A 288,358-nucleotide genomic window follows, 5' to 3' on the forward strand; every position below is an offset into this window, starting at 1 on the left:
CGTCATCCACACTGATATGTCTGCCAGACATGCAGAGATGCGATTCGCCACCTGGTCATCAGAAGGGGGAAAGGAGAAGATTAATTGTGTGTCGTCTGCATAGCAATGATAGGAGAGACCATGTGAGGTTATGACAGAGCCAAGTGACCTGGTGTATAGCGAGAATAGGAGAGGGCCTAGAACAGAGCCCTGGGGGACACCAGTGGTGAGAGCGCGTGGTGAGGAGACAGATTCTCGCCACGCCACCTGGTAGGAGCGACCTGTCAGGTAGGACGCAATCCAAGCGTGGGCCGCGCCGGAGATGCCCAACTCGGAGAGGGTGGAGAGGAGGATCTGATGGTTCACAGTATCGAAGGCAGCCGATAGGTCTAGAAGGATGAGAGCAGAGGAGAGAGAGTTAGCTTTAGCGGTGCGGAGCGCCTCCGTGATACAGAGAAGAGCAGTCTCAGTTGAATGACTAGTCTTGAAACCTGACTGATTTGGATCAAGAAGGTCATTCTGAGAGAGATAGCGGGAGAGCTGGCCAAGGACGGCACGTTCAAGAGTTTTGGAGAGAAAAGAAAGAAGGGATACTGGTCTGTAGTTGTTGACATCGGAGGGATCGAGTGTAGGTTTTTTCAGAAGGGGTGCAACTCTCGCTCTCTTGAAGACGGAAGGGACGTAGCCAGGGGGGTGTGTCTTTCTCATGGCTACCCATGTATTTCCATGGAAATATAAAGTTTATTTGGAAAGTAATATATAGATATTTTTAAAAGCATTCATGATTTGTGTAAATGTAATATACTATTACTCTTGTTAAAAATATTAAATGGTATTACATTTGGTGAAGAGCACATTATGACCTGTTTAGGACTCGAAACTTGACTTGATACTTGATGGTCTTGACTTGAGAATTGACTCGGACTTGCCTGTCTTGACTTGGGTGCTAAGACTTGAGGTTTACTTGTGACTTATAAAACAATGACTTGGTCACACCTCTGGTAATCGCTGCCAAAGGTGCTTCAACAAATTACTGAGTAAAAGTTCTGAATACTTATGTAAATGTGACAGTTCCGTTTTTTTTTTTTTTTTTTTTTTGCAAAAATGTCTAAAAAGCTATTTTTGCTTTGTCATTAAGGGGTATTGTGTGTAGATTGATGAGGGGGGAAAACGATTAAATCTGTAATGTAACAAAATGTTATATATATATAAAACAATGATATATAAATTATATATAAAACAATGCTATATTCAAGACGTGCTAAAATTATTATATAGACTTCTTTCCACCGACAAAATGTTCAATATTTGGGGGCATAAAATCATCGAAGCTCTGCAGGTTTGCTTGTGAGGATACAGAATCAATAGACCATTTATTTTGGTATTGCCCTCAGGTAGACTGTTTCTGGTCTCAGGTTCAGGAATGACTGAACATGCATAGCATTGATCTAAAAATTGACCCTAGAAATAGTACTGTTAGGAGATCAGTCAATTACTAATATAAACTCAGCAATAAAATAAACGTCCTCTCACTGTCAACTGCGTTTATTTTCAGCAAACTTAACATGTGGAAATATTTGTATGAACATAAGATTCAACAACTGAGATATAAACTCAACAAGTTCCACAGACATGTGACTAACATAAATGGAATAATGTGTCCCTGAACAAAGGGGGGAGGTCAAAATCAAAAGTAACAGTCCGTATCTGGTATGGCCACTAGCTGCATTAAGTACTGCAGTGCATCGCCTCCTCATGGACTGCACCAGATTTGCAAATTCTTGCTGTGTGATGTTAACCCGGGATTGAGATCCGGGCTCTTCGCTGGCCATGGCAGAACACTGACATTCCTGTCTTGCAGGAAATTACGCACAGAACGAGCAGTATGGCTGGTGGCATTGTCATGCTGGAGGGTCATATCAGGATGAGCCTGCAGGAAAGGTACCACATGAGGGTGGAGGATGTCTTCCCTGTAAAGCATAGCGTTGAGATTGCCTGCAATGACACTTCGGTCTTGAATGGTTGAGGGACATCTATTGGGGAACTGTGGGTGGGGGTCTTGGAGGGTTCGGGTTCACGCTTTTAGGCCTGGTGGGAGATCTGTCAACGTGCCCTTGCAGGGCATTGACCATGGATGCTTCTGTGTGTCGCTCTGAATGGTAGTATGTTGGATGACTGGTATGATGTAGTTGTTGAACGGCTTCACTGCAAGTATATTGTTTTCTGATATTCAATTTAAAAAATATATACATTTAAAAAAATAAATGTGGAAGTAGTAAAGGGGTCTAAGCTGCCATTCTTTGTAACAACAGTTGGTAGAAGGTGAGGACCAAGATGCAGCGTTGTAAGTGTTCATCATTATTTTAATAAACTGAACACTAAATACAACAAGGAACAAAAGAAACAACCGAAACAGCTCCGTCAGGTGCAAAACACACTAAACAAAAAATAACTACCCACAACCCATAGTGGGAAAACAGGCTGCCTAAGTATGGTTCTCAATCAGAGACAACGATTGCCAGCTGCCTCTGATCGGGAACCATACCAGGCCGAACACATAGAAATAGAAAACATAGAACACAAAATATAGAATGCCCACCTCAACTCAAGTCCTGACCAAACTAAAATAGAGACATAAAAAAGGAACTAAGGTCAGGACGTGACATTCTTTGGAATAATATTCCAAAGACTTTTGAAATGTATAACCTCCATTACGTAGTTTCAAGATATACTGAATTTTTAAAAAATTAAAAATTGTACCACTTCTCAAAAATGTGTTGGAAGATTATAGTATGCCTACCATTGCTGCCTAACCTGCTGCATGCCCCCTTCCCCCTCCAAAAAGAGCACAATGGTAATACGCTTTTAAGCCTTATTGTGTTATCCTTGATTATTTTCATAAATTGTATGTGGAGGCATCACGGGCTGGAGAGTTCTTATGTATGTATTTTTAAAATGGTCTAATAAATTCAATCAATCAATCGGAACGTTGACTGAGAGCCAGGTCTAATCGCCCAATATCAGTGCCTGACATCACTAATGCTCTTGTGGCTGAATGGAAGCAAGTCCCCACAGCAATGTTCCAACATCCAGTGGAGGCTGTTATAGCAGCAAAGGGGGGAATCAACTCCATATTAAACGCCCATGATTTTGGAGTGAAATGTTCGATGAGCAGGGTTCCACACACTTCGGTCATGTAGTGCAGTGGTTCCCAAACTTTTTATAGTCCCGTACCCCTTCAAACATTCAACCTCCAGCTGCGTACCCCCCTCTAGCACCAGGGTCAGCGCACTCTCAAATGTTGTTTTTTGCCATCATTGTAAGCCTGCCACACACACACACTATACGATACATTTATTAAATTATAAGAATGGGTGTGAATTTGTCACAACCCGGCTTGTGTGAAGTGACAAAGAGCTCTTATAGGACCAGGGCACAGATAATAATCAATCATTTTGCTCTTTATTTAACTATCTTACATATAAAACCTTATTTGTTCTTCGAAAATTGTGAATAACTCACCACAGGTTAATGAGAAGGGTGTGCTTGAAAGGATGCACATAACCCTCAATGTTGGGTTGTATTGGAGAGAGTCTCAGTCTTAAATAATTTTCCACACACAGTCTGTGCCTGTATTTCGTTTTCATACTAGTGAGGGCCGAGAATCCAGTCTCACATAGGTACGTGGTTGCAAAGAGCATCAGTGTCTTAACAGCGTGATTTGCCAAGGCTGGATATTCTGAGCACAACCCAATCCAGAAATCTGGCAGTGGGATCTGATTAAATTCAATTTTCACAGAACCGCTTGTTGCAATTTCGACGAGGCTCTCTTGTTCAGATATCGGTAAGTGGACTGGAGGCAGGGCATGAAAGAGATAATGAATCCAGTTGTTTGTGTCATCCGTTTCGGGAAAATACCTGCGTAATTGTGCACCCAACTCACTCAGGTGCTTCTCTATATCACATTTGACATTGTCTGTAATTTTGAGTTAATTTGCACACAAATCATACAATGCTGGAAAGACCTGTGTGTTGTCCTTGTTAATGCAGACTCCAATTTCTTAATCATAGCCTCAATAGCCTCGGACATTAAATATAGTTGCAGAGAGTCCCTGTAATCCCAGATTCAGATCATTCAGGCAAGAAAAAACATCACCCAGATAGGCCAGTTGTGTGAGAAACCAGTCATCATGCAAGTGGTCAGACAAATTAACATTATAGTCAGTAAAGTTTGTCTCTCAATTTAAAAAAAAAATGTGTCAATACCTTGCCCCTTGATAACCAGTGCACTTCTGTATGTTGTAAAAGCGTTACATGGTCGCTGCCCATATCATTGTAAAGTGCAGAAATTACTGCTGAAATCATTGTATAGTGCAGAAAATACACGACAGTTCAGGGGCCTTGCTTTAACAAAGTTAACCATTTTCACTGTAGTGTCCAAACCGTCTTTCAAGCTGTCAGGCATTCTCTTGGCAGCAAGAGCCTCTCGGTGGATGCTGCAGTGTACCCAAGTGGCATCAGGAGCAACTGCTTTACCCCTCCGCTATGTCTTCCTGTCATGGCTTTTGTGCCATCAGTACAGATACCAACACATCTTGACCACCAACGCTCACTTGATAGTTCACAAAGCTGTCCAGTACTTTAAAAATATCCTCTTCTGTTGTCCTAGTTTCCAGTGGTTTGCAGAATAAGATGTCTTCCTTAATTGACCCCCCATAAACGTAGCGGACATGTGCCCGGCCCGCCACGTCTGTTGACTCATCCAGCTGTAACGCATAGTATTCACTGGCTTGTATGAGAAGCAGTAATTGTTTCAAAACATCTCCTGGAAGAATTAATCTCCACAATAGTATGAATCTCCACAATAGTATGGGGCTTGCCTGGCCTAATCAAATCAAATGTATTTGTCACATACACATGGTTAGCAGATGTTAATGCGAGTGTAGCGAAATGCTTGTGCTTCTAGTTCCGACAATGCAGTAATAACCAACCGGTCATCTAACTTAACAATTCCAAAACTACTACCTTATACACACAAGTGTAAAGGGATAAAGAATATGTACATAAAGATATATGAATGAGTGATGGTACAGAACGGCATAGGCAAGATAGATAGTATAGAGTAGATAGTAGATAGTATAGAGCAGTAGATAGTATAGAGTACAGTATATACATATGAGATGAGTAATGTAAGGTATGTAAAAGTGGCATAGTTTAATGTGGCTAGTGATACATGTGCTACATAAAGATGCAGTAGATGATATAGAGTACAGTATATACATATGAGATGAGTAATGTAGGGTATATAAACATTATATTAAGTAGCATTGTTTAAAGTGGCTAGTGATATATTTTACATCAATTCCCATTATTAAAGTGGCTGGAGTTGAGTCAGTGTGTTGGCAGCAGCCACTCAATGTTAGTGGTGGCTGTTTAACAGTCTGATGGCCTTGAGATAGAAGCTGTTTTTCAGTCTCTCGGTCCCTGCTTTAATGCACATGTACTGACCTCGCCTTCTGGATGATAGCGGGGTGAACAGGCAGTGGCTCGGTGGTTGTTGTCCTTGATGATCTTTATGGCCTTCCTGTGACATTGGGTGGTGTAGATGTCCTGGAGGGCAGGTAGTTTGCCCCCGGTGATGCGTTGTGCAGACCTTACTACCATCTGGAGAGCCTTACGGTTGTGGCTGGAGCAGTTGCCGTACCAGGCAGTGATACAGCCCGACAGGATGCTCTCGATTGTGCATCTGTAGAAGTTAGTGAGTGCTTTTGGTGACAAGCCAAATTTCTTCAGCCTCCTGAAGTTGAAGAGGCTCTGCTGCGCCTTCTTCACGGGGCTGTCTGTGTGAGTGGACCAATTCAGTTTGTCCGTGATGTGTACACCGAGGAACTTAGAACTTACTACCCTCTCCACTACTGTCCCATCGATGTGGATAGGGGGGGTGCTCCCTCTGCTGTTTCCTGAAGTCCACAATCATCTCCTCAGCCACGCAGTAGCTAGCCATATAAGACACTTCTAGTCCCTTCTTATTAATGGTATCTGTTGCTTTTATACATGTCTTACCATGCGAATGTTGTCTTAATTCTCGCTCAAAAAACTCTGTGGCTTATTTTTCAAATTGGCATGTTTTGTTTCTAAATGTCTGCGCAAGAGTGAAGGTTTCATCGAGTTGTGAGATAGTACTTTTGCACATATAACACACTGTGACTGAGGAAAGGCACTTGAAAGATTAGTGGAATCTGTGTGGGTTGCTGGACAGGTAGGATGACTGACAGTGAAGGTGAACAGGTGGTCACGTGTCAGGTGACAGAGGAATGTATGAGACTGAGGCAGGAATTCCTTTAACCATAAAGTGGTATATTTACTGAGTAGTCTGTGCTGCATCACAAAGGAAACAAATAACATGTATACAATCAAAATCATAATCAAAGAGCAAATCATATCAGTCATTATTAACACAAGTTAAGGAATTCAACAGTCCAGTTCATTAAGAAGTCAATAGTAATCATCCGAGTCATTTAGGCTCATAACTAATTATCACAAATCATGAAAGAATACAAACAGTGAATTGTTATACAATCTATAATCTCCATGATCAAAGTCAATCAGTTAGCAAACAATGACAATTCACATTACACAATATGTTTGAAGCGTGCGCTCCAAGCGGAGCTCCACGGTGATAACTATAAACAATAACTGAATGGCCCACTCTCCCAATCACCACAGATCATTCAGATGAAAGGTAAGAGTCGGTGGACTTACGTGGATTCATGGACGCACAGAACTTCTGGATCAGATGGAGTTAGGGAAGAGAAAGCAGCTAGATCAGGCGATGGCAATTTCCTCCTTTTATGGAGTTGAGATCTGTAGGACATTTCCACCTGACCTAATTAAAGCACCCCTGGCCCAGCTGAGTAAATGGCAATGAATTAAAGGAGTATTCCACCAACTCCATGGGCCTTTTCTACAGCCACCCCGGAAATTTGTTAATTTCCACATTCCTCAAAAAAGGCTCATTGCTCCCGGTCCTCTGTCATCTCAGGGAGAGGAATCAGTCGGGCAACTGGCCGGATATATGTCCGGTTCTTCACCTGGATTTCCACTGATCTAACACGACCATCGGTCCCAGGCATGGTCTTAGTTATACGGCCCACCGGCCAGGAGGCTCGAGGCAGCTGAGGGTCCACCATCATTACTACTTGGCCAGTTTCCAGGCTGGCCATTTCTCTCCGCCATTTCCCTCTGTGCTGTAGACTTGGTAGGTAATCCCGAATTAATCGGGCCCAAAAATGGTCAGCTAAGATTTGGCTGTGTCGCCACCGGCGTCTGCCTACGAGGTTGGTATCAGCATACATGGCTTGAGGAAGTGACGCATCTCGGCGTCCCATCAAGAGCATATTCGGTGTAACCGGATCGGGGTCAGCGATGTCTGCAGAGAGATATCCCAAGGGTTTGGAGTTCAGAATCCCTTCCACCTCTATCAGGACGGTCCTCAAGACAGTTTCAGCGACAGTTTGGTCCCCCAGGACGACTCGTAAAGCCGTTTTTACAGATTTGATCTCTCGCTCCCATGTTCCTCCAAAATGAGGAGCGCCTGGAGGGTTAAATTTGAATGAGATTTGTTGGTCCATCAGCTGATCCTGGAGGCTGGGTTCCATGGCTTGGAAGGCTTCCTCCAACCTGGCTTCTCCTGCCTTGAAGTTCGTACCTCTGTCAGCCAGGATCTCGTAGGGTTTCCCCCATCGGGAGATAAACCGCCGTAGGGCCATGAGGAAGGTTTCCGTATCCAAACTCTCCAGTAGGTCCAGATGGACACATCTGGTTGTCAAACACTTGAATAGAATGCCCCAGCGCTTTTCCACACGACGACCTAACTTGATCATCAAGGGGCCAAAGCAATCTACTCCTGTTGACCAGAAGGGTGGTTTAAGGAGGCGCAAGCGAGAAGGGGGTAAATCTGCCATTTTGGGCACCGTAGCTCCGGCCCGCCATCTCTGACATTTTACGCAGGCGTATTGGTGCTTACGAATGGCTCCTCGTCCTCCAATTATCCAGTACCCTCTCTGGCCCTGGGTGGAGAAGCCGCTCATCATAACTCTTGATGAGGAGCCTGGTAAGAGGGTGTCTGGAGTCAAGGATAATTGGGTGGATAGCATCTGGGTCCAAAACCTCTGCTTGGCGCAGCCTCCCTCCGACTCTGATCACTCCAAGGATTGGATCATATTCTGGGGCAAGAGAGAGAAGACGGCTGTCCTTAGCCACTTCCCTACCGGCTTTCAGAGCTTTTAACTCCTCAGGGAAGCTAACTGCTTGTGCTTGCTGGAGGAGTAGTGTCTCTGCCGCGAGGGAGGTAGGTATAGAAGCCACCCCATCTGAGGTCTGGTTTGTGGCGGTGATCAGATCCGGCAGCGTTTGGGATTGTGTTAGGTCAGGGAGAGCTGTTGTTGGTTCCGTAGAAATGCTGTAGCATTGGGCGGACTTCCTTAACTCATGAGCTTCAGTTGGTTGCGGAGGGGCCGCATGCCTGGGGGCTGTCGGCCACTCTTTCTCTGGTTGGGACAAGAATGGTGGTCCCAAGCTCCAGCGATGGGGTTTAGCCAATTCCTTAAGGGTTTTACCTCTAGTAACGTCATCAGCAGGATTGTTTAGGCTATCAACATACCTCCAGTCCTGGACTTCTGTTAGGTCTTGGATTTCCGCAATGCGAGTTCCGACAAAACGTATACCTGCAGGACTCAGACTTGAGCCAGGTCAATACAGTGGTCGAAACACTCCAGTAGATGACCCTTTGGATTGGCAAGGTGAGCTCGGCTCGCAAGGTAGAGGCCAACTGGGCTCCGGAAAGGGCAGCACTGAGTTCCAGCCTAGGCATTGACAACTGCTTCTTGGGTGCGACCCTGGACCTGGCCATGACAAAGGAGACATGGGTGTGGCCTGCCTTATCCTCCACTCTAAGATAGGAAACCGCCCCATAAGCTCGCTCCGAAGCGTCACAGAACACATGCAGTTCCAGGCATGATCCCGGTTGGTCAGCACAGGATGGTACATAACATCTTGGCATTTGGACATCAGAGAGCTCCGTTAACTCAGTTTCCCAACAGATCCATCGTTCCACTAGTTCAGCCGGGTGGATTGGTTCATCCCAGTCCCTCTTGGTCTGCCACAGGTCCTGGACCAAGACTTTGGCCCGTGTTGTGTATGGCAGGATATACCCAAGGGGATCGTATTGACTGACCAGGGTCCGATAGATGGTGCGCAGAGTGGGGGTTTCGGTACTCTGGGATGAGCGGTGCTTATACCCCAGGGTATCCGGTATGCAGCTCCACCTCAGTCCTAGAGTGGGCTCTTCTGGGTTAGCACCAGACTGCGTTAGCAATAGTTCACTGCTGCTCTGTTACTAGCCCACTGTCGGACCTCAAATCCCCCTTTGGACAGGAGATTCCGTACTTTATCAAGGAGTGATTTCGCTTCAGCCGTGGATGGGATGCTCTGTAAGCAGTTATCCACATAGAAGGCATTTTCCACTGAATCCAATACTTCTGGGTCACTGTCTGGATGCTCCCGTGCGTGTCTCTGCAGAGTGTATATGGCACAGCAAGGACTGCAGGTGGTGCCAAATGGGAGTACCTGCCATTCATAGATTGTGGGCTCTGCATCTCGTTCCATATCTCGCCATATGAACCGGAGCAGTGTGGTGTCGAAAGGCAGTAAACGAATCTGATGAAACATGGCTTTGATGTCTCCACTGATGGCTGTAGAGTGCTGCCGGAACCGGAGAAGGACACCGAGCAAGGAAGGACCTAAGGTTGGTCCGGGGAGTAGACAGTCATTCAGGCTTTGACCAGCTGCTTGGAATGAACAGTTGAAGACAAGTCTATACTTCCCACCATGTTGCTGGATAACATGGTGAGGGAGATACCAGGATTCACGGAGTGCGTTTCCCTCTTCATGAGCTGTCACTTCAGTGACGTAGCCTGCCTTCACAAGGTTATGAATCTCTCGGTTATGAACTTCTGCAAGCTCAGGATTCTTCACCAGGCGTCGCTCCGTTCCACGCAGTAGTGGGAGTACAGCCCGTGTCGTGGTTGCCAGAGGAGAATGGTTGGGCACCCGTAACAGTGGGGTTGCATACCTGCGAACGCCATCCATTTCAGTGGTGGTGGTGCTCTTCTCCAGGAGGTCTAATGCATAGGAGTCATTTTTCGAGCGAGTGACCTCCTGTAGCTTCCGGTTGGAGAAGGTGTCCATCTTCCAGAGCATCTCAACATTCCAAAGGAGGTCAGTGGCTGCATCTGGATTGCTTCGGGTGAAGAGGACTTGCTGTGACTGTACAGCTTGGGTGGAGAGAAGTAGATGGGATGGACCTTGCACAGCCCAACCCAAGGATGTATGGACAGCAATGGGTCCTCCTTCTGGTCCAGCTCGTATAGGCTCAGTCGGGGTGACGAGATGTGGGTGGTCTGACCCAATCAGGATAAGTGGCGCTACTCTGGCCAGGTTAGGAAGAGGCAATCCTCGTAGATGAGGATATTGTTTCTGTAGAACACTTACCGGGCAGGAGTGCTCTGCGAGATTCAAGCCATCTGCCGTGAAGGCATTGGTGATGTTATAGGCCACGTCCCGGTTTCCTGAAGGTGAAATGCTGAAGGTTACAGCAGAGCCTTTCATTTGGATAACATCATGTCGCACCGTTCTGAGATTAAGGGTCTCGGGGGTCCCCTCCAGGTTAAGCTGACAGGTGGCCGCCGTGAGAATGATCGTTCTTTCTGACCCATCATCTAGAATGGCGAATGTATCAATGCTTCTCCCTTCACTTTGCAGAGTGACCTTGACCACCTTCAACATGACCCTTGGAGACCGGTTCTGCTGGTCGAGATACAGCTCCTTTGCAGCTCCTACCATGAGCATACTCTGCTCCTTCTTTGCTTGGGGAAATAGATCATGCAACACGGTGAGATGGATTTCTTTACAGCGGTTGCAGGGTTTCCTCAATGTGCAGGTCTCCACCTTATGGCTACGGGCACACTTGTAGCATCGCTCGCCTGAAGTGATCCAGGCCTTCAATTGAGTTTGAGTGAGCTTTTTTACTCTGGGGCATGAGCCAAGAGCCCCTTACTATTGCAATATGGGCAGTAAGGTTGGAATTTGATGTTCTTGCTCTTGAGAGGGGTCTTCTTCCCGGGTTCCTCCCCGGCCTCATTATTTAAGTACATGGTAGTGGGATTTGGTCTTTTCTGTCCCTGCTGGCGTTCAAACTCCTTCCTTCCCCCTGTGGCTATGGCGGAGATTGTGGCCTGGTGAGCGATGCTCTTCGCCTTTGCCTTCACCTCCAACCATGTGGCCAGGTCTCTGAGAGCATAGGTGCTTCTCGAGCCCTCTTTCAGGATGCCCTTATTCAAACAATGTTCAATGAAACTGTCTCTGAGGTACACTGGAAGTTTGCTAAGAAGCCTGTCCACGTGGGAGCCACATTTCAGCTCGTTCCCGTCTTCTCCTTCAACAGATTGGAGCATCGAGGTCAGGGATTGGACAGCCAGGGAGAATTCTTGGAAGGCAGCATGGTCTCCCATTTTAATTGGAGACGTGTTCAGGATGTTGTTTAGTTCATTCTGGACTAGCTGACGTGGCTCACCATATCTCGCCTTCAGGGCCTGGAGAGCTGCAGTGTATGGTGTTGCGGAGTGCATAAAGGATTGGGCCAGCCTGTATGCACTGGGAAACCGCAAATGATCCATTAGTACTTGGTATTTGTAGCGTTCTGACAGATGACCGTGAATACCCAGTAGGCTCTCCAATGCCATTTCCAAAAGGACAAATTCACTCTCCTTTCCATTTTCAAAGTATGGCAGTTTGGGTCTGGGAATGCCATAGGCTGAGGCTACTAGAAGTTCCATAATGTTGGCTCCCTCTTCTGGTTGCATGAAGGATAAACCCGGGACTTCTGATGAGCCCACTGTGGCCTCATTGGGCCTGTCCCCTACTGTCCCAGACCCTCCATTTGTGGCAGCCGGAATTGGGCGAGAGCCCTCCGACCTGTTGTTTGAGGACTGGCCTGGCCCTGGACGAAAGGAACGATTTGCCTTGGTTGGTAATTGGCGGAAAGGCGAAGGAGTGATGCTTTGTCCAGATGGAGGAATGCTAACTTGTGTCACTGGCATAGAGGGCGTTGGCGGAGCGGCCCGTCTCCCGTGCTCCGTGTTGGCTGTTGACCCCGGAGCCTCCGAGGACTGTGTGCCATGCTGTACCAGAGGGGCAGATTGGGAAAGAAAGGCAGACAGTTCAGGTCCATGTGGAGGGGTGGTCAGGTCAACTCCCTGTTCGTTCCTCTCCAGGAAGGATGAGACCATCCGTGCCTCCTCTAATTCCCTTCTGGCTTGACGGTGCCGTCGCTGCTGTGCCAGGTCCTTGGCAATGAATTCCCTTTCCTGTAGAGCTCTATGGGCCTGCACATCCAATTGGTGACATCGTTCTTCAGCCTGTCGTTCCTCCTCAATCTGACGCTCAATTTCCTCCAAAGCTAATAGTTTCATCCTCTCTTGTAGGACAGCGGTCTGTGAATCGCTGAGGGCTAGTGAATGGCGGCTGCTATGGCCACTTCCAAATGGGTATCCACTGGTCGAACTCCCACTCCGTCTAGAGTGCTTCGACGATTTCCCATTAGTTAAGGGGTGAGCGGAGCCGGCCTCTGGAAGCTGGTCGACCTGTGCAGTGGAAATTACCTCCTCCATAGGTTCTTCACGTAGACCACTTTCCTGCTCCAAAGCAGTTTCCGATCCTTGGCTCAGAGGGGATGGTTGATGGCTGAAACGTATAGTTGATCCATCAACTCTTTGAGCTCTGGTGGGCTTGCCCTTTGATGTCGGAACCTCGACCACATAATCCTTAAGATAACCAGGTGCTTGCCTGGTTCTTCTGGTGCTGCTGGTGGTTGAGGATGAAGCCTTTGTTGCTTTAGGCTTAGCTCCTGGATATTTCCTTTGTTCCAAGACCTTTCCCTCAGCTGCTCTCTCCTCCTCGCTTCTTCCCTCCAGTGGAGACAATTCCTCCCTCTCCACCTCCATTTCCTTTTCACCTGTCTTTGGTTCAGTCATCATCCGGCTCAAAGGACCATTGAAAGATTAGTGGAATCTGTGTGGGTTGCTGGACAGGTAGGATGACTGACAGTGAAGGTGAACAGGTGGTCACGTGTCAGGTGACAGAGGAATGTATGAGACTGAGGCAGGAATTCCTTTAACCATAAAGTGGTATATTTACTGAGTAGTCTGTGCTGCATCACAAAGGAAACAAATAACATGTATACAATCAAAATCATAATCAAAGAGCAAATCATATCAGTCATTATTAACACAAGTTAAGGAATTCAACAGTCCAGTTCATTAAGAAGTCAATAGTAATCATCCGCGAGTCATTTAGGCTCATAACTAATTATCACAAATCATGAAAGAATACAAACAGTGAATTGTTATACAATCTATAATCTCCATGATCAAAGTCAATCAGTTAGCAAACAATGACAATTCACATTACACAATATGTTTGAAGCGTGCGCTCCAAGCCGCGCTCCGCGGTGATAACTATAAACAATAACTGAATGGCCCACTCTCCCAATCACCACAGATCATTCAGATGAAAGGTAAGAGTCGGTGGACTTACGTGGATTCATGGACGCACAGAACTTCTGGATCAGATGGAGTTAGGGAAGAGAAAGCAGCTAGATCAGGCGATGGCAATTTCCTCCTTTTATGGAGTTGAGATCTGTAGGACATTTCCACCTGACCTAATTAAAGCACCCCTGGCCCAGCTGAGTAAATGGCAATGAATTAAAGGAGTATTCCACCAACTCCATGGGCCTTTTCTACAGCACTACTCCCAATATAGGTGAACCCCAAATCAATGTAGTTCTCATCATATTTGCGCCTCTTCGATGGTCCAATGTCCCTGTCTGTTATTTGGTGCTTTCCCGGGTAAGGGGGCAGTAGCTCTTTGGCTGCATCAGATTCACAAATGTCAGGGTCAATGCTAGCTGGGCTAACAGCAAACCCTCTATTTCTGAAACTATCCGCCGCCATTGTCGCAACCCCTATTACCAGCCTGTTCAACATCTCTTTCATATCGTCTGAGATCCCCAAGGACTGGAAAGCTGCCGCAGTCATCCCCCTCTTCAAAGGGGGAGACACCCTGGACCCAAACTGTTACAGACCTATATCCATCCTGAAGAAACAGGGAGGTGGAGACCAGCTCCAGAACCAAGTGGAGAACATGTCTGTCAACGATTCTTAGACACCATCATCATTCCTATCCTTCCATCTTCATCGACCTTGCCAAGGCTTTCGACTCGGTCAATCACCATATTCTTATCGGCAGACTCAGTAGCCTCGTTTTTCAGATGACTGCCTTGCCTGGTTCACCAATTACTTTGCAGACAGAGTTCAGTGTGTCAAATCGGAGGGCATGCTGTCCGGTCCTCTAGAATTCTCTATGGGGTGCCACAGGGTTCAATCCTCGGGCCGACTCTTTTTTTCTGTATATATCAATTATGTTGCTCTTGCTGCGGGCGATTCCCTGATCCACCTCTACACAGACGACACCATTCTATATACTTCCGGCCCTTCCTTGGACACTGTGCTATCTAACCTCCAAACGAGCTTCAATGCCATACAACACTCCTTCCGTGGCCTCCAACTGCTCTTAAACGCTAGTAAAACCAAATGCATGCTTTTCAACCGTTCGCTGCCTGCACCCGCACGCCTGACCAGCATCACCACCCTGGATGGTTCCAACCTTGAATATGTGGACATCTATAAGTACCTAGGTGTCTGGCTAGACTGTAAACTCTCCTTCCAGACTCATATCAAACATCTCCAATCGAAAATCAAATCAAGAGTCGGCTTTCTATTCCGCAACAAAGCCTCCTTCACTCACGCCGCCAAACTTACCCTAGTAAAACTGACTATCCTACCGATCCTCGACTTCGGCGATGTCATCTACAAAATTGCTTCCAACACTCTACTCAGCAAACTGGATGCAGTTTATCACTGTGCCATCCGTTTTGTCACTAAAGCACCTTATACCACCCACCACTGTGACTTGTACGCTCTAGTCGGCTGGCCCTCGCTACATATTCGTCGCCAGACCCACTGGCTCCAGGTCATCTACAAGTCCATGCTAGGTAAAGCTCCGCCTTATCTCAGTTCACTGGTCACGATGGCAACACCCACCCGTAGCACGCGCTCCAGCAGGTGTATCTCACTGATCATCCCTAAAGCCAACACCTCATTTGGCCGCCTTTCGTTCCAGTTCTCTGCTGCCTGTGATCGGAACGAATTGCAAAAATCGCTGAAGTTGGAGACTTTTATCTCCCTCACCAACTTCAAACATCTGCTATCTGAGCAGCTAACCGATCGCTGCAGCTATACATAGTCTATCGGCAAATAGCCCACCCATTTTTACCTACCTCATCCCCATACTGTTTTTATTTATTTACTTTTCTGCTCTTTTGCACACCAATATCTCTACCTGTACATGACCATCTGATCATTTATCACTCCAGTGTTAATCTGCAAAATTGTAATTATTCGCCTACCTCATGCCTTTTGCACACAATGTATATAGACTCCACTTTTTTTTTCTTCCTATTGTGTTATTGACTTGTTAATTGTTTACTCCATGTGTAACTCTATGTTGTCTGCTCACACTGCTATGCTTTATCTTGGCCAGGTCGCAGTTGCAAATGAGAACTTGTTCTCAACTAGCCTACCTGGTTAAATAAAGGTGAAATAAAATAAAAAAAATTAAAAAAAAGGTGTAATACTGCTGGTAGTAGCAGTACTACCAGTAGAGCTGGTATGTGTCTCTATGGACGCGGGCCTTACTTTTTGCAACCATTTATCAATTTTAGAGAAAACGGAATGAGCAAGAGCTACGTTTGGCTACATACGGACCATTAGTGGAATTCCCACGAGAGAATAACAGTTAATGTGATTGGATGTTAATTATTTGACTAGAATACCTGTTTTTTTAAATATTTTTTGTTATTTCGCTGAACACTAGATGGTTTAATTTTATTTTTGGCAGTGAAACGAGGCTACTCTGGCGGGGGAGGGGAAACTCACCCAAATGTATAGCCCCGTTGGAAATTATAAATGGACTGTTTGAGAATTATTTTTTTAATGTTAATCACATTTTTATTTGGCGTACCCCTGACAGCATTGCAGCAGCATACCACACTGCATACCACTGCTGGCTTGCTTCAGAAGCTAAGCAGGACTGGGAATACCTAGGATAGGATAAAGTAATCCTTCTCACCCCCCCCCCCTTAAAAGATTTAGATGCACTATTGTAAAGTGGCTGTTCCACTGGATGTCATAAGGTGAATGCACCAATTTGTAAGTCGCTCTGGATAAGAGCGTCTGCTAAATGACTTAAATGTAAATGTAAATGTCCTGGTCAGTCCCTGGATGGGCAGCCAGATGCTGCTGGAAGTGGTGTTGGAGGGCCAGTATGAGGCACTCTTTCCTCTGGTCTAAAAAATATCCCTATTCCCCAGGGCAGTGACACTGCCCTGTGTAGGGTGCCATCTTTTGGATGGGACGTTAAACAGGTGCCCTGACTCTCTGAGGTCATTAAAGATCCCATGGCACTTATCGTAAGAGTAGGGGTGTTAACCCCGGTGTCCTGGCTAAATTCCCAATCTGGCCCTCAAACCATCACGGGCACCTAATAATCCCCAGTTTATAATTGGCTCATTCATCCCCCCTCCTCCCCTGTAACTATTCCCCAGGTCGTTGCTGTAAATGAGAACGTGTTCTCAGTCAACTTACCTGGTAAAATAATGGATAATTAAATTAAAATAAAATTGTGCATATCCCTGGGGTAGGGGGTTTTGAGTGTTAGTGTTCTGTCCTCCCCCTCCCAGGCTGTTGGTCTGGAGTAGGATTAGTAAATAGTGGAATGGGGTTGTATTAATTTTTTTAGAGAGAGGGCTAACAGTTGGCAGGGTAATTTAGCCTTTTCCCCAATTTTATAGTACCGTATCAAAAACCATTGAATGTCGGTAGGCCGTGAATTGCCTCACACTCCCTCCAGTACAATAGGTGGCGGTGTAGGCACCTTAAATTCGATGCAATCCGGACAACACAATCCCAAAGAAGAAGAAGAAGAATTGTTTAAAGACAACCTGAGTGAACTACCTTCATTTCGTCCACCATCGTTGGCTCTGCATTGTAAGTGAATATGGCAATGCTCTTTGGTATGGGACATTATTGTCGCCTGGCAGGACGAGTTATGCGCGCACTATCCCGCAGACAAACGCGTGGTACGCTTCTTCCAGCGACAAGATGGTATAGCACCCAAACGACTGGCGATAGTGAGTATAAACTTGCACTGCGACTGCAAGGGCCCACTGAGCGACGGGCCCTTTGCTATGCATTAGTTTTAGCGCATAGCACATTTGAGGTCCGAGCAGGGGAGATTGAATAATAACAACACTGACCACGTTCTCACGACCACCTACTTGTAATTGCCTTGACATCCACACGTGTGTAGACGATCTTTTTTTTGCGTCAATTAACTTTTAGTTTTGAAATCTGACATTTTACCAAGTTTACAGAATTTACAACAGAACAGTTTTGAAAAGTTTGGTTACATTGTGTTTGGAAGGGCAAGTAAACTGCATTTCAGCTTTCTATAGTGTAGTTGAATACTGTAACTCAAATCGGTTTGATGGTACATCACTGGTTACTTGTCGGCCACATTCCTGATCCTCTGACGGTGGCCAACTTCAAACAATTATTTTTTTGATAGGTGGCTGCCAGTATAGGAGATGTGTCATGCCGATCATAATTACCCGACGTCCTGCCAGCTACGGTGACCCTGTGTTGATTAACAATGTTATTTCAAAGGTTTACAACGTAGATTTCAATTATCGACAGGATGTCACTCTGTTTTGGCTTGTTATGTTGTATAACGCTTTGGGTGAGTTAAATAAGTTTAATGAACAATTTATTAGCCTGTTATGCAAGATAAAGGGAATATTTATTTAATGTTTTTAAGATATCGCATGGCATTTGTCTCCACTTTCACCAAGCAATGGCCTATGTATTTGCTGTCTAGGGCAGGGTTTCCCAATGTCCTTGCACTTTGTTTTTTTCACTAGCACTACACAGCTATTTTCAAATAATCAAAGATTGATGATTAGTTGGTTATTTGAATCAGCTGTGTAGTGATAGGGCAAAAAAACAAATGTGCACATCTGGCAGTGGGGGCCCAGGACAGAGTTTGGGAAACCTTGCTCTACAGAACATTCAGCAGTTGTCAGTATCTATTAATCATTTCTGATGTTCTCTCTGTAGAGCTGCAGTTTAAGCTGGATGACAGGACAGCCCACAGCAGTCTGGACCTCTTTAAGAAGGACACAGGCGTCATCTACCGCATCTTGGGCATAGACCCCAGCCATGTCCAACAAAACCCTGAGCGCTTCCGGGATTGGGCCGTGGTGTTCGGAGACGGGCAAATCACAGGTGGCCGCCACTACTGGGAGGTGACGGTTGAGAAGTCCTCAGAGTTCCGTTTGGGTGTGGCCTTAGTGGCAATGTCAAGGGATGACTGTGTAGGCACCAACAGCTCCTCCTGGGTGTTCGGCTACGTCCAGCGTAAGTGGTTTGCAATGACAACCAACCAGAGGGTGCCGGTGACTCTGGTGGGGAAGCCTGACCGCGTGGGCATCCTGTTGGACTACGAGGCCGGCTTGATAAGCCTGGTGGACATCCCAAAGGCCAAGGTGATCCACAGCATGAGGGCCATGTTCAAGGGGCCTCTCTGCCCAGCATTTGGCTTGTGGGATGGAGAGCTGCTTACACACTCAGGTCTGGGGGAGCCCGAAGGCTTGAAGTGAAGCCTCTCTACTGATGGCAATATGGTAGGGAGGTGGTTAGGGAGATAGGAATGGCAATGTACATTCTGACAACTTGGTTTTTGTAAACTGAACACTTACAGCAGGCAGCACTTAAATGTTTTTCTAATCTCCTATGAAAAGCAATATTCTCCATCAGGATTTGGAGAGCAGGGAGTTTGTCCAGTGTATCATTTCACTGCCGTACAGACTCGGGCAAACTCATCACAATAAGCTATTTTTTTGTTACCTCTTGTGTAATATTTTGAAATATTCTGAAATAAATGGCAACAATATGAAGCTGTCTTGTGTGTAACGAGATCATTAGGTACTGGGAATGTTACTGTTGCTTGAAGTCCTGACATTCTCCATTCTCTTGTCAAACTTGAATTAAACCATGCCTTTTTTAGCCTTTTGATATGCTGAACTTGTATGCCAAAATAAAAAGTTGCACATTTTCACTCATTTATTTACAGCAGAGCATAACATGGAAATCAAGCTCACATTGACAGTTTAACCTGAGGAAGCAGTCTGTAAAACAGCAGCACTTAATCACAGTAAGAAAATCCTGGCTGTGTATCTTAGTTTTGATGTTATACAACCAGTCTGTTCTGTAGTAAATAGACAACATTCATGTGCATATAACAGGAAATGCTGATGAGATACTATCATACATGAATATTCATTAGTCTGAATCACTCATCACATTTAGACATGTTTCTATGTTAAGTATTCACAAGGAGAGAAGACCAGAATTAAAATGGTTATATCCCATCCTCACAATACATGGCTTATTCATATCTTAACCTGCTTATGAAACTGTTCTACTTCCTATTGAGGTAGATTAATATATACATTTCCACTTAATATATTTATAGCCTGGTAATGTTATGCAGTGTAAAAATCCCTTAAAATATTAATGCTTCATACATGATTGAAAACATTGTATAAATCATACACTGGTAATTTTGAGTAAGGACAAAGTGTGTGTACATATAAATCAATAGCTGCCAAGTTCATCTGAGTGGTATACTACAAAGTAAGTGCAATGCCTTAGCCAACTAACTTGCCAAAATATTCTGAAATAAAAAATGTTTAAAGATGAGCGTGAAATGCGCATGGTCTGACTGACTCGACAATCAAAAACATACCTAAGTTTAGCTTTCTTAATGAACCAGAAAAACAATAGTTATTTCTGGTTGTTAATCAAAGTTAGCTGGCTAATGCATTGATCCTGCTTTTTAGTATACCCCTCTGACTAGCAACTGATCACTTGTTGGTGTCATATCAGCTTTATACAGTGCTACAGTGATTCTGTCCACTCCTGACTCCTAAAGCTTTTATGTGCAACAACCTGGACAAAGAAAGTGTGCATGGGACCTTTATACATAGTGACGTGTGACCATATCAACTATACTCACTCAATTAGCTACAACTCTTCATGACTCTTGGCACAAAAGGGCTGCATTTTATTACGAAACGTTGTCACCTATCTACCTGAGAAGAGGTAAGTTCACCTGCTTTCTGCCATATTGCTTTAACCAACCCAGTCTTATCAGATCTGTTATGGGGAGTGCTAGTGAACAAGGATATTGGGGAAGGGCACAACTATCTGGAATGAAACTGCCAGTGCCTCTTGTATTAAAATACAATATGGTTAGACATCTCTCCTGTCTAGCTCAAACCACAACCTTCACTGTCTAATTTTCTCTGGTCTTCGGTTTTTGACTGGGACCCATTACTGCATAGGTACATCTGCTGGTACTCCGTTAAGACCGACACCACCCCGTCCCGACCAAACTGCCTGGCGTCATCCAGGGGTGTGTTTCCCCACCTGATAGAGAGCGCGATATAAGCAGTAATGAAAACACTGAAATACTGCTGCAGAGGCAAAGGAAACAAGGGATGGTGTGCTAAGTAATGCTCTGACTGAGTCTCAGAACAAATCAGGTCATAATGGCCCTCGACTAGTCTGGTGTAGTTGGGTGATTTTAAAGGCCTGGACACTTTTAAAACCACCAGTCTCCATTATGCATGCCTGAAGGACCTTTACAATGGAACATCTCTCAAAGATGTGTGAATTATTAAAAGTGACATGCAGATGATGGGGTGGTGTCCCTACCTGTCCTTTATATGGGGGTTCACTTTACACATCTCTGTTAGGAAGATCACCGCTTCCACATGACCTGAACAAACAGGAAGGAAGAATTCAATCTCAATATACAGCAACCAACTATGCATTCACATATCTATAGTTATCCCAGCGAAGCCATCCACTCCAATTAAACCAAAGCAGACACACTTGAATTACAACTCTGAACAATAAGGTGAAGTACATGCTATGTGAGAGAACAGTTTTATCCCTGAAAAATATGTAGGTGCACCTTCGGCTGATGCCACGTGGAGACCTGTACGAGAATCATAGTCTTTCTCTTCCATGTCCACAGCCGAGAGAGCAAACCTAAAGGAGAGGACATGAGCGAGAGAAGGAAGAAAAAAAAGAGCATAGCGAAAGGTTAATTGGAATGACAGATGGTGTAATTATGAAGTTAACTGAAATTGATTTGATACCAGGGGTGGTCTGTTCCATGCTGCACATAAATTAATTATTGAAGCCATATTCTTCTTGCCTATCTGGCGCCAGTGCTTTCTTATGAAAAGGCAAAATGCATTTCTGGTAAACCAGAAAGACCAACTATAATAGTTTATATAACTATCCCAAGATTCTGGCTTTACCTCCTCAGGGCAGAGACATCACCACTGTAAGCTGCAAACATCAGGTTAACCACTGACTTGTTCTGAAGGGTCAGAAGAAAACATCACAATTATGGGTTATCAACATAGAAGGATATTGAAGCACAGCGATGTTTCAGAAATTGTGGCGGAAGCATAAACACTAAACATGAATGTTCCCAAGAGGTATATTTGAGAAACATTTAGTATACTTAGGGCCCGATTCTGAATTAGGAAATTATGCCTTTATTATGCACTTCTCAGTAGTTGGTATTCAGACTTACCGTATTAAGGTGTGTAATGGGCATTGCAGGCGTGGCTCCCTTGCACGCTCTGAATAAATGTAATTCAACCGCTGAAAACCCTTCCACTTGCTGGCCAACAGATTTTCTATTAAATACGGTTTTCAGTACATTTATCTTAAGCCATCCATTTCAATACGATGTACCCACAATTAGAATTTGTCGAGAGACTAGAATACATCAAGAGAACGGGTTCAGAAAATAAGGATCAATGACATAATACCATCTATGCATCTTGGTCTTAGTTTCAGCACCAACTGGTAGATCAAAAATACTCAGACCTTGTAGATTATTTAGGCAAATTTCAGGGTTAGGAAAGTATGTATGAAACTTAAAATAAAAACAGGTTTGGAGAGCCTGAAAGCTGTTATACTCAAGTTCAATCCATGAAATCTTGTAAAATGAAAAAACCAAGTTAACAATGGGAGCTGAACAAGTCCTATAAATAAATCTAAGCCAAGGTTCAGGCCTACAGAAGCCAAGGTTCAGGCCTACAGTAGCCAAGGTTCAGGCCTACAGAAGCCAAGGTTCAGGCCTACAGAAGCCAAGGTTCAGGCCTACAGAAGCCAAGGTTCAGCCCTACAGAAGCCAAGGTTCAGCCCTACAGAAGCCAAGGTTCAGCCATACAGAAGCCAAGGTTCAGCCCTACAGGAGCCAAGGTTCAGCCCTACAGAAGCCAAAGTGCAGGCCTACAGAAGCCAAGGTTCAGCCCTACAGAAGCCAAGGTTCAGCCCTGCAGAAGCCCATCGTTTGAGTGTCCAAATTATTTAATAGAAATTCCGGCTGCAACATTGATAATCAATTAAAAAGGGATTTAATATTCCCTGCTATTTTGTTTTAATTATCATTTTGGAGGGTGAGGGTTACATGCTTGTTTTTTTTACGCTTGGGGAGGGCCAAGTAAAAATATATTTTCCTCAGGGGGAGGTATAACTTTCACTCCCCTAGCTCTTATCCGTGTATAAATGACAGTGCATGGACAATGCTGTTATTTCTATCAGAAAAAAAGAAAGAAGATGCTTTTTCCACTTGGAACCAGCAGGTTCGCTCAACCTTACTCATGGTTTCCTCGCACGTAAAGGTGGTGGAATTACGAGGGAATTAAGTCAAGGTCAGAATATGGCTTATCTGTAGACACACCTTTGCCACACCTTCATTTCTTAGCTCTCCAACCCAAACTAATAGTGGTTGACTTCAAGGTCAGAATATGCATTGAAAGAAAGGTGCATAAAAAGGGAATTAACGTTCAATTTTCACACTCTTAATGCAGGACCTTAGTGCCTGTTCTATCCCTTACCCTATCATCAAGTGAGAGTCTGCGAGGGTCCAGCTTCCTTGCAAAGTGTCTCAGGTTGTCATAATTGTGGAAGTTGAAGAGAGATACCAGCTCCTGATCAATCAGCAGACAGAATGGGAAAATGAGACAGATTTATCTATTATTCAATGTTCTATTCTTTTTTAATCTTCCAAATTTACAATGTATAATACAGAAAAAAAGATATACACTCAGGTATGACATTGACATTACTTTTGATATATCAAAAAACAAGGTAATCAACAAGAATAAATATCTACTGCTGGGTATGGTAAAAACTTATGTCATAGGGGATTGAAATTCTTCTTGTCTGCATACCTGACAGAAGTGAATGCCTCGGACACTATTTCCGACACGGTCTAAGGGAGGAGACCAACACATTATTCCCATGATATTAGGGACCACCAGCAGCACGGCACCCGACACGCCAGATTTAGCAGGCAAGCCCACCTGGGAAAAAAGAAGGGACAAAAAGCAAGAATGAAGTTAAGTGTGACACTTACCTTGTCTCATCTATTTTAACTGCATTGATCTGACAACACAGGATAGGTGAGAGCAACATGGCACCTCTGAGATAAAGGGGAACGTTCTATTTTACCACATACAGTATGATAAACAAAGATATTAGATAAATGATGATGAGATGGGGATGTCTCACTTTCTCTTCCGTCGCTGTGATAAGGCCACCTCAGGTCATTGACCTCTGTCTGTTTCTCAGTGACTCACATGGAAGGCGAACTGGCCAGAGAAGTCGTACATTCCGCAGGAGTGCATGAGGCTTAGGGTGTTCCGCACAGCCTCCGCACTTAGCACCTGCTCGCCTGTGATTGGACAGATGCCCCCGTTGGCCAGTGTGGCGGCCATGACACAGCCTGATTCACAGGTCACCTCAATGGAGCACAGCTGAGAGGAAAACAGAACAGTTGAGACCTCTGGTTTATTGTACAGTCAGGTTTGAGAAGTAACTGATGACATGTAATCTGTTATTATAACATAAAAAAACAGTAAATGTAATCTGTTACCAGCAAAATGATTGTAATCAGATTACAGATACTTTTGAAAAACTAGATGATTACTTACATCAGAAAGAATGTTTGTAAAAAAATACATTATTACACCTTTTTGTTTTCTCAATGACATTCAATTCAGCATTGAATGTCATGGGAAAGGGTTACGTTTATTCCACCTGAGTGAGTCTGACCATAAGTCAGAGACCACTATAATGATGCACCAAATGCATTTGATGGATCCTTTAAGTATTTTTCTAATGCCTCTTAAGGGGAAAGTAATCCAATAGTAACTGAAAGTAATCAGAATATGTTACAGAGTTTGGACAATCCATAAATTATGTTTCTGATTCCAATTTTGGACAGGTAGCTAGTAACTGTAATGGAATACATTTAGAAAGTAACCTTCCCAACCCTGTGTACAGGGTAGTACTTTACTCACATACAGAGTGTTTCCACCAGAGACAGCAACTATAAATACAACAGCAAATCTCTTTAAACATGAGTCTCACCTGGAAGTAGAAATCAAGGGCTGCAATCATATCTGCATTCTCAGGAAAGCACTACCAGGCAAAATGAGAGAGAGGCCACAGTTTCAGGACAGGTAGTATAACTTATAGTTTTAGAGTTTAGAAATTGGTTTAACTATTGGGAAGACTCTGTGAAGCTCAAACACTCACTTTTTTCTCCTTCAGGAAGTAACCAATAGCAAAATTCCTATCCCCGGTCTCCTTCTCTGATTGAAAACTTTGAAGGCAAATACATAGTGGGCTTCAAAATTACTGGCACCCCTGACTGGCAATGCACAAACAATACTTAAAAAAATATAAACAATATAATTATAGAGATAAACTCAAAATATGAGTTTCTCAATGTGAGAAATACCGTACTTTATTCATGTTTCAATGGAACCCACCAATATCCTTTATTGATGTAAAAAATGTTTTTAAATCCATGTCCTCCAAATCAAGGTTTCACAATTAATGGCACCCTGAAATAATATTGTAAATAACATCTACCAAAAGTAAATCAGGAATTAAATTCCACTTATTTAAGTTGATCTAAGCCTTAAGGAACTATACTGAGTCATTACATCACTTCCTGTTTCACAAGGGTATAAAAATGAGGTAACACACATGCAATATCCCTTTGTCATCCAACATCATGAAGAAAACAAAAGAACTGATATGGACAGTTAAAAAGCTCACGGGTAGAGGACGCAAATACATTTTGCCCTCCAGGATAGGGAGGAGGATGGTGAGAGAAGCAACAAAATCGCCAACAATCACTGTGAAAGAATTGCAGGCCTTGGTGGCATCTCAGGGTCACCAGGTTTCAAAAAGCACCGTCAGACACCACCTCCACATCCACAGGCTCTTTGGAAGGGTTGCCAGAAGAAAGACCTTAATGACCCCAAGACACAGACGCAAGCGTTTGGAGTTTGCCAAACGTAATTTAAATTATGACTAAAAGACGGTGCTCTGGTCAGATGAGACCAAAATTAAATGTTTTGGTCAGATACAGCATCGGCATGTTTGGCGTCGAGATGCATGCAAGGAGAGGCACCTCATACCCATGGTGATATATGGTGGTGGGTCAGTGATGTTTTGGGGCTGTTTTAATTCCAGAGGTCCAGAGGCACTGGTTAAGATTGATGGCATAATGAATTCCACCAAGTATCAGGCAATTTTGGCTGACAATCTGGTGGCCTCTGCCAGACGGCTGGGCCTTGGCCGTATGTGGACTTTCCAACAAGACAATGACCCAAAACATACCTCAAGATCCACACAGCAATGGTTCTGTGACAACAAAATCAATGATCTGCCATGGCCATCTCAGTCGCCGGACCTCAATCCAATCGTACAGCTGTGGGATGAGTGGAAGAGGGCAGTTGATAAGCGCAAACCCAAGAATGTGAAGGATCTTGAAAGGATCTACATAGAGGAATGGTCCAAAATCCCTCCAAATGTGTTCCTTAACCTTGTCAAACATTACAGGAAAAGCCCATGCTGTTATCCTTGCCAGAGGTGGTTGCACTAAGTACTAAATGAGGAGTGCCAATAATTATGAATCCTTGATTTTGGTGAAATGTATTTTGTATTAAATTATTGTATGATTTTGGTTGGTTCCATTGATGTTGGTTATTTGAGTTTCTCTCTATAATTATATTGTTTATATTTTTTAAAGTATTGTTTGTGCATTTCCAGTCAGGGATGCCTGTAATTTTGGAGCAAACTGAATTAAAAGCTGTTTATCACACCACAAATTACACTTACTGTATGGTCTGAAATCTTTAATAATTTTATTTTCATACTATAATGTTCAATTTGACACTCACGTAGCGTTGCTGAAGCCCACATACTCTGTGCCTGCCATCTTCTTCAAGTATTCCATTACCTACGATAAAAGATGTCAGTTTTTCCATTACATTTTACTAATAAGAAGTAATTGTAGACATGTCAGAAGTCTGAAACTCAAAGGATACTCACATAATCAAACCTCTCTGCCTTATTTGAGTTAGGCTGTAAAGAAGAAGAAGGAAATCCCTTTATTACAGTGTTCTTGTGCTGAAGTAATTTTGTATTGACACTATGCAGAGAGCTGTTCTGTCCCTAGGTGGCAGTGTTTGTGTATTTTGGCACCAATGGTACAGTGTACTGGTGAGTCAGACAGATTCTGGGTGGGTGTGCAGGGTAGGATTAGTTGCGGTATCCGTCTGTCCGTCCGTCCGTCTGTCTGTCTGTCTGTCTGTTGTGATGTGTATAACATGGGCTAGAAGCTCGGGGCAGATTATTGCCCTGCTTAAGTTTCAGGGTCCAGTGAAAGATCACCAGCAAGTCGCTAAGTCACCAAAACGGGCAGGGACTGGTACTTCCCCGTTGAGTGGTCCTCAAGGAATAGATTTCTTCAAATGTGGTGCGACCCTGGGCTTATTGGTCAGTGATACTCTGATGAAGTGCTCCTGAGTGATGACACATCTTTCCACTCATAACTTCAGAGAGTTCTGCGCTCTCTGAAAGAGAGTGAACTTTGCGCAATATTTATGAATGAATTGCATAAACTCCAAATAAAACGTGCTAGGAATGCTACACTTAATTGGAGGTGTACAAGTCCTTCCCTCAACTTGCCCAGTGCAGTATGGGCTATAGACTATTAGCCAATGAAATGACTCATCCATCTCGATCTGTTCTCTCTTCCTGTACTTAAAGTTGTCAAAGACATACATTATAATACTTATGATTGTCAGACATAAACACACACCCACCCACACAATCACACATACAGTCTCTCACCCACAGACAAACACGCCTTTTCTTCCCAGCTGTCTCATTGGCCTGTCTAACACATACACACATCCTGTCAGTCCCACCCTCACCCACTAATGTATGTGACCTGAATGGCCTAAGAGGCAGCTGGTGAAGACAGGCAGCTAGGCAGGGAGAGGAAACCACAGCAGAATAGAGGTCCATGTCTTTATAGAGGACTGCATTCTTTCCCCACTGCTGTATCTGTTAGAATGAGGGCAATGCTGACTGATAGGGAGGGTTGGCGAGTCAGCTGGAGATAGTTTACTGACCTCTGTCCACACTGTATTGGGCCATAGGGTGAATTGGTCAATGATTGAGGGTGGTCTGACTGTGACACTTGGCTGTACTAGTTACGACAGATTTCCTAATTTCGTGTATATTTGATATTATTTGGTGTACAACAGCTTGCACTCATTGGCAATGCTTAATCTGGGTGCATGTAATGTACTCCTGATACTATTTAAGTTAGCTAGCAAAGATTTTATCTATCCTCTCATTCTAAAACCTCATGAAAGGTTATGGGAGATTATAACATCACCCAGGAATCCCATTACCTTGAGCATAGAACTGATGACGATAGCCCCCGCGTTCACCATAGGGTTGTGTGGTTTATCTGTCCAAAGAGAGAGAGGACAATGTTATCACTGTAGTGCACTCCACCACCATATAACCTAAAGATATGGCCGCTTTACAAAGTGAACACGTATGTGCGTGCCAGAGGTGAACATGTGTAAAGACACCTAGTCAGCCGTAGCCAGCTTAGAGGGAACCTGCAGATAAGCTGTCTTGACTGGTTAATGATCAGATGTCCTGTTCTTGCTTGTTCCTGCTCTATCGACTGTATCTCACCAGTCAAGACCTACAGCATATTGTAATCATTGATCAAGTCGATTAGTAATTTCCCTGTTTCTCAATCACCTCCCACTGGGCAAAGACTAGTTGAATCAATGTGGTATCCACGTCATTGCAGCCAAAAATAATAATTGTGATGATGCTGAATCAATGTGGGAAAAGTTTTTTTTTGTTGATTTCATGTTGAATTCACGTTAGTTGACAGAAAACTAATTTCAATCAAAACTAGACGTTGAACTGACATCTGTGCCCAGTGGGCTGTAGTTGCAGAGAGGTTGGTTGTCTTCTCTTTACACAATTGTTCACTGAAATGTGTAATTGTTTGCTTCCAGTGTAATGAACTATTCACTACCCTACGATTGAGTTAGCTTAGATCAGGAGATAGGGTCAGAGATATCATTGAGTGTTCAATGTAAGACAGTTTTTTCCTCAGTACTCAGATGCATTCAAGTGTGGGGCATCTATACAGAAGTCAACACAGAGACATGTAGTAGGTATGTGAGCCCAGCCATAGGCAGAGAGGGATAGGGTTAGGGTTAATCTCTCTCACCCTCATCATTCAGTGACAGCTGGTTGAACTTGAGTCCGCTAGGCTCTTTGCCCACGTAACGGTGCACATGCTCAGTGCCGATCTCGTGCACAGCGATGGCGTACTCCAGTGGCTTCACACATGATTGAAGACAGAATGGAACCTTGGTGTCACCTGCAGAATGTCTGCATCACACCAGCAGGGGAGAGATCATGGGACAGTGAGGGCTGAGGTGACAACAGACACAGTGGAGAATTCTGCATAAACAAGGTGGGCAGAGACTGACAGGGTAAGATGAGGGGATGACATGTGGACTGCGTGTTCAAAGCTCTTAATTTCAGTAACATGGGTTATGTGTCATGATGGAGGGCAGTGGTGATATACTGTAAAAAGAGACTATGTACATAGATAAGATGATGCTGTAATCTTACCTCTGCCCATCCACTGTGCATAGAGACACTCCCCACAGATTAGGGCTGAATTTAGCCAGTTGAGGAATGTAATCTGCTACCTAAGGAAAGACACACAAAGGAATGGATTGGATGAGTGTAATGTGTGCCAAAGGCAGGTACAGTGCATTCGAAAAGTATTCAGACCCCTTCACTTTTTCCACATTTTGTTACGTTACAGCCTTATTCAAGAATGAATTAAATTAATAGTTTTACTCATCAATCTACACACAATACCCCATAATGACAAAGCGAAAACAGGTTTTTAGATATTTTTGCAAATGTATTGAAAATAAAAACAGAAATACCTTATTCACATAAGTATTCAGACTTCCACCAATCCGGACTTTATGGTAGAGTGGGCAGGCGAAAGCCACTCCTCATGCAAAGGCACATGACAGCCCGCTTGGAGTTTGCCAAAAGGCCCCTCAAGGACTCTCAGACCATGAGAAACAAGATTCTCTGGTCTGTTGAATCCAAGATTGAACTATTTGGCCTGAATGCCAAGTGGCACATCTGGAGGAAACCAGGCACCGCTCATCACTTGGCCAATACCACCGCTATGGTGAAGCATGGTGGTGGCAGCATCATGCTGTGGGGGTGTTTTTCAGTGGCAGGGACTGGGATCAGGATCAAGGGAAAGATGAACGGAGCAAAGTACAGAGAGATCCTTGATGAGAACCAGCTCCAGAGCGCTCAGGACCTGAGACTGAGGCAAAGGTTCACCTTCCAACAGGACAGCGACCCTAAGCACACAGCCAAGACAATGCAGGAGTGGCTCTGGACAAGTCTCTGAATGTCCTTGAGTGGCCCAGCCACTCATACCCAAGAAGACTCAATGCTGTAATCACTGCCAACGGTGCTTCAACAGGATCTGAATATTTATGTAAATGTAATATTTCCATTTTCCAAAAAAACAAAACTGTTTTTTGCTTTGTCATTATGGGGTATTGTGTGTAGATTGATGATGATTTTAATGGGTTTTTTATTTATTTTTAGAATAAAGCTGTCATGTAACAAAATGTGGAAAGAGTGAAGGGTCTGAATACTTTCCGAATGCACTGTATGTATAGTACATGTGTATGTACATGTATGTACAAATGTAGTGTGTGCATGGCTTCATTCAGTACGCGCGTGTGAGTGAGATTATTTTAGCATATCCTCATGTGGATGTGTAGGTGTGTAAGTGTACAGTATGTGAGAATGCTTTTAGCGTGTGAATTCCAATGTACATAGTGCAGGCATCCTAACAGGACTCACGTGTCCCCCCTCCTGCCTTTGGCTACTGTAGTACAGATGGTCCATGTTGGATGCAAACACCTCAAAATCTGGGATGATGAACTTCCTCCTGAACGCCTGTGTCAGCAACAGGATGTTAGCACCCACACACCTGAAACACATCACAAATACAGAAATATCACATGTATACTTTGTTTATTACATAGGTAATGTCTCAGTGTGGCTCAGTTGGTAGAGTGTGGCACTTGGAACAATAGAGTTGTTGGTTCCATTCCTGTTGAGGCCAACCGTGGGAAGATGTTTTGCATTGGGGGTGCTGGACAAAGAGGGGATTGGGGGTTGCTGAGGAGAATTTTTGTCCGCTCACACAGGAGTAATAAAGGCCTAGTTCACACAGGATTAATATAATTGCGTATAATTGTATTTTTATTATAATTTAATTTCTTTATTATATATATATTATATATTATTTCCATTTATCATGGGGTGCACCCCTACTTCCCGTTGCTGTGTCTAGCGATAACCACTGCTGAGTCCGCAACAACCAGCTGTTCTGGTTTTTAGGGGAAATGGAAAGAGAGCCTGTGATGCGACTTCCACTTTTGGACGTTAACAAGGTGACTCTCCATCTTAACTCCTCCTCCACATTTACTGGGTTGTTTGAACAGCGCAGAAGAAAACCTCCCCCAACAGTTTATTTTCTTCTTGTCAAAACCAGTATGTAGGGGATCTAGTTTCAGGTGTTTCTTTTACGCCTGCGACTTTAGATTAGCCTAGCGGTTTGAGTGTTGAGCCAGTAACTGAAAGGTCTCTAGTTCGTAATCCCTGAGCCGACAAATTGAAAAACCTGTCTAAGTGCCATTGAGAAAGTCACTTAACTCTTACAACCCTACTCTCCGAAGGTGTCTCAGGGAGTGTTATGGATATGTAAAAAACATGGTTTTCCAATTCACACGTGTTTTAATATACACTTGTGCAAATATAAGCACCCACCAAATTATTATAAATTACCATACAAAAAAGATTGTTAGTTTAGATTATTTACAGTATATAGTATTACTACTGTATTAATACACACAGTGACCTTTAGCCCCGATACACGGCTGCTGACTCATATGCGGCGTCTAGGAGTCAGCCATGTATCAGGGCTAAGTGACCTATAACAATGGAACAGACACACTACTGATTCTATGATGAAATCCTTAATGACATCAACAACATAAAACTGGACCTCAACTGGGACAAAATGAAATGCTGTCAAGAGACAGCCTTTCATACTGTAGATACGCACCTGTACCATTATATATTAACAAAGCACTAAGTTTAGTAAGCACTGAGGTGATCTCAGCTGGGTTGAGCTGAAAGATCCGCCCCCCGTTGCTTGTTAATACACAACTTGTTTAGAGTTTGGGGCACTGGGGAGGCTAATATAGGGATTGCAGAATTTATACATTCACCAGAAATGGGAGATTTTTATTTCTATTGGTCTTTTTCCAGTGACCACCTCAGAATGTTCCTCATAATGGGAAAACAATATCTAATCACAACACAATATTGTTATTCTCTTCTCCATGACTTTATTTGTGTATTTGGGCCTAGTTTCTAAATAATACCAAGTACAACACCAAGTCTCAATCCAAGTTGAGCAAAAGGACAGTAGATATGCAGTGTTCAATCACTGAAACATAGTTATTAAATGTAAGAAGTCCACCACACAGGACTCAGTGACCCACTACAGTAGCATGCCAGAGTCCAAATCATCACTGCATTCATTAAGTTAGGTTTGCCAGTTAGGAATGAATACTGTTTGGACAGCAGTCTAGACTCCCTCGGAGCTTGCTGATAAACTGAGCTCCTAATACAACTGGCACCGTCTGCAGTTCACCCACTATGATGGACTTTCATTAGCTCCCGTCCAGACTTAAGCCCTGCACAGATGTCATACTCCAGAGCTCTCTCTCTCTCTCTGCATGTCACAGAGTGTGAGTGTGTGTGTGTGTGTGTGCGTGCGTGTGTGTGCGTGCGTGTGTATGTGTGTGTGTGTGCCATAAATCGACAGATGCTGTCACTCTGTCTTTCTCTTACATTAACCCCAACCCAAACACTACAATACAACCACAATCAAACATCCTTGATGCTTAATCTTTCCCAACAAATATCCACCTGTCCACTGTAGAGGCATGCAGAGCGGACACAAATACACTCAGAGATAGTGAAAAACAAAGTCTTGGAAGTTTCTAGTAAACACTGGGGGCAAAGATAGTTCCTTCGCACAGTGAAATACCATAGAAATGTCACTTTCATAACATTGCCATGTAAAAATGGGATTGTGTGTGGTGTTTTGCCAATCAGCCAGAAGAATGAGAATATGGTATGTGTGATAGAGTAAGTCATAATACATTATGTTAACTGTCTGAATTAAAGAATCATAGTGTTTGTCAATATTCTCTCTATACCATCCTACTAACGTTACAGGATGTATATGGTAAGATGAAAGTGAAAATGGAGCATAGCTCACTTCCTGAAGAGTTTCTGGTCCACCATGACTGTTCCGGCAGATTCCCGCATGGCCAGGCGCAAATGACGCATACAGTCCCTCAGCCTGGGATCAGATGTCCACAAACCTGTGCTCTTCAACGCCTGAAGGAAGGAGAGAGGAACATTTAGAAAACAAGAGTGAGAGATTTATTTGAGAGAAAATGAAAAAGAAGGGAGAGGAAGGGAAGAGGGAAAATGGGCATGGAGTCATGGAGAGCTGATCCAGAACTGGGATAGCATCTCTAGGGAAGGGTGATAGATATTTGAGATCTAAGAAAGTTGGTCCCGATGTTGGTCCTAATAGAGTACTAAGGGCTGTCAAATGATTAAAGCACTTAAATCGAGTTAATCGCAGGATTGAGCTGTAATTTAAGATTTTTTTAATAAGCATAACAAGAACGTTTTGATTTTGTCCAAAGTAATGGTTAGCAAAAAAACAAGTAATTTGATCAAATACACTTTCTTTAACCTTAATGTGAACTTGTTTTGAAATTGCATTGTTGTTTTTAGCACTATAGATTACGTACAGTATTTTGGATGTTTTCAGTGTATTTTGAATTGTATTTTATTGAATTTTAGTATTTTGAACCAAAAAAATGATGCGCTAAAATTACAAAAACTTAACTCAGGTTAACAGATTGATTGAAAGAGTTCTTATTTTATTCATGTTTTGGTACATAACGATAAGGATATGTATAGGTTATTAATAATAATTGAATTGATCACTTTGGGTGACATTTCTTTAGCTATAGAAGGACTGAAAATATACAGGACTACAATAATTGTTTAAGTGTGTCATATTCAATACCTGAATTGGAACAAATTATGATTTTATCTGACTACAGGCACAAACCCTGTTTTGCCATTATGTGAGCAGCAACAAGGGTTCTAGCAGTCCTGTAAACAGCCCTGAAGGAGGAAGGTACATATCTAGTGTTTGAAATCCCTCCCCTAAGCCAACTTCAAGTCATGCCGACAGCTATGTGCAACGTGTGTCTATTTCTGGGGTATCATGTACATTGACAGCAGACTTGCCTCATAGGAGGGTTCAGACAGTTATTTTCAAGCCTGTGTGTCTGAGCAATGCTTTAATGAGCAACACACATTGCTTGGACTGTTGTGTTCAGTTATTTTATGTCCTTGGTCACATAGGATAGTGGCTTTCATGAAAGCCTGAAGTGATATTCAGACATACTGTATTGGACAGCAGCATTCAAAGCTATGTTTGCTGGGGGCAGTACTGGGTGTTTTTCCATTCCTGACAGAAACAAAGATGACAGAATTTTAGAGCTTTTGAGAAATTGAGTTATCAGATGAGAGAAGTACTTCAATAACACTAGTTAAGTAACGGGGCGGCAGGGTAGCCTAGTGGTTAAACCCCCGAGCTGACAAGGTACAAATCTGTCGTTCTGCCCCTGAACAGGCAGTTAACCCACTGTTCCTAGGCCATCATTGAAAATAAGAATTTGTTCTTAACTGACTTGCCTGGTTAAATAAAGGTAAAAAAAAAATAAAATTGCTCTATGAGAACTAAATATAACCTCACCACACAAAGAAAGGATCCTGTTTCCTGGTAGGTCTGGGAAAGGTGTAAGCCCTAATTAGCCTAATCTATTGTGACAGTATTCTGTAGCCACAGCTACTGTTCAGTCAGTCCTTCCAATGTGTTTTAGTCAAACTCCTTTGTGTCACTGTACCCTGTCATGCCAAACACATACAGCACAACATGACAATAAATGACAGATCTCCCTCCTCAAAACTGAGATCAATCAAAGGTCAAAGCAGATGGCATCCGTGTAGTCACTAGCCACTTCTCATATGTATATGTATATACTGTACACTATATCATCTACTGCATCTTGCCATCTTTATGTAATACATGTATCACTAGCCACTTTAAACAATGCCACATAATATAATGTTTACATACCCTACATTACTCATCTCATATGTATATGTATATACTGTACACTATATCATCTACTGCATCTTGCCATCTTTATGTAATACACATGTATTACATAAAGATGGCAAGATGCAGTAGATGATATAGAGTACAGTATGTATCACTAGCCACTTTAAACTATGCTACTTTATGTTTATATACCCTACATTACTCATCTCATACGTATATACTGTACTCTATACCATCTACTGCATCTTGCCTATGCCGTTCTGTACCATCACTCATTCATATATCTTTATGTACATAATCTTTATCCCTTTACACTTGTGTGTATAAGGTAGTAGTTGTGGAATTGTTAGGGTAGATTACTCGTTGGTTATTACTGCATTGTCGGAACTAGAAGCACAAGCATTTCGCTACACTCACATTAACATCTGCTAACCATGTGTATGTGACAAATACAATTTGATTCGATTTTTAGTAGCACCTGTACAGTTCTTTAAAAGGTACAAATTATGTAAGAATATCAAGCATTGCATCATTCTGAAATAAAACTGGGCATACACGCTGTACTCTGAATGCTCTGGTTGAGGTACAACTTTGTGTTGTTCAACTGCTTGAGAACGCAGTGCCCAGATACAGTAGTTATTTTTCATATCATATGCTCCCTTACCTCTGACTAACCACTAGAAATGCCAGTGCATCTACCCAACCCCAGTCTAACCTCAGTGGTGGAGCGATTGGCAGACCTGGGGGTTTGAACCCTCGTTTCCAGGGGCAAGGTGTAGTCCACTGGACAAAACTCCATCACCCCAATTATGGTGAATTATGGTGTAAAAGCACGGGGAGTGGTCGTGGACACTGGACACAGAGTTTCTTCACACATCATAAAATGCTATGTTCAGCGTGTGTGGGCCTATGGACAAATGTGCTTGTATGATATTTTCATCAACTGAGCTGAAACTTCTGTACGTGTTCTAAATGATGGTGTAAAAGCACGGAGAGGGAACAAAAAGTCTCTTCACGCATCGTAAAATGACTGGAGGTCATGTGCTTCTATGACATTCTCACCAACTGAGCTACAACTTCTGTGATGTTCTTCTCGACTCATGTACCCAACATTCCAGAGGCGACTGTTGCTTGGGAATGGCTGGTGGTCATTGGTGAGGTAAATACGTTTGTTAACACCTAGTTTGAACTTGGTTTCATTGGTGAGGTGATGTCAGAGCAGTTCAACCACCGCCTTTCTAACCAGGTTATACTTGAGTTATCATTGATTAAGACGCCAATCTTTTGGGGTTTAAGAGGATTCACGTCTAGCCTCAACGACGAGGCCACACCTGTCTATTAGTCATAAAGTTACACATGGCGTTTCCTCAACACTTTTAAACCTGAGCCTGAACTGGGCTGGTGACATGGTGTGATGGTGTGATGGATTCCTGCCTGGCTCGTCTTACACTCTCTGGGGTTCGATCGGTATGCATTTAGCTCAAGTGAAAACAGCAAGCCCAAAGGTCTCTTCAGGAACTAGAATGTGTTGTTGTACAGGCAGTACTGTATCAACTTTAAAAGGATGTTGAGGAATGTCAAGGCAACTGTCAATACAATCAGAAAAAAAGGCCATTCCAGATTTATTTTAAATAGGTTAAATAACCTGTACTGTATATGCAGTTGAAGTAAGATGTTTACATACACCTTAGCCAAATACCTTTAAACTCAGTTTTTCACAATTACTGACATTTAATCAGAGTATAGAAATCCCTGTTTTAGGTCAGTTAGGATCACCACTTTATTTTAAGTATGTGAAATGTCAGAATAATAGTAGAGAGAATGATTTATTTAAGCTTTTATTTCTTTCATCACATTCCCAGTGGGTCAGAAGTTTACATACATCAATTAGTATTTGGTAAGTAAGTTGAGTGAATTTGGGCCCATTCCTCCTGACAGAGCTGGTGTAACTGAGTCAGGTTTGCAGGCCTCCTTGCTCGCACACGATTTTTCAGTTCTGCCCACACATTTTCTATGGGATTGAGGTCAGGGCTTTGTGATTGCCGCTCCAATACCTTCACTTTGTTGTCCTTAATCCATTTTGCCACAACGTTGGAAGTATGCTTGGGGTCTTTGTCCATTTGGAAGACCCATTTGCAACCAAGCTTTAACTTCCTGACTGATGACTTGAGATGTTGCTTCAATATATCCACATAATTTTCCTTCCTCATGATGCCAACTATTTTGTGAAGTGCACCAGTCCCTTCTGCAGCAAAGAACCCCCACAACATGATGCTGCCAGCCCTGTGCTTCACGGTTGGGATGGTGTTCTTCCGCTTGCAAGCCTCCCCCTTTTTCCTCCAAACATAACGATGATCATTATGGCCAAACAGTTCTATTTTTGTTTCATGAGACCAGAGGACATTTCTCCAAAAAGAACGATCTTTGGCCCCATGTGCAGTTGTAAACCGTAGACTGGCTTTTATGGAGGTTTTGGAGCAGTTGCTTCTTCCTTGATGAGTTATGTCGATATGGGATTCATTTTACTGTGGATATAGATACTTTTGTACCCGTTTCCTCCAGCATCTTCACACGGTCCTTTGCTGTTGTTCTGGGATGGATTTGCACTTTTCGCACCAAAACATGTTCATCTCTAGGAGACCAAACGTGTCTCCTTCCTGAGCGGTATGACAGCTGCGTGGTCCCATGACGTTTATACTTGCGTACTATTGTTTGTACAGATGAACGTGGTACCTTCAGGTATTTGGAAATTGCTCCCAAGGATGAACCAGACTTGTGGAGGTCTACAATTTTTTTTCTGGGGTCTTGGCTGATGTCTTTTGATTTTCATATGATGTCAAGCAAAGAGGCACTGAGTTTGAAGGTAGGCCTTGCAATACATCCACAGGTACACCTCCAATTGACTCAAATTATGTCAATTAGCCTATCAGAACATTCTAAAGCCAGGACATCATTTTCTGGAATTTTCCAAGCTGTTTAAAGGCAGTCAACTTAGTGTATGTAAACGTCTGACCCACTGGAATTGTGATACAGTGAATTATAAGTTAAATAATCTGTCTGTGTCGTGCACAAAGTAGATGTCCTAACCAACTTGCCAAAACTATAGTTTTTTAACAAGAAATTTGTGGAGTGGTTGAAAAACGAGTTAATGACTCCAAGTGTATGTAAACTTCCGACTTCAACTGTAGGTTAGGTTCTACATAGTGTTACACAGTGAGAGAGGATGTGATGAGATGGAGACTCACAGAGACGAACTGAGAGACTGAGATCATCTCTTTACCCTCTGTGATGGTGTAGAAAAGAAGGTCCATCCCAGAGATCAAGCTGTTCCTGTGAAGCCCAGACAACACAGTGCACCATGTCACAACACTAGTGTAGGTCTTACAGGGAGGGACATTGTTGAAGATCACCACTGCATACACGTTTTACACTGTGTTTTGATTGTGTTGACTCATCCGTAGAACTTTCCTTAAGACATGCTGTACATGTGCAAAGGGGCACTTAATCATTGACAGCTGTGTATAAACAAATGTTCTGTTTTTCTTTTCACCCCAGCACCAAAAGGAGAGTGAAGTAGGGTATGTAGGGTAGTGTAGTGTAGGCCTAGTGTAGTGTAGCGTGCTGAAGTGTAGGCCTCGTATAGTGTCGGCCTAGTGTAGTGTAGCGTGCTGTAGTGTAGTGTCAGCCTAGTGTAGTGTAGCAGGCTGTAGTGTAGTGTAGCGTGCTGTAGTGTAGTGTAGTGTCGGCCGAGTGTAGTGTAGCAGGCTGTAGTGTAGTGTAGTGTCGGCCGAGTGTAGTGTAGCGTGCTGTAGTGTAGTGTTGTGTCGGCCTAGTGTAGTGTAGAAGGCTGTAGTGTAGTGTAGTGTCGGCCTAGTGTAGTGTAGCGTGCTGTAGTGCCGGCCTAGTGTAGTGTAGCGTGCTGTAGTGTAGTGTAGTGTAGTGTCGGCCTAGTGTGGTGTAGCAGGCTGTAGTGTAGTGTAGTGTCGGCCTAGTGTAGTGTAGAGTGCTGTAGTGTAAGTGTAGTGTCGGCCTAGTGTAGTTTAGAGTGCTGTAGTGTAGTGTAGTGTCGGCCTAGTGTAGTGTAGCGTGCTGTAGTGTAGTGTAGTGTCGGCCTAGTGTAGTGTAGAGTGCTGTAGTGTAGTGTAGTGTCGGCCTAGTGTAGTTTAGAGTGCTGTAGTGTAGTGTAGTGTCGGCCTAGTGTAGTGTAGCGTGCTGTAGTGTAGTGTAGTGTCGGCCTAGTGTAGTGTAGAGTGCTGTAGTGTAGTGTAGTGTCGGCCTAGTGTAGTTTAGCCTATAGTAATGCAGTTCATGTTAATATCAGCTTTCAAACCAATTCCACTGACTACTCAGCTCCAAGTTCTTAAATGGTGTCGTAGACTACCATTCTTCCACGACAAATTCCATAATTCTGTTTTTTGTTGAGGGTGGTGGAAAATGCTGTCTCAGGCGCCACTCCAGAATCTCCCATAAGTGTTCATTTGAGTTGAGATCTGGTGACTGAGATGGCCATGGCATATGGTTTAAATCATTTTCATGCTCCTCAAACCATTTAGTGACCACTCTGCCCTGTGGATAGGGGAATTTTCATTATATGTGGGCATAGCCATGGTAGCCAAAATAATGGCCTGCCCAGCCTTTTTATACATAACCCTAAGGACTATGGGATGTTAATTGCTTATTTAACTCAGGAACCACATATTTGTGTAAGCACTAGCTTTCAATACTTTGTATCCCTCATTTACTCAAGTATTTCCATTATTTTGGCAGTTACCTGTATATACTGTACATATTCCCTTATTGGTAGATAATGTGACTGAGTAAGTATGTACCTGCACTCTGTTTGGTCCAAATCATTGACAGCTTGATGATGTTGCTGCCTGTTGTGGTGCAGTGCTGCGCTCGTGCAGAACAGCTGAAAGGGTTGCTGGCTCCTGGAAAATACATTGCTGTCACTCCCAACTAGTGCGGAGTTGACAGCATGTTTGAGCAGTTGTAAAACTCCCGCATTAGTAATCCGCAGACGTTTCAGACAATGCATTATTAAAGGGTGGATCGCAGCCAAAAGAAATATAGCGCTGGGTTAGGTTAACAAAGTTCAAATAGAATAAAAACTGTATAGACATCAGATCTATGTCCAGTGCGTCGTTCTTCGGAGGCTTTATATCATTTGTTATGCATGCTAGCACAAGGACATGATACTGTCGCGTGGGGGGTGGCGTAGTGACTGGCAGAAGTTGGTTGACAGATGAAAGAGGCCAGTGACCAATGACAGCTGAGACCAGACCGGGAAGAGAGTGAGACATTTACTATCTTTTTTTTATTTATTTATTTATTTATTTATTTTTTTTTATTCTTTTTTTTAATTATTCTTTTTTTTTTTTATTAACAACAAATCAATACATAAAGCACATGAGGGAACACAAGCATACATAGATTACAAACAATGGACAATCGAGCTAGGGGGTACAATATCACATTACAATTACACAAGGACCTTAAGGGACATGCATATACTTACAATTCTAACAGCTTTTTTGTTAGTAGAGCATTTAACCGTCTTAAAATACAGTTCAATTTATTTTTGTAGAATACGAAAATGTGGTTTTCTGTTTGTAAATTTACATTTGTGTATATGAAATTTGGCCAAAAGAATAATGAAATTAATTACATAAAAATGATTCCGCTTATTTCTATTGTATGTAAAGAATCCAAACAGTACATCTCTCCACAATAGTGTAAAATCTTCATAAATGTGTTCAATTATAAACCTACTGATGTCTTGCCACAGTTTTCGTACATGCATACAATGCCAAAAAAGATGCACAACTGTTTCTGGGTGGTCATTACAAAAGGAGCAATTTGAGTTGATGTTTTCCTTAAACTTCTTCATATAGTGGTTGGCAGGATAATATTTATGAATAATTTTAAAGGAAACTTCCTTAATTTTGTTAACAAGTAGGTATGTTTGTGGCAACATCCAAACTTTTTTCCAACAGGAGACATTTACTATCCATGGCACAGGTATGATTTCAATGACGTGATTGAGTGGTACATTACAAATCTAATTTTAGGCTACTTTTCTGAGATGCATCTATGGAAACAAAACCTTTAAAAGTCTTGCCGTGTAGGATGTAATATTATGTAATCTTGTTTGTTGTTCACAACTGTTGAACAAGGTAATATCTGTGAACCTGTAAATAAATGTGAATATATAAATAATACTATTATCCAAAATTATTTGAATTTAACTGCTTACAATTTGATAGCCACATTGGCTTTAGGGAAATGAAGGCTACCAATAAGGCGCAGAGATGGCATTGGGAATTTTCTAGTAACTTGTATCTTGTGTAGCGACACCATATGGTAATGTATCACACCACATGTGGGCCTACTATTAGCTTGTAGCCTACTATGCCATAGTATAGGCCCTATGGATCTATAATCTGTGTAGTGATGACATTAGTGGACATTTTTACTTTCTATGTTTGCATATCGTATTATTACATTCATATGACCATGATTATACTCCCCATTACACAAAGCACAAATAGGTTTGCTACTACAGTTGTAAGTAACAATGTGTACTTCACTGTAATAGCGGTCTGAGCAGGACTGATTTTTGGTACCGTGCCCGCCGCTCCCACAAAATGTCATACAGTAACCTGCCGCATTCCTGATTTTTTGCCGGTATCCCACATGCTCCTGCCAGATCTCATCCAGCTCCTTTCCCAGTCCCGCAACGTTAAAATTACACATTTTCAAAACCACCATTTTATGCATTATAATATGCAATGAATGCATGGTTTCGTAAGATATTTGCTGGTTGGAATAAAGTAATTGTATTAAAATAAACTGTGTAAAACAACTCATTTGAAGCAGACAAAAAGCCCCTGCAAGACATAATATATATTTTTTTAATTGCAACGAGTTCACATTGTAAACTTTCCGATTCCAAAATCAACTGTCAGTAATATAAAGGAAAAGCAACAAGTATGCTATTGATAGGCTGACTAGTGACCAATCATAATAGCCATTATTTCATTACCTTTAGTGAATGATTAACAACATACTTTCCAATGAGAACTGCAAGCTGACAATTTGCTTTTATAATTGCTTTTATAATTCATCACAAGTGACCACATGAACTCAATCACATCAGATAATTGTTTTTGCCACCAGTACTGTTTGAAGCAGGCCCACGAGCCGACTCTGTAACGTGAGCCCCATTAGAGGAGGGGAGAGACACAAGCAGACATAATTACAGAGAGTGCTTCATGTGATATACAGTACCAGTCAAAAGTTTGGACACACCTACTCATTCAAGGGTTTTTCTTTATTTTGTACTATTTTCTACATTGTATTATAGTAGTGAAGACATCAAAACAATGAAATAACACATATGGAATCATGTAGTAACCAAAAAAGTGTTAAACAAATCAAAATATATTTGAGATTCTACATTAGCTTGTAGCCTACTATGCCCTATGAACCTATCATCTGTGTAGTGATGAAGGCCTGATTCACACAGTTTCCTCTGAACAGTTGATGTTGAGATGTGTCTGTTACTTGAACTCTGTGAAGCGTTTATTTGGGCTGCGACTTGAGGCTGGTAACTCTAATGAACTTATCCTCTGCATCAGAGGTAACTCTGGGTCTTCCTTTCCTGTGGCGGTCCTCACGAGAGCCAGTTTCATCATAGCTCTTGATGTTTTTTTGCGATTGCACTTGAAGGAACTTTTAAAGTTCTTGAAATTTTCCAGATTGACTGACCTTAATTTCTTAAAGTAATGATGGACTGTCGTTTGTCTTTGCTTATTGGAGCTGATCTTGCCATAATTTGGACTTGGTATTTTACCAAATAGGGCTATCTTCTGTATACCACTCCTACCTTGTCACAACACAACTGATTGGGTCAAATGAATTATGAAGGAAAGAAATTCCACAAATTAACAAGGCACACCTGTTAATTGAAATGCATTCCAGTTGACTAACTCATGAAGCTGGTTGAGAGAATGCCAAGAGTGTGCAAAGCTGTCATCAAGGTAAAGGGTGGCTACTTCGAAGAATCTCAAATATAGAATATATTTTGATTTGTTTAACAATTTTTTGGTTACTACATGATTCCATGTGTCATTTCATGTCTTCACTATTACTACAATGTAGAAAATTGTCCAAATAAAGGAATGAGTAGGCGTGTCCAAAGTTGTGACTGGTACTGTATAAGTGATTTTCTAACAACACATGGCAATAAGACCAGTATGAAATCATTTGCGAGACTAAAATAATATTTGAATACCGAATTTGTGGTTCTGGTCGCCCGCTGCCCGCTGCAGCATGAACCATTCCGTCCGCACCGCACACTTCTCTGTTGGGGTCCTGCGGTAATGCAGGGCTCTTCACTGAAACTACCGCTGTAGCTACCATGTAAATATGGGTTTCGGTACACGTGATGAAGTGGGACCAAATTATCAAATGATTCCATTATATTTCCTGTTCAATTAAATCTAGGCCTACATCAACCTTGTAGTCCCCAGTTTGTCAAATTTGTGTTTGTTTACTATTCTTGTGGACACACAACAGGATGTGGACACACAACAGGACTGAGTGGTCCTTCTGTAGCTCAGTTGGTAGAGCATGGCGCTTGTAACGCCAGGGTAGTGGGTTCGATTCCCGGGACCACCCATACGTAGAATGTATGCACACATGACTGTAAGTCGCTTTGGATAAAAGCGTCTGCTAAATGGCATATATTATTATTATTATTATAGTCAGTCAGTTCTACCAGACTTCCACTAGAGGGAGTTTCTTGACCAAGACATCTTCACACCAGAGCTGTGCACTGACATCCAAGTATTCCAGAGTTTCTCCTCAGCAGAAGTTAGAGTTCCTCCAGTTGAACGCAGTGCAATTCACTGGGTAAGCCATTACAGGCTACTACAGCAAACATAAGATAATAGGAACCTACACAGGTGCATTTATACACTTTTTCTCTAAACATTTAGTGTCCACCTTATTGGATATCTATGTCTATTGCAATATGAAAACCCTAGTTAAGGAAAGGATCATCATAAATTGGTGGATTACATTTACCAAGATTCTAACAAGAGGAGCTCACTTCCAGGCAATTTGCATCATTTTAGGAGACATGATTGTTGTCATGCAGACAGTCAAGGCCCCCAATGGTCCCTAGACTCTCCACCAACCGTCCTCGTAGTTGAAAAGTTTCTGCATACATCCATATTATATTACATGGGTTTTAAACTGTATAGGCTGTACAGTTCTACACCTGCATTGCTTGCTGTTTGGGGTTTTAGGCTGGGTTTCTGTACAGCACTTTGAGATATCAGCTGATGTACGAAGGGCTATATAAATAAATTTGATTTGATTACTGCATTAACCATTCAGACTCTGCCACTCTCCTCCCAGTGGTTAGAATGCTATGGTATCCACTTCCAGTCCAGATTGACTCTAAGAGTCTTTAACCTTTATTGAAGACTCATCTCTTCAGTAGGTCCTATGATTAAGTGTAGTCTGGCCCAGGAGTGTGAAGGTGAACGGAAAGGCACTGGAGCAACGAACCGCCCTTGCTGTCTCTGCCTGGCCGGTTCCCCTCTCTCCACTGTGATTCTCTGCCTCTAACCCTATTACAAGGGCTGAGTCACTGGCTTACTGGTTCTCTTCCATGCCGTCCCTAGGAGGGGTGCGTCACTTGAGTGGGTTGAGGCTAGAGGTCGACCGATTATAATTTTCCAATGCTGCTACCGATTATTGGAGGACCAAAAAAAAAGGCAGATACCGATTAAATCGGCCGATTTTTTACACTGTGTGTATATATACACACATACACACATATTTTTGTAATAATGACAATTGCAACAATACTGAATGAACACTTTTATTTTAACTTAATATAATACATATTATGGGCTTTTGGATGGGTGTTCTTAAGGTGATTCCACAGGATTCTGGTATTTTTTGAATTAGCCGTTGCTGACCATATGCTTACATCTTTATCACAAATAAGACACCTTGCTTTCCCTGGTGCCAATTCCATGTAATAGTCCCACACTGGTGCTCTGCTTTTCACTGCCATCTGTAAAACACACACACACACACACACACAGCTCTGAAGTGACAATGATACTGAAGAGTATGCTTAGGAGACAAATAATCTCAACTGTTTGAATAAAAATAGAGTTTAAGTTACCTGTGATGAATGTTGAAAACAAAAACTGTCATTTCTATATGCAGAAAATCTATTTTAATAATGGACATGATAAGACTTGACTACCAAAGTGTGAGTCATAATCAAACTTGATATCGGCCATTCCGATTAATCTGTCGACCTCTAGTTGAGTCACTGACGTGATCTTCCTGTCCGGGTTGGCGCCGCCCCCTTGGGTTGTGCCGTGGCGGAGATCTTCGCAGGCTATACTCGACCTTGTCTCAGGATGGTAAGTTGGTGGTTGAAGATATCACTCTAGTGGTGTGGGGGCTGTGCTTTGGCAAAGCGGGTGGGGTTATATCCTGCCTGTTTGGCCCTGTCCGGGGTTATCGTCGGACGGGGCCACAGTGTCTCCCGACTCCTCCTGTCTCAGCCTCCAGTATTTATGCTGCAGTAGTTTATGTGTCAGGGGGCTAGGGTCAGTCTGTTATATCTTGAATATTTATCCTGTGTCAATTTAAGTTCTCTCTCTCTCTCTCTCTCTCTCTCTCTCTCCCCCCAGTCCACCTGGCCGTGCTGCCGCTCCAGTTTCAACTATTCTGCCTGCGTCTATGGAACCCTGACCTGTTCACTGGACGTGCTACCTGTCACAGACATGCTGTTTTCAACTCTCTAGAGACAGCAGGAGTGGTAGAGATACTCTGAATGATCGACTATGATCTGTTATAATCTCCACCCGGCACAGCCAGAAGAGGATTGGACACCCCTCAGAGCCTGGTTCCTCTAAGTTTCTTCCTCGGTTCTGGCCTTTCTAGGGAGTTTTTCCTAGCCACCGTGCTTCTACACCTACATTGCTCTCTGTTTGGGGTTTTAGACTGGGTTTCTGTACAGCACTTTGTGACATCAGCTGATGTAAGAAGGACTTTATAAATACATTTGATTTGATTATGGGTCAAAAAGTATTCAGGTGAGATATAGTAGTTAAAAGATTCACCTCAAACGTCACCATGTTTTTTCTTTATCAGAACGTGTTATACACAACATGCAGTGGGCCTAAGGCTACAGTGGCCAGCGAAACAGGGTCCTTGATTGAGATGACGAGGAAACAATGTGAAGACCCATACTCATGATATCCTGGATTTAGGAGAAACTGCTATAGATTTCTGTTGGGTCCAAAGCTTGTCTGGGATTCATTTAGCAGTTCAGGGTGTCTCAAATTGTGATATCTACTTGGCTAATAGCATTGGACGATTTCACACAAGCACATTTCAGAGACACGACCCTAAAACACAACTACTTCATGAAGTGCTAAAGAAGAGATCAAAGAGGAGTGTTTTGCCCACAGTCAGTCATACTTCTCCAATTACACTGTCATTCTCTGAGGAAGAGGGCATTGGACAAGAGAGGTATGCTCTTCTTGCTTTGCACTGCAGAAGGTTGGAATGATGTTGAAAAAAAGCCAGTGAAGGAAAAAAAGTGTCTGTGACACCTTTATTTTATGCTTTTCCTTTCTGAAGGGAATTGTTCCTTTCCAATCTCAACATATCCCCTGCTTTCAACTTTAGAGTACTTGTAAGGCGTTCATTTGATATTGATCATAGCGAGAGCAAAATTAGAATTGTGGATTGTGAGTGGTGAAACAAAACTCTAATTAGGGAATGTTAAATACTTGTAGAGATTTAATGAATCGTTTAATTCGTAGATCAAATTAAAGAACACGGCCCATTAATCCATCTACCACCCAGCTTAAATGGAATAACCACTCTTTGCCAAATTGACTCTTTCCCACATAGCGAAACACACACACAGACGTACAGGCCTAGCAGTGCACACACACACACACTTACATTTTAGTCCTCTAGCAGATGCTCTTATCCAGAGCTACTTACACACGCACACACAAGCCTAGCAGACACCAACAGGATGGCAACTATGTAAATACTGAAGCTTTGTTGTGCCATGCCAGACCATGATGACTGAAAACTAAATGCCTCATCATAAAACATTCATGCAATATATTCCCAGTAGTGGAACTCAAACTGATACAAATACATGCCAAACCAGCACAGAGTGCTCTTCTAAATGGTGACACGGCCATGGAAGGCAGGAGCTAGAGTAGTCAGTCAGTTCTACAAGACTTCCACTAGAGGGAGTTTCTTGACCAAGACATCTTCACACCAGAGCTGTGCACTGACATCCAAGTATTCCAGAGTTTCTCCTCAGCAGAAGTTAGAGTTCCTCCAGTTGAACGCAGTGCAATTGTACAGCATTGACAAAATATATAGTTTATGCATCTGTATTTGATTATATCGGATCAACTTTCTGGTCCCATGGTCTCTGGTAATCTTATTTGGGCAACCTATCCAACTTTCAAAATGTTACTTCCTGTACCATTTATGAAATTATCATAGAAAAGGATACCATAATTAAGATATTTTATAGACAGGGAATGTACTTGCATACAGGCCCTGTCCAGACATCCCTCCCATGCGCTCTGTGTATTCAGTAAACCACAGCCACCCCTCCACCGCGGTCACTGTGCCGTAACCTAGACACCCTCTAGACCCCTGGAGCCTCTGTGCAGCTTGTACAGTCCTGAAAGATCATCCCCCCTCCCTCTCCTTCCGTCACCACCTCCCCTTCCCATACCTCCCCAACCCCACCCCCTCCATCCTCCTACCTTCCCCACCCATCCTCACCAGGCAGCTATCCCCACTAGCCTGCATCGCAGCATTCCGTGGGCCCTACACACAGAGGCCTATTGTGTGCTCAGGGAGATGGAGGCAGCGTACAGTTAGAGAAACAGAGAAATAGAATGTCTAGAATGGACGGGCTTTTCTATCACAGGTTTAGTTCTATGGATGGACCTAGGCTACCAGTGTGGTGGCACAGTTGAATTGACCCGTTGTTGTAATCTAAAGGTATAGTATAGTTGACCTACATTGAGAAATGCAGCGGTGTGCATCAGTAAAACTGAACATTCCAAGTAAGTCCACAAAATGGTCGTCTAGTAGGCAAGCAGTTCAATGATACTTTCAGTGCAGATTGCAGTTCTACATATTCCAGTTCTATGTTAGGTACTTCTGATTCCCCATCACCAGGATCACCTTTAAGATGCAGTGGACAGAAGCAGGAATTCCATATTCCCTTCGATCCCCTCTTCTCTTTCATTCCCAATCTCTCATTTTCTCCTACGTTGTTTCTCTTGGAAATCTGCCACAGTCAACTGAGTTACCACCTTTGTAGTCTTTATCAACCTCCTGCTATGGTAATTGTAATCTGAGGATGTGGGTTGGAATCTGAGAGGAAGAAAAATCTATAAATAGCGTTGATGGGATATTAAGTGATTGAGGGATCCCGGAGTAGGTGGACCGCCACATACAGTTGAAGTCGGAAGTTTACATTCACTTAGGTTAGTGTCATTAAAACTGGTTTTCAACCACTCCACAAATTTGTTGTTAACAAATTATTGATTTGGCAAGTCAGTTAGGATGTCTACTTTGTGCATGACACAAATAATTGTTTACAGACAGATTATTTCACTTATAAGTCACTATCACAATTCCAATGGGTCAGAAGTTAACATACACTAAGTTGACTGTGCCTTTAAACAGCTTGGAAAATTCCAGAAAATGATGTCATGGCTTTATAAGCTTCTGATAGGCTAATTGACATCATTTGAGTCAATTGGAGGTGTACTTGTAGATGTATTTCAAGGCCTACCTTCAAACTCAGTGCCTCTTTGCTTGACATCATGGGACAATCAAAAGAAATCAGCCAAGACCTCAGAAAAACAATTGTCGACCTCTACAATTCTGGTTCATCCTTGGGAGCAATTTCTAAACGCCTGAAGGTACCACGTTCATCTGTACAAACAATAGAAGCAAGTATAAACACCATTAAACTACGTAGCTGTCATACCGCTCAGGATGGAGACGCGTTCTGTCTCCTAGAGATGAACATACTTTGGTGCGAAAAGTACAAATCAATCCCAGAACAACAGCAAAAGACCTTGTGAAGATGCTGGAGGAAACAGGTACAAAAGTATCTATATCCACAGTAAAACAAGTCCTATAGCGACATAATCTGAAAGGCCGCTCAGCAAGGAAGAAGCCACTGCTCCAAAACCGCCAAAATAAAACCAGACTACGGTTTGCAACTAGACATGGGAACAAAGATTGTACTTTTTGGAGAAATTTCCTTTGGTCTGATGAAACAAAAATAGAACCGTTTGGCCATAATGACCCTCATTATGTTTGGTGGAAAAAGGGTGAGGCTTGCAAGCTGAAGACCACCATCCCAACTGTGAAGCACAGGGGTGGCAGCATCATGTTGTGGGGGTGCTTTGCTGCAGGAGGGACTGGTGCACTTCACAAAATAATAGCATCATGAGGCAGGAATATTATGTGGATATATTGAAGCAACATCAAGTCATCAGTTAAGTTAAAGCTTGGTCGCAAATGGGTCTTCCAAATGGACAAAGACCCCAAGCATATTTCCAAAGTTGTGGCAAAATTGTTTAAGGACAACAAAGTGAAGGTATTGGAGTGGCAGAACTGAAAAGTGTGTGCGAGCAAGGAGGCCTACAAACTTGTGTAACGATCTTCTTCATCTGAGGAACAGGAAAGATCTGACCAAAACGCAGCGTGGTAAGTGTCCATTTTAATTTAATAAACTGAACACCAAATACAAAATAACCAAGTGAAACAACGGAAATCGAAACAGTCCTGAAAGGTGACACAACCCACAAACACCAGGTGGGAACATGCTACCTAAGTATGGTTCTTAATCAGAGACAACGAAAGACAGCTGCCTCTGATTGGGAACCATACTAGGCCAAACACATAGAAAAACAACAGAATGCCCACACCAACTCACGCCCGACCAAACCAAAAAGAGACATAAAAAGGAAGTAAGGTCAGGGCGTGACAACCTGATTCAGTTACACCAGCTTTGTTAGGTGGAATGGGCCAAAATTCACCCAACTTATTGTGGGAAGCTTGTGGAAGACTACCCGAAACCTGTAACCCAAGTTAAAGATTTTAAAGGCAATGCTACCAAATACTAATTGAGTGTATGTAAACTTCTGAGCAACTGGGAATGTGATGAAATAAATCAAATCTGGCATAAATAATTCTCTCTACTGTTATTCTGACATTTCACATTCTTAAAATAAAGTGGTGATCCTAACTGACCTAAGATAGGGAATTTTTACTAGGATTAAATGTCAGGACTTGTGAAAAACCGAGTTAAAATGTATTTGGCTAAGGTGCATGTAAACGTCCAACTTCAACTGTATGTATGATTGAAAACAGCTGCATATATCATAAAACCCTGCTATGAAGTAAGAAATGATCACTACCTACCTCATCAGTTTTCCTAACAATTTACTATAATTCATTTACAATTACTAGAGTAATTAATGAATTACAACAAAGGTATAAGAGCAATTGTAATGTATTTTTGTACACTGAGATATATTGCAAGTTAAGTGGAATAAATTGATTTCCGATCAGCTCTCCGTTCCCTATTCCTAACCTTAACCAATACTCACTAAACAATAAAGCTGTCCCTGGATCAGTTGTTACAGTAAGAGCAGAAAGTGACCAAGGTGAGATGGGTAGAGGGTTCAGTCTCTTTCTTCCCTGTATGATTAATGAGGGCTATCTCTAATAGGTCATGACCCTGGAAGGATTGTGCCTTTCCACTCAACAAAGACCCGCATTCAGGCTTTCTCACCTGGCCCGCCCTATCTGCCACAGAGAGGTACACGAAAAAGATCATACATAGACATTTTATCCCCATCCACCACTGCAGGGCTTCACAATGAAGACAGTCTGACATGTGTTGTCTTGTCTCTATCAGGAATGTTAAGGTTCTGGAGAAGAAGCAAACATTGCCATGGCCCATTCTGTTTGCTTGGAGGGGGCTGTTGGGCATCTGACCACATTGTTGCTGATATTGTAGTGCTAACCTGCTACAATCTCCACATATTAGTGGACATTACTGTTATCAAGGGCAATGTGGTCTCAGGGAAATTCTTATTATTACTCCATTTAGTATGATGTATTACATTACGTTAGGTTACATGATGAATGGAATTGCGGTTGTACAATATCATATGAATTATAGGACATATAGTCATACATCTTACCCGGTCGTACAATAGCATATGAATTGGATGATGTAATTTAGCCGGCATATTGGAGAACGTATAGTACTACACGTCCTTATCTGAGAACAGGTTGCTTGTTGCACTGTAACAACAAAGGAGAATTACGGGGAGAATTTATGTTGGCGGTTAGGGGAATTTAGGACAAGGTTAGGATAATTTACATAAAAGGTTAGGAGAACTAAAATAGCAAAGGTTAGGGGAATTTATGCAGGTTGTATTTTGTTGTCATGAATATTGCCCTGGAGGAAAAACTGAGCCATTTCTGCCAGCTGAAAAGTACAATTGTACAATTTCATGAAAACATAAATTTGCTTTTTGGCTTTAATTTAAGGTTAGGGATAGGCATTATGGTTAGTAGTGTGGGTAAGTTTAGGGTTCAAATCTGATTTTATGACTTTGTGGCTGTGCCAGCTATTGACCACTCTGCAGAGCTGCCTCCAGAACAAGATTCATGATAAACAATGCTAATCTGCGGAATTTACGCAGCAGGTTAAGGGATTTGGATTAAGTTTAGAATAAGGTTTAGGGGAAGGGTTAGCTACAATGCTACAGTTGCCCCAACACAACTCAAACATAGCAATCCAGAGGTCGCATATGGTCATGGATTAATAACCTCCCTACTTTTGTTTCTGTCTAAAGCAGCTAGACCGTTAGTAGCTATCATACAACTTGGGGGTGTTCAGAAATATGTAAAGTATGTTTCGTATGTTTCGTCTGAGGCCAGGCTGTGAAGGGATACTTTTTTTGGTTTACAATAGACAGTATTTATGGTACTTGGTGAGTAGTGTTGGGGAGTAGTGAACTACATGTAATTCAACTAGAAATGTGAGTACATTTTGCAGTAGCTTGGTGGTTGTTGAAATACATTAAAATCTACATACTACTTTTTTTTTGCTCAATTAAAATGGGTGAAGTAGGCAATCATTTCCTTTTCTCTGCATCAGACCTGCCTAATTATCCCTTGAAACATTTGTTTTTTTTGTGTTTAATAGGCTACATTACACATTCTGTTTTACATAAAACCCCAAAGTGATATATTCTTGCAATTTATAGTCTATGACATTTCAAATGTACGTATAATAATTTTTCACAAAGTAGTTTGGATGTAGTGAACTATTTTTTCAAAGTAACTTTAGTTAAGTAAACCATTTTTCATTGGGTAGCTTTAGTGTATCTTACCTTCTTCCAATGTGAAGTAATTGGTAGCTTGGTAAACTGTATTTTCAGAGTAGATTCCCCAACACTGTTGATGAGTAGCACATTACAGTTGGTTTGTATATTTTGTTCACCATTTCATTTTATTCAAGCCAACAATATCACTGGATATTCACAACATTTACTGGAAATGCCGGCAACACGCCTACAGTTTCCAGCCCTTAATATCCATTGCAAACAGTGGTGGCAGACATCTTCTTCTAACTGGTTCTCACAGCCTCATGTTAACTGGTCTTTGCCCAAAGAGGCCTCTTGTCGAAACTCTGACTGACCCTTAGTACACAGTCATTGACTGGAGTGCTCTTCACACCCAGAGGTTGCTTCAGGTCCTGCAATAATTGGATACCCATAAAGCCATAATCCAAGAATCTTTCTAGAATCTGACAGGTTAGATGTAGTTAATCCTCAGAGACACACTGGCCGGTTCTCATGCCCTCAGCGCTCCCTAGTAGTTCACATGGTCCACTTATTCTACACTCAACTCCTATTGTTAGCAAAGCAGATATGCCTCATATATACACACACAACCATTCAAACGTTTGGGGTCACTTAGAAATGTCCTTGTTTTTTTAAAAAGCTCATTTTTTGTCCATTAAAATAGCATCAAATGTATCAAAAATACAGTGTAGACATTGTTAATGTTGTAAATGACCATTGTAGCTGGAAACAGGATCTTTTTTAATGGAATATCTACGTAGGCGTACAGAGGCCCATTATCAGCAACAATCACTGTGTTTCAATGGCACGTTGTTAATCCAAGTTTATCATTTTAAAAGGCTAATTGATCATCAGAAAACTATTTTGCAATTATGTTAACACAGTTAAACCGTTCTGATTAAAGAAGCAATAAAATTCATTCTTTAGACTAGTTGAGTATCTGGAGCATCAGCATTTGTGGGTTCGATTACAGGCTCAAAATGGCCAGAATTGTATTTCTTCTGAAACTCGTCTCCTCTTCTGAGAAATGAAGGCTATTCCATGCGAGAAATTGCCAAGAAACTGAAGATCTCATACAATGCTGTGTACCATTTCAGATTCTTCAAAGTAGCCACCCTTTGCCTTGACAGCTTTGCACACTCTTGGCATTCTCTCAACCAGCTTCATGAGGTAGTGTGCCTTGTCAAAAGTAAATTTGTGGAATTTCTTTCCTTAATGCGCTTGACCCATGTTATGGCAAGAACAGCTCAAATAACAAAGCGAAACGACAGTCCATTGCTGGAAAGCTGTCATCAAGGCAAAGGGTAGCTACTTTGAGGAACCTAAAATATATTTGGATTTGTTTAACACTTTGATTATTACATGATTCCACATGTGTTACTTCATAGTTTTGATGTCTTCACTATTAATTCTACAGTGTAGAAAATAGTAAAAATGTCACGTGGTGCGGAGCAGGTGAACCCAAGAGCAGACTCAGACGAGGAGACTGGGATGAGGTAACCAAGGTATTTCTTGAAACACAGGGGGAACATGGGGTGCAGGCCAGGGGAAGCTCGGGCGGGTTGCAGGAAGCCAGGTGCGGAGGCTGAGGCTGGTTGGTATTGGGTAAGCAGGTCCAGAGAGGAATCCAAGGACGCTGTGGAGTGGGGGGGTGCATGGGACTGTGGAATGGGGGGGTGCATGGGACTGGAGACAGGGGCCAAAGACAGAGTGGGCAGAACTGCAGCGGAGAGGAAAACAGCGTCAGGCAAGGGAAAACAGGCATTTCACAAAAACAGGAGATAAGCAGGAACAAAGGGCTAAAAACACAGACTGACTGAGAAGAGGCTACAATCTGGCAGCGTGGAAGTGGCTTGGTTGAGTATTTGTAGAGGTCTTGATTATGGAACAGGTTGCAGCTGGTGGGGATCAGCGCTGCCTCCAGCACACCTGTCTCAACCCACACAAACACAGAAAGGAAGGGGGAGTGGCAGCAGGTTAGGGAGAGACAGGATGAGATGTAGAGGGTGTGGCAGGAGCAGATGTAACAGTACCCCCCTAAGGGCACCAAGACAAGGCTTATCTGAGTGTGAGGTATAGCATGCACGTAAGAGGGAGGTGTCAAGAATATTACAGCGGGAACCCAGGAGTGCTCCTCAGGCCCATATCCCTCCCAGTCCACCAGGTACTGCCAGCCGTGGCCCCAACGGCGAATGTCCAGAAGCTGCCGGACGGTGTAGGCAGGATGGTCATTGATGAGCCGAGGGGGTGGAGGAGCTGCGGCAGGAGGAGACAGGGGACTGGAACTGACAGGTTTGATCAGGGATACGTGGAAGGAAGGGTGGGAGTTTCAGGCCACAGCAGAGGGGTTATTAATGATACTAACAATTTCAAATGGACCAATCAATCGGGGGGAAAGTTTCTTAGAAGCCACCTTCACTGGCAGGTCCTTCGATGAGAGCCATACCTTTTGCCCTGGAGTAGAGACTGGATCCTGGCAGAGGCACGTAGAAGGGCAGCCTGGGCCTTCTTCCAGGTGCGAAGACAAAGGCGCATATGGTCATGGACTGAGGGTACCGCCACCTCGACCTCTCGGGCGGGGAATAAGGGGGGGGGGGTTGATAACCAGAGCACACTCGAAGGGTGACATACCTGACAAGGCGTTGTTGAGGGTGTTGTGGGCATATTCAACCCAGGGTAGCTGAGCATTCCAGGAGGAAGGGTTAGCAGAAGTCACGCAGCGTAGGGCAGTCTCCATCTCCTGGTTGGCCTGGCCGTTGGTCAGGGGGTGATATCCAAATGAAAGACTGACATTGATACCCAGTGCTGAACAGAAGGATCTCCATACCTGGGATGTGAACTGGGGTGCCCTGTCAGAAACGATGTCAGTAGGAATGTCATGTAGACGAAACACATGGGACACCAGCAGGTCAGCAGTCTCCCTGGAGGACGGAAGCTTGGAGGGGACTGAAGTGAGCTTTGGAAAATCTGTCAATTATGGTGAGGATGACAGTTACTGTTGGATAAGGGAAGGCCAGTGACGAAGTCCAGAGCTATGTGTGACCAGGGGCGACTGGGTATGGGAAGAGGGCGAAGCAGGCCGGACATGGGTTTAGTGGAGGTCTTATTCCAGGCACAGGCCGAGCAGGCTGAGACACTCCTGGACGCATCTCTCCATGGTGGGCCACCAAAAGCGCTGACGGAGGAAGGCGAGGGTCTGGTTCATACCCGGGTGACAGGCGACGTGTGTAGAATGGGCCCACTGAAGAACATCAGAGCGGGGTCAGGCTGGCTCTACTGAGCCTGGCGAATGCAGGACTCGATCTCCCAGGAGATGGCGGAACCAATGCAGGTAGATGGCACAATGGCTTCTGGCACGGAACCAGTGTTGTCGATAGTGAACTGGCGGGAGAGCGCGTCAGGCTTGGTATTCCTAGAACCAGGGAGATAAGTGAGTATGAAGTTAAATCTTCCGAAGAACAATGCCCACCTGGCTTGCCGAGAATGCAGACGCTTGGTGGTCTGGATGTAGGACAGGTTTTTGTGGTCCGTCCACACTATGAAGGGGAGAATAGAACCCTCCAGCCAGTGACGCCATTTCTCAAGAGCTAGCTTCACTGCCAGGAGTTCCTGGTTACCCATGTCAAAATTTCTCGGCAGGTGAGAGATTACAGGAAAAGAATGCACATGGATGGAGCTTCTGATCAGAGGGGGAAAGTTGGGACAGAACAGCATCTACCCCGGTGTCGGAGGCATCCACATCCACGCTGAACTGGAGTTCTGGCTCTGGCTGAGTAAGGACAGGAGTGGAAGTGAAGCGACGCTTGAGTTCCACGAATGCTGCCTCTGCCTCAGGGGTCCAGTGGAATGAGGAGGTGGTGAGGGGTGCTGCCGGACGGCTGTAGTTGCGGATGAATCATCTGTAAAAATGTGCAAACCCCAGGAAACGCTGTAGCTGCTTCAGGTTTGAGGGCGCAGGCCAGCCTGTGACTGCCCTGACCTTGGAAGGATCCATGCCTAACCATCCCTGTGCAATAATGTAACCCAGGAAAGATACCGAGGAAGCATGGAACTCACATTTTTCAGTTTTAACAAAAAGCTTATTCTCCAACAGCCGTTGGAGAACGTGTTCCTGGTGAGCCTCAGCGTCCTTAAAAAAAAGAAATCTGAACGTCATCCACATAGACAAAAACCGAAGCGTCCAATCACATCCCTCAGTACATCATTGACTAGGCTCTGGAAAACAGCAGGGGTGTTAGTGAGACCAAAAGGCATGACCAAATATTAAAAGTGTCCAAGTGGTGTGTTGAACGCCTTTGTGGGAGTTATACTCAACAGTATATCCCCCGCAACTACCGAGCCACCTCCCTTAGCTGGCCGCAGGGAACAAGTGGAGACGAAGTGACCAACCTGGCCACAGTATAGGCAGCTCCTAGTGCTGATTCGCTGCTGCCTCTTCTCAGGTGAGAGACGGGCCGAGTTGCATGGGTTCATGTTCTGGAAGAGACTTAAGGAAGGGAGGCAGTCGGAGGAGGAGGACCAAGCAAAGAAGCAGATGTAGTGATGGGGCATGCAACCCTACCTGCCCTCTCCCTCCGACGCTCACGGAGACGGTAGTCAATGTGGTGGCGAGGGAGATGAGCTCCTCCAGTCCATCCGGCTCATCCCTTGACACCAACTCATCAAATCCAAGGACACTGTGGAGTGGGGGGGTCCAGGACAGAGTAGCAGGACCGAGACGTGGGACTGGAGACGGGCCTAAGTCAGAGCGGGCAGGACTGTAGCGGAGAGGAAAACCGTGCCAGGCAAGGGAAATCAGGCATAACACGAAAACAGGATCTAAGCAGGAACAAATGGCTAAAAATTGCAGACTGACTGAGCAGAGGTTATGATCTGGCAGCATGGAAGTGGCAGGGCTGAGTATTTGTAGAGGTCTTGATTATGGAACTGATGCAGCTGCTGGGGATCTGCTCTGCCTCCAGCACACCTGTCTCCGCCCACACAATCACACACACACACGCAGAGAGGAAGAGGGAGAGAGCACTGGAGGAGTGGCGGCCGTTTAGGGAGAGACAGGATGAGAAGTAGAGGGTGTTGCAGGAGCAGATGTAACAAAAAATAAAGGAAAAAACCCTTGAATGAGTAGGTGTGTCCAAGCTTTTGACTGGTACTGTATATCTTTTTATCTTTTTTTTTTACAGATTAGGTTAGTTTCAGGGCCAGTGAGAGAATGAACACCATGTTTAGTAAAAAAAGCTGTGGAACAAAGAATGAGGTAGTGAGAGCGAGAGAGAGTTCTCTGTTCAAATGTTGACATTTTAGGCCTACAACATTTGCCATGCACAATCAATGCTGAGTGTGAGGGCCTGTATAAGCAGACAGCTCAGCAGTTTAATTCACTTTCAGGTGTGATTGACATGATTGACAGTCGGCTAGGCAAACCAAGTGAGGAGATCTGATTTGAAGCTTCCCCTTGGGAGAATCCATGGACTTTCAAGCACTATTTCAGAGATGTGTGGGATTTAACCAGGTAACTTCAGTACAGGAGCTGATCTGTAAACCCCTGTTTCTCACCTGTCTGAGTCCTAGGGTGTTGACATAAATTGCAACTGTATGTGACATAATCAGAGCTGCACTACCATTACCACATCAACAGTAAGTTATTCAGATCACATATTATGTTATTGAGTTACAAATGTGTATTAATACACCCATAAGAGAGTTGGCTATTTTGCATGCCAATACAATGAAACCAATGAATGAGTGTAGGCCTACTCTTATTCAGTGAAGGCCTCAATGCACCTCGCCACCTGCAAATGGTAAAATCATAATTCTGTTGTTGATGACTTTCTTAATAGGTCTAGGCCTACCTCAAATATTCTAATCTCCATATTGTGAAGTTGTCTATCTATATGAGTTTGGCAGGTGAGTGGCCATACACTATTGTAATGGGGGGGTTGAAAGAGAACAAAAAAGTGTGATTTATAGGTAGCCTAACTCATCTCCACATGTCACGAGAGGAAAGGGAGAGAGAGGTCCCTTCCGAGAATAGACGCTGAAGGAGTGGAGGGGAGGGAGATGTGGGTCGAGTTTCAGCTCCACTGGGGGTCGGGGGTCGGACTTGTATTTTGGAATATACGAAGATTTGTAGAAGGCACAGTGGACATAACCACGGTTCTTGCTCTGCCGCGGTGGGTGTAAAGTGCCGGCTGGGGCCCCGCGTTGGATTCCACTTCGATTTTGGAAGGTTGACTGCATGGTTCCCTTGTAGTCTCTGGGAACACACATTACACCACTGAAAGAGAGCTGCTTCTGCTCTGTCCCATCTTTTTCCTCACCCAAGGTCCTGCATGTCTAATATTTAGACATGTTCAGCTTTGTGGATTCACGGACTGTTCTGCTACTTGTAGCATCCCAAGTTGTTTTACTATCCATTGTCAGATGTCAGGAAGAGGATGACCGTAAGTTGCATCTTTCTGTTGAATTTTCTTTTGGATTCTTCTTATGATAACATTTGATCAACTAATCTTTTTATTTCTGTATGACTGTGGCACTACCTTGGTATTTAAAGTGTGCAGTTTCTGCGCAATTCTCGCCTGCAAAATGAATAGGCTGAGTGTTGAATGTAAAACTGCTGCGAACATGATATGATATACAAGATATATCAACATTGGCATTGATGGAAGGGCACATACTCAGAAAAGTATCAGTCAGTCATTGGAGGAATTGCACAATTATGAATTACAATTCTTGCAGATACAATTCAGAGATTAAATGTGATTTATATGGACTGTTATATTATCCATGATGTCAAATTAAGAAATTACCATTTAAATAATGGTATTGAATTGAACAGTATATCCTAATACTGGTTTGATATTGACATAGTTCATTGCAACATGTTAATTACATTGTAAGTGTTTGCAGATATACAGGGCCTATGCATTGAAATAGTTTTTTTGGGGGGGGAACATAGGTGAGGCTATCAAGGCACATCTGTGTGGGATGGAGGACCAGGTGAACAAGTGTGTGTTTGTTTCACTACTGGATATTCACTGTGGATTCCGTCGCTACACAAGCACTCTCTCTAGTGCCAGTATTTAACAGCACTAATCTATTTGCATCAGACAGACACAGTGGCTCTCTTGAGATGCTTTGGCAGTTCCGTAGCTTTTTTGGCAATTTAGAGAACTTTTACTGTTGTTCAGTGGCATTTTTACCCTCCTGAGAAAACAACATTATCAGCTCTGATTTCAAATGAATAGTTATATTGTTTTAGGTGACTCTTTGTTAGAATTGAGCGAATGAAATAGCTTGAGTTTCTGGGTGGTGGCTGAAATACTGTAGATTAAATAGTTCATCATTTAAAGAGACCGGGTCAGACACATCTTGACCCCAGACGAGCAGGCTCAAAGGGTATCAGGAAGTGAATGGCAGTTGGTCACTTAATGAGGGAGGAGTAGATGCTTTATGAACAAACTTTGGAACAGGATACTCTCTGTATGTCGCTAGAGAGATGGGCTATGCTACATCACGCAACGTGTAATATATCATGTGCTGCTTTATAATCAACATATTCATGGACCTGTGCTACATAGGCTTTAATTTTTCATCCATTTATTACCCGGAATAAGAGAATGTAGGGGCCACATGCTCAGTGTAGTGGTAGTTTAAGCCTTTAGTAATGAATTAGGAATCTTGTGTCCATATATATCTCACCACAACTCAAAGAAAAGTTGTGGAACAACACGTCACCAACCAACCCCACCTTATGTGGGGAAAGCTTAAATGGACTACTCATGTTGTATAGTTTGGTAGCAGGTATGTGATAAGAACCACTTTTACACTAATGCAAGAAAAACAAATAGTTCTATTTCGTTATATTTAGCAGGCCAAACCTGAGACCCTATGCATGAAAGCTCCCCATTCTTAATTCTCCAATGTGTCTGAACTGGTGCTTGACACAGCTATGCGATCCAGATGGAGAATTTATGAAGGATTCCCTGTTTACTTAGGGCAGCAGCTTGTCATTGGGCACAGTCTCCCAATGTGAGGGACTCATTCATGCAGGTCCATTCGTCACCAGAGAGTGCAGCAGGCCTACAGGTTAAATATACTCACTCCACTGGGAGAAATACCTACTACTGCTTTTAAATGGCACTGCTAAATGTACTATTTGTTGGTTGCATTGAAGCTCCTTTCTGCATATGATTACTGTAATCTGAATGGATGTTTCTGGTGCTTTGGCTTCCTTCTAAATGAATAAATCTTGCAGTTTGCGTGCAGGATAAATAAACCTGGGTGAGGCTTCCTGTGCTGTGCTGTTTTATGAAAATAAACCACAGGCTGGTAGTTAGAGCTTGTGAGACTGAGGCCCCCAGGTAAAATCAATGTCCCGAATCAGCACCCACCCAGACCAATGCCTTGACAGATCCTGTCTGATCATGCTGCTAATCCATGTTGAAGAGTTTTGAGATGAGTCTATTAGGTCTAATACCTGGATATGATGGATATATTGATGTCATATGTTTTTGATGAATTATGCTGATATGGTTCTGTCTTTAATGTGGTTGATAACTCTCCCCAAGCTGTGTGTGCAGTCATGTGAGTGAGAGTTTTGTGAGGCTGTGTGTTGTGATGCTGTGTGCTGTGCATGGGGTGTAAATGAGGCCCCATGCTAAGCTTGTCTCTCTCCCTCCCCCTCTTCCTCCCAACTGCCACCACTCACCTCCGCCCCTATCTCTCTGTGACCTCCACCCCTCTCCTCCACCATCACATGCATGCAATGCCCATCCTGCTTGCCCTCTAACCTATCCTGACATTTTTTTTACCCATGCCATCCCCTCATGCTCCCTCCCCTCACCTATCTACTATGATCACTGTCGTGCCCTCTTTGCCAAACCACCACCCTCCACCCCATCTCTGCCCCATGCCCTCTGTATCACCCCCCGGTGGTGGCCACAGAGAAGGCAGGCTCCTGCATCCAGGATGACCATCGTTATAATGATAAGGATGTGTGGAAGCCGGAGCCGTGTCCTATCTGTGTGTGTGACAGCGGCTCAGTGTTGTGTGATGAGATCATCTGCGAGGAGATAAGAGTGTGCCAACTCCATCATCCAACCTGGAGATCATCATCCAACCCCATCTGCCCTGCGGACGCCAGCACCCCACTGGTTGTCATTTATTTATTCACACATTCATGAATAAATTACTGCGCCCTTAACATGCCAATATTTTTGAATGGGGAAGTAAATTGCAGTTAAAATGTTAACTGGGGTTAACATGTCCCCAGTAGCTTATTGTACTGTACATGACTTTGGTGTGCAGGTGTGAGTCAGGACAGAGTTTGTGGCTCATAAATTGATACTAAAGGTAGTTAGCTGTGATGTTCCCTATTCAAAAGTGTTACCTTTTTCCCTGCTTGTTTTGGGTTGGAGACTAAACCTGCAACGTCGTCTGGATATCCCTCTCTATGGAGTTTAATCCCTTAGTCGTGGAATCTGCTTTCCACCAGAAACAACAAGGGTCAATAATGAAAATGAGACACTTCTAAGTTCGCTTTCATTTTAGTGTCAGGTGGCTAAGAAGCCTCAGAACCTATGGGAGGCTGTTATCCTGAGCTGCCAATCACGTCTCATTTTGTCCAATGGAAGCTCCGTTCCCACCACATCAAAGCGATCCTATTGGATGAAGTAAGACAATGATTGACAACACATGATAGTCCCACCAACTTTGGGGTTCTGAAGTATAATTTATTCCATCACTAGTGTGTATACATACCATTTTGACTGCTTTGCCCTTTTTCTGAAGACACATTTTCTATAGCATCATCTTTTTATACACCTGTCACATATTACTCCTGTTATGTATGGATATGATCCTATTTCCAGTGACACACATGGGAGGGTCATTACTGGACTTCACTTTACCAGACTTGACCCAACCTCCTCCCAGGCTCAACACACAATATATAACATTAGCAAAGAGAAGAGATGCAAAGATAGTAAAATTGTCACGGTTCTCTTGACTTGAAGGAGAGTCAGACCAAAATGCGGCGTGGCTATTGAGATCCATGTTTAATGAAACAAAGTAAACACGAATCAAATACAAAAACAATAAATGTAACACGAAAACCAAAACAGCCTAATACTGGTGCAAAGTAACACAGAGACCGGAACAATCACCCACAAACACACAGTGAAACCCAGGCTACCTAAGTATGATTCTCAATCAGAGACAACTAATGACACCTGCCTCTGATTGAGAACCATACTAGGCCGAAACATAGAAATACCCCAAAACATAGAAAAACAAACAAACTGCCCACCCAATTCACGCCCTGACCATACTAAATAATGACAAAACAAAGGAAATAAAGGTCAGAACGTGACAAAAATATTATAATACTCAATATTATCCTATCAAGATTCTAAGATATGTTCACTTTCAACATAGAAAATACATATTTGCTCATCTAAACCAAAGCTGCTTTCACACCTCAGTCATTTTCTGTGTGTTATGTCTTTCTTTTCTGAAACAATAATTTTCCTGGATTTTGAAAGACTTAGAATTGTCTTTAAAAACTCAATTGTAATGACTAAGTACTTGAGGATATTTATCATCAATCTATCATAATAACCATGTTGTGTGCCATTTCATAACAGGATGCTTTCCTCCCTAAGGCCATTTATGCTTTGAACTCCATAGGATGTGTCAATGTTCTCAGTTGTAGGCTCCAAAATACGCTATAGAGACAAATATTTTTGGTATCCACTACACACTGAGGATTTGACCCAAACACCTGTCCCATCCCCTGGCTTTGCTTGCTTCTGCACCATCTCCCTCAACATGGAACTGCAGCTTACCCTCCAACACACTCTGGATGGTTCTCCAGAGTCTAGGGTTTGGACTACTGTCTTTGGTTTCCATTGGTTTCCACAGGTGTGGCTTTTAATCAGGGATTTTCAACCCCTGGAGGTTTGGCCTCTATACACAGCAATCCGGCAGTCTCAGGTTCACCCTTTTTATGTTGTTTTCTCTCTCTTCCTCATCCCACCCATCTGCAACATCAGACGTGGCTATTGGTGCTAAGGTGAGACCATGGGCAACGATGATATGATAGCTATACTGAAAGCTGTTCTGGACAAATCACAATTGAAGGATATTTTCTGTTGTTGGATCAGCAATGTGTTATTTTAGACAATGTATCAAATTTCACACTGTATCATATTAAGTGATCATCGAAACACTGCATCCACACACTAAACAACACTTAGACTTACATGATGTGAGTATGTCTTAATACAGAGTTTAAATTATGACCACTGACTTTCTTGTTAATGTACTCTATTAGGGCCAGAAGGGGGAACCCGGCGAGATTGCAGATGTAAGTATGCACCCTAAGCTTTACCGTTTAGTCTAATTATTTAGCTGCTATTCTTGACACAGGGGATCTCTTCATTTGTATTATCTCACGCTCTGATTTCTTCTAAGTATCGTTCATTCATACGATAGCTTATTGGGCTGCACGATAGCTCATGCTTACTCAGAAAGACATCAGGAGGTTATTTTGTCCATCAAATCTAAGTGAAGGCACTGAGGGTTCTGTTTAAGTACCCATGCATGCCATCGCCAAGCATTCGCGAACAACTGCATATAAAGATTTTCAAGACTATGTGACAATGTTACAATAGCCTCACTTAAAACTCACATACATACAGTAAAGCTATCCAAGTCAGTATCTGGGTTGACTCTCCTCAGCATCTTGGATGAACTGTGGATGGACAGGCAACATTCCATTGACTGTTACGGATGACCGATTTGCATATTGTTCTTCTTCTTTTGGGGAATAATATGATTCCAAGAAAGCCAAAGCCTCCAGTTGATAAGTGATTAGCTACCATGCCTACATTCCTCGGAAATAACGGATCCAAACCAATCACCATACATCCATTTAGTAATGTTTTTATTCACTGGTATGCAAGGATTCTTAGAAAACGAACCCTGACAAGCAGAAGATGTTTTCAGCTAAACTAACTTGTCTGTCAGCAGACTTCCTGGTGAAGTCTATTTCGTGCTGTTTGTCCATGGCCACAGTGTCCTGGAATGTTCTTTCCCAGCAGCTTAGCTATTCAAATCAGTGCAGCCCAACACCGTATCAAAGAGATCAAGCCTTTCACAAGACTACTTTTATCTGAGCAAGCTATCCTTTATGTTCCATTGTCCAGGTTGTAGGAGCAAATGGACCAGCAGGCCCTATGGTAAACATACTCTCATATATTTATTTGCTCATTTGTTTTATGAATTATAATGACGATTGTTTAAATATATTCCATGAAAAATGATTTGTGTTGTATTTTGCCTTGCAGAATATCTTTCATGAGTTGTAAATTTGCATCTTGCCCCAGCACAATATTCTTGATGAAGTACTATTGGTCCTCCTAATTTGTTTGTTTGCGCAGGGCCCCTCAGGCGAGCAGGGACCTCGTGGATCAGCCGGAGCTAAGGGTGATAAGGTAAGACACAGAATCCCTGTAACTTTTAGGAATCCGTCTGTGGTGTGGACTGAAATCAATGCTAACCATTCAACATCGGTAATTGCTGTGAGAGATCACTGCATAGTTTATTATGTATGAGACTTTGAATTTAGCTCCACGATAGTAAGATATATATGCTGCATTATTTTGGAAAACCTCCCCAATATGGAGAAGATTTTCCTCTATAATGACTAAAATAATACAATAAGATTCAAACAACATAGTGGCATGTATCCCTAAAGCACCTCAATATGTTCTCTGCAATTATTCACCATTGGCCAGGCCAGTAATGCAGCAAATTGAAAGGTTAATTGATGCATTACAGTTGATTGGTTGATTGATTGACTGATTTGTTGATTGATTCCAAACAGAATAACATTCAGTCATAATACTGAACATGTTTAGGTATTGAACCCGTTGTTGAATGCGTTTGTCCCTCTGTCATTTTCCCTAGGGAAATGTTGGCCCCAGAGGCAGAGATGGCGAGCCTGGCACCCCAGGGAACCCCGGACCCCCTGGCCCACCCGGACCTAATGGACCTGCAGGCCTTGGCGGGGTAAGTGGCATGAGACATATGACAGGACAGTAGATCAGTGGGGCAGGACGTCACTACCACAAAACTCTGTGTCTTTGTCTGTGTGGTGCAGAGAAGCACTCTGCACCACACAGACTGTCAGGTGTGTGTGTGTGTGTGTGTGTGTGTGTGTGTGTGTGTGTGTGTGTGTGTGTGTGTGTGTGTGTGTGTGAAACAGACTAAGCTATAAGCCTATGTGTTGCTCTATGTGTTAGTAAAATAAGGATCGAGAAACAAAGATGGATGACACATTGCTAAGCTACTGTACCACAGTCAATCTCACCGTTATTATACCTCCTGACAACTACTAAGTAAATGTGCCACCATATTTTTTTGTTGCGCCAGAGCAGTGGCGAGGCAGAAATACAGCCTGTGAAAGCTTTGGTAGACACCAGGGGGCAGTGAATCTACTGTAGACCCTGTCAATTCAGTAACAATGTCCCCTTACCTTTCTGCAGAACTTTGCTGCTCAGATGGCAGGTGGATTCGACGAGAAAGCTGGAGGTGCACAGATGGGAGTGATGCAAGGACCTATGGTAAGGGGACAGGAGACGTTACTGTAAATTAACTTAACAGAATCCAGAGGGGTTAAAAATACTTCAAAATGAATGAATGAAACACCTAAAATCATAGTTTTAAGCTAAATAGATAGGTAGGTATATGGTGAATGTAGGGTGGTAGTAGCATGCTGTATTACAGACTTGAAGCCACACTGCCACCTGGTGGTGAATATGAACCACTGTATGCTATCTGTCAATCCATTGACATGTACTGTATTTATTTTCCTTCTTTGTTCTCAAACCACCATACAACCACAGGCTGAGAACTAACTAATTGTGCAACATCATAAGACACATAGACCATGCTATTTGGCTACAATGGCTTGCCTGACAATTCAAAGTGTTTTGACTAATTATCAAATATCCCAACAGTTTTGAGCTATAAATGGTTCTAAATATGATGTATTTCCTCTCCGTCTGTAGGGCCCTATGGGTCCCCGTGGTCCCCCTGGCCCTTCTGGAGCCCCTGTAAGTATACACACCTTCATTACTGCGGGCCGGACACCTCTCTAAGCCTTAGTAATAACCACAACAGAAGGAGAATGTTGTGTAATTGCTACTGTAATTTAATAGCTAATAGCTACTGACATTGTGTTAGATGTGTTAGTGCTGTAGAATAGTACTTGACCCTTTAGCCTTCAGTATTGGATGGTTAAGATATTATTTTATGGCTTATCTGTATCTTAATATGCGGTATGGATCCGTATTGTGGACACCCTAAGCCAATAGCAATATGCAGACTATCAGGATGTCTTTGACTAAATGTTCCTTCTAATCAATTCCAGGGCCCACAAGGTTTCCAAGGTAACCCCGGAGAGACTGGAGAGCCAGGCCCAGCTGTGAGTATCCAAAACTATCCCAGGGTGCACCGCAAATCTCGGTGTCACGATAACAACATAGAATTAGAATGCACAGCCCTTGGCAGCAACACCGGCACATTCTAGTATTAGCTATCTAGGGAGTAGTTTTCCATTTTACACTATTTGATTGCATACTTACCACATGAAACAGAGAAATTAGGGTTTATAGTCAGTGTCTAATAAACCCACTCAGACGGGCAATATAATTAATACATTCTCATCCTCAGCACTGATAGTTGTTTTATGCATTTTGTTTCTATAAAAATACCTTATGCAACCCAGTTTGACCTATAATCCCTGACCTGTAGAAGTGGATGGAATGTCTGCCTATGTGAGGATCACATGGACCTCCATCCCCCACAGAGTTCAAGTGAAGTCACCAACATCCTTACCCTTCATTAAAATCAAACCACTAGCAACAGGAAAATGCCACCGTCCTCTACATGCTGTGATAGTCAGATAAACCTAGACAGGGTTTCCTTTTTAACAGAACTGCCTGCTACATAACAGATTCATTAGAGTTGGCAATGAGACTTCGAAGACAAGGTTGAAGGCACTAAAGTTATTATGTAAATGTGGAATGGCGTTGTTTCATTTGAGTTAACTATGGGAAGGTAGCTTCTTATACTAGTTTGTTCTTAGTCACAACAATTAAGCGTATAACCTCCAGCCTAAACAATAACAACCACCTCTCTCTCCCTATAACAGGGCCCACTGGGACCACACGGACCACCCGGACCTTCTGGCAAACCAGGAAGTGATGTAAGTATTGTCATCTTCATCAACAAAACCAGATCCATGGCTCAGGTCTGAGTTCTGCTGTCAAAGCCATGCTCAAGTAGAGCACAAGCACACACCATGTTATTTTCACACTGAGGACAACGAGGACAAAAGGCTTCACTATCACATATAGAGCTCTAAATATGCTGCATTACTTCAATTGTGTTATGTACATAGAGCGCATTAACAAAGTTCTTACCATCTGTCCAAATTATCATTCACCTATTGACTTGCCATACTCCAGTAGCCTGAGTGGAAGTCTGTTTCTGCTCTCTTGCCAACTTCTTATGATATTGTCATACTTGACAATGAGAATGGAGTCGGCAAAAGGACAAACAGATCTGGGACCAGGCCATACTCCAGTGCCCCATCATTGTTCCATCATGAAGAGTGGATCTTGTTTTCCCCCCACTGTTTAAAACCACAAGCATGATTCTCTTTGACACAGTATCACGAAGCAGTCCACAAAGCACCACACTCGCCTACCATTGTCCCTCATTGAATATCTATAATTTAAATAATCCCCCCCGAGCTGAATTCATCTGCTTGAAATATAAAATGTGAAAAGTTCTCTTGGACATATATTATTCAGTTGATACACACTCCTGATAATCATACCTATAATCATAATCAGTCATTACTCCCTCTCTTTATTTCTAGGGTGAGGCTGGCAAACCTGGAAAGGCTGGTGAGCGTGGACCTGCAGGACCTCAGGTAAACAGAGAGACATAGTCCCAAAAAGTATACAAAACCATGTCCAAAACATTAGAGCACATTGCCATGGATCATCGCTCTCTAGTTTAATTCATCAATTGCCTTTGTTACATCTTAATATTTCCTGATTAATTAAATTCAATTAAACATTCAATATCTTAAGACAGGAGTTCCTTTAACAGATGAATCCCACACAGAATCCTTTATTATATAATGTATCTCTTTATTTCAGGGAGCTCGTGGATTCCCCGGAACTCCTGGTCTTCCTGGAATCAAAGGACACAGGGTGGGGTGTTTCATCATGCTCCACTTATAATCACAACTCCATCAGAAAGGATGTTATGATGTTACATGTTCAACATGATTAACAATAGATGAGCTAATTAGTGTTAATTGATCAGTCCAATGAGACGGATGTAGATTAAGTGTCTCTCTATGTCTGTCTGCCTGTCTGTGTGTAGGGTCACCCTGGTCTGGATGGAGCTAAGGGAGAAGGCGGTGCTGCTGGAGCTAAGGTAAGACTGCCAACGAGATCTTCAACTCATCAAATCTTTCCATTTCTATTCCTGTGTCTGCCTATCTGACTGACTGTCTGATTAGCAGTCTGATTGGCTGACAGACTGACTGTGTCGTCTCTATAGGGTGAGGGTGGTGCTCCCGGAGAGAACGGCGCGTCTGGACCAATGGTAAGAGAGCAGTACACCTGTGCATTACCAGAATAATATGAGTAAAAAGCCCTTATCACCTACTATTTTGCTTAACGTGACCAAGTTAAGTGTTCATCTTGTGTCTCTGTCTCCTGTAGGGACCACGTGGTCTGTCTGGCGAGAGAGGCCGTCCCGGACCTTCTGGCTCTGCTGTGAGTTAACACAGACATGTGCCTTTAACTCTCTCTGATATAAATGCACTCTTGAATAATACATGAACTCAACAATTCAGGTAATTGCACACCAAATGATCCAAAGCCCGGAATAATATGCCTAATATTTTTGAGGATTCATGTCCCCAATCCCAATCAATCCTAACCAGACCCAGTGATATTCTGTACACTAGCCTACCAGACAATCCTAACCAGACCCAGTGATATTCTGTACACTAGCCTACCAGACAATCCTAACCAGACCCAGTGATATTCTGTACACTAGCCTACCAGACAATCCTAACCAGACCCAGTGATATTCTGTACACTAGCCTACCAGACAATCCTCACCAGACCCAGTGATATTCTGTACACTAGCCTACCAGACAATCTTAACCAGACCCAGTGATATTCTGTACACTAGCCTACCAGACAATCCTAACCAGACCCAGTGATATTCTGTACACTAGCCTACCAGACAATCCTAACCAGACCCAGTGATATTCTGTACACTAGCCTACCAGACAATCCTAACCAGACCCAGTGATATTCTGTACAACTTGCCTACCAGACAATCCTAACCAGACCCAGTGATATTCTGTACACTAGCCTACCAGACAATCCTAACCAGACCCAGTGATATTCTGTACACTAGCCTACCAGACAATCCTAACCAGACACAGTGATATTCTGTACACTAGCCTACCAGACAATCTTAACCAGACCCAGTGATATTCTGTACACTAGCCTACCAGACAATCCTAACCAGACCCAGTGATATTCTGTACACTAGCCTACCAGACAATCCTAACCAGACCCAGTGATATTCTGTACACTAGCCTACCAGACAATCCTAACCAGACCCAGTGATATTCTGTACACTAGCCTACCAGACAATCCTAACCAGACCCAGTGATATTCTGTACACTAGCCTACCAGACAATCCTAACCAGACCCAGTGATATTCTGTACACTAGCCTACCAGACAATCCTAACCAGACCCAGTGATATTCTGTACAACTTGCCTACCAGACAATCCTAACCAGACCCAGTGATATTCTGTACACTAGCCTACCAGACAATCCTAACCAGACCCAGTGATATTCTGTACACTAGCCTACCAGACAATCCTAACCAGACACAGTGATATTCTGTACACTAGCCTACCAGACAATCTTAACCAGACCCAGTGATATTCTGTACACTAGCCTACCAGACAATCCTAACCAGACCCAGTGATATTCTGTACACTAGCCTACCAGACAATCCTAACCAGACCCAGTGATATTCTGTACACTAGCCTACCAGACAATCCTAACCAGACCCAGTGATATTCTGTACACTAGCCTACCAGACAATCCTAACCAGACCCAGTGATATTCTGTACACTAGCCTACCAGACAATCCCAGCCCAGTGTTTAGGACTTTCTCTTTGGTTAATGTGGACACCTGATGAAGACCTACTCAATATGTGCTTTGTAGCAAATCAATTAGTCAAAATTACAATTATGTTTAGGTAAACCTGCTCAATGGTGTAAATGTGTCCATCGATAAACACCCAGAGTACTGTACCATCATAATGTCTCCCATGTCTGCTCTCTCCTCAGGGTGCCCGAGGTAATGATGGCTTGCCTGGCCCTGCTGGTCCTCCCGTACGTATTGCACTCTTCGTGTTGCTTCCTCACTGTCTCAAAGACATATAGCTTTCATTATTATTGTACAAAAGTGGTTTCAAACCAGGGGGACTAGGGCCCCTGGGGGTAGTTGACCTATCCACAGGTTGAGAAGACTCATGAGAACGTAGGCCTACTGGTAAAATGCATGAGGAGGTACTTCAGGGGTACTCTGGGCAAAGCTAAATTCAGTTGGTGGTACAGTAGCCTAAAAAGGTTGGGAACCACTGCTGTACAAGATACCATCAATGCAATGCAGAAATCAATTATGCACTTCATGTATTACAACACAATCACAATTGTACACATTTTCAAAAACGTTTGAATAGATTTAGAATTGCTTGACTGTTTCTTCAATGTTGTATTTTTGTGCAATAATAGCAAAATCAGGAATTAGTATGTTAGTTAACTGACCTCTGATCCCTACAGGGGCCTGTTGGGCCTGCTGGAGCACCCGGTTTCCCTGGATCCCCAGGAGCCAAGGTTTGTACTAATTGCCATTATGTTTGTATCATGCATCATGTCAGTCATAACCTTATTGAACCCAATGGAAGCCTATTGATGTGACAAACGATGTGTCTGATGAATTCCCAATCATCATGTGAAACACTTAATTTCACTACAACATTAGTGAACAGCTCTAATAAGATGATCAATAATGATAAGCTGCAATGAGATGAGATTCTCAGAGTCACTCTACCTCAAGGACACATTGAACAGTCACTGTAGATCTGTCGATCACATCTCTTGGAGACAATGAGCTCCAATCACCATACCGTTTGACTTCATCACTGAGTACAGTTTGAATAACAGAGCAGTCCTAATGGTCCTCTGAATCTCCTCCATCCTACAGGGAGAAGCTGGCCCCACTGGTGCACGTGGAACTGAGGGCGCACAGGGACCCCGTGGAGAGGCTGGTACACCCGGATCTCCTGGACCCGCTGGTGCCTCTGTACGTAACATCCAGGCAATCTTTGATAGAGTCTGAAGTGCATTATCTCACACTGATCATCTCTCATCAATTAACTGATGCATTATTTTCATCTCTTCACCTTGTCTCTGCTCCTCTGCTCCTTTAGGGCAACCCTGGTACTGATGGTATCCCTGGAGCTAAAGGATCTGCTGTAAGCATATTCTTACACTATATGGGTTTAGAATGTACCCTCTACACTCTTTATATACTCAGCATGAAATAAACACTACTCTTAGTTCATTATCAGTTTGCTGCTCAGTCAGTAATATTCAATTACTTTATCTCTCTCTTTCTGTAGGGCGCTTCTGGAATTGCTGGTGCACCTGGTTTCCCCGGACCCCGTGGCCCCCCCGGACCTCAGGGAGCAACAGGACCTCTTGGACCCAAGGGACAGTCTGTAAGTCCCCTATATTCACCCCAAAACCTGGACACACCAATTATATATTGGTGGTGCTGTAGGTTGGTTTACATTGGTTAGTATTGGAGGGTGTACAGGGAGGTGGGGTCATGACAGATAATGTGCTGTGAATAACATTGCTCCTATTTCAGATGTTTTTGACTTTGCACCTGTTTATGTTGTAGGGAGACCCCGGTATTCCTGGCTTCAAAGGAGAGGCTGGTCCCAAGGGAGAGCTTGTGAGTTCTGTTTTGATGTAACACATATCATTCATATCAAATCTGCACTTTTTCATTCTACTGAGATGGACCTGGAAGTATGTTTGAAATGAATCTGCTATCTTCTTGGTCATCCCCTGTAGGGCCCTATAGGTCCCCATGGCGCCCCTGGCCCCGCTGGCGAGGAGGGCAAGAGAGGAGCAAGAGGAGAGCCCGGTGCTGCTGGACCACTTGGACCTCCTGGCGAGAGAGTAAGGATTTGAACCATCACAGATCTCACCACAGATTTTTTTCTTCTGAGTCATTGGGTCATATCAGTTCTTCCCATATCCTATTCCTCATCAATTAAATATTCCCTCTTCTCTCTGTCCTTGTTTCTAGGGAGCTCCCGGTAACCGTGGTTTCCCAGGTCAGGATGGTCTTGCAGGTTCTAAGGTTGGTCTTGACACTTTTACAGTTCTCAATGCCCCATCTCAACTGATATCCAGGAATGGACAGAAGTAGTTGCAAAATCACAAGTCTACTTAATGAGTCCCTAACTGTAAGATGTTGTAGACGGCTGAGTAGTTTCAAAACAACCAAACCTGTAATATTGTACTGCTGGTATCCTGTTGTAGCAGCTGTGATTAATACAATGGCCAGTCACAGTTTATAAACAATGTCGTTTAAGCTTGAGTGATAAATGCATAAAACACTAATACCTCTCTTTCTCTCCACTCTTCCTTAACAGGGAGCCCCTGGTGACCGTGGTGTTCCCGGCGTGGGTGGGCCTAAGGGAGGCACTGGTGACCCCGGCCGCACAGGAGAGCCTGGTCTTCCTGGAGCCAGAGTGAGTAGTAGTACCCCAGGTCCCCACCACCTCACCATCACAACCAGCCAGAACAAGAGCTGTGGCTCAGCCTGTCAGCCTTCATGTATTGGGTTGACACTCTCTCATTGTGTGTGATGCTCACAGGGTCTCACTGGTCGCCCTGGAGATGCTGGTCCTCAAGGCAAAGTTGGTCCTGGTGTAAGTATGCCTCTTTTCCCGTCTAGACCACATACTGTATTCCACTCAAACATTTTGCCATACAATTAACCAAGATTTGGTGCAGTAATACAGTTTTCCTTTCTAAACCCGTGAGATGTATAAGATGTACAAGATCTCAATGGAGGGGTCACCCGAGTGGCACAGTGGTCTAAGGCACTCTATCGCAGTGGTAGAGGCGTCACTACAGACCCGGATTCGATCCCGGGCTGTATCACAACCGTCTGTGATTGGGAGTCCCATAGGCGGCAGACAATTGGCCCAGCATCGACCGGGTTAGGGGAGGGTTTGGCTGGGTGGGCTTTACTTGGCTCATCGCGCTCTACTAACTCCTTGTGGCGGGCCAGGTGCCTGCAGGCTGACCTCGATCGTCAGGTGAATGGTAGTTCCTCCAACAGATTGGTGCTGCCGGCTTTCAGGTTAAGCGGGCGGTGTTAAGAAGCGTGGTTAGGAGGGTCATGTTTCGGAGGATGCATCACTCGACCTTCGCCTCCTGAGCCGGTTGGGGAGGTGCACCGATGAGACAAAATCGAAATTGGGGAGAAAAAGGTGGTAAAATACAAAACAAACGAGATCTCGAGTGATGTTGACTTGCTCCTCTCTTCTCGGTGTGTGGTACTGTAGGGTGCTGCTGGTGAGGATGGTCGCCCCGGCCCACCTGGTCCTCTGGGAGCCCGTGGCCAGCCTGGTGTGATGGGATTCCCCGGACCAAAGGGAGCCAATGTAAGTGTCACAGGGGTTTCTAATAATGTTTTGATACCCAGAGGGAAGAAATTGCCTGTAGATTTGCCTCCAGCACCAGATACACACAGTATCTGACAGTATAGGCAAATAACTATGTAAACGTCCCCATTAATTCCCCTTGCACTTGATGTCCATGCTTCTTCTCTGTGACTGACCAGTGTATTTTTCTTTCAACAGGGTGAGCCTGGCAAGGCAGGAGAGAAGGGTCTTGTGGGTCGTCAAGGTCTGATCGTAAGTAGATGAACCTTTTAGATGACCTTCCTGTATCCCTTGGTCTTAGCGAAGTTGAGTTAACATTGGTGCAATTTTGGTGTTTAACCGCCACAAAGTTTCAAGAAGTAAAACAGTGGAGGATCTGACACTGATCCTTTCCTTTGCTGTGGTGGTTCATGAAGAACTGATACATTTTCTCTCTCTGAACAGGGTCTGGCTGGTAAAGATGGTGAGACTGGTGCTGCTGGACCTCTTGGCCCTCCTGTAAGTGTTCAACCACTGACAGACATACAACAAAGCAATATAAAGTATTTTAGACAGTTCTTAAGGAGACATCTATTTTATACGTGACAACTGCACCCCATAGTGATATAATCAATGTATTTGGTGCACTCATAACACTCATAACATGTAGCCATAGTATATGTAATAGCTAGCATCTCTCTTTGAGCATGAGAATGCAATGGCATTCCCAAACTTACACACAGCTCCACAGGGTGCTAATGCTGTGTCAATCACTTGATCACCTTTTTTGATCATCTGAGGTGCTTCCATCCTAGGGACCTGCTGGAGAGAGAGGAGAGCAAGGAGCTGCTGGACCTTCAGGCTTCCAGGTGAGTTCACCTTACTTTTCTGGATTGGCTAGAATATAAATGATTCCATTCAGAATAACTTGATGTCCATTTTTTTATGATGTCATAGGAAGTCACTGACTGTCTTGTGTTGTTGTGCAGGGTCTGCCCGGACCTGCTGGCCCCCCAGGAGAGGGAGGCAAGCCTGGTGATGCGGTGAGTGTCCACACTGCCACAGCAACACACCAGGCCTGTCCAGGTCCCTGATTGATTGAACACATTAGGAACATCTAACCATGTTACTCATGTCACATTTGTTATCACACACCTCAGCACTTTATCCTGATCAAGTTATACTAGCAAACACAAGCACATGCTGTATTCTAAAACATATTATTTATCTACTGTAAAAATATGCAGCTACAATGTCTCTCTCCTCTCTCTGTAGGGTGTTCCTGGAGAGGCTGGTGCTGCTGGTGCTACTGGACCTAGAGTGAGTTTTCATTTCTACAATAAGTCTGATATAGATATTTTTCTATATTTTCTCTCACTGCCATAATCATCTACATAGCCACCGCCATCTACTTGTCAAACCTTTACATCTGTAGTCCTTCCTGTTTCTGCCTCTCACTTCCTGTCTCTCTGTTCCCTTATAGGGCGAGCGTGGTTTCCCTGGTGAGAGAGGCGGTGCTGGACCTCAGGGTCTGCAGGGACCTCGTGGACTTCCTGGAACTCCCGGAAGTGATGGACCGAAGGTTAAGAGCCACTCCCTTCGGCCAACCTCATCTTCAATAAGAGTTTCTGCTTTTATTGGGCACTTGGAGAACCTCTGAGTCCCTATAGTCTGGCAATCACAAAGCCACTACTGAAGAGAGAAACATCAGAAAGTGTGATCAGCCAACTTCCAAATCCATGTTCCCCCTCTCTGACAGGGAGCCATTGGGCCATCTGGTGGTGCTGGAGCTCAGGGACCCCCAGGTCTGCAGGGTATGCCAGGAGAGAGGGGAGCTGGTGGAATCTCCGGCGCCAAGGGTGACAGAGTGAGTAACAACCCTAAAAAATATACTCTAATCATAGTCGTAGAAAACTAGACAGTGGATTGCAAGGTTATATCATGATGCCTGCTAGATACATACTAAGATGCCATGGTTTTCTGTGTCTTACAGGGTGACAATGGAGAGAAAGGACCTGAGGGCGCTTCTGGAAAAGATGGTTCTAGAGTGAGTACTCAGCAGAAACAGAGAACATAGCCACACTCTCCTGTGCCAACTCTGTCAGCATATTAAAATACAATGATCCAATGACCCCAAGTGAGGTCGATAATAACTCCATCTCTCTCCTCTCCATCTGTCTTCTCTCCTCCCCCTCAGGGTTTGACTGGTCCCATTGGTCCTCCTGGCCCAGCTGGTCCCAATGGCATAAAGGTGAGAATTACCATAAGAATTACAAAATTCACCTGTTATTAGGTGTATGGTCTAATGTTTATTCGACAGATGTACTGTATGTGTACAGTATGGGTTTGTCATTCCTCTCTCCTTCCCTCTCAGGGTGAGGGTGGACCTTCTGGCCCAACTGGTGCTGCTGGTGCCCGTGGTGCTCCTGTAAGTTGTATCTCTCTGCCTCCAGTTTCATATTGTCTGTTTTTAGATTTGTATTAAATCAATCATGTTTGTCAAAATGCCCAGGTTTGAAATGTACAAAGTGCAAACTACCTTCACTACAGTACAGAGAGCAGGAAGAAACTAGAGAACCAGACCCTGCCATGAAACAATGTAGAGCTCTACAGATCCAAATATTTAGTTAGTCACCAGACATTTTGATCTGAAGATACTGTTCATATTGATTCAAAGACCACTCACTATCCAAGTTTCCCAGCATATACAGTTATGAATAGTAAAATAATTTCCAAGTACACCATCTTGATTCCCTCAGAATGAATTTCATCCCAAAATGGTTAACTTCTTGAGTATACTGTAGCTTCCTTCACATTAAATCCCTGCACCTGCAACTTGATGGACAGGGACACATACATGTACAGAATGTCTTCCTCTGTGGCACCTGTTTTGAGCCCTTCTCTCTTCTTGTAGGGTGACCGTGGTGAGGGTGGTCCCCCCGGGCCTGCTGGCTTCGCTGGGCCACCTGTGAGTAGAAACACATTAAGTACATCAGTTTCAATGCAAACATTAATCTAATCCATATAAAACACTGGATCTTTATTGACCTGCATCTTCCATCCTCCAGGGTGCAGATGGTCAGCCTGGAGCCAAGGGAGAGTTAGGCGAGGCTGGACAGAAGGGAGATGGTGGTGCCCATGGACCTCAAGGACCCTCTGGGGCCCCTGGACCTGTGGTAGGTACCCCTCAAAATTAACTTTGAGATATAAAATAGCTGTAATGTCCCAGAGACAGATGTCTTATTTCCCAAGACATTACCATTCTATAATCTATAAGAAATGAAGAGTATTTGAGAACACAATTGATGCACTTCTTGTTTCTTTGTTCTTGTTTCTTTGTCGAATTGTGTTTCTGGTTACTTTTTATTCCAGGGTCCCACTGGTGTTTCTGGACCTAAAGGAGCTCGTGGTGCCCAGGGGGCTTCTGTAAGTCAACAGTTCCAATGATAAGAGATTATTACCCAATAGTAAGTGACAATATAAAATGCTATGTTCTGTAATTGCTTTTACTGAAATATTGTGTTGTCCCTCTCTCATGTTGGTAGGGTGCTACTGGTTTCCCTGGTGCTGCTGGAAGAGTTGGTTCTCCCGGGCCTAACGTGAGTATCACATCATCACAAGTATCCATAGACAATAGAAAGTCACCTTTTCATTGAGATTACCTGTGTATATCTGTGTGATTGAAATATGCTGCATCTCTCTGTTTCCCTCTCTCAGGGTAACCCTGGTGCTGCTGGCCCCGCTGGTCCTGCTGGTAAAGACGGTCCTAAGGGAGTTCGTGGTGACTCTGGAACCCCAGGAAGACAGGGAGATGCTGGGCTGCGTGGAGCTGCTGGAGCCCCTGGCGAGAAGGGAGATGCTGGCGGGGATGGTCTCCCTGTGAGTCTTCCCCCTCCACTCTTATATGATATCTCATGGAGGAAACACCACCCAGCCTTTTACCCCTTGTAGGCTTAGTAACACCAACTCAGCCACCTTGATTGTATATCACTTAACTTCAATGTGCTAGAGCTGGAGTTATGAAGTCAATGAGCTAGAGCTGGAGTTATGAAGTCAATGAGCTCGAGCTGGAGTTATGAAGTCAATGAGCTAGAGCTGGAGTTATGAAGTCAATGAGCTAGAGCTGGAGTTATGAAGTCAATGAGCTAGAGCTGGAGTTATGAAGTCAATGAGCTAGAGCTGGAGTTATGAAGTCAATGAGCTAGAGCTGGAGTTATGAAGTCAATGAGCTAAAGCTGGAGTTATGAAGTCAATGAGCTAAAGCTGGAGTTATGAAGTCAATGAGCTAGAGCTGGAGTTATGAAGTCAATGAGCTAAAGCTGGAGTTATGAAGTCAATGAGCTAGAGCTGGAGTTATGAAGTCAATGAGCTAAAGCTGGAGTTATGAAGTCAATGAGCTAGAGCTGGAGTTGTGAAGTCAATGAGCTAGAGCTGGAGTTATGAAGTCAATGAGCTAGAGCTGGAGTTGTGAAGTCAATGAGCTGGAGTTATGAAGTCAATGAGCTAGAGCTGGAGTTAAGAAGTCAATGAGCTAGAGCTGGAGTTGTGAAGTCAATGAGCTAGAGCTGGAGTTGTGAAGTCAATGAGCTAGAGCTGGAGTTGTGAAGTCAATGAACTGGAGTTATGAAGTCAATGAGCTAGAGCTGGAGTTATGAAGTCAATGAGCTAGAGCTGGAGTTATGAAGTCAATGAGCTAGAGCTGGAGTTGTGAAGTCAATGAGCTAGAGCTGGAGTTGTGAAGTCAATGAGCTAGAGCTGGAGTTGTGAAGTCAATGAGCTAGAGCTGGAGTTGTGAAGTCAATGAGCTGGAGTTATGAAGTCAATGAGCTAGAGCTGGAGTTGTGAAGTCAATGAGCTAGAGCTGGAGTTGGGAAGTCAATGAGCTAGAGCTGGAGTTGTGAAGGCAATGAGCTAGAGCTGGAGTTGTGAAGTCAATGAGATAGAAATGGAGTTGGGAAGTCAATGAGCTAGAGCTGGAGTTGTGAAGTCAATGAGCTGGAGTTGTGAAGTCAATGAGCTGGAGTTGTGAAGTCAATGAGCTGGAGTTGTGAAGTCAATGAGCTAGAACTGGAGTTGTGAAGGCAATGAGCTAGAGCTGGAGTTGTGAAGTCAATGAGCTAGAGATGGAGTTGTGAAGGCAATGAGCTCGAGCTGGAGTTGGGAAGTCAATGAGCTAGAGCTGGATTTGGGAAGTCAATGAGCTTGAACTGGAGTTGGGAAGTCAATGAGATAGAAATGGAGTTGGGAAGTCAATGAGCTAGAGCTGGAGTTGTGAAGTCAATGAGCTGGAGTTGTGAAGTCAATGAGCTATAGCTGGAGTTGTGAAGTCAATGAGCTGGAGTTGTGAAGTCAATGAGCTGGAGTTGTGAAGTCAATGAGCTGGAGTTGTGAAGTCAATGAGCTAGAGCTGGAGTTGTGAAGGCAATGAGCTAGAGCTGGAGTTGTGAAGGCAATGAGCTAGAGCTGGAGTTGTGAAGGCAATGAGCTAGAGCTGGAGTTGTGAAGGCAATGAGCTAGAGCTGGAGTTGTGAAGTCAATGAGCTAGAGATGGAGTTGTGAAGGCAATGAGCTAGAGCTGGAGTTGGGAAGTCAATGAGCTAGAGCTGGATTTGGGAAGTCAATGAGCTAGAACTGGAGTTGGGAAGTCAATGAGATAGAACTGGAGTTGGGAAGTCAATGGCCTAGAACTGGAGTTGGGAAGTCAATGAGCTAGAGCTGGAGTTGTGAAGTCAATGAGCTAGAGCTGGAGTTGTGAAGTCAATGAGCTAGAGATGGAGTTGTGAGGTCAATGAGCTAGAGCTGGAGTTGTGAAGTCAATGAGCTGAAGTTGTGAAGGCAATGAGCTAGAGCTGGAAAGTCAATGAGCTAGAGCTGGAGTTGTGAAGTCAATGAGCTAGAGCTGGAGTTGGGAAGTCAATGAGCTGAAGTTGTGAAGGCAATGAGCTAGAGCTGGAAAGTCAATGAGCTAGAGCTGGATTTGGGAAGTCAATGAGCTAGAACTGGAGTTGGGAAGTCAATGAGCTAGAACTGGAGTTGGGAAGTCAATGAGATAGAGCTGGAGTTGTGAAGTCAATGAGCTAGAGCTGGAGTTGTGAAGTCAATGAGCTAGAACTGGAGTTGTGAAGTCAATGAGCTAGAGCTGGAGTTGTGAAGTCAATGAGCTAGAGCTGGAGTTGTGAAGTCAATGAGCTAGAGCTGGAGTTATGAAGTCAATGAGCTAGAGCTGGAGTTGTGAAGGCAATGAGCTAGAGCTGGAAAGTCAATGATCTAGAGCTGGATTTGGGAAGTCAATGAGCTAGAACTGGAGTTGGGAAGTCAATGAGCTAGAGCTGGATTTGGGAAGTCAATGAGCTAGAGCTGGATTTGGGAAGTCAATGAGCTAGAACTGGATTTGGGAAGTCAATGAGCTAGAACTGGAGTTGGGAAGTCAATGAGCTAGAGTTATGAAGTCAATGAGCTGGAGTTGTGAAGTCAATGAGCTAGAGCTGGAGTTGTGAAGGCAATGAGCTAGAGCTGGAGTTGTGAAGGCAATGAGCTAGAGCTGGAGTTGTGAAGGCAATGAGCTAGAGCTGGAGTTGGGAAGGCAATGAGCTAGAGCTGGAGTTGGGAAGGCAATGAGCTAGAGCTGGAGTTGTGAAGTCAATGAGCTAGAGCTGGAGTTGTGAAGTCAATGAGCTAGAACTGGAGTTGTGAAGACAATGAGCTAGACCTGGAGTTGTGAAGTCAATGAGCTGGAACTGAATTTGTGAAGTCAATGAGCTGGAACTGGAGTTGTGAAGTCAATGAGCTAGAACTGGATTTGTGAAGTCATTGAGCTAGACCTGGAGTTGTGAAGTCAATGTATTAAACTGACCTATTGTCTTTATCTCTAGGGTCCCGATGGTCCTTCAGGTCCCCAGGGTCTGGCTGGGTCACGTGGTATTGTTGGTCTGCCTGGGCAGCGTGGAGAGAGGGGCTTCCCTGGCCTTCCTGGTCCTTCTGTGAGTATCTCACCCCTGATAGTACTACCACACTTGCAGTAGGTTATGAACTTGAAAGACAGGTCATTGTTATGGAACCATTGCTCTTACTGGTCCAGTTGTATGTTAAGCTCTCTTTAAATCCAGGTTCATATACAGTGGGACAAAAAAGTATTTAGTCAGCAACCAATTGTGCAACTTCTCCCACTTAAAAAGATGAGAGAGGCCTGTAATTTTCATCATAGGTACACTTCAACTATGACAGACAGAATGAGAAAAAGAAAATCCAGAAAATCACATTGTAGGATTTTTTAATGAATTTATTTGCAAATGATGGTGGAAAATAAATATTTGGTCACCTACAAACAAGCAAGATTTCTGTCTCTCACAGACCTTTAACAACTTCTTTAAGAGGCTCCTCTGTCCTCCACTCGTTACCTGTATTAATGGCACCTGTTTGAACTTGTTATCAGTATAAAAGACACCTGTCCACAACCTCAAACAGTCACACTCCAAACTCCACTATGGCCAAGACCAAAGAGCTGTCAAAGGACACCAGAAACAAAATTGTAGACCTGTACCAGGCTGGGAAGACTGAATCTGCAATAGGTAAGCAGCTTGGTTTGAAGAAATCAACTGTGGGAGCAATTATAAGAAATGGAAGACATACAAGACCACTGATAATCTCCCTCGATCTGGGGCTCCACGCAAGGTCTCACCCCGTGGGGTCAAAATGATCACAAGAACGGTGAGCAGAAATCCCAGAACCACATGGGGGGACCTAGTGAATGACCTGCAGAGAGCTGGGACCAAAGTAACAAAGCCTACCATCACTATGCCACCAGGGACTCAAATCCTGCAGTGCCAGACATGTCCCCCTGCTTAAGCCAGTACATGTCCAGGCCCGTCTGTAGTTTGCTAGAGAGCATTTGGATGATCCAGAAGAAGATTGGGAGAATGTCAGATGAAACCAAAATATAACTTTTTGGTAAAATCTCAACTCGTCGTGTTTGGAGGACAAAGAATGCTGAGTTTCATCCAAAGAACACCATACCTACTGTGAAGCATGGGGGTGGAAACATCATGCTTTGGGGCTGTTTTTCTGCAAAGGGACCAGGACGACTGATCTGTGTAAAGGAAAGAATGAATGGGGCCATGTATCGTGAGATTTTGAGTGAAAACCTCCTTCCATCAGCAAGGGCATTGAAGATGAAACGTGGCTGGGTCTTTCAGCATGACAATGATCCCAAACACACCGCCCGGGCAACGTAGGAGTGGCTTCGTAAGAAGCATTTCAAGGTCCTGGAGTGGCCTAGCCAGTCTCCAGATCTCAACCCCATAGAAAATCTTTGGAGGGAGTTGAAAGTCCGTGTTGACCAGCAACCGCCCCAAAACATCACTGCTCTAGAGGAGATCTGCATGGAGGAATGGGCCAAAATACCAGCAACAGTGTGTGAAAACCTTGTGAAGATTTACAGAAAACATTTGACCTCTGTCATTGCCAACAAAGGGTATATAACAAAGTATTGAGAAACTTTTGTTATTGACCAAATACTTATTTTCCACCATAATTTGCAAATAAATTCATTAAAAATCCTACAATGTGATTTTCTGGAATTGTTCTCCTCACTTTGTCTGTCATAGTTGAAATGTACCTATGATGAAAATTACAGGCCTATCTCATCTTTTTAAGTGGGAGAACTTGCACAATTGGTGGCTGACTAAATACTTTTTGCCCCACTGTCACTCCCACTAGTCCTGTACCATTGAGTGGTAACTAAGCAACATATCTACTAGAATATCATATCTGGGATGTCTGGAGTGATCGACTGTTATACCATGGAGTCCTGATATCCACATACGTTCAATATGACAGATCTACATCCAGAATTCTTTCTCCTTAAAACTGTCACAAAGAAGTCAATCACTCAGTGACTAATTGGCTGTAACGGAGATGCATTCAGAACTTTCATTTCCATCATACCTACAACAGACTTTCTATTGGGGTTTTGCTGCTTTTCTTTTGCTGCCTTTTCCCACATAGGGGCTTTTAGCCAGTTGCTCAAGTCCTACTTTGCATGCAAATCAATAGCTAAGTCCATTAACCCATTGACTAGTCAAATGTTACATCCTTGTGGTTATAGTGATGACGTCTGACACTTATTCGCTGATGTTCTGTGTGTCCCAGGGAGAGCCCGGTAAGCAGGGAGCTCCTGGTGCTGGTGGTGACCGTGGACCCCCTGGGCCTGTGGGGCCTCCTGGACTGTCTGGACCTTCTGGCGAGCCCGGAAGAGAGGTCAGAACTAAACCATGACAACACAGGCCACAACAACAATATAAACCACAACAATAACAAATGTAGGCCACTGTAGCTGCATGCAGCAATTACCGGGATAAAGGCCATAGCTGCACTATAGTGCCACCAGCTGGCCAATATAATTACACCTCTGGGTTGAGCTACTGCAAGAACCATAGGAACGACAACAGCAACATATACATCAATAATCACCAGAACAACAACAGCGACTTTCCAAAACAAGAACACCCCTCCCTCCACACACATACAATAACCATAAAGCAAAAATGTAAATAATCACCACAACTGTAACAATAACAACCAAAACAAACAATGACACAACAGAAAACAGAAAACACAACCATAGTCAATCGCAAACAACAACCACAGCCATCTGTATTTCCACAGCACCATTAACCCATGGACCCCAAACGTGTTGCTTTGGCAGCTACTTCAGGACTGGAAGCCAATACATTTCATGTATTGATTAAATCTCTGTCTCTACCTCACAGGGCAACACTGGATCTGATGGGCCCCCTGGTAGAGATGGATCCACCGGAGTCAAGGTGAGACACTCCAAATCAAATGCTATTTTATTCTAGCAAATGTTATTTGTCACATGCACCGACTACAACTGCTGTTTTCGGTGCATGTGACAAATAACACGCTGTGTAGTAGACCTTGGAGTGAAATCCAGCAAAGTGCGAACATTCCCAGAACATTAGCTAAGATTCCCATTAAGTTCTTGTTAGAGTTTATCTAACATTAGGATGGTAATCACAAAAACATTCAAATAATGTTCTTGATAACAAAATGTTTTTTTGTTTTTTTAATGTTTTATATGAAATATTATAACATTCACAAAAATGTTGTGCATAACATCTGTAACAACAACCACAGAACATTCTCCAAACGTTCTTATTAGGTTTCCAGGTAATGTAACAACACAATGTACCAGTGAAGAATGAAGTATGTTCTGGGAACGTTCTTGCAACATCAGGCAAATGTTTTATACAAACATCGTATAATCATCAGCACAACTGGACCGTTTTTGTGTTATGAGAATATTCGCCACATCCTAACAAATGTTTCAGGCACATTCACAGAACCAATTTGGGTTTGCTGAGATGCTTACTGACCTGCATTATGCACCAATCAAACCAATCAGTCCAATTGATGGATAAGATATCAAATGTTCTTGAAATGTCCTTATATCCTATGATCTTCTCTCCACCTGTAGGGTGAGCGTGGTAACACTGGTCCTGCAGGTGCACCTGGCGCCCCCGGCGCTCCCGGTGCCCCCGGCCCTGTTGGCCCCCTGGGCAAGCAGGGAGACAGAGGAGAGGGAGTGAGTAACCCTACAAAACTACACACAATATGAATGAGAGAAATGTTGGTGTTTTGTAATTGATGGTACTTGTTGTTAGCCTGTCTAATGGAAGAACCTCACTCTTGTTTTTAGGGTGCTCAAGGACCTGCCGGACCCGCTGGACCAGCTGGCGCTAGAGGAATGGCTGTGAGTGTCAATGTTCCTCATTGTGAAACACACACACCACTCTCTAATAAACTATACCTACTGTAGCTGTACCTGCATTGGCACACTGAGTTGATTGACACCCTCTGCCTCTCCACATCAGGGACCCCAAGGACCCCGTGGAGACAAGGGAGAGGCTGGCGAGACAGGAGAGAGGGGACAGAAGGGACACCGTGGCTTCACCGGTCTGCAGGGTCTTCCTGGACCTCCAGTAAGTCACCCAAATCCTCTGGCCACGCTGCACCAGTTATTATACCTCTCTATCTGCATAGAAGTAGAATGCCTAACTTTCAATGTGGAATAAGTTCTGTTCCCTGACTTCCTGTCGTCATTATCTTAACAGGGCTCCGCTGGAGACCAGGGAGCTGCTGGACCTGCCGGACCTAGTGGTGCTAAGGTGAGTTCAGACGAAAGAGAAGAAGAGGTGGAGAAAAGAACAGAACACTTCTCTAATCCCTCCATACTCTGATGAGACAAATATAGACTACTCATATACAGTAGTTATCCCATGCTATGATAATGAGAGGCACAGGCTAGTCATAATCCACCAACACCAATTATAATCTAGTTATAATCCTCCAACACCATGATAAAGTGGAGGACGGAAATAGCCACTGTTTTTAATTAGCCTATTCTATGATAACAAGGAAGGCTAATGATTTTATGATTACAACATGCTATGGAAGAATGGAAGACAGACGGGAGAGGTTACTACTTTTAAAATAATCCATTAAAACAAATTGCATGATAAACAGAGGGAAAGGGCTGGCCACTACAACGTGAATCATTTTTTACCCAAAGTGAGAAATGCTAAATTTGTAATGTCCAATAAGCAGGTTGTTCTTGAATTAAAGCGAGAGTACTCTCACACATAATCAACAACAATTGGACAATAACATTATATCAGGTAAAAGTTTAAAACAATGTGAAACCAAACACTAAAGGGGGGTTTACATGTATTCATGCTATGCTAGCATCCATATGTATGAGCCATGACTGACCCACCCTATCCATCTCCTCAGGGACCCCCTGGCCCAGTCGGCCCCGCTGGTAAGGATGGATCTAACGGTCAGCCTGGACCCCTCGGACCCCCTGGACCTCGTGGTCGTTCTGGAGAAACTGGCCCTGCTGTGAGTAACGCTTGTCAACATTAGACTTACCTGAATATACTATATATACTGTACATGTAGCAGCAAAAGTCTTAAAGTCTTCATATTTGATCTCCTCTCCTCCTTCAGGGTCCACCTGGTAACCCCGGACCCCCTGGTCCTCCTGGTCCTCCCGGCCCTGGCATCGACATGTCTGCCTTTGCTGGCCTGTCTCAGCCTGAGAAGTCTCCGGATCCCCTGAGGTACATGAGAGCTGACGAGGCGTCCAGCTCCCTGAGGCAGCACGACGTGGAGGTGGACTCCACACTCAAGTCCCTCAACAACCAGATTGAGAACCTGCGCAGCCCTGATGGTAGCCAGAAGAACCCTGCCCGCACCTGCAGAGACCTCAAACTGTGCCACCCAGAGTGGAAGAGCGGTGAGTGGGGGAACGGGCAGAGGAGAGGGAAAAGAGAGTGAATGGAAAGAAAAGAAAAGAGAGAAATGGATTTATGGAATTTTGTTTTTTATTCATCAAGGAAGATTCGCCCAAAATATACAGTGTAGAAAGGAAAGAACACGTGTATAACGTGATCAGTCCAAACAGTGCTAGGGGTTGAACCATTTTTCCTCTGCTCCTCTCGTTCTTCAGGTGACTACTGGGTGGATCCTAACATTGGTAGCACAGCTGATGCCATCAAGGTCTTCTGCAACATGGAGACTGGCGAGACCTGTGTGTACCCCAGCATAGCCAACGTGCCTCAAAAGAACTGGTGGACAAGCAAGAGCAACGACCGCAAACATGTCTGGTTCGGAGAGACCATGAATGGAGGATTCCACGTGAGTCTCTTCTCGCTATCAATAATAATGTCACTGGGTGAAACATAGCTACTCCTTTAGTAGAACTTCATTTCAAGGGTTATCCTGATCATCAGTCAAACTCTTCCTCAGTGTTTCCTTTTATAAATTAAACCTATATTTCAGCCTCACAGATAATTGATAGACATCACAAAATCCTACCATCCATAAACCTATGACCTCCTCCATGACCTCCATTTTTGCAACTGCACTCGTCCTTACCATGTCACACTTAACCCTCCCTCTCCCTGTATAGTTCAGCTACGCTGAGGACGGTACCAACGCTGCCAGTATCCAGCTGACCTTCCTGAGGCTGCTGTCCACGGAAGCGTCTCAGAGCCTCACCTACCACTGCAAGAACAGCGTGGCCTATATGGACGCATCCACTGGCAACCTGAAGAAGTCTCTGCTGCTCCAGGGCTCCAACGACGTGGAGATCAGAGCTGAGGGAAACAGCCGCTTCACCTACAGCGTTATGGAGGATGGCTGCAAGGTGAGAGGGATAGGCACTGTCAAGTTAGGTCAGGGAAAGGATGGACATAGTTAAGTAGGACCATGGGGGAAGGCACAGTGCAGTCACAGTAAAAAAAAAGAGAAAAAAAAGCAATATTTCTGTTATTGTAATCTATGGGAATATCTAGAGGGTTAGTGTGCTTCAACATGTCTCTGTTGTCATCCCACAGAAACACACAGGCCAGTGGGGAAAGACTGTCTTCGAGTACAAAACACAGAAGACCTCCCGTCTGCCCATCGTGGACATTGCTCCCATGGACATTGGAGGAGCGGACCAGGAGTTCGGTGTGGATGTGGGAACAGTCTGCTTCTTGTAAAGTGAAATAAACACAACGGCAAAAAACTCAAATATGAAAGAAATAACTCAACTATGAAACAATACACACTCTACAAAAAAGAAGACTGACTTTTTAAAAAAAGGACACTTTTTCTCTGGCAAAGTGCTCTCCTTCAAGTTGTACTCCATGGATGTTAGCGCTGAAGGGCACCGGCATTCCAGCATTCCCTGTCAACCCACTTCCTGAGATCCAGTCATGTTTCCCATGGCCCACAGTTGACGGGAATGAGCCAGGAGGAAGAGGGACCAAGCCAAGAGACGAGTGATGAAGAAACAGAAACATGACTCGATGTCACTTATTTATTGTCTAAACCTTACATGGGCAGAGGTTAGGTACAGTAGGACTGGGGAGCTTCACCATAAGAGCAACACAAGCCCATCCTACCACAGAAGACCTAGAACCTCCCACTTCTACTCCACCTCCCTCCCCCGTCTCCTCCCCAACCTAGCTACAAATATGCCATTTTGAATCAATGTGGACCAAAACATATTTTCAGTTATTATAGTCCAAGTCCTCCAAATGTTTTTTACCATCAAGACGAGGAGAGAAACTTTTACTGTGCATTATAAATATTTGGTTCTGTGTTGTAAAAGTGTGTGTTTATAAAACAGCCAGATGGTTTTATATATATTTCCACATTGTGTGTGTACATGTGTCTAGATATATGCACACAAACACTTTTTGGAAAATGAGGATTCATTTGGGATGTATTTTTCCATGGTCTTTTACCCCTTCACTGTCCATTAGATCAAAATATCTTACTTAGTTCACAAACAACTTACATTTTCTAATAAAATTGGGGAAAGTTGTAGTCATCCTGATTGTTTAAAGCTACCTCACGCTGAAAAACACAGTGAAAACATTCACCTTAAATCTTGAGCTGACCAACATGTGCTTTTGGGTGGAACTGGGGCTGAACGGCCATCTTTGCTTTGGGGTGCTCCATCTTCAGAAGGTGCTATGAGTTCTAGAATTCAGTCTCTGCCATCCCCCCCCCAATTCCCACTAGCCTCACACCACACACACACACCCCACCCTGGAGGACAGGTGCAGCCAGGCAAAGCAGAGAACCAAGGGACTTTGGGTAGTACCCTATGGAGTCCATGCCCCACAAATAGAATCACGGGACTCCAAGGAGAGCCGCCCAAACAACCAGGGTGGGTTGTCTCTGTGTGTGTGAGGGTGTGTATATTTGTTTTGTTATTATTACATTTTATTATGATCATGATCATTTTTTTGTTTTGTTTATTTTGTTACACTTTTAATTGATGTAAATTGGAAATAAAAAGAAAATACCAAGTAACAATTAAGTTGACTTTTAACTGAGTTTCTTTTAAATAAGTACAGAAAAGGCATGAGGGTTGGATAGCTTTTTCTGTTAACTGAACCCAAGGCCTGTGTACTGTTTTTGTTGTTGAGAGGTCAGTTACCCTTTTTAAGGGTTTGAGTGCATGGCATGTGTGTAAGTATGCATGTGTGAGTGTGTTTTCCTATGAGAGAATGTCATAACACAGGAATGAAAGTACTGTATTCATTCACCGGTTTCAGGGTGGTGTCAGGCATGGTTGGCTTCTTTTTGTTAGAAGGCATAAATACAGTAGAGCAAATGATGTGCTGAATGGAATTGAAGTATTTTGTACATTAACAGTAATGTTTTAAAGATGCTTCAAGACATGGCCACGTAGGTGTTTGTCAGCGTTTGGTGATCCGCTTGTCTGTTTCCCTTCCTCTCCACCTCTCCATATCTTTCTTCTGAGCAATAAAAATTAGCCTGAAAAGACTAAACAGTGATATTCTTCTTTAAAGGGAAATTATTGTTGTTATTACAAACCTACATTGACATTATCACAAATGTCACATTTTAGTTTACTTAAATCTTTTAGAGTTATTCGTGACCGAAAGTGAAGGGCAAATCAGGAAGGTAAAACGTCAAACTATCATATTAACGCCAGATTGTATACTTATTCTATACTTGACAATACAGTATACTCCTTTACCTAGAACATGGAGATGATTTAAGAAACATCATTAAAGACACACTGAAGCCTCTTGATCAACTCATTCACCGCTTTTGCAAGAACAAAGTGGCGATGGCTTGACCTGAACCTCATCCCACCAACCCCCGTCTTGGACTAGGCATAAAAAGACACAACCATTTGCATAACACTTTGTACACGTTTATTTAACAAGTGTTCCAAAAATGATAAATTGTACTTACAAACATGACTTGAAATATAGTTTCTGTGTTAGTTTGCGCGTGTGTGTGTGTGGTTAGGATGAGTTCTGTGTATAGTGTCTGGTTGGCGTAGTCTGCTGGCCTGCCCTGGGAGAGGGGCTGCCTCCAAGGCCGGGCTGGGGATTCCCAGCACTCATAAAGCAAAAAGGCACATGAGTAATCTTTCCATTAGACCAACACTGTGGAGAGACAACATCACTAGTGTCACTGAGATGAGTTTAGCGCCACGTAGCTAGACCTCGTGCTCTATTCACTGCAGCACATCAATAGCCATGTCAAATGGAATGATCAGTGTGTAGACCATGTACAATCTCTAGTTGAAGTCTCATTGCCCATCTTTCCCATTCAAATGACATTAATGCATAAACTACTTTTGAGTAAAACAAAAAACAAACAAATAACTTTAAAATTGAAAGTAAACTATAGCGTTAAGATCAGTTTAAGCAGCACTGTGGGGAAACATCTAAATGTAAAGAACAGCGTTTGTAGAAACTGACCACAGTGAGCTGGGTTGAATTGCATCAGTCTGGGCTCTGTCCCGGCCTCCCCCTGAACAAAACCACTGACACACACAGACAGACAGTTATTACCACTGACACATAGACAGACAGTTATTACCACTGACACATAGACAGACAGTTATTACCACTGACACATAGACAGACAGTTATTACCACTGACACATAGACAGACAGTTATTACCACTGACACACACAGACAGTTATTACCACTGACACACACAGACAGACAGTTATTACCACTGACACATAGACAGACAGTTATTACCACTGACACATAGACAGACAGTTATTACCCCTGACACATAGACAGACAGTTATTACCACTGACACACAGACAGACAGTTATTACCACTGACACATAGACAGACAGTTATTACCACTGACACATAGACAGACAGTTATTACCACTGACACATAGACAGACAGTTATTACCACTGACACACAGACAGACAGTTATTACCACTGACACATAGACAGACAGTTATTACCACTGACACATAGACAGACAGTTATTACCACTGACACATAGACAGACAGTTATTACCACTGACACATAGACAGACAGTTATTACCACTGACACACACAGACAGTTATTACCACTGACACACACAGACAGACAGTTATTACCACTGACACATAGACAGACAGTTATTACCACTGACACATAGACAGACAGTTATTACCACTGACACACACAGACAGTTATTACCACTGACACATAGACAAGACAGTTATTACCACTGACACAGACAGACAGTTATTACCACTGACACACACAGACAGACAGTTATTACCACTGACACACACAGACAGACAGTTATTACCACTGACATACAGAGATACACAACACTGAGACACCCTCCTGGATATGTAACATACTAGAGAACCTACCATGGCAGAAGCTTAAAAGCGGGGTTGATTTGAGTCTTGAACACTGCGATCATGGCAGCGCGGCCTGCTTCAGCATCTCCTGATGGAACAGGTAAGAGGAAGGAGGAGAGAAGATGACAAAACATACTTTCCAACTTGGAGAAAGAGGAGAGGAGGGAAGGAGCCTGACCTTTGAGAAGCACGGCTCGTCTCTCTCCTGTCGGGTCCCACGCTAGCGACTGGATCTCTCCTCCGACCCTGAAAAACATGCATACACAATAGGCTAATCTGTAAGGTTAATCAATAACTAGTTTAGTGAATGACTAGTTAACCCAGGTCTTTCCTTACGCCATATCTCCACCTGGTGTATTTAAGGTTGTCTCAGACAGGTCGGCCACCACTGTTGCAGCCTTCGGCCCCCCTGACATCCCTAAGGGCATCCCTAGTGGAGAAAGAGGAGGACTTACATCAAAACAAACAACGCAAGCACAAAGCACACAGTGTAAAACAACTGTAAGAGGTTGGTGTGCTTCATATCATACATGGTCTTGTGTTTGTGTGTGTACCTGGGGTGTCAGTAAAAGTTAGGGCATAGATGACAGTCTCTCCTTGCACACTGAAGAGCAGCCGACTCCCATCAGGACTACAACTGCCAGACTAGACAGTTACAGAGAGACAGTGAGCCAAACACACAAACATTCACACAGACCAGGTGTCTCACCTGACAGCGTCCCTTCAGACAAGGCCACCGCTCGCAAATCCACATCCTGGTTTCCCAAACCATGCAGCAACACACATAAGACATACACTACTGTTGAAAAGTTTGGGTTCACATAGAAATGTCCTTGTTTTTGAAAGAAAAGCACATATTCTGTCCATTAATATAACATCAAATTAATCAGAAATACAGTGTAGAAATTGTTAATGTTGTAAATGACTATTGTAGCTGGAAACGGATGATTTTGAAGGGAATATCTACATAGGTCCATTATCAGCAACCATCACTCGTGTTCCTTTGGAAGACCCGTTTTATTGCTTCTTTAATCAGTACAACAGTTTTCAGCTGTACTAACATACGTGCCAAAGGGTTTTCTAATGATCAATTAGCCTTTTAAAATTATAAACTTGGATTAGCTAACACAACGTGCCATTGGAACACAGGAGTAGGTTGGTTGCTGATAATGGGCCTTAACGACATAAAGCTCTCCTGCACTACTGTCTCTGACCTGAAGAAGTAGGAGGGTGTAGCTGCCAGCACGCGACTGCCATCAGGGGACCAGGATAGGTACGTGACTCCTCCCCCTCCCACACGGTAGAGGCACACAGCTCTCAACAGCTACATCCCACACCTGACAGAGATAGAAACAGAGACAGAGAGAAAGAGAGTCACAAGGATGTTCCAGCATCACAGTTGAGTAGCAGTAGAGTAGAGGTTGAGACTGCTGGTTCCTACCAGCATGGCAGTGTCCCTGGGAGAGGCCGACACCAGGAGAGATCCGTTAGGTGACCATGCCATGGAAGTGACAGGGGAATGGCCTGGGTGGGACAGGACCTGGGCACAGCCAGGTCTGTGAGAAGGAAGAAGAGATAGAAAGAGATTGAATGAGAAATAGGGAGGACGGAGAAAAAGAAAGTTGAAGAGTATAATAATGAGCATGTATACCTGGTAGAGAACGAGATGGGGTCCACGTGCCAGACCAGCAGGCAGTTGTGACAGGCCACAGCCAGGGTAGACGCACACAGAGGCTTCCACTGCAGGGCTGCCACACTGTGCTGCAGACGGTGCATTAGGGTGGTAATAGCACTGGTGGTATTAGCACTGAGGGAGAAAGAGACAGAGTGTTTGAGAGAGAGACGGAGAAAGAGACAGAACAAGTTTAACACCGCACTAGGTTGGTCTGACGGAATATGATTTTGAGGACATAGGTTTTATCTGAATCCAGGAAACCGGCCCATACGGAGATTCTCAATTGGTTTTACTCGGCTCCTCACGTAAGAGGAAACAATTCCGCTTATATGAAATGACTCTCCTTCTCCACTTGCGCGTCATCATGTAAATCACATTTAGGAATCCCAAAATAAATATGTTTAGTAAAAATGTAATTAGATAGTTGTGCTAGACATTTTATAGATAAAAGTTAAGTAAAGGTAAGTTTTGTTTTCAAATATGTGCATTCTTTTCTCCTCAGAGAACACAACAGCTGTTTCAAAAGTGGTGTGACTGGTTTCAAAACTCTTCCGCGAGAGCCGACCGTAGGATACTCTTGTGAACCCTCTGCCGAAGGTGTAATCGAGGTGGTGAGCATATTCCTCTGTTCATCTACTAACGAATTGGCATTCTCCTCAACCACTTAACAATTTTCAGGCCCCGGAGAAGAGGACGGAGGAGTTGAGAAACTCCCAGAGTTTAATAGTCAACGACACAGCCACGGAAATCTCCTCCTATGCACTCTGGACGTGCGTTGGTTGTACCCAACTCCCTAACGACCGTCAGGTCATTAATGGCCTGGTACTGAGGGCTCTATTATCTCTCTGACATCAATGCAGATGCAATTGAAAATCACATCAAACACTTACCATAAAAACCGTATCATGCTTTTAAAACGTAGTTCACTGTAATCGATCAATTTGATGAAAGTTCAACAAAAGATTGAAACTGAGTGGAAAACATGGTCGTTGTGGATGTTGTTTCAAAGTCAAACATGGATATGGACAGCGCTTTCTAAGGTGATGATTCATTCAAAACACCCATATGCATACATATAGGCCTATATATGAGCCCAAACCTAAAGAAAAAAAGTTAGTGTACACTCAGTGTACAAAACATTAGGAACACCTGCTCTTTCCATGACAGACTGACCAGGTGAAAGCTATGATACCTTATTGACGTCACCTGTTAAATACACTTCAATCAGTGCAGATGAAGGGGAGGAGACCAGTTAAAGGATTTTTAAGCCTCGAGACAATTGAGACATGGATTGTGTATGTGTGCCATTCAGAGAGTGAATGGGCAAGACAAACGGGATATGGTAGTAGGTGCCAAGCGCACCGGTTTGAGTGTGTCAAGAACTGCATGCTGCTGGGTTTTTCACGCTCAACAGTTTGCAGTGTGTATCAAGAACGGTCCAAAGGACATCCAGCCAACTTGACACAACTGTGGGAAGCATTGCAGTCAACATGGGCCAGCATTCCTGTGGAACACTTTCGACAATTGAGGCTGTTTGGAGGGCTAAAGGGGGTGCAACTCAATGTTAGGAAGGTGTTGGTAATGTTTTGTACACTAAGTGTACAATACATAGCCTAATAGCCTACTGCATAGGCCTACACGTAGCAGAAAAACATATATTAAAAAAATAATAAACATGTAAGATGTCTTTGGAACATAATTGATCAAGCCTATAGTCCAAAAATTAAAACAATTCTAGTAATCACCAGTGAATGTGGACTGTATTATTACGCATACTCTATTCATGAGTCAGAGAAAACGTACAGGCCTAGGCAAAATGCTATTGGTTCATTGATTGTGCAAGGCGGCATAAAGCATTTGCCTACAATTAGAGTGAATTTGTAATTGATGCATCCAAACAGACGATCTACCTGCGAGAAATTTTAATGGACGGCAACTTTAAGCCAAGTATGATCGGTAATACATTTAAAATGATGGGCTTAAAATGGACTGACCAAGTAATATAATAATAATATATGCCATTTAGCAGACGCTTTTATCCAAAGCGACTTACAGTCATGTGTGCATACATTCTACGTATGGGTGGTCCCGGGAATCGAACCCACTACCCTGGCGTTACAAGCGCCATGCTCTACCAACTGAGCTACAGAAGGACCATTATCAGATGTTTACAGACAAAGGGACAGATACACTTGAGAATCTATCAATAAAGTACAACCTCCAGAACTCTGTTATACAATTATTTACAAGCAAGAAGCCATCTTACTAAAGCAGTGGGACCTAATAAAACACTTAGTGATATACATTTAATTAATTACACTGAACAAAAATAAAAACACGTCTTTACATTGTGTTGGTCCCATATTTCATGAGCTGAAAAATACTGACATTTTCCGTACGCACAAAAAGCTTATTTCTCTCAAATGTTGTGAACTAATGTGTTTACATCTGTTAGTGAGCATTTCTCCTTTGCCAAGATAATCCAATCACCTGACAGGTGTGGCATATCAAGAAGCTGATTAAAAGGCATGATCACTACACAGGTGCACTTTGTGCTTGGAACAATAAAAGGCCACTCTAAAATGTGCAGTTTTGTCACCCAACACAATGCCACAGATGTCTCAAGTTGAGGGAGCGTGCAATTGGCATGCTGACTGCAGGAATGTCCACAAGAGCTATTGCCAGAGAATTGAATGTTAATTTCTTTACCATAAGCCACCTCCAACATCGTTTTACAGAATGTGTCAGTACGTTCAACCAGCCTCACAACTGCGGACCACGCATATGGGCAAGTAGTTTGCAGATGTCAACGTTGTGAACAGAGTGCCCCATAGTGGCGGTGGGGTTATGGTATGGGAAGGCATAAGCTACGGTCAACAAACACAATTGCATTTTATCGATGGCAATTTGAATGCAGAGATACCAGGACGAGATCTTGAGGCCCATTGTCGTGCCATTCATCTGCCGCCATCACCTCATGTTTCAGCATGATAATGCATAGCCCATGTCGCAAGGACCTGTAGACAATTTCTGGAAGCTGAAAATGTCCCAGTTCTTCCACGGCCTGCATACTCACCAGACATGTCACTGATTGAGCATGTTTGGGAGGCTCTGGATCGACGTGTACGAGTGTGTTCCAGTTCCCAAAAATATCCAGCAACTTCGCACAGCCATTAAAGAGTGGGACAACATTTCACAAGCCACAATAAACAGTCTGATCAACTCTATGCTATAATGTAGCATAGCCTAAATCACAGGTAGTTATTTTCTATTGGCTCGCGCGCATAGGCAACTTGAAAAGCCCACAACGGTTGTGAAATATGAACACGAGACTCACATCCTTTTGAAAATATAGATTGCTATTATGTTCTATGTGCATCATGCTGAAGACAGTCCCAATTTAACACTATATGCCTGCTCCCCTGCTCCCTAGTAGGTGTAGAATCTACACCCAGGCATAGCTCATAGAAGAGCAACAAGTATGCTTTTTTGGCCTGGCGTAGAGCCCATTTTACGTCGGACGTCCCACTTACGACCAACTGGTGCAACTGGCCCCAGAACACCATATATACCATAAAGCAGTGGTCACCAACCTTTTCTGAATCAAGATCACTTTCAAAGTCAAAAAAAAGATCTACCGTTCAGATTTTCTTTTTTACATGATAAAAAAAAAAAAAAAAACATGAACCTAGATAAAAATGTGATTTGTGCAGTAGGCCTAAAACATTATTGTCTAATAGGCCTGCCAATACTGTCCTTCTCAGACCATATTATATTTCAAAAGGCGAGCTTTGATAACAAAATAGATCAGTTGGGGCAGCACTTGCAAGGCACAACTGAGCATAATTTGAAATAATTTGTTTTCTTATTTTACTGACTGCACCTGATAGTCATGAGTGTGTAGACTGCTGGACTGCACCTGATAGTCATGGTGATTTCAAGACAACTGGGAACTGAAAAAAACGTGGTCAAATCATGACATCAGCGATCTTCTGGTCGAAAAATGTGAGCTCTAGAAAGATACCCAAGTTTGCGACTTGGAATACAGAGTTATTTGACCCTTCAAAACAATTTTTCCCAGTCGGATCTCATTTTGTTTTAAAGTTCCCAGTTGTCTTGGAACACACTGAAGTTGGAAATTTCAGAGTTCCCAGTTGTTTTGAACACAACATTAGTCTCAGCGGAGGGAGGGAGAGAGCAGCAGAGGGTCCGCCTCTCACGGTCCCTGCTCTCTCCTCCGGTGAGACTGACCAGAGAGGGGACTTCAGGAAACAGCAGAGGGAACACCCCCCTATCCACATCGATGGAAAAGTAGTGGAGAGGGTAGTAAGTTTTAAGTTCCTCGGCGTACACTCAGGAGGCTGAAGAAATTCGGCTTATCACCAAAAGCACTCACTAACTTCTACAGATGCACAATCGAGAGCATCCTGTCGGGCTGTATCACCGCCTGGTACGGCAACTGCTCCGCCCACAACCGTAAGGCTCTCCAGAGGGTAGTGAGGTCTGCACAACGCATCACCGGGGGCAAACTACCTGCCCTCCAGGACACCTACACCACCCGATGTCACAGGAAGGCCATAAAGATCATCAAGGACAGCAAACACCCGAGCCACTGCCTGTTCACCCCGCTATCATCCAGAAGGCGAGGTCAGTACAGGTGCATCAAAGCTGGGACCGAGAGACTGAAAAACAGCTTCTATCTCAAGGCCATCAGACTAACATTGAGTGGCTGCTGCCAACACACTGACTCAACTCCAGCCACTTTAATAATGGGAATTGATGGGAAATGTAAAATATATCACTAGCCACTTTAAACAATGCTACCTAATATAATGTTCCCTACATTATTAATCTTATATGTATACGTATATACTGTACTCTATAGCATCTACTGCATCCTTATGTAATACATGTATCACTAGCCACTTTGTTTACATACTCATCTCATATGTATATACTGCACTCAATACCATCTACTGTATCTTGACCTATGCCGCTCTGTACCATCACTCATTCATATATCTATATGTACATATTCTTTATCCCCTTACACTTGTGTCTATAAGGTAGTAGTTTTGGAATTGTTAGCTAGATTACTTGTTGGTTATTACTGCATTGTCGGAACTAGAAGCACAAGCATTTCGCTACACTCGCACTAACATCTGCTAACCATGTGTATGTGACAAATAACATTTGATTTGATTTGACTTGATGGCGATACTCTACTTGCACCACATCTGCCTCATGCACATATTCATGTTGTTCCTATGAACAGAGAATGTTAAATATTCCTCATTATTAAAATAGACACGACGACCTGCAAATAATAATATAAACGCAGGGCTATTGATTCACTTCTCTACTCATTCAGTATAGTGTGGATTTTGGTATTTTATTAGGATCCCCATTAGCTGTTGCAAAAGCAGCAGCTACTCTTCCTGGGGTCCACACAAAACATAATACAGAATGACATAATACAGAACATCAATAGACAAGAACAGCTCAAGGACAGAACTACATACATTTTTAAAAGGCACACGTAGCCTACATATCAATGCATACACACAAACTATAAAATAATAAAACAGTGTAGACAGTGCTGAATATAAACAGACAAACTCACTCAAAAAACAGCAGCTCTTTGCTGTATTCTTTGACGCTCTCTCTCTCTCTGGTCAAGGTTTTATGAATCTCAGGTAGGCTAGTATAACATTTTGCTGTGGCCGGGGTTGTGGAAACTGTAGGCGAGGTGATTTGAGCGATCCAAGACAAATACAATTTAAAAAGGAGCGCAAGCAAGTGATCAACTCGGAATGCCTTGAAGATTGACCCGACCAGTCGATCGTAATCAACCGTTAATAAATAACTCATATTTGACAAGGACATAAGAGAGGGTATATTTAAGGATCTAATTGGGGACAAACTAAAAAGGTGGTCTTACCAGTTGAGCACCTGGGAAAACTCAGCGGTCATGTCCTCGCTGCTTAACTGACAAAGGGCAGACAACAGTCAAAACACCCTGGTAAGTTTAGTATTGTCTGATTGTTACTGATGGAAAATGTGCCATGTGAATTGACTATGAGACTGGGCCACTTACTGTGAGATGAAGAAACAGAGAGCCGTAGAAGGAGGAGACCCACCGTAGCAAAGCCAGGACACAGCTAGAGCTAACCTCTCGCCACTTGGGCACTGGGAACACACACACATTAAAGAGTTACACACTCTTGCATGATAGAACACTTTCTTATCTGAAGCGCAGTCTGCATGTAATATTTTCAAGACCGTAAAATAATGAAGATAACATGGCACTCACCCTCTGCACTGGAGTTGGCTATTTCATTTAGGAGTCCAGAGAGGCCTGCATCAATTCTAGCAGACAGACACAGAGGTAGGAATTAGTGAACAGGGCCTTAGAATTGACTGTGTGCGTCTCTGTCTGTGTATATGTGTCACACACACCAAGCCCCTGCACTCCTTGTGTACAGTGTCTCACAGTGGTCCCGAAAGGCTGCCTTGCTGCTGCTCTCTTGGCGGCTGCGAGGTTTCAGTGACTCTCCCGGGAAGTACAGATTCAGAGGATGTGAATCCTACAGCAAATGGAAATACATTAGACATATATATATATATATATATATATATACATATATATATATACACACACACACACACACACACACACACACACACACACACACACACACACACACACACACACACACACACATATATATATACACATATATACACACACACACACACACACACACACACACACACACACACACACACACACACACACACACACACACACACACACACACAGTATAAACATCGAAACATTACAGTGACAAACAGTTTTTGGTGACTAGTACAAGGATTGGCATTGATATGATAACCCACCCACCCCAAACCAGACTGCTGGATCTGTGTTGGACTCGTCGTATTGAGAAGTCTCTCCATAGCCGGGCAGCGGAGGGGGGCACAGAGCCAAGGAACACATCATAACCACATTACTCCTGAAAAAGACATCACATTTAATAGCTCAACATTCAGCCATCACATGCAGATGCTAGCTTAATTAGCTAGCTAGTCACTAACGTTAGCTATCTCGCAAGCTTGGCTGGCTAGATTGGATTGACACTTAAGACTTGCTAGCTACTTACCAGGCTTGCTAGACCGACACTTACTAAATACAACTACACAGTTATCCATGTAGTGGTACATTGTCCATGTACTGTTGTTACCTTTATTTGTCCTGTAAAATGTAGCTAGGTTTACAGCAGCTTCAAACAGATCGGCCAGTTAACAAATCCCGCCGTGCTGGATTCATAAACTACGGAGGCCTGTAAGAAGGCATACAAAACGGCGAATTTCCACAACGCGGACATACTTTTCCCAGAGGTGAATACTCTGCTGTCATCTATCGGATAAATAGTGGCATTACATCCTACTTCTGTTCGCAGTTCACATTGGTGCTGTTTCATCCATTTGTGACATGGATGAAATAAGCAAACTGTAAAAACGTGCTGGTTGTTTGCAATTCAAATGCCGTTTTGATGAGTGAATGCATGGTGTGTAGACCTTGGTGGACAAATTATTAGCTATACCACATTTGAACCGTTAATTGTGTGTGTAATTTAGAGATTTCCGAAGACAGAACTAAGTAGTCAGTGGAACAGACATGACACGAAGACAGTTGATTAAACTTTGCTGAAAAGATGGAAACCATTGTACAGTTTTGTGGGGGCGATATCCACGCCCCCTTGTGGGTTTGCAACTCCGTGACGTCAATTCAGCACTAGGAAGGAGACAGCTCCCTCCCTCCCCCAACCCCTGCGCGCCTCACGTTCCATGGGTCCCCGGTTATTGATAACACAATTTGCCCGCTGGGATTCGTTCTGATAACGTGAACTCGTGGGAAGGGTCTTTCATGCAATACAACGACAGACAGCCCGGAGAGAAAAAAAAAACGACGATTGCTCTTTATTACATGTAGGAAGCTGAACCCACCCCTTACTTGAGAACGCGACAGCAACCAGACAGAAAGGTAATGGAATGTCATTCAATTAATTATATTATATAAAATATTATGATGAGATATTCAGGTGCGTTGCCTCATGCAATGTACTCTGTTCACATGAGCATAGGCTACCACCAGGTCAATCTGGCAAGAAATGCATACTCGTCGATTAATACGAACAATCATATTTCTGCATCAGCATCATAGTCTGTTACGAAATATTTTATGTTGGTGCCAAAATTCAGTAAATCTACAGACGCTGCGGCAGTTAGACTTGGCATGGACTTGTACGGTTCGGGCATTAATTGACGTACGTCGACTGTGATGCTAGTGAGAGTCATCATCACATCCGTGGTTATTTAAAGATTGATCTTCCTGCGCTTGTGTGAGAAAGAGCTCCTTCACACAGGCCCAGTGTTTTTCCCATTTCACGCTCTCTATTCGCTCGAGAGTCGCGGTTCCCATACTGGGCTACCTTGTAATATGAATTGGGTACATGTGGCAATTCTCTCTCCCTCCCTCTTACACACACACACACACACACACGCACGCACGCACGCACGCACGCACGCACGCACACACACACACACACACACACACACACACACCTCAGTGGTTAGGGTTGCAAGTTTGTCATATTCTGCAGAACTAAAATGTCAGGACTGAAACACATACAGTATTGTATATGTATAGTTTGCAACATTAAAGTGTCAAGCCAAGTATGTATCAGGACCATAAGTGTCATTCAATCCATACAGTACCAGGAGAGGCATAGTACTCATCCTTATTGATTCCAGCAGTGCACCATCCATATCCATCACTGTGTAAAACAAGATATAGGCTATCCTGACCTATGGTGACCCTCCTACAGGAATCACCCTGGGGATAAAGGTCAGGTCTATTTTGTAGTCAGTGCTATGTCCTTGGTTCATTCATAAAACTATTCCCCATTGACTAGCCTTGTAATTACCAGACTGATTACCACTGTCGCGAACATTCATGTAAGCGTGCAAGATCAGGCGGCTTGAGATGCTACTGTTTGACTGCCTCAATCCCATTCATAAATATTAAGATGTGGTCTGCTGAATAATTGAGGCTTTTGTCTTTATTGAGGAGAAACTGGATGTAATGGTTGACTTTCTCTCACAGGAGTTTTTTTAAAGAAAGAGTAAGATTTATTTTTTTCTCTCCCTCTCCTGCAAAGTAAGGCCCATCTGTCTGATGGTTCATCTGTTACAGACAGTCATTCTGCATAGTACTTGATTACAATAATCTATAATTTACTTCAACTATGTACCATACTGACAAGGCCAATCACACATCATACACTGTTTTAAAATGAGAAGTCTAGATACAGGTCTATTTCATCAATGGACAGCTTTGAAACAGCCAAATGAATTACACTGATTTATAGTGACTCATTGCATTTTTCCTCTCCTATTCATCTTTGTGTCACTCCATCCAGGCCTCCCCTTCTCCCTCTCTACTCCCATACATCCTTGGTTACTGTGTTGTGGGACCCCCTGATGAGTGGGACCTGCCTCCATGAGCCCCACGCCCCCTCCCCCTCCCTCTCAGGCTTCAGCACCCCCATCTCAGAACCTACCTTCCGCAGGCTGGATGCAGACCCCCCCGCCTGCACCCCAGAGACCGACCTGACCCCCACCCAGTGTGTCCTCCGCAACGTGCTGTGCATCAACACAGGTGGGGCACCAGTTGTGTCAGGCGGAGGTGAGGGGTGCCCCCACACCTGTGGCAACAGCCCGACCCCCAGCGACGGGCCCCTGGCCCACTTTGACAACAGCGTGCTGAAGTTGCACGAGCATGAAGCCTGCCAGTGTGGGGGCGGGGAGGAGGCAGGGCTTAGCTCAGAGGCTGGGGCCGTCCACAGCCAATCAGACAACATCCGGCTGCAGCAAGGAAGTGGAGGGTTCCTGGAGGGGCTGTTTGGCTGCCTGAAACCCGTCTGGACCATGATCGGGAAAGCCTACTCCACCGAACACAAGCATAACCAGGAAGGTGCGTGGAGTGAGTATAACAGCCAATTCTATGTCACTTCACTATTTGCACAAGGTCTCCTGTGTTTAACAAATACATTTGTATACTTTTAGGATACTGAATACCTAACCAATACATGAGAGACACTTCAGAATATTTCACTCTTCGTAGGATATGTACGACACTGAATCTTTTGTCACTTGAAATGTTAGATAGTCGAGATGTTGAGGTAAATCCGCACACCATGGTGATGCATTATATACTGTATAAAGGTTCAACTTGACTTAATTTCATTATGGAGGCACATCACTAAAATGGCTTCCATTTTCCTCACTGTTTATCACTCGCTCCTGCCACCATGCCCCACTTTCTCTTTACACGCCCCCTACAATGCTGCTGACGTTACCTGTGCACTAGACTTATTCACAGTTAGCTACAGATGACACCAGCAGCTGCCTCCACAGCAGCAGGTCCCTGGAGACCACAACTCTTCTCATGAAGAATTCTCCTGCTTGTCTCTCTTATCCCGCCTACTGGCTTCTTTTTCCTCACAGTGACCAAATTCTCAGTCATTCATCTATCTAATGTACTCTCATGACAGATGATGGAGGGAGGAGAGATTAGATTTGGGGAGATGTGCAGCTGTTTGCCTCTACATCTCTCCCCAACTGCCATCGTACTGTACACTGAGCATATTGATCAAATCGTAGCTATGATGATACCATGGGTAAAACACCTACTAATTTGCCGATGTAAAGTACTTTTTTTCCCAGTTAAGCTTCCTATAAACAGATGATGAGGTTTATATGATACAGACCAGTAAGCTGGTCTGCTTACTGGCCTGGAGTCCTCTCCATCTGCCGCTCATGGCCTGTGACGGACTTTTTCCTTGTGTTGATATTGTGTTTTTAGAATCCTGGGAAGTTCCGTTTGAGGAGATCTCAGACCTGCAGTGGGTGGGCAGTGGGGCCCAGGGTGCCGTCTTCTTGGGGAAGTTCCATGGAGAGGACGTGGCTGTCAAGAAAGTCCGGGACATCAAGGAGACGGAGATCAAGCACCTACGCAAACTCAAGCACCCCAACATAATCACCTTCAAGTGAGGAAAACTCCCTGACCCAGACCTCAAGAAAGCAGTAGAGATTTTTATGAACATATCAACTGTTCGTCCGAGCTATTGTAGCCTTGACCAGCAGTAACTAGCACTCCATCAAGAACTTCATCATCAGACACGGACTTTTTCAAATGTTCTCTTCTTTATACTTGTCTCACTGCCTCCTCCCTCCCTCTCCCCATTCCTCCTACCTCCTCTCTCACTCCCCCAGGGGTATCTGCACCCAGGCTCCCTGCTATTGTATCCTGATGGAGTACTGTGCGCAGGGCCAGCTGTACGAGGTGCTAAGGGCGGGCAGGAACATCACCCCCTCCCTACTCATCGACTGGGCCATGGGCATTGCCGGGGGCATGAACTACTTACACCTCCACAAGATCATCCACAGAGACCTCAAGTCTCCCAAGTGAGTCACTGTGCCGGGTATTATCAAAACCATCTGCCTATAGACCAGAAGGCCCCAAAGTAAATCAATTAGCTCTTTCATTAAAAAATGTATTTTCTGGCTTAAGAACATCTAAAAAACATAGTTTTTTGCTCTATCCATGGCAGTATGCTGATTACACATGATGACTTGGTGAAGATCTCTGACTTTGGCACCTCCAAGGAGCTCATTGATAAGAGCATGAAGATGTCTTTTGCTGGTACCGTGGCCTGGATGGCCCCAGAGGTCATTCGGAATGAACCCATATCAGAGAAGGTGGACATCTGGTAAGTGAAGGAATTCAATTTATTGACCATAGAAAAGAGGACCAATGCAATTCCATCTCTGATCAGTGATCACTAATATAAAGAGTGTTGTGAACTGCAGGTCGTTTGGGGTGGTGTTGTGGGAAATGCTGACCGGGGAGGTTCCCTATAAGGATGTGGACTCCTCCGCCATCATCTGGGGGGTGGGCAACAACAGCCTGAACCTCCCTATCCCCAAGAGCTGCCCCGATGGCTTCAAAATCCTCCTGAGGCAGTGCTGGTGAGTGGAGATGGTGGGAGGGAGGGAAGGAGGGAGAGAAAGAGAGGGATGGTGGAAAAGAGGAGAGAGGAGAGAGGAGGTAGTGGAAATAGATAGAGGGAAATTATTTCCTTTGAAATCTTTCCTAGGTAGACTTGGCCCATGTAGATCCATAATGATTATATAGGAGATATACCAAACTTGTCTCTCACTCCTCGGTTTTGCAGGAACTGTAAACCCAGAAATAGACCCTCTTTCCGTCAGATCCTCCTCCATCTGGATATAGCCTCAGCTGATGTCCTCTCCACCCCACAGGAGACATACTTCAAGTCTCAGGTAGCCCACTGGACACTATGCCACACACACACAACATAATGAATGTATACACAAACAAACACATTTACAGAAACGCACACACACACAACATAATGAATGTATACACAAACAAACACACACACATACACAAACACACACACACACACACACACGCACACACACACACACACACACACACACACACACACACACACACACACACACACACACACACATACAGAGTGCCTAAGTCTGTGTGTGTGTTGAGCAGGCTGAGTGGCGGGAGGAGGTGAAGCAGCACTTTGAGAAGATTAAGTCTGATGGGACCTGTCTGCACCGACTGGACGAGGAACTGATCAACCGACGCAGAGAGGAGCTCAGGTCTGTACCACAACACTCTGACAGACAGAGTTACTCTTCTCTTTTACCTGCTGGAAGTGATGCAATGCCAGTATTGTATAAGAGAAAGCCACCAGTGCCTTGTTATGAGCTGTGTAACTACAGTACAGCAGTCCAGGGTCATGTTGACAGGCAGTTTCACTAACATCAAATGGCTCCAGTTCCTTTACTCTTCCTTTATCTACCTTTGGAGATATAAAAAAGAAAGAAAGAGATGGAGGGAAAAAATCAAATAAATAGGCTCAGGGCGCATTTCTGTTACACAGCATTTGGATTCTTTCATGCGTAAACATGATGTCACTTCTTGTACACTGTTTTCTATTCAGGCACGCTCTGGACATCCGTGAGCACTATGAGAGGAAACTGGAGAGGGCCAACAACCTCTACATGGAGCTCAATGCTGTCATGCTGCAGCTGGAGCTCAAAGAGAAAGAGCTACAGAAGTAGGTGGATCCATCAGGCAAAGCACTTTAATGCATGTGGAGTTGTTCAGCAAATTCTCAGATCATTTATAAAGAAAATTCTAATTTAGCACATCAATCATATCAGCTAGGATGGTATATAGACATAATGAACAGGCAGTGTTTGATAATAAGTATTTGGTAATTAGGGTTATAGAAGATACAAGTCATAGAAATAGAATATGTAGAACAGAGTAGTTACTGGATTTCGCATACAATCAAATTTAATCGTGTTGATGTGTACCTAGGAGAGAGCAGTCTTTAGATAAGAAGTTTCCAGGACTGTTCAAGCACCACAGCTCCAGACAGACTAGCTCCTCCAACTCCATGGACAAACTCATCAAGAAGAGAAACGTCTCACAGAAACTGCCCTCTGGAAAGAGGTGAGCGTTAATTCCGAGAGCCAAAAGCATAGGAGGCAAGGGTAGTTCTAATGTGAACACAATGCAGAATTAACTTACTCATGTAACCCAATTGAAAGCACTTTCAAAAAAATGTATAATCAGATTATATCACAATGTATCTGACCATTGTTTTCTATTATATCCTGTTATCACAGGCCAGACATCCTCAAGTCAGAGGTGATCATTCCCAAGATGGATTCCTCCGTGATGCAGGTCACCATCCCCTCCTGCACCAACAGGGGCTCCACGTCTCCTAGCCGCTCACGGAGGATCAAGACCCGCCACCGCAAGCCTGGCAAGGGCAGCAGTGGGGACCTAGCTGGCCTGAAGGCCACTCAAACCTCCCCTGGCGGGGACAACCCTGCCCAGGCCAACAGCTTCAGCACGGAACCCTCTAAGCAGCTCCTGGACCCCAGCGCAGTCTTGCGGGCCCTGGGCCACGAGCAGCAGCAGAGGCAGCTGTCCTCCTCCAGCCCAGACCTCATATGCATCACGCTGGCAGCTGAGGGCCAGGGGAAAGGAGAGACCACCATGGGGGGGCTGGAGAAGGGTGGCACCATGAGTGCCTCCGCGGGCCTTGGGGGGTGCGAGCAGGGAGCGGCAGGTCTGGATGACCTCACAGAGACGCCCCCGCATAGCAACACTCCCAGTGAGGACGCAGCATCATTCCCCTTCTCTAGCAGCCCAGACTCGCCATGTGGGAGGGGGGTGGCCGCCGGGAGGGGGTCTGTGCTGGGTGCCCCACGCCTGCCCCACGATGGGGACTATAAGGAGGAGGGAGTGAGTGGTGTGAGGTTACCCCGGGTGGCGTCAGGGCACCTCACCCCCTCAGCTATCCTGTACAGGGCAGCCATCACACGCAAACAGGTACAGTCCCAATGAAAAGCTAGTCATGTTCAGTATGTACTCTCTCCTTTCATCTCTGTGAATGTGTTTAGCTAACTCCCTCTGTTCTATGGGCTGTGTCCACAGAGGCGTGGCGTGTCTTCGGAGGAGGAGGAGGGGGAGGTTGACAGCGAAGTGGAGTTGCCACGGAGACGGTGAGAATGTTGCTGTACTCCAGTACCCCAAAAACTGCCCGTAATTTACCTTTGTCTCATCATTGATCTGTGATATGATTTTAGGAATCACAGGGTTTGACACCATTATGAAAATGACATTTGTAATTCCAATCAGAGATGTTTTGTGTTGCTAGTATAAGTGAATCTGCAAGTGACATGCAGTATGATGACTATTAATTATGGAATTAATCAAAACTGAAACAAAAGTGGATTCTTCCTTTCTTTTATCTCCCTCTTCTCTCTTGTTCGTTCTCCCCAGACGTCCGACCAGCATCAACCAGTGCCAGTCGGGGTCCACCTTCAGTTCAGAGAACCTCTCTGTGTCAGACGGCGAGGAAGGTCACACCACCGACCACTCCCACAGTGGCACCCCGGACGTGGTCAGCACCAACACGGACGACCGTCTGTACGACCGCAGCGATGACCTCCTGTCGCAGGGGTCAGAGTTCCCGGCAGACAAAACGGACCTGGCGCAGGGCTCTGACGGGCTGTCTGAGAGGAAAAGTGCTCTGGGCCAGGTCAAAGCCCTGCTAGATGTTGCACAGAATCCTAATGAGGTAACACAATCTGATACTGGCACTTGTGTAGCGCACATCCCCGCAGCCCCTGCAAGATGTCAGATGTTGGACTCTGATGGGGGAGGGGGTCCACGAGCTTTGACCTAGCTTTAAAAATCCCTATTTTTTTATAGTTAAATGTTTTTTATTCAGTTCCATTATTTGAGCTTAAAATGTACATTTACGGGAATTTTATAAGGGAAAAGTTTTTGTTTTTGAAATACTTTCAGTACTATAAATGTCCATGTCAGTTCTATGCTTGGAAATGCCGTTGTCTGGAGCAAAGCATCCCAATATTTTTGCAATAATGGATCTTAGCTGAAAAATTATCTTATGTAGTTTCTTGCAATAGCCCTCTGTGACTTTAAAGAATATTTTTCTCAAAACTGTAATTCTTCAAGATATTTCTTCAAGTGCATACCACTTGAAGAAATAGTCAGAAAAACACAAAATTATTCAGATTTTTGTCTATTGTCAACTCAACTCCATTAGAATACTGAAAGATCTGACAGAAAGGTTATGTTTTTATTTGGGATTTTCAAATTAATAATTTTCCATTCCATATTTTACAAATGTTTGTACTGATTTTTTGAGGCAAAAAATATGTCTGTTTTGAGTATCTGTTGTCAAATCCGTCAGTTGCTTGTCACCCCGTCTCTGATGGCTAACCCCCTTAAAATATATATTTTTGTCAATATTCTGAATTATGTTTTTTATTACTAGCTAGGTTTACATCTAATTGGTGACAGATTTTCATGCGAATACTCCAGAATCCGCAAAAATAAAATATGCGCATTTTCCCACCAGTTGTATGTTTCCACTAAATGGACTTGTTGAGAAAAAAATCAGTGCGTGATGACGAAGTGCATACAAAATGTACTTTTTCGTGATAGTCTCAAAAACTTTTGCGTTAAATAGCAAATGTGCCTCCATCGGTCTTGGCGCCTGCGCTCTAGCCAACAGCTTGCAGATACAGTGCGGGCAGGCAGTGCGGGTTGTCTAGTCTACACGATGAGATTCTTATGGATAAGAGCAATAATATTTGTATTTGTTAAACGGTAGTCAAGCATCGACCATCATATCACCAGAATAAGACCCTCGATATTTATTGGAAAGCAGCATCAAGCTCATAACCGTGTACTTTCCACACTGTGTAGTTCATCGTAATTTATTTCATATGTAGCCTATAAACTGCATGGTTTTCTGAGTCGTAGTGGGAGAACCACACACCATATCATCACGTGACTCCAAATTTACTTCGAAATGATGGTTATTTTATCCATATTTGCGCATAACGGCGTTTCCATCAACGTTTCCAACATAATACATTTTACCCATTTACCCACACAGAAAGATTTGAAAACAATTGAAGTATTTGCTGTGCAAGACCAAAGGGATAATGTTTGTTTTAGAAATGTTGTTTTATGTTTTAAATCTAGAAATGCATGCATGCTTTTTATGGTGTCTGAGTTAATTGTTAATTTTTATGGTGTCCAGTTATTTGCATTTCTTCTTTTTTTTAAGAAAAGGAGGTTGTTCTTTTACCTGGTGGGATATCACTTTGGTCTATCAAAATATATATTAAACATTTTGTAAATATTAAGACAAATATTTGTGGGAAAAAAATAATCCCTGTGCTCTAAAACAGCTAAATATTCTGTCAGCCTTATAGCAAAATGTGTAAAATAGCATGAGATTAGCTATAAAACTGCCATTTTTTTCTCTTTGCCCCATGGCAAAAATAGTATTTACTCAGACATCGCGGGGGCCCTGCGACCTTTTCCACATTTTGTGCTAGCCTGAATTTAAAATGTATTAAATTGCGATTTTGTGTCACTGGCCTACAAACAACACCGCATAATGTCAAGTGGAATTGTGTTTTTTGAAATTTGTACTAATTAAGTAGCATGTTCGAACATGAGTAAATAGAGCCGAATATATTTATGAAATTCACCTTGTCTGAGAGAGATTTACATGGTTATCAAAATGTCAAGCCACACGAAACAAAGCCCTTAATTTAATCGTTTCTAAAATCCCCTATGGGAAAAATGAATGGTGGGAAAACGATTGGAACCATTTCGCTGTTTGACCGCTAGGTTTTATGGGTATTATGACACCTCCACTGTGGGGCTGCATAGCAGCTGTTCGTCTGCTATTGCACAAGTCGGCTTGATTGGTTGCGGTCTCTCCCTCGCTGCTTCTCATGTCACTCGCTCACACAGTACGTCCCCTACCCCGCTTGCTAGAGCGGCACCGCTCTCTCCCTCTCATGCTTTACCAGCTCTGGTTCATCAAACATGATTTTCTGCTGCTTCCCTCACTCGGCTCGGCCCTGGTTTGGATCCGACCATGTCTATACGGAACGGGTCTAGTTGTCCTCGGGTCCGTTTGGAACGGGTCTCTGTACTTAAATTGTTTTATTTATGCATATGGGGTCCAGGTGGGAAAGCCCCAGGTCCATTTTGGAATGGGTCCAACTTCACAGCTGTATTTAATTCAGGCTGTAACACTACAAAATGTGAAATAAGTCAAGGAGTATGAATACTTTCTGAAGGCACTGTACTTGTACCTATAATTTATCTATTCATTACCACCAGTTTCTAATCTACAACTTCTAGTGTGAAGTTTTTTTTATTATACCACAATCTCTTCTTCGATAGTGATTAACGGTTCCCATAACTCTGAGGTTTCAGTTGATTCTGTAATCTACCTCTAGCATAATGTTTCTCTCTCCATCTTTACCCCTCAGAGTCAGGCCCTGTGCGACGACTCAGACTGCGACAGCGCTGAGCTTGACCAGTCAGGAAGTGGGGAGCCCAGTCGTCCACCCAGTGCTGGGGCCTATGCACCTCCATCAGGGTCCCATTTTGGGCACCAACGAGGGTCTCCACAGGGGCCCCAGACAGGGCCTCTATAGAGCCAACACACTGGACACTATAGAACTACAGCTACCTTACAGTAAACAACCATCACAAGAGCCTACATACGCCAGTCTCTAAAGCAGGACTTGACTGAATGTGATGAGGGGTCACATCCACTTAGCCTGAGCTATGACAAGTTATCTACCAGTGTCTTATAAAGCAATATGGGTTTGTTAGTTAGCAAGCCTTCATAAGACAATGCAGGTGATTTGTTATAAACTGATAGCAGTTATGATAGTTTGTAATATCTGACTTGTTTAGATTTTATTTTATAGACTTTAGATAAGTGTTAATACAAGTACCTATAGCCACTGCTCCAGTTCAGGAAAAAAATATAGTCAGAAATACAAACTGTCCCCTTTGGTAACTTGCCATCTGGTACTTTACCATCACTGCTCTTGGAGGAGCCTAATTTCACATTCACTTTTTTCTCTCATGCAAATGAATAATAATGTAGATATCACATGACAAATCTAAATGTATTTTACGTGTAAGACAAGAACTGATGTAAGAAAAAGCCGTATGCAGCCCAACGAACAAATGCATGACTACACATGCTTATATTTTAAGTTTTGGATGTATCCATTTTATATTTTGTGAGAAGGTTTACACTTTTTTATCCTGTATTATTTCCATATATTTTTATTATTATTGATGTCGGCACTTAAATAGTTATGTCAAAGGGGAATGAAAATCTCACCGAAATGTTCCCTTTCATGTATAGGTCCCTCATTTGGTAATGTTAAAGTCATACTTTGATCTTAACTCTGAGTTTTGAATACACATCCCTTTAAGATCACACAGGAATTAGCCAGAACAGAGAATACTCTGGTAGAAGTAGTGGAATAGTAAGCATCCTTTGAATTTCAAGAGGTTTACACATGAACTGTAAAATAGGAATGATATCAAAATCCAAACATTACGAGGAACAATAAAATAAACTGTTGGTAAATCGTCAAGGTGTGACAGGTGTGTTATATTTGGGAATATGTAGCTTTGAAGACCCTATGACTAGGTTATACCCCTGTATGACAAAGTCAAATCCAATAAAAATACAACCAAAACGCGCAACAACTACATTGTACCATTTCTATTCATTGAGTTCAGGCAGTTTATTTTTACATTAGTAGTAGGAAAGTTACTCATGTTTACCCCAGGAAATGTTGAAATAAATAGACTGCTTACAGCCAGAGGTAGTTTAAGCGTTTCACATATTTTTATTTCTGTATTTAAGTTCAACAATTCAGTTGCACCCAAATCTACAATAGTTTGAAAACGTGCACAAAAACATGTTTCTTCATCCTGCAAAGAATAATACAAAATAAAAATCTGACCCAGGCAAAGGAGGAAACTAGTGTTAGTTATATAATCTCCCTTCTAGTTATTTTAAATTAATACCTCAAGTCTGATCATATAAAGACACAAGTCTTTTTTGGGGAGTTTTGCCCCTAGCCCCCAGCAGTTAAAAAAAATATTTTCTCTATTTAAAACAAATATTCCAATGTTATTATCATTATTATTTTAGTAATTTCTGAGAAAATAAATCCATCCCTCCAGCCCATTGTCTCTGGGTTACCATGCCCCACCCACCCAACCCTATCAGAATCCAGTACACAACACTCAAATGTCCAGATAAAAAAGAAAAAAAAAAGAAAAAGAGGATGGAAACAGGAATGACAAAATAATTATACAGTAAATAAGAGGTGACACAGAATTCAGTTAAATTCTCCTCATAGTCCCACTTTAGAGACGTTTCAATTATTTTCTGACATTGTCTTTCATTACATTTTTTTTTTTTTTAAAGAGTACATCATTTACACCCCACGTATACCCATTGCCCACAATGCCTCGTTCTGGAAGTTCAGCTTTAAAGAATGTCAAATATCAGTGAATTCTAACACGAGGACTGGCGTGTATTAAATAAAAAATAAATACAGATAAAAATTAATCAAATGCAGGGGGGGAAAAACAGTCCATCTAGTATGTTATTTTTGGGTATTCTTTTTAAAAACATTTTGTAAGAAAAATCTGACAAAATATTAAGCTTTTTCAGATTTCTCCCATTTCAAAACAGAAATTACCAAAGACAAAATATCTTTCAAAATAACTATTTGCAAAGGGAATTTAAAAACATAAATAAATAAAATACATTGATGTAATTACAACTGAGTATGTAGGTGTTTAACCAAAGGAAAAAAGAAAACAGTAAGTTGAAAATACTTGGTTTTTGCATTAACTTCAGTGAGGGACTCTGTAAAAAAGCAGGGTGGGGGTTACGTCAGGTGCTGTTGAAGATCCTCCGTGTCAGTTGGCTGCCAGTCCAGTAGCTTCAGAGGACAGCCTACAGCAACACAACAAACGAGGTGAATCAAATAAAAAAAAACTAACATTTGTATACAAGCTGCTTTGATTTCCCAGTCATACTAGTCTAGTCCTCTTATTTTGAACCATGACATATCAGTAGTTCCAGTGTGTTGTCCCTTACCTGGCATTGATCAGGTACTCAGCCAGGCTAATGCCGGCAGGGGAGCCGGTGATGGTAACCTGCCTGTCAGTGGAGCCCTCCACTTGGTTGGCGATCTTGATCTGAGCCCCAGACATCTGACGGATCTCATTGATCTTAGCCCCCTGACGGCCAATGATGCAGCCAATCAACTGAGGCAAGGAAGGGAAGAGGGAGAGCGAGTCAGAGAATGCAAGACATTTCAACCACTTCAAGAGATGCAGTGCATTCGGAAAGTATTCAGACCCCTTGACGTTTTCCACATTTTGTTTTGTTAAAACCTTAATCTATTTTCTCATTGATCCACACACACACCAGGTTTTTAGAAATTCTTGCAAATGTATTTTTTTTTTAAATGAAACACGGAAATGTCACATGTACATAAGTATTCAGACCCTTTACTCAGTAATTTGTTGAAGCACCTTTGGCAGCAATTACCGTCTCAAGTCTTCTTGGGTATGACGCTTCAAGCTTGGCACACCTGTATTTTGAGAGTTTATCCCATTCTCTGCAGATCCTCTCAAGCTCTGTCAGGCTGGATGGGGAGCGTCACTGCACACCCATTTCTGTCCTCTCCAGAGATGTTAGATCGGGTTCAAGTCCGGGCCACTTAACGACATTCAGAGACTTGTCCCAAAGCCACTCCTGTGTTGTCTTGGCTGTGTGCTCAGGGTCATTGTCGTTGTCTGAGGTCCTGAGCAGGTTTTCATCAAGGCTCTCTGTACTTTGCGTCATTCATATTTGCTTCAATCCTGACTAGTCTCCCAGTCCATGCCGGTGAAAAATATCCCCACAGCATGATGCTGCCACCACCGTGCTTCACCATAGGGATGGTGCCAGGTTTCCTCCAGATGTGACGCTTGGCAGTCAGGCCAAAGAGTTCAATCTTGGTTTCATCAGACCAGATAATCTTGTTTCTCATGATCAGTTCTTAGGTGCCTTTTGGCAAACCCCAAGCAGGCTGTGATGTGCCTTTTACTAAAGTGTGGCTTCCGTCTGGCCACTCAAACATAAAAGGCCTGATTGGTGGAGTGCTGCAGAGATTGGGCTCTTCTGGAAGGTTCTCCCATCTCCACAGAGAAACTCTGGAGCTCTGTCAGAGTGACCATCGGGTTCTTGGTGGTTCCAAACTTCTTCCATTTAAGAATGATGAGGCCATTGTGTTCTTGGGGACATTCAATGCTGCAGACATTTTTTGGTACCTTTTCCCCGGACCTGTGCTTCGACACAATCCTGTCTCGGAGCTCTACGGACAATTCCTTAGACCTCATGGCTTAATCTTTGCTCTCACATACACTGTCAACTGTAGGACATTATATAGACAGGTGTGTGCCTTTCCAAATCATATCCAATCAATTTAATTTACCACAGGTGGACTCCAATCAAGTCGTAGAAACATCAAGGATGATCAATGGAAACAGGATGCACCGGAGCTCAATTTCAAGTCTCATAGCAAAGGGTCCAAATAGTTATGTAAATAAGTAATGTTTTTTCTTTTTAATGAATTTGCCAACATTTCTAAAAACCTGGTCCTCTCCATCATTATGGGGTATTGTGTGGAGATTGAGGGGGGAAAATGATTTAATCAATTTTAGAATAAGGCTGTAACAAAATATGGAAAAAGTCAAAGGGGTCTGACTACTTCCTGAACACACTGTAAATGGAAGTTCGATTTAAATACGTTTCTGCTAAGAACACAGATCAGACAAGTATATTAGACAAATAGACTAACCAAATGGCTGAATTATTTACATTAAACTTCAGCTGAAGTAACGAGAAAAGGTGAGAGAATTCAAGGGTGGATGGGGACACTTACATCATTTGGAATGGTCAGCTCATGGGAACTAGTTTGTGCAGAAGAATCCATCCCAGCTAAAGAGAGAAAAACACTCAGTACCTACAAAGCAAACTTTGAACACAATGCAACGTATAAACAAATAACATGTCAATCAAATGCTTCCTGTCTCCATCCTTCCTCTGTGACCTACCTTGGAAACCCTGGTTGTTGGGAGCGATGGGGAAAGGGCTCTGCTGCATGGCCAGCTGGTGGAGTTTGGTAAGCTTTGGAGACAGACATACATAAGTCAGGAGACAGAGGGCGATGATCAACACACACACACACACACACACAAAAGATTGTAGAAAATAGTAAAAATAAAAATGTGTGTGTACATTGTAGAATAATAGTGAATACATCAAAACTATGAAATAACATATGGAATCATGTAGTAACCAAGTGTTAAATCAAAATATATTCAGTTAAGAACAAATTCTTATTTTCAATGACGGCTTAGGAACAGTGGGTTAACTGCATGTTCAGGGGCAGAACGACAGATTTGTACCTTTTCAAATCCCAGAGCTGACCTTGTAACCTTGAAGTTACGAGTCCAATGCTCTAACCACGAGGCTACCCTGCCGCCCCTTTGCACACTCTTGGCATTTCCTCAGCCAGATTCATAAGGTGGTCACCTGGAATGCATTTCAATTAACAGCTGTGCCTTGTTAAAACCTAATTTGTGGAATTTCATTCGTTCTTTTTTTTTGAGCCAATCAGTTGTTATGATAAGGTAGGGGTGGTATACAGAAGATGGTCTTTTATCAAGTAGGGCTAAGTCCATATTATGGCAAGAACAGCTCAAAATAAGCAAAGAGAAACGACAGTCCATCATTACATTAAGACATGAAGGCCAGTCACTGGAACATTTCAGGAACGTTGAAAGTTTCTTCAAGTGCAGTCGCAAAAACCATCAAGCGCTATGATGAAACTGGCCCTCATGAGGACTGCCAGAGGAAAGGAAGACCCAGTGACCTCTGCTGCAGAGGAAGTTCATTTGAGTTATCTACACCTCAGATTGTAGCCCAAATAAATCTCTCAGTTCAATTAACAGACATCTCAAAATTTAACTACCTTAAATTTTGCTGGACCCCAGGAAGAGTAACTGCTGCCTTAGTTAATGGGGATCCATAATAAATACATCAACTGTTCAGAGGAGACTGCGTGAACCAGGACATGGTCGAATTACTGCAAAGAAACCACTACTAAAAGGACACCAATAACAATAAGAGACTTGCTTGGGTCAAGAAACGCAAGCAATTGACATTAGACCGGTGGAAATCTGTCCTTTGGTCGGAGTCCAAATTTGAGATTATTGGTTCCAACTTCCGTGTCTTTGTGAACGGATGATCTCTGCATGTGTGGTTCCCACCATGAAGCATGGGGGTGGTGTGATTGTGCTTTGCTGGTGACACCGTCTGTGATTTATTTAGAATTCAAGGCACACTTAACCAGCATAGCTACCTCAGCATTCTGCAACGATATGCCATCACATCTGGTTTGCGCTTTCATTTGTTTTTCAACAGGACAATGACCCAACACACCTCCAGGCTGTGTGAGGGCTATTTGACCAAGGAGAGTGACGGCGTGCTGCATCTGATGACCTGGCCTCCACAATCACCCGACCTCAACCCAAATGAGATGGTTTGGGATGAGTTGGACCGCAGAGTGAAGGGAAAGCAGCCAATAAGTGCTCAGCATATGTGGGAACTCCTTCAAGACTGTTGGAAAAGCATTCCAGGTAAAGCTGTTTGAGAGAATGCCAAGCGTGTGCAAAGCTTTCATCAATGCAAAGGGTGGCTACTTCGAAGAATCGAAAATATATTTAGATTTGCTTAACACTGTTTTTGGTTACTACATGGTTCCAGCTGTTATTTAATCATTTTGATGTCTTCACTCTACATTCTACATTGTAGAAAATAGTATAAATAAAGAAAACCGTTGAATGAGTAGGCATTTCCAAACGTGACTGGTACAAACACGTTCATTAGATACACAACCCAGTTCACGAAAATGTAGCGTATCCTACAGACAGTGAATGAATCACAACTCTTTTCACACACGACAGTGTCTAGGGTTTACCGAGAATGGTGTGACAAACATCCTGTCCGCATCAGTCCCCCGAGCGAAAACAACTTGTTGATGAGACAGGTTGAAGGAGAATGGCAAGAACTCTGCAAGCTAACAGGCGGCTCACAAACGACAAATAACGGCACAGTACAAGTGGTGTGCAGAACGGCATCTCGGAATGGATAACTACTCTATCCATGTCACGGACGGGCTGTTGCAGCAGACGATCACACCGGGTTCCACTCCTATCAGTTAAAAACAAGAAGAAACGGCTCCAGTGGGCACGCAACCACCAACAACGGACACTGAGGAGTGGAAAAACTTTGCCTAGATTATGAAAATGAGTTCAGTTTACTTAAGTGGCCTGCGCAGTCCCACAGACCTCAATCCAATGGAGCATCTTGGAACATACAAAATCCCTGTGGAACGTGTCTGACACCTTTTGGAATGCCCCAAAGAATTCAGGCTGTTCTGAGGGCAAAGGGGGGTCCAACCCGGTACTAGATGTGTGTGCCTAATAGACTGGTCGGTGAGTGAGTACAGACGCACAGGGATGCACACAGTGCAGTCGGAAAGTATTCAGACTCCACATTTTCTTACGTTACAGCCTTATTCTTAAAAACCATAATGACAAAGTGAAAACAGGTTTAGAAATATTTGCAAAATTACACATTTTAAAACAGTCTTTGCTATGCGACTCGAAATTGTGCTCAGGTGCATCCTGTTTCCATTGATCATTCTTGAGATGTTGTTTCTACAACTTCAATTACCACAGGTGGACTCCAAATTGATTTGACACGATTTGAAAAGACACACCTGTCTATATAAGGTCCCACAGTTGACAGTGCACGTCAGAGCAAAAAACAAGCCATAAGGTCAAAGGAATTGTCCGTAGAGTTCCGAGACAGGATTGTGTCGAGGCACAGATCTGGGGAAAGGTACCAAGATAAGTCTGCAGCATTTGTGCCCAAGAACACGGCGGACTCCATTTTTAAAATGGAATACGTTTGGAACTGCCAAAACTCTTCCTAAAGCGGGCCGCCCGGCAAAACTGAGAAATCGGTGGTCACTGACAGAGCTCCAGAGTTCCTCCGTGGAGATGGGCGAACCTTCCAGAAGGACAACCATCCCCGCAGCACTCCACCAAAGCAGTCCTTTATGGTAGAGTGGCCAGACGGAAGCCACTCCTCAGTAAAAGGCACATGACAGCACGCTTGTAGTTTGCCAAAAGGAGTCTCTGATCATGAGAAACAAGATTCTCTGGTCTGATGAAACCAAGGTTGAACTGAATGCCAAGTGTCACATCTGGAGGAAACTTGGCACCATCCCTATGGTGAAGCATGGTGGTGGCAGCATCATGCTGTGGGGATGTTTTTCCAGCAGCAGAGACTGGGAGATCAGTCAAGATCGAGGGAAAGATGAACAGAGCAAAGTACAGAGCGATCCTTGATGAAAATCTGCTCCAGACTGCTCAGGACATCAGACTGGGGAAAAAGTTCCCCTTCCAACAGGACAAACAACCCAACCCTAGCTAAGACAACGCAGGAGTGGCTTCGGGATAAGTCTCAATGTCCTCGAGTGGCCCAGCCAGAGCCCAGACTTGAACGCGACCTAACATCTATGAAGAGACCTGAAAATAGTTGTGCAGTGATGCTCCCCATCCAACCTGAGAGCTTTAGATGATCTGCAGAGAAGGGGAGAAACTCCCCAAATACAGGTGTGCCAAGCGTGTGTAGCATCATACCCAAGAAGACTCAAGGCAGTAATCACTGCCAAAAGGTGCTTCAACGAAGTACTGAGTAAAGGGTCTGAATACTTATGTAAATGTAATATTTCATTTATTTTATTTCATACATGGCGTAGTGTGTAGATTGATGAGGGGAAATAACTATTTAATCCATTTTGGAATAAGGCTGTAACATAAAGTGTGGAAAAGGTGAAGGGGTCTGAATATTTTCTGAATGCACTGTATATAGCCAACATATTGACGCGGAACGAGGGAGAGCTTGGTTTGTTTTGGAAGGTTTGTTGGTTTTGAAAGTGTATTGAGTTTCTTAGTAGCTAGCTAACTTTTGAATTTGGATCCTGCGAAGCAGTTGGCATCAGTTACTGGGACTGCGCTCTGTCCAATGATCCTGCCGATCAAAGCCGTGTCTGAGGAGCTATTTGGCGTAGCAGCTAGCCCAGCTGCCTATCAAGCTAGCGGGGGTTTTCTAAGCGCTTGAACATAGCCTGCGACATGGTTAACCATTGTAGCTGGGACTGCAGATTCTCCCAGGTTTGTGGCCATCTAGATCCCTGCTGTTTGTTGTCGTTTTCAATCTTCCCTGCGACCTGCCCGGTCTAGCACTACTAGAAATAACAGCATAACCTACATTGCTAGCTAGTATGACAAAGACCAAAGCCGGCAGGAGTACTGTTGAGGACAGTGGTGTCTATCACAGGTGAAGGATCTTAAAAAATATATATAAAAACACAAAATAAATTAAATAGGAGTTCTACAAGCATTTGTTACAACAAGAAATAGCTTCAAATGTTTTGTCCAAATACTGGTGGAGTCAACTAATACAACATAATAGATGACCTGACCAGAGGTCCAGGACCCGAAGAACAGTTTGCAGTTCCTCCGGGGTCAGCTCGATGAGTTGAAACAGGAGAACGGCAAGATGACAGCAATCTGTAGGTCACTGAGACAGGACATGAGTTCTGTGTGTGAAACCATGATAACAATAATGGAGAAATCAGATTGAGAGACAACCAAGGCAGAACATAGTTGTGGACAGAATTGCAGAACCTTTACATGAGACCTGGACGGAATCTGAGGACAAAGTGAGGGAAATTATCTTGGAGAAATTGAAGATGGACCACAGGAAGATTGAGGTGAAGCTGGAAAACCCACCACCTACCCAGATGACAGGACCAGGATAGTGGTCAAGTTCCTAAGGTTCAAGGACAAGGTAGCGGTTCTCGAAAGAGCCAAGAACTCAAGGAACGTACATCTTCCTCAACAAGGACTATCCTGAAGCTGTATGCCAGAAGAGGAAAGAACTGATCCCAACCATGAAAGCTGCCAGAGCACGTGGGGACATTGGTTACATCCACTATGACAGGCTCATTATCTACCCTCCCAAAAGCCTGGAAGGCATGAGAGCCAAGCGTATGGGTATGTAGCATCAACCCCACAGCACACACACCAATTGATTAATGGACTGCTGAATGTGTATTGTTTATCTTTCTTTGTTTGCTATTTTCCATATTATGTCTCTCTGATAAGCTACCCAGGGAAGGGCTGAAAATAGCACATATTGATATATATATATAGCCTCAGAAATGAGGTTCATGAAATCAATAACTTGCTAAAGTCAGATAAGAGCCATATATTAGCCATTACTGACTTACTTAGATAATTCATTTGATGATACAGCAGTAGCAATACAAGGATATAACATCTATAGAAGAGACAGGAATGCTTATGGGAGAGATGGCTCTGAATATATCCAGCAACACATCTCTGTAATGCTTAGAGAAGATCTTATCTTGTGTTATTGAAGTTGTGGTTGCAGGTTCACTTGGCACATCTAAAGCCTTTTCTTTGGGGGTGTTTCTATAGGCCACCAAGTGCTGACAGTCAGTATCTAAATAATATATATGAAATGGTTGATAGTGTATGTGATGTAAACAGAGTTCTACTTTCTTGGGGACCTGAATATTGACTGGTTTTCATCAAGCTGTCAAACCAGAGCCTGTAATCTGGCTCATGTTATTAAATCAACCTACCAGGGTGTTTAAACACTACAGGAACAAGCTCATCCACATGTATCGATCACATTTTTTGCTAATACTGCGCTATTCGTACCCATTGGATGCAGAGATCACAATATAGTGGCTATATCCAGGAAAGCCAAAGTTCCAACAGCTGGGCCTAAAATAGAGTATAAGAGATCTTACAAAAGATTTTGCTGTGACTCATGTGGATGTTATATTTGTTGGTCTGGTGTGATTAATAAGGAGCATCCATACACTGCACTTGATGAATTTCTGAAATTGCTTCTTTCAATTATTGATAAACATGCACCTGTTAAGAAACGGACCGTTCGAACTGTTAAGGCGCCATGGAATGATGAGGAATTTAAAAACTGTATGGTTGAAAGAGATGGGGCAAAAGGAGTGGCTAATAAGTCTGGCTGCACATCTGACTGGCAAACTTAAATCAAATTGAGAAATCACATGACTAAACCCCCCCCCCCCCAAAAAAAAGTATTATGGATCCAATATCAATGATATAAAGGACGGAAAAAAACTTGAGTACTTCAAAATTAAATTATGTGCAGAAACATCTTTCATAGAATCAGATGGCTTATTCAACACAAAACCATTTGATGTTTACCAATTATTTGAATAATTTAATTGGCAAAGTGGGCAAACTTATGCAGGAAATGCCAACAATGAACAGTGAGCCATCGTACGTACTCATGCATAAAAAAAAGAAGAAAAACATTGCAAGTTTGAATTTTATCAAGTTAATGTGGGAGAGGTGATTTTTGTGTGTTATCAATCAATAACGACAATAATCGATCAATCCTGGCATGGACAACTCCGGTGGAAAGCTACGGATGATGTTAGCGGACTCTATAGCCACTCCCATCTGTCATATTTTTAATCTGAGCCTAGAGGAATGTCTTTGTCCTCAGGCCTGGAGGGAAGCCAAAGTAATTCTGCTACCCAAGATTGGTAAAGGGCCTTCACTGGTTCTAACAGCAGACCTATCAGCATGCTGCCAGCTCTTGGATTTTTTTTGTTGTTGACCAAATACAATGATATTTCTCTAAACAAATTAACAAACGTTTAGTATGCTTATAGAGAAGGGCACTTAAGATGTACTGCACTGACACAAATGACTGATGATTGGTTGAAAGAAACTGATACTAAGATTGTTGGAGCTGTACTGTTAGATTTCAGTGCAGCTTTGATATTATTGACCATAATCTGTTGAGAAAACTTGTGTTATGGCTTTTTAACCTCTGCGCTAAATCCACAATATGGCAATCTAATAGATCTCAAAGGGTTTTCTTTAATGGAAGCTTCTCTAATGTCAAACACGTAAAGTGTGGCGTACTGCAGGGCAGCTCTTTAGGCCCTCTACTCTTTTATATTTTTGGCTAAGAGGAGGAGAGACTGACTGCATCACTTATGTTTATAAGAAACTATATAAAAAGAGACTGCTGACATCATTTCCTGTCACAACTTGTGGACTTGTTTACGTGCTGCTGTGCATTTTGTTGCTAGTGTTACTTTGCTACCTGCCAACTTTACTTTTTATATCTCCCCCCTCAACTTTTTCTTTTTACCTGGATGCTTTATCTTGGCATGGTTCTACAGGACCTCCACCAGCCGAAGCTAAGTACAGATAGTAGTATAAATCCCCTCGCACAGTCCCCGCAGCCGGGCAATTTTCTCATGGCTTCTGGAAGGAAATGCTGTAGGAATGATCAATCAGTTCTCGCCATTAAGCAACGTTCTCTGGTCTCTCCTCCACCCATTACAGGGTCTGAGACACCGAAGCCTTCCACCATTAGCTCTGACAAATTGAAAACCCTAGTCACTGGGGGACACCATTACCCGCAGTATTAGACTTCAAAATAATTATCCAGCGATCATACACTGCTTATCAGGGGTCAGGGCTACCGACATTAAGGCTAATCTGAAGATGGTGCTGGCTAAAGGCTAAAACTGCCGAGTGTAGAGAGTATAGGAATATTGTTATCCACATTGGCACCAACGAAGTTAGGATGAAACAGTCTAAAGGTCACCACGGCAACATAGCCTCAGTGTGTAAATCAGCTAGAAAGATGTCGACATCGAGTAATGGTCTCTGGCCCCCTCCCAGTTTGTGGGGAGTGATGAGCTCTCCAGCAGTCTCAACTCAATTGCTGGTTGAAAACAGTTCTGCCCCTCTCAAAAGATCCAATCATCTACAAATTCTCCCTCTTTCTGGAACTCAGGACCAAGCCTGGCCTGCTGAGGAGTGACAGACTCCATCCTAGCTGGATGTGTGCTCTCATCTTATCTATGAACCTAGACAGGGCTCTAACTTCACAATGAGATAGCCAGCCTGCCAGCTTAGTGGAGTCTACCACTAGCACAGTCAGTGTAGTCAGCTCAGCTATCCCCATTGAGACCGTGTCAGTGCCTCGATCTTGGTTGGGCAAAACTAAACATGGCTGTGTTCGTTTTAGCAATCTCACTGGGATAAAGACCTCAATTCCTGTCTTTATTGAAATAAATTTTGATATCTCACATCTCAAAATAGGGGTACTTAATGTTAGATCCCTCACTTCCAAGGCAGTTATAGTCAATTAACTAATCATAATCTTGATGTGATTGGCCTGACTGAAACATGGCTTAAGCCTGATGAATTTACTGTGTTAAATGAGGCCTCTTCTCCTGGTTACAATAGTGACCATATCTCCCACCTATCCGCAAAGGCAGAGGTGTTGCTAACATTTACGATTCCAAATTTCAATTAACACATAAAAAAAGGGGGAAAAAAACATCTGAGCTTCTAGTCATGAAATCTATGCAGCCTACTCAATCACTTTTTATAGCTACTGTTTTACAGGCCTCCTGGGCCGTATACAGCGTTCCTCATCGGACCTTGTAGTCATGGCAGATAATATTCAAATTTTTGGTGACTTTAATATTCACATGGAAAAGTCCACAGACCCACTCCAAAAGGCTTTCGGAGCCATCATCGACTAAGTGAGTTTTGTCCAACATGTCTCCGGACCTACTTCATGCCAGTCATACTGTGGACCTAGTTTTGTCCCGTGGAATAAATGTTGTGGATCTAAATGTTTTTCCTCATAATCCTAAACTAGCGGACCACCAATTTATTACGTTTGCAATCACAACAAATAATCTGCTCAGACGCCAACCAAGGATCATCAAAAGCCGTGCTATAAAATCTTAGACAACTCAAAGATTCCTAGATGCCCTTCCAGACTCCCTCTACCTACCCAAGGACATCAGAGTACAACAATCGGTTAACCATCTGAGGAACTTAATTTAACCTTCCATAATACTCTAGATGCAGTCGCACCTATAAAACATTTGTCATAAGAAACTAGCTCCCTGGTATACAGAAAATACCCGAGCCCTGAAGCATGCTTCAAGAAAATTGGAACGGAAATGGCGCTACACCAAACTAAGTCTTCTGATTAGATTGGAAAGACAGTACCGTGCAGTATTGAAGAGCCCTCACTGCTGCTCGATCATTATTTTTCCAACTTAATTTAGGAGAATAAGAACAATCATACATTTATTTTTGATACTGTTGCAAAGCTCACTAAAAAGCGGCATTCCCCAAGAGAGGATTGCTTTCACTTCAGCAGTGATAAATTCATAAAGTTCTTTGACGAAAAGATCATGCTCATTAGAAAGCAAATTACGGACTCCTCTTTAAATCTGCATATTTTTCCAAAGCTCAGTTGTCCGGAGTCTGCAAAACACTGCCAGGACCTAGGCTCAAGGGAGACACTCAAGTTTCTTAATAGAGTAGTATATCTCTTGACACATTGATGAAAATAGTCATGGCCTCTAAACCGTCAAGCTGCATACTGGACCCTACTCCAACTAAACTAACTAAAGAGCTGCTTCCTGTTCTTGGCCCTCATATGTTGAACATAAAATGGCTCCCTATCCACCGGATGTGTACCAAACTCACTAAAAAGTGGCAGTAATAAAGCCTCTCTTGAAAAAGCCAAACCTTGAACCAGAAAATATATATTTTTAAAAACTTAGACAAAAAAAGAAAATGTTCAAAAATGTAAATTTATATCAAATCTCCCATTGCGCAATTTTTTAAATTTTTAAAGCTGTTGTGCAGCAACTCACTGCCTTCCTGAAGACTAACAATGTATACAAAATGCTTCAGTCTGGTTTTAGACCCCATCATAGCACTGAGACTGTACTTGCTTTTGATACTATCGAGCACCACATTCTTTTGGAGAGATTGGAAACCCAAATTGGTCTACACGGACAAGTTCTGGCATGGTTTGGATTTGATCTGTCGGAAAGATCAGTTTGTCTCTGGATAGTTTGTCCTCTGACAAATCAACTATAACATTTCGGTGTTCCTCAAGGTTTCTGTTTTAGGACCTCTTGTTTTCACTATATATATATATATATATATATATATATATATATTACCTCTTGGTGATGCCATTCGGAAACAATGTTAACTTTCACTGCTATGAGGACGATACACAGGTGTACATTTCGATGAAACATGGTGAAGTCCCAAAATTGCCCTCCCTGGAAGCCTGTGTTTCAGACATATGGAAGTGGATGGCGAAAAATGTTTTACTTTTAAACTCGGACAAAACAGAGATGCTAGTTCTAGGTCCCAAGAAACTAAAGAGATCTTTTGTTGGATCTGACAATCTTGATGGTTGTACAGTCGTCTCAAATAAAACTGTAGAGGACCTTGGCGTGTCGGAACCCTGATCTCGCTTTTGACGAACATATCAATAACAGCTTTTTTCCATCTACGTAACACTGCAAAAATCAGAAACTTTTCCCCAAAAATTATGCAGAAAAATGAATCCATGCTTTTGTCACTTCTAGATTATACTACTGCAATGCTCTACTTTCCAGCTACCCGGATAAAGCACTAAATAAACTTGACTAGAAGCAAATTAGCGCTGATTTCAAGGTTTTACTGCTAACCTACAAAGCATTACATGGGCTTGCTCCTGTCCATGTTTCCGATTTGGTCTTGCCGTACATACCTACCCCTAAGCTACGGTCACAAGATGCAGGCCTCCTTATTGTCCCTAGAATTTCTAAGCAAACAGCTGGAGGCAGGGCTTTCTCCTGTAGAGCTCTTTATTGAAGACTCAACTCTTCAGGGTCCTATGATTGAGTGTAGTCTGAGCCAGGGGTATGAAAGTGAACAGAAAGACACTGGAGCAACGAACCACCCTTGCCGTCTCTGCCTGGCCAGTTCCCCTCTCTCCACTGGGATTCTCTGCCTATAACCCTATTAGGGGGCTGAGTCACTGACTTTCTGGTGTTCACCCATGCCGTGCTTGATCCACACAGCAGACATTGTGGGCTAGTTTAGGAACGTGTCGCGCAACATTTTACGTGGCGTCATTACATCATGTATCTTCGTTATATAGGTATGCACGTCAGCTTTGACATCGTTTTGCACATCGGTCGTTAAACTAGACATCGGCAGATACCGATATTGGCTGATTACGATATGTTCACCGATATATCGATATATCTAGTTTCTGTATAGCACTTTGTCATCTGCTGATGTAAAAAAGGGCTTTAAATAAGTTGAATTGATTGACTAAATCCCAAATTGATTGCATAGTCAACATACAAAAAGCTCTGACATACGGTACACACTTATCCCTGGTGGCATGTCTGGTGGGGCATTTTCACAGTCCCCAAATCCATAACAAATTCAAGAAAGTATACAGTATTATATAGATCCATTATTGCATGGAACTCTGTTCTATTTCATAATGTTAAAATGAACAGCAAACCTGGATTTAAAAAAACAAACATAATGCAACACCTCTCCCCTATTTGACCTCGATCGTTTGTTTGTATGTATTGATATGTAGGCTACGAGTGCCTTTTTTAAAATTGATGCTGTTCTGTCCTTGAGCTGTTCTTGTCCATTAATGTTATGTATTATGACATGTTTTGTGTGGACACCAGGAAGAGTAGCTGATGCTTTTGCAACAGCTAATGAGGATCCTAATAAAATACCTACAAAATAAATGTCAAAAATGTATCGGTGTCGACAGAATTTATTGGCGAAGATTTAACACTACGAAATATCTGCAGAAAACATTGGCTATGAAATTATCGTCTGATACTGGAACGAATTTAGGCCATTGTCAGCCGATACCATAGTCTGAAATATCATGCATCCTACATATCAGAGAATGTGGGCCTCTTTAATTTAATTCGCTCTCCAATTGTGAGCCAATTATCGAAGGTAGAGTCATGCGTCCTCTGAAACTTGACCCGCCAAACCGCGCTCCTTAACACCCACCCGCTTAACCTGGAAACCAGCTGTACCAATGTGTCAGAGGAAACATCTTTCAACTACGATCGGAAGTCAGCTTGCAGGCGCCCGGCCGCCTCAAGGAGTCGCTAGAACGCGACGAACCAATTAAAGCCCCCCTGGTCAAACCCTCCCCTAACCCCGGCGACGCTGGGCCAATTGTGCACCGCCCTATTGAACTCCTGGTCACGGCCAGTGAACGAACCCGGTTCTGTAGTGAGACCTCAAGCACTGCCTTAAACCACTGCGCCACTCAGGAGGCCGGAATGCGGGGCTTCTGAGCAATTACTCTACAGTACTATGTGCTGTCAATTTTTTATAATTACCATACATGCAGCAACTCAACACAATGGATTGATTGACAGTAGAAGACTAGCATAGGATCACAATCAAGACAATGAGTCAAAGCCTAAATTCAGAATTCCTATCAAACATAATTGGTGTGCAGAGAAACTAAACAATACACACGGCAAAAGTCATTGAAACAACCAACTGTGTTTAGAACTACAATTAGGCCTTAGCATTGCATCATTGCAGTGCATGAATTGAAACACAAAATGGAACTTGGGTGCTCAGGGGGGAGGGACAAAAAGTACAGCATGTAATAGAGGGTGGATGCCATGGCTACCCAGGAGGGTTGACTGTATGTGTAGATATATGGGCTCACTTACAGAATGACCTTCACTTACGTCAGGCTGTGGAATGGCGTGCTGTCCTTGGACAGCGTATGCCTGCAATGAGAGAATAGCACTTAGGAGGTCGCAAGGGAAACAGAAACAAAGTGCATGCACATGCATACACACAAAGTGAATGTGCAGACAAAACACGCAAATATATAGGCTGTAGTACACTGGGGACCTATGACCTTGGATGTCTGGAATGAGAAAAATGTTATGGGGTAATTCATACATCATAAGTAGTCACTCCCCCATGGATTTATTTTCTTAAAAATGCTTTATTGTAATTGGTCATTTATCTGCATAAAGTATTCCATAATGTTAAAGTGAAGAGAAATCTTTAACAATAAAAATGTAATAACTAAAATAGTAATTTAGGCATTTCCAAATATAGTGAACTAAAATATCAGCGAAACATGAAGTGTTGGTCCAATGTTTCATAAGAATGAAAGATCCCAGAAACTTTCCATTCACACAAAAATACTTCTTGCAAATGGTGCTCACAAATTTTACACCCTTGTTAGTGAGCATTTCTCCATTGCCAAGACTATCCATCAACCTGACAGGTGTGGCAAATCAAGAAGCTGATTAAACAGCATAATTACACAGGTGCACCTTGTGCTAGGTTCAATAAAAGGCCACTAAAATGTATAGTTGTCATAACACAAAGCCACAGATGTCTCAAGTTCTGAGGGACAATGCAATTGGCATGCTAACTGCATGAATGTCCACCAGAGCTGCTGCCAATGGAACTTGGCAACTACTGCCTCCGTCGATTTAGAGAATTTGGCAGCACGTCCAACCAGCCTCATAACCGCAGACCAAGTTTATGCCGTCTTGTGGGTGAGCGGTTTGCTGATGTCAACGCTGTGAACAGAGTGCCCCATGGTGGCAGTGGGGTTATGGTATGGGCAGGCATAAGCTACGGACAATCAACAATTGTATTATATTGATGGCACACAGATACCGTGCCTAGATCCTGAGGCGCATTGTCATGACATTCATCCGCAACCATCACCTCATGTTTCAACATTATAATGCACGGCCCCATGTCGTAAGTATCAACTTTATGCGAAGGAGATTTGTTGAGCTGCATAAGGCAAATGGTCACAAGATACTGACTGGTTTCTGATCCACCCTACCTTTTTATTAAGACATATGTGACTAACAGATGCATATCTGTATTCCCAGTCATGAGAAATCCATAGATTAGGGCCGAATTCATTCATTTCAATTGACTGATTTCCTTAAATGAACTGTAACACAGTAAAAAAATACAATTGTTGCATTTATATTTTTGTTCAGTATAGTTTAAGAGTAAACATTTGACTTAACAAATCACGTAAGTTACATGGACTCACCCTGTATGAAATATTCCATATGGAAAGTATTCAGACCCCTTGACCTTTTCCACATTGTTACGTTACAGCTTTATTTTTAAATGGATTAAATAATATTTTTCCCCCTCAGCAATCTACATACAATAACCCATAATGAAAAAGCAAAAACAGGGTTTTAGAATTTACATATATATTTTTTTATACCTTACATACATTAGTATATAGACCCTTTGCTATAAGACTCGAAATTGAGCTCAGGTGCATCCGGTTTCCATTAATCATTCTTGAGATGTTTCGACAACTATTGGTGTCCACCCGTGGTAAATTAAATGTATTGGACATGTCTATATAAGGTTCCACAGTTGACAGTGCATGTCAGAGCAAAAACCAAGTCGAATGAACTGTCCATGGAGCTCCGGGACAGGATTGTGTCAAGGCACAGATTTGGTGAAGGGCACCAAAACATTTCTGCAGTATTGATGGTCCTCAAGAACAGTGGAACCCATCATTCTTAAAGGGAAGAAGTTTGGAACCACCAATACTCTTCCTAGAGCTGGCCACCTGGCAAAAATTAGAAATCAGGGGAGAAGGGCATTGGGTCAGGGAGGTGACCAAGAACCCGATGGTCACTCTGACAGAGCTCCACTGTGGAGACAGGGGAACCTTCCAGAAAGAGAAACATCTCTGCAGCACTCCACCAATCAGGCCTTAATGGTAGAGTGGCCAGACGGAAGCCACTCCTCAGTAAAAGGCACATGACAGCCCGCTTGGAGTGTGGCATATCAAGAAGCTGATTAAACAGCATGAACATTACACATCAATTAGGCTTAAGTGCCTTGCTCAATAGCACACATTTTTGTTGGCGACCTTTCAGTTACTGGCCCAACACTAACCGCTAGCCTACCTTCCACCCAAATCCAACACGTCACTGCAGTGTTGTGGGTATGCTTGACATCAGCAAAGGCTGGGGAGTTTCAGGATAAAAAGAACCGGGAAGGGGCTAAGCACAGCCAAAATCCAAGAGGAAAACATGCTTCAGTCTGCTTTACACCAGACACTGGGAAAATAACTCCCCTGTCAGCAGGACAATAACCTATAACACAAGGTCAAATCTACACTAGAGTTGCTTATCAAGAAATCAGCAAATGTTCTTGAGTGGCCAAGTTATAGTTCTGACTTAAAATCTACTTGAAAATATATGACTAGACTTGAAAATTCCTGTCCAGCCATGATCCCCAACAATGACAGCTTTTGAAAAGAATAACAGGCAAATATTGCTAAATCCAGGTGTGCAAAGTATTTACTCAAGAAGAGTCAGCTGTAATCGCTGCTAAAGGTGTTTCTAACATGCATTGTTGACTCGGGGGCAAATACTTATCCAAATCATGGTTTATTAGGGTCTTATTTTTCATTCATCAAAAAATATATATACATTTTTCTTCAATTTGACAGAGTATTTTGTGTAGATCGTTGACAAAACATGACAACGAAATCTATTTTAATCCCACTTTGTAACAAAATGTGAATGAATCCAAAAGGGGGTGAATACTTATGACAGGCACTGTATACACACACAAAGAACACATTACACACAAAACAATGATATGGTCATGCGGGTAATGCATATGCACCCTCCAGCTGGCATTCAACCCATCTGTCAGCTCAACTACGCTACAATTACTGGATGGGATTTCTAACATAGAAACGCTGGCCAATCGGCAATGGTGCTGACATCTGCACAGTGCAGAATTATACTACTTAAATGTCGTAACACAGACCTAAAGATGCAGTGGTATTCAACTTCCCTAAAACCAATGACAATGCTATCATTAATTAACAAACAACTGACATGAATTACAGACTAATTAGTTGATTAATTAGGTTGGTTTATTTACCTGACCACCTGCAAAGATAACGGGAGAGCCTGAGGGTTTGGGCCTGTAAGGGATGGTTACACCCTTAGGCGGAGACTGAGGAGAGAGAGAAACAAATACTATTAGGAACTGGAAACTATACATACACAGTAGTTATTTTGCAGGCACTGTAAATGTAGAAAAACAATGGTTATCAAATCAGGAAGCTAAGTAACATTCCTGACAATCCAAGACAAATAAGGGGTAGTGCGCCATTGTTCCCATACTACTACCTCAAGCATGACGACACAGATCTGCTTGACACACTCGATGATGGGCTGGGGGGTCCCTGCAATGGTGATGGCCCGCTCCGTGGAGTTAGGTAGCATGTCTCCTGCCACCTGCACCTGAGCTCCTGTCGACTACAGAGATACAGTTCTCTTTAAAATATCTTCAGACAATTATACTACTACTACTACTAATAATAATAATAATAATAATAATGCTAGTTCTTTGAATAAACATATTATTAAAATTTCATGTGGTGACCCAGTGCCAAAGATTAATTATTCTTAGGCGAAAATAAAGCTGGTGTCAGTAAAGGTTGGATCATACCATTCAACGACAGGTGTTTGTCAAGAATCTTCCATTCATAACTTGACTGGCCAAATGGTCAAAAAAGGTTTTTGGATGAATTTCCTACGGGTTCATTCAAATTCCATTGCCAATACTTATCTTTAGAATATATCTCATGAAACCCCCAGCTGTAATGATGACTGCCTCATGTGTGGCTGTACTGTACTTACCTCTCTGATTTCCTTGATCTTGCAGCCGCCCTTGCCGATGAGCGAGCCACACTGGCTGGCAGGCACAACGATGCGCAGGGTAACTGGCGGTTTACTGGTGGCCGTGCTGTTAGTCATTGAGCTGCTGATGTCCTGTGGGGAATACAACAGGAGACACTGGTCAGGATGACGTCAGTTCAAAGACCTAGAATCTAGGTCGTATAGATGTTTTAGGATCTTCACTATGAAAAATCAGAAATTGCTACTAGTATTTTTACTCCAAAATTGGGTGGTTATGGGTGCATAAAAACTATTTTCTTTACAATTTCATTTTAATACAGTTCCAGTCAGATTGAAACATTTTTTTATTTAACTAGGCAAGCTAGTTAAGAAAAAAATTCTTATTTACAATGACGGCCTACCCTGGGCCAACCCGGACGATGCTGGGCCAATTGTGCGCAGCCCTATAGGACTCCCAAACACTACCGGATGTGATACAGCCTGGATTCAAACCAGGGACTGTAGTGACACCTCTTGCACTGAGATGCAGTTCCTTGGACTGCTGCGCCACTCGGGAGTTATACATGGCCTGTTTGAAATCTGTAGTTAGGATTCATTCGAACCTCCTCCAGCTTCTCGATGATCATGGAGAAGGCTTTAAAGATGGCAGTGGTGGGGCCTGCCAGGGTGATGATCCTCTCTGGGCAGTTCCCTTCTGAGATGTTGATACGAGCACCACTCTACACAAGACAAACAGTCGCTTGTTTCTTTATTACAATGCTAAAATATTAAACCAAAATATTAAGACTCCATATATTTCATTTAGGAATTCAGTCATTAATTAAAGCTCTGTCAGTGCCAGCCTGATTTTGGTTCTAAAATTGCAATCTGTCAACCCTGAAGCATGAGCCAGAATCAGACATGGAAAATGTATAGAATTGTCTACTTCTCTCAAACTCCTTTCAACACTTCTATACAGCCTCAATGCAATGACAGACGACTCACCTCCTCTCTCATCTTCTTCACAGACTCTCCTTTCTGCAGAAAAATGACAGGAACCACAATATTTACATACACTACTACACTACTATTGCTCCCGATTGAATCGGGTTGCACAAAAACAGTCAAATTTACTGGGACGGTGGGCAGGACGGTTGGTGATTATGACGGGGTGAATGAGAAAATATCTAAAAGAATGCATTACTAAACTGACTTTCCAAACTTGGGTCGGTTGTAGACCCAATTCCTCTCTGCTTACCTCGTCAAAATAAAAGTCCCCCGCAAGTTATTACTTTTTTGTCCACATATGGTGCATGTGAAGTGAATATATATGGCGCATAGGAAGTGAGTCTACAACAGAACCACGTTTGGAAAGTGTTTTTAATAATACATCACTTTCAATATTTTGTCTGAAATCCCCCCTCTCATAATGACCAACTGTCCTGCCCACCGGCACAGTAAGTTGTCCTGCCCACCGGCACAGTAAGTAGAAATGGATTTTGTTTAACTTCTAGCTTCACCATGGAGTGTTTTTGTGCAACCCATACAATGGGGAGCAACACTAGTGTATGTAAATATACCTACGCTGCTAAACGCAGCTAGATGTTTACACAACAGTCACAGACATGATTGAACAGCGCAAAGCCGAACACAGTGAGAAACATCAGGAAAAAGACACTCACCTTGCCAATAATGCTTCCAACCTCCTGCAGACAAGAAAAGCAATATCACTAATCCATCCGTATTTCATATTCACTTAATAGCTTTACTCAAGATTGAAAGAAACCTGTCTGTATTAGTTTTACCCATTATATCCAAGTTATCCAATGTAGTGTGCAAGGTTTATGCTAGTCTCTGGTGCCTCACTAAAGACAGTGGCAAGAGATTAGGTTTATGCTGACTATTCACAGTAATGAATGAGTTTTGTGAATGGAACAACCATGGTGTAATGGTCATAACTCTATCACCCATCTCCTGTTCATACCCACCTTTCCGTGCATAAGTAGCCTAATAGTAAGGGTGACATTGAGCCCTCCTTCAACCACACTGGTGTCCATAGCTGTTGTAGTGTCTGTAGTCTAGACTGGCCAAGAAGTCGAGTCTCTGGTCAAAAGTATCAGGTCTGCAAGACAAGAGGGACCAGAGAGATAAACGGCCAGGTTTTAAGTTACAGAGGGCAACCAACAACCAGAACTAGTTACTGTTCTATATAGAGTGTTAAGCTGAAAAAGAGTATAACTAGCTGCTGAATGTGTTGACCAGATGAGATGGATATAGTACCAGTCTGATGATGCCATCTCGTAAGTGAATCACGTCGATTAACTTGATTCCTTAACTACACCAAAGATTCACTGACTCCGTTCACATTGCAGTGTACCGGTTCAGATAATAATAGTAGCTAGCTAACGTAAAACAACTCTGGAAGAAACAGCCATGTGTAGCGACGCTAACTAGACTTAGTTGCTAACATTAGCTAACAGTTACCTAGCTAACTACCTTTATTTACACCTTGTAAAATACAAAACACTTGAAAACAAAGTTACTGTAGTAGCTAGCTAGTAGTAACGTTTGCTAGCTAGCATTTTTTATGGATATAAACCAGAATGCTTGCTATAGTGGAAATAAAATGTCAAAGCTTCAAGTGCCTACTTGAAATGACAACGAGTTAGCTAGCTAGCAGTATGGCTAGCAGTGACATTGGCTAGCTAGCTAAACTAGTTAAGAGTTGAAATACCTAAATTAATCAATTAATAAGAAACTATCCATACCTTGGGTACAGTAGTGTGGATACATCAATATTGTGCAAGCTGCATGTTCTCGATAGGTTGTTTTTAAACCATTAACTAACTAGTTAAAAAAGGAAGATATCAAACGTTAACTGGCTAACTAACGTTAATCAAATCAGAATGAGCACAATGTTAGCAAACTAGCATGTGTAACGATAATCCGCAATTTTGAATGTTGCGGCCTAGGTCCTGAGACTCGTTCAGGCGCCGTTAACCCTGTCCTTCATTCCAAAGAAAATGCAGTAGTTAGGGCAGCCTTACCTGAACCGTACTGTGAGATGTGTTCAGGGGGAGGGTAGGGTATTAAGGGAAGAGGTTCGGGAGGGAATTTTAAAAGGATTCGGGGAAAAGGGAAGAGACGCTGCTGCTCGATCGGGTTCCACTCTTCTGCTCAACACAAAAGACAACAAAAGGAAAATGGTTCAACTTTCAACTTTAACCCGATCCTCCCCAACGAGTTAACCCAACCCATTAAAAACACTGGATGTCGTCACCATTTTATCCCCATTTACAAACCACACATATTGATGATGGTAAATACATCTATTTTTATTTGAGAAAAATATAAAAACCGTTTATTTTGGCGGTGCTTACCCTAAGGCGGCCATATGAACAATAAGACAAACGCATGTAGCTAGCTAAGCAATCTGTTGTATTTTTCTTGAATAACGTGGTATTTGTTATTCCTTTTCTGTACATTGACAGTATAATGGTCTTGTATCTGTGTTAAACGATAGCAGGGAGTATAATAGAGGCAAAGCCACTGATGTGAGAGTAATTTGACCAGATGGCCATGCAGTGTGAGCTCATTCCTGGGAAAATAGCAGAGTATGTCTGGGCAAAAGCTATTATTCAGAATGGTGATGGAGAAATCCACTTAGGCCTACAATAATTCTAGGTTTCACTTGTAAAATCGAATTTCCTCCCCAAAACTGAAAGGAGTCTATGATGTAACAAAGTATATGACGTAATGAATTATTATTATTATATTGGTGTGTTTCAAAGTTCTCTGTTCTGAAAGAATGAGACTTTGCCTCGGCTTCATCAAAAATGTTTATTTTTTGGTACTTAATGTGTATTTATTTAAAGAGCCCATTAGATAAATAGGCGATTATATCATATCTATTTTTCTTTCAAAAGTATATCTATTTGTATTTATATTTTCAGATAAATAGTTATTTATCATAGGGGAAAATGGAGGAGAAACCAACTATGAGTGATATCGATTTGGACAAGATCCTTTCTACACCTCAAGAAGTACCACATTCCGTTGAGGTGGTACTGAGGAAATTGGAAATTGCTGAAATGGGTCGAGCTAAACGAGTGAGTCACATTCCAAAAATGGTTCCACTTGTAACTCCCATGCCCATATGAAATTATTGCTGTGAAGAATTGTCATAAAAATATGTATTTAAGAAGAGCATGTGAGCCCAGTGAGCATATTTGGTTCATTGGAAGTTGTGGGAACATATGTTTTTGGTTTTACATTGGTTGTTGGAACGAAGCCATAAGTTTCCTGACCGATAAAACTGAAGAACAGAACAGAAGTCAAAATTTCACCTGTGCTGGGAAAGCTTATTTTTAGGTTGCAGGGAGATTCTGAGAACATTTCACTCTGACTCCTTGACATTTTTCCTGGGAGGTTTTATTAATGCTCTGAGAACAGAAATTACAGTGGGGCAAAAAAGTATTTAGTCAGCCACCAATTGTGCAAGTTCTCCCACTTAAAAAGATGAGAGGCCTGTAAATTTCATCATAGGTACACTTCAACTATGACAGACAAAATGAGATTTTTTTTCCAGAAAATCACATTGTAGGATTTTTTATGTATTTATTTGCAAATTATGGTGGAAAATAAGTATTTGGTCAATAACAAAAGTGTATCTCAATACTTTGTTATATACCCTTTGTTGGCAATGACAGAGGTCAAACGTTTTCTGTAAGTCTTCACAAGGTTTTCACACACTGTTGCTGGTATTTTGGCCCATTCCTCCATGCAGATCTCCTCTAGAGCAGTGATGTTTTGGGGCTGTTGCTGGGCAACACGGACTTTCAACTCCCTCCAAAGATTTTCTATGGGGTTGAGATCTGGAGACTGGCTAGGCCACTCCAGGACCTTGAAATGCTTCTTACGAAGCCACTCCTTCGTTGACCAGGTGGTGTGTTTGGGATCATTGTCATGCTGAAAGACCCAGCCACGTTTCATCTTCAATGCCCTTGCTGATTGAAGGAGGTTTTCACTCAAAATCTCACGATACATGGCCCCATTCATTCTTTCCTTTACACAGATCATTCGGCCTGGTCCCTTTGCAGAAAAACAGCCCCAAAGCATGATGTTTCCACCTCCATGCTTCACAGTAGGTATGGTGTTCTTTGGATGCAACTCAGTATTCTTTGTCCTCCAAACACGACGAGTTGAGTTTTTACCAAAAAGTTATATTTTGGTTTCATCTGACCATATGACATTCTCCCAATCTTCTTCTGGATCATCCAATTGCTCTCTAGCAAACTTCAGACGGGCCTGGACATGTACTGGCTTAAGCAGGGGGACACGTCTGGCACTGCAGGATTTGAGTCCCTGGCGGCGTAGTGTGTTATTGATGGTAGGCTTTGTTACTTTCGTCCCAGCTCTCTGCAGGTCATTCACTAGGTCCCCCGGTGTGGTTCTGGGATTTTTGCTCACCGTTCTTGTGATCATTTTGACCCCACGTGGTGAGATCTTGCGTGGAGCCCTAGATCGAGGGAGATTATCAGTGGTCTTGTATGTCTTCCATTTCCTAATAGTTGCTCCCACAGTTGATTTCTTCAAACCAAGTGGCTTACCTATTGCAGATTCAGTCTTCTTGGCCTGGTGCAGGTCTACAATTTTGTTTCTGGTGTCCTTTGACAGCTCTTTGGTCTTGGCCATAGTGGAGTTTGGAGTGTGACTGTTTGAGGTTGTGGACAGGTGTCTTTTATACTGATAACAAGTTCAAACAGGTGCCATTAATACAGGTAACGAGTGGAGGACAGATGAGCCTCTTAAAGAAGTTACAGGTCTGTGAGAGCCAGAAATCTTGCTTGTTTGTAGGTGACCAAATACTTATTTTCCACCATAATTTGCAAATAAATTCATTAAAAATCCTATAATGTGATTTTCTGGATTTGTTTTTCATTTTGTCTGTCATAGTTGAAGTGTACCTATGATGAAAATTACAGACCTCTCTCGTCTTTTTAAGTGGGAGAACTTGGTGGCTGACTAAATACTTTTTTGCCCCACTGTATGTTATTTGGAGGTTTTTGAATAACTTTGTTAAAACTTCCTGAATGTGTCATTAACAATTTTAATAACTCTGTTAGCTTATTTTGGCATAACTTTTTGTTAAACTCCAAGCACATACGTAAAGTATGTTTTTTTGTTGTCAAATTCCTTAAATGTGCTGAGAATGTTCCAAAGCCAAGCAACTATCCTGCAACATTCCCAGGAAGTTGTGTGAAGGTTGTATGCAAAATAACCGTAGGACAACCACGATCTCACCAAGCTCTAAGAAACACATGTGCTAGCTGGAATGAGATATGAGCATAGTTACCAATATCCCCTCACTACCTGTAGGTCATATGGCAGAGAAGCACTTTTTCATGATGCCACGTGTTCTACTTCTTCATTTAATCACTTCATAGTAGTGTGGCATCCCTGTTTTTACGGCACAGGTGGTAGTGCACTCGCCCCACTGTAACCTCAGAGTCAGGTTCAAGTCTCTCTACTGCTGTTCCCCTTCCATCGTTACACAATATTATTTGTAGTAGTATTCCATGTAGGCCTATCCAGTATCTTCTAGCCTCATACAAACCATCCTGATGCGAGATCAGGACAATTGCCTGTGTGTGTGAAGAAACACACACACAGGCACAGACACACGCTTACACATGCAGATGATAAGACACGCACTATACACACACATGGATTTTGTATTGTAGATATGTGGTAGTAGAGTAGTGGCCTGAGGGAACACACTTAATGTGTTGTGAAAAGTGTTAATGTAATGTTGTGTAATATTTTAAATGGTATATAACTGCCTTAATGTTGCTGGACCTCAGGAAGAGTAGCTGCAGCCAAGGCTGCTAGGAATCCTTAACAAATACAAATACCTACAGGACATGGCAGGGAGACTGCACGTGATCCTGAACAGTGTAAACAAGGCGCTGTGCCGCATGCGCTTGGCCTCGGCTGTAGAGGAGGAGGATGATGACCTGATAACACAATCACAGCATCTGGAGGAGAAGCGCAGGCGTGGCCAGCAGCTCGTCACTATCCAAGCATTCCTACAGTCCAGCCAGGACAAGGAAAATGAGCTCAGCGTGGTCCTCCAGTGGCTCAGAAACATGAGTGAGTGGCACAGTGCCATTAGCTGTTCAAAGTGCTTTAGAATTGGACCAAAGTGCTTCAGTAATTAATGCTCATACCATGGTTGTGATATCTGTTCTGTACAATCTATTTTTATACACTGCTTGCTCTTCAGGGGTTTAAGTCAGGATACTGTAAATAACATTGTGACATTTGTTAGGGCTTTATTAATACCATTTTATTAATTGGTTGATTGCTGTAGACCAGGAGCTGGTGGAGGTGGAGGAGGATGAGGACTTCCGGGAGGTGGATGGTATCACTGAGGAATGGGTTGAGGAGATGCAAGACAAGATCCAGAGTTTCATGTCGGACATCCAAGCTTGCATTGTACGTCTTCACGAGCTTTGTGGATTCCTCTTTGAACTCGACACCAGGAAAACCAAAAAGAAAGAAGCAGAACATAAGAAGGGAGGTGTGTGGCACTGGTGGCTGGAGTCAAAAGTCGATGCCAGGACGATACTGAAGATCCAGGAGCTGCAGCCGCCCACAGTGGACCGCATGATGGCGGAGCCCAGCCTGGCCACCAAGTCTTCCACAGATCTGTCCTTCATGCTGGGTGACATCTCCAAGTCCATGTCCTGCAACAAGGCCATGAGCATGGCCTTTAAGTTCATTCAGACGGGGCTCCACAACCTAAACGAGGCTCTGCAGGAGCGCACATGCGAGGCCCACAAAGCCCAAGCCCAACTGGATGAGATGAAGGCTAATGACTGCCGTGCTAACCTGGCCCGTGCCAAAGCAGAGCTGGAAGGGGGCAAGACAAGGATCACCAAACTGGAGGGAGATAACTATAACCTTGAGGAGGAGATCGCAGCGCACAAGTTCCAGATCCACAAGCTGGAGGGAATGGTCAGGTCAGGTCAACAGGGTTCTGTGATTAAAGTGATTGAGCCGGTGATGGAATTCCCCATGACTCAGAGCCAAACCCAGCCAGAGAGCACCTCAGTCCCATTCAATCCGAAATATCCCAGACGGCCCCCTCTGCCTAAGAAGGAGCAGAAGCCAAAGATAGCGCCATCAGTGGTGGAATCACAGCTACCCAAGAGCCCACCCAAGACTGAGGCTGGGACGGAGCCAGAGTCCATTGAGGAGTATGTCGAAGAGGAGATACCTCCCACACCTTCCCCTGTGTCTGAAGAGGAGATCAAGCCCGAGACATCACCTGATGAATTGGACCTCTTTGAGGCCATGGAGAAGAACAGCACCAGCCTCTTGGATGGCTTCCAGTCATCTGTGTTCAACATAATTGAAAAGTCCCTCAGTGTTAAGGGTATAGGCCTAGAGGCAGACAAGGCCAACGACGCCATCAAACTCTACATCATCCTTCAGAAAACCATCCGAAACTCATTCAACAACATCACCTCCAAACTCCATGGGAAATTTACAGACAGCATCCTGGGCATGCCGTTTGAGGAGGACAAAGTGGCTTGGGAGGGGTTCTGGGACGACACCACCAAGTCACCAGGGGACATGCTCAAAGAGATCAACTCTGTGTTCGTCAGCCATGACCAGAACATTGAGAGTTTGGGCGCCAATGTGCACATGCTCATGAAAGAAGAAGACAAGAACGCCAAGTCTGCTTCCAAGAAAGGACCCCACCAAGAATGCCGTCACTCTGTGTCTGAGGTCCTGATCCAGTTGAAGAACATCAACAACATGAGCAAGCAGCAGACCTGTAAGATGCGCCTGGCCCTGGAGAACCTCATAGACATGAACAACAAGTTGGATAATGAGCCCAAGACTGAGGAGGAACAGCGATTCACCAGCCATTTCTCCATCTCGTCCTCTGACAGCTTTGTAGAGGAAGAGGAAATCAGAGTGGAGAAGAAACGCCACCACCACATCGAGAAAACTGTCAAAGTACCGGTAGTGAAGCGAATCAAGAGGAGACATACTCCACATCAGACAACGAGGCAAGTACTGAAACCCAGACTTATAGAGACAGCCAACCAGGGGGACATGGAGCGGTATAAGATGGAGATTGAGGAGGAGGGGAGGAAGATAGAGAAAACGGTGATGGTGGGGGCGACCTACCAGGTGAACGTGGTGTCTCAGAGGACCAACCTGAATCTCCTGAGGCAGGCGGCGATCAGCGGGGAGATCTCCACTGAGCTGTACAGCATGGCCAAGGACCTCATCACACACATTCTGGGCATGGATGAGATGAGACTGGCCTGCCTGCTCCGCAAGTTCATGGCCTACAGATCAGTGCAGCAAGTCCGGTATGATAAGAATTTATGCTCATACTCTTTTTTGGTAGAATTGTTTTGTTTATATGATTCACGGGACCATTTTTTGGAATACAATTGATTTTTTAACCTCTATTTTTTCTTGTCAGTTACAATCTGAATATGCAGTTGGTTGCTGCTCGGGAGCTAAAGGATGGACAGTCGGTAAAAGAAATATACTCCTTCCTGACGAAACTGGATGTGTACCAGAAACGGACGTTGCGTCGGTGGAGTGCTAAACAAGCTGCTATTGAACACAGCCGCAAGACCTGCCTTGCTCGCATGCTATATCTTTTCAGTGAGGTGAGGAAGAATAGTAGACACAAGCCTTAATTTGGTTGCTACATTCGCTTTCATCCTACAGACATATGGCTTTTCATGGGGCTTTTATCGTTGGTTATCTTTAATAATGTTGTAGTCATTTAAAATGTTAAAGCTGTTCAATGGAACAGTTGAAACCCAATGGGTTCAGAGCCTTTCCTCAAACACATACATTTTAGAATGGTAATTTCCATGGAAAGCAAACTCTGTTGATCTATATCCGTTCTATGTGAAGCGATCCTGCTTCTGGCAGTAGGCGGTACAGTTTTCCTACTTTTGATTTCTCCGTCTGGTACTTGTTGGGTATTTCAACAGAAAATATACAAGAGTAATGGCTGTTCAGAAGGTATTTCACAGCGTATTGTTTGGACTATACAACCATACTTCATATTATACTTTGAAATGTAGGTTAGATTAGTAAACGATGGTACAAAAGACTTACCGCACAGCACCTTTAAAATAAATCAACCACAATTCCTACAATTTCCTCAGATAAGACAAGACTACAACGTGCACCTGCTCACCCCGTTCCCGTGCTCCAGCCACTCCCGTCAACATCTGGCCATCAAGTCCCACAAGCTGACGTGGTCCCTGAACCCTGGTTGCCAGCGCCACCACCTGCCCACTCCAGCCCAGACCCCCCACCTGGTGATGCCCGCCTCAGAGGCCGGACCCCTGAGCGGAGTCAGGTATGGGCAAGGCCATTAAGGTTAAGGGCATCATTACATGTTCCACAAAAAAATGTGATATAGCTGATCAAGTGTATTTGTGGTCTATGCTATGTGGGAAAAACAAAACAAGCTCTGAAAACAAGGATAGCAGAACACAGGAGTAATATCAGGACTCGTCAGAACATTAGCTCTGAGACACATTGGCATCGAACATGTTAAGACTCCTAGGAGGGGAGGAGATACTGATAATCTATTACTGAGAAAAGAAGTGTATTGGATTTACCGTTTGCGTACAATCTCCTAGATGTCTGAACCAAGAGTTTGATATCAGACCATTTGTTACCTGAATATGTCACTTTACTTTGATTTGTCTTGCCTTCCAGGTTACCCACTTGGTCATTTTGTAAACATATATTATGTTCTGGAACCATTACATGTATCCATCTCATTGTTATTTAATTATTAGAGATATACAAATGTGTTTTGCACCCACCGTGCGTCACATGGTCATGTGAGGTGAAATGTGTATGTTTGGGGATGTGAACACTCAGTGTGTTTGACCTGACGAAGATCCGTTTTGGATGGAAAAGTTGTCAATAAAGCGGTGAATTGGGAGCTTTAACAGTGTGCGGTCCTTCTTGTTCTATATAGGTACAGGGACCCCCACTGTCAACCCCCAGTATTGTGAACTCATTAAATGGCCTTTATGTTGCTGCATTAAATTATTATGACGATAATGCAGTCATGTAACCATACTGCAATGTTCAGCCTCAGCTCTCCCTCCCCTTCCTAATTGGTACAGATACAGTAACTCAGTGCTTTGTCTCTCTCAGGGAGCTGTTGAGGGGTCAGCTCCCCACACTGTGGCATTGTAATCTGACCATGAACAACATGCAGCTGGCCAGGAAGATGGCCTCTCCCCCCTGCAACCTCTCCTCCATCCCCCTGCTGATGCAGATGGACGTCAACCATAGACGAGCCACTGCACTGCGCTCTGCACAGGACAGGTAAGGCCTCACACACTGCATCAACTGGTATCAATGGATAGGAGCTTAGAGAGCAGCAATGTTTGGACAATTCAAGGCAAGATCTTAGTATTTTAGGATTATGTCCTTCCCCTGGTGAAAGGTATAGACTGCTTGTGATATTGGGTTTCAGTTCTAAATTCTCATTGGTTTGTGATGCGTGAACTGCCGTGGTCTAAAGTAATTAAGTAAAAATACTTTAAAGTACTACGTACTTAAAGTAGTTTTTCGGGGTATCTGTACTTTACTCTATTTTTGACAACTTTTACTTCACTACATTCCTAAAGAAAATAATGTACTTTTTACTCCATACATTTTCCCTAACACCCAAAAGTACTCGTTGCATTTTGAATGCTTAGCAGCACAGGAAATGGTCTAATTCCCCCACTTATCAAGAGAACATACCTGGTCTTCCTACTGCCTCTGATCTGGCAGACTCAGTAAACACACATGCTTTGTTTGTAAATGATGTCTGAGTGTTGGAGTGTGCCACTGGCTATCTGTACATTAAAATAACAAGAAAATGGTGCTGTTTGCTTAATATAAGGAAAATCGAAAAATATTTATACTTTTACTTTTGATACTTAAGTATATTTAAAACCCAATACTTTTAGACTTTTACTCAAGTAGTATTTTTCTGGAGGAATTTCACTTTTATTTGAGTCATTTTTCTATTAAGGTATTTTTACTTTTCCTCAAGTATGACAATTGGGTACTTTTTTCCATCACTGGTGAACGGGATAATGGGATAAGCCACTGCACTTATTGAGTCCCAGAGAGGCAAATCGACCTCTGGGTTTTAATACAGGGATATTGGATGTTAAGAGAGCAGGGCACAGGAAACTGACTTCTGTCATCTGTGTGTAGTGTACCCAGCACAAATGTCTAAAGACAAGCTAAACTAAAGTCTGAGTTATTGAGTGTGTTATCATCTCTTCTCTGTCTCAGGATGAGTGGGGGATAGCTGCATGCTTTCTAGAGGAGATGTGTTGATGCATAGGGAGATGATCTACTGAAGGGATCCAGTCTGTCACTAATCTCAAACGCCAGCCAATAAAGAATACGTTCACTCCAGCCCCATGCTCCATGCCTCATTTACTCCCACACTGTAGTTTTCAGTGGCGTCACAGGACAGCTGAACAAGCACGTGTGCAAAAGGTACAGTTGTTGAGCTGTCGGGAAGAGGCATCCAGTGAATCCAGTCGTGACACTATTAGAAGTGTATCCGGCTTTCCAGAGCAGTTCTGAGAATTAACTTTTTTCTGTTTGCGCACCAGCAGGTGAAGACCGCTTGTAGAGCAGTTGTTGCAGCAGTAGCACAGTGACTACAAATAATAATTCACTCACAGTCGCACACAATATCCACCATATACCTTTGCACAACAAAAGGTGTATGTACACTCACACTATATATTTACATTTAAGTCATTTAGCAAGACACTATTATCCAGAGCAACTTACAGTTAGTGCATTCATCTCAAGATAGCTAGGTGGGTCAACCATATATCACAGGCATAGAAAGTACACTTTTCCTCAATAACATAACTATCAGTAGAGTCAGACTCTGTTGTCCTAGCTTCATGGGGAAGCTGGTTCCACCATTGCGGTGCCAGGACAGAGAAAAGCTTGGGCTGGGCTGAGTGGGAGCTGGCCTCCCGTAGGGGTGGGAGGGCCAAGAGACCTGAGGTGGCAGAACAAAGTGCTTGGGTTGGGGTGTAGGGTTTGAGCACAGCCTGAAGGTAGGGAGGGGTAGTTCCTCTTGCTGCTCCGTAGGTAAGCACCATGGTCTTGCAGTGGATGCAAGCTTCGAATGGAAGCCAGAGGAGTGTGCGGTGGAGTGGGGTGACATGAGCGAACTTGGGAAGGTTGAAAACCAGGTGGGCTGCAGCATTCTGGATAAGTTGCAGGGGTTTAAGTGTCACACATAGAGACCCCTGCCAACAGTGAGTTGCAGTAGTCCAGACAGGAGAGGACAAGTGCCTGGATTAGGACCTGCGCCGCTTCCTGTGTGAGGTAGGGTCATGTGTGGAGTACAGAGGAGTCTCTTAAAGAAGAAGTTACAGGTCTGTGAGAGCCAGAAATCTTGTTTGTTTGTAGGTGGCCAAATATTTATTTTCCACCATAATTTGCAAATAAATTCATTGAAAATCCTGCAATGGGTGTCACGTTCTTTCAAAATCAAACCCAGAAGCAGACCAGGACAAGGAGAGTAGGAAGATGGTGAGCATTTATTTACAAGTGAATGTGAATGGGTAGATATATCCAGGTGGCGTAGCGGGCAGCGGTGGTGAGTTGATGGGAGTAAATAGGTGGATCCAATGGGGTAGCGGAATCCTCCGACGACCAGGCGGGAATGGGGTAAATGATCCGGGTGAGTAACTGAAGACAGAACAAACGGAGGTAAGTTTAAGGCAAGCAATACGTAAAAAACAACTAAACAAATTCTATCCAACTTGAGGCTGATACTATGGCACAACATACTGTTCATGGCTAACGATCCGGCAGGGAATGGATGTCAGGTCCGGGCTTATGAAGAGGAGAGATGATGATCAGGACCAGGTGTGCAGATAGCTGATGGGATACAGGTGCGGGTAATCAGAACTCTCAACTGGCTACATTGCCCGGCAACCAAACAGGGTGCGTTCCAGGACGCCGGAAAAACACTCCAGGATAGAACACAGGCAAAAAACAGACTCAGGAAACGGGATTCGTGACAATGGGATTTTATGGATTTTTTTTCTCATTTTGTTTGTCATAGCTGAAGTGTACCTATGATGAAAATTACAGGCCTCTCTCATCTTTTTAAGTTGGGGAACTTGCACAATTGGTGGCTGACTAAATACTTTTTTGCCCCACTGTATGTGTGAGTGAGACCAGTTTACTCAATAGGCTAAGTGAATGAGTGGCGGATGTTGTCAACCTTTTTTTCAAAGTGGTTGACAAAGTCGTTCATAGAGAGGGAGGAGGGAGGGGGGCGGGGTGGAGGATTAGGAATGGAGGAGAAGGTATAAAAGAGTTTCATAGGGTTAGAGGCAGCTTGAAATGTATAGTGGTAGAAAGTGGCTTTAGCAGCAGATACAGAGGAAGAGAAGGTAGAGAGTAGGGAGTGAAAGGATGATAGGTCCTCCGGATGTTTAGTTTTCCTTCATTTTTGCTCAGCTGCCCACTTCAATTCAGCTTATAAAGGCTTCATAAAGCCTTCATAATACCTTCATAAGCACTAAATGTGTTACAAAGCATCTATAACCATATGCCATGCTTTATAAAGGGTTGATAAATGTGGCATAACTGTGTGACATAATCACCAATGTCAAATGTGACCTGAGCCACTATGTCGAATATGATTTAAACGTGTGCTTTATAAAGGGCGGCATATTGTGCTGAAGGAAGGATACACTCTAACGTGATGTCATGTTAGTAACATTACACCTAGTCTCATTCCAAGATACTTCTGCCCAAATGCGTGGTATTTCTGGTGGACCAATGCATAAAACTTGGCCTTCATTAGTTAGGGCTAGGCTTCAAATACAGTTTTAAGAAGATCAGTTTTAGAAATGGGCAGGGTTTAGCAATAATTATGACTTTTTGACTGTTACGTAGTGACGATGACAAACATTCTACTCAGTAAGAATCCTATAGAATTCTATGGCACACCCACTAAGGCCGACTTTTAATGGTTGATATCCCAGGCTTATACTGTATGTTATGTGTGTGCAATAGCATGGAGACAATGTTACACGAAAAAATACTTATCTTGATGAAAGCCCCCAACCTAAAGAAATTGAAAAGGTATTTCATCTGGAACTAAGTTACATGTTCCTCAGTACACAAACACACACGCAACAAAAACTATCCAGACCGCGTGGTACTGGGCCCAGTCAGGTCTTTGACACATTCACCAACTCCCCCGCTGAAAGATCAGCCACAAAATGTTGGCACCATTGTAACAGGTTGTAATCAAGCCCTGGTCTCCAGCATGGGAACAGAAGAGAAATAGCTGGTGCAGTAGTCTCAGCTTGGACTACTCCAAATCATCTTGGTTCTGGCACACAGACACTAACACAAATGCAAGCTTTGCAGGTCCATTTAATCATTTAAATACCTATCACACCCTACAGTAAACTGTGGATCATGAGAAAACCTTCATAAATCATCAGAACTTTAATAACCTATTTATTGAAACTTTATGTAGTGTCCTGTAATACTTACTCTGAAGTGAGACACATTCAGTCATTCATAACACATCCATAAAGACTGTACTGCATGACACTGTGCTTAATTTAAAGTCAGACCCCTTTGGTCATATATAACCTATACATAAATGCCTTGTATCATCATATGACGCTGTACTTACTATAAGGCCAGACACCTTTGGTCATTCATAGCACATACATAAAGGATTATGTAAACACTAATATATTAACACTTAGGGAATTATCACTAACAGCTAAAACAAGTCAACATTAAAGACATGTTTAAACCATACAACAACCCTTTTATCTGTACATTTTTTTAAACAAATACATGCCGTTTCAAAAAGTCCAGCAATGAAATTGGTTCTTGCCTCTCTTCCTGCTGCAGGTACTGAATGTTGGTTCCACCCTTAAAAGTAACATCAAAGAAAGTTAGCAGATTGTTAGGAAATGCCTTTGTTACACCATCTGGATAAGGGCATTTCTGTACTGCACCAGAAACTCTAAATGGAAAGATGGAAAACTCCATTCAATTCATAATATTATATTCCTCTTTCATTTACAAATCTCATGATGTGACTATGAGACATGGTTGTATCTAGGGGATATGTATTTAGCTGAACCTGCTAGCTAGCAACATTTCATCTTCACACAATTGCTTTGAAGTCACCAAAATTATTTGAAATAATGATTGAGGTAACTACATTGTGTAATCTAACTCAACACTTACAGTTGAAGTCGGACGTTTACATACACTTAGTTTGGAGTCATTAAAACTTGTTTTTCAACCACTGCACAAATTTCTTGTTAACAAACTATAGTTTTGGCAAGTCGGTTTGTGAATGACACGTCATTTTTCCAACAAATGTTTACAGACAGATTATTTCACTTGTGATTCACTGTATCACAATTCCAGTGGGTCAGAGGTTTACATACACTAAGTTGACTGTGCCTTTAAACAGCTTGGAAAATTCCAGAAAATGATGGCATGGCTTTAGAAGCTTCTGATAGTCTATTGAAGGTGTACCTGTGGATGTATTTCAAGGCCTACCTTCAAACTCAGTGCCTCTTTGCTTGACATCATGGGAAAATCAAAAGAAATCAGCCAAGACCTCACAAAAACAATTGTAGGCCTCCACAAGTCTGGTTCATCCTTGGGAGCAATTTCCAAATGCCTGAAGGTACCATGGTCATCTGTACAAACAATAGTATGCAAGTATAAACACCATGGGACCACGCAGCCGTCATACCGCTCAGGAAGGAGACACATTCTGTCTCCTTGAGATTAACCTACTTTGGTGCGAAAAGTGCAAATCAATCCCAGAACAACAGCAAAGGACTTTGTGAAGATGCTGGATGAAACAGGTACAAAAGTATCTATATCCATAGTAAAACGAGTCCTATAATCGACATAACCTGAAAGGCCGCTCAGCAAGGAAGAAGCCACTGCTCCAAAACCATAATAAAAGCCAGACAGTTTGCAACTGCACATGGGGACAAAGATTGTACTTTTTGGAGAAATGTCCTCTGGTCTGATGAAACAAAAATAGAACTGTTTGGCCATAATGACCATCGTTATGTTTGTAGGAAAAATGGAAACCATCCCAACCGTGAAGCACGGGGTTGAAACATCATGTTGTGGGGGTGCTTTGCTGCAGGAGGGACTAGTGCACCTCACAAAATAGATGGTGTCATGAGAAGGAAAATTATGTGGATATATTGAAGCAACATCTCAAGACATAGAACATTTGTGGGGAGAACTGAAAAAGCATGTGCGAGCAAGGAGATCTACAAATCTGACTCAGTTACACCAAAGGAATGGGCCAAAATTCACCCAAATTATTGTGGAAGGCTACCCGAAACATTTGACCCAAGTTAAACAATTTAAAGGCAATGCTACCAAATACTAATTGAGGGTTTGTAAACTTCTGACCCACTGGGAATGTGATGAAAGAAATAAAAGCTGAAATAAATCATTCTCTCTACTATTATTCTGACATTTCACAATCTTAAAATAGAGTGGTGATCCTAACTGACCTAAGACAGGGGATTTTTAGTAGGATTAAATGTCAGGAATTGTGAAAAACTGAGTTTAAATGTATTTGGCTAAGGTGTATGTAAACATCCGACTTGAACTGTACCTACTACAAACTAATTTAAATTACAATAAATAAAGCTTAACTTACTTGTTTCGCTGCCCAGTGGCAGCACAAGTGGGGCCTTTGATTGGCGAACTCATCACATGATCAGTATCTCGTCAGAAACACACAAAAATGTACTTCTGGGTCACGGAATGACAGACATGTTCTAAATAGAAGACCTCCACACAATAGTAGAAAAGTGTCAATAACCGTGATATGAATATGAAAAAAGAATTGTCTACACATGAATGATTCCTATTTGTTCATATTTAAGTGACATTTGCACTATACTTGGGTTTTAAAACATGTTCCAAGGTCAAATAAATGCCCCCTATGCGAATCACTGTATATGGAATACAGATTGGGTTAAATCAAGAACTATTCTGGGATCAGCAGTAACTATTGTAGGGAATACTGAGTAGGGTCTGTAGAATGTAAATATTGTGTCATTGCATGGGTCTCTGAATAATAGGGAGTGTTGCTGTTGCTGGCCTTTTACTCCACCCATTCCATTGGTTGCCGAATCACATCACTTGCGCTTACCACACTACAGAAAATACGCTAACCAAACAACAGTGCAGCTCACTGAATTAATGGGAAACTACACTCAAAAATCAAACAGAAGGAAGCATTTTTTGCTGTACTATAAAGTGTGTCATCCTTCAGCACAGCATTTTGGGGGAAGTTGAGGTCAGGTCCAATATTAGTTATGCACCCAAGAGGGAAATAGGTTGGGCCATCCTAGAAGTGTTTTAGTGAAATATAATATTATATATACAATTTTGCAGACACTTTTATCTAACGCGACTTACAGTCATGCGTGAATACATTTTTACGTATGGGTGGTCCAGGGAATTAAACCCAATATCCTGGCCTTGCAATGCTCTACCAACATACATGACAGGGTTCTAAATGCTTTGTGAAGCCTCAATTTAATATGATTTATAAGGCCTTTATTAAGGGGAGCTTATGCCACCCTTTATAAAGCACAGGTTTATGTCATATTTGACATAGTGGGTTATGAAACATTTGACATTGGTGGTTATGTCACACAAGTATGCCACATTTATGAACCCTTTATAAAGCATGATATAAGATTATAGATGCTTTGAAACACATTTATGTAGTGTTTATGAAGGCTTTATAAGCTGAACGTCATTTAAAGAGGGACCGTATTTTTAAGCTTTGAGACAATTGAGACATTGATTGTGTATGAGTGCCATTCAGAGGGTGAATGGGCAAGACAAAAGATTTAAATGCCTTTGAACTGGGTATGGTAGTAGGTGCCAGGTGCACCGGCAAGAACTGCAGCGCGTGTATCAAGTGTGTATCAAGAATGGTCCACCAACCAAAGGACATCCAGCCAACTTGACACAACTGAGTCAATATGGGCCAACATCCCCGTGGAACACTTTTGACACCTTATAGAGTCCATGCCCTGACGAATTGAGGCTGTTCTGAGGGCAAAAGGTGCACCTAAATATTAGGAAGGTGTCTTTAATGTTTTGTACACTCAGTGTATATTCCCAGCATATACAATGCATTCGGAAAGTATTCAGACCCCTTGACTTATTCCACATTTTGTTACGTTACAGCCTTATTCTAAAATGTATTAAATAAATATAAATCCCAATCTACACACTTACCCTATAATGACAAAGCGAAATATGTTACAAATAAAAAACAGAAATACTTTATTTACTCAGGAGCTCAGACTGGAGTGAAGTTTCACCTTCCTACAGGACAACGACCCTAAGCACACAGCCAAGACAACACAGGAGTGGCTTCGGGATAAGTCTCTGAATGTCCGTGTGTGGCCCAGCCAGAGCCCAGACTTGAACCAGATCAAACATCTCTGGAGAGACCTGAAAATAGCTGTGCAATGACACTCCCCATCCAACCTGACAGAGCTTGAGAGGATCTGCAGAGAAGAATGGGAGAAACTCCCCAAATACAGGTGTGCCAAGCTTGTAGCGTCATACCCAAGAAGACTTGAGGCTGTAATCACTGTGTCTGTCTGTCTTTACTTTCATTAAATGAAGACTTTTCGTTTTTATCAAAGATTCTCTGTAATTAGTATTACTCGATTAAACAGATTCATCATGTAACTGTAATTAACTAGGAAGTCAGGGCACAGAAATGCATAAACAAACAAACAAGGTAAATATGGTTACAAGAAATGATAGGGCTAAACCGGCATCGCGGCTTTGTGGACAAAAGGGGGAGTCAGTTGAGAAGTCACTACAGAGTGATAATTATAACAATTGAAATGCTAATCCTTTGCACATGATCGCTCACTCATTCGGGAACAAATGCAATCAATCAATATATTTACGCTCAGTGTGTCGTCTTGATCGCTGTTGAAAAGTTTGTTTCTGTTGGAGAGTTTCGTCCTCTCTCTCTCTCTCTCTCTCTCTCTCTCTGTGTGTCTTGGTGAGAGGGGATTGTTCAGAGTGACATGAATTGTTTTTTTTATAGAATGGATGTTTCGGTGGTTGTCGTTCTTCGCGTTCAATGATACGGAATTCCTAGCTGCAGACTAGTAATTAATATCAACGGGGTACTCAGGCCGGTATGGTCGTAAGCGAGAAGCTTAAATCTCTTTGTGCACTCTATAAAGTCAAAGTGAGTCTGATTAACAGCTGTTGCATGTTCACCATTTAGATAAGCATATTTGTGTCACTCAAAAAGTGGAAGAAATTGCATATACTGTAGCCATAATTTGTAGCACAGATTGTTGGATGAAATACAAACTAACCTTGCTTACTTATTTCAAAGCGAGGGCACATATTTCAGCCTTGTGGGAAAAAACGGACAAAGAGTTGAAATTCCACAAGGCAGTTACAGCACCTGGTATTCCCAGGCGGTCTCCCATCCAAGTACTAACCAGGCCCAACCCTGCTTAGCTTTCGAGATCAGATGAGATCAGGCGTACTCAGGCCGGTATGGTCGTAGTCTTATTCTGTCGGTATCGATAGTCTAAGAGTTTAACCATGTGGTATGGTTAAAAGACTCCGCAATGGTCAACAACCTTTGTCTCCTCCTAATGGAGAAAAACATGGTCTGGTGATAATTTCTCAATGTTGGGTTTTATTCGGAATTGCAGAAAAGGGCTGTCCCAGGACGCCTGACCCTAACTGGGCTCAGGGGCGGTCCTCTGATTTAGTTAAACTCAAAAGGGAATTGCAGTTTCCTTCATTAAACAGTCCAAAATCACATCACACAATTTCACAAACAGTATCATACTCACTCATTCATCTTATACAACAATTAGATGTAAACCTCATACAGTATCTGAGACTATTATATAAACAGCATTACGCAACAACAACAAAACAATTCCTTTATTTAACTAGGCAAGTCAGTTAAGAACAAATTCTTATTTTCAATGACGGCCTGGGAACAGTGAGTTAACTGCCTGTTCAGAATGACGGGTTTGTTCCTTGTCAGCTCGGGGATATGAACTTGCAACCTTTCAGTTACTAGTCCAACGCTCTAACTACTAGGCTACCCTGCCGCCCCAGGTAAATATGGCAATGTGGCCACACCGTCTCCCATGAGCTTCCCCAAAATGTAACAAATGGACCAGTTCATAGCTGGATTCTTCCCCGAGCTTTTATACCTTGTCCGGAACATGAAATTTGTTTGGACCTCAAATTCTGTGAGGTGGAAGAAATTCCTTTGCTCTCTATGAAAATTCCCTCTGTCTCTTACACTGTGTGGCCATGAGGCAGGGTCTTCTCAGGAATGTACGACCTCTCTCTGACCACAGCAGCCTAGTTGAAGGAGGCAAGGAGAGGGGGATGGGCTTGCTGTACCCAAAGAGGGCAACGTCATGACAACTGCCAAAGGTGCTTTAACAAAGTAATGAGTAAAGGGTCTGAATACTTATGTAAATGTGATATTTAATTGATTTAATTTTTATACATTTGCTACATTTTCTAATATTGTGTGTAGATTGATGAGGAAGAAAAACAGTTTAATCCATTTTAGAGTAAGGCTGTAACATAACAAAATATGGAAAAAGTCAAGGGGTCTGAATACTTTCCTAATGCACTGTATTGTGCACTCACTCAGTAACCATTCGGACAGTCTTCACTCACACAATACACAATCCAAAAGTTTTCACAACACAATGATTCTTTGGACATGATTTTCATCTATGAACTTATTTCTGTAAGGGTTTATTTCTGCCAACTACAACATAATGATTCACATATTTTAATGAGTATATACAAAAATATGCATGTCGCACAATGAATCACACAATGAGCATATAGGCCTACAGAAATATATAAATACATACAGTACACATTATGGTTCCCTAACAAAGTAATATTATGTGTCATTTTTTCATTTTACTACATAATGATATGCTTACAAGTTTAACAATATTATCACATATTTTAGATATGCTAAAGTCAGACAGTCGAATATCTGGTACAATTTCTCAAACTTGTTACATCCAATAAATGACCTCAAATGGGAATCTAAATAATCTTTGGGGGCAGGTCTGGTTTGAAATAATTCAGTCTTTAATTTATCCAAGTGGAGGGGATAATGAGGTTTTCAAACTGTTACTTTATCTCATCACTTTCTTCAGTAATTAGCAATTATGCAGCCAAAAGGATTTGAAAGATATAAGTGGCCCTGGCCCCACAACACACTGTTATCAATCAGAGATCCTGAGGTGCTGTAGGTGTCAGTCATTAGTAGGCCAAATTCTAGGTCATAGTGTCTGTTAGATAGACCTGAAGTAAACACTGTACAGTCCGGCTAGTTAGTGAACCAACTCTACTGTACAGTACTTGTCAAAAGACCTTGGTCTCCCAATCACAGCTCCAGCAGCTGCTGGTTTTCTCTGTCCCGATTGGTTGATCAGGATTCTGACTGAGAAAACACAGCAGAGCACAGGACCATGTAAAGTTCACATTGGTAAGCTGCCATTACTATCATGCCACTGTTACAATCAAATAAAATGCTTTCAAACCCCATACTGGTGGCAGCTCGGTTGGGAGCAGTTTAAAAACACGTCCAGGAGGTGTTTTGTGGTATATTGAATAATGTTGTTTTTTATAGGGGTTGGGAAAAGTTGGCAGGATGTTGTGCCCCATAACAGAATACACAGAGCAGGTAGAAGGGGTACCATTTTAAAATAGAGATGTGACTATCTCATCAATAACATCATACCTTACTTCATGATGTTAAGGAGGAGGAATCTTTGTACAAACAAATCAGTTGACAGGACATAACAGCTCCCTTCATTGCCTTTACAATCCACTAATATAACAACATGTTGGAATAATGATTTAAGTTGATAAGTTGTATCAGTAGATCTAGAGGTAGTAAATACACAGATACTGTACTTCTATATATGTACACACATGACTGCATGTTATGATCATGTGAAATCAGCTGTCATTATTATTAAGGCTGGGTTAGACTCTAAAGGGCATAGGGCATGGCTGAGTTCCACATGCCTCAGTACTGACTGGACAATGACATCATACAGCTAATACAACAGCATCATAAACTCTACATGACATCTGTCAATACCACTGTGGTGATTCATGACAGTTTAAAGCAAATTGAGTAACACTGTCATGAAACATGCACAGATTTAGTTGGCTACTCAGCTAGCTGGGCAACATGCAGAGTGAGATCCTTTGTTGTAGGCTGGCATAACGTCTTATAGGAGAGGCGCCAGGGCATGGTTATGACGGTGCTATAGGTCAGCATTATGATGCCACTGTCGAGTAAAGTGGAACTGTACATACACAGAAACAGTGCTGGTCAATACCTCTACAGGAGTATACATTACGATGTGTTCTAATCACAGGAGTGTGAGGGTGGTCGCCATTGGGAGCATGGGGCTGAGCTTGGGACTACAGGGGAGAATCCGTGGCCAGGTATGGGTACAGGGGGAGGGAAGCTAGACGGCTGCATGCAAATATATGGGAGCGGTCCTGAATACAGTATTTGGTCATCTGTGGAAAGAAAAGGAAATAGGTCGTTAGGAGATGGATTTCAAACAAGGAGTAGGAATTCATCCTTCAACATGTATATTGAATTCATCATTTGTTGTGAATGTAAACAATGTGTCTGATGAGAGAGTTAATGTGTGTGTGCGCCTGTGTGCGTGCGCGTTAGTTACCATGGCATTAACTTGCAGCAGTCTCCTGCTGAATGATGTACAGTCTGCCTGGGTCCTCCACCTCACTGCCACAGTGCCCATCACTCCTGCAGACACACACTACACAGTTCAGTACTGTAGAGTGGGAGAAGTAGCACTGGTAGTAGTAGTAGTAATAATAGAGTAACAGAGGTAGAAGTGGGAGTAATATTAGTCTCTTTGTAATGCTTTTACAATATACAATTGAGACGCTGATATGCTTACCTGTTGTCATTGATGTCTACGGTGTTTCCTGTTCATGAATATAACAGGGAATAGTTAGGATTAGTGTGTATATACTGTACAGTGCCTTCGGAAAGTATTCAGACCCCTTGACGTTTTCCACATTTTGTTACGGTACAGCCTTATTTTAAAATGTATTAAATAAAAAAATCCTCAGCAATCTACCCACAATACCCCATAATGACAAAGGGAAAACAGTTTTTTTGAAATTCTAGCAAATGTATTGAATATCAATATCAGCAACAATTTTACATAAGTATTCTGACCCTTTGCTATGAGACTCCAAATTGAGCTTTGGTGCATCCTGTTTCCATTGATCATCCTTAATACGTTTCTACAACTTGGAGTCCACCTGTGGTAAATTGAATTGATTGGACATGATTTGGAAAGATACATGCCTGTCTATATAAATTCCCACAGTTGATAGTGCATGTCAGAGCAAAAACCAAGCCATGAGGTCAAAGGAATTGTCCGTAGAGCTCAGATACAGGATTGTGTCGTGACACAGACCTGGGGAAGGGTACCAAAACATGTCTGCAGCATTGAAGGTACCCAAGAACACTGTATACTCCATCATTATTAAATGGAAGAAGTTAATAACCACCAAGACTCTTCCTAGAGCTGGCCCCCCAGCCAAACTGAGCAATCGGGGGAGAAGGGCCTTGGTCAGGGAGGTTACCAAGAACCCGATGGTCACTCTGACAGAGCTCCAGAGTTCCTCTGTGGAGATTGGAGAACCTTCCAGAAGGATAACCATCTCTGCAGCACTCCACCAATCATGGTAGATTGGCCAGACGGAAAATGCTCCTCAGTAGTAGAGTTTTCCAAAAGACAAGCATAAAGGTTGCAGCATCATACTGTGGGGATGTTTTTCAGCGGCAGGGACTGGGGGACTAGTTAGGATTGAGGGAAAGATTAATAGATTAAAGTACAGAGCGACCCTCGATGAAAACCTGCTCCAGAGCGCTCAGGACCTCAGACTGGGGCGAAGGTTCACCTTCCTACAGGACAACGACCCTAAGCACACAGCCAAGACAACACAGGAGTGGCTTCGGGATAAGTCTCTGAATATCCTTGTGTAGCCCAGCCAGAGCCCAGACTTGAACCCAATTGAGCATCTCTGGAGAGACCTGAAAATAGCTGTGCAGCGAACGTTCCCCATCCAACCTGAGAGAGCTTGTGACGATCTGCAGAGAAGAATGGGAGAAACTCCCCAAGTACAGGTGTGCCAAGCTTGTAGCGTCATACCCAATAAGAATTTAGGCTGTAATCGCTGCCAAAGGTGCTTCAACAAAGTACTGAATAAAGGGTCTGAATACTTATGTAAATGTATATTTTTTATACATTTGCTAAAATTTTCAAAACCTGTTTTTGCTTTGTCATTATGGGATATTCTATGTAGATTCATGAGGGTATAAGGCTGTAAAGTAGCAAAACATGGAAAAAGTCAAGGAGTCTGAATACTTTTTGAATAAACTGTATATACTGTACCAGTCAAAAGTTTGGACACCGACACATTCAAGGGATTTTCTTTATTTTTTACTATTTTCTACATTGTAGAATAATAGCGAAGATATCAAAACTATGAAATAACACATATGGAATCATGTAGTAACCAAAAAAAGTGTGAAACAAAGTACTTCAAAGTTGCCACCCTTTGCCTTAATGAAAGTTTTGCACACTCTTGGCATTCTCTCAACCAGCTTCACCTGGAATGCTTTTCCAACAGTCTTGATGGAGTTCCCACATATGCTGAGCACTTGTTTGCTGCTTTTCCTTCATTCTGCGGTCCAACTCATCCCAAACCATCTCAATTGCTAAAGATGGTTAGGAATTGCGGCAGCAGGTAGCCTAGTGGTTAGAGCATTGGACCAGTAAACGAAAGGTTGCTAGAACGAATCCCGTAGCTGACAAGGTAAAAAGGCAGTTAACCCACGGTTCCTAGGCCATCATTGTAAATAAGGATTTTTTCTTAACTGACTTGCCTAGTTAAATAAAGGTAAAATAAAATATAAAAAATTGTGTCGAGGTTGGGTGATTGTGGAGGCCAGGTCATCTGATGCAGCACTCCATCACTCCCTTTCTTTGTCAAATATCCCTTACACAGACTGGAAGTGTGTTGGGTCATTGTTCTGTTGAAAAACAAATGATAGTCCCACTAAGCGCAAATCAGATAGTATGGTGTATCGCTGTGGTAGCCATGCTGGTTAAGTGTGCCTTGAATTCTAAATAGATCACTGACAGTGTCACCAGAAAAGCACCCCCACACCATCACACCTCCTCATCCATGCTTCACGGTGGGAACCACACATGCAGTGATCATCCATTCACCTACTCAGCGTCTCAAATAGACACGTCGGTTGGACTCAGATTTGGACTCATCAGGCCAAAGGACAGATTTCCACCGTTCTAATGTCCATTGCTCGTGTATCTTGGCCCAAGCATGTCTCTTCTTATTATTGGTGTCCTCTAGTAGTGGTTTCTTTGTAGCAATTGGACCATGAAGGCCTGATTCACGTCTCCTCTGAACAAATAGATTTGTCACATGCGCCGAATACAACAGTGAAATGCTTACTTACAAGCCCTTAACCAAAAATGCAGTTTTAAGAAAAAGAAGTGTTAAGTAAAAAAAAAAATAGATAAGTAGAAAATAAAAGTAACAAATAATTAAACAGCAGCAGTAAAATAACAATAGCGAGGCTTTGTACAGGGGGTACCGGAACAGAGTCAATGTGCGGGGGCACTGGTTAGTCGAGGTAGTTGAGGTAATATGTACATGTAGGTAGAGTTAAAGTGACTATACATAGATAATAAACAGAGACTAGCAGCAGCGTAAAAGATGGGTCTGGTAGACCTTAGCTGTTCAGGAGTCTTATGGCTTGGGGGTAGAAGCTGTTAAGAAGCCGTTTGGACCTAGATTTGCTACTCCGGTACCGCTTGCCGTGCGGTAGCAGAGAGAACAGTCTATGACTAGGGTGGCTGGAGTCTTTGACAATTTTTAGGGCCTTCCTCTGACACTGCCTAGTATAGAGGTCCTGGATGGTAGGAAGCTTGGCCCCAGTGATGTACTGGGCCGTACGCACTACCCTCTGTAGTGCCTTGCGGTCGGAGGCCGAGCAGTTGCCATACCAGGCAATGATGCAACCAGTCAGGATGCTCTCGATGGTGCAGCTATAGAAACCTTGGAGGATCTGAGGACCAATGTCAAATCTTTTCAGTCTCCTGGTGGGGAATAGGCTTTGTTGTGCCCTCTTCACGACTGTCTTAGTGTGTTTGGACCATGATAGTTTGTTGGGTATGTGGACACCAAGGAACTTGAAGCCCACAACCTGCTCCACTACAGCCCCATCGATGAGAATGGGCGCGTGCTCGGTCATCCTTTTCCTGTAGTCCACAATCATCTCCGTTGTCTTCATCACGTTGAGGGAGAGGTTGTTGTCCTGGCACAACAAGACCAGGTCTCTGACCTCCTCCCAATAGGCTGTCTCATCGTTGTCAGTGATCAGGCCTACCTACCACTGTTGTGTCATCGGCAAACTTGATGATTAAACAGCAGTGTTGGAGTCGTGCCTGGCTATGCAGTCATGAGTGTTCAGGGAGTAAAGGACACACCCCTGAGGGGCCCCCGTGTTTAGGATCAGCGTGGCGGATGTGTTTAGTCCCAGGGTCCTTAGCTTAGTGATGAGCTTTGAGGGCACTATGGTGTTGAATGCTGAGCTGTAGTCAATGAATAGCATTCTCACATAGGTGTTCCTTTGGTGGGAAAGGGCAGTGTTGAGGTGGGAAGGGGCAGTGTCCAGGTGGGAAATGGCAGTGTTGAGGGCAATAGACATTGCCTCATCTGTGGATCTGTTGGGTCGGTATGCAAATTGGATTGGGTCTAGGGTTTTTGGGATAATGGTGTTGATGTGAGCCATGACCAGCCTTTCAAAGCACTTCATGGCTACAGACGTGAGTGCTACAGGTCGGAAGTCATTTAGGTGGGTTACCTTAGTGTTCTTGGGCACATGCTTTAAAACATGTTGGTATTACAGACTCAGTCAGGGACAGATTGAAAATGTAAGTGAAGACTCTTGCCAGTTGGTCAGCGCATGCTCGAAGTACACATCCTGGTAATCCATCTGGCCCTGCGGCCTTGTGAATGTTGACCTGTTTAAAGGTCTTACTCACATCGGCTACGGAGAACGTGATCACACAGTCCTCCGGAACAGCTGATGCTCTCATGCATGTTTCAGTGTTACTTGCCTCAAAGCGAGCATAGATGTAATTTAGCTCATCAGTTGATGTTGAGATGCGTCTGCAATCTCTGAGGCTGATAACTCTTATGAACTTATCCTCTGCAGCAGAGGTCACTGGGTCTTCCTTTCCTGTGGCGGTCCTCATGAGAGCCAGTTTTATCATAGCGCTTGGTGGTTTGTGTGACTGCACTTGAAACTTTCAAAGTTCTTAGCATTTTCCTGATTGACTGACCTTCATTTAAAATATATATTTTTTTGACCTTTATTTAACCAGGCAAGTCAGTTAAGAACAAATTCTTATTTTCAATGACGGCCTAGGAACAGCGGGTTAACTGCCTGTTCAGGGGCAGAACGACCTTGTCAGCTCGGGGGTTTGATCTTGCAACCTTCCGGTTACTAGTCCAACGCTCTAACCACTAGGCTACCCTGCCGCCCCATGTCTTCATGTCTTAAAGTAATAATGGACTGTCATTTCTCTTTGCTTATTTGAGCTGTTCTTGCCATAATATGGACTTAGTCGTTTAACAAATAGGGCTATCTTCTGATTATCACCCCTACCTTGTCACAACACAACTGATTTGCTCAAACACATGGGTTATTGTAGAGTTTTAATGTCTTCACTATTATTCTATAATGTAGAAAATAGTAAAAAATAAAGAAAAACTTTAAAAGGTGTGTCTAAACTTTTTACTATATTTTTTCTGACATTCAATGACTTAATTACAAGCTTTAACCACGGTAAAATGTAATATACAGTAAAAACCAGAACTGTTGGTGTGGGTGATGGGTGAACTGTATGGCTCTGGTACTCACCGTTATCCCTGTCTATGTTGAGTGGGTAAGACTCGAGCATGTCTGTGGGGTTGACTGCTCTGTTGCCCATGTCTGTGGGGTTGACTGCTCTGTTGCCCAGTCCTGTGGACACTCTGCTTAACATAGACAATAGAAAACAGTCACTCCTGAGTCTAATAACACACCAATACAAGTAAACTATAAATTTACTTAAAGGATTGATCTATATAAATATGAGTGTGTGAGATGGGACTCACATGTTTGTCTGGACGGAGCTGAGCTGAGAGTTAGGTACGGTGGTCTGTTCTGTGATGCCACTCTGGAACAGGGCATTACAGTAGGTGTTGGCCGGCTCACTGACATGTGTGTAGAACGGGTTGGTAGAAGAGCACACTGGCAGCTGCTTCGGGCGCACTGGTTTGGCTGCAGGGTAACACAGAGGCCAATCAATCAGTATTACAATACAGAGGTAAATTATGTTTTTTTTAAAAACAGATATATATACCACCTGTTACTTAAAATAGCTATATTTGACCCATGTCTAAGCGCCTATTTTATTTTCAAAATGTTCTGTGTCATTCCGATCATGTACTCTATTTATCAGTGACTGTCTATGAAGCTCTCCATCCATAAACAGAGGACACGTCAGCAGTCAGTAGAACTGTATTTGGGGTGGGTGCGCTACCGATCTGTGCTGCATGGGGGCGTCTCAGAGTGTTCTTGGTTCTCATGGCGTCTTTGATGCGGTCCACTTCCTGCTGGTAGCGACGCCTGTCGATCATGGCTCCCTCCTTGGCGTCCCTCAGTGCCGTCTCCAGGGCCTTAACTCTCTCAGCAGTAGACCGAAGACGTTTCTCCAACTTTGGAAGCTCACAGCGCAGATCTGCATTGTCACGAACCAGCTACAGAGAAATGCAGAAAGAAAGAGAGAGAGAGAGAAGAGAGGAAGTGAGAAGAAATAAGAGTGACACAAGGGAAGATAGAATTGTTGCCTGAATAGTTATTGATCAGGGATGGATAAGGTAAGAGAGGGGTGGGATGAGACTGGGTAATAAGGGGAAAAGGTAATTGTATTAACAACAGGGAAGGAGAGGAGACTGGATACTTTTCTTCAAATATTTTTGTGTCCTCTGAATATCTTGTATTACATAAGTATTTTGAATTTAAATGTTTCTTCTCTCATATCCCTTAGCATAAAGTCAGGATATCATTCAAAGGTAAATATTAGAGGTTGACCGATTAATCTATGGCCAATTAATTTGGGCCGATTTCAAGTTTTCATAACAATCGGTAATCGGCAGTTTTGGACACCGATTATGGCCGATTACATTGCACTCCACGAGGAGACTGCATGGCAGGCTGACTACCTGTTACGTGAGTGCAGCAAGAAGCCACTGTAAGTTGCTAGCTGGCATTAAACTTATCTGATAAAAAACAATCAATCTTAACATAATCACTAGTTAACTACAGGTGGTTGATGATATTACTAGTTTATCTAGCTTGTCCTGTGTTGCATATAATCGATGCGGTGCCTGTTAATTTCTCATCAAATCACAGCCTACTTCGCCAAACGGGTGATGATTTAACAAGCGCATTCGCGTAAAAAGCACTGTCATTGCACCAATGGTACCTAACCATAAACATCAATGCCTTTCTTTAAAATCAATACACAAGTATATCTTTTTAAACCTGCATATTTAGTTAATATTGCCTGCTAACATGAATTTATTTTAACTAGGGAAATTGTGTCACTTCTCTTGCGTTCCGTGCAAGCCGAGTCAGAATATATGCAGTAGTTTGGGCCACCTGGCTCGTTGCGAACTATGTGAAGACTATTTCTTCCTAATAAAGACCGTAATTAATTTGCCAGAATTGTACATAATTATGACATAACATTGAAGGTTGTGCAATGTAAAAGTAATATTTAGACTTAGGGATGTCACCTGTTAGATAAAATACAGAACGGTTCTGTATTTCACTGAAAGAATAAACATTTTGTTTTCAAAATGATCGTTTTTGGATTTGACCGTATTAATGACCTAAGGCTCGTATTTCTGTGTGTTATTATGTTATAATTAAGTCTATGATTTGATATTTGATGGAGCAGTCTGACTGAGCCGTGGTAGGCAGCAGCAGGTTCGTAAGCATTCATTCAAACAGCACTTCCGTGCATTTGCCAGAAGCTCTTCGCTGTGCTTCAAGCATTGAGCTGTTTATGACTTCAAGCCTATCAACTCCTGAGATTAGGCTGGTGTAACCGATGTGAAATGACTAGCTAGTTAGCAGGGTGACGTCACTCGCTCTGAGACCTTGAAGTAGTTGTTCCCCTTGCTCTGCAAGGGCCGCGGCTTTTGTGGAGCGATGGGTAACGATGCTTCGAGGATGGCTGTGGTCGATGTGTCCCTGGGGCGAGGAGAGGGACGGAAGCTATACTGTTACACTAACAATACTATAGTGTCTATAAGAACATCCAATAGTCAAAGGTATATGAAATACAAATGGTATAGAGAGAAATAGTCCTATAATTCATATAATAACTACAGCCTAAAACTTCTTACCTGGGAATATTGAAGACCCATGTTAAAAGGAACCACCAGCTTTCATATGTTCTCATGTTCTGAGCAAGGAACTTAAACGTTAGCTTTTTTACATGCCACATATTGAACTTTTACTTTCTTCTCCAACACTTTGTTTTTGCATTATTTAAACCAAATTGAATATGCTTCATTATTTATTTGAGGCTAAATTGATTTTATTGATGTATTATATTAAGTTAAAATAAAAGTCTTCATTCAGTATTGTTGTAATTGTCATTATTGCAAATCAAATAAAATAAAATGTAATTGTCCGATGAATCGGTATGGGCTTTTTTTGGTCCTCCAATAATCGGTATCGGCGTTGAAAAATCATAATCGGTCGACCTCTAGTAAATATACTGTGAAACCTTTCCTCTTCTTTTGGTTCATGCCAGACTAAAACAGCTAAAAACCAGTCAGATAACACGTGACAACATCTTTGTGAGTATTGCATCACACGAGCACTCACATTCACATACAACTCACTCTTTTTCTCTTTCAAACATCTCTCAGATTCATCAAAAATATTGCATGCAAAGAAAGAGTGTTAAGGAAGCATCGAGCCGTTTGTGTCCCTTTAGAAGCCTAATGGATAGTGCCCAAAGCAGAGGGAAGTTTTAGGTTGAAAATATAAAGACGAAAAAGGGATGAATGGAGGCGAAGGAGAAGTGAGGGCCTGTACCTGTCCGTAACACTCCATCATCTGCAGGGTGTGCTCTCAATGCACACAACAATAATAACAACAACAACAACAGAAACCCATGAAACAAACACATAAAGACACACACATACACACAAACACACATCCATGCCCACACACACAAAACAGCACAAGGACAAGAGGTGAAAAAAGAGTGAGTGGAACAAAGCCAAGAGGAGCCAACCCACTGTGCACAAACTGAATCAACGTTGTTTCCTCATCATTTCAACTAAATTACATTGAACCAATGTGGAACAGGCGTTGAATTCACATCTGGGCCCAGTGGGAAGGGTAGAGAGTTGACTGTACAGGGGGGAAAGGGACGATGCTAGGTTGTGAGGTGCTCACACTTAGAGCTGGAGAGAGGTTTCTAGTTAGGTTTTACTTTATCAAAACAAGTAAGACAACACAACTATCCTGTGAGGCTCTCACCTGTTTGTGAACCTTTGTAAGCTGGTCCAGGTTATTCTCAAGAAAGGAAATCTTCTGTTTCTGGGTGCAAGACCCCCCACTATCATCAGGTTCCATTTCGGTACTCTGTGTAAGAATGAAGGGAGGAACAGAGAGAGAGAGGAAAGGGTCGTTTCGTACCCTTCATAGTTATTAATAGGGTTATATTCTGTCTTTCTTTCTCCATCTCTCACTCACTTTTTTAACCCGCGACGTGAGGTCTTGAACGAACAGCTTGCGCAGGTTGTGGAGGGTCTGGAGCTCCCGGGCCTGAAAAACAAAGATGTAGAAGAAAATAAGTCAAAATAAGGAAAAAGAGGGAGAAGGTGCAGAAAATAAGAGCTAAAGCAGAGAGAGAAGAAAGAGGGAGATGAGACAAGAAAAGGGATATAGGGGGAATGAGGGAGAGAAAGAGGAAGAAAGGAGGGTAAGAGAGAGAGGGCCACTCACGACAGTCTCCTCCAGCCCTTTGAGATCCTGCTTGGTCTGCTCATGGCGCTCATGTAGAAATCTGACATCAGCAACATCATAATCAGAACACATTTCTTAACTTTGTTCAACTGTGAAGTGAGTTCACATTGTGTCAGTGTGTGTGCGTGTGCGTGTGTGTGTGTGTTCAGACTTACGACAGCTCCTCCAGCCGCTCGCTCTTGCTGCTGTCCACGCTCTTCAGACGGTCAAAGTCGGCAAGCACCTGAGCCAACTCAATCTGCAGCTTCTGGTTATGACTGAGAGAGAGAAAGACCGATAATAATATAATGTTTAATAAAAGAGAGAGAAAAAGTTGAATGTTGAAGGTTTTTAAAAGTGAAGTGAATGTTTTCATCATTGTTTTGTTTTATCTCATCAATGACACATAAATAAAGAGGCTTCCAGTAGTTCTGATGACACTGACTCAGTGAGGTCATCGATGATCCTCTGCTTCTCGTTGATCTCATCCCGGAGACGGGCCATCTGCATGTGGTGCAGACCACGGTGAGACTCCTCCCCCTGCTGCCGAGGAACCTTCTGAACCACCGAACAATGAGGAAAATCACACTGCCGGTTTCATTTTATTTCAGTCATTACTGGGTGACATGATTAGCATGATTGGAATCCTTGTTTACCTTGACGTTACCCTCCTCGGTCTCACCCTTCTCTCCATCCTTCTCTTCAAGCAGAGAGTTATCTGTAACATAGAAAGAGATCTATAAGATATGTTTTCCCACCTGGGTCCATGAGCCTGGCTGATGTGAGGGTTGATGATGTGTACAGGTGTGTTACCTGAGTCCTGTAGCCTGGCTGATGTGAGGGTTGATGATGTGTACAGGTGTGTTACCTGAGTCCTGTAGCCTGGCTGATGTGAGGGTGGATGATGTGTACAGGTGTGTTACCTGGGTCCATGAGCCTGGCTGATGTGAGGGTGGATGATGTGTACAGGTGTGTTACCTGGGTCCATGAGCCTAGCTGATGTGAGGGTGGATGATGTGTACAGGTGTGTTACCTGGGTCCATGAGCCTGGCTGATGTGAGGGTGGATGATGTGTACAGGTGTGTTACCTGAGTCCTGTAGCCTGGCTGATGTGAGGGTGAAGGGTGTGTACAGGTGTGTTACCTGGGTCCATGAGCCTGGCTGAAGTGAGGGTGAAGGGTGTGTACAGGTGTGTTACCTGGGTCCATGAGCCTGGCTGATGTGAGGGTGGATGATGTGTACAGGTGTGTTACCTGGGTCCATGAGCCTGGCTGATGTGAGGGTGGATGATGTGTACAGGTGTGTTACCTGGGTCCATGAGCCTGGCTGATGTGAGGGTGGATGATGTGTACAGGTGTGTTACCTGAGTCCTGTAGCCTGGCTGATGTGAGGGTGAAGGGTGTGTACAGGTGTGTTACCTGGGTCCATGAGCCTGGCTGAAGTGAGGGTGAAGGGTGTGTACAGGTGTGTTACCTGGGTCCATGAGCCTGGCTGATGTGAGGGTGGATGGTGTGTACAGGTGTGTTAGCTGAGTCCTGTAGCCTGGCTGATGTGAGGGTGAAGGGTGTGTACAGGTGTGTTACCTGAGTCCTGTAGCCTGGCTGATGTGAGGGTGGATGATGTGTACAGGTGTGTTACCTGAGTCCATGAGCCTGGCTGATGTGAGGGTGAAGGGTGTGTACAGGTGTGTTACCTGGGTCCATGAGCCTGGCTGATGTGAGGGTGAAGGGTGTGTACAGGTGTGTTACCTGGGTCCATGAGCCTGGCTGATGTGAGGGTGAAGGGTGTGTACAGGTGTGTTACCTGGGTCCATGAGCCTGGCTGATGTGAGGGTGAAGGGTGTGTACAGGTGTGTTACCTGGGTCCATGAGCCTGGCTGATGTGAGGGTGGAGGGTGTGTACAGGTGTGTTACCTGGGTCCATGAGCCTGGCTGATGTGAGGGTGGATGATGTGTACAGGTGTGTTACCTGAGTCCTGGAGCCTGGCTGATGTGAGGGTGGAGGGTGTGTACAGGTGTGTTACCTGGGTCCATGAGCCTGGCTGATGTGAGGGTTGATGATGTGTACAGGTGTGTTACCTGAGTCCTGTAGCCTGGCTGATGTGAGGGTTGATGATGTGTACAGGTGTGTTACCTGGGTCCTGTAGCCTGGCTGAAGTGAGGGTGGAGGGTGTGTACAGGTGTGTTACCTGGGTCCTGTAGCCTGGCTGAAGTGAGGTGTGGAGGGTGTGTACAGGTGTGTTACCTGGGTCCTGTAGCCTGGCTGAAGTGAGGGTGGAGGGTGTGTACAGGTGTGTTAGCTGAGTCCTGTAGCCTAGCTGATGTGAGGGTGGAGGGTGTGTACAGGTGTGTTACCTGGGTCCTGTAGCCTGGCTGAAGTGAGGTGTGGAGGGTGTGTACAGGTGTGTTACCTGGGTCCTGTAGCCTGGCTGAAGTGAGGGTGGAGGGTGTATACAGGTGTGTTACCTGGGTCCTGTAGCCTGGCTGAAGTGAGGGTGGAGGGTGTGTACAGGTGTGTTACCTGGGTCCTGTAGCCTGGCTGAAGTGAGGGTGGAGGGTGTGTACAGGTGTGTTACCTGGGTCCTGTAGCCTGGCTGAAGTGAGGGTGGAGGGTGTGTACAGGTGTGTTACCTGGGTCCTGTAGCCTGGCTGAAGTGAGGGTGGAGGGTGTGTACAGGTGTGTTACCTGGGTCCTGTAGCCTGGCTGAAGTGAGGGTGGAGGGTGTGTACAGGTGTGTTACCTGGGTTCTGTAGCCTGTAGCCTGGCTGATGTGAGGGTGAAGGGTGTGTACAGGTGTGTTACCTGAGTCCTGTAGCCTGGCTGAAGTGAGGGTGGAGGGTGTGTACTGGTGTGTTACCTGGGTCCTGTAGCCTGGCTGAAGTGAGGGTGGAGGGTGTGTACAGGTGTGTTACCTGGGTCCTGTAGCCTGGCTGAAGTGAGGGTGGAGGGTGTGTACAGGTGTGTTACCTGGGTCCTGTAGCCTGGCTGAAGTGAGGGTGGAGGGTGTGTACAGGTGTGTTACCTGGGTCCATGAGCCTGGCTGATGTGAGGGTGGATGATGTGTACAGGTGTGTTAGCTGAGTCCTGAAGCCTGGCTGATGTGAGGGTGGAGGGTGTGTACAGGTGTGTTACCTGGGTCCATGAGCCTGGCTGATGTGAGGGTTGATGATGTGTACAGGTGTGTTACCTGGGTCCTGTAGCCTGGCTGAAGTGAGGGTGGAGGGTGTATACAGGTGTGTTACCTGGGTCCTGTAGCCTGGCTGAAGTGAGGGTGGAGGGTGTGTACAGGTGTGTTACCTGGGTCCTGTAGCCTGGCTGAAGTGAGGGTGGAGGGTGTGTACAGGTGTGTTACCTGGGTCCTGTAGCCTGGCTGAAGTGAGGGTGGAGGGTGTGTACAGGTGTGTTACCTGGGTTCTGTAGCCTGTAGCCTGGCTGATGTGAGGGTGAAGGTGTGTACAGGTGTGTTACCTGAGTCCTGTAGCCTGGCTGAAGTGAGGGTGGAGGGTGTGTACAGGTGTGTTACCTGGGTCCTGTAGCCTGGCTGAAGTGAGGGTGGAGGGTGTGTACAGGTGTGTTACCTGGGTCCTGTAGCCTGGCTGAAGTGAGGGTGGAGGGTGTGTACAGGTGTGTTACCTGGGTCCTGTAGCCTGGCTGAAGTGAGGGTGGAGGGTGTGTACAGGTGTGTTACCGATGGTTACCTTGAGCCTGGCTGATGTGAGGGTGGATGCTCTCCTCCAGCAGGTGTGTTAGCTGAGTCCTCAAAGCCTGGCTTCATGTGGAGGGTGCTGACAGGTGGCACCTGGGTACACTGAGCCCATCTATACAGTTTAGAAAATGTACAAAGTCTCTAAAGTTTGTCAATGACATTTACATTTACATTTGAGTCCTGTAGCCTAGCTGAAGTGAGGGTGGATGGTGTGTACAGGTGTGTTACCTGAGTCCTGTAGCCTGGCTGATGAGGGGTTGATGATGTGTACAGGTGTGTTACCTGAGTCCCTGTAGCCTAGCTGATGTGAGGGTGAAGAGGTGTGTACAGGTGTGTTAGCTGGGTCCTGTAGCCTGGCTGAAGTGAGGGTGGAGGTGTGTACAGGTGTGTTACCTGAGTCCTGTAGCCTGGCTGAAGTGAGGGTGGAGGGGTGTGTACAGGTGTGTTACCTGTCCTGTAGCCTGGCTGAAGTGAGGGTGGAGGGTGTATACAGGTGTGTTACCTGGGTCCTGTAGCCTGGCTCAAGTGAGGTGTGGAGGGTGTGTAGCAGGTGTGTTACCTGGGTCCTGTAGCCTGGCTGAAGTGAGGGTGGAGGGTGTGTACAGGTGTGTTACCTGGTTCTGAGCCTGGCTGTGAGGGTTACCTGGAGTCCAGTAGCCTGGCTGAAGTGAGGGTGGAGGTGTGTACAGGTGTGTTACCTGGGTCCTGTAGCCTGGCTGAAGTGAGGGTGGAGGGTGTGTACAGGTGTGTTACCTGGGTCCTGTAGCCTGGCTGTTGTGAGGGTGGAGGGTGTGTACAGGTGTGTTACCTGGGTCCCTGAGCCTGGCTGAAGTGAGGGTGGAGATGATGTGTACAGGTGTGTTACCTGCAGAGTCGATTGCCACCTGGCTGAGTGAGGGTAGGTGAGTTAAGGTGTGTTACCTGGTCCATGTGAGGTTATGAGCCTGGCTTGGTGTGAGGGTAAGATGAGGGCCTGTGTACAGGTGTGTTACCTGGGTCCTGTAGCCTGGCTGAAGTGAGGGTGGAGGGTGTGTACAGGTGTGTTACCTGGGTCGTGAGCCTGGCTGAAGTGAGGGTGGAGGGTGTACAGGTGTGTTACCTGGGCAGCCTGGCTGAAGGTGAGGTGGAGTGTGTACAGGTGTGTTACCTGGGTCCATAGCCTGGCTGAAGTGAGGGTGGAGGTGTGTACAGGTGTGTTACCTGGGTTCTGAGCCTGATAGCCTGGCTGAAGTGAGGGTGGAGGGTGTGTACAGGTGTGTTACCTGGGTCCTGTAGCCTGGCTGGAGTGAGGGTGGAGGTGTGTACAGGTGTGTTACCTGGGTCCTGTAGCCTGGCTGAAGTGAGGGTGGATGGTGTGTACAGGTGTGTTACCTGGGTCCTGAAATAGCCTGGCTGAAGTGAGGGTGGAGGGTGTGTACAGGTGTGTTACCTGGGTCCTGTAGCCTGTAGATTTCATCTGAAGCTGATGGGGTGGAGGGGTGTGTACAGGTGTGTTACCAGTCCAGCCTGGCTGATGTGAGGGTGGATGATGTACAGGTGTGTTAGCTGAGTCCTGAAGCCTGGCTGATGTGAGGGTGGAGGGTGTGTACAGGTGTGTTACCTGGGTCCTGAGCCTGGCTGAGTGAGGCTTGGATTTAGAATGTGTACAGGTGTTAGCTTACCTGTAGAAAATGTAGAGGGTGTGTACAGGCTGCCTGGTGAGGGCTGGGAGGGTTTCCTCCATTTGTGTACAGGTGTGTTACCTGGAGTCCATGAGCCTAGCTGATGTGAGGGTGGAGATGTGTACAGGTGTGTTACCTGGGTCCTGATAGCCTGGCTGATGTGAGGGGTGGAGGTGTGTACAGGTGTGTTACCTGAGTCCTGAGCCTGGCTGAAGTGAGGGTGGGAGGGTGTGTACAGGTGTGTTACCTGGGTCCTGTAGCCTGGCTGTGTGAGGGTGGAGGTGGTACAGGTGTGTTACCTGGGTCCTGTAGCCTGGCTGAGTTGTGAGGGTGGAGGCATCTGTACAGGTGTGTTACCTGGGTCCTGTAGCCTGGCTGATGTGAGGGTGAGAGGGTGAGGTCAAAGGTGTGTTACAGGTGTGTTACCTGGGTCCTGTAGCGTGGGAGGTTAAAGTGCCCAGAACTGAGGGTGGTGTCCTCCAGCTTATCCTCAAGCTCATTTAGCTCTGGCTGAATGTGATTCCGTAAAGAGGATGTTGCTTACATGCTGTTAACTGTGACCATGGAATTCAAACAGAGGCTGACAGATGAGGGACAGTGTGTCCCATCTATGGGACAGTGTTACCTGGAAAATGTACCAAAGTCTCTAAAGCTGTCAATGACATGGGGGAGAATGCAGTTCAGTAGTGTGTTATCTGGGTCCATGTAGCCTCAGGCCTGAAGTGAGGACTGGAGGGAGGCATAGGCTGTGATTACTCTGGTATGTTAGCCGCAGATTGTGTTCCTTGAGGCTGCAGAGACCTCGCTGAGGAGAACTGCCCACGTGGCTGGAGGCTGGGACCACCAGGTTAGGTGAGGAGCTCTGCATGAGGAGAGCGTTTGTATGGTCTGTCAGAGAGGCCCCTCCATCAGACACATAGTTGACAGGCTACCAGCTGCAGGTCACTCAGCTGGCGTGAATGACACGGACTACACTCTCACCATGGACTTCTATACAAGAATCTTATTGACTAAAATGTATGAAAGTACTGCTAAGCTGGCAGATCGCCCGCTTTGTCAATGACATGAGGGAAGAATGTTTTCATAGTGTATCTACTGTATGTATACACGGTATCAACATACCCTATGTATTTCTACACATATGCTGTGTATAGTCATTCTAGCAAGTTGTGATGTTGATACTGAGGTGCCCAGTAGAGCTGGAGGCTGACCTGTGAGATGAGGAGCTGGCAGGAGGAGAGCTCGCGGCCCGTCTCCTCCATCTTGCGATGACACTCCAGCTGCAGGTTCTCCAGCTGGCGACAGCGCTTCACCATGGACTTGACCTCCGACTTGATCTTACTGATGTAGAGACGGGCCACCGTGAACTCCTCCTCGATCGCCCCGCTGATCTCCACCGGCTACAGAGAGAGAGAGAGAGAGAGAGAGAGAGAGAGAGAGAGAGAGAGAGAGAGAGAGAGAGAGAGAGAGAGAGAGAGAGAGAGAGAGAGAGAGAGAGAGAGAGAGAGAGAGAGAGAGAGAGAGAGAGAGAGAGAGAGAGAGGTTCTCCTGGTTTTCGATGTGTTTCATACCATTTCATTCACTCCATTCTATCATTATTATGAGCTGTCCTTCCCTCACCAACCTCCTCTGCTACTAATCTACCTAATTGTTCTACCACTCAGCAGTTCCAGAGGAGAGCAGTATGAGATGTAATTAACTCACCAGCTTGATCTCCCCGTTGCCCACGATGGTGCTGAACTCACTTAGGTCCCTCATCAGGCCGTTGAGGACGTCAGCGATGCGCTTCCTCTGCTGACCACTCACTTCCTGCATGTGAGATAGCTCCGCCTCCAGCTCCATCAGACTGGCCTGCACAGCAGACAGGATGGAAGGAGCGAGGGAGGGATGAGTGGAATAAACGAGAGACATAGGCTACAGATTTACTTATGCAAAAATGTCAGCTAAGTAATGCCACCACGTTGGCAGACCTCTGGTAATTTCAAGTAGAGCAAAGAATCCATACAATACTTTATAGAAGTTCATATTAGACTTTCGGTACACTCTATGGCATGTATTTCTATGCCCTTTCTGTACACTCTATGGCATGTATTTCTATGCCCTGTGGACCCACCATCTTCTGGGCCAACTGGTCGGCCAGCAGCTGGTTCTGCAGGCCCTTCTCCTCCACCTCCTGGCTCTTCTGGTCATAGTTGATGGCCAGCTCCTCCAGGGCCTGCAACACCTCCTTCACCTCTGTCTTGGCACAGCTGCTCTCCACCTGCAGACGACCCAGCTCTGCCTGCACCTTGTCCCCATCCCCACGAGAAGATGCCAGCAGCTGGAGAGACCGAGAGAGTGATAACGATCACATAAACACAGCCTCACAAACATGATCATATGTAGGAACACAGTATACAGACAACACACAATATAAGTCATATTCACACACAGTACACATACAGTACACAACCACACACAAGGCACACACAGATGGCCTAGATTTAAAACTGGCGCAGAGTCATCCCTGCTGCTATGACAACTGATCTATTGAAAGTGATTTGTTGGCTAACTGAAAGGGTAGGAAATGGTTTATACAGTCAAATGTATCAGATTATCACATCTATTGGGTATTATATGTAGAGGATCCCAGGCTATTTGTTTGCTTGGTTATAATTCTACTACTTTCTGTATAGACCTAGTGCACATGCACTGACATTGAATCCCCATTAGATGTCACCTCTACCACTACTCCCCCTAGTGTCCATAACACAAAGCGCACTAAATACTACCTATATTACCAACATGTTTAGATTCAGGATAATCAAGATTTGAATCACAATACATTTGTGAAGAAGACCTTTGCGTGGCCAAGAGATGCCTGGACAGAGATACAGACAGAGAGGGGAACAGAGATACAGACAGAGAGGGGAACAGAGACACAGACAGAGGGGAACAGAGATACAGACAGTGAGGGAACAGAGATACAGACAGAGATACAGACAGAGATACAGACAGAGAGGGGAACAGAGATACAGACAGAGAGGGGAACAGAGATACAGACAGTGAGGGGAACAGAGATACAGACAGAGATACTGACAGAGATACAGACAGAGAGGGGAACAGAGATACAGACAGAGAGGGGAACAGAGACACAGACAGAGGGGAACAGAGATACAGACAGTGAGGGAACAGAGATACAGACAGAGATACTGACAGAGATACAGACAGAGAGGGGAACAGAGATACAGACAGTGAGGGGAACAGAGATACAGACAGAGAGGGGAACAGAGACACAGACAGAGGGGAACAGAGATACAGACAGTGAGGGAACAGAGATACAGACAGAGATACAGACAGAGAGGGGAACAGAGATACAGACAGAGAGGGGAACAGAGACACAGACAGAGGGGAACAGAGATACAGACAGTGAGGGAACAGAGATACAGACAGAGATACAGACAGAGAGGGGAACAGAGATACAGACAGAGAGGGGAACAGAGATACAGACAGAGAGGGGAACAGAGATACAGACAGTGAGGGGAACAGAGATACAGACAGAGAGGGGAACAGAGATACAGACAGTGAGGGGAACAGAGACACAGACAGAGAGGGGAACAGAGATACAGACAGAGATACAGACAGAGAGGGGAACAGAGATACAGACAGTGAGGGGAACAGAGATACAGACAGAGAGGGGAACAGAGACACAGACAGAGAGGGGAACAGAGATACAGACAGAGAGGGGAACAGAGATACAGACAGAGAGGGGAACAGAGATACAGACAGAGAGAGGAACAGTGTGTCCCCAAGAGAGTTCACCTCATCCTGATCCAGCATCTGCTCCTTCAGTTTCTCAACCAACTGACACTGCAGATTGATCTCATCATCCTGTGGAGACACGCACACACACTATGGTCACTCGGTTTACTGGTGGAAATGAATTGAGGACATTGTACTGTTTGTTTTAAAGGATACTGGTTTACTTAGTTTTTTTTGTATACAGTGTGTGCATGTGTAGATCTCCATACCCTCCAATGAGTGTGTGTGTGTGTGTGTGTGTGTGTGTGTGTGTGTGTGTGTGTGTGTGTGTGTGTGTGTGTGTGTGTGTGTGTGTGTGTGTGTGTGTGTGTGTGTGTGTGTGTGTGTGTGTGTGTGTGTGTTTGAACAGGCACTAACCTTGTCATCCAACTGCTTGTAGAGCTTGCGGATCTCCTCCTCGTATTTCTGACGCTCCTCCTCAGAGATACGCACCACGATGGAGGAGGTGTCGTTGTCCAGGATCAACACAGGGCTCCGCTCCTCCACCGACTCCAGACGCACCACGTCAGCAGTGGTCCTCTCCGTCTCAGGAACGTTCTCCCCTGGAGGAGCATGAAGAGTGGAGAGGATGGAGAAAGGAGATGATGGGTCAGCAGCCTATGTCAGCTCTTAAGAGAATGGACTTCCTATTCATCTGTCTAGAGAAGCTAAGACAAGCTTTTTCCTGGAACATAAGTGTGCTGACACGATGTGTCTTGTTCCCCATCCTTAGGTAAACAGAGTTATAGGCGTATCAAGAATATGCAAGGCAAGCATTTTGCAAGGCAAAGTATATTAAGACTGTTGTCACGACTTCCGCCGAAGTCAGTTCCTCTCCTTGTTTGGGTGGCGTTCGGCAGTCGACGTCGCCGGTCTTCTAGCCATCGCCGATCCACTTTTAATTTTCCATTTGTTTTGTCTTGTTTTCTTTTCCCGCACACCTGGTTTACATTCCCTCATTATTTGATGTGTATTTAACCCTCTGTTTCCCCCCTGTCTGTGTGTGGAATTGTTTGTTGTTACGTGTATGTGCACATCAGACTGGTTTGCGCCGGGTTATGTCAACCCGTATGTGTTTATTGTTCTTAGTGCCGGGTGTCTGTTCGCCGTAATAAAGGCCTCCGTTTGCTACCCAATTCTGCTCTCCTGCGCCTGACTTCCGTGCGGCCAGTTACGCATACCTTTACAACTGTAAATTAATCAACATTGTGAAAAATACTGTAATTAACAAGAAGCAAATGTAATAAACTAGGAATGTAATTATGACCTATAGAATGTTTCAATCCAGTAAACTCTTTTATCTCTCAGTAAGTCTAACCGTTCCTCCAGCGGTTGAGCTCAGCCTCCAGCCTCTGGGTGGTCTCCTTCATGGTCTTGTTCTTCTCCTTCTCCTTCTCGTACTTCCTCTTCCACTGATCGGCCGTCAGCTCCAGGTTGACGGACGCCGTGTTCCTGATGGTCTTAGCACTGCGAAGGTAGAGCGAATGGGGGTTAATGCCATGATGATGCAGTCACAGATTGGGATGGCAGTGTAGCCTAGTGGTTAGAGCGTTGGACTAGTAACCGAAAGGTTGCAAGTTCATATCCCCGAGCTGACAAGGTACAAATCTGATGTTCTGCCCCTGAACAGGCAGTTAACCCATTGTTCCTAGGCCGTCATTGAAAATAAGAATTTGTTCCTAACTGACTTGCCTAGTAAAATTAAAATAAATTATAGTGGGGATAATATAATACAGGTTTATACTGTATATTTATTCTGGACCAATAGATTATGAATACGGGTTTAGGAAATACTGATTCAAAATCCTTTGACTAGGGACATGATAACACATTGGCTGTTTGTGAGCAGAGTGTAGAACCTGCTAAATGATTACATTATCAGTGTAGGGAGAAGACAGAGTGTTTGTTACCGTTGTCCGAACATCAGGGTGGATTTGGTTTCGGCATCGTTGTAGCTGGAGGGGGAGCAGCAGATGAACATGGTGGTCCTACAGTTTCCCCCCAGAGAGTCCTGCAGGATACGGGTCATCTTGCTGTCACGGTACGGAACGTGAGTTTTCTGCCAGATAAAACAGAGGAAGAAGAGATACAGTGAGTAAGAGACGGGGAAGTAGGAGTACAAATGCAGCATTTAGTTAACCTTGCTGGCAGAGTAAGGCCAGGAGAAGGTTGGCATTGGTGTGTGTGGTGAGTTGGCATTGACTTCAGATGGGTTGGCACTGAGTTGTGAACCTTCATTAGCAGGTCCAGGGGTTGGGTTGGGTTGGGTTGGTGGCTTGGAGATGAATGTGCAGTAAGTTGATACGGATGGATGTGTGGAGGTGCTGGGATGAATGATAAGTAAGGTGGACGGCTGTGTACTGGACTCACCGTCCCTTCAGCCAGAGCAGATATCACGTTGCCCAGAGCGGACAGAGACTTATTGATGTTTTTGGCCTCATCAAGGACGGCGCCCGCAGCACCGGTTTTGCTGACCTGGGAGAGAGAGAGAGCCAGAGAGAAACAAAGAGAGAAACAGAGAGAGGGAGAGATGGAGAAACTCAATTACCGACTGTGACTTAATGACCCATGGAAAGGTCACTAAAAGGTCACTAAAATCTGTCCTTGTGGACATAGCTCCATACATGGAGAAATGCTGATGCCGATGCTGCTACAATGGAGTATACAGAGGAGAAATGCTGCTGCTGCTACAATGGAGTATACAGAGGAGAAATGCTGCTGCTGCTACAATGGAGTATACAGAGGAGAAATGCTGCTGCTGCTACAGTGCAGTATACAGAGGAGAAATGCTGCTGCCGATGCTGCTACAATGGAGTATACAGAGGAGAAATGCTGCTGCTGCTACAATGGAGTATACAGAGGAGAAATGCTGCTGCTGCTACAATGGAGTATACAGAGGAGAAATGCTGCTGCTGCTACAATGGAGTATACAGAGGAGAAATGCTGCTGCTGCTACATTGGAGTATACAGAGGAGAAATACTGCTGCTGCTACAATGGAGTATACAGAGGAGAAATGCTGCTGCTACAATGGAGTATACAGAGGAGAAATGCTGCTGCCGATGCTGCTACAATGGAGTATACAGAGGAGAAATGCTGCTGCTGCTACAATGGAGTATACAGAGGAGAAATGCTGCTGCTGCTACAATGGAGTATACAGAGGAGAAATGCTACTGCTGCTACAGTGGAGTATACAGAGGAGAAATGCTGCTGCTGCTACAATGGAGTATACAGAGGAGAAATGCTGCTGCTACAATGGAGTATACAGAGGAGAAATGCTGCTGCCGATGCTGCTACAATGGAGTATACAGAGGAGAAATGCTGCTGCTGCTACAATGGAGTATACAGAGGAGAAATGCTGCTGCTGCTACAATGGAGTATACAGAGGAGAAATGCTGCTGCTGCTACAATGGAGTATACAGAGGAGAAATGCTGCTGCCGATGCTGCTACAATGGAGTATACAGAGGAGAAATGCTGCTGCTACAATGGAGTATACAGAGGAGAAATGCTGCTGCTACAATGGAGTATACAGAGGAGAAATTCTGCTGCTGCTACAATGGAGTATACAGAGGAGAAATGCTGCTGCTACAATGGAGTATACAGAGGAGAAATGCTGCTGCTGCTACAATGGAGTATACAGAGGAGAAATGGCTTTAGCGGTCCATAGTCTCTCTCACCTTAACCCAGCCAGGTAAACCAGACAGGCAGACAGACAGGGCTTACCTTCTCACTACCAGCCAAGTCCACCAGATAGAGTTTCCCACACAGCTTCTGCTCTGTCTCCGTATGCTCTTGCTTGATGTTGATCAGGAAGATGCTGTGACTGCGAGAGCTGTGCTCATTCATGTCTATGGGGAGAGAGAACAACATGGAGTCGAATGAGCATCTTTGCACATTTATTTACGTGTGTTTTGTTTATTTTGATGGGCAGAATCAACGTTTTTCTGGATCAATAATGCAAGTTTCTCACTGATATACGATGCAAATGAGAGTACGCAATGTACTCTATAAAAACCATTTCAGGATAGGACCAGCATCGGAGTCATTCTCCTGATGCGACCTATAGTGCCCAGAATAAAGGTTCCTGTTAGTAAGCTGCTCCTATCTTATAGTACCAACTCATTATCAGCAGACCTGAGCCCATTACAGTGTTATGACTATGCTACAGTGAGTCAGCATTACATTAGCCAGCAGACACCCAGTTGGACCCTTGTAATTGAGAAGGTCCTCCATATACGTAGAGATAGTGCTTGTAAGTAGAATACAAGTGGGAAGAAGTGATACTATATAAGCCATAATGAGTCACATGACTGAACTGTCACCAGACACTTCACTAACCATGCAACTCTCCTGCTAGCAGAAAAACATGGCACTGGATTATCTTCTTAGATGGATAGTGGTGGAATGAAACATTCTGGAGGCTTACTGGTCACGGCAACATGGCGGTTGTTTTTCCCCTCGTCAATGACATCCATGACCTCATCAGGGCTGGACACAAAGCGCTCAGTGCAACCCTACATCACAGGGAGTGGGGAAGGGGGAGACAGGGATGGTAGAGGAGTGAGATAATAAAGGGTTAATAATGAATATGCATGCTCCTTTTTTATTGGAAAATCTAATGCACAGTTATAATCAGATGTTGGGGTAGTTAGGTATGGTTGGCCTTGGTAAACCCACCTTTACATATGGGATCTTGTTCTTATCCTCATGAACAGCCAGGTTAGTCTTGGTCACTACAAGATAAATAAATAACCTTTAGAGCAGACAGTCTTTGAAGAAGATTTGGCTCAGTAATGGCATTGGATGTGGACTTGGTATATAACATTTCGGTAAACTGTGTACAAACCATCCAGGAGATCACGAATTTTGTCCATATAGACTTCAAAATATGAAACCTTAGAAGAGGAAAGAGAAAAGATAAGATAATCACAATCAAAAGTCAAACATGCTGTGGCTTCATGTAAGAGCAATACTTATTGCCACTGAGTCATTGTGGTATCATCCTAAAGTTGGTTGAGGAGATGGAGATGAATCCAAACCTTGATGTGGAACTCCAGGTTCTCATCCATGCCAAAAATATGGTTGAAGATGTCCTCTGCAATCCTGGGGATGATGCCCATCTGATTGGGGTCATGCAGTTTTCCCTATAAAGACATACTGTGCAGTCAGTCTCTGGTGTTTAAAATCCTCGTATCATTACAAGCAGCGTTTTTCCAAAACGATTTACCAGAGGGGGTACAAATGCCCCCAAAGCAAGATCCGGGGTATTACATTTAGATTGAAACCAAACTGAAACCATATTTATGCTGATTTATGGAGTTATTTCATAATGCGAGATCATCACTTGTTAAGAAGATAAAAAGTATTTTAAAATACTGGATTATGTATATTAATTTTCCTCATCATTGTAATGACTCCCACTGTACCTCCATGGTGTGAGTCTTCCCAGAGGCAGTCTGTCCATATGCAAAAATAGTGCCATTGTATCCGCCCAGCACATCTATATAAACAGAGGGAAACCAAGATCATTTGAGGAAATTATACAAATGAAAGAATTTCTTCAGGCCTTCAAGTCTGAAAATAAGAAAAACACCAGCAACATTTAATATGAACACAGTTATGGGAAACAACGGCAGCAAGTAATACTGTGTGATGTCACCGACTGAGTCAGAACCACATGTCGATTTCTCTTTTCTCTCTCTACACCTCCACTGCATGTGGATGTTGTTCTGCCATTGTTGACAGTATCTGGTCCTTACCCTTGACAAAATGGCAGTATCTGGTCCTTACCCTTGACAAAATGGCAGTATCTGGTCCTTACCCTTGACAAAATGGCAGTATCTGGTCCTTACCCTTGACAAAATGGCAGTATCTGGTCCTTACCCTTGACAAAATGGCAGTATCTGGTCCTTACCCTTGACAAAATGGCAGTATCTGGTCCTTACCCTTGACAAAATGGCAGTATCTGGTCCTTACCCTTGACAAAATGGCAGTATCTGGTCCTTACCCTTGACAAAATGGCAGTATCTGGTCCTTACCCTTGACAAAATGGCAGTATCTGGTCCTTACCCTTGACAAAATGGCAGTATCTGGTCCTTACCCTTGACAATTTGCTTAGCACAGGCATTGTAGACCTGCTCCTGAGTGGTGTTGGTGGGGAAAACCCGGTCGAACACATAGGACCTCCCCTGGGAGACACAAAGACATTAGGTAATTTTGTAAACCAAAAATGGGAGCTGTAACTACACAGACCAGGATGAAGCAAGATATAGCCTAGACATAATGAGGGACATTTTCTTGTCTCCAATTATCTTTCCAATTAGCATCGTTATTTCATGTATACTGTATATACCAAACAAACAAACAATGGAAATGCAATCAAGTTTGTTCTTGGTTCCTTATTTATGGATAGTGATAGACAATATATGTTTGTCAATCACTGAATCAATTAAAGGGACAGATGAAAAAAGGTCAGAGACAATAAGTACCAAAACCGTAGAGAAATAATCCTGTTTCCAAAACGTCCTAGGATAGAGTTTGGAGGGCATAGTGTTTAATCTGCGTGCCTACCAAAAAGGTTTAGAATCATCTCACAACGATGTGATCTTGAATGCAACCCTGCTTGTCTCTTCACCACACGCAAGCCTTTGGGAAATGATGTCATATAGGTTATCATTGACTGAAGCAGATGACACATAACCAAGAGCTTGACTCAGACTGGATTTTAACACAGCAGGTCTTCAAATATGGAAATCATTCAGAATGCATGTAGGATCCTTCAAACTTGCATTGTAGGCCTATAATATATTGAATCTCAATCCTTTTAGAAAACAGAAGAGTATCTGATCACTAGCACTACAGACGCATCCCCATGACTAAATCATTGTCCACAGAGTCAGTCTGGCACAGAGGAGAGTGGATCCGTTCTAAACAGTAGAATGATATTGATCCTCTCCTCCATGTGCAATAAGAGAACAGGTTCTTGGCCCATTGTTAAGAATTATGACTGAAGAGGTCAGTCTAAGGTTTCCATGAACATCCTTAGCTAAGCTCTAAATGAATCCACCATCTCTTTCCACTCTGTCCTGGCCCTGATCGACCCATAAAGACTAGTAGGCCTGTCTGAAGAGGGACTGATTAAGTGGCACTGTGTTTTATGTACTGGCATTGATCTTGGGCCTACAGTATCTACATTCCTTGTACATACATCTAATGTACCATTGTCATTACCTACGAACCAACTCATTACAACACGAACAACAGCAGCCTGAATGTTTTATCCTGAACATCTCCCAGATAATCAAAGCAATAGCGTAACGAACCTGGGTTTATAAGCGCGGAAATCGACTCTGCCGCACGAGCATGATTTTGCGGTACAGTCGATAGCGCACCGGACCTCGAGCTAGAAGGTCGAGGGTTCGAGACCTGCTCCCTGCCTGTTTCATTACACTGGTGTTATAGACAGGCTAGGTTGATCACCCAAATAGGCGTGTAGTATCTTCAGCCCGTTTCATGTATGTTATTCATAGCCTAAGCAGGGAAAAGGTTCATGTAAGTTGGTGTCGATTTTATGGGGGCCGATGTAACTGCAGAAAATAAAACCAGGAAATGGGCCTACACTGAGCCGACTGCACTGAACAGAATCACATTTGCCTTTACAGGCTAGGCTACACAGTAATAACAATTGTAAATAATCAGGTAGGGCCTAATTTCAACCACAAATCATTGTTATTATTGGCAGTCCAAACGAAAACATAACAGGTTAATTATAACAGGTTAATTATTTATTAATGAGCATATGAGAAACAAAGCGCCTTACCCCAACGTTCACACTGTCATCTCCTTGAAATGTAGGGATAAATTGATCCCCACGCAGAATCTCCGATTGATTCAGGGGGCGAAAACGACACAAAACTTTGATATTACATTCTGAGGTTACATCGGCCATTGCGCAAATTCAATGGATGGGGTTGGAATAAACTAATCGAGAATCAGATTAAAGCAATTTGCAGCCCGTCGATCGTAAAATAATGAATGAACGATCTGCTAAAATGCAACCAGAAACGTCCTTAAACGTATGTCTTAAAGGTAGAACAATATTTCAACTCAGAGGTAACGCTTGACAGTTGACAACAGATAAACTACAATTTAGAGGCCAAAAGTGATGCTTCGATCATGTCGCAGCAAAAATAGGCCATGTAAATTCTAATTAAAATCGCAATGGGTTACATCCTTGTAAGAAAATAGAGATGTTTTTCTAAATTCCTCCTCTGGCTAAATCTTGAAAGATGGACGTAGTCACGGATGTTTTTCTCAGATGTGTCGTTGTCAGATAGATGGCGGCACAGTCGGTCAGGCTGGTTGAAGGTGAGACTGCTTTACTGTGTGGAGCGTAGGGCGTGGTCTGCCTCTTCCCTTTAAAGTGGTACCCGCCTCAGCATCCATATCAGCATCCAGGCACCGGATGTAGCCTATCAGCAGCATCACCACGTCATTTACGTAGGCCTATTCCGTTTTATGGAATCAACTGCTTGATTCAACTATATATAAATGAAATGTTTCATATGCAACCAAGACTTAAGTAAATTATGTTGCTTTTTCAATTGTGAACGTTTTGTCGTTTGGATTGTTTCTTCTCTCTGCTAGGAAGGCATTCTTCCCGGAATGTAAAGCTAACCCACATTCACGGTGGAAAGGAATTACGTTTATTGATCAAAAGCGGAGTTTGGGCTCGTGGTCCTTTCTACTGATGCAACACGTATAATTTTGCAAGTAAGAGGCTGGTTACTTGCTAGACAATTCAGTAGATTTAAGCTGCCAACATCAAACAAGGAGGCACATTTTCTGTAAATAGTTTAATATTAAATAAAAAAAAGACTCCCATATAAAAAGAAAGCTACAGTCAACAATTGAATATTCTTTTAACATAAGTATTGAAAGCAAGGGTAGAATGAGAAAATACTTAATTACAATTCCCCGAAAATTCACAATTCATTGTCTCTAACAATATAAAATAAAACACATTAAATGTACATATTTACAAATCTCCATGTGTAGAAATTGCATAATCTGCTTCTTTTCATTTAAATAAGATATGCCAGCATTACTGGGCTGTAATAGTGTATAGCACAGCGATCCGAAGGACAATGAGAGAAAGTACAACTACATCCCACCCAAAAATACATTGAGTTAAAAACCCACACATAGCTCACACTTTTTCATCAGCCATTCCCCTGTGAAAGGACCTAATTGAAATGTGCATCGTTTACTAAACACACCACAGAGAACATACAAAGGGCTGTATCACAAAGCACGACCACTTTATAGAGCAGGTTCTACAAGAAAGCTTATCTTGAATGTGGGTTGTTGGAAGTGTCGAGTCTTGCCAATTTCACATCTATCTTTATGAATTTGAAAATGTGACTTCAGATTTAGGCAGTACACTTAGCTGGCTAACTCATCTGCTTGGTGATACACAACCCCCCAGGTAATCTGATTCTAGATCTGTGGTCAGGGGCAACTTCTACCTTGAGCATCTTGAACACCCAAATGTGCACAATCCACACGCACACAGACATCATACAATCTCAAACAGAGCGCAAATGTAGGTCATTCAAGTAGATACTCTTATCCTGACTCACAGTAAACACACTGAGAAACAGTGCAGTTTTTTGTAGACATAATTCTAACACTTACATCATAACAGATCTCAATCAATCACAATGTCAAGCAACCACACAGACTTAAGAGAGGACCTAAGTGAAAGCATCCACATAACTATTTTTCATTTTTTCATCTAGATCACTCCCATTCAAAAGGTAAGAGGTTGGCATGACAATATATTAGTGCAGTGTAAAAACAGAGTGGGGGAGCTTGGACAATATAAAGCAGTGATAGGGGCGGGGTTGGGGTGAACCTGCTCCCGTCACTGTCTCTGGGACCTGGCTCCCCGCCGCCTCCTGCCCCGGACCGACCTCTCAGGCTTCAGCAGCACCACCTACAACACAGACACACATCACATCATCATTAGCAGTCTGGACGGCAGACACTAAGGGACAAACTGATATAATAGGTCCAATGAAGTTAAGGGTTGTGGGGTGGTCTAGTGTTTTACCCTGGGTTTAGGTTCCTCTAGGCCTGGAGAATCCAGTTCTCTGAAGTCCTCTAGCACATTCTGTAGCCTGATTTGGGTTTTTTAAACACACAATAATATCAGTATATTTACACTGGTATTACATTTCCTTGTTCTTTGGAAAAGTGGCAGTGTTATAAGTGCCATCGAGAAGATGGGCAGAATAGTAAATCGGTGCTCATCGTTATCAAATATTCAAGTACAGAATCAAAATGAGCTCACGTTTGTTTCCTTTTCCTGCCTCTTCTGGCTCCCCCCATTTGTGCAGTTTGGTTCTGAAAGGGAGAAGGGACACTGTAATCAATAAGGCACAAATTACATCAATCTTTCACTGCTTGTAATGCAATATTGTTTCTAAATGGCATTTTTAGCCATGCAGTGGTAAAACAAAATGACCTCAGTTGGGCTTGGAGGATGGATTTAGGGATCCTTTGTGTTTAAATCAGGACAATAAACTAAAGGAAACAGCAGCCAGACTCACCCTGCTCTGCTCAGTGTGCTGTAGACCCCCAGTCTCCTCCTTGGGGCAGCTGCTCCCGTCTCTGGGACTCTGGTACCCTCCTGCCTGGGGTCTGTCCCCCTGCCGATCTGACACAGCCTGGCTGTACGAGTCTGTCTTGGCTTCCTCCAGGTAGATGGGAAGCAGAGGAGGGTTAGTGTGACACTCTGGGAATTCCAACTTGTTCTGCGGGGGCGTGTTGGAGCCATCGTTGCTGGGTTTAGGGGTGCCCTGAGCCGGGGAGTGGGCTGCCTCCATATTGAGCCGGGACAGGTCAAGGTTCCTCAGGGTGCAGGCCTGCCGAGGGCTCAGGGAGAGGGGGGCACTGACCTGAGGGAGGAGAGCGGAGGGGGAACGGCGCTCCCCAGGGTAGGAGGGCGGTAAGGCACCGAAGGCATCCGTCCCAGACTGAACTGCTTCCTGCTCTTTAGCACTGACCTGGAGGAAGGAGGTGTAGATAGTGTCCATGAAGGAAGCGTAGGGGTCCAGGACGCTCACCACGGAGCCCTCTCCACGCTGGGACACGGGGGCCAGGGCAGGACAGGGGCTGGGCGCAGTCTCTGGGGTAAGCCGATTGGCTGGAATATCCTCCTGAAGGGAGGAGCTGTCTGTTTCCTGTAAGGAGATTGGCTTTTCTCCCTCTGAGGGTGGTGCCATGTTGAGCTGAAGAAGGAAGATACAGATATTTCAAAAATCACAGGACAAGGCTTGTGTCAGGAGTGGAAAACAATGGCCTGTGTGGTCCAGTGGTTACAGCCGTTGATCCTGGCACACATGTATGCCAGAGTCGGCTTTGGGTTCGAATCCGTCACACTGGCATTTTACCCCCCTTCCCTTGGCCTTTCAAACACTTTACTACTATCTCTTCAATAAATCAAACAATTGTACAAAAGGAGTGGGACTGCGCCACTCCTAAAAAAATAAGTGGAACACAACAAGTACCTGGATGTTGTTGAGGAGGTTCATGGCCCCATCAGGGCCCTGGAGCAGAGGCATGCCCAAGGCAGAGGCCTGTACAGGGGGCAGGAAGAGAGGGCCTGCACCTAGCCCCAGAAGACTGTGGAGGCTAGTCAGAGCAGACAGGTCTCCTACAAATACACATGGTTCATCATTAAAACAGATTGTGAATGGGATAAGGTGACATTCTAAGCAATATGTGGGTAATGTACAAGATATAGTTTTGTTGTAGCTGTTCCAAGTTTGTAAATAATTCACTATTCATAAAGTGAAATGTAATAGAAAACACTAACTATGATTCCGCATTTGTAATTGACAACAAAACCTTGATATTTATAGCAGTGTAAATGAATGTTGCTGTGACTAACCTAGAACCCCTGGGTTGAGGAGAGTAGGCAGTAACTGGTGGAGGACAGGGTTGTCCTTTCCCTGGACAGACAGGGGGATTAGAGTTTCCATCCCCCCATCATGGCCTGAAGCTGAGACCTGGATGGAGACAGGATCAAAACATCAAACTGACATCTAATAGAGATACAGTGTTAACTATTTGACAAGGGAAAACTACAGGGTAGAGGACCAGGCTAAGGGAGAGAACCTACCTGAGGTGGGGGTTGCTGAGTTAGGGGGAGATGAGGGGCAGGCGGGAGGCCAGTAGAGCCCAGGGCAGCAGTTAGCAGATCAGGGCTGAGGGAAAGGAAGGCCGGGGGAGGCAGGGGGGTGGAGAGCAGAAGCGACTGCAGGGCCTGGAGGTGCCCATCAGCTGGGGGAAGCAGGCCCTGGAGGGCCTCAAGGAGCCCAGGGCCGGGGAGGGATGACGGGTCCAGGAGTCCAGACCCTTTATCCAGAGACAAACCGTCCAACAGGGCTGGGATGTGCTGCCGGAAGGGGAGGTCCAGGCACAGCTGGCCAAGCCCAGACAGGGGCAACATGGCAGTCTGCTGCTGGCCTAGTAGCAGGGAGGCCATGAGGAGAGCCTGGAGGCCCAGTTTCTCCCCCATCCCCAGATCACACTCCTGGCCTGGGGTAGGGGCAGCAGAAGGGGGTAGCAGTGGGTTCAACAGACCCAGGAGATTCAGAGGCAGCTCTCCCTGACCTCCCATTAGACAGGGGAATAAGCTAAATGGAAAGTTGTGGTTCAGATGGGCAGTCTGGTGTTGTTTCTGCTGTTGCTCATGCTGTAACAGTAGTTGTTGTTCTGATTGTTGTAGTAGTTGTTGATCGGGCAGTTGATGGTGTTGCTGAGGTGTGTTGGAGATGGGGAGGTGACCCTGCTGACCGCCAATCCACAGGCCCAGGGGCAGAGAGCCCAGGATGGTGGGGTCCAGGAGGGAGGGCAGGCCGGCCGTGGCAGATAGAAGCTGGAGAAGCTGCTCCTGACTCATGAAGGGGAAGGCTTCAGCCAGGGGTAAGGAGCAAGTGGAGTCCCCCAGGGCCTGGGGGCTGCAGCCTCCTGGGGGTTTGGTCACTGTGGAGCCCTGAAGATCAACACTCTGAGGTTCTTGCACCCCTAGAAAGGATTGGAGAGAACCAGGATTAACGGCATGAGGAAGGTTCTTTTTCAAAACAGACAGTACTCAACAAATCTTAACACGTCTAATGAAAAATTGGTGTATTTTCCTAGGCCTCAGGTAGCCTAGCGGTTAGAGCGTTGGGCCAGTAACTGAAAGGTCGCTGGTTTGAATACCTGAGACAACAATGTAAAAAATCTGTTGATGTGCCTTTGAGCAAGGTACTTTTCTCCAGTAGAGCCGTACTACTATGGCTGACCCTGTAAAACAACACATTTCACTGCACCTATCCGGTCGGTGTAAGTGACAATACAACATTTTAAAGGTTCATCCTCACCTGTCGTGTTGTTGCCGGTGGTTCTGTCCAGGCACCCATCCCCAAGAGGTGTGGTGGAAGAGGCTGCCAGCAGTGCCAGCATGTGGTTACTGAGATCCAGGGGTCTGGGGGAGGTGGTGCTGCTGTAGCTGGTGACGCTGCTGCTATGGTTGGAGGTGGAGGTGCTGTTGAGACCAGGGCCTAGTGTTGACATGCTCTCCATCTCCATTGATTCACTGACGTCAGGAAAGGCCTGGCCAATGGGTGACTGGATGGTGGTGGCATCCATAGGTTGGTTTTGGGCCTGCCACAGCCTATTAGGGGTGTGTGGGGTGGGCGAGGGGCTACTGCAATATTGTGCTGACTGAGCGTTGGACAGGGCCATGGAAGGAGACCGTCTCTGTTTGGGACTAGTCCTCGTATGTGGTCGAGACGGAGACTGTGCATTACCTCGCCTGGACTTTGACTGAGAGGGAGAGAGGGGCTGTGATGGGCCTTGTGTGGTACTGTGATTAGTGGGGGACTGCACGGAGAATGGTCTGATGTTTAAATGGGAGGGCGAGGGAGACTGCCTGGGGCTCTGCCTCATGCCTCCTGTGCAGTGTCCAGAGCCGGGCTGGGCTCCAGTGGCTTGAGCGTTCTGCACACTGAGCAGGTGAAGCAGAGCAGAGAGAGGCTGGGTGGGGGGATCCGGTTGACCTGCCATGATTGTTGTGAAATCCAGGGCGCCGTCAGGCTGCTTCTGGGGCCCTGCGAGCGTGCCAGAGTGCCGGACTGAGAGCCTTAAGGCCTGGAGGTGGTTCTCTAACATGGCGGGGTAGGGCGAGGCCGAGGTAGAGGAGGGTTGAGAGTGCGAGGAGAGGTTGAGCACGTCGCCGGGGGTTCTGGGACCGGTCATCTGGGACTCCTTCAGCATGCTGAGCACTGTGGGCGAACGCCGCTGCCGCTTCCTGTGGGATGTCCGGTCCGTACGGGAGAGGTGAAGGGGACTGGAGGCTAGGGGCTGGGAGAGGGAAAGCAGGGGGGAGGCTGCAGTCAGGGGCCTAGCGATTGAGGGAAGGCTGTTGTGTAAAGTGCTGTTTGTTACCTTCAATTGCTTAGACTCCCCCGAGACCTCCAAAGAGAGGGCTGAGTTGAGGATGCTGCGCGAATTGGAGCTCTGGTTGTGAATCATCTGGCTGGCCAGCTGGGCCTTGGCTGCTGCCGAGAGGAGACTGCTGGCAGGAAAAGAAGCTGGGTGGGGTTGCTTCTGGTGGTTTAAGAACTTCCCAAGAGGCAAACCAGAAGGACCAGCACTGATCTCCATGCCTGAGGCAGAAGCAGGTGCCTTTGTGGGCATCCCAACCTTTTCAAGAGCTAGAGAGAGGATATGAGGATTGTTTTGGTTGCTCAGTGAGTTTGGGTGAAGGATGTGATTATTAGTGCTACTGTTGCCAGAGTTCTTAAACTGCTCTAAGATGTCCTCAAGCTTGTATTTTGAGAAATGGAGGATAGGGGACCCCCCTGGTATAGGAGAGTGTGAGGAGGAAGAGGATATCCTTCTGGCGGGGTAGCCACCAAGCACCACCCCTCCCACCCCCTGCTCAGAGTGAGCAGAAGAGGCGGAGGGGTGGCGTGAGCGCTGGCGGGGAGAGGGGCAGTTCATACTCACAGAGGGAGCGGGGGAACATGAGGGGGACAGGGGAGACCCAACGATGATACCATGTTGATGACTCTGACCTCCCCTGCCCAGTGTCCCAGGGGAGGAGGGAGGAGGGGGAGAGAGGGGCCCCATATGAGGAGATCTGAGGGCTTCTGGAGTCTGTGGTGCCCTCTGACCCTGACTGAGATTCTGAGGCGTTGGTGTGCATGGGGACCTCTGAGGTGCCCCATAGCTGGAGAATGGAGAGGTGTTGGGGGGGAGATTGAGAGGAGGTGGCAGTCTCCTCAAAATATCAGGCGTGTGATAAGAGTTAGTGCTATTGTGTGAGAGGGGTGAGGAGCCATTGTAAGAATACACAATTTGGGGAGAATTTTTAGGACTGCCACAAGAGTTGGGGTGGAGGTTATTGTTGGGCCTGGACTGGACTAGATGGTGTTTGGAGGTGTAAGTGCCACGTTCTTTTTCTTCCCTGTCCACTCTCATCCTCTTAGGATCTCTGTTCTCCATAATGCCACTGGTGACCTCTGCAACAACAACAAAAATCTACATTAGAGCTTGCACAATAATTGTATAATAGTGTAACCTGACAATTATGGGCAATAACCATGAACTCACATTTTCCTTCATAATTCTTAATACATTAGTAGGGGGTGAGATTCAACTTCCTTTTCAAGTAGATATAGGTTTACCCACTAGAAGTTTTTAATAATTTTTACATGAAGTGGGTAAAGTCGGTAGCCTAATCATTTTACGAGAAAAAAGGCATGGTCAGGAGTAGAATCAAATGTTATTTATATAGCCCTTCGTACATCAGCTGATATCTCAAAGTGCTGTACAGAAACCCAGCCTTTGGAAGCTTCGTTTCCAAAAGTTAAAAGTGGTCATAACCATTTGTTTTGAGACGGGTGTCACCAAAGCTGTGTTGTATCATAGGTATGTCGTAGCTCATTTTCAAAGATGCAGAATTATAATACATTACAAGCTCAAAACATTTTTCACAAAAAATGGCAATTACAACAATAACCATGGCAATTAATTGTTACTCAAAATACCATATTGTCACAGCCCTAACCAACATGATTAATGACATTTCTGAGAGCACTATTTGAAGAGCACAATGTAAAAATGCTTTGGTACCTACCCATCAATAGCCGTTTTATGATCCTGAAAGCACTTCATTTTTGTTACATCAGATCTATTCATTTTTTAGGCGCTGACACAGTGCCTTCATTAAGTACTCACACCCCTTGACATCTTCCACATTCTGTGTTACAGCCCAAATTTAAAATGTATTAAATTATATTTTTCAAAATGTTTAAATAAGCCAAAAAGTATTCAACCCCTTTGTTATGGCAAGCCTAAATAAGTTCAGGAGTAAACATTTGCTTAACATGTCACATAATAAACGCATGAACTTGGGGCAATAATAGAGTTTAACAGGATTTCTGAATAACTACCTCATCTCTGTACCCCACACATACAATTATATGTACGGTCCCTCAGTCGAGTTGTGAATTTCAAATACAGATTCAACCACAAAGACCCGGGAGGATTTGTAATAACTTCCAAAGGGCACCGATTGGTAAATGGGTGAAAATACAAACAAAGCAGACATTGAATATCCCTTTGAGCATGGTGGTTATTAATTACACTTGGATGCTGTATCAATACACCCAGTCACTACAAAGATACAGGTGTCCTTCCTAACTCACTTGCCGAAGATGAAGGAAACCGCTCAGGGATTTCACCATCAGGCCAATAGTGACTTTATGCAGTTAGAGTTTAATGGCAGTGATAGGAAAAAAACTGACTATGGAACAACAACATTGTAGCTGCTCCACAATACCAACCTAATTGACAGAATGAAAAGAAGGGAGCCTGTACAGAATGCAAATATTCCAGAGCATGCATCCTGTTTGCAATAAAAAATAAACGTAAGAGAGCTTAGCATAGGTCAAATCCTAGAGGAAAACCTGGTTCAGTCTGCTTTCCAACAGACAATGGGAGACAAATTGACCTTTCAGCAGGACAATAACCTAAAACACAAGGCCAAGTATACACTGGTGTTGCTTACCAAGACTACATTAAATGTTCCTAAGTGGCCCAGCTACAGTTTACTTAAAAATCAGCTTAAAAATCTACAGCAAGACTTGAAAATGGCTGTCGATCAACAATCATCTTGACAGAGGTTGAAGAAAAAAAGAAAAAACAATTGTGCAAATGTTGTACAATCCAGGTGTGCAAATCTCAGAGACTTACAGAGAAAGTGATTATCTATATTTATCTGTGTGACTTTCTGAAGGAACTATATTTATCTGTGTGACTTTCTGAAGGCACTGTATTTACCTGTGTGACGGGCAACATAGGGCAGTTGTGAAGCCTGCATACTGCGACAGAGCGCTGCCATGGCAACCACTTTCCTCCGATGGTTACAGAGCTTTGTCATGTCCTGCTCTGCCTTCCCCACCGGCTGGCTGTGCTGTTGAATTTTGACCCCTAGGCTAAAGTTAAACACCTGCAGAGACAAAGGAACATACATTCAGCAAACCCCAGTCAAAACCGGTTGTGAGACGATAAGTGAGATGTAGAGGGAGTCACCTTGTGGATGACCAGCGGACACTCGAGGCCACACTTGCATGTGCCATCGGTCAACAGATATGACTTAACCTCTTCCAGTGAGGACAGGACTGCGCCACTTGGACTGTAGGAATGGACAGGGATGCAGGAAATGAGTGACGAAATAAAGGGGAGGGGTAATCAAATATATTTTACAATTCCCTGCTCCAGACCAGCTTTTGGGAAATGAAAACATTATAATGGCTAATATATGTTTATAACACAAGTATAAAATGTATTATACCCGCCTGTGTTACTGAACTTGCTTACCTGACATACACCACAAGCCCGTCCTTCGCTCTCCTCTGCCAGCCAATGGGGACTTGTATTGCCACAGTGTGAACTCCATCCTTGTCTCCACTGCCACTCTCACTGCCTCCCATCATTTTGTAAAAGCTGCTTTGCAGCACCTTTGGGATAGAAGAAGCAGGAACAAATGTAGAATGAATACATGCTTTGATGAACAACTATTACGACCACTATACTGAGATTCTGAAACCAATGTTTTCCCACAAAAAAGACAACCAGAGTTCCAACTCGTAGAAACCAATATAAAGTCTCTAACATAAAGCATGCCTGATGATAGCCCATACATCAATGCTAACTACCTTTAGCACCTATTGTGGATAGTGTCTTCTGGCCAGGGGAGTTTTGTTAAGCTTGTGCTAAACGTTTACACACATCACTTACGGTACGGTTTTGAAAACATATCTTATCTTTCATATCTGTTAGGAAAAAAAGAAGGTTAAATTACTACACACCTTTATAGGGTTGGGGTTCCCACACGGCCATATTTCCATGTTACAGCGACTGTTTACGGAAAGCAGAGTCGACCAATTGTGCTAATTAGCTATCTGCGTCTCCGAACACCTGTGTAAACGGAAGAGGGACGCCACAAACTTGTCACTGAAAAATACTGCTGGCTGCAACTGTGTTAAAACCAGTTAAAACAGTGTACAGTAAGTATATATTTTGCATTTGTGAAATTATTTTGATGTGATATGAAAGTAGAGGGCATTATGTTTCTAGAAACGTACCGCAACTGAGAATCCATTCACATTGAGATGGAGTATTTAGCTGTTTTGGATGCCAGGGGCATTTCGCCTCTAAACAGAACATGTAAGGTCCTTGGACTTGGAGTAACGTTAGGCTCTTTTAGCCTGTTATTGGGCTAGCCTGGTGAGTGAGGAAGGATATCATGTTCTCAAGCCTACCTTGTCATCTTTGAAATGCCAAATATATTATTGGCTATGGTATCCACCGTGTGAAGGCCATTGTGTCAGGGGAGAAGCACACACACTCTGCCAACCACCCTCCAACACCTTGCAGAACTCTCCAAGAACTAACGTTAAGTCTTCTGGCCCTGCTTCAGAGGTCAACTCCTCCAAAACTCTGCAGCTGACACTAAGGCCACAGTTTGACTGCAAAGAAGATAGATAGACCTGACGTTAGATAGCCCTACAAAATAATACGTGAAAATTATGAACAAAAAGAATCTCTCGATTCTGAAACACAGCCACATAGCATTCGAGGAAGGGGATGCATATATTAGGATAGGCCTCGTAGTGGTACTTCAATTAAGTGACGTATTATCAAATAGCTACCTAGATAGTTAGCGAGCTAAATGAGACTGGTGGTGTGTGCAGCTGGATGTTGAAATTGAACGGGAAAACAGCATTTGTAACTTGATAATAGTTATCTAGCCCACATGCACACTATACTTTATAATATAGCCATTACAGAAACGGCACATAAAGTTAAATCACAGTCACAGCAATGATTGTCCTACATAGCTAGCTAGGCTACCTTTATCCAACTAACGTTAGTTAGCTAATGTTGCAGTCTAAAGTGTCGTAACAGCTTGACAGACACACCTTGCAAAATAGTAACATTTCAATAATGGGAACTTGGGAGGAATTTGTTTATATATTGTCATGCATGCTAGTTAGCTAACGAGCAATTCTGCGAAATGTATTCTACCATTCTGTTCTCAAACAAGGTCGCGAAGTTTTTGGAGTCTTCTCCAGTAAGCTCGCGGGAGAACCCCGGACAGAGTTAGCTAGCTGGCTTACTAACGCTAAATTGTTTTGGATGTTAACATTATCTAGACAGACAATGTGGTGATCAATCCTCCAGTGCAAATTATTTGCGCCATCAATCAACTATCCGTCTGTCAAGCTGCATCTGCCCGTCTCGTTAAAAACAAAGGACAATAATGCTTCATTTTACTGCGCCTATGATCTCGGGGCTAGGCTAACGTTAGATGGCTAGCTAGCGTTGACAGAAATTTACTTGATTCTGGAGTGTCCCAAGACCCAAGGATGTCTGATCGTGTCGCCAAATTATTCAGTCGTTATCTCCAGACACTGTTCGATCAAGCTGGTGTATGTTTAGCAAAAATGGAGCTCATCCGATGCACCTTTTAATCTCTATTTCACAGTTATTATTTTTTCTTGCAGATTCCGTGCAAAAAAAAATAATGGAGTTTTCTATGGAGCATGCGCACTGGGGCGGCGAGGGACTATTGTACCCACAATGCAACCGGACCTTTGTAGTGGTAGCCGACGCGACCCCCCAAATGAAGAATAAACTGGCCATGGTTCTCTGTTCTTCAACTGGGCTAGGGAAAAATAGGCTTTTGTAGAATGTCATGTTTTCTTCCATGGATTAGCTACCTCTACTACCATCAGTCTTTCACAATACAGTACTGTACTTTTTCTTAAGATATTATGTAGATCCTCTCCTTATATATAAACTACACGTTTTTCTTTGTTTAAAATGTTATTTAACCTGGCAGTACAATAAAGATAAACATAGCCTATTTCCATTCCATTCCTTTGTCAGTATTTTCCATAGAAATATAATTATTGTTGACATAACGATGTTGACAACAATGAGAGCAACTAAAACAATACTGATTATGCCTACAGTTTATACAGTAAGCCAACAGTTGGCTGTGTGTGTCTTGGCCTGTCCTCTCAGGCTGTGACAGGGGTCTGCGGGGTCATGGCTAGAAGGGAAACAGCTTGTGTCAAATTAACATCAAAAGTAATTTTTCCCCCATTTTAGTGAGACAAAGCTGGATCCCATCTAGCCATGACCGATCTACAGGGCCAAGGAATGGGTGTGAGTATCGGATTTCCCCTCGTCACCGGTACCCAGCTGTCTCACTCACTCAAACTGATGCCTGCCTTTACAGTCCCTCACTCACTCACCCCTCTGCTCTAACCACTAACCATTGGATAGCTTTTTGGAATTTACCTGCATAATCGTGAAAAGGGAAATATCAAGAGTTGGAATGGTTCGGAGTCCTCCGGTGTGACAGGTTGCTCATCACACATGAAAGCAAACTGGTGAAGAAAGGCTTTACCATACATCCACATACCAGATTTAATTTCTTCATTGACTGGACTAGCAACCAGTCGGAACAAGTAACTATATTGCATGCCCCTTTTTTTGTGTATGTGTGTGATCTGTTCAGCTTAGTCCCTTTCTAAATAGATATCATATATTTTTATCATTTAGATATATAGCAAATTCTTTAAGTTTCATTATTAAGAGGGGACTGAATTGTCAAATTCTCACTAAGACTGATTCTGGTTTTATATCATTGTCATTTTTCAGAATCTCTCAGCTCATGCCCAGTCTGGCAAGGCACCCAAATTTAGCCATGAGTGGACGTGTGTGTGTGTGTGTGTGTGTGTGTGTGTGTGTGTGTGCAGGCTTGTGTGAGTAAATCATCTCCCCCTCCCCCCATTACTACATGCGAGAGTAGAGGACATGATTGGGTCACGTGTCTCATTAAAATGGTCCCATTCAAATTGAGAGCCAGTGTTTCTGTTCCCCTAAACTGTATTCTGTCTTAGGTGGGTAGCACTGCAGGACGAGAGTGAGAGCTCACACACTACACCATGGCCCAATATGACCAGTGAGTCTGCTCTCCTGTTGCTGAACTGAATACATAGGATATTATTTTTTAATAGATTTACCTGGTTCTAAACAAAACAATGAGGGAAAGATTTAAGTATTAGATTATTCATTGCAATAGACATGTAAAAATGTAAAGCTCAGCCACCGTAACAATACTACTGCAATATCCGCCCTTAAATATATGTCAGATATCCTTGTTTGTTGATGTTGCTTAATGGTCTCTGTTTGTTTCTCTGAGTTAGACTTGAAGATAAACATTCTGTGGATATCCACGATAACCCCACAGCCCCTGACAATATTGTGAAAGAAGAAGACAATACTGTGAGTAGCATGACAATCTGCCACTGTTGGTAACACCATCCCTCAAACAGTTTAAAATAGCAGCCAACTAGGATGGTCAGAATACAGTAACCTCATTCGTAACATGTGAGGCTTTCTGCTCCCCTATTTATATTCTGCAGTAAGGTGACACTGTGGGCTAAATCCACAGAGCCTTTTTCATTTACCACTTACTCTCCAGAAGTAAAATAATGGTTTCAATTTACATTTTTCTACAGTGCAGTCAGGAAAGTATTCAGACCCCTTTACTTTCCCCACATTTTATTACATTACAGCCTTCTTCTAAATTTGATTAAATTGTTTTTTTTCCCCTCATCAAGCTACACACAATACCCCATAATGACAAAGCAAAAACTACTCTTTAGAAATGTATAAAAAATTAAACACTGAAAGCATCTTTGGCAGCGATTACAACCTCAAGTTTTCGTAGGTATGACGCTACAAGCTTGGCACATCTGTATTTGGGCTGTCATGAGCCTTTTACTGAGGAGTGGCCACTCTACTAATAAATGCCGGATTGGTGGAGTGATCGGGTTCTTGATCAGCTCCCTGACCAAGGCCCTTCTCCCTTGATTGCCTAGTTTGGCCGTGCGGCCGACTCTAGGAAGAGTCTTAGTGGTTTCAAACTTCTCCCATTTAAGAATGATGGAGGCCACTGTGTTATTGACAGTGGTGTAAAGTACTTAAGTAAAAATACTTTAAAGGTACTACTTAAGTAGATTTTTGGTGTATCTGTACTTTAACACATTCCTAAAGAAAATAACATACTTTTTACTCCATACGTTTTCCCTGACACCCAAAAGTACTCGTTACATTTTGAATGCTTAGCAGGAGAGGAAAATGGTCCAATTCACACACTTATCAAGAGAACATCCCTGGTCATCCCTACTGCCTCTGATCTGACGGACTCACTAAACACAGATGCTTTGCTTGTACATGATGGCTGAGTTTTGGAGTGTGCCCCTGGCTATCCATACATGTTTAAAACAAGAAAATTGTGCCGTCTGGTTTGCATAATATAAGGAATGTGAAAGGATATATACATTTACTTTTGATACTTAAGTACATCAAGTACATAGTTCTCTCACGTCACCCCGCTCCTCCGCTCTCTCCACTGGCTTCCAGTTGAAGCTCGCATCCGCTACAAGACCATGGTGCTTGCCTACGGAGCTGTGAGGGGAACGGCACCTCAGTACCTCCAGGCTCTGATCAGGCCCTACACCCAATCAAGGGCACTGCGTTCATCCACCTCTGGCCTGCTCGCCTCCCTACCACTGAGGAAGTACAGTTCCCGCTCAGCCCAGTCAAAACTGTTCGCTGCTCTGGCCCCCCAATGGTGGAATAAACTCCCTCACGACGCCAGGACAGCGGAGTCAATCACCACCTTCCGGAGACACCTGAAACCCCACCTCTCTAAGGAATATCTAGGATAGGATAAAGTAATCCTTCTCACCCCCCTTAAAAGATTTAGATGCACTATTGTAAAGTGGCTGTTCCACTGGATGTCATAAGGTGAATGCACCAATTTGTAAGTCGCTCTGGATAAGAGCGTCTGCTAAATGACTTAAATGTAAATGTAAATGTACATTTAAAACCAAATTCTTTTAGACTTTTACTCAAGTAGTATTTTACTGGGTGACTTTCACTTTTACTTGAGTAATATTCTATTAAGGTATCTTTACTTTTCCTTAGGTATGACAATTAGGTACTTTTAATGCTGCAGACATTTTTTGGTAACCTTCCCCAGATCTGTGCCTCGACACAATCCTGTCTCGGAGCTCTACGAACAATTACTTTGACCTCCTGGCTTGGTTTTTGCTCTGACATGCACTGTCAACTGTGGGACCTTATATAGACAGGTGTGCGCCCTTCCAAATCAAGTCCAATCAATTGAATTTATCACAGGTGGACTCAAGTCTTAGAAACATCTCAATGATGATCAATGGGAACAGTATGCACCTGAGCTCAATTTTGAGTCTCATATCAAAGGGTCTGAATACTTATGTAAATAAGGTAGTTCTGTTTATCTTTAGTATATTTGTTAACATTTCTAAAAACCTGTTCTCTGTCATTATTGGGTATTGTGTGTAAATTGATGAGGAAAAACTAATATAATACATTTTAGAACAAGGTTGTAACATAAAATGTGGGAAAAGGAAAGGGGTCTGAATAGTTTCCGAATGCACTGTATGATATAAATAACAATGATGATAGGAAATCATTGTTTTGATGAGACTGATTCTTTGGATTTCAATAAAAATGTTTTACCTCCAGCTGAATCAAATCAAATGACATATTAAGCAGATGTTATTGCGGGTGTAGTGAAATGCTTGTGTTCCTAGCTCCAGCAGTGCAGTAATATTGAACAATGTTTAGACAATATACAGATTTAAAAGTAAAACAATGCAAATAAGAAATATATAATATATATACCAATCCAATATATACCAATCCAATCAGCGGTCACTAAGCAGGGGAAAGGAAGGAAATCTGTAAAAGTATTGAGACATAAGCACCCTCTCTGCAGGTATACTTTATTTATGAGGAGGAGGTGGAAGTGGAGGAGAAGGAGCCCGAGCCTGAGCCCGTTGTTATATTGGTGAATGACAAACCACACAAGTTCAAGGACCACTACTGCAAGACGCCCAAGTTCTGTGACGTCTGTGCTCGTATGATAGTCCGTAAGTTATAACATTGGCCACAGTGGCTCTTGTATTTATTAATAGTATCTGTAAAGCTGAAGCTTAATAATACTGACTAGCTTCTTATAGTTGACTTCTCAACCTTTCAGTCAACAACAAGTTTGCTCTACGGTGCAAAAACTGCAAGACCAACATCCATCACTCATGCCAGTCCTATGTCGAGTATCAGAAGTGCTTTGGCAAAATTGTAAGACATTTTCAATTCATAATTTAGATAGTCATTATAATGTCAGAACATGATCAAGTTGCCATTGCATGCAGTTGCCAAAAACAACAATTATTCTACATATTCATTTTGCTGTCTCTCCTATAGCCCCCAGGTTTCAGACGGGCCTACAGCTCCCCTCTATACAGTAGTGACCAGACAGATGCAGGTAAGACACTAACCATCTCAACAAGTGTTCAACTTATTTTTTACTATGTGCTCTCTCTGCTGCTTCCCTTCTGTCTAGCCCACTCCAACCGTAACGACCCTGTGTTTGACACCCTGCGGGTTGGGGTCGTCATGGCAAACAAGGAGCGCAAGAAGGGGTCTGAGGACAAGAAGAATGTGAGTGTGGACCTCGTGTCCATATTAGCCAAAAAAGAAATGAATGACAATAAGTGGTGTAATTTACTGACAACCATTTGCATAGGGATCATAAATGGCATGTTAACCATATTTTTATCCCTCCAAGATGATGATGATGATGATGGAGGAAGAGGAATCCCAACAACCCAAAGAAGACGAACAGGCAGAAGGTATTGAAAAACGATGAGAATGTCCATATTGAAGCATGTGACAATTCAAGGTGTTGCCATCTATGGTTCCACTGCATCAACTATACAAAAATACACTTTATTTATTTAAAACAACGTATTTTATTTAAACATATTGTGCCATATGAAATGATATTGAAGCTCATCAAAGTGAATGATAAATAAACCGAAGCATAAGGGGTGGTTGGATGTCAAGCAGTTGCTAAACAATACACAGTACCGGTCAAAAGTTTAGACACACCTACTCATTCAAGGGTTTTTCTTTATTTTTTACTATTTTCTACATTGTCGAATAATAGTGAAGACATCACAACTATGAAATAACACATATGGAATCAGGTAGTAACCAAACAAATGTTAAACAAATCCAAACATATTTTAGATTTAAGATTCTTCAAAGTAGCCACCCGTTGCCTTGATGACAGCTTTGCACACACTTGGCATTCTCTCTACCAGCTTCATGATGTAGTCACCTGGAATGCATTTCAAATAACAGGTGTGCCTTGTTAATTTGTGGAATTTCCTTCCTTCTCAATGTGTTTTTGGCCAATCAGTTGTGTAACAGACACAGATGTGTAACAGACACATCTTAACATCAACTGTTCAGAGGAGATTGCGTGAATCAGGCCTTCATGGTCAAATTGCTGCAAAGAAACCACTACTAAAGGACACCAATAATAAGAAAAGATTTGCTTGGGCCAAGAAACACGAGCAATGGACATTAGACCAGTGGAAATTTGTCCTTTGGTCTGATGAGTCCAAATGTTAGATTTGTGGTTCCAACCACCGTGTCTTTGTGAGATGCAGAGATGGTGAACGGATGATCTCTGCATGTGTGGTTCCCACCGTGAAGCATGGAGGAGGAGGTGTGATGTGTGGGGGTGCTTTGCTGGTGACGCTGTCAGTGATTTATTACGATTTTAAGGCACACTGAACCAGCATGGCTACCATAGCATTCTGTAGCGATACACCATCCCATCTGGTTTGCACTTAGTGGGACTATCATTTGTTTTTCAACAGGACAATGACCCAAAACACCACCAGGCTGTGTAAGGGCTATTTGACCAAGGAGAGTGATTGAGTGTTGCATCAGATGACCTGGCCTCCACAATCACCTGACCTCAACCCAATTGAGGTGGTTTGGGAGGAGTTGGACCGCAGATTGAAGGTAGCAGCCAACAAGTGCTCAGCATATGTGGGAATTCCTTCAAGACTGATGGAAAAGCATTCCAGGTGAAGCTGGTTGAGAGAATGACAAGAGTATGGAAAGCTATCATCAAGGCAAAGGGTGGCTACTTTGAAGAATCTAAAATATTTTAAATTTTAAATTGTTTAACACTTTTTTGGTTACTACATTATTCCATGTGTTATTTCATAGTTGTGATGTCTTTACTATTATTCTACAATGTAGAAAATAGTACAAATAAAGAAAAACCCTGGAATGAGTAGGTGTCCAACATTTTGACTGGTACTGTATGTATGTCAACCTTTTCCCAGACTAACCAGAATGACATCCAGTACAGAACAAAAAAATGTATGTTACGCTGAATGTCAAGGAGCAACATAAAATTAATGTAATACTGACTATAAAGTTGTGGAGTTGACCATTGTTGTATTGAAACTCTACAAAGACCCTGTGTGATGTCCTTATAGGAAAGCCAGAGGGGGATAAGAAAGGAGACAAGGCTGACAAAGCAGATGACAAGGTAAGGGACTGTAAATGCCTGACATCATGTATACACTAACCATGTAAATATCAATAATAACACCCCGTCTGGTACATCAATACAATCAGTAGTTAAATAAACATTGGTGTATGTTTGCTACAGAAAAAGAAGGAGATGGGAAACATGGGAAATCAGTCACATTACTACCTGGCTCTGTATCGCTTCAAGGCTATTGAGAAAGACGACCTTGACTTCCAGTGGGTTTACCAATACATTTCCTTATATTGTATGAATTAGGTTTTATGTCCAACATTTCAGTCTTGTGGTAATATGAAACATTTGATACAATTTGATAAAAATATACAAACCTTTGTGTTTTTCAGTCCTGGTGATCGAATCACTATAATTGATGATGCAAATGAGGAATGGTGGAGGGTAAGTGTTCCTGAAAAATGTTCATGCAAGCTGACAATGATCAAAACTAGCAATGACTCTGCTAGTAGTCTCTATGCCACAGGGTTCAATTCTCGGGCCGACTCTTTTCTCTGTATTTATCAATGATGTCACTCTTGCTGCTGCTGGTGATTCTCTGATCCACCTCTACGCAGACGACACCATTCTGTATACATCTGGCCCTTCTTTGGACACTGTGTTAATTAACCTCAAAACGAGCTTCAATGCCATACAACACTCCTTCTGTGGCCTCCAACTGCTCTTAAATGCTAATAAAGCTAAGTGCATGCTCTTCAACCGATTGCTGCCCGCACCATCCAGCATCACTACTCTGGACGGTTCTGACTTAGAATATGTGGACAACTACAAATACCTAGGTGTCTGGTTAGACTGTAAACTCTCCTTCCACACTCACATCAAACATCTCCAATCCAAAATTAAATCTAGAATCGGCTTTCTATTTCGCAAAAAAGCCTCCTTCACTCATGCTGCCAAACATACCCTCGTAAAACCGACTGACTTCCTTGAAGTCATTTACAAAATAGCCTTCATTTACAAAATAGCCTCCAACACTCATCAAACTGGATGTAGTCTATCACAGTGCCATCCGTTTTGTCACCAAAGCCCCATATACTACCCACCACTGCGACCTGTATGCTCTCGTTGGCTGGCCCTCACTACATATTTGTTGCCAAACCCACTGGCTCCAGATCATCTATAAGACTTTGCTAGGTAAAGCCCCGCCGTATCTCAGCTCACTGGTCACCATAGCAACACCCACCCGAACACACGCTCCAGCAGGTATATTTCACTGGTCATCCACAAAGCCAACATTTACTTTGGCCGCCTTTCCTTCCAGTTCTCTGCTGCCAATGATTAGAACAAATTGCAAAAATCACTGAAGCTAGAGTCTTATATCTCCCTCTCTAACTTCAAGGATCAGCTGTCAGAGCAGCTTACCGATCACTGTACCTGGACACAGCCAATCTGTAAATAGCACACCGAACTACCTCATCCCCATATTGCTATTTATCCTCTGAATCTGAAATAGGTAAGCAGCTTGGTTTGAAGAAATCAACTGTGGGAGCAATTATTAGGATATGGAAGACATACAAGACCACTGATAATCTCCCTTGATCTGGGGCTCCACACAAGATCTCACCCCGTGGGGTCAAAATGATCACAAGAACGGTGAGCAAAAATCCCAGAACCACACGGGGGGACCTAGTGAATGACCTGCAGAGAGCTGGAACCAAAGTAAAAAAGCCTACCATCAGTAACACACTACGCCGCCAGGGACTCAAATCCTGCAGTGCCAGATGTGTCCCCCTGCTTAAGCCAGTACATGTCCAGGCCCGTCTGAAGTTTGCTATAGAACATTTGGATGATCCAGAAGAAGACTGGGAGGATGTCATATGGTCAGATAAAACCAAAATATAACTTTTTGGTAAAAACTCAACTCGTCGTGTTTGGAGGACAAAGAATGCTGAGTTGCATCCAAAGTACACCATATCTACTGTGAAGCATGGGGGTGGAAACATCATGCTTTGGGGCTGATCCGTGTAAAGGAAAGAATGAATGGGGCCATGTATCGTGAGATTTTGAGTGAAAACCTCCTTCAATCAGCAAGGGCATTGACGATGAAACGTGGCTGGGTCTTTCAGCATGACAATGATCCCAAACACACCGCCCGGGCAACGAAGGAGTGGCTTCGTAAGAAGCATTTCAAGGTCCTGGAGTGGCCTAGCCAGTCTCCAGATCTCAACCCCATAGAAAATCTTTGGGAGTTGAAAGTCTGTGTTGCCCAGCAACAGCCCCAAAACATCACTGCTCTAGAGGAGATCTGCATGGAGGAATGGGCCAAAATACTTGCAACAGTGTGTGAAAACCTTGTGAAGACTTACAGAAAACGTTTACCCTCTGTCATTGCCAAAAAAGGGTATATAACAAAGTATTGAGATAAACTTTTGTTATTGACAAAATACTTATTTTCCACCATAATTTGCAAATAAATTCATTAAAAATCCTACAATGTGATTTTCTGGATTTATTTTCCCTCATTTTGTCTGTCATAGTTGAAGTGTACCTATGATGAAAATTACAGGCCTCTCATCTTTTTAAGTGGGAGAACTTGCACAATTGGTGGCTGACTAAATACTTTTTTTGCCCCACTGTATTTATTGCCTTACCTCCCTACTTTTCTACATTTGCACACACTATACATAGATTTTTCTATTGTGTTATTGACTCTGTTTATGTGCAACTCTGTGTTTTTGCTTTTGTCGCACTGCTTTGCTTTATCTTGGCCAGATCACAGTTGTAAATGAGAACTTGTTCTCAACTGGCCTACCTGGTTAAATAAAGGTGTTCTCAACTGGCCTACCTGGTTAAATAAAGGTGTTCTCAACTGGCCTACCTGGTTAAATAAAGGTGTTCTCAACTGGCCTACCTGGTTAAATAAAGCTGTTCTCAACTGGCCTACCTGGTTAAATAAAGCTGTTCTCAACTGGCCTACCTGGTTAAATAAAGCTGTTCTCAACTGGCCTACCTGGTTAAATAAAGGTGTTCTCAACTGGCCTACCTGGTTAAATAAAGCTGTTCTCGACTGGCCTACCTGGTTAAATAAAGGTGTTCTCAACTGGCCTACCTGGTTAAATAAAGGTGTTGTCAACTGGCCTACCTGGTTAAATAAAGGTGTTCTCAACTGGCCTACCTGGTTAAATAAAGGTGTTCTCAACTGGCCTACCTGGTTAAATAAAGCTGTTCTCAACTGGCCTACCTGGTTAAATAAAGGTGAAATAAATAAATAAATAATAATAAATCGTGCCTCATGAGATCTACTTTCTATTTTATTGTCACCATTGTAAATAAGGGCAATTATTTATTCTCAGGGGAAGATTGGGGAGAAGACAGGTTACCTCCCCACCAATTACATCATTAGAATAAAAACGGGAGAGAGGGTGTTCAAGGTGACGCGCTCCGTCGTGGGAAACAGAGAGATGGGTCAGATAACACTGAAAAAAGACCAGGTAAGAAACGGGTGTCTCTGTATCAGACCTGAGTCAAATACTATCGCATACAGCAGTTGAAAGTAGTGTAACTGAGGTGTGCTTTATTTAGCTACTGCTGGTCACACTGAATCATGCCCAGCTCAAGTATTTGACCCAGGTCAGCTGTCTGTCTATGAAAATAATGTTTCTTAGTTTTTCTTTGCACAGGAAACTGATGTCAACTGATTTATGATCATGAGCAGTATGGATGAGTGTGTGCATATGGAAAGTGACTGTAATGACTGTTGCTACTGTGCGTGTGTGTCTGGTCGTGTGTGGTGGAAAAAGTATCCAATTGTCATACTTGAGTGAAAGTAAAGATACCTTAATAGATGATAACTCAAGTAAAAGTGAAAGTCACCCAGTAAAATACTATTTGAATAAAAGTATTTGGTTTCAAATATACGCAAGTATCAAAAGTAAACAAAGTAAAATGATTTAAAATTCCTTATATTAAGCAAACAAGACTGCACCATTTTCTTGTCATTTCTATTTACGGATAGCAAGGGGCACACTCCAACACTCAGACATAATTTACAAACAAAGAATGTGTGTTTAGTGAGTCCAGCAGATCAGAGGCAGTAGGGATGACCAGGCATGTTCTCTTGATAAGTATGTGAATTATACCATTTTCCTGTCACGCAAAGCATTCTAAAGTACTTTTGGGTGTCAGGGAAAATGTAAGGAGTAAAAAGTACATTATTTTCTTTAGGAATGTAGTGATGTAGAATAATAGTGAAGACATCAAAACTATGAAATAACACATATGGAATCATGTAGTAACCAAAAAAAGTGTTAAACATATCTAAATATATTTTTTATTTTAGATTCTGCAAAGTAGCCACGATCTGCCTTGATTGCTTTGATTGCTTTGCACACTCTTGGCATTCTCTCAACCAGCTTTATAAGGAATGCCTTTCCAACAGTCTTAAAGGAGTTCCCACATATGCTGAGCACTTGTTGGCTGCTTTTCCTTCACTCATCCCAAACCATCTCATTTGGGTTGAGTCGGGTGATTGTGGAGGCCAGGTCATCTGATGCAACACTCCATCACTCTCCTTGGTCAAATGGCCCATTCACAGCCTGGAGGTGTGTTTTGGGTCATTGTCCTGTTGAAAAACAAATGATAGTTGGACTAAGTGCAAACCAGATGGCATGGTGTATTCGCTGCAGAATTCTGCGATAGCCATGCTGGTTCAGTGTGCCTTGAATTCTAAATAAATCACTGACAGTGTCACCAGCAAAGCATCCCCACACCATCACACCTCCTCTTCCATGCTTCACAGTGGGCACCACACATGCGGAGATAATCTGTTCACCTACTCTGCGTCTCACAAAGACACGGCTATTGGAACCACAAATCTCAAATTTGGACTCATCAGACCAAAGGACAGATTTCCACTGGTCTAATGTCCATTCCTCATGTTTCTTGGCCCAAGCACGTCTCTTATTTTTATTAGTGTCCTTTAGTAGTGGTTTCTTTGCAGCAATTTTACCATGAAGGCCTGATTCACACAGGTTCCTCTGAACAGTTGATGTTGAGATGTGTCTGTTACTTGAACTCTGTGAAGCATTTATTTGGGCTGCAATCTGAGGTGTATTTAACTCTAATGAACTTATCCTCTGCAGCAGAGGTAACTTTGGGTATTCCTTTTCTGTGGCGGTCCTCATGAGAGCTAGTTTCATCATAGCGCTTGATGTTTTTTGTGACTGCACTTGAAGAAACCTTCAAAGTTCTTGAATTTTCCAGATTGACTGACCTTCATGTCTTAAAGTAATTATGGACAGTCATTTCTCTTTGCTTATTTGAGCTGTTGTTGCCATAATATGGGCTTGGTCTTTTACCAAATCTTCTGTATACTACCCCTACCTTGTCAGAACACAACTGATTGGCTCAAACGCAAAAAATAAAGAAAAACCCTTGAATGAGTAGGTGTCCAAACCTTTGGCCGGTACTTTAAATAGTAAAATATAGATACCCCAAAAACTTTAGTAGTACTTTAAAGTATTTTTTACTTAAGTACTTTGCCACAACACTGTCCTCCATTCTCTTTGTGTTGCAGATCGTGGTGAAGAAGGGAGAGGAGGTGAATGGCTACTTGAAGGTCAGCACAGGCCGCAAGCTGGGCTTCTTTCCCACTGACCTGCTCCAGGAGATCTGAGCCTGACCGGATCACAACCACAGGTCTAGAGTCACCAGGACTAGGACCATAACCACATAACACCAAACCCAAGACCTAAACACATGATCACAACATTTTCTAACACAACATTTACACTAACACTTGTATTTTCCACTTTTAGGGGCCTATAGAGCTGATCTGGTGAATGTGTAAGCTGTTTGAGCTCTGTAAATTGTGTTGAGTGTAACTTAATACTGCATCCTACCCACCCTAGTGAACTGGATCAGCTATCCATGCAATCCGAGCTGGACAGAGACGTGTGACGTAGGACCAGGAGTGTGTGGTGGACACCTAAAAAGTGAACATGTTTGTGCCATTTTAATGTGATCAAAACCGGACAACCTGAAATTACATCTTCAGAAACTTGAAGCAAAAAAAGTGTCTGTAACTACTGACTGTATCTATTAAAGTAACTAGGATTTTTACGTTGTTTTTGTTATGCAAACCTAATTGTCTTGGAGGCTAATGTATTGCTTACTCTTATTGTAGTAGTTCCTTTTTCATATATAGTCAGCTGAAATTCTAGTGCTTCGTTTTCCCCTTGATGCAAATGTTCAAGAGGGCTTGTTAAAGTGCATGTTGTAATTTTATTTTAGCTTGGGCCGGTCTTTTATCATCTTTAACATAAGTGTGCTGTGTATTCGTTGTATTTTTAGAGCAATAGACAATGTAAGCCTGACTGACAGAGACCCACAAACTTTTGCCAGACAAATGAAGTTGAAATCATTGATACAATATTGTAACATTACGCAACAGTCAAGGTCACATCAACAGACTGTTCACCTTGGCAGTCGGGTATTCAAACCAGCTAGCTTTCGGTTACTGGCCACGCTAACCGCTACCTGCCACCCTAAAAAAAATGGGACAATGGGGCTTTCTCTCAATGGTGTAGTAGCAGGTGTCTGTGGGTAAAATGCCATATACCCACTTATTTTCAGTGGCCATTGTGTATATACTCACTTCTTAATACTCACCCCAAAATGCGTATCAAAGTAGTGTAGTGGTGGTATATGCTGCATCTGATGGAACTGATCAGAACATTTAGCTTAAAATGTTGATAAACTATTATTTCACATTTTAAGCACAGCAATGTGCACATGGCAGTAGGCCTATGTGCGAATGTTCCAAAATGCAATTGCGGGAAATATCTGAGATGGAAATATCTATTAGAGATTTTGAAACAGGGAAGATCTAAAGATGCAACAACTATCATGGGTTGTTAATATGACTAGGATAAGGCCGTTGGCTGATAGACAATTAAAGAAAGTTGAAAGAAAACCAATAGAACAGGAGAACGCATATGAGGAAGTCTGTAAAATAATTGCCTCAACGTTTCTATGGTGGGATTTTGGCTATAGGCTACTTTGAAGCCAGTTAAAGACATGCCTCATAATATGAAGTAAAAGTTTGCACAATATATGTTGAACAAATCTAATAACATAGATTGATTATATTCCATCTAAATGGTCGTTATGCAAAAGTTTATAAAAAATCTAATTATACACTTCTATTTTTGCAATTTAAATGACATTTACACAGGGGTAAACCAGCAGGTGTGTAAAAGGGGCTATGCTAAAAGCCTGCATGCTGTATAATTTCAAACTTTTTTTTAGCTAATACAGAATAAAGAAATCACAAGATGATAAATTGGCTTTAATCAGAGTGCCAAAATATATATTTTTAAACAATTAGGACTCTGGTATAATGTGGGTGTAAGAACCAACGCTGGAGATGAGAAGCAGCTACGGAGAGTTGAACATTTAATTTAGCACAGACATGGAACGGGACAGGAACAGCGTCAGAACCGGGTAAGACAAAGACACCACAATTCATGCTGAAGCCGGGATTAGAGCTGGGGAACAGACAGAATTAGGGGAGGAAATAATTTACCTTCAATTTTGTATACTGTGCATTTCAATAACATAAAGAGAGTAGGTTACTTAAGACATAAACAATAGGATGGAGGTTGGCTGGTTGGATGGATGGCCCAAAGGTTATGTGTTCAAATCTCATCATTGACAAATGTAGCATTTTAGCTAATTAGCATTTTTGCAACTACTTACATTCTTAGCTACTTTGATACTACTTTGTATGTTAGCTAACCCTTCCCCTAACCCTTCCTCTAACCCGTTAACCTAACTCCTAACTGTAACTTTAACTCTTCAACTACTTACCTAGCCTGTTACCTAACCTTAACCCCTAAAGCTAACCCTAACCTTAAACGCTAACCGTAACTCCAAGCCTAACTAATGTTAGCCACCTAGCTACCCTAGCTAACATTAGCCACAACTAATTGGAATTTGTGTAATGTACACAAATATGCTATAAAAAAAAAGAAACATGTAAAAAGAAACACGTTGTGAAGAAAGTGTAATACACAAGAAAGTTATTGCTTGTGCCTGTCATGAATTTCCATTAAGTAATTTGTGTCTATTTCACAATAAGCTGTGAAAGTGTGTAGATTTGTCAAGTTTGTCAGTTTCACAGAAAAGTGTAGCCTACTTTGAAAAACCTCTTAAGGATCGGACCCTTTTTTTCAATTTTGCCGAAAATGACTTACCCAAATCTAACTGCCTGTAACTCAGGACTTGAAGCAATGATATGCATAGTTTTTGGAAATGTGAAATGGATGTAGGAGAATATAACACATTAGATGTGGCAAAAGATAATACAAACCAAAAACATGTGTTTTCATCATATTTGAAATGCAAGAGCAAGGCCATACATTAAAAGATAGGATCCTAGGCATAACTTCAATTTTGTCCACAAGATGGCAGCAGTGTGTGTGCAAAGTTTCAGACTAATCCAGTGAAGAATTTCCTCACTTCACAATATTTTGCATCAAGTCTGCCAGGAGTTTGCCCAAATGTATGGTAAATGTTTGGTAAATGTATGCATTTTTAAGTACATAACTATAGAGAACACACAAAATTGCTATGGTAATAAAAAAATGAAGTTTACACACTCTCAGGAATGTCATACATGATGGATCATTAGCTTCCCTACAGAAAATACACTAACCACATATCCACATATCTAGATGGCCGGGTGGGGTAGGTGTGGAGCCAGAGACAGCAGTGGGGTCAAACTGTAGAACCAAGTTCCTACATTTGAACATAAAAATGTATTTTTTAAAACAAACCTACACTACATTTTATCTCTGGGACCTTCAGGATGACAAATCAGAGCAAGATTACTGAATGTAAGTACATTATTTACCTTCAGAGGTGAATGTATCAAACCAGTTGCCGTGATAAAAGTTTTGTTGTTGTGTACTATACTCAAACAATAGCACTGTATTTTTCTTTTCTGTAATAGCTACTGTAAACTGGACTATACAGTTAGATTAAAAATAATATAAGCTTTCTGCCCATATAAGACATGTCTATGTCCCGGAAAGTTGGCTGTTATACACAACGTTTTCTAGTCACATTATCGCATATTGAGCAACAACCGTCCCGGTTTAGGAACACCGATCACGTAGAGGTTTAAAAAGAAAGTTGATTCCAGATTTGTTGAAATGCCACGAGCTTCCCGAATTCAATTCATTACATCACCCTCCCTGTCCCTGTTGGGCCTTGAAATGGGAGGTCAGGGGCCTCGAAATGAACATGCCTCTTGGTTACTTTGATGCCCTACTGATCACTGTGAAGGTCATGCACACAACTATGGCACAGGTAGTGGCATTTTACACCTACTAAGAGTTAGAAATCTAGTCTGGTAAAAGTAGCACATAGCAGGCCTATACGTAGAAATTGTAACAATACATCTTGTGGAAAATGTTGCATATAAAAAGGCCTACTTACTGGCCTGCTACACCAGACACAAAGTACTCTTAGCAGGTAGGCTACTCAACTGTTTTCTTACCCTGTTTTTATTATTTATTTTTTTACATGGGATCTAGCACCTACCATCGGGAGTCTATGTTAGGCTATACTGAACAAAAATATAAACGCAACATGCAACAATTTTAAAGATTACATATAAGGACATCAGTCAATTACAATAAATTCATTAGGCCCTAATCTATGGATTTTACATGACTGGGAAAACAGGTATTGTTGGTCACAGGTACCGTAAAAAAAAAAAAGGTAGAGCCGTGGATCAGAAAACCAGTCAGTATCTGGTGTGACCACCATTTGCCACAAGTAACACATCTCCTTTGCTTAGAGGTGATCATCGGGCTGTTGTTTGTGGCTTGTGGAATATTGTCCAACTCAAGTTTCAAGTTTTAATGTCACATGCAAATGTTCACATGTACAGTGAAATGCCTTGATTGCAAACTCAAAATCCAACAATGCAAGAATCAGGAACATTGTGATCCTAGAGAAAAAAACATGAGAAATAAGAAAAAATATGAACACAATAAGTAAGTAAGCATACTATATACAGAGTCAGTTCCAATACCTGATCTACAATGTGCAGGAATACTGGAGTGATGGAGGTAGATATGTTTAAGGATAAGGTGACTAGGCATCAGGATATAAGATAAACAGAGTAGCAGCAGCTTGTATGTGAATGGGTGTGCGTGTGTGTGTAGAGTCAATATAAATGTATGTGAATATTATGTGTGAGTGAGCAAAAGATGGAGTGAGCGTGTGAATGTGTAGGGCCCGGTGAGTGAGCAGATGGAGTGAGTGTGTGAATGTGTAGGGCCTGGTGAGTGAGCAGATGGAGTGAGTGTGTAGGGCCCGGTGAGTGAGCAGATGGAGTGAGTGTGTAGGGCCCGGTGAGTGAGCAGATGGAGTGAGTGTGTAGGGCCCGGTGAGTGAGCAGATGGAGTGAGTGTGTAGGGCCTGGTGAGTGAGCAGATGGAGTGAGTGTGTAGGGCCCGGTGAGTGAGCAGATGGAGTGAGTGTGTAGGGCCCGGTGAGTGAGCAGATGGAGTGAGTGTGTAGGGCCCGGTGAGTGAGCAGATGGAGTGAGTGTGTAGGGCCCGGTGAGTGAGCAGATGGAGTGAGTGTGTAGGGCCCGGTGAGTGAGCAGATGGAGTGAGTGTGTGAATGTGTAGGGCCCGGTGAGTGAGCAGATGGAGTGAGTGTGTAGGGCCCGGTGAGTGAGCAGATGGAGTGAGTGTGTAGGGCCCGGTGAGTGAGCAGATGGAGTGAGTGTGTAGGGCCCGGTGAGTGAGCAGATGGAGTGAGTGTGTAGGGCCCGGTGAGTGAGCAGATGGAGTGAGTGTGTAGGGCCCGGTGAGTGAGCAGATGGAGTGAGCGTGTAGGGCCCGGTGAGTGAGCAGATGGAGTGAGTGTGTAGGGCCCGGTGAGTGTGCATAGAGAGAAAAACATAAAAAGGTCGATGAGGATACAGTGAGGGAAAAAAGTATTTGATCCTCTGCTGATTTTGTACGTTTGCCCACTGACAAAGAAATGATCAGTCTATCATTTTAATGGTAGGTTTATTTGAACAGTGAGAGACAGAATAACAATTTTAAAAATCCAGAAAAATGCATGTAATTTTTTTTTAATAAATTGAGTTGCATTTTAATGAGGGAAATAAGTATTTGACCCCATCTCAATCAGAAATATTTCTGGCTCCCAGGTGTCTTTTATACAGGTAACGAGCTGAGCTTAGGAGCACACTCTTAAAGGGAGTGCTCCTAATCTCAGCTTGTTACCTGTATAAAAGACACTTGTCCACAGAAGCAATCAATCAGATTCCAAACTCTCCACCATGGCCAAGACCAAAGAGCTCTCCAAGGATGTCAGGGACAAGATTGTAGACCTACACAAGGCTGGAATGGGCTACAAGACCATTGCCAAGCAGCTTGGTGAGGAGGTGACAACAGTTGGTGCGATTATTTGTAAACGGAAGAAACACAAAAGAACTGTCGATCTCCCTCGGCCTGGGGCTCCATGCAATAACTCACCTCGTGGAGTTGCAATGATCATGAGAATGGTGAGGAATCAGCCCAGAACTACACGGGAGGATCTTGTCAATGATCTCAAGACAGCTGGGACCACAGTCACCAAGAAAACAATTGGTAACACACTACGCCGTGAAGGATTGAAATCCTGCAGCGCCCACAAGGTCCCCCTGCTCAAGAAAGCACATATACATGCCCGTCTGAAGTTTGTCAATGAACATCTGAATGATTCATAGGACAACTGGGTTAAGGTGTTGTGGTCAGATGAGACCAAAATGGAGCTCTTTGGCATCAACTCAACTCGCCGTGTTTGGAGGAGGAGGATTGCTGCCTATGACCCCAAGAACACCATCCCCACCGTCAAACATGGAGGTGGAAACATTATGCTTTGGGGGTGTTTCTGCTAAGGGGACAGGACAACTTCACCACATCAAAGGGACGATGGACAGGGCCATGTACCGTCAAATCTTGGGTGAGAACCTCCTTCCCTCAGCCAGGGCATTGAACATGGGTCGTGGATGGGTATTCCAGCATGACAATGACCCAAAACACACGGCCAAGGCAACAAAGGAGTGGCTCAAGAAGAAGCACATTAAGGTCCTGGAGTGGCCTAGCCAGTCTCCAGACCTTAATCCCATAGAAGATCTGTGGAGGGAGCTGAAGGTTCGAGTTGCCAAACGTCAGCATCGAAACCTTAATGACTTGTAGAAGATCTGCAAAGAGAAGTGGGACAAAATCCCTCCTGAGATGTGTGCAAACCTGGTGGCCAACTACATGAAATATCTGACCTCTGATTGCCAACAAGGGTTTTGCCACCAAGTACCAAGTCATGTTTTGCAGAGGGGTCAAATACTTATTTCACTCATTAAAATGCAAATCAATTTATAACATTTGACATGCGTTTTTCTGGATTTTTTTGTTGTTATTCTGTCTCTCACTGTTCAAATAAACCTACCATTAAAATTATAGACTGACAATTGCTTTGTCCGTGGGCAAACATACAAAATCAGCAGGGGATCAAATACTTTTTCCCCCTCACTGTACAAGGTTAACTCAGATAGTCAGTGTAGCTATATTGTTAGCTATTTATCAGGCGTATTACTTGGGGATAGAAGCTGTTCAAGAGCCTTTTGTTGCCAGACTTGATGCACCGGTACCGCTGGCTATGCAGAAGCAGAGAGAATAGTCTATGGCATAGGTGGTTGGAGTCTTTAACGATTTTCCAGGCCTTCCTACTACACCGCCTGATATAAATGTCCTAAATGGCAGGGAGCTCGGCTTCAGTGATGTACTGGGCTGTCCGCACCACCCTCTGTAGTGCCATGCGATGGTGCTATTGCCTTCCCAGGCAGTGATGCAGCCAGGCAAAATGATCTCAATGGTACAGCTGTAGAACTTTGAGGATTTGAAGGAAAATGACAAACTTTTTCAATCTCTTGAGGTGGAAGAGGCACTGTCGCGCCTTCTTCACGACGGAACTTGAAGTTGTCTACCTGCTCCACTGCGAGAAATTAACATAAAATTCTCTGGCAACAGTTCTGGTGGACATTCCTGCAGTCAGCATGCCAATTGCACGCTCTCTCAAAACTTGAGACATCTGTGGCATTGTGTTGTGTGTCAAAACTACACATTTTTGAGTGGCATTTTATTGTCCCCAGCATAACATGTACCTGTGTTATGATCATGCTATTTAAACATCTTCTTGATAAGCCACACCTGTCAGGTGGATGGACTATCTTGGCAAAGGAGAAATGCGCACTAGGGAAATAAAGACATTTGTACACAAAATTTGAGCAAAATTAGCATTTTGTGCAAATGGAGTATTTCTGGGATCTTTTATTTCAGTGCATAGATTTTGGTTCAGTGCATGTTGACAAAGGAATTTGGACCACGTGGTAAAAAAAAAAAAAAGACAAGGGCCATTGAGAAACGATAATTTCCCTGCCTTATCAGGCTGTTTCTACACACACATACCAAGACTGTACGTAAGATAGTCAGCAGCAACCACCAATAGTCTACAGAAACTATCCACATTCTGCACACATACTGACACTATGCTGGTACTGTCTTTATATTCCCCACTCCCCAGGGAGAGATTTCCTGTCATTGTGTCAGCCTCCCAGTGGCAGAACCAGGGACATAGGGGTAGGCTGTCAAATTGTGCTGCTTAAGAAGTCACATCTCTGGGTAAGAGTCGTAACGAGCCAGGAGGTTTGGTGACAGATAGACAGTAGCAGAGTGTTAACAAGCCTCCATACCACCATCCTGTAAGATTTCCTCTGGAATTTATTACCAGATTCATGAGAGGGTCTTTATGATTTTAATGCTCTCACATGCTGCCCACAGTTGATAGCGTACATATTAGGGATTCATTATATACTCCAATAGCTTCACAATTGTAATTTTTGGACCATGATCTATATTCACCATGGTCAATTTCAAAAGAATGCCAGCTACAAAGTGTAGGTGGTTTGTGAAATTATGCTCTTTTACATGAGTTCTAATTTGCTCTCATTATACAATGATGAGAAGAAAACTGACATGTGCATGTATGGCACAGACAGAAAGGGAGAGAGAGTGTGCGGGGGAGAGCGTGAGAGCGCAAATGAAAATACAGGGGCTGTCTAATAATATAAGCAGGGTGGATCTCTCAAACAATTTCCTGATGTTCTCTTTCCTCCCAGTTCATCCTGTTTTCACAGAGCTATGGACCTCATGATAAAATGTTATTGAAGCCACTAACAAAATGTGATTTGACTTTCTTGTTAGTCTAAAGGGTTCTACGTTTTCTTCCAAGTGGATTGCTGTCAGACTTTGATTGATTGCCCCGGTGTCCAGATTTGTACGTCAACATAAGACATTCAGAGAAGAAATGAGGGTACTATTAATCAACTTTGCCACCTTCAGTCTGTGGCTTCTACCAACGGTAAGCTATTTCACATATTTCACATGACAAGTGCAGGCAATCATTTTCAGATAAACAGGTGTTATTCCGAGAGTTAAAGTAAAAATTTGTATTTTTTCCATGTGTTTTTTATAAAATAACAATAGTACTTGGCTCTTTGTGCCCATTCATGCTTAGGTGCCGTCCATATGTCTCTGGCGTTGCCCAATTGCTTTTGGTTCTTATTTGAGAAGAGGAGTGAGTAAACTGTAAACCTGACCAGTGACCACTTTGATGCACCAAACCTTTCTGAACAGAAATATAATGGCAACATGTCAAGTGTTGGTCCCGTGTTTCATGCACTGAAATAAAATATCCCAGAAATGTTCCATAAAAAGCAGATTTCTTTCTAATTGTGTGCACAAATTTGTTCACATCCCTGTTAGTAAGTATTTCTCCTTTTCCAAGATAATCCATCCAGCTGACAGGTGTGGCATACCAGGAAGCTGATTAAACAGCATTACACAGATGGATGTTGTGCTAGAAACAATAAAAGGCCACTCTAAAATGTGCAGTTTTGACACACAACAAAATGCCACAGATATCTCAAGTTGAGGTACCATGCAATTGCCATTATGACTGCAGGAATTTCCACCAGAACTCTTGCCAGAGAATGTTAATTTCTCTACCATAAGCCGCATCCAACGTTGTTTTAAAGAATTTGTCAGTATGTCCAACCGGCCTCACAACCGCAGACCACGTGTATGGCGTTGTGTGGGCGAGCGGACTGCTGATGTCAATGTTGTGAACAGAGTGCCCCATGGTGGCGTTGGGGTTACGTTATGGGCAGGCATGAGCTACGGACAACGAACACAATTACATTTTATTGATGGCAATTTGAATGCACAGAAATACCATGACAAGTTCCTGAGTCCCGTGTCTTTTAAAGTACCTGTGACCAACAGATGCATATCTTTATTCCCAGTCATGTGAAATCCATAAATAAGGGCCTAATTGAATTTATTTCAATTGACTGATTTCCTCATATGAAATGTAAGTCAGTAAAATCTTTGAAATTGTTGCATGTTGCATTTATATTTTTGTTCAGTATAATAAAGCATAAATATGTCCTAGATTAAATTCCCATTATATCGCCCATCTATCCCTGGGGCAAGAAAACAACTGGATCATTCATATAAATGATCTGAATAATTATTCCGCTGAACATAGAGGGAGTACTACTTCAGTGCACCTCACACTACCACAAAGCCATAGGTTACATATGGAAATCAATGGTAAGACATTATTTATATCTATTGTAGAGGTTGATAGTTATGATGTTGTAGGCTATGAAGAGATATGTTGATCGTGATAACATAGGATAATGGCTTTGGGTAGAACTTCTTTAAAGTTAATTTCTCTTTATCTACCTTATCTTATTTTCAACATACCCCAGAGGACTCTGGTTCCCTAAAAACGTCTCATGGTGATGAATAATTCCAACTGATAGTTGTGTCTATGCATTTGTAAGGTCTCAAGATGTTCTCTTACTTAATGGCATTAATTACCCACTGGGCACAGATGTCCAGTTTTGATTTACATTTGGTTGAGTTGTCAACTGATGTGAATTCAATGTGAAATCAACAGAACATTTCACCATGTCATGTGATTTAGGTTAAAAGTTGGGTGCAAAAAATATGAAATTCCCTTACTTTGATAGCTTTTCTCAAATCCAATCAGTTTTCCACGTTGATTCAACGTCATCACATTGAATTTCTGAATTTCTGAAATAAAGTGGAAACAACGATTTAACCAGCTTTTGCCCAGTAATGACACTGTTTCCACATTTAGAAAAATTCATTACCTGTTATGAATGCACTGAAAAAAATCAGGAATTAATTCAAAGAATTCCCACTAAGGTTGAAGAACACCCATTCTTATTGAACTGGGATTATTTTCTAGACAGACTGAATTCATGCAATCAACCTATAGGCTATAATGTCTTTTTGCTTAGAGTCAACACCTTTCTATTCATGCACTAATAATCACTGGAAATATATGAGTCGCAAATTAGCATTTGATGGAACTCTATATACGGTTTGCCTGTAAACATCCTCCTAAGGGTTGACAGCTGTGTCTGGTTAAACTGATCATTTGCTCAGCATACACAATCTGGAGAATCATACGGTTCATTTATTGCTCACTGTAGTTTGTCTAACACATTTATCATAGTGCGGCAACTCAGGTAGGGCGCTTCACTCAGGCGCACATCACAATACCTAAGCTTAAACAGCAGCACCATTTTGGTTAGATATTCCTTTCACTGAAGCTGATGGCCATAAGCAGTGTCTCCAACACAACTTTTTTCTTCACTTCAGAGTTCCCCCAACATCATTCTCATGTATGATGATCATGTGAGTACAGTAATGATTATTTCCCATGCTAGACAATAAAGCAGTGAGAACCATGTTGTCATCTTTCACGGTCATCCCCATTGCCATGAGCTGAGATTCCCCATGTAAGGTTGTCTTCTAACCCAGCCATGGCCTGGCATACAGACACCCTGACACAGAGCCACGGGCATGGCTGACACATCACCCTGCTAGTGGAGGAGATTAATGCAGTGGCTCAGAGTTCCTTAGCCTGCTGAGGGTTCTGCAACGGGACTTTATTTAGACAGTGGATTACAGCCAGGAGAGTGGTTATAAAAAGGCATGCAGGGAGGGGAAATGTAGTTATAAGTATACTATACATTGATGATGTGTAGGCTAACATACAGTGAGATGGGTCAGGGTATATAGCAAGAATATATCAAATTAGCAATGAATGGGTAGGATTGGGAATCTGCTATGCTGTATGGTATAATCCCATGGGCTTGGTATACAGTAAAATGTAGTAAACTTTACAACCCACCGTTGTGCATACAAACAATTCACTGCAGATGCAATAACATCTGCAAATCTGTGTACATGGCCAACTCTGATTTGATTTGAAATATTGGATTGATAAAAATCTAAAAAGACTTATGGGTTTATCAATATTTCTGTCTGTTTATGGAACACGTTGACAAGTGGTAGGCTTTCTAGGACAGTGAGAATCCTTATAAAGTTCCATCCAAGGATAATTGAGGAAGAACACTATTCACTTTCCATTTTTAAATATTTATACATTTTTTTTACCCCTTCTTCATGGTATCCAATTGGTAGTTACAGTCTTGTCCCATCGCTGCTACTCCCGTATGAACTCAGGAGAGGCGAAAGTCGAGAACAGTGCGTCCCCCGAAACACAACCCAACCAAGCCGCATTGCTTCTTGATGTAACAGTATAGCTTCAGTCCCTCTCCTCGCCCCAACCTGGGCTCGAACCAGGGACCCTCTGCACACATCAACCACAGTCACTCATGAAACATCGTTACCCATCGTGCCACAAAAGCCATGGCCCTTGCAGAGCAAGGGGAACAACTAATTCTAGGTTTCAGAGCGAGTGACGTCACCGACTGAAACACTATTAGCGCGAACCGCCGCTAACTAGCTAGCCATTTCACATTGGCCACATTGACACAATGCCCACTTAACCCGTAAGCCAGCCACGCCAATGTGTCGGAGGAAACACCATACACCTGCCGACTGTCAGCGTGCACTGCGCCCGGCCCACCACAGGGGTCACTAGTAAGCACTAGTGAGTTACTAGTGAGTCACTGCTGCGCCGGCCAACCCCCCCCTAACCCGAACGATGCTGGGCCAATTGTGCTCCGCCCCATGAATCTCTTGGTCGCGGCTGGCTGAGACAAAGCCTGGACTTGAACCCAGCGTCTCTAGTGGAACAGCTAGCACTTAGACCACCGTGCCACTCATGAGGCCCTTCCCTTTCTATTTTAGCCTGAAAATGAATGAGGTCAACCTTTGCCAGTTCCAGTTTGAAGAGAATGGACAGATTATGCCATGGCCATGTGTTTCTATGTTTCTTATTACAAATTCACTGTAATGTCCAGAGCTGACATGGAAATGTCATGTACATGTTGTCTATTTATTATCTACATATTATACCAAGACTTTGGATGATTCATATCCACTGTATAACTAGAAATATACCATATCACCAAAATCTTCCAAAACTGAGATATGGTTATTCGGTTGAAGGGTTCAAGACAGATGGTTACAGCAGAGGACATGGAGCCAAGCTGACTTCACACTCAGCTGTGTCTGACAGTCACCGTTATCAAGGGTGTAGCTTACTGCAGCAGAGTCTATAATCTAATGTTATACACAACCAACCAATGAAACACTCCTGGACTACAATGGCTCAGGCCATGAACAAAGAGACTGCATCCAATGTTTTTTTGAGTGGATAATGAACCATCTTTTCATACATTTTCATGAGCTCATGACATCATCCCATCATTTTTAGCATGTCTTTGTCAATTCTCCATTAACGCTCATGTCCTCTTAATTGTATTTTTAGGATTACGTCCACACTGATCAGTAGATTTCTACCTAATGTACTTGATCAAGGTTATATTCATATAAAGCCTCCAGGCACGTGACGATTGACAACAATTCATTAGATAGAGAGAGAGAGACAGACTGACAGAGAAATAAAAAACATATTAAATGTATCCTTCATTCATGTGTTCACAGGTGCAAAAGGATGATGTTGTGAAGACCTTGGACTATCTGAACCTCAGCCCATTTGACTCCCTCTCACAGCCCTCTCCCTATGACATAAGAAGGTTAAGGGTAGATGGAAACATTGGAGCTGCAATGAAAGTCAAACACCTTTCCAAAGACTTCCAGATCGTATCCACCAAGACTAAGCCCCCAAACTATAGCTCTGCGGGCCCACATGGCTGGTCACAGAACCTCTCCCTACCCCTGGATCAGTCACAGTTACACTCCAAACCCAAGCCCCCCATGAAAGCACCTATCAAAGCTAAGAAGACCTTTGGCTGGGGAAACTTCTACCTCAACATCAAAACCACCAAGTTCAGCCTGCTGGTGACAAGTAAGATAGTGGACCACATCAACGGCACCTTCAGTGTGTACTTCCATCACAATTCGTCCCATCTGGGGAATATCTCAATCAGCATTGTTCCTCCCTCCAAACCCGTGGAATGGGATGATGTGGGAAGCCCGGAGCTCCAGTTCCAGAATCGGCCACAGTCTACCATCAATGAGCACCTGCAAGAGATGAAGGCCCTCAACTGCAGGGTGGAGTACCAGAGGACCAACAGGGCCAAGAAGACCAAACCCTGCCTCTATGACCACTCCCAGACCTGCTACTCAGAACACACTCAGTCTCACGCCGCCTGGATCTGTGCCAAGCCCTTCAAGGTCTTCTGTGTATTCATCTCTTTTCTCAGCACCGACTACAAACTGGTGCAGAAGGTCTGTCCAGACTACAACTTCTAGGCAGATCTCCAGCAATTTGGTGGATGAAGATAGTCGATGAACTAGAAAGGTTGATAAGGCATGTTTTTCTACATCTCCTATCCCAGTGGAGAAAGGGGCTTGCGCTGAACGGCAAGGATGGATGGTCCCACACCAACATTCAGGCCTCACACAGACATTCAGATGGAGAGCTTTGTGTTTAGTAGAATGGAAGTCAGCAGCATATGGACAATAACCTAAAAAAAAAAATTCACCACTGAAGGGTAGAAGACAGAAGATCAAGTAGGATAATAGTAAGATTATTTTGTAAACTATTTGTGGTAAAATATTGACCTGTGGGGAGTGATGCCCTATGTGCATGCCAATTCCAGCACAACTCTAATCCCTGCTTTTGTTACTTGTGGTTATGTTTGGGGAAGTGTTCTGCTTATTTGTCACACGTTGCCCCTTACATGAACATTCACTGTTAGTTTGGGGGTATCCTAACGCAACCAAGGCAAGGTACCTGGATGTTGATGAAATTATGTATGATGGAAAGCAAAATGTAGATTTGAAATGCATATTAAAATGAGTCGTTTTTTTGCTTGATGTGTTATTGAGTTCCTACATCACACACTAAGTTTCCTAATGAGTTTGGACAACAACATTAGTAAGGAGAACTAACTGTACTGTACAGAAATTAAGCACCTGTTCTGGACAGAAACAAAGATCTGGAATTTAATTTGTGTGAATTAGTACTCAATTCGCACGCATCTCATTATCGGCTCTTCAAATCAAATCAAATCAAATCAATTTTATTTATATAGCCCTTCGTACATCAGCTGATATCTCAAAGTGCTGTACAGAAACCCAGCCTAAAACCCCAAACAGCAAACAATGCAGGTGTAAAAGCACGGTGGCTAGGAAAAACTCCCTAGAAAGGCCAAAACCTAGGAAGAAACCTAGAGAGGAACCGGGCTATGTGGGGTGGCCAGTCCTCTTCTGGCTGTGCCGGGTGGAGATTATAACAGAACGTGGCCAAGATGTTCAAATGTTCATAAATGACCAGCATGGTTGAATAATAGTAAGGCAGAACAGTTGAAACTGGAGCAGCAGCATGGCCAGGTGGACTGGGGACAGCAAGGAGTCATCATGTCAGGTAGTCCTGGGACATGGTCCTAGGGCCCAGGCCAGTTGAAACTGGAGCAGCAGCATGGCCAGGTGGACTGGGGACAGCAAGGAGTCATCATGTCAGGTAGTCCTGGGGCATGGTCCTAGGGCTCAGGTCCTCCGAGAGAGAGAAAGAAAGAGAGAAGGAGAGAATTAGAGAACGCACACTTAGATTCACACAGGACACCGAATAGGACAGGAGAAGTACTCCAGATATAACAAACTGACCCTAGCCCCCCGACACATAAACTACTGCAGCATAAATACTGGAGGCTGTCTCTTCAAGACAGGCTTTCTCTATCACTGCCACAAATAGTATTGGTGAGTGAGTATGTCCTGTGTATACTTACCTGTATACTTACCTGCTATTGCAACGTATGAAGTGTTTTTTAACCAGCCGACAATGTGCAAGTTTATAGGTACTACTAGGATAATACACGTAGCTGTCTTTCACAGTTTTTTAATAGGCATATTGCACCTATAAGTTAGTCATATCTTTTGGCAGATGATTGATTATGACTTTTCTTGATTTGTAAATGATATATTAAAAATAGGTCAGTATGTTGCCTTGAGTGATTAATCTGAGGTTTAAACCCTAAATGATTCATCTCAGATTTGATTGTTGGACTATAGAAATGGTCATTATGGTGTGTATCACCATTAGTATATTGACTGCTATTTAGACAGGTTTATTCTACCATTTTAAACCAAACATTATTTAGCAAAATGCTAATTGAATATCCCTCTGGCCAAAGTAAGAGATGTTGCATCATATCATGCAGCAAGGGTTTGGCCTTCAGTAAACAAACAAACCTTGACTACTTTGTATCTCTCCTGCATGTGCACAGTAATCTATTATTTTTTTTACTTAGCAGTGGGGTGAGAGGGGCAGCCTCCCCTGCAGGTGTCCCAGTGTGCTTTAGCCAGTGTGGAGCTATGGACAGGCCAGGACACCTAGCCAGAGATGTGGACCCTAACCCTGCCTCTGAGGCAAGAGTTTAAACTACAAAACCATCCAGAGATACAAAGAGATGGAGATAGAGAGAAACAGAAACATACCCAGAGAAAGGAAGGTCGGAGAAAATGTGACTGACAGAATTAATGACTGATTGGTTTGAACAGACCAGCATTGGTCACCCAACCAATGTTGATGTTTTATTGAGAAGTTATACATGATCAGATTATTTATTAATTGCTCATCCTAAATTAAAGGAGTTCCCTCTTCTTTACTTGAAAGTCATTCACATTGAAGTAGGAGAGGAAATGGGAGAAATTCAAATGTGCAGATGCTGTTACTCATTCAACATAACAGCCCAACAGAGACTTTGAAAATAGTCAAAACTGTCAAAAGCTTCCATTGGATTGCATGATTGATCCCATCATATATCCATTCTCTCAGGTTCTCTAAGAAAGTGGAGGAGGAATAAGTTGCATGGGAGAATGATATACCCTCAAGTAGCAAAGACTCCTCAGTCACAGTGAAGTGTTATTGAAATACCACTGATGTGTGACTGAAAGATCCCTACACACAGACAGTTTTAGGGTAACACTAGAGATACACCGGGAGGGAGAGAAAGATGCTATTCTCTATTCTCCCTCCCAGAGCAGCAGTTGTTTCTCTCTCAGATGTCTGTGTAAGTGACGTCAGATACACTGATATGATGCATCACATGGGAAGTCAACCCCAGAATGATTTTGCCAATGCAACATGCATCTTCATGTGTTTGTTGTCCTGGGTTTTTCTATCAATGTGATTCTACATGTATATTATTATAATAAAAACACCATTTAGCAGATGCTTTTATCCAAAGTGGCTTACAGTCATGGGTGCATACATTTGATGGCAAGTGAGGGTTTTCAATCAATGGAAGTTGAATGCTAGCCTGAGATCCAGAACCTGTTTCGCTAACTCCGTGTCAGGCCAATCTCAATTTGGGTAGTAATTATCTTTCCATAATTAGTCAAATAAATAATTTGACCATGTCTGTTTGACTTGTTAGAACTTCTGCTGTCAAGCTGCTCTGGAGGCTTAAGGCTCTTGTCCGAACAACAAGAACGCAGAGAAATACACTGAACAACGGTAACTGGGCTTGTTAATCTTGAATGGATAGTAACTGAGTATGATCATTAAATATGCACTGGTCTGCCATGAAGGTCACTACAGTGAATTTCACTATTGTCTTTTAACATTCCACAAAAGCCATAAGAATTCTTCTACCTCTGAGTTACAATTTTGCTACACTGTCAGTACATGTAATGGTCATAGTGCATGTACCCTGATCTTAACCTGTCAGAATGGACGGCACCTGTCTGGTTCCTCTTCAGGTTTCATCCTACCTTTGATCGTTACAGTAGATAAACTTTGATGGATTAATTGATTTATACAGCCTCATATCATTACTGAAACGTTTCCCTGTGCTGTCTTAGGTCCTATGGTCGTGCAGAGGTGGATGTCCAGATTGAGGTGCTCTGTCAGAAGCGGGCGCTGCCTGCCTTCGACCTGGACCCAGCCCTGTGAGGGGTGAAAGTCCAGCCCTACTGTTAAGGGATTTTTTAATCAATAATTATGTATACATTTCAATCAGGACTGACTAATCAGAATACTATTATGTTACTGTATATGTATGAATTTTCTTTTTATCCTAGTACTGAATATAATGTGTGTAATTATAATCAAGAAGTAGAAAAATGACTGTCTGTTCCTTGGTAGAAATGAATGAACTTATCGCCAGACTGGCTAGAATGCTTATCTACACAGGCAGACCTTGGCTCGGTCATAAATCATCTAAATTAGGAGAGACGATGTGGGAAGGCTTGAAACTATACAGCCTTTGTACCAGGGTGAAGAAGAGACGGAACAGTTAGAAAACTAATGACGTCATTTTCAGTTTATAACCTGTGGTAAACTGTATCATGTTCAGTACTCTCGAGAATAAACGCTGCTGGTTGATTTTGAGACTGGTCTCTGTCCATTTTATGCAAATAAGAGTCTTACAAATTCTTAGGAATTGACAGTGTTTAATTTGAATTGGGTATTAAAACATATAGGAATTTAATTCCTGTAACACCTACTCAGGCTCGCCCGCTAACTTTGCTGCCTGATGGATAGACCTGCCCGATGGACTTGCCCGATGGAGGACAGTCAGTCCCCTTTTACTGATTTTAGATTGGTTCAATGAAAGCAACTTTCTTTATCCAGGTGGGTCTCATGTTTTATTTTTTATTTATAGTAGTGTGTGCAAATGTACAAGAGTAGGCAATAAAGTAAGGCAATAAATAGGACATAGAGGCAAAATAATTACAATTTAGAATTAACACTGGAGTGATAGATGCGCAGATAATGATGTGCAAGTAGAGATACTGGGGTGCAAAAGAACAATAAATAAATAACAATATGGGGATGAGGTAGTTGGGTCTGCTATTTTACGGTTTCCCTGAAATGTTGCATATCGGGGGGCTATTCAATGCTATTTTTTTATTTTTTTATGCAGAACGTCACAGGATGTTTTTGTGCTGGTCGAGGGCAGTCAAGTCTGGGGTGAACCACAGGCTAGATCTGTTCTTAGTTCAACATTTTTTGAACGGGGCATGCTTATTTAAGATGGTGAGGAAGGCACTTTTAAAGAGCAACTAGGCATCTACTCTACTCTACTGACAGGATGAGGTCAATATCCTTCCAGGATACCCAGGCCAGGTTGATTAGAAAGGCCTGCTCGCAGAAGTGTTTTAGGGAGCGTTTGACAGTAATGAGGGGTGGTCGTTTGACCGCAGACCCATTACGAACGTAGGCAATGAGGCAGTGATCGCTGAGATCCTGGTTGAAGACAACAGAGGTGTAATTTAGAGGACCGATTTTGACTGACTTTAATGTAATCTTGAACTCATCTTTATCCTTGATTAAGGCAAGCCCAGAGTAATATCTTCATGTTTGAAAAACTACTGTGATTTTGCTGTTTCAACTGCGATGTGTTTTACCTCCCATGTTACAGTTTAAGTCATGGCGACATGTCTGATACAAAGAGGATCTCAGCCACCTCCATCTACTTTGAATCAATGACCGACAAACTAGATGTGATTACTAAACTTGAACCAAATGTGTGACATGGCTTCTGGTACATGTTAAACATGTCATTGTTCCTAACTCTTTGAAGATCACTCCCCTCTCTCATGTACTGTAGCCTCAGACAGGCCAGACTATGACCAACTGGAGAAGACCACTTGTCTCTTCTGCCCCATCGACTAATCTCATATTAATTACTGTATATTAGACACACTGTTTTCTGTAATTCTGCTTGTGGCACAGTTGTGCCAAGCTTTATTTTTTATGTATAGTAGCATGCATCATTTTTCTAATCTGCACATTTTCATAATTTAGCATTTACTTAAAAATACCATTCTTTATTCCCTACCTCTCCTTTCAAAAGCCATGTGTTCATGAATGTCAGTTTATACGTTACAAGTAGGCCATCATTGTAAATAATAATTTGTTCTTAACCGACATACCTAGTTAAATAAAGGTTAAATAAATAAATATAATAAAATATACTGCTACAAAAATGTAAGAGATCCCAATGGTATTATGTATATCTACCATGCTCCTCCCAGGGAGTACAGACAACCACCTTGTCCTAGTTGACCTTTGACCCCAGGGTATGGACAGACTGGCTCAAAACCGTCATGCTCATGACTTTCTTCATTGTTGTAGCCCCCTTACTACTGCTGTCTCAGCTCTATCTGGTGAGGACATTGACAGCGGTACTATTCTCACTGTAGGTTACATCTCCGCTACTAATACTATCACTACTACAGCTACTAGAACATCTACTATCTGTAGTACTAACATAGATGGAGCCTCCCTGTATGTAAGAATACTACAGCACCTGCCAAGCAGTCTGAACCTAATGGCACAGAAAGTAGTGCCCTTGCCCTGAAACTGCAGGGTTGCTGGTTCAAGTCCCATTTCAGCTTTCCCCTCTAAATTGTGGGACCGCTTGTAACGATGTTCGTCTGAGGGAGAAGTAGTAGACCAAAGCGCAGCGTGGTACGTGTTCATATTTCCTTTAATTAACAGAACACTAAATACAAAAGAAGAAGAGCATAAATGAAACCCGAAAAAGTCCCGTATGGTGCAAACACTGAAACGGAAAACAACTACCCACAAACACCAGGTGGGAACAGGCTACCTAAGTATGGTTCTCAATCAGAGACAATGATTGACAGCTGCCTCTGATTGGGAACCATACCAGGCCAAACACATAGAACTATAACACACAGAACAAACATAGAATGCCCACCCCAACTCACTCCCTGACCAAACTAAAATAGAGACATAAAAAAGGAACTAGGGTCAGGACGTGACACAGCTTGCAAGGGAGGTCTTCACTAAATCATGAACGAATTGCTTGCACCTGTGACTGCTTGTAAGACTCTGCCCAAGACTCTGAGAAACTGATATAAGGCGCAGGCAGGTCTTGGCAGGGGAGCTATGCTTTGATGATCATTGGTCTTATAGCCCTTGCAAGTCTCTGCATTACATTCACCTTAACGGGGGGAGGTTTTTGTTTGCTGCTGAGTAGGGCAGCCGGCAAACAAAGACTGGTAGTGAGAAGGAATTTGCAGAACCAGATAGAATAGTGTGGTTTCTAGGAATGCGAAACATCTTCCCTGCTTTTGAAGCAGTATCACGTGTGGTTCTCTGGACCATGTGTAGGTTATTATGCTCGTGTGTTCAATTGCATGCTTGTATTTTATTGACCTAGGCTCCGTTTCTACTACTACTTGCGGTGAAGTAGTAGTAGTAGAACCTTAGATGTTCAGTTCTCCTTAACTGTATATCTCACTAGTGTGTAATGTTACTTTTTAGTGTATTATCTGTTACACCTAACAACCTGTGTGCCTTACAACTTTGGGTCATTGGAGAACTCCTGATTGGGTTACAGAGACTACAGGAATTTAGTAGGTCTGAGCATTTCATGCAGGTTGTCTTATGCAAATGTGTAGTTAATGAAGATCATTGTTTGCTATATCTGTGTTGAGTTTGTGTACCATCCTTTGACGCTGGACTGTACAGGTCAAAGAAATGTGGTGGCAGCTTCAAGCTACTCTGCTCCAGTACTTTCCCCACCTCTCATGTGGTCTAGTGAGCTTTATTACAATACTAATTTACTACAAATGTTGTTTTTTGAACAGTTGTTTTACTTTAAGGCAGGGGTGTCAAAGTCAAATGGACGGAGGGCCAAATAAAAAATTTAGCTACAAGCCGAGGGCCGGACTGTTCGAATGTTCATTGAAAAATGTTTAAATGACGCATATAGTCTAGTGAACCTAATTGAACCTACTGAAAATCTAACAAATATATTCCAATATGATCAGATAAATAAAGCAATATTTTCTTATGGCTCTGTCAGTAATCTTTAATTTTCAACAGACACAAAAGACAAATTTCCTTTATATAAAAATCCCCATAACATGAACATTAAATGAAAGAAACCGGTATTCAAGGCACCATCAGTAGCCTATATTTTCTATTTTAGCAAAAGTGGGCTAAATTTACTTCAAAGAAAAAACAATAATAGCAATTTTCTATCATCCACTCAACTGAAATATTTTTAAAATATAATTGGATTGAAATACAATAAAATAAAGTGCAAAAATCTATTAATCAAAAACAACACTTTGTTTAAGGAGAAGTAACATGCAGTGAAAACAAATATTAAACTTTAACTTTTAAACTTGAACTGAGTAAAAACTCTAAATATGTGATTGCACAGTAATGTTCACTTGTTTGAGGTTGAGGGTGATACTTGGTGGTGTCCCATCTTTTCCACAAGTTCATCAATGTTCGGGGTAAGGCTCTGAGCTGAGGAAATCCTCAGAATTGAGTGGAGGTGTTCAGCAGTAAGTCGACTTCTGTGTGATGTTTTGTTCAAGTTCATCAAAGAAAACAGTTGTTCACACAGGTATGTGCTGCCAAACATAGACAACGTTTGAGCAGCCTGGATGCGCAGCTGGGGCATTGTGTCGGGGAGGAAACGGGCGAACTCCGCAGCACCCACTGCCGCATATTTTGCCCTCAGTGCATCATTGCATTGGAGGTCAATCAACTCCATTTGGAGGTTTGGTGGTGAGCTTTCCACGTCAACAGCAAATGGGTTACCGAGCAGTTCCAACCTGCTTTTTTGTGCTTCAAAGTCAGCAAATCGGCGTCGAAAGTCAGCGGCAAGCATACCTATTTTATCAGCCAACTGTGCGCTCGGGAACGCACTGGTAGAGAGCTTCTCTTTCATGGTCTGGCAGCTGGGAAAGTGGCTCAAATTTTCTTTCCGCATCTGCGTCTCCCACAGAGTCAGTTTGGTTTTAAATGCCTTCACTGTACTGTACATATCAGAGATGACACGATCCCGACCCTGCAGCTGCAAGTTCATTGCATTCAGATGACTCGTAATGTCACACAGAAAAGCCATTTCACACAGAAACATTTCGTCTCGGAGTTGTGTTGTGTCTTTCCCTTTGCTGTCCAAGAACAGACAAATCTCCTCACGAAGCTCGAAACATCTTTGAAGCACCTTTCCCTGGCTTAGCCATCGCACCTCTGTGTGATAAGGCAAATCACCATGCTCCGTTTCTAACTCCGTCAGAAATGCCTTGAACTGGCGGTGATTCAAACCTTTGGCTCTGATAAAGTTAACTGTGCGCGTGATGATGCTCATTACATGCTCCATTTTCAAGGCTTTACCGCACAACGCTTCCTGGTGTATGATACAATGATAAGCTGTCAGCTCACCTGTCGCGTTTTCCTCTTGCATCTTTTCCCGTATCTTCGCCACCAGTCCGCTCCTGTGTCCACACATCGCAGGTGCTCCGTCGGTTGTCAAACCCACGAGTTTTTCCCAAGGCAGCTCCATCTCATTTACACATCTTGACACCTCTTCATACAAATCATGCCCCGTAGTTGTGCCATGCATAGGACGTAAAGCCAAAAACTCCTCTGTCACGCTTAGGCTGGAGTCCACTCCACGGATGAAAATTGACAACTGGGCAATGTCAGAAATGTCGGTGCTCTCATCCACAGCCAAGGAATATGCAATGAAATCTTTTCCCTTTTTCACAAGCTGCTCTTTTAGATTGATGGACAACTGGTCTACTCTCTCGGCAATGGTGTTTCTGCTCAGACTCACATTTAAAAAGAGTTGCCTTTTTTCTGGGCAAACTTCGTCACAAACTTTAATCATGCAGTTTTTGATGAAATCCCCCTCCGTAAATGGCCGGGCTGATTTAGCGATCTCTTCTGCCAAAATAAAACTGGCCTTGACAGCAGCCTGGCCTTGTGATTTGGCTTTTGAACAGAGCCTGTCGAGATTTGAGGCCTCGTTTTAATTCCTCTGCCTTTTGTAGCCTTTGTTCCATGTCCATATTCTTGTTTTTGTCCGCGTGTTTCGTTTCATAATGTCGTCTCAGATTATACTCTTTCAGTACCGCCACACTTTCTCCACACAGAAGACACACAGGTTTTCCAGCTACCTCCGTGAACAAATACTCCGACTCCCACCTTGTTTGAAACCCCGGTTCTCAGTGTCCACCTTCCGTTTTGCCATTTTTGATGGGTATCTGAAAGTTAATTTTACTGTGATGCTGACAACTGCTGTGCCAATAAATATTGAAATGAAGCAGCCTACTGCTCGGTGCGTCACCGTTGCATTGTGGGAAATGTAGTATTGGTGCGTGTAAAAGATCTGCGGGCTGCCGGCTTGCTGCGGTCTGCGGGCCGGTTCTAATAATAAATCAAGATCATCCCAGGGGCCGTAAAAAACCTTCTCGCGGGCCGGATGTGGCCCGCGGGCCTTGACTCTGACATATGTGCTTTAAGGCATGGCTGAGTCGAATAGGAATCCTGACTTAATGAAGTGGTGATATGGGGACAATGATGTAGGCTGTGTGTAGCAGTTATGATATATGATTTGGCTTGGAAAGTTTTTGCCTGGTCACATACAGCTGATGTGTTGTGCATTGAAGTCCACAAAGGATGGAGGAGAGTGCATAGAGGCGAGAAGGAATACAACATGGTGTTTACGCGTGATCAGTGGCGTATTCATTCCGCCGATTCTGTTGAAAAACCTTTCTTAAACGGAAGCAAACGAAACAGGGATAAAAATGCCTGAATTTGCCCAAAATAAACTTGTTTGCAACTGTTGGACTAATGATTACAAGGCAGTATTGAATGTGTCACTCTCTGTCCACGTGTCACTGTCTCTCGACCTGTATGCACCTACATTGTAAACTTTCATTCATAGGCTAGGCTAAGTTGTAGCAACCTCATAATGGGCATAGGGAAAATTTGAGTATCATGTAGCTTAAACCTATCGATGTCACATTGAACTGGATGAATGACAGTAATCTAATATGCTGTAATAGAAATAAGGCCACGTTCATGATTTTTTTGGTCCTCCCTCATAATAAACAGCACTGAACGCCACTGATGCTTTTACTTTTTATTGTCCTAGGCTACCTGGCTAAAATGCTTGCCCACTAGCGTAACTTCCTTTCAAGAGCAACGAGGAGCCAACTAGCTAACATTAGCCTTAAGTAAAACCACAAGTCCAAATCCCTATCTCCATCCATGGCTAATTTAGATAAGGGACCATTATAGCTAGCTATCTATCCACCGGAGGACAACACAACAAGATGCAACAATTCAAGTTCTGTCAATGATTTTTAGTATTTTAATGCGAAGACAAATCCCTACTGGCTTCCCTTGGTGCACTAGGACCATTCACAGCTGAGCTAGCTCAGTTTAGCTCAACGTTGATTGGCTATTATTGTATACTTTTTTAATCAAGGGAGGCCAATTGCTCGCTGGCTTCCCTTGCATTCAATGCTATGGGTGGCAACAATGTCATACTCTTTTTGACCAGACAGCATCAGATAGATGGGCTACACATACAGAGACAAAGGGGCGTTGTTTCGCTCGCTTGGATGCTTTCTCCGGTGAGATACATTCAGCCTCTTGTGAATTGAAGGAAAATGATAAAACGCAGAGAGATGAAAGATATAAAATAATGTATGCTATTTTATTTTTTCATGGTACATTTTTGGGGGAAGCCTGGCTTCCCTTGGCACCCATGAACACACACCATTGCATATTACATGGAGTAGAAAAACAATTTTCCTTCAAACATTTCCTCTAACCCCCTACCCATCACAAACTCACAAGAACTGAGGTTGGTTTTACAGTCTTACTGAGATGCATTTTACAAAGGCTTTACACAAATGTCACCAAGCAAAACTCCTGTGTTATGTGTCACCTCTCAAACCATGTCACCTTTTTCACTTCAGTGTGGAGTAGAATTGTTGCTGTATTGTCTTGTACGGTGATATGGTCACAGCAGGCTCTTTCCAATCAAGAATTCTGATGCACATACTCATAGAGGTGGAGAGGTACTCAATGTACTTACTGGTAGTGCAATGAAGCAGCAGGGTAAACAGTAAGCATGTCAAGCATAGGTGTAATAGGTGGCAGGGAAGTCAGGCGCAGGAGAGTCAAATGGAGTGTAAATATGGAGTCTTTTAATAAAGTTCCACAAGTATGCTCCATAACAATAAATGTACAAACAAAACATGGGTACGAAGACCTGACGAGCACCTATACAAACAATAACACTACACTGACAACAAATCAGTCTCTGACAAAGACATGAGGGGAAACAGAGGGTTAAATACACAACAGGTAATACATGGGATTGAAAACAGGTGTGTGGGAAGACAAGACAAAACCAATGGAAAATGAAAAAAGGATCAATGATGGCTAGAAGACCGGTGACGTCGAACGCCGAGCACCGCCTGAACAAGGAGAGGCAACGACTTCAGTAGAAGTCGTGACAAAGCATGTTGTCTGTGGTTAACACCAATTAAAAACAGATTAAACTACGGCGCAGAACTGACTTCCTTCACCTTTGATACATTTCTTATTTTTACTCACCAACATCCATCATCAGAGCACACCTTTTTCTAAAGATGTATTTTCCTTTTTAGTATTATGTATCATTTATATAATATTTTCTACACATTTTCTTAAATGAGCATTTTCTTGAAAATACCATTTTTTCCCTCTCCTTTCAAAAACCCTGCCAAATCTTAAAAGATGACAATAGTAGGTCACAGGGGTCCTTATTGCTTGTATCGCTAATCTGCTCCTCTAGGAGGTACACACAACCACCTCTTCCTGGTTGACCTTTGACCCAAGAGTATGGATGGACGGTGCCACAAAACAGTCATGCTCATGACTTTCTTCATCGTTGTAACCTACTTTTTACTGCTGTCTCAGCTCTATCTGGGGAGGGCATTGATCACAGTACTATTACCACTGTAGGTTACATCTCCACTACTAATACTATCACTACTACAGCTACTATAACATCTAATATCTGTAGTACTGACAGAGATGGAGCTTCCCTGTATGTAGGAATTGCTACAATACTACTACAAATGGTTAGCGATAATAATACAAACATTTCCTAAACCCCTCTAACTCTCACAAACTCTGAGTTGTTGGGGAGTGTGTGATTCTTAAGTGGGCTGGCTAGTCCTCTCCAGTGGCGACAGAGCCCCACCTGTTTGGAGCTCCAACTGTTTAGCAAAAAATGTAACACAATAAAAATGTTTTTCATGTTATTTTGGCATTAATTTGTGTCACATATCAGTTTGCAGACACTGTAAAAAAATGTTTTTCTTGAGTTAATAAAGCCTCATACTAACATGGTCTCTTTCTTGAGTAGGGCAGCTCCAAAATGCAGGTGTTTCAGCCTAGCGCAGTGCTTCCTGTGGTGGCGGGGCAGCCACTGAGAATACAGAGCAAATGTGTTGGTAATCTTCTCTAGTTGCTCCATAATTGGCTCAGTGTTCTGTCGCTCATGGGGGCACTATAGTAAGGCAATTCAAATCCCCCTTGGGGGCTGCCATATATTTACATTATAATTGCCCTTCCAAGAAGGCTCAAGGTCATTGGCCACAGATAAAATGATGTCAAATCATATTATATCTACCATTTGATTGGACTGTTCATGTCAACCTCATACAAGCAGTCATCATGAATCACATAGTATAATCTACTGGCAAATCCTTTTCAATCCTTGTCATATGAAGAGAAATTATAGATAAACATTTTCGGTGCTCATCGACCATTGGACATAAACATTATAGAAGTCGACAATTCGACAATGAGTGGTTTGGAAGGAACCAATAGCATCACAAAACAATCACTATTTTGCTTCCCCTGCCTGCTCTTCGGTGGAGGGTTTTGAACGGTCATCCAACTGGGAATTCCAACTCTGGAACTCAGGCCTCTTTCTAGAGCTCAGACCTGAATATCACTGACATCATAATTCAACCTTGTTTTTTCCAATCAAGTTACCAGTTGTCTTGAAAATGCCATAAATCCAGAGAATGTCAGACTTTGATGAGAAAATATGTCTTATATACTGCGGAATAAATTATGTAATATGCCACCCAGGGAGATATGTATACAGCAGCTAAAAAAGTAATGTGTGTTGTGTAGTAAGCCGTTAATAGCCCACGTGTTTCATCTTAAGAATTTGGTCCCTCTCAGCCTCAGAACTTAGCTTACTGTTCTGACTTAGTGGTGCACATGTAGCCTATTGCCTGTTTTAGAGAGATGTCATCAAATATTGTAAGAGCTTTCAGTGACTGCTTACATGCTCCCGTTATTTATCTTATGGTTCTGACTTGGTGTACAGGGAGAATACTGCAAGAAAAGCCCATGTTCTGAATTCTGTCACTGTACATTTCAAAAGTGCTGAACAAATAGTTATATCGACTACTTGCTCGTTAATGTCTTAATCAAAATTACGGTTTGCCTCTTATCCATTCATCATTCCCTTATGCCATAGTTTGTACATCTCAATTGTTATATTGCTTATCATTAGTATCTTATTCATAATTTTAGGCAATGTTGGAATGATTTCATTGTTTTGCCTACTTTGTCCACTATAATTAGCTAATGTGCTTTTCTTCACGATGAGGGGATACTATATAATGTTCTTGGGTCTGTAACAATATTTTCCAGTGACTGAATCTTCCCATTCAAATATTTTTTAAACAAAAAGTTCAGTGATAATCCCATGGAATTCCAGTTAATATTGCGAGGGTTGTTTTGTTTGCGCAAAGCGCTGTCTGTGTATTGTCTATAAAAGTGGATTCTCATGATTGTAATATCCTTCCTTTTTAGACCACAAAGGCCTAATAAAAAAATACATTGATGTGTAGTGGCTTTTGCTGGCATGCATCAAAAAATAAATTGGTTGAGTTTGCCCCACCAAGATTTACATGTTAAAATCTCCACTGGTCCTCTCACACCTATGCACACAGACAGATAGATATCTGTATAGGTACAGTTGAAGTCGGAAGTTTACATACACTTAGGTTGCAGTCATTAAAACTAGTTTTTCAACACTCCACAAATTTCTTGTTAACAAACTGTAGTTTTGACAAGTCGATTAGGACATCAACTTTGTGCATGACACAAGTAATTTTTTTACAGACAGATTATTTCACTTAAAATGCACTGTATCACAATTCAGTGGGTCAGAAGTTTACATACACTAAGTTGACTGTGCCTTCAAACAGCTTGGAAAATTCCCGAAAATTATGTCATGGCTTTAGAAGCTTCTGATAGGCTAATTGACATCATTTGCGTCAATTGGAGGTGTACCTGTGGATGTATTTCAAGGCCTACCTTCAAAATCAGTGCCTCTTTGCTTGACATCATGGGAAAAATCAAAAGAAATCAGCCAAGACCTCAGAAAAACTTTTTTTGACCTCCACAAATCTGGTTCATCCTTGGGAGCAATTTCCAAACTCCTGAAGGTACCACGTTCATATGTACAAACAATAGTACGCAAGTATAAACACAATGGGACCACGCAGCCGTTATACCGCTTAGGAAGGAGACACGTTCTGTCTCCTAGAGATGAACGTACTTCGGTGAGAAAAGTGCAAATCAATCCCAGAACAACAGCAACGGACCTTGTGAAGATGCTGGAGGAAAGTATCTATACCCACAGTAAAACAAGTCCTATATCGACACAACCTGAAAGGCCTCTCTGCAAGGAAGAAGCCACTGCTCCAAAATCGCCATAATAAAGCCAGACTACGGTTTGCAACTGCACATGGGGACAAAGATTGTACTTTTTGGAGAAATGTCCTCTGGTCTGATGAAATAAAAATAAAACTGTTTGGCCATAATGGCCATCCTTATGTTTGGAGGAAAGAGGGAGAGGCTTGCAAGCCGAAGAACACCATCCCAACCGTGAAGCACGGGGGTGGCAGAATCATGTTGTGGGGGTGCTTTGCTGCAGGAGGGACTGGTGCACTTCACAAAACAGATGGCATCAAGAGGGAGGAAAATGATGTGGATATATTGAAGCAACATCTCAAGACATCATTCAGGAAGTTAAAGCTTGGTTGCAAATGGGTCTTCCAAATGGACAATGACACCAGGCATACTTCCAAAGTTGTGGCAAAATGGCTTAAGGACAACAAAGTCAAGGTATTGGAGTGGCCATCACAAAGCCCTGACCTTAATCATATAGAAAATTTGTGGGCAGAACTGAAAAAGCGTGTGCGAGCAAGGAGGCCTACAAACCTGACTTAGTTACACCAGCTCTGTCAGGTGGAATGGGCCAAAATTCCCCCAAACTTATTGTGGGAAGATTGTGGAAGGCTACCCGAAACGTTTGATCCAAGTTAACCAATTTAAAGGTAATGCTACCAAATACTAATTGAGTGTATGTAAACTTCTGACTCACTGGGAATGTGATGAAAGAAATAAAAGCTGAAATAAATCACTCTACTATTATTCTGACTTTTCACATTCTTTAAAATAAAGTGGTGATCCTAACTGACCTAAGACAAGGCATTTTTACTCGGATTAAATGTTAGGAATTGTGAAAAACTTAGTTTAAATGTATTTGGCTAAGGTGAATGTAAACTTCTGACTTCAACTGTATTCTTCCTAACATAGTAGGTCCTTGTCTCAATCTGACATTGAAGCAGTGACCTTCTGCACAAAAGGGAGGGCACTATTCCAGTGAACGATATAATGGACTTTCCTCTGTGATATAATACCCTCTTGAGGTTGGATTGGTTATTACATGCATTAGATCGATGAAAACAAGGCATTTTCATTTCAACACTCACAGTTTCACATCAGAATTAGACATTCATCCATTTTTCTCCAACTTCAAATTTCAAAGTTGTTCCATATGTCAAATGTTTAAGTGTTTATGGTTAGGTTTAGGCATTAACAGTGCATTTTTAAAGTTAGGGTTAAGTTGAAGCATTAACTCTGAAATCTTAAGATTAGGCATTAACTCAAAATGGTTAACATAAGGTCGTGTTTGGGATAGACTTAAAAAATCAAAAATGTTTCTATTGCTGGATTTTAACATGTAACCATCCACCAACCATCCTATTGCTCCAGCAAACCCTAAAACCTACTTGAAGGTAACATCGCTCACTCTTGTCTCTAGGGGCCGGTTTCCACATCATCTCCCAACGTCCTCAGCCGTGGATGGACGTTGAATACTGATTTGTATCACGGGTGACCTGGCTGTTGTGTAGTTCACCTGTCAAAGTTGTAATTGCAGTAGACTGGTCTACTCTTCCAACTCACTTTGCCTTTGCCAGCACGACAGCTGTAATAGGCTTGGCATCAATCTTCTTGCCTCGACTTATGCCACTGTTGTGGCAGACTTGTAGTGGACATTTTATCTTGGGCTCTCCAAAGATCCAGGGTGTGGATCAGCCTGACAACATGAGAGCAGTAACCTGTGGAGTTAGCGTAGAACTGTGTTGGAGTGAGGGTGTTGATCGTTTACGTTAGCATACAGCTAGCTACAGCTGATATTGTATACAATATAGTATGCGTTTGATTTAAAGAAAACAAATTGTGAGACATACCCTGCAGTGCAGACACAATGTTGCTCCTTTTTTTTCATCTGCCTCTGCCTTGATAGTCAACTGGTGGGGTTTATCTCTCTTACACGGGGACAGGAAGGCTTTTGCCTCTATCCTAGACCTCCTGCTTGTTGTGTTACACTTCTCCATTATTTTTACTTTGTGAATATAACCTTCAAAGGCATATTGAAGGCCCTTTTGTCTGCTCCTATCTGATATACAGTACCAGTGTGCAAAGCTGTCACGGAAGGCAAAGGGTGGCTACTTTGAAGAATCTCAAATATAAAATATATTTTGATTTGTTTAACACTTTTTTGGTTACTACATGATTCCATGTGTTATTTCATAGTTTTGATGTCTTCACCATTATTCTACAATGTAGAAAATATTACAAATAAAGAAAACCCCTTGAATGAGCAGGTGTCCAAACTTTTGATTGGTACTGAAAGTGATGGTTGTCTCCAAAACTTTTGGGAATTCCCTTAGTGTTTTTACTATGCTCTTCTCCATGTTCGTGGGAAGGCAAAGCTTGTTTGAGTTAGCAACACTAACTAAAGGGGCGTGGTTTAGCAAAGGGTTAATTGGACTAGACTCATTAGATGGTTTATATCAATCTTGTTAAATACCTTTGAAGTATTATGGCTACAGGTTCACCTAAAGCCAATTCTTGTGGGAAGCTGCTATTGACCACCAGGTGCTAATATGTGAGAAATGCTTGATAATGTATGTGAATCAACAGAATGATAGTAAAACGCTTTGGAGCACCTTAAATGACATTTTTGGGCAAAAAGGCAAACTCTGCTCCATCATTAATTTAATCAGATGGCTCATTCATCACAAAACAAACTGATATTGCAAACTACTTTAATGATTATTTAATTGGCAAGATAAGCAAACTTGGGGATGACATGCCGGCAACAAATGCTGCCACAACACATCCAAGTATATTCGACCAAATTATGAATAACAAGCATTGTCATTTTGAATTCCATTAAGTGAGTGTGGAAGAGGTGAAAAAAGTATTGTTGTCCATCAACAATGACAAGCCACTGGGGTCTGACAACTTGTATGGAAAATGACTGAGGAGAATAACAGGACAATATTGCTACTCCTATTTGCCATATCTTCAATTTAAGCCTACTAGAAAGTGTGTGCCCTCAAGCATGGAGGGAAGCAACATTAATTCAAGTAAAGCTTCCTTTACAGCCGACCAATCAGCCTATTACCAACCCTTAGTAAAAAAAATGGTGTTTGACCAGATACAATGCTATTTTACAGTAAACAAAACTTTCAGAATGATTGTAGGGAAGGACAGTCAACAAGCACAGCACTTACAAAAATGACTGATGATTGTTTGAGAGAAATTGATGATAAAAAGACCATGGGGTTGTTTTGTTAGACTTCAGTGTGGCTTTTGACATTATTGATCATAGTCTGCTGCTGGAAAAACTTGTGTTATGGCTTTATATAAAGAGTTACCTGTCTAATAGAACACAGAGGGTGTTCTTTAATGGAAGCCTCTCCAACATAATCCAGGTAGAATCAGGAATTCCTCAGAGCAGCTGTCACCCATGCATACCCCACAAGACATGCCACCAGAGGTGGATGTACCTGTACTTTCGTACCCGTTTCCTCCAGCATCTTCACAAGGGTGCTGTTGTTCTGGGATTTATTTGCACTTTTCATCTCTAGGAGACAGAACGCGTCTCCTTCCTGAGCAGTATGACAGCTGCATGGTCCCATGGTGTTTATACTTGCATACAATTGTTTGTACAGATGAACGTGGTACCTTCAGGCATTTGGAAATTGCTCCCAAGGACTATCCAGACTTGTGGAGGTCAACACATTTTTTTCTGAGGTCTTGGCTGATTTCATTTGATTTTCCCATGATGTCAAGCAAAGAGGCACTGAGTTTGAAGGTAGGCCTTGAAATACATCTACAGGTACACCTCCAATTGACTCAAATGATGTTAATTAGCCTATCAGAAGCTTCTAAAGCCATTACATAATTTTCTGGAATTTTCCAAGCTGTTTAAAGGCACAGTCAACTTAGTGTATGTAAACTTCTGACCCACTGGAATTGTGATACAGTGAAATAATCTGTGAAATAATCTGTTTGTAAACTATTTCTTGTACATTTCAAAACATTTCTTGTAAACAATTTGTAAACAATTGTTGGAAAAATGACTTGTGTCATGCACAAAGTAGATGTCCTAACCGACTTGCCAAAACTATAGTTTGTTAACAAGAAATTTGTGGAGTGAAAAACGAGTTTTAATGACTCCAACCTAAGTGTATGTAAACTTCCGACTGTACTAAAATACAGCAGGTTCTTTTTCCCTAAAGGTACTTTCTTTCTCTCGAGTTACTTACTTTCGCTAACTTATCAGTTACCAGTTCTTCTAAGAGAGAGGGGAGCAGGGGTTCTCTAGTTCTGTGAGGTCAAATGGTATCATACATAGGATATTTCCCATTGTCTTAGAGAGAGAGAGAGTACTTGGAGGAACTCAATTTAGTTTCTGTCAAATCAGCAAAATGTCCAACATTGTTCAACAGATTACATTAAAATGACACATCGCTTGAGGTTACAAGTCTATTACACAGTCTCTCACTGAGATGCATTTCACAAAAGCTTTTACAAATCATTTGACCTATAAAGCTTAAAGGTGCAATATGCATAAATCGCTCCGCCATTTCCCGGTTGCAAAAATTAGAATAATTTGCCTAATTTCTGTATATGTGACAAATCAAGCAGAGAATCATTGCATCATCTAAACTGCTGAGAAATATATTTTCAATAACCAAAACTATTGTATTTTCAGCTGTTTGAAGCTGGTGTACAAAACTGAAGGTAAAATTAGATGCAAAAGCTCAACTTAAAGGGAAATTTATATTCCATTTTCAACATCTCCAGCACCACCCCAAAATCAACATACAGTATGTGAAAATTGTGCATTTCTGTTTTGTAGTTTAAAAAAAGAATCCCTTTAAAAGAACAGGAAGCATAAAAATGGTGCACATAGAACATATCTATCGCTTCTTACACTTGCTTTCACTGACAATGACAAATCTATAACTCACATTTCTTTGTGAATTTGGTTAGGTTGCCCAAAATGTTACATATTGCAGCTTTAACAACGTTCATAAACAAAACTATTATGCCACATCTTACACTTCACAATACTATAAATTGTTGCTGTATTGTCTTGGACACTAAAATGGTTACTGCAGGTTCATTTAAATCTATACTTTATACATCAAAATATTGTGTGAATCAACAAATCAACAAGACAATGTTTTTAAATTCAGCTCTCATACAGTGTTTCCCACTGTATGAGAGCATAAGAATGTACCTTCTTGTGCCCAGGCTCTGGGTTTGTTGACTGTGCTGTAGATTGCAGATGGATCCTCAGCTCCATGTGCTGCAGGTTGGGGGGCAACAACTAGGTGCTTGAATTTTACCATAGTGTATTGGATTTCCTTGTTAGGCAGCTGGACAGTGGAGTACATAGGCACTTCCTGGTTTCTGAAGGGAGAGAAGTGGACACTGTCATAGTGGATGTTATCCTCCTCGTCTGTGTCCACTGTCTGTACTGCAGGAGGGGTCATGGCCATGCCTGAGATGGTGTCATACAGGTGACTAGAGCCTCCCTGTCCATCCTCTGCTGTGTCCCGTGTGTCAGTTGATTTGGGAGCCCTCTTTCTGAACCACAGAAAGCTAAATAGGAGAATGAGAACCAGAGCAACAACTGTGATTCCTACAGCTATGTTAATACTAGATGTTTGTTTTCCTGTTACAATGATCAATCTAACTGTAGAGTTAATAGCTCCTTTCTCATTCTGTGCCTCACAGTAATATTCTCCACTGTCCTCAGAGTTGATGTTGGTGATGCTATAGATCTGACCGAATGCTTTTGGTGAGATGACAGTCTTTTTAAACCAGGTGTATTTCTGCACTGCTGGGTTGGCATCACTGTTGCAGGTCAAATTCACTGAACTGCACTCCACTATTTCACCAGAGGGACTGACTGACACTGAGGTGTTCTTTGGTCTATACTGAACATTTACAAACACGGAGGAAGAGTTGATAAGTCCATAATTGTTGCCTGCCTCACAGTAGTACTCTCCACTCTCCTCCAACCTGATGTAGGAGATGTTATATATCTGTCCTGGTGCTTTTGGTGTCGTAATGTTCCTCTTGTACCAGGTGTATTTCTGAACTGGTGGGTTGGCATCACTGCTGCAGGTCAGAGTCACTGAACTGCCCTCTACTACTTCACCAGAGAGACTGACTGACACTGAGATGCTCTTTGGTTTGTATATGACAGTTAGAGTCACTTCAGGAGAGTGGAGATCCTCATGACCTTTAACAGCACAGGAGTAGCTGCCTGCATCCTCACTGCTGACTGAATATATGTACCAAGGGGAAGAGTTGTACTGTAGATATTGTTTGTTCTTGTACCAGACGTAGGCGAGGTTGTCACTCAGAGGGGAGATGGTTCTGCAGGTCAGTGTCACCGGTGATCCCTCTGTCACCATGGTAGATGTCAACCACACCTTCAGGTCTGTCACAGACAGAGTGACTCCACCTGAGGCAGGTCTCCAAATGTAGCTCCATGTGTATTGGTTGATGGTTTCATATCTGAAGCGATACTCTCCTGAGTCACTCTCTCTCAGGTTTCTGATTCTCAGGGTGCAGTCATTGATCTTATTCCCATGGTACTCAACACGACCTGAATACTCTGATCGGTGCTTTAATTCATTATTATACTGCCTATACTTCCAATTATGCCATCGTGTTGTTGTGACTGTATACCCACTGGGGTATGTGTAAGAGCAGGGAAGGTCCACTGATGACCCCTTCAAGGCAAAGATACTGGTTTTGTTGTAAGTCACAATGAACTGACCCAGTCCTCCTGAAACACACACACACACACAATTTTAAAAATGCAGCATAAATATGAACAAAAGTCAACCAGACCTACTTGCTCACTTTGCCCATGAAGTACACTTTGTTCCACTGCTGCTGAGATAAGTGTGAACATAAACAAAACCACAGATCATTATCTGTGTGAGGTGTGAAGGACAGCTATCAAAATGAACATGAAAATGTACTATCGACCAGGGCTGTTGAGGTGACTGTATTACCACCACACCGGCAGTCACGAGTCAGTCAAATTCCCTGTGACCGTTGGTCATGGTAATCTCATCCAAAACTGCGCAAATGAATGCTACTGATGGGTAGTCTACCAACTTGCTAACGGCCCTCGCTAATAGCCTGGTACTCAGTGCTCTAGTTAAACAATAACGCCTGAGAGGGTGTCGTATATGGCCAATATACTACAGCTAAGGGCTGTTCTTAAGCACAACAACTCGGAGTACCTGGATACAGCCCTTAGCCGTGGTATATTGGCAATATACCACAAACTCTGAGGTGCCTTATTGCTATTATAAACTGGTTACCAATGTAATTAGAGCAGTACAAGTAAATGTTTTGTTATAACCGTGGCATACTGTCTGATTAAATGTGGAAGACGCATTCAGTTGTACAACTAACTAGGTGGTGTCCCCCTTTCCCTATTAGTTAGTAGAGGCCATATGGTGTGATTGTGTGAGTAAGACACTGGAGTATAGGCAGTGTGTACAAAAGGCTAGAGGAAGCAAATCACTTAATTGCCAACATTATATAGCCTATTAGCTTACTTCTGAAAACAGACATAAATAAAATAATTCAAAATAAACAACAACAGAAAGCATAATTTGGCCACAGAGGATCATAGGCATCTTAAATATAGAAAGCTGTGGATTGTTTTAAATCGCACAGGTTCCAGTCAGAAGGGCCCACGATTTGGGCAGCATGAGCTAAAAATAACAAATAGATGATAACTGTCAGTGGAAAGCAGAGAGACCCAGCCTGGCATATCACAATATATATATATATTTTTAATACAACACATGGAAAAATTGTTTGGAAAGCAAATAGCTATCGTTGTATAGAGAAGACAATGAAAACACTACAATCTGTCTTTCAGTTATCAAAATTCTCAACTTAATTTATCGAATGCAGCCTATTTTATAGGCACCAGTGGAGAACAGCGACCATATGCCCGGTGAGTGTGCATATCCACTGACTATCATTGGGTCAGTGCCACTTTTGTTTGTTTTCGGACAATAGTTTCTTCTTCCAGGTTAGATAGATGTCATATTGTTTTTGTCTCCCCTTTTCATAGGCCTATTATATGGATCAGACAACGTCCTTTTAATTGATATGTTTGACAGTGTCAGGAGAGTAGGCTACCCTGTAATTTTTGTCGTAATCAAATCAAATCAAATCAAATTTATTTATATAGCCCTTCGTACATCAGCTGATATCTCAAAGTGCTGTACAGAAACCCAGCCTAAAACCCCAAACAGCAAACAATGCAGGTGTAAATGCACGGTGGCTAGGAAAAACTCCCTAGAAAGGCCAAAACCTAGGAAGAAACCTAGAGAGGAACCGGGCTATGTGGGGTGGCCAGTCCTCTTCTGGCTGTGCCGGGTAGAGATTATAACAGAACATGACCAAGATGTTCAAATGTTCATAAATGACCAGCATGGTCGAATAATAATAAGGCAGAACAGTTGAAACTGGAGCAGCAGCACAGTCAGGTGGACTGGGGACAGCAAGGAGCCTTCATGTCAGGTAGTCCTGGGGCACGGTCCTAGGGCTCAGGTCAGTTGAAACTGGAGCAGGAGCATGGCCAGGTGGACTGGGGACAGCAAGGAGTCCTCATGTCAGGTAGTCCTGGGACATGGTCCTAGGGCTCAGGTCCTCCGAGAGAGAGAAAGAAAGAGAGAAGGAGAGAATTAGAGAACGCACACTTAGATTCACACAGGACACCGAATAGGACAGGAGAAGTACTCCAGATATAACAAACTGACCCTAGCCCCCCGACACAAACTACTGCAGCATAAATACTGGAGGCTGAGACAGAAGGGGTCAGGAGACACTGTGGCCCCATCCGAGGAATAAAAAAGACTCAGCTAGTGCCTCCCATCATATTAAGTGTAGTAGAATTAATTGTATGAAATGTGTTTATAAAAGGCCAACATTTTCCTGTGCAAAGAAAGGAGAAGAAATGTATCTGATATAACCTATACTATAGCCTAGGGCTACGTTAGGCCTATGCCACTATGTGCTGCATTGAAGTATTTTTTCCAACAGTGATTGAGTTATATTATCAGTCTAAATTATGACTAACCTATTTAATCATCACATTAGGAATAGTAGGCTCTCTTACATAAGTCTGCAAATGTGAGGATGCATGGAATGCTTTATTATAAAATAGCATTTTTATGGTGAAAATTTGCTTCATCAAACTCGAACCCCACTCACTGCCTATGCAGCAGGTAGCCTATGCAGAAGGTAGCCTATGCAGCAGGTAGCCTATGCAGAAGGTAGCCTATGCAGCAGGTAGCCTATGCAGAAGGTAGCCTATGCAGCAGGTAGCCTATGCAGAAGGTAGCCTATGCAGCAGGTAGCCTATGCAGAAGGTAGCCTATGCAGCAGGTAGCCTATGCAGCAGGTAGCCTATGCAGCAGGTAGCCTATGCAGAAGGTAGCCTATGCAGCAGGTAGCCTATGCAGCAGGTAGCCTATGCAGCAGGTAGCCTATGCAGCAGGTAGCCTATGCAGCAGGTAGCCTATGCAGCAGGTAGCCTATGCAGAAGGTAGCCTATGCAGCAGGTAGCCTATGCAGCAGGTCATCATCCATTGATTATATATTATTAGATATATTATATATCCCGTAAATTGTTTGCCACACAAGCAGAGCAGCAATGCATTTGTCTCTCTCTCTGCAGGAAGGATCAGAGCGCATGCTTTTTTTCTCCAAATGACATACACTCGGCAGTCCATGACATGAGTTTGACAACTGTAGGTTTGCTATATTAAATAGATTTGTTCAACTTTTTAAAATGTAGATGTTCCAAAGGCATGCATAAGCAGCTTGTATGGAAGTCCAGAGGTGGTAAAAATGTTTACGTTAATTAACGGTCAATTGGCATGAGACCGACAGTCATTTGCATGACAATTACTTGCTGACAACATTTCATGACCACCACAGCCCTACTATAGACATAACAACAGTCAGAGACATTATTCTGAATTGATTTATAGCATTTTAGATATTTCACAAGAGTGAATAACCATAAGAGAGATTTTAAAACTTTGACTGTAGTCATACCTGACACTGACAAGATGAAAACCACAATCACACTTCCTGTTGTTCTCAAGGCCATCTTTGCATTTCCCACCATGCAGTCTATCATCAAGAAACAAAGATTGTAAACAACATGTATTGTTTATATATACAGTGGGGCAAAAAAGTATTTAGTCAGCCACCAATTGTGCAAGTTCTCCCACTTAAAAAGATGAGAGAGGCCTGTAATTTTCATCATAGGTACACTTCAACTATGCCAGAGAGATAGGCGCCGACTGAGATGGCCGCCTTGCTTCGCGTTCCTAGGAAACTATGCAGTTTTTTGTTTTTTTACGTGTTATTTCTTACATTAGTACCCCAGGTCATCTTAGGTTTCATTACATACAGTCGAGAAGAACTACTGAATATAAGATCAGCGTCAACTCACCATCAGTACGACCAAGAATATGTTTTCCGCGACGCGGATCCTGTGTTCTGCCTTACAAACAGGACAACGGAATGGATCGCTTGCAGCGACCCAAGGAAACGACTACGAAAAAGAGGGAAACGGCGGTGTTCTGGTCAGACTCCGAAAAAGGGCACATCGCGCACCACTTCCCAGTATTCTTCTTGCCAATGTCCAGTCTCTCGACAACAAGGTTGATGAAATCCGAGCAAGGGTGGCATTCCAGAGGGACATCAGAGACTGCAACGTTCTCTGCTTTACGGAAACATGGCTTACTGGGAAGACGCTATCCAGGGCGGTGCAGCCAACGGGTTTCTCCACGCATCGCGCGGACAGAAACAAACATCTCTCTGGTAAGAAGAGTGGCGGGGCGTATGCCTCATGACTAACGGGACATGGTGTGATGAAGGAAACATACAGGAACTCAAATCCTTCTGTTCACCTGATTTAGAATTCCTCACAATCAAATGTAGACCGCATTATCTTCCAAGAGAATTCTCTTCGATTATAATCACAGCCGTATATATCCCCCAAGCAGACACATCGATGGCTCTGAACAAACTTTATTTAACTCTTTGCAAACTGGAAAACATTTATCCGGAGGCTGCATTCATTGTAGCTGGGGATTTTAACAAAGCCAATCTGAAAACAAGACTCCCTAAATTTTATCAGCATATCGATTGCGCAACCAGGGGTGGTAAAACCTTGGATCATTGTTACTCTAACTTCCGCGACGCATATAAGGCCCTGCCCCGCCCCCTTTCGGAAAAGCTGACCACGACTCCATTTTGCTGATCCCTGCCTACAGGCAGAAATTAAAACAAGAGGCTCCCACGCTGAGGTCTGTCCAACGCTGGTCAGACCAAGCTGACTCTACACTCCAAGACTGCTTCCATCACGTGGACTGGGACATGTTTCGTATTGCGTCAGATGGGAATATTGACGAATACGCTGATTCGGTGTGCGAGTTCATTAGAACGTGCGTCGAAGATGTCGTTCCCATAGCAACGATAAAAACATTCCCTAACCAGAAACCGTGGATTGATGGCAGCATTCGCGTGAAACTGAAAGCGCGAACCACTGCTTTTAATCAGGGCAAGGTGTCTGGCAACATGACTGAATACAAACAGTGCAGCTATTCCCTCCGCAAGGCTATTAAACAAGCTAAGCGTCAGTACAGAGACAAAGTGGAATCTCAATTCAATGGCTCAGACGCAAGAGGCATGTGGCAGGGTCTACAGTCAATCACGGACTACAAGATGAAATCCAGCCCAGTCACGGACCAGGATGTCTTGCTCCCAGGCAGACTAAATAACTTTTTGCCCGCTTTGAGGACAATACAGTGCCACTGACACGGCCTGCAACGGAAACATGCGGTCTCTCCTTCACTGCAGCCGAGGTGAGTAAGACATTTAAACGTGTTAACCCTCGCAAGGCTGCAGGCCCAGACGGCATCCCCAGCCGCGCCCTCAGAGCATGCGCAGACCAGCTGGCCGGTGTGTTTACGGACATATTCAATCAATCCCTATACCAGTCTGCTGTTCCCACATGCTTCAAGAGGGCCACCATTGTTCCTGTTCCCAAGAAAGATAAGGTAACTGAGCTAAACGACTACCGCCCCGTAGCACTCACTTCCGTCATCATGAAGTGCTTTGAGAGACTAGTCAAGGACCATATCACCTCCACCCTACCTGACACCCTAGACCCACTCCAATTTGCTTACTGCCCAAATAGGTCCACAGACGATGCAATCTCAACCACACTGCACACTGCCCTAACCCACCTGGACAAGAGGAATACCTATGTGAGAATGCTGTTCATCGACTACAGCTCGGCATTCAACACCATAGTACCCTCCAAGCTCGTCATCAAGCTCGAGACCCTGGGTCTCGACCCCGCCCTGTGCAACTGGGTACTGGACTTCCTGACGGGCCGCCCCCAGGTGGTGAGGGTAGGCAACAACATCTCCTCCCCGCTGATCCTCAACACGGGGCCCCACAAGGGTGCGTTCTGAGCCCTCTCATGTACTCCCTGTTCACCCACGACTGCGTGGCCACGCACGCCTCCAACTCAATCATCAAGTTTGCGGACGACACAACAGTGGTAGGCTTGATTACCAACAACGACGAGACGGCCTACAGGGAGGAGGTGAGGGCCCTCGGAGTGTGGTGTCAGGAAAATAACCTCACACTCAACGTCAACAAAACTAAGGAGATGATTGTGGACTTCAGGAAACAGCAGAGGGAACACCCCCTATCCACATCGATGGAACAGTAGTGGAGAGGGTAGCTAGTTTTAAGTTCCTCGGCATACACATCACAGACAAACTGAATTGGTCCACTCACACTGACAGCGTCGTGAAGAAGGCGCAGCAGCGCCTATTCAACCTCAGGAGGCTGAAGAAATTCGGCTTGTCACCAAAAGCACTCACAAACTTCTACAGATGCACAATCGAGAGCATCCTGTCGGGCTGTATCACCGCCTGGTACGGCAACTGCTCCGCCCACAACCGCAAGGCTCTCCAGAGGGTAGTGAGGTCTGCACAACGCATCACCGGGGGCAAACTACCTGCCCTCCAGGACACCTACACCACCCGATGTCACAGGAAGGCCATAAAGATCATCAAGGACAGCAAACACCCGAGCCACTGCCTGTTCACCCCGCTATCATCCAGAAGGCGAGGTCAGTACAGGTGCATCAAAGCTGGGACCGAGAGACTGAAAAACAGCTTCTATCTCAAGGCCATCAGACTGTTAAACAGCCACCACTAACATTGAGTGGCTGCTGCCAACACACTGTCATTGACACTGACCCAACTCCAGCCATTTTAATAATGGGAATTGATGGGAAATTATGTAAATATATCACTAGCCACTTTAAACAATGCTACCTTATATAATGTTACTTACCCTACATTATTGGTCCTTCTGTGGCTCAGTTGGTAGAGCATGGCGCTTGTAACGCCAGGGTAGTGGGTTCGATTCCCGGGACCACCCATACGTAGAATGTATGCACACATGACTGTAAGTCGCTTTGGATAAAAGCGTCAGCTAAATGGCATATATATTATTATATATTATATATATATTATATATATATTATTATTATATTATTATATTATATATTATTATTCATCTCATATGCATATGTATATACTGTACTCTACATCATCGACTGCATCCTTATGTAACACATGTATCACTAGCCACTTTAACTATGCCACTTTGTTTACTTTGTCTACACACTCATCTCATATGTATATACTGTACTCGATACCATCTACTGTATGCTGCTCTGTACCATCACTCATTCATATATCCTTATGTACATGTTCCTTATCCCCTTACACTGTGTATAAGACAGTAGTTTTGGAATTGTTAGTTAGATTACTTGTTGGTTATCACTGCATTGTCGGAACTAGAAGCACAAGGATTTCGCTACACTCGCATTTAACATCTGCTAACCATGTGTATGTGACAAATAAAATTTGATTTGATTTGACAAAATGAGGGGAAAAATCCAGAAAATAACATTGTAGGATTTTTTATGAATTTATTTGCAAATTATAGTGGAAAATAAGTATTTGGTCAATAACAAAAGTTTATCTCTATTCCACCTCTCCCACACAAACTCGCAATGCTTTTCTTTCATTATTTGTTTTTTTTATGCATGAATACGATGGCTCACTGTTCCTTGATGGCATTTCCTGCCTAAGTTTGCCCACATTGCCAATGAAGTAATCATTAAACTAATTGGCAACATCAAATGGTTTTGATGAATAAGCCATCTGATTCAATGAAAGAATTTGTCTTACTGCCCATAATACAATTTTTAAATACTCCAAAGTTTTCTTCCCATAATTCTTTATATCATTGATATTGGATTCATAATACAGTTTATTCTTCTTTTTGTTGAGTTTAGTCACATAATTTCTCAATTTGCAGTAAATCAGCCAGTCAGATGTGCAGCCAGATTTATTAGCCACTCCTTTCCCCATCTCTTTCAACCATACAGTTTTGCAATTTCTCATCAATCCATGGAGCCTTAACAGTTCTAACAGTCAGTTTCTTAACAGGTGCATGTTTATCAATATTTGGAAGAAGTAATTTCATAAATTAATCAAGTGCAGCGTCTGGATGCTCCTCATTAATCACATCAGACCAAACATATTTTTAACATCATCCACATACAGTGGGGCAAAAAAGTATTTAGTCAGCCACCAATTGTGCAAGTTCTCCCACTTAAAAAGATGAGAGAGGCCTGTAATTTTCATCATAGGTACACTTCAACTATGACAGACAAAATGAGGGGAAAAAAATCCAGAAAATCACATTGTATGATTTTTTATTAATTTATTTGCAGATTATGGTGGGAAATAAATATTTGGTCAATAACAAAAGTTTATCTCAATACTTTGTTATATACCCTTTGTTGGCAATGACAGAGGTTGAATGTTTTCTGTAAGTCTTCACAAAGTTTTCACACACTGTTGCTGCTATTTTGGCCCATTCCTCCATGCAGATCTCCTCTAGAGCAGTGATGTTTTGGGGCTGTTGCTGGGCAACACAGACTTTCAACTCCCTCCAAAGATTTTCTATGGGGTTGAGATCTGGAGACTGACTAGGCCACTACAGGACCTTAAAATGGTTCTTACGAAGCCACTCCTTTGTTGCCCAGGCGGTGTGTTTGGGATCATTGTCATGCTGAAAGACCCAGCCACGATTCATCTTCAATGCCCTTGCTGATGGAAGGAGGTTTTCACTGAAAATCTCACGATACATGGCCCCATTCATTCTTTCCTTTACACGGATCAGTCGTCTTGGTCCCTTTGCAGAAAAACAGCCCCAAAGCATGATGTTTCCACCCCCACGCTTCACAGTAGGTATGGTGTCCTTTGGATGCAACTCAGCATTCTTTGTCCTCCAAACACGACGAGTTGAGTTTTTACCAAAAAGTTATATTTTGGTTTCATCTGACCGTATGACATTCTCCCAATCTTCTTCTGGATCATCCAAATGCTCTCGAGCAAACTTCAGAAGGGCCTGGACATGTACTGGCTTAAGCAGGGGGACAAGTCTGGCACTGCAGGATTTGAGTCTCTGTCGGCGTAGTGTGTTACTGATGGTAGGCTTTGTTACTTTGGTCCCAGCTCTCTGCAGGTCATTCACTAGGTCCCCCCGTGTGGTTCTTGGATTTTTGCTCACCGTTCTTGTGATCATTTTGACCCCACGGGGTGAGACCTTGCGTGGAGCCCCAGATCGAGGGAGATTATCAGTGGTCTTGTATGTCTTCCATTTCCTAATAATTGCTCCCACAGTTGATTTCTTCAAACCAAGCTGCTTACCTATTGCAGATTCAGTCTTCTTGGCCTGGTGCAGGTCTACAATTTTGTTTCTGGTGTCCTTTGACAGCTCTTTGGTCTTGGCCATAGTGGAGTTTGGAGTGTGACTGTTTGAGGTTGTGGACAGGTGTCTTTTATACTGATAACAAGTTCAAACAGGTGCCATTAATACAGGTAACGAGTGGAGGACAGAGGAGCCTCTTAAAGAAGAAGTTACAGGTCTGTGAGAGACAGAATTCTTGCTTGTTTGTAGGTGATCAAATAATTATTTGCAAATAAATTCATTAAAAATCCTACAATGTGATTTTCTGGATTTCTTTTCTAATTTTGTCTGTCATAGTTGAAGTATACCTATGATGAAAATTACAGGTAATTAAGTGGGAGAACTTGCACAATTGGTGGCTGACTAAGTACTTTTTTGCCCCACTGTAAGAGTCAAAGCAAATCTTTTGTATGATTTCTTATACACTATTTTAGGCTCAGCTGTTGGAACTATTATAACTATTATAACTAATATTGTGATCACTACATCCATTGGGTACAGAAACAGCTTTAGATCAAAGTTCTACAGTATTAGTAAAAATGTGATCGATACATGTGGATGATCTTGTTCCTGTAGTGTTGTAAACACCCTGGTAGGTTGATTAATAACCTGAATCAGATTGCAGGCACTGGTTACAGTAAGAAGCATCCTCTTGAGCGGACAGCTTGATGAAAACCAGTCAATATTCACGTCCCCAAGAAAGTAGACCTCACTGTTTACATCATATACACTATCAAGGATTTCACACATATTATTTAGATATTGACTGTTCGCAATTATGGGCCTATAGCAACACCCCAAAATAAAAGGTTTTAGATGTGCCAAGTGAACCTGCAACCACAACACTTCAATAACACTTGACATAAGATCTTCTCTAAGCATTAAACGGATATGGCTCTGAATATATACAGCAAAACCTCCCCCATAAGCATTTCTGTCTCTTCCATAGATGTTATATCCTTGTATTGCTACTGTTCTATCACCAAATTAATTATCTAAGTGAGTCTCGGAAATGGCTAGTATTTGAATGTTATCTGATGTTAGCAAGTTATTGATTACATTAATCTTATTTCTAAGGCTACATATATTAATATGGGCTATTTTCAGCCCTTTCCTGGGTAGTTTATTAGAGACAGACATAATATGGAAAAGGGCAAACAAAGCAAGATCAAACAATATACAGTTGAAGTCAGAAGTCTACATACACCTTAGCCAAATACATTTAAACTCAGTTTTTCACAATTCCTGACATTTAATCCGAGTAAATATTCCCCGTTTTAGGTCAGTTAGGATCACCACTTTATTTTAAGAATGTGAAATGTCAGAATAATAGTTCAGAGAATGATTTATTTCAGCTTTGTCACGTTCTGACCTTAGTAACTTTTTTTATGTCTCTATTTGTGGTTTGGTCAGGGAGTGAGTTGGGGTGAGCATTCTATGTTTTTGTTCTATGTTTTGTATTTCTGTGTTTGGCCTGGTATGGTTCCCAATCAGAGGCAGCTGTCAATCGTTGTCTCTGATTGAGAACCATACTTAGGTAGCCTGTTCCCACCTGTGTTTGTGGATAGTTGTCTCCTGTTTTGTCACCTGATAGGACTGTTTTGTTTTTTTGTTGTTTCACGTTTGTTATTTTCTGTTCTGATTAATAAAGTTAATATGGACATGTACCACGCTGCATTTTGGTACGATCCTTCATATTCCTCATCAGACGAGGACGAGAATCGTTACAAGCTTTTATTTCTTTCATCACATTCCCAGAGGGTCAGAAGTTTACATACACTCAATTAGTATTTGGTAGCATTGCCTTTAAATTGTTTAACTTCGGTCAAACGTTTCGGGTAGCCTTCCACAAGCTTCCCACAATAAGTTGGGTGAATTTTGGCCCATTCCTCCTGACAGAACTGGTGTAACTGAGTAAGGTTTGTAGGCCTCCTTGCTCACACACACTTTTTCAGTTCTGCCTACACATTTTCTATAGGATTGAGGTCAGGGCTTTGTGATGGCCACTCCAATACCTTGACTTTGTTGTCCTTAAGCCATTTTGCCACAACTTTGGAAGTATGTTTGTCCATTTGGAAGACCCATTTGTGACCAAGCTTTAACTTCCTGACTGATGTCTTGAGGTGTTGCTTCAATATATCCACATAATATTTCCTCCCTCATGAAGCCATCTATTTTGTGAAGTGCACCAGTCCTGCAGCAAAGCACCCCCACAACATGATGCTGCCACCCCCGTGCTTCACGGTTGGGATGGTGTTCTTCGGCTTGCAAGCCTCCCCCTTTTTCCTACAAACATAACGATGGTCATTATGGCCAAATTGTTCTATTTTTGTTTCATCAGACCAATGGGCATTTCTCCAAAAAGTAAAATCTTTGTCCCCAAGTGCAGTTGCAAACTGGCGGTTTTGGAACAGTGGCTTCTTCCATTGCTGAGCGGCCTTTCAGCTTATGACGATATAGGACTCGTTTTACTGTGGATATAGATACTTTTGTACCTGTTTCCTCCAGCATCTTCACACGGTCCTTTGCTGTTGTTCTGGGATTGATTTGCACTTTTCACACTGAAGTATGTTCATCTCTAGCACACAGAACGCATCTCTTTTCTGATCGGTATGACAGCTGCACAGTCCTATGGTGTTTATACTTGCGTACTACTGTTTGTACAGATGAACGTGGATGAAACAGACTTTTTTTCTGAGGTCTTGGCTAATTTATTTGATTTTCCCTTTATGTCAAGCAAAGAGGCACTGAGTTTGAAGGTATGCCTTGAAATAGATCCACAAGTACACCTCCAATTGAATCAAATGTTGTCAATTAGCCTGACCCACTGGAATTGTGATACAGTGAATTATAAGTGAAATAATCTGTCAGTTAGCAATTGTTGGAAAAATTGCTTGTGTCATACATGTCCTAACCAACTTGCTAAAACTATAGTTTGTTAACAAGAAATGTATGTAGTGGTATAAAAACAACTTTTAATGACACCAACCTAAGTGTGTGTAAACTTCCGACTTCATCTGTACAGTCCGATGGTCAGGTCGTCCATTCTTTTCTTAGTAGAATCCACAAGTATTTGGACAAAACACTTGAAGCTATTTTCTTGTTGTTGTAACAACTGTAAGCTCTTTATGTTTGTTTAAAATATCCTTCACGTGTGATAGAGAGACACCACTGTCCTCAACGGTACACCTGCCGGCTTTTGTCTTTGTCATGGTAGCTAACAGTGTCATTTACGATGTTGCTCCTCGCTGTTCCAGACAGGGCAGGTCACAGGGAAGATTGAAAACAACAAAGAGCAGGGATCTAGACAGCCACAAAACTGGGACAATACGTGAGGCCTGCCACAATGGCTAACCACGTTGTGGGCTGCGTTCAAGTCCTCAAGAAAACCCTGCTGCAACCCCAAATAGCTCCTCAGATCTTGGTGGGCAGGATCACTGGACAGAGACTAGCAGTCTCAGCAACTGATGCCAACTGTGTCGCGGGATCCAAACTAAAAAGTTAGCTAGCTACTATGAACTTTCCGATACACTTTCAAAACAGCAAACAAAAAACTTTTTCAAAACAGCAAAGTGGAGCTCTTCCTCGTTTCTGCGTGTGTCTCACGTAATACCCATGGGTAACAGATACACTAAGAATAAGGTTTAGAGAAGATAAGACCATCGAGCCCAGCTAACGATAGCTTGCTAGCTAGTTCGCTAGTGAGTAGCGAACATAGCCTATTTACTAGCTAGCCAAGGTTAGAAATAAATAGCTAGCTACCGTGCAAGCTAATCAAAAACAAATCAACAGATCACATTGGAAAGTCTATTCTGTAGGTGGAAACTATAGTGTCAGTCAGTGCCATTTAAGATGAGCCAGCAAACGCTAGCTAACTACCTATGTTAAATAATCCAGCAGAATTAATCTCCAAACAAGCTAAACAAATTGCATGGAAAATGTACTTTCTCACTCCTGTGTTGACCTACAACTCCTTGTTTCTTTCATGGCGATCTTTCATGTCTGGATTTTGCACACTCGACCCTGTTTACATGATGTCAGTGTCAACACATGTGGGTACGTTCGAAATCTGCATTATTTCGATCATGCTATGCAGATCTTGACATGATGCCTTAATTTCTGGGTTAAATAAATAATTGCACCAATGAATCCCATCCAAACGTGAGAATGTTCCTAAACAATAAAACCCTTGCAATGTTGCATCACGGACTAAGAGTTTGTCTTATAAACATTTGAAGTGCATTTATAAATTATTCAGCCAAGCTTAATAGATTTAGGCTTATAATTTGACAAGCATGAATGACTCTCACAATTTTAACTATAGCTTTTTATGAATGTATCAAAACATGTTTTATTAATGGTTGAAGTAAGTAACCTATTGTTAAATGCACTGTTAAATGATTTAACAATTTAAAGTATTTTTTGTTGTGAACCGTTTTTGCGATTGGGCATGGGCATCAGACTCCAGAGCCCTTAATTGAAGCATTGTGTCAATGAGGTGGTCGGTTTTCAATTGGCTAACACTTTCACATGCTATGTGCAGGCTGAAATATGGTGCATTGGGATGCTATTGAAAACTTAAACATTTGTAACAAGCAGGGTAACAAGCATTCATTGTTATACTCATGTAATTACAGACTAATTACCACCAAGTTACATGTTGTTATTACAATGTAATTATGAATTACTACAATTACTTACAATACTTCGTAAAGTGTAATTGCTCATGTAAATACACTTTAATAAGGACCCCTTAAAATGAGGTGCTACCCAATTTCCCTTTAAAAATGTCTTCACACCCCCCACCCTTCACACACCCCGAGGTTACAAGTCTGAGATGCATTTTAGTAAAAGCTTTTAAAAAATTTACTGAAGCTTAACAATGTTAACCAGCAAATATATGATGTCACATCTTACACCTCACTACACTGGAATTGTTGCTGTATTGTCTTGTACAGTGATAAGGTCAGTGTAGGTTCTTTGAAATCTATGCTTTACACATCAAAGTATTGTGTGACCCTACAAATAAACAAGACAATATTTTTAAACTCAGCTCAGTAGGATTACAGCGACCCAGTAGGAGGCCTGGGAAACATTGGATAAGAGTATCAGAATGTACCTTACTGTGTTCGGGTTCTGGGTTTGTTGACTGTGCTGTAGATTGGGGGGGAAACACCAAGGCGATTGAATTTCACCACATCAGAGCCTCCCTCTGTCTATCCTCTGCTATGTCCCTTGTGACAGAAGTGGATTTGGAAGCCCTCTTTCTGAACCACAGAAGGCAGAGTGTCACGTTCTGACCTTTATTTCCTTTCTTTTGTATTTATTTAGTATGGTCAGGGCGTGAGTTGGGTGGGCAGTCTGTTTGTTTTTCTAGGTTTTGGGTATTTCTATGTTTCGGCCTAGTATGGTTCTCAATCAGAGGCAGGTGTCATTAGTTGTCTCTGATTGAGAATCATACTTAGGTAGCCTGGGTTTCACTGTGTGTTTGTGGGTGATTGTTCCTGTCTCTGTGTTTGCACCAGATAGGACTGTTTAGGTTTTCACACATTTATTGTTTTGTTAGTTATTTCATGTTTAGTTCCTTTATTAAAGAACATGAATAACCACCACGCTGCATTTTGGTCCGCTTCTCCTTCACCACAGGAGAACCCTTACAGAATCACCCACCACAACAGGACCAAGCGGCGTGGTAACGGGCAGCAGCAGGAGCAGCAGCAGCAGCAGTGGGAGAGGCTGCACTACTTGGAGAATATGGACTATAGTACTTGGTAGGAAATAGACAGGTGGGTGGTCGACCCAGGGAGAGTGCCGGAGCCCGCCTGGGATTCGATGGAGCAGTGCGCGGAAGGTTACAGGAGAATGAGGTTGGCGATTCAAGCACGGCGGCGCGGACGGAAGCCCGAGAGTCAGCCCCAAAAATGTATTGGGGGGGGGGCACAGGGGGAGTGTGGCAGAGTCAGGAGTCAGACCTGAGCCAACTCCCCCCGTTTATTGTGAGGAGCCAAGGAGGAGCTCAGAACCAGAGCTGGTGTTGGAGGTGAGCGAAGCAGAGACTGTGAAGGAGTTAATGGGGAAATTGGAGGAGAGAGATATGAGGGAGTTGCTGGTTTGGTGCATGAGGCACAACATTCGCCCGACGGAGCGTGTCAGGGATTTAATGGCACCTGGGTCAGCTCTCCATACCCATCCTGAGGTGTGTGCTAGGGGTCTGGTGAAGACTGTGCCAGCCTCACGCACCAGGCCTCCTGTGGATCTCCCTAGCCTTGCACGTCCTGTGCCATCTCAGCACTACAGTGCTCCTAGCAGTGCTAACCGTGGCAGGCGTGGTGCTGGTCAGGCACCGTGTTATGCGGTGGTTCGCACAGTGTCCCCAGTACGGGTGCTTAGCCCGGTGCGCTACACCCCAGCTTCCCAGATCTGCCGGGCTAGGGTGAAGATCCAGCCAGGGCGGTTGGTGCCAGCCCTGCTCTCAAGATCTCCAGTACGCCTTCACGGTCCGGTCCATCCAGTGCCACCTCCACACACCAGCCCTCCGCACCAGGCTTCCTGTGCGTATCCTCGGCCCAGTACCACCAGTGCCAGCACCATGCATCAGGCCTACAGTGCGCCTCGCCTGTCCGGCGCTGCTGCCGGAGTCTCCCGCCTGTCCGGCGCTGCTGCCGGAGTCTCCCGCCTGTCCGGCGCTGCTGCCGGAGTCTGACGCGCCAGAGCCCCTCAGCCCAGAGGCGCCAGAGCTTCCGCCCCTCTGTCCCGAGCAGCTGCCCCTGTGTCCCGAGCTGCCCCTCTGTCCAGTAGGGTCATTGAGAGGGGATGCCATGGTTAGAGAGCCACGGAGGCGGACAATGAGGCGGACTAAGACAATGGTGAAGTGGGGTCCACGTCCCACGCCAGAGCCGCCACCGCGGACAGACGCCCACCCAAACCCTCCCCTATAGGTCAAGGTTTTGCGGCCGGAGTCCGCACCTTTGGGGGTACTGTCACGTTCTGACCTTTATTTCCTTTCTTTTGTATTTATTTAGTATGGTCAGGGCGTGAGTTGGGTGGGCAGTCTGTTTGTTTTTCTAGGTTTTGGGTATTTCTATGTTTCGGCCTAGTATGGTTCTCAATCAGAGGCAGGTGTCATTAGTTGTCTCTGATTGAGAATCATACTTAGGTAGCCTGAGTTTCACTGTGTGTTTGTGGGTGATTGTTCCTGTCTCTGTGTTTGCACCAGATAGGACTGTTTAGGTTTTCACACATTTATTGTTTTGTTCGTTATTTCATGTCTAGTTCCTTTATTAAAGAACATGAATAACCACCACGCTAAATTTTGTTCCGCTTCTCCTTCACCACAGGAACACCCTTACACAGAGGAGGAGAATGAGAACCAGAGCAGCTGTGATTCTTACAGCTTAATTCTTAACAGGTGTTTGTTTTCCTGACACAATTTAATCAATTTACAGGAGTAGCTGTCTGCATCCTCACAGTTGACTGAATATATGTACCAAGTGGAAGAGTTTATTTGTAGATACTGTTTGTTCTTGTACCAGATGTAGGTGGGGGTTGTCACTCAAAGGGGAGATGGTTCTGCAGGTCAGTTTCATCTGTGATTCCTTGATCACCGTGATAGTTGTCAACCACAGACAGAGTGACTCCACCTGAGGCAGGTCTCCAACAGTATCAAATTTTGTCACATGCGCCAAATACAACAGACCTTACAGTGAAATACTTACTTACAAGCCCTTAACCAACAATGCATCATTTATTTTGTAGTAAGAAAATATTTGCTAAAAATACATACGTAAATAAAAGTATCACAATAAAATAACAATTATGAGGCTATATACCGGGTACCGAGTCCATGTGTGGGGGTACAGGTTAGTCAAGGTAATTAACACCATGCAGCCTGCCATTCTTGCCAGAAAACTTGACTCACAGTTCAATTGACCACTGCCTTATCCCCTGGATTATGGATTTTTTAACTGACAGGCCACAGTGTCGATGCTAATGGTGCCATGCCAGACACCCTACTCAATTGCACAGGTTCACCACAAGGTTGCATACTGTCACCCATCCTTTTATTCTCTACACCCCTCAAACACAACTCTGGACCTCAAAGCCAATCCACTGCATTTTGTTCTTAATTTCCCCCCTCTAATCAGGGACTGATTTAGATGTGGGACACCAGGTGGGTGCAATTATCAGGTTGAACAGAAAACCAGCAGGCTCCGGACCTCGTAGGGTAAGAGTTTAATACCCTTGCTTAACACCATGCCAACTGCCATCTTTTTAAGTTTGCTGATGGCACAGTTCTCCTCTCACTCCTCTCAGGATCTGAGCAGGACCACGGCCTAGACCTCCAGTACTTCATTTACTGGTGTGACAGTGCACTGCTGGAGTTGAATGTCTCCTAGATTAAGGAAATGGTTGTCAACATCAGAAGGAGTCCTCCAGGATGGACCTGGTGATCATCCATGGTGAGGAGGTGGACAGTGTTGGCCAGTTTAAATATCTTGGTACCGTCTTTGATTACATCCTGAAGTTTGAGCAAAACACAGATACCCTCATCAAAAAAGCCCACCAGAGACAATACTTCCTCAGGTGTCCACAAATCAATATTCCAAACCTTTTACAGTTTCTTTAATCAAGAGTGTTCTGTTTCTCCTTCATAATGCTAGTTCACATCTCTCTCTGTCCAAGCACAGGAGGCTACTGAGGGGAGGCTCATAATAATTACCGGAACGGAGCAAATGGAATGACATCAAACACCTGGAAACCATGGAAACCATGTGTTTGATGTATTTTTTTACTGTTCCACCCAATCCACTCCAGTCATTACCAGAGCCCATTCTCCCCAAGATGCCACCAACCTCCTGTGCCTCCAAGCCATTGTGAACACCTAATCAAAAATCCCCAGGGTTGATCTCAGAAGTATGGGCTCATTCTTTGAGCAGCAGGACAGGAGGACGGATTTTTAACTGTTTTTTTTGTATTATACTGTCTGTGTGTGTTTGTCCTGTCTGAAGCACTCTGTCAGCCCTGAAGTGAATTGCCCTTCTGGATTAATACTTTTGTATTGTATTTAATTAACACATTTTCTGCCTGGTGATTTCACCAGGCAAGCCAAAATGTAATGAAATTTCAGGTGGTCTTTTCAAACAGCTCTTACACTAAAAGTGTATTATCATTATTTTCACAATTTCACAGTATTTTTGCCACCCTCATAGTGTGGAAATGTGTATTAAGAAGGAGAAATCATGTTTTTGACTGCACTGGTCCTTTAAGAACAAGTTGCTTGACAAAGTCATTAAAAACATGGGAAGAATTTAATAAACCACCTTTAGACTATAATAAACAAAAAAACGGTTGGTGGTAATTGACTTTGTTTATGCTGCCCAGACCTTTCTCTGACTCCTTAAAACTTTTCACCCAAACCAGTACAAACCTGAACAAACTGTATGTATAAATTAATTTTAAATCCCTTTGTCTTCTCTGAATATTTTATGCCTCATCTATAAACTCTATACTATACTCAACGTAATGACAGATGTGGATGCTATGTGATGTCTGTGCCCGGTGAAAGTTCCATAAGCAGAATAACAAATGTTAGGGGAACTACAGTAGTTAGTGTAATAAGCTTTACGAGGACAAATATTTGTATCTCTTTTCTTTCCATTTCCTCCAGTCTTGTCCCAAGGGGATGGGGTCCAAAGGAAATCAGCCAAGTGGGTTTCTGAGAATGAGAGAAGTCGAGAGAAGTCGTAACAACTTTGTAAAAAATGTTTTTGCAAGTAACTTAAAGTTTTTTAAACATTTATATTTTGTTGGCAACAACAATTATTCTATGCACACAGAAAATTGTTCAATTGGATGTTTTTGCTCTAAATCCCGGTTGATGGGCTAGTACGTGCACAAAAGTCCCAAGAGGCCAGATGTAATTGTGAGGAACAGATAGCATCTTCACCTTCCTCCTCTCCTCCATCCTGCGAGCAGCCGCCCGGACAGAGAACGCAACAGGTCTAATCTTGGATAGTCTCAAACAAGCTTTTTTGACATAGAATTCAAATTACTGTTGCTGAAATTAATTTATTCATCTTTAAATTATTATTTTGACAAAAAGTAGAGCAACTGTAAGAAAAGATGATTAGAACAGCAATGGAACACGTAAAGAGGCATCCAGGGGTAAGTACTTATTTTTGTTTTATGGTTTATTACCTCAAGGGAGTTAGTAGTCTATAATATTTCATGAAAGTTTCATAATTTCTGTTGTCAGTGTGTAATATGCTACCAGTTGTTGCTCAATGGAATCAAGTGAGTAATCAAAATGACTTGAGATGGCAGTTCCAAACATCAGTTAGGGAAAGGGAAAGGGGGATACCTTGTCAGTTGAACAACTGAATGCCTCAACTGAAATGTGTCTTCCGCATTTAACCCAACCCCTCTGAATTAAACCCATATGATGAGTGTCATTAGGCAAATTAAAATGAAATAAAAGTTTAAACTCTAAATAGGCTACACTTCTGCATTTTGACACGTTAAAAATGTTTTTCTGAAACAGTATCAGGCAGACATTCCACTCAGAGACAGACAGAGACATATACAGTCACAGACAGACACAGACAGACACAGACAGGACAGTTTCAAGAATGTAAAAATGTGACCAATATCCTGTTCAGAATTCATTCTAACAAGGCTCTTACTAGTTTTTTGAACTGCAAGACCATTGTATCCAATGGAGCTAAAAAATGTTTTTGGGTTGATTGACTTTTAAGTCATTATGGGTTTCGTGGAAGGATGGTTAGCTAGCTTAGTGGAGTCCATGTGTGCATCATGGTTATGTTAGGGCCGTAGGTAATGTTTTTCTATGGACGAAAGGCCTTGTTTTCACTGTAAATAGTTCATTTCACATGGTGAACATCTGCTGAACATCTATCCTCAACCTTTCTGCTGACGTCACTCACAACCCTAACCATTTATTGACAAAGGCTATGTAGAAATGCTCAGATTTCTATGCCTCAAAGTGAATGAAATGGTCATGCTATCTCCCTCTTTCTTCTTACTCTCTCATAGCTCATCCCCCAGTTATTCTTCATCTTGTTGGGAATGGGAGGAGCCTCGTTGTATTTGGTCCGTCTTGCAAAGGGGCCCCATGTCACGTAAGACTCTTTACCATTTCCCTTATTGTCCATTTTATTTTTAAATTATTATGGTTTAATCAATTTATGAATACTTTCCAATTAAAACATATAGTAGTGGATGCCAATTCCCTTTAACATCATAAGGCACAAGAGGTAATCCCACCTCTTGTGCCGTTCTGGGGCATCAATTCCCATATCACTACTAACGGGCTATGCTGCTGCGAGTTTTTGGAAACTATACCAGGCCCATGAATAGTTGATCGTAGGCAGACTAACACAGTTCCCTCTAATCCCATTTGGGTTTGTCCTACTTCGGCCTGCTTTGACTGCTGTGTCACTGTACAGCTGGAACAAGAAGAACAACCCTGAGCCCTGGAATCAGCTTGACCCTACCTACCAGTACAAGGTACAGTACTGCCAATACTGTCAGCAATAAACACACTTTAGCACAAAAAGTGTTTGTTTACTGCATCTTATTCCATTCTTGTTTGACTTGACAACAATGTAATAGTAATGTAGCCTTTCAATAGCATGAGTTAAGCCAATCATATATTTTGCATCAATATAAGTAGACAAGAGAATTATGTAAATCCTGCCATATTGTCTTCTTCCCCAGTTTGTGGCCATCGATACTGACTACAAGAACCTGAAGAAGGAGGGACCTCAATTCTGAGTATCTTCCCTCTATCCTAATGGCACCAAGTCCAGCCCGAAGAACGTCACTGAAGAATTAAAATCTGTGAAGTATTCTTCTCTCAATGCTTCTATAAGAATATTTGGAGATTGATCCATAATGTTGATGATCAAATCTAAATTTGTCTGTTTGTTTTATCTTCATTGTTAGTTTGACAGCCACTAAATTTAGCAATGAATGTGCGCATTGTGAAAAGAGGCAAGAGTGTGCATAGATTTGTTCACCAAATTACAGTGAACAAAAATATACAAATGCAACATGCAACAATTTCAAAAATGTTACTGAGTTACAGATCATATAAGGAAATCAGTCAATTGAAACAAACTAACCTGGCCTTTTGGATTCTAGCTTGAAATGTACTTATTCATGTTACCATACCAGAACTTAGTGATTACTTTACATGATGGGTTGGGAAGGTTACTTTCTAAATGTAATCCGTTACAGTTACTAATTACTTGTCCAAAATTGTAATCAGTAACATAACTTTTGGATTACTATTAGATTACTTTCCCCTTAAGAGGCATTAGAAGAAGACAAAATGTATGTTACCAATTGAACAACATCTTATTGCAGGATAAATCCATGTTGAAGTTTACATAGCTGGCCATATATGGATGTTAAATTTTACTTTATGGGTTGGTTACGTAGGATTCTTCTAACCCATCGCTTTCTACTACATATAATAATACAATTAAATGATATCTTTACATTTAAAATTAAAAATATTGTAAAGTGGCTGTTCCACTGGATGTCATAAGGTGAATGCACCAATTTGTAAGTCGCTCTGGATAAGAGCGTCTGCTAAATGACTTAAATGTAAATGTTAAATGTTAAAAATCAAAGTCTATCAGAATTCCAGACATTCCAATAAATGTTATACCCCTTGATCTTCAAGAATAGGACTTGGAAATATGGAAGAATAGATTAGCTAAATAGTTTTACCTGAGTGTAACCCCAAAACTAAGGACTTATTAGCCAGCCCTACACTGTTGTTTATGATTTTGTTGTCATGGAGGACTGATTGGACTCATTAATAAATGCTGCTCTCATGGAATGGCATGCTTTGAGCACCACTAAAAAGTGCTATTTACATGTGAAAAATGAATGTCATATGCTGTATTTGCTATAGGCCTGTTGTTTAACTTTTTTTGTTGGTGACACTTTGAAAACTTGATAATATGCAGCTGTTTAAAGGGCAAATCCACAGATGAAACCATAACAAAACGGTGCCCCGCCTCTGTTTTGGTAAAAAGCTGAGGGATGGGCCTGGATAAATGTAACCACTCTCAGATTAATAGACAGAGCTATGGATGCAAGGACTGACCATCCATGATAACAAAATTATTGTTGTAACTATGTTATGTGGCTATATAGTGTTTGTTTACATTTGCAATGTTTACAAACACTGGAGAAAAACAAGGTCATATTTTGGGTTCTCATGGAGTGTGACAGTTCAACTAAGCTCATGAGGCATTCATAAGTTATTTTCTTCAAGAATCAATGGGCATATATGGATGGATGTAGCAATGGATATAGCAACTACAGATTGCCCCTTTAAGTCTATTTGCTTGAGCATTTGTTCATTAGGCCTATGGATGTATTTATTTTTAATCAGCATGAATTAGATTGAGCAATAAAAGCCCCACTTTTATTCCATAGGCTGGGATCAGCACTCTGCAACTGTTGCAAGAGTGCATTTTCACAATGATTGATAGGCAGCTTAAACTTCTTGAATTCAACCATTATTGGGTTCAAATACACATTTAGATTTCTGAACTGCCATCCACTACAACCAAAATCCGTAAGGAGCAAATAGCTAAATGAGAGAGCAGAAGTGTGATTCACATCAATGCGCTGTGTAGATATCAATAATAAGTGATATCCACATCGCCGTAGTCTACACCACTGCTGTCATCCTAACCTCCAAGCGTTTATTCAAGTTGGATAATCTTTGGATGCCGACAGCAGTCGTACCATTGGAAGACATAACTTGGACTGTAGCCTACGAAAGCCTATTCCTGCTCTTTTCCCACGATCCATCAAACACATTTAGTGTGTCATCATAGTGATCTCTGACTTGTGGTCAGACTTGCTCAGGTGGAACAAACTTAAACTTGTGCCTTTTTTCAATGCTGAGTTAAATGTCATTGAGAAAACAGAGAAGTGTCAAAGTTTTTTTTTCTCAACATCCTTTCTGAATTTAAAAGTAATCCTCAAAGTAATCATCTAGTTTTTCAAAAGTATCTGTAATCTGACCACAATATTTTTGCTGGTAACGTAACGGATTACAGTTACCGGGTTTTTGTAATCCCCTACATGTAACGGATTACAGTTACCGCGTTTTTGTAATCCCCTACATGTAACGGGTTACAGTTACCGGGTTTTTGTAATCCCCTACATGTAATGGATTACAGTTACCGGGTTTTTGTAATCCCCTACATGTAACGGATTGCAGTTACCGGGTTTTTGTAATCCCCCACATGTAACGGATTACAGTTACCGGGTTTTTGTAACCCCCTACATGTAACGGATTACAGTTACCGGGTTTTTGTAATCCCCTACATGTAACGGATTACATGTAATCCGTTACTCCCCAACCCTGTTTTCATCTATAAGAAATGTGTATGTTGGGGGTCAAGGAAGGGTAAAGTGGAACTTGGTGTGTGGAAAGTGACTGAATGAGAAAAGGGAATGTGCAGAAATGTTATAATTTGTTCAAATGTATTATTGTAGAATATGAATGTTCCTAAGGAGGGAGACAAAAGCCAAGAGTCTAGTTTCAGTCCTTGATAAGGCAGACCAGTTGCTGAGGAACTAGGACCATGAGGGATGTGGAACTCTACTCAAGATAATGTCAACAGTTGAAGAGAGAAGACACTGCTGGGAGGGGGGCCACAGAAGCCCACCCCGAAGACCATCTGATTATAGTCCTATCTCTCACACACACACACACACATTTCCACGCCCATGAGGGTCATAGACTTAGGCAGGGCCATGACCATACCAGTAAGAGGAACCTCCTGTGTTTCTGCATAATATTCAGAACCTAACAGGCCCTAATCTATGGATTTCACATGACTGGAAATACAGATGTGCATTTGTTGGTCACAGATATATTTTTTAAAAAGGTAGGGGCGTGGATCAGAAAACCAGTCAATATCTGTTGTGACCACCATTTTCCTCATGCAGCGCCACACATCTCCTTCACATAGAGTTAATCAGGCTGTTGATTGTGGGCTGTGGAATGTTGTCCCACTCCTCTTCAATTGCTGTGCGAAGTTGCTGGATGTTGGCAGGAACTGGAACACGCTGTCGTACACGTCGATCCAGATCACCCCAAACATGTTCAATGGGTGACAGTTTGTGCAGAAATTATTTGTTTGTTCAAACCCACAGTTTCATCAGCTGTCTGGGTGGCTGGTCTCAGACGATGCCGCAGGTGAAGAAGCCGGATGTGGAGGACCTGGACTGGCGAGGTAACACGTGGCCTGCGGTAGTGAGGCCTGTTGGACATACTGCCAAATTCTCTAAAACGACGTATGCTAGAGAAATTAACATTCAATGAACTGATAGCAGCTCTGGTGGACATTGCTGCAATCAGCATGCCGACTGCACGCTCCCTCAAAACTTGAATTGTGGAATTGTGTTGTGTGACAAAACTGCACAATTTAGAATGGCCTTTTGTTGTCCCCAGTGCAAGGTGCACCTATGTAATGATTATGCTGTTTAATCAGCTTCTTGATATGCCACACCTGTCTTGTGGATGGATTATCTTGGCAAAGGAGAAATGCTCACTAACAGGGATATTAACAAATTTGTGCACAAAAGTTGAGAGAAATAAGCTTTTTTTATGTAAGGAAAATGTCTAGGATTTTTTATTTCAGCTCATGAAACATGAAACCAAATTTTGACATGTTGTGTTTATATTTTTGTTAAGTCTAAATAAAAAGTATGGTCAATTTCTGAATGGAAATTGTCTACCTATGACTACCTATGGCTCTAAGCAAAAATAGTTAATACTACACGAAGCAAACACTTTCAATCAGTTGGTCAGCACAAAGGAAAAGAGTGGAGGTCGTACGTTCGCCAGTGATAGTGTTTAGCCTGAGAACAGTTAAGCAGGAAGACAAGGCTCATGTCAGGCTGAAGGCAAGGCTCATGTCGGGCTGAAGACAGGACTCATGTCAGGCTGAAGACAGGACTCATGTCAGGCTGACGACAGGACTCATGTTGGGCTGAAGACAGGACTCATGTTGGGCTGAAGACAGGGCTCATGTAGGGCTGAAGACAGGACTCATGTTGGGCTGAAGACAGGACTCATGTCGGGCTGAAGACAGGACTCATGTTGGGCTGAAGACAGGACTCATGTCGGGCTGAAGACAGGACTCATGTCGGGCTGAAGACAGGACTCATGTTGGGCTGAAGACAGGACTCATGTCGGGCTGAAGACAGGACTCATGTCGGGCTGAAGACAGGACTCATGTTGGGCTGAAGACAGGACTCATGTCAGGCTGAAGACCAGGCTCATGTAGGGCTGAGGACAGGACTCATGTCGGGCTGAAGACAGGACTCATGTCGGGCTGAAGACAGGACTCATGTCAGGCTGAAGACCAGGCTCATGTTGGGCTGAGGACAGGACTCATGTCAGGCTGAAGACAGGACTCATGTCAGGCTGAGGACAGGACTCATGTCAGGCTGAGGACAGGACTCATGTCAGGCTGAAGACAGGACTCATGTTGGGCTGAGGACAGGACTCATGTCAGGCTGAAGACAGGACTCATGTTGGGCTGAAGACAGGACTCATGTCAGGCTGAAGACAGGACTCATGTCGGGCTGAAGACAGGACTCATGTTGGGCTGAAGACAGGACTCATGTGGGGCTGAAGACCAGGCTCATGTAGGGCTGAGGACAGCTTCAAAGGAGTAGTGTTCTTCGCAAGGAAGAGAAGTGAAAATGACCAAAGGACGGGCGAGTGATGCGAGTGACGCTATAAAGAGTTATGTGCTCACCTCTTTCACCACTCGACCTGTCTTTCTCCGACAGACGCTGTGTGATTGGTCTTCTCTGAGTAGTGATTCCAAGAGCGAATCCCAATGTGTTACATTGAAACGAGTATTGAAAGTCCTCAGGTTGTTTCGGAACAAGGCCATCCTCTTGAGCGCCCGATCCGACAAAATCTAGGCTAACACTTGTTGAAGCGATGATGGCGAGCTATATACTCTAGTCCACATAGATGCAATCAATCACAATATATGAAAATAATTAGGGGGACAGCACACTAAAGAACTCAACCAAACGTGATTATTAAATTATTGACAGGTCATCTTTTTGAAGTTTTCACATGAAAGTAACACGTTTGTTTGATGCAATGCAAATCAACATCGGCTCAACAGCAAAGGCTGTACGACAACGTAGTGTTTCTAATACATGATTTTAACAGGGTATTACATACAGTATTGCAGTAAAAAGTAATAGAGCTGAAAAACATTATCTTCCCTGATGAACAACAGAAGAATCTGTCACGAGACAAGACACATTGAGAACTTCAAGTTATGTCATTCTCACAACCACCACAAGATTCCATAAATAAGATGGTTGGCACTTTTTGGTCAACAAAATCATATTTATGTTTATTTTGTGTTCATGTGTGTGGTGTTATCTAACAGGGGCTCTAAGAGATCCTCTGTTTGCTCTAATTCTAGCAACCCCTTGTCCATTTCTACAGTACTAGTCTACAGCGAGAGGAAATGCCAGAGGAAATGCTTCTGTGTTTAGGAACTCTGAAGGCCACATCCTCCATCTACACAAAATCACAGTTACAAAACCAATAACTAACCTACTGACTGTGCTGCACTCCTTAGATCTAGACCTAGCTAATAAATAAGGTGACGTAACCAGATTTGATATGTGCATAACAAGGTTATTATAGTTTTGTAATGTATTATTTGTTTTTATTTCTATTCTAGATTTTTATTTGAAATTCAGTTTAGTTTCAGCTTGTTTTCAGACTTGATTTACTAGTTTTATTTAGTTTCAGTTTGATAAAAACATGTATATTTTGCATAGGAAATAGGTTTGGTAATGATTAAATTATAAAACAATCCTAATGTGAATTTGATTTAAAGGATAAGCTCCTAGACTGGTGCAAAAAAATATGGTGGAAGGAAACGGTTTTTGCCCATTTTACACCAATCTAATGCTTTTTAACTTTAGTAGTAGATGTAAGAACAATCCAGTACCTTGAACATTAAAGAGGAAAAACAACACATTAAGTCATGGTACATTTGACATGTTATGTTTATGTAATATTAAACATGTGTCACTGACCAACCCCTTCAAATAGCGTTAATAAAAACAGCTGCAACAACAGCAAAAACATAACATTTTCTGTCAAGTTAGAACTGCCAAAGGGGGATGAGTTGAAATCTACTGCAGAGAGTTCTGTCATACTTTCCAGGTCGATGCCCAAACAGTTTGAGCTTCTAATTTTAAAAATTTGAACCTCCAGAAATAAGTCTCACTGTTGCCACCTGTTATAGACCCCAATCAGCTCCCAGCTACACCCTTGACAACATATATGAATTGATTGCCCCCCATATATCTTCAGAGTTTGTTCTGTTGGGTGACCTAAACTGGGATATGCTTAACGCCCCGGCCGTCATACAATCTATGCTAGATGCCCTTAATCTCACACAAATTATCAAGGAAACCACCAGGTACAACACTAAATCCGTAAACATGGTCACCCTCATAGATATTACCCTGACCAACTTGCCCTCCAAATACACCTCTGCTGTTTTCAATCAAGATCTCAGCGATCACTGCCTCATTGCCTGCATCTGCTATGGGTCCGGGATCAAACGACCACCCCTCATTACTGTCAAACGCTCCCAAAAACATATGACTTAGAATATGTGGACAACTAAAAATACCTAGGTGTCTGGCTAGACAGTAAACTATCCTTCCAGACACAAGTTAAGCATCTCCAATCCAAAATTAAATCTAGAATAGGCCTCCAACACTCTACTCAGTAAACTGGATGCAGTCTATCACAGTGCCATCCGTTTTGTCACCAAAGGTCCATATACCACCCACCACTGCGATCTGTATTCTCTCTTCGGCTGGCCCTCGCTACATATTCGTCGCCAGACCCACTGGCTCCAGGTCATCTATAAGTCTTTGCTAGGTAAAGCTCCGCCTTATCTCAGCTCACTGGTCACCATAGCAACACCCACCCGTAGCACGCGCTCCTTTGACCGACTTTCCTTACAGTTCTCTGCTGCCAGTGACTGGAACGGATTTCAAAAATCGCTGACGTTAGAGACTTATATCTCCCTCGCTAACTTTAAGCATCAGCTATCTGAGCAGCTTACCGATCGCTGCAGCTGAACACAGCCATATCTGTAAATAGCCTTTCAGTTACTAGTCCAACGCTCCAACCACTAGGCTACCTGCCGCCCCTAAATGACATCGCCAATGTCAAGGATCGGTAGGATAGTCAGCTTTACGAGGGTATGTTTGGCAGCATGAGTGAAGGATGCTTTGTTGTGAAATAGGAAGCTGATTCTAAATTTAATTTTGGATTGAAGATGCTTAATGTGAGTCTGGAAGGAGAGTTTACAGTCGAACCAGACACCTAGTTATTTGTAGTTGTCCACATATTCTAAGTCAGAACCTTCCAGAGTAGTGATTTTTATTTACCTTTATTTAACTAGGCAAGTCAGTTAAGAAAAAATTCTTATTTTCAATGACGGCCTAGGAACAGTGAGTTAACTGCCTGTTCAGGGGCAGAACGACAGATTTGTACCTTGTCAGCTCGGGGATTTGAACTCGCAACCTTCTGGTTGCTAGTCCACCACTCTAACCACTAGGCTACCCTGCCGCCCAATGCTAGTTGGGTGGGCAGCGATCGGTTGAAGAGTATGCATTTAGTTTTACGAGCATTTAAAAGTAGTTGGAGACCACGGAAGGACTGTTGTATGGCATTGAAGCTTGTTTGGAGGTTTGTTAACACAGTGTCAGAAGAAGGTCCAGATGTATACAGAATGGTGTCATCTGCGTAGGGTGGATCAGAGAATCACCAGCAGCAATCACTTATGTTGCTCTCTTGGTTGGCCAGTCCAAGCAGATTACTTATATGTTCATGGTTGCAAAATAAATATGTACAAAAACCAAACTACAAAAAGGCATGCCCAACAAATAGGTTAACTAACACAAAGAAACAAATATAGGCCGGCTGAGAGGCTTCCAGCATCCTCTTTCTCCCGGACTGCCAATCATCCTTATGGCCCACACCTGAGTAATTATCAATGTTTCCCGGCAGAGCACATCACTTAAACCGGTTTCTGCTGCCCCTAGGGATGAGGTGTGGAAGTGTAGTATGTTGTCTATCTATGTGCCCCATGCTACCCCCCATATCATAACAATATCACACAGAGAGAAGGAGGAAATAACAATAAGCTATAACAATTATCTCCCATTTAGGGCAATTACATTACATTACAATTACTCTCAAATGTCAATATGCCTTGTATACTGTTGTTCAGGTTAGTTATCATTGTTTTAGTTCACAATGGAGCCCCTAGATCCACTCTGCATACCCCTGTTACCTCCTTTGTCCCACCTCCCACACATGCGGTGACCTCACCCATTACAACCAGCATGTCCAGAGATACAACCTCTCTCATCATCACCCAGTGCCTGGGCTTACAACCTCTCTCATCATCACCCAGTGCCTGGGCTTACCTCCGCTGTACCCGCACCCCACCATACCCCTGTCTGCGCATTATGCCCTGAATATATTCTACCATGCCCAGAAACCTGCTCCTCTTATCCTCTGCCCCCAACGCTCTAGGCGAACAGTTTTGATAGCCTTTAGCCGCACCCTCATACTACTCCTTCTCTGTTCCGCGGGTGATGTGGAGGTAAACCCAGGCCCTGCATGTCCCCAGGTACCCTCATTTGTTGACTTCTGTGATCGAAAAAGCCTTGGTTTTATGCATGTCAACATCAGAAGCCTCCTCCATAAGTTTGTTTTACTCACTGCTTTAGCACAATCTGCTAACCCTGATGTCCTTGCCGTGTCTGAATCCTGGCTCAGGAAGGCCACCAAAAATTCAGGGATTTCCATACCCAACTATAACATCTTCCGTCAAGATAGAACTGCCAAAGGGGGCGGAGTCGCAGTCTACTGCAGAGATAGCCTGCAAAGTAATGTCATACTTTCCAGGTCCATACCCAAACAGTTTGAACTACTAATTTTGAAAATTACTCTCTCCAGAAACAAGTCTCTCACTGTTGCCGCCTGCTACCGACCACCCTCAGCTCCCAGCTGTGCCCTGGACACCATTTGTGAATTGATCGCCCCCCATCTAGCTTCAGAGTTTGTTCTGTTAGGTGACCTAAACTGGGATATGCTTAACACCCCGGCAGTCCTACAATCTAAGCTAGATGCCCTCAATCTCACTCAAATCATCAAGGAACCCACCAGGTACAACCCTAACTCTGTAAACAAGGGCACCCTCATAGACGTCATCCTGACCAACTGGCCCTCCAAATATACCTCCGCTGTCTTCAACCAGGATCTCAGCGATCACTGCCTCATTGCCTGTATCCGCCACGGAGCCGCAGTCAAATGACCACCCCTCATCACTGTCAAACGCTCCCTAAAACACTTCTGTGAGCAGGCCTTTCTAATCGACCTGGCCCGGGTATCCTGGGAGGACATTGACCTCATCCCGTCAGTTTAGGATGCATGGTCATTCTTTAAAAGTAACTTCCTCACCATTTTAGATAAGCATGCTCCGTTCAAAAAATGCAGAACCAAGAACAGATACAGCCCTTGGTTCACTCCAGACCTGACTGCCCTCGACCAGCACAAAAACATCCTGTGGCGGACTGCAATAGCATCGAATAGCCCCCGTGATATGCAACTGCTCAGGGAAGTCAGGAACCAATACACGCAGTCAGTCAGGAAAGCTAAGGCCAGCTTCTTCAGGCAGAAGTTTGCGTCCTGTAGCTCCAACTCCAGAAAGTTCTGGGACACTGTGAAGTCCATGGAGAACAAGAGCACCTCCTCCCAGCTGCCCACTGCACTGAGGCTAGGAAACACGGTCTCCACCGATAAATCCATGATTATCGAAAACTTCAATAAGCACTTCTCAACGGCTGGCCATGCCTTCCGCCTGGCTACTCCAACCTCGGCCAACAGCTCCGCCCCCCCTGTAGCTCCTCACCCAAGCCTCTCCAGGTTCTCCTTTACCCAAATCCAGATAGCAGATGTTCTGAAAGAGCTGCAAAACCTGGACCCGTACAAATCAGCTGGGCTTGACAATCTGGACCCGCTATTTCTGAAACTATCTGCCGCCATTGTCGCAACCCCTATTACCAGCCTGTTCAACCTCTCTTTCATATCGTCTGAGATCCCCAAGGATTGGAAAGCTGCCGCCGTCATCCCCCTCTTCAAAGGGGGAGACACCCTGGACCCAAACTGTTATAGACCTATATCCATCCTGCCCTGCCTATCTAAGGTCTTCGAAAGCCAAGTCAACAAACAGGTCACTGACCATCTCGAATCCCACCGTACCTTCTCCGCTGTGCAATCTGGTTTCTGAGCCGGTCACGGGTGCACCTCAGCCACACTCAAGGTACTAAACGATATCATAACCGCCATCGATAAAAGACAGTACTGTGCAGCCGTCTTCATCGACCTCGCCAAGGCTTTCGACTCTGTCAATCACCATATTCTTATCGGCAGACTCAACAGCCTCGGTTTTTCGGATGACTGCCTTGCCTGGTTCACCAATTACTTTGCAGACAGAGTTCAGTGTGTCAAATCGGAGGGCATGCTGTCCGGTCCTCTGGCAGTCTCTATGGGGGTGCCACAGGGTTCAATTCTCGGGCCGACTCTTTTCTCTGTATATATCAATGATGTAGCTCTTGCTGCGGGCGATTCCCTGATCCACCTCTACGCAGACGACACCATTCTATATACTTTCGGCCCGTCATTGGACACTGTGCTATCTAACCTCCAAACGAGCTTCAATGCCATACAGCACTCCTTCCGTGGCCTCCAACTGCATGCTTTTCAACCGATCGCTGCCTGCACCCGCATGCCCGACTAGCATCACCATCCTGGATGGTTCCGACCTTGAATATGTGGACATCTATAAGTACCTAGGTGTCTGGCTAGACTGCAAACTCTCCTTCCAGACTCACATCAAACATCTCCAATCGAAAATCAAATCAAGAGTCGGCTTTCTATTCCGCAACAAAGCCTCCTTCACTCACACTGCCAAGCTTACCCTAGTAAAACTGACTATCCTACCGATCCTCGACTTCGGCGATGTCATCTACAAAATGGCTTCCAACACTCTACTCAGCAAATTGGATGCAGTCTATCACAGTGCCATCCGTTTTGTCACTAAAGCACCTTATACCACCCACCACTGCGACTTGTATGCTCTAGTCGGCTGGCCCTCACTACATATTCGTCGCCAGACCCACTGGCTCCAGGTCATCTACAAGTCCATGCTAGGTAAAGCTCCGCCTTATCTCAGTTCACTGGTCACGATGGCAACACCCATCCGTAGCACGCGCTCCAGCAGGTGTATCTCACTGATCATCCCTAAAGCCAACACCTCATTTGGCCGCCTTTCGTTCCAGTACTCTGCTGCCTGTGACTGGAACGAATTGCAAAAATCGCTGAAGTTGGAGACTTTTATCTCCCTCACCAACTTCAAACATCAGCTATCCGAGCAGCTAACCGATCGCTGCAGCTGTACATAATCTATAGGTAAATAGCCCACCCATTTTCACCTACCTCATTCCCATACTGTTTTTATACTGTTTTTTTAAAACATTTATTTACTTTTCTGCTCTTTTGCACACCAATATCTCTACCTGTACATGACCATCTGATCATTTATCACTCCAGTGTTAATCTGCAAAATTGTATTATTCGACTACCTCCTCATGCCTTTTGCACACATTGTATATAGACTGCCCATTTTTTCTACTGTGTTATTGACTCCATGTGTAACTCTGTGTTGTCTGTTCACACTGCTATGCTTTATCTTGGCCAGGTCGCAGTTGCAAATGAGAACTTGTTCTCAACTAGCCTACCTGGTTAAATAAAGGTGAAATAAAAAAAATAAAAAATAAAAAGGGGAAATCAGCAGTAGAAACAATAACAGTGTCCTCCTTGTTTCTACTTCAGTGAAATTCATATACAAAGCTATGGATGGAACGACTGACCATTTTAGGACCACTATTGTTTTCACTATATATTTTACCTCTTGGGGATGTCATTCGAAAACATAATGTTAACTTTCACTACTATGCGGATGACACACAGCTGTTCATTTCAATGAAACATGGTGAAGCCCCAAAATTGCACTCGCCAGAAGCCTGTGTTTCAGACACAAGGAAGTGGATGGCTGCAAACTCTCTACTTTTAAACTCGGAAAAAACAGAGATGCTTGTTCTAGGTCCCAAGAAACAAAGAGATCTTCTGTTGAATCTGACAATTAATCGTAATGGTTGTACAGTCGTCTCAAATAAAACTGTGAAGGACCTAGGCGTTACGCTGGACCCTGATCTCTCTTTTGTCGAACATATCAAGACTGTTTCAAGGACAGCTTTTTTCCATCTACTTAATGTTGTGTTAATCCGGATCCGGGAGCGTAATCATCATCCGACAATTAATTAGCATAACGCAACGGACATAAATATTACTAGAAAATATTCAGATTCATTAAATCACAAGTGAAATATATTGAAACACAGCTTAGCCTTTTGTCATCCTGTTATCTCAGATTTTGAAAATATGCTTTACAGACAAAGCAAGACAAGCATTTGTGTAAGTTTATCGATAGCCTAGCATAGCATTTTGCCTAGCTAGCAGCAGGCAACCTGGTCACGAAAATCAGAAAAGCAATCAAATTAAATAGTTTACCTTTGATGAGCTTCGGATGTTTTCACTCACAAGACTGCCAGTTAGATAGCAAATGTTCCTTTTTTCCCAAAATATTATTTTTGTAGGCGAAATAGCTCCGTTTGATCTTCACGTTTGGCTGAGAAATCGACCGGAAATTAAGGTCACTAAAACGCTGAAAAATATTCAAAATTAGCTCCATAATATCGACAGAAACATGGCAAACGTTGTTTATAATCAATCCTAAAGGTGTTTTTCAAATATCTATTTGATAATACAGTGCCTTGCGAAAGTATTCGGCCCCCTTGAACTTTGCGACCTTTTGCCACATTTCAGGCTTCAAACATAAAGATATAAAACTGTATTTTTTTGTGAAGAATCAACAACAAGTGGGACACAATCATGAAGTGGAACGACATTTATAGGATATTTCAAACTTTTTTAACAAATCAAAAACAGAAAAATTGGGCTTCCGTTAGTGCTAAATACGGCTGCTAGAATCCTGACTAGAACCAAAACATTTGATCATATTACTCCAGTGCTAGCCTCCCTACACTGGCTTCCTGTCAAGACAAGGGCTGACTAAAAGGTTTTACTGCTAACCTACAAAGCATACATGGGCTTGCTCCTACCTATCTCTCTGATTTGGTCCTGCCGTACATACCTACAATTACGCTTCGGTCACAAGACGCAGGCCACAAGAATTGTCCCTAGAATTTCTAAGCAAGCAGCTGGAGGCAGGGCTTTCTCCTATAGAGCTCCATTTTTATGGAATGGTCTGCCTGCCCATGGGAGAGACGCAAACTCGGTCTCAACCTTTAAGTCTTTACTGAAGACTCATCTCTTCAGTGGGTCATATGCTTGAGTGTAGTCTTTCCACTGGGATTCTACACCTGCATTGCTTGCTGTTTGGGGTTTTAGGCTGGGTTTCTGTACAGCACTTTGAGATATCAGCTGATGTATGAAAGGCTATATGAATAAATTTGATTTGATCCATTGTATCAAAATCATAGATTTAACCATGTTTTGAGGCTATATAGTGTTTGTTTACATTTACTTTGTTTACAGACATTGGAGTAAAACAGGCTTATGTTTTGGATTCTGATGGGGTACGGCAGTTGAACTAGGCTCATGGGGCATTTATAAACTACTGTGCAGTCTTCAAAAATCAATGGGTACATATACAAATAATTTATAAGTCCAAAAATGGATGTTGCAACCTCTGATATCCCCTTTAATAGAAATATGATCACAATTGTACTAACAAGATCATATTGTGCAACATTGGAATAAAACATTGAATTATGAACCCTAGTGCACCTATCAAAGTCTGCAGAATTAGAGATCAAAAGCTTATTCCTCCATCCTTTTTAGGACAGAGGAAGAGGATGAGTAACTATTTTTCAAACAGATAATTGTATTTGTCAATTGTTCATCTATACAACTACTGCGCAGAAAACAATTGAGGAGTGAAGTTATGAGTTGCCCGACACAGTCCACACCCAGGGGTTGAAGGTCAACCAGGAAGAGGTGGTTGTCTGTACCACCTAGAGGAACAGATTAGAGAGACAAGCAGTAAGGATCTCTGTGACCTCTTATTGTCATAACTGGCAATTATGAACTATGTGCTAAATTATGGAAATGTGGAGGCCTAGATAATAAAAGATATAAACACATTTTTATATTAATCAAAATAAAGCTTTAAAATAAAGTTGTCCTCTATTAACTAGGCAAGTCAGTTAAGAACAAATGATTATTTACAATGAAGGCCTACACCTACCAAACCCTAACCCGAAAGACGCTGGACCAATTGTGCACCGACATATGGGACTCCCAATCACGGCCGGTTGTGATACAGCCTGAAATCGAGCCAGGGTCTGTAGTGACGCCCCTAGCATCACTACAACCCCTGCCTTAGATCACTGTGCCACTTGGGAGCCCACTTGGGTTGGTGGGTAAAATCAAGAAATGTATCAAAGGTGAAGGATGCTAGTTCTGTCATTTCATAAATGTTTAATTGGTGTTTACCACAGACCTCTTGCCTACTGTTCCCCTGCTGTTTCATTCCATGCACTAGCAGTATTCGCTCTACATTGACCAGACCTGTCCATCTCTGTAAGTATGCATGATTACACTCTCCTAGACATAGTAATTATTTGGACAGTCAAGCTAAAACTTTTAATTTGGCTCTATACTCCAGCATTTTGGATTTGACATTTGGAGTTCACGATTCATTCATGGTTACCCGTAATCATGGTTGCATCCACATGAATGTAGAAGTGTTCAGAAACCCATTCTATTCTATTTAAAATTTTAAATAACACAATAAATGATTTACCATTCATTTCTATTGGGCACAACATCATTTGAAACACAGCCAAATCAAATGGCAAATGCATCCAATAAGTTTTGTCGTCCCAAGCTTGATGTTGTCATTGCGCGCAAGGAATACGGGACCAAATACTAGACTTTTGAATACTTTAATACACTGATTTAAGTGTGTTCTTGACACACTTAAACCAGTGCGCCTGGCACCTACTACCATACCCCGTTCAAAGGCAATTGTGGATTGTGTATGTGTGCCATTCACCCTCTGACGAAAAATCCATCCACGGAGGAAAAAAAGACAATATTGGAGTTTAATTGAATAAGAGAAACGCTGCGAAATGTAGAGATTAAAATAAAGAGAATGGACGACCTGGAATGTAATGTTTGGGAAAGATTTGGTGAAGTGGTAAAAGAGAATGATAGCAGGCTATGTTATGTGTGATGATTGTGAGGCGCTATGCAAATTCTGTTCAGATGGGTTAAATGGAAACCGAAATCTGGACACTGTCTGTAGGTCTACAACCTCTCACATAGCCGCAATATTAACTCCTGCAGAATTAAGCATTTCTTGCAGTACAATTACACCAAATGTAGCTTAAATTTTGACCTGGGGACAGGAGTGGAGAATATGATTTCTTTCAGCATCTTGATAGAACGCAAATGCTCGGTTAGATACTTTCTGTTGAGGTCCTATCTTTATCAGAATCATAAAAGCATATAGTTGCCTATTTCAACCACATAAAATATGCATCCAAGCCAAACTGAAATCTTATCAGAAATATATTCATGTTGGGTCGTTTTCACAGCTTTCTATTTCCTTTACAACCAGTCAACCTGACATCATTTGGCCATTTTGTTTGTTATTGCATTTTCTCCTGACCCCTAAAAGCCCTTGCTCCGTGAAAGAAGCAGATGACAGAGAACACTTTACTCGTGTCAACTAGATTGAAGCATTAATTCTATCGATGTATGACATGATTCTGGTGAGCAAGGGTTTATTTAGTCTTAGACTAAGCAACATGTAACGACAGAAGAGAGGCGGCATGTGTCTAATGATAGACATATTGACTAAGAAATAGCCTACCAAAATGTCTGAAATTATAAAGAGAAACATAACCTATAGCTCAGTTGGTAGAGCATGGCTCATGTAACGCCAGGGTAGTGGGTTCGATTCCCGGGACCACCCATACGTAGAATGTATGCACACATGACTGTAAGTCGCTTTGGATAAAAGCGTCTGCTAAATGGCATATATTATTATTATTATTATTATTATTAAATCAGACAAAAACAAAAAAAATCCTACACCTATTCCAAAAAAATCGTTCTGCCATCTCTGACTGTATTCTACAGCACTATAGGCTATTAGCGGTTTAGGTTCGGGTGCAGGCCTCAGATTTTCACTTCATCACATATAGTCGGGAGGTTGTGGATGGGTTATTAGCAATTGTTAGCGGGTACTGGTGAATAAACAGTTGACGATGCACAAACATAGCAGCGGGAAGTAGTTTGGGGGTAGGCAATGCAGGAACGAAAAAACATTGCCAGCGGTGAAAATGTCTGTATGGGTCCACCAATACAGGACTAGTAAAGGCCCAGTGCACTACTTTTGTGAGAGAAAAAAATACTATATGTATTTGATTGTTCACCAGCATTTGTAACTTGAGTATGATACTGTAATGAAACAGCAGGGAGCAGGTCTTGAGCCCAAGATCCGGCGCACTATCGACTGTGCCGCAAAAGCATGCTCGTGCCGCTCGTCGATTTCCGCGGTTATAAACCCAGGGTCCTTACACTACTCCCTCCTTTCAAAGAGCGCGTCCTCGCGCTAGTTTACGACTCTACGTCTTACATGAACGCGCTCACCGGCCAAGCACACGCACTATCGTGGATGCAAGGTCCGATCCCTTCCGACAACAATGTAATGAAACAGGCAGGGAGCAGGTCTCGAACCCTCGACCTTCTATAGCCCGAGGTCCGGCGCGCTATCGACTGTGCCGCAAAAGCATGCTCGTGCGGCAGGGTCGATTTCTGCGCTTATAATACTTATCAGATCAAAACAGCTGATCTGATGATACATGTGGGATATAAAATACTTGCTTGATATGTATGTTTTCCAGTTTCTTGAAAAACGTTGCAAATGAAATATATTTTTAAACTGAAATAGTCTATTCATGCCTTTAACATTTTAGTAGATGCTTTTATCCAGAGCACATAGCCAGAGGATATACCCATTGGATTTGGGAGTTGACCTCATATGTATTTATTTTTTATTCTGCTTTGCCACTAAAATCCTAATAAACACTGACAACTAAAATATTGTGTTATTGTTCTTATTGTTATGTGTATTATTAATAATAATAAAAGGGGAGGGGGGTAGCTCAAAAATGAACCCCAAAAAGTTATTCATAGGGTCCTTTGAGGATCCATTAAACTTAGATATTTGAAGAACCCTTTTAAAGGGTTCTTCGAAGAACTTATAGGGGTTACCCCACAGTTTCAACTTGATGAATTTGAGCTCCTGAGTGGCGCAGCGGTCTAAGACACTGCATTTTGGTGCAAGAGGTGCCACTACAGTCCCTGGTTGGAATCCAGATTGTATCACATCCGGCCGCGATTGGGAGGCCCATAGGGTGGTACACAATTGACCCGGGGTAGGCCGTCATTATAAATAAGAATTTGTTCTTCACTGACTTGCCTAGTAAATAAATGTTTAAAAACAGGATACTCCAGTGACCTTTTCTTTTTAGAGTGTATATATCTTGTAAAATAACAATTTTAAATTGTATTATTTGAATGTAGAACAGGAATTGCATCATTCAAGTCACGAGTGTGTCCCAAAGTTAATGGATTTATTGCTCTCCTCGCCACTCTGGAAGTCACCCTCCGAGTTACGTCGGCAACACGTGACAACGGACCTCGGAGCGAGTTCGTAGCGTTAATTTATAAATTCAGTGGTTGTTAGTGGCGAGGAGCTGGTTTGGGATTCACCGCTAATCTCAGATAGTCTCAAACAAGCTTTTGGGTGTCTGCATAACGCGTCCGCAAAAACGAAATACAATACAAATTACTGTTGTTAAAATTAATATAATAATCTTGAAATTAATATCATATAATAATAAAAAAGTTTAGAAACTGTAAGCAAATATGTTTAAAATAGCGATAGAACACGTAAAGAGGCATCCAGGGGTAAGTACTTATTTTTGTTTTATGGTTTATTACCTCAAGGGAGTTAGTAGTCTATAATATTTCATGAAAGTTTCATAATTTCTGTTGTCGGTGTGTAATATGCTACCAGTTGTTGCTCAATGGAATCAAGAAATGATCAAAGTAAAACATACATTGTTTCCTATAGTGTCATCAGGGTAATTGAAATTAAACAAAAGTTCCAACCCTGAACAGGCTTCACTAATGAATTGTGACACATCATTTTTGGGGGGGATTGAATATGTGTTTTTGTCTTGTGTTGAAGTTGTTGGTGAATGGTTTGTTAAAAGAGGAGGGGCACAGAAAACAGGCTATTCGTTTTTCTGTTTAATGACAGTGTTATTTAAAAAAATGACTGGCGATATGACCGAAGTAGTTAGAAAGCTATTACCATCTCATACATTAGCTCAGATGTCCTCAACAGCAGATAGTCAAGAATTTACATCAGATTTTCGTCGAAATGGGAGCTACAAAACAAACTTGACAACCCAAGGGATGCCAGTTAGCCTAACAGCCCTGTGTAGTATGATCAGCACTTGGACAGCGCCACAGCGTTCCCTACAAGAGTCACGTCTGAGTAAACTACTTACTAACTAGGTCTGCATTTATTTGACTACATTCACATAGTCTTATTAAAGCTATACCAACGTTTTGAGAGAGCAACAGACACGGTCTTTGTTAATGAAATAGTACAACTAAGTGATCAAAGTTTGAAACCGGGCAAACTCTCCTGATTCAACCTGGATGAGTGGAATCAGGGGAGTTTGTCCGGGGCTTCAACAAAAACTTGTGCTGTTTTGGGTACTCGAGGACTGGAGTTATGAAACACTGGTATATAGTATGAAAGAGGAAGTTCCACATGAGGAGTCCCTCTGAAAAGTACACACACAGGCATGAACATATTCATGCACACACACACAGACACACAACGGGATCATCATATGTCATGTGATCTAAAGAATGACAGAGCAAAGTCTATAATGGACCACCCCCTGTGTAATCAGCTTGATTAGCTGGTCATTGGAACACTGTATTGACAAAGGTTATGTAGAAATGTTCACATTTCTATGCCTCAGAGTGAATGAAATGGTCATGCTATCTCCCTCTTTCTTCTTACTCTCTCATAGCTCATCCCCCAGTTATTCTTCATCTTGTTGGGAATGGGAGGAGCCTCGTTGTATTTGGTCCGTCTTGCAAAGGGGCCCCATGTCACGTAAGACTCTTTACCATTTCCCTTATTGTCCATTTTATTTTTAAATTATTATGGTTTAATCAATTTATGAATACTTTCCAATTAAAACGTATAGTAGTGGATGCCAATTCCCTTTAACATCATAAGGCACAAGAGGTAATCCCACCTCTTGTGCCGTTCTGGGGCATCAATTCCCATATCACTACTAACGGGCTATGCTGCTGCGAGTTTTTGGAAACTATAACAGGCTCATGAATAGTTGATCGTAGGCAGACTAACACAGTTCCCTCTAATCCCATTTGGGTTTGTCCTACTTCGGCCTGCTTTGACTGCTGTGTCACTGTACAGCTGGAACAAGAAGAACAACCCTGAGCCCTGGAATCAGCTTGACCCTACCTACCAGTACAAGGTACAGTACTGCCAATACTGTCAGCAATAAACACACTTTAGCTCCAAAAAGTGTTTGTTTACTGCATCTTATTCCATTCTTGTTTGACTTGACAACAATGTAATAGTAATGTAGCCTATCAATAACATGAGTTAAGCCAATCATATATTTTGCATCAATATAAGTAGACAAGAGAATTATGTAAATCCTGCCATATTGTCTTCTTCCCCAGTTTGTGGCCATCGATACTGACTACAAGAACCTGAAGAAGGAGGGACCTCAATTCTGAGTATCTTCCCTCTATCCTAACGGCACCAAGTCCAGCCCGAAGAACGTCACTGAAGAATTAAAATCTGTGAAGTATTCTTCTCTCAATGCTTCTATACGAATATTTGGAGATTGATCCATAATGTCGATGATCAAATCTAAATTTGTCTGTTTGTTTTATCATAAACACTTCATTGTTAGTTTGGCAGTCACTAAATCTAACAACGAAGGTGCTCATTATGATAACAGGCAAGAGTGTGCATAGATTTCTTCACAAAATGAAAGAAATTATTAAGCTCAATTTCTGAATGGAAATGTTGTCCAAATAAAATGTCTCTAGAATTTAGAGAGTGAATTTCTAATCATGTGTACATTCATAGTGGGAGATAAGCTGAAAACATAACTCTAGCTGAACATAGGCCATCAGTCAGTAACACAGTGTCAGCTGCTGTTTTGGGTATATGGTGTTTCTTTCTTCTCACATACAACGGAGCACTGTACTGTACACATATCCAGCTGTGAGATTAGAGAGTGCAGTGCCTTTCATCTCCACAACAACAGACACTGCTAGCCAAAAAACAGACACCCTTCGTCACCTTGACATATGACAGCGTACAGGGCAACACGTACCCACTTGTACTGTTCTACACGCAGGCACTCTTTCCATCACCCTCACTCAGACGATCCAGAGGCATACATACAACGGGTTAATGTCCACATATAAAACACTTTGATCTGTTTTGGATGGAATGGATGGAAAACCACAAAATAGGCAGGCTGATGACCCTTGTAGCAAAGAACACAAGGGAACAAATTAGTTCCCATAGGACGGTTAAAAGCCACAAAACAGGGGCGGGGGGGAGCCACAAAGTAAATAAACACACACAACCAAACAGAGGAGAGTGCGTCAGAGTTGTCAGGTCGTGAGAAACTGGCGGAGAGATGGAGCTGAGTGCAGGATGAGCAGATGTTTGTTTTTCTGTCAGCAGAGTTGAAAGTTTCTCTGACCTTTATGACAGCTGGACTGTGGCCTGTTACTGTGGAAGCACAATCCTCTGGCACAAGCATAGAGAGAAGACACACACACGCACGCACACACACACACACACACACACACACACAGTATGGATGTTCTGTATGTGCAGTTGTGCACCAAAACATGCAAACACAAACAGGCAAACACACTTATACATATCACGTATGTTAAAGGACCATCCAACATGATTGACACATAACAGGCATGATTGAGAATTAGCAAACCCTTCCACTCAGGCTTATATTCTGCCCTGTGGGACATTTAACAGCACTGGGATAAAGCATTGCAGTAAGAAGTAATAGGGAGCTGAAAAGGCTCTATTTCCCTGATGAATAATGGAGGAATCTGGGAAAGTGAGAAAGAGATAGTATTGAAAAACAGACAACATTTAGCCGTTCAATTTGTCATACTCTCACAACCACCAGAAGATTCCACAAACAAAGTGGTTGACACGTTTAGGTTAACAAACTAATATTCACTTTGTGTTCATGTGTGTGGGGATCTCTAACAGGGACTCTAAGAGATCCTCTGTTTGCTCCAACACTAGCAACCCCTTGTCCGTTACTACACTACTAGTCTACAGCGAGAGGAAACACTCAGAGGAAATGCTGCTCTGTTTAGGAAATCTCAGAGCCCCCTCTCTTCCTCTCTTCTAAACAAGACATGCTCAATTCAAGTCTTTATACTATATATTACTGTCATTCTCTGTCATGGTCCTCCAAACTGTTTTGGTTTCACAAGCTTTTCCCTTTATCTCCCATTCTGGACTTGCTCTAAGCTGAACCCATAATAAAGTGAACTGACGTGTTATAGTTTAGTACAAGTTTGCAATGGGATAATAAGCTATGTCTGGCCAGTCCACATGGCCTGTGTCAGCTATGTGCATGTATCCCTTCTTACTGGTCTTCTTCTTCACATCCTGGTCAATATGGATCCCCTTATCATAAACTCCACCACCTTCTCAAAGTCCGATTCCTTGAACTGCCTCGATGTCAAGACAGGGACTCCTACAGATGTAGGATATTCATTTGATCACGAGAACTTTCCTGCAATGCAGGACATTTAAAACTTGAAGTATATTCAACGTTTAAAAAGGCTTCTGAAGTTTGTAATTTCCACTTTGAAATTTCAGACTTGATTTCCCCTTATGAAAAATGTACCAATCCCTACAAAAAATATTGCTTAATTATAATCCACATAAAAATTCACATTTCCTATTGCGGCACGATTCTTTTCCTGCTGTAGAAAACTGACTCAAATTAAGATACTACATCTGTACAGCAATCAATAAATTAGATCTTGACAGAAAACAATTCAGGAGCGAGGTTATAAGTTGTTTAGTCCCTTTAGTAAATAAACACCACTAAACTAACACATGCCACAGTACAGTAAATTCTTCTCATATAATGCCGAACCTAGCCCGAGTCCTCCTGGGGTGAGAGCACTCTTGTCATCTAGGCAGGTGTTCTTTTTGCCGGTTATGAACACAAGATCCAGTACCCACTCCGCCCGGGCACCGTCCATACACTGGGGTCAAAGGTCAACCAAGTGGTTGTCCTTACACCCTGGAGGAGCAGATTAGAGAGACAAGCAATATGGACCTCTTTGACCTATAATGATCAAAACGGACATTTATTAACTATGTTCCTCATAATGAAAATGTGTAGACTATATTTAATAGTAATCAAAATGTTTTAAAAATCAATTGTCTTCTAGTTGGTGGATTAAAAACTAAAACAAGAAGCTTCCGCGCTCAGGTCTGTTCAACGCTGGTTCGTCCAATCTGATTCCACGCTTCAAGACTGCTTCAATCACGTGGATTGGGATATGTTCCGCATTGCGTCCAACAACAACATTGACGAATCATGGCGATGTTATACCCACAGAAATGATTAAAACATTCCCAGACCAGAAACTGTGGATTGATGGCAGCATTCTCGCGAAACTGAAAGCGCTAACCACTGCTTTTAACCAGGGCAAGGTGACCGGAAACATG

The 288,358-nt window shown here is 43.0% G+C and overlaps 11 protein-coding genes, 1 long non-coding RNA gene and 2 pseudogenes across 24 annotated transcripts; 7 read left to right on the plus strand and 7 right to left on the minus strand.

The window, feature by feature from the left end:
- Positions 1-17,131: 17,131 nt before the first annotated feature.
- Positions 17,132-19,325, plus strand: LOC118359674 (SPRY domain-containing protein 4-like). Of its 2 annotated transcripts, none has more exons than XM_035738280.2 (2): positions 17,132-17,344; positions 18,330-19,325. In XM_035738280.2, the coding sequence occupies exons 1-2, from the start codon at positions 17,212-17,214 to the stop codon at positions 18,869-18,871; spliced, it is 675 nt and encodes a 224-aa protein (XP_035594173.1). In that variant the 5' UTR covers positions 17,132-17,211; the 3' UTR covers positions 18,872-19,325. The 2 variants fall into 2 exon arrangements, with proteins under 2 accessions (XP_035594173.1, XP_052338006.1); XM_052482046.1 differs by lacking the exon at positions 17,132-17,344 and adding an exon at positions 17,782-17,952.
- A 467-nt stretch (positions 19,326-19,792) lies between these two features.
- On the minus strand, positions 19,793-40,238 carry LOC118359672 (glutaminase kidney isoform, mitochondrial-like). The gene is made up of 18 exons (XM_035738275.2): positions 39,885-40,238; positions 38,301-38,385; positions 33,121-33,242; positions 30,624-30,753; positions 29,346-29,425; positions 28,936-29,099; positions 28,088-28,146; positions 26,715-26,747; positions 26,564-26,622; positions 24,906-24,972; positions 24,738-24,788; positions 23,945-24,121; positions 23,537-23,668; positions 23,201-23,293; positions 21,605-21,666; positions 21,253-21,329; positions 20,991-21,054; positions 19,793-20,702 (listed from the first exon to the last, which is right to left on the minus strand). Exons 1-18 carry the CDS (start codon positions 40,091-40,093, stop codon positions 20,543-20,545), a joined length of 1,824 nt encoding a protein of 607 aa, XP_035594168.1. The 5' UTR covers positions 40,094-40,238; the 3' UTR covers positions 19,793-20,542.
- Positions 40,239-52,709: 12,471 nt separating this feature from the next.
- LOC127912586 (uncharacterized) lies at positions 52,710-57,406 on the minus strand. Its single transcript, XR_008083325.1, has 3 exons — positions 57,109-57,406; positions 54,365-54,476; positions 52,710-54,267 (listed from the first exon to the last, which is right to left on the minus strand). It is a non-coding gene; the product is annotated as an uncharacterized LOC127912586 (long non-coding RNA).
- Positions 57,407-57,579: 173 nt separating this feature from the next.
- Positions 57,580-89,776, plus strand: LOC118359675 (collagen alpha-1(II) chain-like). 3 transcript variants are annotated; one of them, XM_052482047.1, is made up of 54 exons: positions 57,580-57,693; positions 57,933-58,056; positions 63,599-63,618; positions 63,880-63,912; positions 64,754-64,786; positions 64,988-65,041; positions 65,517-65,618; positions 66,095-66,172; positions 66,620-66,664; positions 66,982-67,035; positions 67,765-67,818; positions 68,497-68,550; positions 68,783-68,836; positions 69,012-69,065; positions 69,192-69,236; positions 69,356-69,409; positions 71,017-71,061; positions 71,512-71,565; positions 71,936-72,034; positions 72,162-72,206; positions 72,354-72,452; positions 72,638-72,691; positions 72,814-72,921; positions 73,052-73,105; positions 73,401-73,499; positions 73,626-73,679; positions 74,322-74,420; positions 74,619-74,672; positions 74,865-74,918; positions 75,215-75,268; positions 75,389-75,442; positions 75,675-75,719; positions 75,883-75,981; positions 76,159-76,266; positions 76,393-76,446; positions 76,597-76,650; positions 76,774-76,827; positions 77,314-77,367; positions 77,468-77,575; positions 77,772-77,825; positions 77,945-77,998; positions 78,117-78,278; positions 81,272-81,379; positions 83,547-83,654; positions 84,167-84,220; positions 84,895-85,002; positions 85,117-85,170; positions 85,292-85,399; positions 85,532-85,585; positions 86,211-86,318; positions 86,427-86,715; positions 86,929-87,116; positions 87,391-87,627; positions 87,818-89,776. In XM_052482047.1, exons 5-54 carry the CDS (start codon positions 64,784-64,786, stop codon positions 87,962-87,964), a joined length of 4,086 nt encoding a protein of 1,361 aa, XP_052338007.1. In that variant the 5' UTR covers positions 57,580-57,693; positions 57,933-58,056; positions 63,599-63,618; positions 63,880-63,912; positions 64,754-64,783; the 3' UTR covers positions 87,965-89,776. The 3 variants fall into 3 exon arrangements, with proteins under 3 accessions (XP_052338007.1, XP_052338008.1, XP_035594174.2); XM_052482048.1 differs by lacking the exon at positions 57,933-58,056 and having other exon boundaries at positions 57,632-57,693; XM_035738281.2 differs by lacking the exons at positions 57,580-57,693; positions 57,933-58,056 and adding an exon at positions 58,703-58,987.
- A 631-nt stretch (positions 89,777-90,407) lies between these two features.
- LOC118359676 (aladin-like) lies at positions 90,408-100,686 on the minus strand (annotated as a pseudogene).
- Positions 100,687-101,127: 441 nt separating this feature from the next.
- LOC118359678 (mitogen-activated protein kinase kinase kinase 12-like) lies at positions 101,128-112,453 on the plus strand. Of its 2 annotated transcripts, none has more exons than XM_035738284.1 (14): positions 101,128-101,348; positions 102,787-103,349; positions 104,232-104,415; positions 104,642-104,833; positions 104,980-105,138; positions 105,239-105,397; positions 105,604-105,712; positions 105,963-106,072; positions 106,417-106,533; positions 106,800-106,934; positions 107,111-107,822; positions 107,928-107,995; positions 108,276-108,573; positions 111,323-112,453. In XM_035738284.1, the coding sequence occupies exons 2-14, from the start codon at positions 102,848-102,850 to the stop codon at positions 111,488-111,490; spliced, it is 2,913 nt and encodes a 970-aa protein (XP_035594177.1). In that variant the 5' UTR covers positions 101,128-101,348; positions 102,787-102,847; the 3' UTR covers positions 111,491-112,453. The 2 variants fall into 2 exon arrangements, with proteins under 2 accessions (XP_035594177.1, XP_035594178.1); XM_035738285.1 differs by having other exon boundaries at positions 102,787-103,340.
- Positions 112,454-112,688: 235 nt separating this feature from the next.
- On the minus strand, positions 112,689-135,853 carry LOC118359679 (poly(rC)-binding protein 2-like). Of its 4 annotated transcripts, none has more exons than XM_035738290.2 (13): positions 135,691-135,853; positions 134,632-134,765; positions 134,326-134,349; positions 133,649-133,681; positions 133,267-133,383; positions 132,665-132,796; positions 132,152-132,280; positions 131,901-131,975; positions 128,678-128,719; positions 115,986-116,058; positions 115,814-115,869; positions 113,980-114,149; positions 112,689-113,835 (listed from the first exon to the last, which is right to left on the minus strand). In XM_035738290.2, the coding sequence occupies exons 2-13, from the start codon at positions 134,698-134,700 to the stop codon at positions 113,799-113,801; spliced, it is 957 nt and encodes a 318-aa protein (XP_035594183.1). In that variant the 5' UTR covers positions 134,701-134,765; positions 135,691-135,853; the 3' UTR covers positions 112,689-113,798. The 4 variants fall into 4 exon arrangements, with proteins under 4 accessions (XP_035594183.1, XP_035594181.1, XP_035594182.1 ...); XM_035738288.2 differs by having other exon boundaries at positions 128,660-128,719; XM_035738289.2 differs by having other exon boundaries at positions 132,149-132,280.
- A 53-nt stretch (positions 135,854-135,906) lies between these two features.
- Positions 135,907-146,268, plus strand: LOC118359677 (uncharacterized). The gene is made up of 8 exons (XM_035738283.2): positions 135,907-135,962; positions 136,597-136,752; positions 139,564-139,795; positions 140,016-142,035; positions 142,152-142,344; positions 142,855-143,051; positions 143,867-144,040; positions 145,007-146,268. Exons 2-8 carry the CDS (start codon positions 136,624-136,626, stop codon positions 145,020-145,022), a joined length of 2,961 nt encoding a protein of 986 aa, XP_035594176.1. The 5' UTR covers positions 135,907-135,962; positions 136,597-136,623; the 3' UTR covers positions 145,023-146,268.
- Positions 146,269-153,230: 6,962 nt separating this feature from the next.
- On the minus strand, positions 153,231-153,349 carry LOC118360353 (uncharacterized; annotated as a pseudogene).
- Positions 153,350-154,545: 1,196 nt separating this feature from the next.
- LOC118360289 (kinesin heavy chain-like) lies at positions 154,546-183,564 on the minus strand. Its single transcript, XM_052482580.1, has 34 exons — positions 182,979-183,564; positions 181,260-181,347; positions 180,586-180,659; positions 180,199-180,303; positions 180,006-180,054; positions 179,837-179,892; positions 179,586-179,673; positions 178,883-179,007; positions 177,531-177,635; positions 177,071-177,219; positions 176,479-176,627; positions 175,539-175,723; positions 175,182-175,250; positions 173,494-173,700; positions 173,085-173,231; positions 172,592-172,780; positions 171,807-171,890; positions 171,517-171,645; positions 171,217-171,282; positions 170,767-170,944; positions 170,528-170,607; positions 170,334-170,381; positions 166,670-166,750; positions 166,459-166,571; positions 166,190-166,291; positions 166,014-166,074; positions 165,762-165,833; positions 165,546-165,650; positions 162,523-162,739; positions 162,095-162,260; positions 161,859-161,974; positions 156,790-156,817; positions 156,547-156,632; positions 154,546-156,379 (listed from the first exon to the last, which is right to left on the minus strand). The coding sequence occupies exons 1-33, from the start codon at positions 183,105-183,107 to the stop codon at positions 156,554-156,556; spliced, it is 3,639 nt and encodes a 1,212-aa protein (XP_052338540.1). The 5' UTR covers positions 183,108-183,564; the 3' UTR covers positions 154,546-156,379; positions 156,547-156,553.
- A 435-nt stretch (positions 183,565-183,999) lies between these two features.
- LOC118359680 (methyl-CpG-binding domain protein 5-like) lies at positions 184,000-195,304 on the minus strand. 3 transcript variants are annotated; one of them, XM_035738294.2, is made up of 15 exons: positions 195,122-195,304; positions 194,044-194,250; positions 193,591-193,699; positions 193,100-193,239; positions 192,812-192,914; positions 192,560-192,728; positions 188,593-190,737; positions 187,347-188,254; positions 187,116-187,233; positions 186,733-186,878; positions 186,229-186,453; positions 185,773-186,120; positions 185,514-185,566; positions 185,274-185,340; positions 184,000-185,156 (listed from the first exon to the last, which is right to left on the minus strand). In XM_035738294.2, exons 3-15 carry the CDS (start codon positions 193,627-193,629, stop codon positions 185,085-185,087), a joined length of 4,533 nt encoding a protein of 1,510 aa, XP_035594187.1. In that variant the 5' UTR covers positions 193,630-193,699; positions 194,044-194,250; positions 195,122-195,304; the 3' UTR covers positions 184,000-185,084. The 3 variants fall into 3 exon arrangements, with proteins under 3 accessions (XP_035594187.1, XP_035594186.1, XP_035594184.1); XM_035738293.2 differs by having other exon boundaries at positions 185,773-186,453; positions 188,593-189,574; positions 189,659-190,737; positions 195,122-195,303; XM_035738291.2 differs by having other exon boundaries at positions 185,773-186,453; positions 195,122-195,303.
- Positions 195,305-196,003: 699 nt separating this feature from the next.
- On the plus strand, positions 196,004-208,337 carry LOC118359681 (SH3 and cysteine-rich domain-containing protein 3-like). 2 transcript variants are annotated; one of them, XM_035738296.2, is made up of 14 exons: positions 196,004-196,260; positions 196,696-196,757; positions 197,002-197,080; positions 199,626-199,779; positions 199,890-199,987; positions 200,114-200,174; positions 200,253-200,350; positions 200,478-200,541; positions 202,213-202,265; positions 202,389-202,483; positions 202,610-202,661; positions 205,571-205,708; positions 207,793-207,914; positions 208,127-208,337. In XM_035738296.2, exons 2-13 carry the CDS (start codon positions 196,741-196,743, stop codon positions 207,889-207,891), a joined length of 1,008 nt encoding a protein of 335 aa, XP_035594189.1. In that variant the 5' UTR covers positions 196,004-196,260; positions 196,696-196,740; the 3' UTR covers positions 207,892-207,914; positions 208,127-208,337. The 2 variants fall into 2 exon arrangements, with proteins under 2 accessions (XP_035594189.1, XP_035594188.1); XM_035738295.2 differs by having other exon boundaries at positions 196,005-196,260; positions 207,793-208,337.
- Positions 208,338-216,444: 8,107 nt separating this feature from the next.
- On the plus strand, positions 216,445-222,630 carry LOC118359434 (neurexophilin-2-like). The gene is made up of 2 exons (XM_035737955.1): positions 216,445-216,704; positions 221,300-222,630. Exons 1-2 carry the CDS (start codon positions 216,651-216,653, stop codon positions 222,068-222,070), a joined length of 825 nt encoding a protein of 274 aa, XP_035593848.1. The 5' UTR covers positions 216,445-216,650; the 3' UTR covers positions 222,071-222,630.
- A 40,317-nt stretch (positions 222,631-262,947) lies between these two features.
- ndufa4l2a (NDUFA4 mitochondrial complex associated like 2a) lies at positions 262,948-285,668 on the plus strand. Of its 3 annotated transcripts, none has more exons than XM_035737956.2 (4): positions 262,948-263,360; positions 264,249-264,334; positions 264,662-264,722; positions 264,933-266,093. In XM_035737956.2, exons 1-4 carry the CDS (start codon positions 263,319-263,321, stop codon positions 264,987-264,989), a joined length of 246 nt encoding a protein of 81 aa, XP_035593849.1. In that variant the 5' UTR covers positions 262,948-263,318; the 3' UTR covers positions 264,990-266,093. The 3 variants fall into 3 exon arrangements, with proteins under 3 accessions (XP_035593849.1, XP_052338010.1, XP_052338009.1); XM_052482050.1 differs by lacking the exons at positions 264,249-264,334; positions 264,662-264,722; positions 264,933-266,093 and adding exons at positions 284,607-284,692; positions 285,020-285,080; positions 285,292-285,668 and having other exon boundaries at positions 262,975-263,360; XM_052482049.1 differs by lacking the exons at positions 262,948-263,360; positions 264,249-264,334; positions 264,662-264,722; positions 264,933-266,093 and adding exons at positions 283,193-283,461; positions 284,607-284,692; positions 285,020-285,080; positions 285,292-285,668.
- The last annotated feature ends 2,690 nt before the right edge of the window (positions 285,669-288,358 follow it).

This window comes from Oncorhynchus keta, chromosome 27 (genome assembly GCF_023373465.1).
Source record: "Oncorhynchus keta strain PuntledgeMale-10-30-2019 chromosome 27, Oket_V2, whole genome shotgun sequence".
Classification (NCBI taxonomy): Eukaryota; Metazoa; Chordata; class Actinopteri; order Salmoniformes; family Salmonidae; genus Oncorhynchus; species Oncorhynchus keta.

Excerpts from the sequence above, each read along its gene's own strand:
- LOC118359674 (XM_052482046.1), top strand. The coding sequence starts at position 17,808 with ATGCCGATCATAATTACCCGACGTCCTGCCAGCTACGGTGACCCTGTG. Across the intron at positions 17,953-18,329 it reads TATGTTGTATAACGCTTTGG|AGCTGCAGTTTAAGCTGGAT; the intron begins GTGAGTTAAATA and ends TTCTCTCTGTAG.
- LOC118359672 (XM_035738275.2), bottom strand. The coding sequence starts at position 40,093 with ATGCATTGTCTGAAACGTCTGCGGATTACTAATGCGGGAGTTTTACAA. Across the intron at positions 38,386-39,884 it reads TTGGACCAAACAGAGTGCAG|GAACAGCTTGATCTCTGGGA; the intron begins GTACATACTTAC and ends TGGGCTTCACAG. Across the intron at positions 29,426-30,623 it reads AAAGGCAGGAGGGGGGACAC|GTAGCAGATTACATTCCTCA; the intron begins GTGAGTCCTGTT and ends GTCTTTCCTTAG.
- LOC118359675 (XM_035738281.2), top strand. The coding sequence starts at position 58,894 with ATGTTCAGCTTTGTGGATTCACGGACTGTTCTGCTACTTGTAGCATCC. Across the intron at positions 67,036-67,764 it reads CTGGAGAGCCAGGCCCAGCT|GGCCCACTGGGACCACACGG; the intron begins GTGAGTATCCAA and ends TCCCTATAACAG. Across the intron at positions 72,207-72,353 it reads CTGGAGCTAAAGGATCTGCT|GGCGCTTCTGGAATTGCTGG; the intron begins GTAAGCATATTC and ends CTCTTTCTGTAG.
- LOC118359678 (XM_035738284.1), top strand. The coding sequence starts at position 102,848 with ATGAGTGGGACCTGCCTCCATGAGCCCCACGCCCCCTCCCCCTCCCTC. Across the intron at positions 105,139-105,238 it reads TCAGAGAAGGTGGACATCTG|GTCGTTTGGGGTGGTGTTGT; the intron begins GTAAGTGAAGGA and ends TGTGAACTGCAG. Across the intron at positions 106,073-106,416 it reads CGACGCAGAGAGGAGCTCAG|GCACGCTCTGGACATCCGTG; the intron begins GTCTGTACCACA and ends TTTTCTATTCAG.
- LOC118359679 (XM_035738286.2), bottom strand. The coding sequence starts at position 134,700 with ATGGACACCAGTGTGGTTGAAGGAGGGCTCAATGTCACCCTTACTATT. Across the intron at positions 128,720-131,900 it reads TTATCTTTGCAGGTGGTCAG|GCATACGCTGTCCAAGGACA; the intron begins GTAAATAAACCA and ends CTCTCATTGCAG. Across the intron at positions 113,836-113,979 it reads GAGTACCTGATCAATGCCAG|GCTGTCCTCTGAAGCTACTG; the intron begins GTAAGGGACAAC and ends GTGTTGCTGTAG.
- LOC118359677 (XM_035738283.2), top strand. The coding sequence starts at position 136,624 with ATGGAGGAGAAACCAACTATGAGTGATATCGATTTGGACAAGATCCTT. Across the intron at positions 142,036-142,151 it reads AGATCAGTGCAGCAAGTCCG|TTACAATCTGAATATGCAGT; the intron begins GTATGATAAGAA and ends TTTTCTTGTCAG. Across the intron at positions 143,052-143,866 it reads GGACCCCTGAGCGGAGTCAG|GGAGCTGTTGAGGGGTCAGC; the intron begins GTATGGGCAAGG and ends TGTCTCTCTCAG.
- LOC118360289 (XM_052482580.1), bottom strand. The coding sequence starts at position 183,107 with ATGGCCGATGTAACCTCAGAATGTAATATCAAAGTTTTGTGTCGTTTT. Across the intron at positions 180,660-181,259 it reads TGCTAAGCAAATTGTCAAGG|ATGTGCTGGGCGGATACAAT; the intron begins GTAAGGACCAGA and ends CTGTTTATATAG. Across the intron at positions 176,628-177,070 it reads ACCCTGATGTTCGGACAACG|TGCTAAGACCATCAGGAACA; the intron begins GTAACAAACACT and ends CTACCTTCGCAG.
- LOC118359680 (XM_035738291.2), bottom strand. The coding sequence starts at position 193,629 with ATGGAAATATGGCCGTGTGGGAACCCCAACCCTATAAAG. Across the intron at positions 186,879-187,115 it reads CCTCAACCCAGGGGTTCTAG|GAGACCTGTCTGCTCTGACT; the intron begins GTTAGTCACAGC and ends GTGTATTTGTAG. Across the intron at positions 185,567-185,772 it reads AGCACACTGAGCAGAGCAGG|AACCAAACTGCACAAATGGG; the intron begins GTGAGTCTGGCT and ends TCTCCCTTTCAG.
- LOC118359681 (XM_035738296.2), top strand. Across the intron at positions 199,780-199,889 it reads CTGTGCTCGTATGATAGTCC|TCAACAACAAGTTTGCTCTA; the intron begins GTAAGTTATAAC and ends TCAACCTTTCAG. Across the intron at positions 200,351-200,477 it reads GGTCTGAGGACAAGAAGAAT|ATGATGATGATGATGATGGA; the intron begins GTGAGTGTGGAC and ends TATCCCTCCAAG.
- LOC118359434 (XM_035737955.1), top strand. The coding sequence starts at position 216,651 with ATGAGGGTACTATTAATCAACTTTGCCACCTTCAGTCTGTGGCTTCTA. Across the intron at positions 216,705-221,299 it reads GTCTGTGGCTTCTACCAACG|GTGCAAAAGGATGATGTTGT; the intron begins GTAAGCTATTTC and ends ATGTGTTCACAG.
- ndufa4l2a (XM_035737956.2), top strand. The coding sequence starts at position 263,319 with ATGATTAGAACAGCAATGGAACACGTAAAGAGGCATCCAGGG. Across the intron at positions 263,361-264,248 it reads ACGTAAAGAGGCATCCAGGG|CTCATCCCCCAGTTATTCTT; the intron begins GTAAGTACTTAT and ends ACTCTCTCATAG. Across the intron at positions 264,723-264,932 it reads ACCCTACCTACCAGTACAAG|TTTGTGGCCATCGATACTGA; the intron begins GTACAGTACTGC and ends CTTCTTCCCCAG.